Source organism: Maylandia zebra, linkage group LG18 (assembly GCF_041146795.1).
Source record: "Maylandia zebra isolate NMK-2024a linkage group LG18, Mzebra_GT3a, whole genome shotgun sequence".
Taxonomy (NCBI): Eukaryota; Metazoa; Chordata; class Actinopteri; order Cichliformes; family Cichlidae; genus Maylandia; species Maylandia zebra.
The window spans coordinates 8,658,976-8,863,899 of NC_135184.1; the positions used below are offsets into that span (position 1 = coordinate 8,658,976).

At 40.8% G+C, this 204,924-nt stretch overlaps 4 protein-coding genes and 1 non-coding gene across 15 annotated transcripts; all 5 read left to right on the forward strand.

The window, feature by feature from the left end:
* Window positions 1-7,198: 7,198 nt before the first annotated feature.
* mpz (myelin protein zero) lies at window positions 7,199-21,847 on the forward strand. 5 transcript variants are annotated; one of them, XM_004555153.5, is made up of 7 exons: window positions 7,200-7,425; window positions 8,780-8,946; window positions 11,464-11,677; window positions 12,434-12,563; window positions 13,078-13,120; window positions 18,272-18,301; window positions 19,294-21,847. In XM_004555153.5, exons 1-7 carry the CDS (start codon window positions 7,380-7,382, stop codon window positions 19,303-19,305), a joined length of 642 nt encoding a protein of 213 aa, XP_004555210.1. In that variant the 5' UTR covers window positions 7,200-7,379; the 3' UTR covers window positions 19,306-21,847. The 5 variants fall into 5 exon arrangements, with proteins under 5 accessions (XP_004555207.1, XP_004555210.1, XP_004555209.1 ...); XM_004555150.5 differs by having other exon boundaries at window positions 7,199-7,425; window positions 18,272-21,847; XM_004555152.6 differs by lacking the exons at window positions 18,272-18,301; window positions 19,294-21,847 and adding an exon at window positions 17,989-18,265.
* A 1,930-nt stretch (window positions 21,848-23,777) lies between these two features.
* Window positions 23,778-79,744, forward strand: atp1a2a (ATPase Na+/K+ transporting subunit alpha 2a). 3 transcript variants are annotated; one of them, XM_004555156.3, is made up of 25 exons: window positions 23,778-25,297; window positions 26,160-26,234; window positions 27,394-27,453; window positions 28,228-28,431; window positions 31,830-31,943; window positions 32,390-32,524; window positions 39,046-39,163; window positions 43,064-43,332; window positions 44,963-45,161; window positions 46,149-46,258; window positions 52,357-52,491; window positions 54,515-54,594; window positions 56,143-56,252; window positions 57,290-57,465; window positions 60,764-60,900; window positions 62,777-62,927; window positions 63,668-63,836; window positions 64,648-64,802; window positions 68,433-68,556; window positions 71,928-72,073; window positions 72,173-72,303; window positions 72,572-72,673; window positions 72,887-72,978; window positions 79,365-79,416; window positions 79,597-79,744. In XM_004555156.3, the coding sequence occupies exons 1-24, from the start codon at window positions 25,286-25,288 to the stop codon at window positions 79,391-79,393; spliced, it is 3,033 nt and encodes a 1,010-aa protein (XP_004555213.1). In that variant the 5' UTR covers window positions 23,778-25,285; the 3' UTR covers window positions 79,394-79,416; window positions 79,597-79,744. The 3 variants fall into 3 exon arrangements, with proteins under 3 accessions (XP_004555213.1, XP_004555214.1, XP_004555212.1); XM_004555157.3 differs by having other exon boundaries at window positions 79,365-79,405; XM_004555155.3 differs by having other exon boundaries at window positions 79,365-79,744.
* Window positions 79,745-81,438: 1,694 nt separating this feature from the next.
* On the forward strand, window positions 81,439-85,261 carry sdhc (succinate dehydrogenase complex, subunit C, integral membrane protein). The gene is made up of 6 exons (XM_004555158.5): window positions 81,439-81,558; window positions 82,498-82,557; window positions 82,655-82,756; window positions 83,517-83,578; window positions 84,537-84,700; window positions 85,002-85,261. The coding sequence occupies exons 1-6, from the start codon at window positions 81,542-81,544 to the stop codon at window positions 85,104-85,106; spliced, it is 510 nt and encodes a 169-aa protein (XP_004555215.1). The 5' UTR covers window positions 81,439-81,541; the 3' UTR covers window positions 85,107-85,261.
* A 1,621-nt stretch (window positions 85,262-86,882) lies between these two features.
* Window positions 86,883-86,956, forward strand: trnar-ucu (transfer RNA arginine (anticodon UCU)). Its single transcript has one exon. It is a non-coding gene; the product is annotated as a tRNA-Arg (tRNA).
* A 1,864-nt stretch (window positions 86,957-88,820) lies between these two features.
* Window positions 88,821-203,512, forward strand: cadm3 (cell adhesion molecule 3). Of its 5 annotated transcripts, none has more exons than XM_014413461.4 (12): window positions 88,821-89,102; window positions 90,724-90,881; window positions 130,231-130,380; window positions 160,504-160,656; window positions 166,724-166,861; window positions 182,051-182,221; window positions 182,788-182,878; window positions 191,496-191,668; window positions 192,048-192,473; window positions 192,897-192,917; window positions 196,502-196,627; window positions 199,251-203,512. In XM_014413461.4, exons 2-12 carry the CDS (start codon window positions 90,791-90,793, stop codon window positions 199,367-199,369), a joined length of 1,659 nt encoding a protein of 552 aa, XP_014268947.1. In that variant the 5' UTR covers window positions 88,821-89,102; window positions 90,724-90,790; the 3' UTR covers window positions 199,370-203,512. The 5 variants fall into 5 exon arrangements, with proteins under 5 accessions (XP_014268947.1, XP_076733329.1, XP_004555216.1 ...); XM_076877214.1 differs by having other exon boundaries at window positions 196,511-196,627; XM_014413463.3 differs by lacking the exon at window positions 88,821-89,102 and adding an exon at window positions 89,400-89,603.
* The last annotated feature ends 1,412 nt before the right edge of the window (window positions 203,513-204,924 follow it).

Genomic DNA, 204,924 nt, shown 5'->3' on the forward strand with positions numbered 1-204,924 from the left:
ACACTAGAGCAAGCATAAGTTGAATGATGACATGTTCATAACCAGCTGCTCACTGTCAGTAAGACAGTGGACACCACTGTCCTCGAAATAAATAAGGAAAGACAAATAATAAAAGTACCTCCAAATAAGGAGTTACGTTGTCTGCAGCAGACCGTTGTCCTCTCTTTATCCCTTCTGGTTTTGCTTTTTGATAGCGTCACTGCTGGTAGCATGAGTACCAACAGCCCATTGAAGCACAGGAAGTCCAGCCCATCCAGATTTCTGCATCCATACAGTGTAGGAATGATTGGATCCCCTGCTGAATATGTAAGTTTGTTCACTTACAAAGAAATTAACAGTCTAGTTTTTATGGAAGTTAGAAACACAAGTTATAAACTGATTTTGGTGACATTAAGTGGAAGAAGTATTTGATCCCCTAAAACCCAACCAGATTTCTGTCTCTCATAGATTGCTCATATAGTACAAATATTGTAACTGATTAATTGATTGTAGATACTTCTGGTCTAAATTTGTTATGTGTATACGGCACATCTGTCCACAGAATCAGTTTCCTCCATTTCACCTTCATGGGCAAGCCCAAAGAGTTGTGAAAGGATGTCAGGGGTAAAACTGTAGGCTGGACTACAAGACCGTCAGCAAGAAGCTTGGTGAGAAGGAGACAACTACTGGTAAGATTATTTGGAAATATAAATATAAAATGACCATTAAGTATCTGAACAGTGTGAAGGAGAAACCAGGAGACTAAGGTTACATAAGGTCCAGCAGCAGGGCCAGTATCTGCTCCATCTGTGTGAGAAACAGCGAGAGAGCTTCCAGAGATGTGCAGGTTTCTGATCAAACAGCTTGAAGGCAAAAGGGGGTCTAATAAGGTGTATCTAATAAAGTGTCAGTGTGTGTGAATTTTCCTATACAAGCTTTGTAAGCACAAAATATCTGTTTTTACCCTAAAATCTAGTTTTTATTTCAGTTAACTAAAATTGCACTTAGCTTTATTTTTTTTTGTTTTTGTTAAGTTTTGATTAAGTACAATAACCTTAATAGACTTAGATTAACAACAGTGGATGCCAAGTATAACAAACGCGACTTACATTCATACCATATCGTAGTTAGTTTAGGGGCGATCGTGGCTCAAGAGTTGGGAGTTCGCCTTGTAATCGGAAGGTTGCCGGTTCGAGCCCCGGCTTGGACAGTCTCGGTCGTTGTGTCCTTGGGCAAGACACTTCACCCGTTGCCTACTGGTGGTGGTCAGAGGGCCCGGTGGCGCCAGTGTCCGGCAGCCTCGCCTCTGTCAGTGCGCCCCAGGGTGGCTGTGGCTACAATGTAGCTTACCATCACCAGTGTGTGAATGTGTGTGTGAATGGGTGGATGACAGGTTGTGTAAAGCGCTTTGGGGTCCTTAGGGACTAGAAAAGCGCTATATAAATACAGGCCATTTAGTTTAACAGCATTTTACTAACTAGGACATATAAAACATCTCCACGAACAGGAGGTCCACAAAAGCGATACCACATACCTCCTATGGAGAGGCTGTGATACATCACAGACATCTGGACTCGCAAAGCAGTGTGACTCTACTGTTTTTCAGCCACGATTTTATTAGACATATTTTCAATCTTAGTGACTTTTTTTTATTAAGCACAAACAGTGAAAAAATACCAGGCAATAAGGGAGAAAAGTTGGAATACTCTCCACAAAATTAAAAATAAAAAAAGAACCTATGCATGACTGAACTTCAAATGGCTGAGGCGTCACTGTGAAATATAACCGTTGTAATCCTTTCCTGTAAATGACACTTGTGTGTAGATATTCACATTCATCCTTTAGTCTCTCTGCTTGCTCAGACATCAAAGATTTGTTTCAGAGTTTACACGAAAAAAACAATTTTAATGAGTTATTCCCTTTCATCATGATAAACTTCCTGCTTTTCAGCTGGTTTTTATGTGTTCAGGTGTTACATCACAGTTTACAATTTTATCACATGCTGTGGCTGTCTATACTTTGGACACAGTTACATATTTGATGTTTTCCCCCCTCTGTTTTGACAGTGTAAAACAATGCTGCTTATGTCTGCGATTCTTCACATCACCTGAGTCATCAAAAGAGATTTAAAAAAACATGTATTACCTTATTTTTTTCTTTGAAATCATCTTTTTTCCCCGTGCCAAGCTAATGTTGGTACAGCACAGCAAATAAACCCCTTTTCAATGGCAACAACAGCGCTGCCAAGTAAACTGAAACAGCAGTCCATCATTACATTAAGACATGAAGGTCAGTCAGTCTGGAAAAAAAGCACCTCAGGCACCACAAGCATCACAGTGGTGCTTCCCTGAGTTCAAGTATCTTAACCTCAACTGCTAGGTGAAGTCTGTGTGAATCAGTCTGTCATACTCTAGCTGTTGCAAGGAAACCACTGCTGAAGGACATTAAGAAAAACAAGGCCAATAAACTCAACAAATACACATTAGATGAGGTGGAAATCTGGACTTTGGTTTGCTGAGCATCTGCATGTGTGCTTCACACCATGAAGGACAGAGGATGAGCTGTAATGGTGTGTGGCTTTTGGGGAGGGGGGACTTAGCAGGTGAGACTGCTGGAAATTTATTCAGCATTCAAAGCAACACTGTTTTGAGCAGCAGGGCTACAGCAACATCCTGCAGTGACACGCCATCCCATCTGGTTTGAGCTCAGTGGGACCATCAAAACACACCCCTAGGCTCTGCAAGGACTATTTGACATGGGAGCGGAGTGGTGGAGAGCTGTGTTAGACAACGTGACCTTCACAAACACCAGTTTACATCCAGTAAACAATGAAAACCAGCTAGCAAGTGCTCCAAATTTGTGCAAACCTGTTGGTCGGTCGGGTGTAGTGTGCAGTTTTTGCATCTTCTTCCAGTGCATTTGGAGGTTTTCTCAGAGTGCTTGTTGCAGACATGCATGCAGAAGGTGACTGATGACTCTAAACTGGGCATAGCTGTGGATGTGAGCATGGAAGCTTGATTTCACTAGTGATCGGTGCAAGGTGTGTCCTCCCCTCTTGCACAGTTGCAGTCAGTTGTAGAAAATATTTCCCTGCTTTCTGATTTATTTATTTGCCTATTTGTCAAAGGTTACCTGACCCTGTGTGAATTAACTGTGACTAACTACATTTATTGAAAATCTGAGTTGACACACACAGGCCTCATTATTGCGCATCAGTAAATCATATACATAGAACCTACTAACAAAGCAACAAAATATGACACAATGTAAAGAAACAACTGAGAAACATCCAGTCACATCTAGTAGTCTTGAAAGTCTTACAAACCCATTTTAATGCTTTAGGACTCTTGCAAACCACACTGAGAGATATTATCCACAAATGGAGAAAACTTAGAAAACTTGAAACAGTGATGAACCTTCCTAGGAGCGACCTACCAAAATTACTCCAAGAGCACATCGACGACTTATTCAGGAGGTCGCAAAGGAACTGCAGACTTCTCGTGTTTCAGTTGACAATATGAAAGAGACTGAGCAACAATGGCATCCATGGGAGAGTTCAAGGTGAAAACCACTGCTGACCAAAGAGAACAAAGAGGTTGATCTAAGATTTATAAAAAGAAAATGACTCAACAATCTGTGAACTGAAAAGACAAATGTTTAACTTTTTGGAAGTTTTGAGTCCTGTTACACGTGGCACAAAACTAACAGTATTTCATTAAAATGACATTATATCAACAGTCAAACATGGTGTTGGTAGTTTGCATGGCGTGGAGTTGCTGCTTCAGAACCTTGAACCATGAATTCTGCTCTCTACCAGAAAATCCTGTGGAAGAAAGTTCAAATGTACTCGGGTTATGTAGCAGGACCGTTACCTGATACACACCAGCTTGAAAGCTCTGGCGGGCGTCGTCAGTCTGGACTTTGATCAAATTGAGATGTCCCGGCATGTCCTTAAATGTGCTGTTCATGCTCAAAGAGTGGCCCAAAATTTCTTCACAGCAACGTGGAAGTCTCGTCAGTCATTCCAAACGCTTGGTTGTAGTTCTTGTTTGGCAAACATGGCACAGACAGCTGTTAGGTTTAGGGGGTGATTACTTTTTCAAGTAGGATAGATTTGGATAGCTATGAAGAGTATGGAAAACAAACGACAGTTTCGCTAAAGAATTAGAATTTTTTTTTCTTTGTAAATCCAATGATGCTTTCATATCATTGCACATTTACAGAAACAGTGAAAATAAAACCATTGACTCTAAACTGTAAGCAGCTGCAGCTGCTGCTCTATGAAACACACTTCCCACTACTTAGAATAACTTCTCTAAATGTCAAAGATTACTAATGAATGCACACCTATGTCATACTTTTGGTCATCTACTCTTTCTTCTGTTGACCTTTTTTTGTTGTTGTTGTTGCTGCATCGTTAACCTGCCTCCTATTAGAAACCCATGGTGGAATAACACGGCTGTATTTATATTTAATCCTGCCTTCTAGCCTGAACTTTTGACAGTTTTCTGGCCAATTGCTCGCCATGGCTCATTTGCCTTATTTGGTTATGGAAATGTTTCGCTTGATTATTCAACCCCTTCAGCGAAACTGCGAGTCGATCCAGTCGCTAACGAGACCGCTTTGTGATGGGTTTATGATGGCAGCAGTTGTTGTTCCCCACTTCTCAGCGCTTCACTTTGGCCCACACTGAGATGCTTGTGCTTAAGGGGTTGAGATTGCAGTGCACTCCATTGGATCGCTGTTGACGGTCATTAGTCTTTTGACCTTGGTATGAACCAGCCTCTGTGGTGTGTATCTCTTCTGTCTTTTTCCCATCTCGACCGGCAAGAAACCCTCCAGCAGTCCCATCTTAAAGCGGCTCTTCATTCGCAGAAGCCCTCCACATTTCGAAAAAGACATCTGCACATCTGCCAGCCTGCCTTGTGATCAGTGCTGCACTCAGCTGTGACAAACATACTCCACATTGCAGAAAAATTAGACATGGATAGAGCTGACAAGTGCCCCTAACATCTACAGCTCGGGATGCCTTCCCAGCCTGTGCTTATCTGTGGGCTTTTCAAAGTGTGCTTGGTATGTTCTTTTTTCCTCATTCCATTGGAAATAATTTGATGTCAAAGGAAATGAGAAAATCACAAGGAAATGTGCTCTATAAATTTATATGGGTGTCTAATGACATGCCCTCACCAAATACAACTGAGGCCACTGTCTCCACCCGTGAAAACAAGCTTGATGGGTTACACAGGCAGACAGCTGAGATGGTTTCATTCGCACAGTGGCTAAAGCCTGAGGTACTTTGCGTATTCAGTCATCTCTAATAACACCAATTGATGTGAAGCCTTGTCCACCTCAATATGACTAAAGTGCAGCTGAGGACTTGTGTATAATTTTCCTAAAAAAAAGAAAAAATGTTAAAATTGGTCTACAGATCGAGTTTTCCCCGCTGTTTCCCGCTGGTATATCTTTTCCCTCTCCTCTACCTCTCCTCTCTGTATAATTTAGCAGCAGATGAGCTCTCCCTCTCCTGCATTAGTGTGCTATATCACTGCCAGCTAAAGGAATGGAGGCCTTCGCTCTATACGTGATACAGTTTCTGCCTGCCAAGCTCAGCTGCTGCCGCTGCCACCATCGCTCGGTGCTGACGAGTTTGGGTGCTTGCCACATTCTGCACCTGCCAGACTCATAAAGAATCCCCCTGTTTCTCTGGGGCCTGAAGGCAGGATCTGCAATAATTGTTAAGGATGTCGCGATTTAGACATTCAAGCCAAAGCTTAGACAGTTGATGGCGCCAACAAGTTGGCAGATGATCCATTTTGTTCAGCTGATCCGTCAGGGGGGTATCTGAGGAGTTAAGATGAACGAGTGGCTGTCACAAGTGGCAAAAAAAATAAATAAATGTATGCTGTCGTCTGAAACGTGAGAGACAGTTGATCTGATGCTCGGCGCTTTGCTGCTCTCTTGGCTTTGTGCTACCTTGCAAAACGAGAGCCTTGATTTTTATCCCAGAAAACTTGGATAAGTGGGCTCAGTGTAATAATGACGTGAAGTGGGTAAAGTGGACATCCTTGTCAAGTGCCAGCTCTTCTCACTCATCATATACAAATTCTAAAGAGAGGCAGCAGGACTTGAATCAAGGTTGATATGATTTACACTTCAATGTTGAGTGTATCCAGCTTGTGTGTTTGCTGAAGCTAGAGGAGAACTACTAATTTGAGCATGTATTCACTACAAATATGCCAGCGGCTAAATGAATCCATATTCATGACGGGTGACAAAATGATTGAATGAAACCTCCAGAAATCAGACTTTTTAAATTTTTTTTATTTCACTCTCGCTCACACCGTTGCTCTCCTTCTCATATTTTCCTCACCCTGCGCCTGTATCTCGCCGCTGCCTCACTTTCACGTCGGTGCTTCTTCTCTTGTCCTCATATCAACCCATCTATATATAGCATGTCTCTCCCTACACTATACTGCTGTCTGTGCCACTGGAAAACTGAGGAGTGGGTGCTGCGATTTCAATACGCAGCTTTGTCTGGGCAGGGAAAAAGAAAGGGAGAGGAAGAAAGCCCCATTGACAGACAGGCAAACACCAGTCAGGCCCTGTCCACTCTCTCTCCTTTGTGTTCGAGTGCGAGACGTCAGCAAATGACAGGAATCTGAAGAGGGGGAAGAATGAGAGAAAATAGTTGGTGCATTGTTGCCACAGGGTGAAAGTGCAAGGAGAGGAGAATGAGGGGTGAGGCATGGGGGATGGAGGAGAGAGCCCTGGACTGACCTCTCTGCTGGATCTCTCCATGTTATACTAACATGCGAGCAGTGATCACATACAGAGCAGCCGCATATGGTCGCGAGTCCCCGTCACACGCCTTTACCTGCACCTACACACTAAGTGTTAATTAGCATCTCCTGTCAGCTCAGTCACATCAAGGTGAGGGTTGAATGTGACACATCACATTCATCACTCTGTAATGTCGCACATACTTTGCAAATTCGCCCCTAGTTGCCTATTGTTTATCCAATTAATTCACCAACTACTGTACTGAGGAGGTGTCTGTCACCTGCCTTTCTTTTCCACTTCAAAAGACAGCATGCGCTCATTTATTTCAGAGAGGGAAATGGAGCGAGCCGGGAGGAGGGGAGTGTGAGGAGAGGAGGAATGGGCCGGGCTGAGGCCTGAACGAGGGGTGTGGTTGGGTATAAAACTTGGGACAGTGGGTTTTCTGTTGTTGTCCTGTTTTGAAGCCCTCTGTCCTGGCATCCTGCACCCCTCCACTCTCTTTTACCTCTTTCTTTCTCCTCCTTCCACTCACGCTCCCTTCAGAGAGGGACTCTTCCTCGACCGACTCCAGACGGGTCTGCAGCATCAGTCTTTTGGGAGCTCCGTAGAAGCCAGAGACCATGCTGACGTTTTTGGCGCTGACGTCGGTTGCCCTCCTGGGAATAGGTAACCAAAAAAAAAAAAAAAAAAAAACGGGGGGAAAAATGAAAGAAAACATCTTCTTTTAAAGTTTTAACTTCATTTTTGAGGACTTCTCTAACAAAAAAAGCTCACACTTAACTTAATCTACTGAAAGTGATGATGTAGAAATGATCTTTCTATTGATGTGAGGATATGGCAAAGTGGGTTTTTGTCTGTTTTGTGCTACCTGAAAACTAATAAACTTGATGACAATGAAAAAGGTCTAATAGCTTTGATACTGAATCAATCTCAGAGTGCACTCTAATACCTCCCACTACACTGGATTAACACTTAGCTAAAGCATTTTAATTGATATCTTGGCATTTGCTGTATTGATTTAATCTAAAAGGCCAACAGTACACCTGTAGAAGATTCAGTCTCTTTTTGCATGCATTCCAGTAAATGGGTCAGCACCGTCCATCTGTGCTTCTCTCTCGAAGCAGGTGTCTCCAAGCATGTAACTTTAAAGAGCAGCAGCATTGCAGCTTTTTAACTGAGAGTTTTTGCTCTCGAGGAGGCAGCTTTCTAAACTCCGTCGGAATTTTAATTAAAAACGTCAAGCGTGATTTCATTGACAAGTTTTGCGGGGGTTGGCTATCGCTCAAGGATGTGCACAGCGAAAGCTGCGAACTTTACTCCCTGGGTGTTGAAAACTCCAGAGTGCTTAAGGGCATTTGTGTTGATACAGCAGTGAGAATACTGTGACTCGTTGGTGGCGCGGTCCAAGGGAAAGTGAACAATACAAAAAAAATGATACTGCTCAGCGGCGAGGCTGTGCAGCTCCGAGGGGCTTTGGTAGTTGTTTGAGATGCTGAGTGCATTTTTGGAGGAAGTTAAAATATTGATTTTTGCAGCCAAGACTGAATTAACATAGGTCATTAAATATTATTCAACCATAAACTGTGCACATGATTAGGCCAACATTATCCATACCAATGGAGAAAATGAAGCTCCCCCTTTCAGAGACAACCCAAATATTTACTGAGTGCAACTCTGAATCAATGGCACATTTGACCCCACTTAATGTGCAGTTTGTCAGTGACTATCTGGATGTATATGCATGCACCTAGGATTATGCTAAAAGAGGACTACATTGTGTCTATTGATAACAGTTCAGGTGTAAAAATATTCACAAAGGTACTCAAGGTATTCTAAGAAACAGTGCATGTTAATTTTTTTATACCAGCTCACACTAACAACTATGTACATGTGTTTTTGTAGTTACAGATTTAGATTCCTGAAGGTCAGCTCATAGTATCAAAAATAATATGAGCTCCCAGAATATTTTGTTTTATTCTATGTGTGAATTAACTACTTAAACCTGCTTTGTGTCTCCCAGTGCCTGAGCAGTCCCAGGCCATAGCGATTTACACTGGCTGGGAGCGGCACGCCTTGGTGGGCTCTGACATCCGACTCTCCTGTTCTTTCTTCTCCTGGCGCTGGACCTCGGAGGACGTCACCTTCTCCTGGACATACAGGCCCGATGGCTCACGGGACTCCATCTCTGTAATACTCAAATTCACACACATATACACACGCTATGCAAAATGAAAGGTTGTGTGTTTATAGGTCGGCTACTTTGAAAGGAACAAGCAATTCAAGTATAGTCGCATCAAAGCTGCGCTTGATGAAACTCCAGCGAAACGTCACCGAGTGTGGTATCTATAAAGCCATTGTTTCCCTGCCCACAACAGTGTTGTTTTCATCTGCAGCATGCAGCTGTGTCAGTAAAACATCTCTTGTCCAGAATTATACAGCAGACAGCCAACGATAGCGTCTAGCTGTTGAAATAATGGAGCATTTGGCAGCTAAAGAGCCAGATGTAAATCACTAAAGCGGGCTGCAGCAGGAGAGCCTTCCCTCCTTTTTTGCTATTTGCATGAATGACATTCTTATGTTGTTTACTCCCACTGTTCTCACATTCACAAAGTCATGTATAAATATTTAGGAGGGAAGTACACAAGTCTGCTGCACTGACAGAAATTTAGACTTGCCAACAATGTCTATATTTTCTGCCAAAAGACTTTTTATTGTTTTCACCATCTCTGTGAAACACAGCAAGCAAAGGGAGAAAACCGATAATAGGAAGAAGGTGTGGTTTTCTTTTGGAGGCCACGCGATTTGATTTCTCTCGGGAGATGTTCTTTAATCTTCGGATGTCTGTATTTTAAATGTCTTCCAAAATTCACAAAGTGATTTGTAGAGCACTGAGGGAGCGCGGTTATCCAAAAACAAATCCATGTTTAATCCAGCAAATGCAGTACTGTGCATATCTGAAATGTCATCATACACAAGTACTCAGTTTACTCTAACATCTGCACTAACTAAAAGCAACGTTCTCTGCTAATCTCCCCACTCCTCCCGCTGCATCACCTGCCTCCTGCTCTTTAATTTCACTCTCCCTGCCCTTATCATCCTGCCATCTCTCTAATCTCTCTATCTCCCCATCCTGACTGCGCCTCCCTCTGTCCACCTCCCTTAATCTCCTCCTCCACAGCTCTACCTTCTTTGTCCCTCCCCTCCTCTCTCATTATGTCCTTCCCTCACCTCCTTCGCCTTCATCTGTCTCCCGCGGTGGCCTCACTTTGAAACTAGACTTCTCTTCTTCTTTTATTTATTTTTTTCCTCACTTATCTTCAGTCGCTCATTTCTTTCCCTGCCTGGACAGATTTACAGTTTCATATCTCTATCTGTTGTCACGCTGCATTTGTCCCTTTAAAATGTCATACTTGATTTCTGACACGTTAATCATATGAAAGGTCCTCTTCTTTTCACGTGGGACTTGGTAACAGCAACCGCAGGCCTCAGGTCTTTATTTATAGATGAAACCTTGAAAGACACATTTGACCTTGACCTTGTAAAATCCAGAGCATCACCCTTATTCTGCCACTGTGACCATTTAATGTTTAATAATCGATACTTGGTGACGGCGTGTCATCATTTTAAAAGTCATGGCACTTCTTCCAGGAAGAAGAACCAGAAGCCACGACACTATGCAGACATCTAAATGCAAAGCTCTCCTTTGCTTCCGGCTTTTAAATTGCTTTACATGTAAAACTACCTTTGACAACACTGTGCAGTCAATACTGCAGTTTAAGCTGGTCCAGCAGGAGTGAGATTTACAAGCCTTCAATAAGCTGTAAGCTGCCTGGTTTGAGACCATATACATTAACCTGTGTGTGCAGAGCACAAGATGTGCACAAGAAACAGACCAAAACTATTAAGAAAAAGTGCTTTGTTCCCAGTAACAACATCATGGCTAACTGCAGTACCACAGTGATTAGTGTGCATCTGCTTAATTTAATACAGTTAAAACAGGTAGCTAGCTCTTGCTCTGGGAGCTGTGGTGGTGGAATAAATCAAGAATGGGCTAATTTAATCCAACCTACTGTTGTATTATTGGGAAAGATAAGAACCTCTAAATAGGGCAACCAAACAAGCACAACGTCTGCATCAGAAACAGTAAACTGGCTAACTCTGTCAGTTAAACTATCTATAGGTCACCGCAGTCAGTGTCAGCAGGCAGCGGTAATGACTGTAGACTTGCTGCTGCAGTAATGGCAGCACGCTGAATGGACTTAATAATTAATAGGTTATAAATGCAAAACAATAGACTGCTCATATGTTTCACTGGGATTTGGTCCACTCCCTGGAATTCCACAAACCCCCGCAGTTATCAATTATCCACCATATATTAGTTATAAATGTTGTATATGTTTTTCGTGCGGTAGTAATTGGCGTCACATTTGCTACACCCCTCAGGAGCTGCTTTTGAATATTATTTTCTGGCCCTCGTGTAAAGCTGCTTGCCAGTTTTAAAAGCTGTGCCCTATTTTTTTCTAATGCTCCATGAGTGTCCCCCTGACAGGTGCTTCGTGCATCTCTATATTTTTTTAAAAATGCACACAAATAGTGGCAAAATTTGTTATTGCAGGAAATCACAGGTCTGATCTGCTGCTCTACTTACTAAACATCCAAATGCAGCATTAGTCAGAGTGACAGTGTGTTGACTGTCCTTTGTAGATCTTCCACTACACTGGTGGTGCTGCCTACGTTGACAACAAGGGTCCCTTTAGAGACAGACTGGAGTTTGTGGGAAACCCAGGTCGCCGTGACGGATCCATCCTGCTCAAAAACCTGGAGCTCAATGACAACGGCACCTTCACCTGTGACGCCAAGAACCCCCCTGACATAGTGGGCCGGCCTTCCAGTGTCCGACTGCTGGTGTTTGAGAAAGGTGAGACGTCCTGTGGGGGGTTTGTCTCCTAAATTAAATTCCTGCTTGCTAGATTCCCACCCGCCCTGAATGCTATATTTCAGTGATTCTTTTTTTTTTCCATTGAAAGTGAACTGTTCTCATTTGTTTTAATCATTTGAAACTCTGAAATTAATCTCAGTTCTCGCCGTTCATCCGAATCAAGCGACTGTCTTCAAACCAGTCGTTGCTTTGCCTCATTTAGAATTCTTCGCACCTCCCGTTAAATGAAATCAATTGCAATTTTATCTCTTTCTCTATTTGCGATTGCTATCACTGCCTCCCTTTCACTTCTTCTCTCCCCCTCCTTCTCAGCTTCTCCTCCCATTTCTCTCTTCCATCCCCTACGCCATCGTCTTCCACTTTCTCCCTCAGCACCATGACTCTCTCTCTGATCTCACCTTTATTCTACCTTATCTCTCTGTCGCTTCATCTCCTTCTCTACCTTCACTGTGCTGGTATCTTTAATCTTTCATTCAACCTTTATTTTATCTTTTGCTTTACTTTTCTTTGCTTCTTTCATCTCTTATTCACTTTCCTTTTAGCTTTGTTTACCCTTTCCTCTCCTACCAATTTCCTCCCACAAATGACAGCATCGTTTCTTTTCCATCTCCTTTACTATTTTTTTTCTTATGAACACTCCTGACTTCAACCTGGCATTTGCTTTCCACTGCCACTTTTCCATCTTTGTCCTTTTTGACCTTTCCTCATCTGCTTTTTCCTCTCGTCCACTCATAGTGCCCATCCAGGCTGGCGTGATCACAGGAGCTATCATCGGGGTGGTCCTGGGCCTGCTGGTGCTCATCGTGGTCATCTACTACCTGATGAGGTTCCTGGTGGCACGCCGAGTCTTCAGCCTCAGTGTCAGGTCAGTGCCCGGCCTGTGGCCGGCGGCTCTCTGCCAGTCGGGTTTTTGCCAGGGACTGGAGCTGAAGCCGGAGCCCATCCCTGGCATGGACACCTGCGTGGCCAAGCTGGCATAGCTGCTGTACCACGATTTGATTTGGTTAGGTGTGCGGAGTTTAAAATTGAAGTTAGTCAGCTGTAAAGACACAGATAATGATCTCTCGATTTAGATTTAATCTAAAAACAGTACTGCTCAGGTCCAAGGCGAGATGATTAAAAGTAGTGAAGTGAAGGTTTCTGAGTGGATTATCTACTAGATCATGAAAATGACAGATTCATCATCTTGCTTATACCCTTCCAATCTTCCAGTCTTATGCGATCTTAACACATCTAGTACCTGGGGGCTGTGCTTGAGACAGGGCCAGTAGATTAAGTTGATGTTCTTTATGATGGCTGCCAGGCAATGCAGCCCTGTGACCACTGGAGGGAGAGATAGATTCGACATCCTGACATTGTCTTTCTTTTGTCCCCTCCAGCAAACATGGCAAGAAAAAGAAAGAGGGTTCACAGCAGAGACAGGCAAGTTTCTCCTTCTACTTATTCCACATGCCTCTCTTCCTCTCCTTCCTGCCCCCGCTCCTCTTCTTCCTCTGCCTCCTTCCAGCCCCACCACACACACAGACACACACACAGACCGGCGCATATACACATCCAGCCGACAACACCAAAAGCAACAGATTGGTTTGCTGTCACATTCAGGCGCTAATAGTAAAATGATGTGCTTTTGGAGAGGTTACAATGGCATTCAGTGTTTGAGTATTTGGGCTCAGGAAACATGTTGTCAGAGGGAATATTCATCTCCTCTGTTGCAGTGCAGCAACACAATAGCACACATCCAACATGACAGTGCATAATGGCACAGTTTCCTAATCGCATTCCCCCGATGCCAGTCCAACCAGCTCGAGTATGCCCTCACACTCAGCCGGCTCCTCCTCTCAGCAACATATCAACAACAAAATAACATGCCATTCAAAGCCGGGCCCGCTAACACTAATAACAGTGTTCAAGCTGTTAAATTCTTGTGTCGTCTCAGCGTTCGTGGTGCTTTAAAGCCCACACCGTCACACCTTTCTTTCTCGTGGTCCTCACCACTGCTTCAGCTCCCTCGGGGGTGGGATGGGAGGCGTCCTAACACTATGGTGCCAGTACACAGCTACGGGGCAAAAAACAAAAAAAAAGAAGGAAAAACTCAAACCAGTGACTGTGAAATGGCCGAGGCCAGGTTATGGCACTAATGCTATTGCCTTACTGAATGGGACTATGATTGCTCGCAGTGGGGAAATGGATGGGAGCTGCTGATTTTGCTCACTGGGAGTCAAATGAAAATCACGGGGTCTATTATGGTCTGGGCTGTTATCAGTGGTTTTACGCTGCTGCACGCCAAGGAGTTGGTGTATTTTTTCCCCCTTCTGTTCCTCATGGGGGTGTGATAGCCTCAAGAGGTGGATTAATCAGACATTTTGGTGGCTTGTATTCTTTTGTGCACCAGGGCAAGTTCTGTTTGATTACTCTGTGGTAATGTGGGGGCTGCAGGGTTGTAATCGACTGTATGCTTTGCATGCTGATAATAAAAAAAGAAAAAGAAAAAAATAGAGAGACAGAAGTCAAAGGATTTGAGTTCAAGGCGTTTTCAACAATCAAGACTCGACTTTGAAACGAGAGACGTGTAAAGATATCCGCGGCAGGAGATCAAAGGTGTTATTGTAACAGCAAGTCATTTAGCCACAGGTAGAAGCAAACTGTAAAGCGGTGGCGGGCTCCGGAGTGCGCCATGTTGCCCCTGTAGCGTAAACCTAGAGGGCGACACCGGCAAGGACCGAGACTTCCTCCTACCTTAAACAAGTGCACTCATTCTCATCTCCCCGGAGCCCCGTTTCCTCCTTCTGTCTTCTTCTTTCCTTTCTACTGTCATATGATTGTCAGGTTATTCTTGAGCTGCAGTCAGTTGCTCTCAAGTGCCTGCGGCGGATGACAGTGCATATATGAATAAATAACTCGCCGCCAAAAGGACACTGAAATATTTGACAACGTTGTCATTTGCAGTTACTCTCCTGCAAGTCTCTGCTTGGAAGAAAAATATACAGCGAAAACAGCTTTTCCATCTGAGCTCACTCTCCAGTGTGTTTTAGCTTATTTATTTATTTTGCTCCTCTGAGCTGGTTCTGGTCTTCTAGCTGCACCACACACAGAGAGGACTCGTGGGAGTTTACAGTGCGCTCATAAGTGGTTGTTTGATCAAATAGCCCTTATTAGGAGGCTCTGCTGACATGACACAATTTTGCATCAGCATCGCCGTCTTCGTCGCTCCTCTGTTTGCTGGGCTTGCACTACAAATCTCAAAAAAGGCTTTTGGGCAGGGAAGTGAACAACAGGGTGAGCGAGACAGAGAGACAAAGGAACCCTGTGGTGCCCGCTACTCCCCATTAGGTGGAGTTGTGGAAGAGGACTTTACCCTGCAGCCACACACATAAGAAAGCTCACAGGATTGAACACGCATACACACACACGCACTGTACTGGAATGATAATTGAGTGCACTCAGTATCGATCTGAGCACAGACACACACACACAGACACACAACCCACCCATTCTTCTCCACTCCCCAATTGCCTCACTTCACTCCACTCCCTCCCTCGCACACTCTCTCTCTCATTCAGATTCCTTTTATCCGGTCCCCTGTCTCCCACTCTTCAGTCGCATCTTCCTCTTCTCTCCATGCCTTCGACTACCTTGCTGACCATGAGAAGCATCTATCTGTAACTCCTTCTTTGCTCTTTCATTTTTTTTAACTCCCTCTCTCTCTCTTTCTCTCTGCCGATTGCCTCCTCACCCTCCACTCCACGCCCCGCCGCCCCCTTCCTCTCTCCCGTTCCAGTTTCTCTCCTCTCCCTCCTCAAGTATTCTGGGTTCTGATCAGCTTTGGTTCCAGACAGAAAATCACTACCTCTCGCTCTTCATCTACCTCTCAATCTCCCTCCTCACCTGTCACCTTCTCTTTTTAGTATGCAGCACGGGACGCAGCCACTTACCTACCTATCTACCTCCCCGCCAGTCCCTCCTATTTTGCCACTGTACCCACATTTCCTTTGAAGTGTGTGCAGCCCCTGTAACGAGGGTGGTACTGCGTTCTGCATAAGCAGGCTGGAGTGTGTTTACGAAGCAAGCCCGTCGTTAGCGTGGGAGCTATGGAAAACACTGCAGTGCAAAACTCGAGCCTATCGTGGGATGCATAATGGTAAACAATACAGTGATGTATGAGAGAATGTAAGCATGATCGAAGATAATGACACCGGACGGCCCTTGCAGCTTCCCTGTCGAGTTGGTTGCACTGTGTGTCTCAACTGCCGTCTGTGTGTGCAGCTTCTGCAGAGTGCGTAATTAAAGAAGATAAATTTTGTAATGCAATCAGCGGGGTATTATTACTGGGAGCTTCAGTGGGTAGAAACCGCCTCTAGTGTGCTTTCCACTGTTGACTAACCTCACGTATTAGAGGAGAAGTATTTCAGTCTCAAAGCCTCATATCCGGCACGCTTCCCTCTTCACTCTGTTCTCTGTAACACGACAACACTGTGCTGACCCGGGGTTCAAAAGGAATGGCATTATAAAAACCATTACATACGAGCAAAGTTTTATTAGGCTCCATCAAAGCATTATCATGCGCTTGTGATAGTTTTCAATAGGTTAACTCAGGGGTTAATGCACTGGAATACAGTTATTATAAAGTTAAGTGTTGCCTTGACCTTATCTCCACTTGGTCAAGTCTTTCCTCCTGGATTTGTTGTGCTCAAATGAAGCAACACTTTACTTCATTTTCCCTCTCTCCTCCTCCTGCGTTTATAGATTTCTTATAGGAGATTTTTTTTTTAGAAAACACACAAACGATAAACAGAAGGACTGCCAGTAAAACTGCAAAGTTACATAAGCAGAAGCTAAATAAAGAGTTTGGCTCGTTCAGGTTTAGGGTTAGAGTGTGTTTTAGCCACAGGTTAAACAAGCGTGCTCTCAAACTAGAGCATGTTACTTTTAAAAATTAAGTGAAGTGTACCTAGCTCTCAGTTCTTCTGTTATGATGCATAACTTAACCTTAACCCAAACCCTCAAAGGGTAACCGGAGGCCTGGAGGATGTTAAGAGATTACGCAGGTCTATCCCTGACCACAGCTACAGCAAAACAGTGTTGAAGATTTATAACGACTATTCCCCTGCACACTTTAGTTATTATTTATTCAGTAGCTCAGTTAGATACTTCAGAAATATTTAATTTTCTGTTGCCACTCTGACCCTGGAACTGCCCTTTTTAAATGTGATGGGATGCTGTGCCTCAAAGTGCAGCTACCCTGGAAATGATTTAATTTTTCTGTTCTTGGTGTAACTGTAAAAGTCTAAAACATATACCAGACATCTAGTATTTAATGGTCGAATGAAGCGTGTCTGGGATCAAAACATGTTTCATATTTAACAGGCTAACCCCCCAAGAGATGCATTTCTTTTCAATAGGGTCGTGCAAACATATTGGATTTTCACCATTTATGTATTTGAACAACAAGCGAAACACATAAAAACGGGAGAAGAAAAATGACAACAGTATAATTATTTATAAGTCACAAAGTCAGACTTTAAAGCAAAATTGTCTCGATTTTAATCATGAAAAAGCATTCTTTTAAAAATAATTAAAAAGAGTTCAATGCGTGGCGTTTAACTGTCCCGGCTCCATCTGCAGCGGCACTTTCAACAGTGTTTAAACGGCTTCCTCGCATTGAGCTAAAGGTCTTCACTCCGTAGTGAACTCCAGTCAGAGGAATAATGTTCAGCACTGAAATGTAACCTAGATGAAAACACTTTCCAGCTAAATTTGAGACATTTGTAAACATTTTCTTTGAAGGATCCAGCGGTGGCTCAGAAGGAATAGCAGATCGTCCACTAATGAGAAGGTCGGTGGTTTTATCACCGGTGCCTTCAGTCGGCATGCGAAAGCGTCCTTGGGCGAGATATTTCAAAACCCTGAAACTGCACCTGATGTGTCATTTATGTGTGTTTGATAAGTGAAAGTAAAAGTGCTGTATGTATAGTATAAAAAGCACTGCGTGAATGTGTGGGAGTGAATGGGTGAATGTGGCTGGTAGAGTAAAGGGATCTATTTTTGACCGAGACAAGGACGGCAAAGAGTTAATTCATACAAACCAAGGCCAAATTCAAAGACACTGGATATGTAAATAATTCAAGGGAAATATTTGCTCAATAGCCAATCAAAATCTACTCTACATGTGTGTGTGTGTTTGTCTGTTTGTTAATCATCAATTGTCACTCAGTTGTCACAGGTGTATGGAGCCTACCTGCCACTGGGTCCCATCCTAACGCATGGTTACCTGTTTTGTCACCCCCTTACAGCTCTGGACACCGCCCCCCCTCACTTGCTACCCCCTCCCCTAAAAGAACTCTCTCTCTACCTCCTCACCCTCCTCCTCCTCCTCTTCCACCTAAATGTGTTTTTCTCTCTCCTCTTCACATTTCCACCCATCCTGCTAACCCCATATTTCATCTTCTCACCTCTAACACACCTGTGTCACCCCCCCCCCTTCTTTTCTCTCTTCTTCCTCACGCTCCTTTCCTCCTGAAGTGACTCTCCTCCCCTGTTCTCCCCCCAATTCCCCTCTCCCTCCTCCCCCCACAGGGCCCTGTGCCTCCCGCCGACCCCTCCAAGGTGAAGGCGGCCACCTCGGAAAAGAAGAAGCAGGAGTCACGCAAGGATAAGAAATAGGATACGGGGAGGGGCTGGGGCGGGTTCGCTGACCGGCTGCTCCAGCCCGTACGCCAGGCGGTGGGGAAGGCCCAGCCCAAGCAGCAGCAGCGAACCATAGTCAGAAAAACAGAGAGGGTGGGGGGAGGAGGAGAGGAGGGCTCGGGTCGGGTACTGATGACCATCGAGCTGGAGCTGACTCGCAGAAATGGTGAGGAGGGCCCCAGCGGTGAAGGAGGGACAGGGAGGTCCGAACCGCTTGGCTTCCTCTCCAGGCTCGCCAATCAGCTCACCTTCAAATAACAGACCACGAGAGAGGGAGGTGGGGGACCCATCGAAGATAAGAGAGTGGGAAGTCTATTGAGAAACCACAAACCTGCTTTCAACCCACAACGCTAACCTGAGTCCCTGAATAAATGAGTCAAATCATAACTGCTCCTGTCACAGGCTGATGATTATAAACGCAGCTATACTGGCTGAGATCTTAGATGTCGTGATAATCTCTTACACCAGCCAGCACCCCGAGTGCTTTTGTCAGGTCATAAGATATGCCATTTGAAGCGAGACCCTAAGACGGCTTGGTTTGATAACAAAATCTAAAAAGCTGCTCGCTGGGTTCTGCCTTTCTGGTTCCTTTCATTGTGATCCTATCCACCGAAAAAAAAAAGAAGAGCTTTCTCCAAGTGCGTCCGATACGCATCACGAAGCCCTGGCTGCAGGGACAAGCCAATTTGCTTTTTTCAGAGGCGACATGTCAAACTCCAACTTTCTCACCTCACACTGATCTTCCTTCTCTTCCCCTCTCCTATTCCATTTCTTCCTCCTTTCACTGTGAATTTCCTGACTTTCTTGTTAATTCAAATTACAGAAGTGATTTATATGCTAACTGCTCTATCCTGTTTCTCTCTCTCTCTCTCTTTCTCTCACCTCCCTTCCCTCTTTTCTTCCTCCTGTAGATAAAGGTCTGACTTCTCCATGACTGCCTCCAATCCTCTAGTCTGCTCCCTCCTTTTCCGCCCAGCCTGATGCAACCCCCATTATTTTCTATTATCTCTACTCTTTCAAGACAGCACTGGCTGTAAGAATAGTCCCACTATATCAGCGGCAATGGTGTCAAATAATTTTCACGACGCCTCGCCGGAGATCCTGTATGCGCTCATTGGGCAAACTGTAAAACTGTTTAGGGCCTAACTATGTACATAACTTCCTTAAGAGGAACCTGAAAGATATCCCCTCGTGTTTAGAGTCCCCTGAATGTCCCCGCTTAATGTTTACAACTCAATCACACACGCACTCACACACACAGACACACACACACTAAGCGGAGCTGCGAGTGCACTCTGGACTTTAGACAGAGAAAAAGCGAGACAGAGAGGGACAGGAGAGTGATAGTGGGAGCGAAATATGATTCCTGCTCTCAGCCGGCGCAGATAGAGGTTCAAGCCCTCGAGCTCGGGGTGATTCAATCCTCTCACATTTGAGCTAATGGAGGTTGTCGCTGTGTCCCTGCCCTGGCTAAAGGGGGCTATTTCTGGTCCTATAAGAGCGTACGGGCTTACTGTAACAGCTGCACATTTTTCAGACGACAGGAGATTGGGGGAAGGGGGTGGAAGAGAGAGGCGAGCAGAGCAGGTGGTGGTGGTGGGGGCCCTGCTGTGCTGTTTTGCGCTAAGTGCATGAGGCGGTTTGCTGTTGACTCGACGGCCGGGGACTGACAACCTGGAATGACGTCACGGCCCCCGAGGCTGGCGAACGCTCTCACGAGTCTGACAAAAGAGCTTACCAGGAAGAGGTGCAGCTTCAGAGTTATTTTAGGTCCAGTTAATCCGCTTGCACGTTTCTCCTCGCCAACCCAGGGCTAATTATTTTAGCGTGTGCTGGTAACAAGATATCTCTCTCTACATCTCCCTCCCTGCCTCCTCTGCGGTCTCCTCTCCTCTGTTATTCGCTCTTCATGTCAGCCCCCATCTTGAGAATCATCTCCTCTCTCTAAACTCCCTGTTTCGTTCTCGCCGTCCTTAACGTCTTTGACTTCCTTTATCTCTTCCTCTTCCTGCCGGTTAGTGAGTCTGCACTGCATTATTCCCCCACAGAAAAGGCCTACACACAATCCACTCCACTCTTTAAGCCTCTCCTTATCTGACTGCCAGGCCTACAGCTCAATGCTCTGCTCCTCTCTCTTCTGTCCTTCCTCCTCTTGCTTCTTCTCTTTTCTCAACTCGGTGATGGACATCTCTCTCTCTCTCCCCTCCCTTCGTGTTCACCAGTGATCGACCAACACCCTCTCGTTTGCCCTTCAAGCACCACCTCCCTAAGGGGCACGTCCCTTTGCCAGCCCTTCTTCTCCGGCCCTTTACTGTCTTTTTTTTCTGCTGGTTCGAAAGCCAAAAGGTTCTCCTCTGCCCACTACTTCCAGAGGAAGGAAACGGATGGGCACAAATCCGCCTTTAGTCCTCACTGAAGACGCCAAACAAAAACTTATAATCTAGCTAGCTCTTTTCCGGTCGCCATTGCGTGTTTTATGTATATGTGTGTCTTGTTAAAAGTGTTAAAAATTAGATTACATGTGAAGTTTAAAAAACAAAAGCAGTATGTCACCCCAAGTAAAGCAAATGTTTCTGAGGCTTTTTTACATGTGTGCAAGAAAACACATGGAGAACATGTTTATGGAGGCAGGGAGGAAATGTAATGTAACTCTTTGGAATATGTCATATTTCTGACCTTGTGTGTTATGGAAGGTACTGTGTGGCTGTCTCTATGGTATGTTTTATTCAAAGATGAAGGGAAATCAAGGTTGTTGTGCGGAGTCAGAGAGAAGATGAAGGGTGGATAAGGGTTTGGTTAGCCCTAGATGCAGCGCGATGTGGCTGGGAAGGAAAAAAAAAGATGGGGGGAGAAGGTGCTTGCTGTGGGAGAAATCTTTAGAGGAAGAGACTTATCTGGTGTGTTAAGCCCAGCCAAAAATCCATATGTATCACTACAGATAGAGCCTCCTCTTCCCCCAGAGCTTTCTTTTAAAGGTGCTCCTTCCCCAACCCTGAGCCAAAGATGGACTGCGATTGGTGAGCTTAATATGCAGGGTGGAAAGCGTAGACTTGAATGTTTCTTTAAAATTCATAACAGGAATGGAGGTGCTAAAATCCACATCGATATAACTGGTTTCACTAGTCGCTGTTTAACTATCCAGTCAAATGGATTAGTTAGAATGTTTTCTTCTTTTTTCAGCAAAGCCACACAGACACCTGACGTAAGACAAACAGCATTAAAACTGCCTTTTAAACACACGTTTTGTATGTATTTTGAACCGTGTTAGTCGTAGTTGCAGAATAACATTCCTTCATTTGAAATGACTGGAGCTTCTTACATTTTTTTACATTTATTTTAATGCTTGTGATCATTTTCGAACCACTAACGACTTTTGGTGACTGTAATATGTTGTAAAGAGAACGTAAATAAAAATAAAATCCCCACGTCGCCAGCTGTTGTCAACAGAAGACAAAAGTAAACCCAGCTGAAAGTGCCTGCCGTGTCTTTCTTTCTATGCCGAGTGCTAAGCTTTCTGTAAATTTGTCACGTACGTCTCTGCCAAGACTCACTTTTATGAACTTTTCAAAAGACGAAGGTCCTTCCAAAATGATATAGTTACCATTTGAAATATTTGAATATGCTTACTGCTGGCAAGAGAAGTGAAACTCATTATAGAACAGCACTAACCTTATTAGCTATCTGAAAGCTTTTTGCATTTTCAGAAAGACCATTTTAGAGGATGTAATCTGGCGGTTTTAAATGCTGCACAGTGATCACCAGGTGGTGGTTTTCTTGTAAGTACAAAAGGAATTCAGTTTTGAAATTAAACTTTTAAGCTTTCCTGCATGATGGTGGCAGGTGAGCGCTAAAATGGGTTCTCCTCATCATGCCCTTTGCAATCCTACAATCAAAAAGGAATAATGATAAACAGGAAATAAATGCCTAGCAACCATTAACCACCCTTTCACGAAATGGCAAAATAACATACAATTTTTTTAGGGGATTTTTTCCCCTGAATTAACATGCTGGTGGGATTTAGTGAGCATAACCTTTTCAAAAATACTTTGCCTCATTATTCACATCAGAGTCTTTAACAGATGTGCGGTGACTTGCCCGGAGACAGTGTATGACTGACTGGCCAATGGGAGATCATTGAATGCTGCAAATGTAGGTTTATTTTGGATTATTCAAACAACCATAATTAAATGTGTTAAAAATTCAATTTAAAGCTGATGCAGATGGAATTTTTGTATTATCTTGTGACATTGTGGAACAGATGCTTATATGCTGTGCTTCCCAAAGTTAAACTGGATGGATGATAATGCACTGTATAAGCCAGACTTTAGCCAGAAATTAGTTGTGGAGTAATAAAGCCAGATCGCTTGCCTGAGCAACCCAAAGTTTCCAGACAACTGAGTTCAACTTCAGGGATGGCTGAAGTTGCTCATACACTCTGATATATTTTGTTGTTACACCTGTTATGAACTGTAGTGAGGATTTTAGAATTACTGCAGAGCATGTTGTGGCTTCACTCTCTCGGGATTGGTGGGACAAAAGTGAAACAAAAAGACAAAAACAAAATTTGACTGTTCATGGACTTGCACAAAGTTGCAAGTTTCTTTCTGTTTGGCAAAAATGTAGAGGATGCAACCATGACCTGTAAAAACGGTCACGTATTCACCAGCTAAAGCTGCCTATTTAGAATTGACAAACAACTATGTTGTAAAATATAAAAAGTGTATATTATTACACTAAAAGATATCTGTAACTTTAACAAAGTATTAAAAATAAAAGAGCAACATCAGATTTTATTTAAATGATTTAAAGTTGACACAATAGCATCAGCACACTCCTGCCTGTTGATATCCCCTTCACCAACAAATAAATTAATAAATAAATGAGAATTAACTCACTCATCAATCAAAACATACAGAATGCCTAAATATATAAGTAGAAGGTTGACAGGCAAATATCGAGTTAATACATGGTAGCTTAGTGTAGAGCTACAAATGTCCTTATAATTCAAAATTTTAAGTTCGGTTTGTTGAAACTTAAAGGCGGTCATTCATTGAGTTGAAATTTTAAGACAATAACTCCTGAGTTTTGATATAATAACAGAGAGGGAGGATGGCTAAGCTGTCTGCTAACTTGGTTCGCAAGGCACCTTCACAGATAACTGCTAATTACAGTACAGTAGCGCTAAATTGCTAATAATACTCAAATTTTACTTACCAGAACTGAGCATCAGAGTTGTTATTTAATCATGTGGTACAATAAACATTGCAATAAGCCCATTATTTGGGAGCTAACTGCATGATAAATGCTCGAAACAAACATGATTACAGAGTAGTAGCATCTTCAGCTAATGTGACGCAGGTTTGCGCCTAGTCAGGACCCACCTGTCATTCAAGGTAGTAGCAGCATTTCTATGCCCTTCAAATTGAGAAATTTAGGCTTGATCAGATTTAAATAAATTAGTTATTAAAAAATTTCCCCACACAGCCGTGAACAAGAAAATTGATCAAAGCCCCATTTTTGTACCAGGCTGTAAATATGCATCTGCTTATTTACACAGGAGTCTCCTGGGATTAACTCCCTTGTCAAGTAAAAAGACTAAGTATGCACTGAAGGCATTATCTGCTTACACTCATGTATACCATTTTTCTATCACATTTATCAGGTGCTTGCCACAAAGGAAGCAATGCTTGTTAATTCAACTTTATTTTTTCGAATGAATCAAAGTATCTGTGCGTGTTTATAGCTCTCTTTTATATTTCTTGTAATTAAGTCCAGTGTGAAATTCTAAAGGGTTTTGATGTGTGAGGATTTCATTTTTGCACATATTTATTTATACGTTTTTTCTGAATTGGTGACATTTAGTACAAAGATTTAGGCCATCATCAGTGAAATATACAACCTCCAAGTTAGATTTAAAGATACTTTTTCTCTTAGAAGGTTACTCGTTTAATTGACCTGTACGATCACTTCTCTGGCTTATGTCTTAGACACTTTAATAAGAAGCTTTATCTACACAGAGTTTTATGCTGAACTTCAAACAACCATGCTAATATACCATTAAAAATAAAAGACCTTTACTGCAGAGAAACTCATTGTACAGGCGCTTAGACCTAAAGTACAAAGTTCATACAGGATTAGATGCAATGCAATGTAAGCAGACACCAAGCATAGAATCTGCTCTAAAAGCAATTGGCAAAAAGTGATAAGACATTTGGTGCACATTAGATACAAGATCATCTGCAGCATCTGTTGTGTGGGCGCAGTGGTCATGACCCACCTTATGTAGTAAATAACTTGGACTTTAAGCTAATTTAAGTGTTGTGTTGGCAGTGAGTCACATTGATTTCATGCACAGGACAAATGAAGAAATCATTTCAGCGCTATACAATAACACAGCAGTTTCTCACTATCATTACTGTTCACGAACAGCTGGACACTGTGCTTCCCTTTGCATGATAATGAGTCTTAATGAGAATTCTTAAGGGTCACTAACGGTCCCTCATTATGATGTTTGTTAGAAATGCTGCATGATATGTTGCTACCAAGGTTTCACTTGTAGTGTTGACACGAGTGATTGAAGAGCCATTGTTCTCTAAGAGGCCTTGTGTGTTGTGACAGGAGGCAGTGACGTATTAAGCAGGTGCAGGTACTTGCCGTGTGTGCGTGGGACCATTTGCTCACGGTAGGGTGGGTGGGTGTGAATATGGAGAAGCCCTAATGGGGAGGGCCAGTGGAGCGGGGTGTATGGGTCAGGTTACCCTGACAGGAGTTTTTGGTGGTGGGGGTGCCAGGCCCAAAAAAGCCACCAGTGTCTTCCACACGTGGAAGGAGAGTCTCAACTGTGGCCGGGGTTCCTAAGTGCTGTCCTTTACATTACAACCCGCCGACATCTGGACGTCCAACATGGGCAAAGGGGTGAGTTCTCTTGATTTCTGAAGCTTTTCTTTCTAATATCAGCGAATGAATGAATGAACATCGCTCATTACTTACTGTAATATATGTGCAATGACAGCATATGGTGTGGACATGCATCACAGACTTTCCTAAATGCGTCTTCAGCACTTGATGTCTCGAAGTGTCAGAATGATGCCTTTTGAAAAAACAAACAAACAAAAAAAGACAGTAACATCTCAGGATAATGGCTTTCCTCCTCAATAAGTTTTGTTCTCGGCTTGCTGTTTATTTGGGTAATTACGTAATTTTGCTTTTATTCTCTCCATCAGGCCCATTCCATTTAGCTTTATGGGAGGACAGCCTGGTAATCTTCCTCACACACAGTGGTGGGAAATTGCTATGCCAGACACATTTCAGGCACTCCGCCGGCTCTGTGCTCCCTGTTTGGCTCTTTCTGATTACTTTTTCACTGTGTCACTTGCTCACACTCTCCTCTCATTCACGCTGTATATCCCTCCTTCACTGACATGCACACGTGCCACCAGGAGGAGACTGACAGCGGCAGATGATTTCCATGATGCACACTTCTTCCAACTGTTCGTGACACACACACACTCTCGCTCGCACTCATAAATGAGGAACTTGCAGTATTAGAAAAAGATATTTTCTCGTCAATATTGGGTGAATGGTTTGCCAACAGTGTCAGGAGATTGAAATAAACAAGGAAACACAAAGTCCATTGTGTTCACATTGATGCTTGCATTCTGTCGCTCTGAATGTAAATGGCTGGGCACAATGTGCCTACCAAGCAAGTGACTTTTCCCACTTATTTTAGGTTTACGATGATACCCTAATGTATAGTTATTGCACTCTTTTCCCCTAGTGTGGTGCCGAGAACGGAGGGAAGAGGAATAAGAAGGGAAAGAACTTGGATGAGCTGAAGAAGGAGGTGGCCTTGGTAAGAAAAACAAGCTGTCACTGCTCCATCTCATACTCATTCGGCACAGTGATTGATTCCAATGCCGCTGCTACCAAATGATCCCCAAATAGTGTTACTCCAAAGACACCAGGTTATTTAACAAGGCTATAAATGAAAACGGTGACCCATAAACAAAATGGCAATCCAACATGTTTAGTGCAGTCAATTGCAGACTAGTTGTGAGCCAGTCTGTCCTCTCCTATCTGCTCAGCCACCCTCTGGCTGCTCCTCTTTGTACTCGGAAAGATACTGAATAATTTGTGGGCCACCAGCAGTGTAGTGCAGAGTTTCGTCTTGTGCAGAGCTGTAGCTCTTTGAGGTGCTGTCAGAAGGCAGCCAAGCGATGTCCATGAAAAGTGGGCTAAGTTTTGCCTTTTGCTACTTTATCTCTGATAAAGTCGCTCTTGTCAGTTATCAGATTGGCTTGTGACTGATTAAAGAAAAGAATCCCTTTGATATTGTCAACACTTAGGAGAAGTTTTGTGTTTAATTTTGCTTTGATCTGTCTGGCTCATACACTTCTTTAGTTACTGATTTCCTGCATTTTTTCCCCACAGAAATCATTTTCACCACCACCAGACAATAGCTAATCAATACTAGGTTTAGGTGCTTATAAATAAAACAAACTATCTAATTTTTTACTTGATTGTGGCCAAATTACTTGCAGCTAGTGAGGCGGCTGTTGGTGAGGAAAAATATGGATTTTCCCCTGTCTTACTAAGAAATTCACCCTTCATCCTGTGTGAATGATACAATCCTGACAGCTGATGGCTGAAGTTTTTGTTGCTACACTGCCAAACTCCATTTCACCCACAGTGGAAATGTCTTGGGATTGGGCCAGTAGCAGAAATGTGCCACCAAACAAGAAAATTTAGTGGGTTTCTTTTCTTTGCAGCAGGAAACAATCAGTTTTTATTGGTTTACACACTCAAGACACAATAGAGTTTACTCATCTGTCTGTCTGTCTGTGATGGATCCTTGTTAGATACAAACAATAAACTCTTTTATTAGTGAAAGACAGGGGTTAATGGGGTTAATGGGGTTCCTTATAAATAAATAAACAGTGCTGTAGTGCACCTGTGCTTTGCGCTTGTGATTCTTGAGGCTTCAGTATCAAAGAAACATTTTATTTTTGCAGGATGACCACAAAATAGATCTGGATGATTTGGGGAAACGATATGCAGTGGACCTCAGACTGGTAATGTCAGCCACACACAAACTCTCTTAAGTACACATGTACGCTTGCACACAAGCACACAAGAAAGAGCTGCTGTAATATCCCGTACAGAGATGCAATCTCTCGTTGCCCGGACTGAAGAGCAACATCCAAACGGAGACCAAGCATTACTTTGGTCAACATAGGCTCTCCCCAGTGTCACCTCTTCATCTTTAATCCGTTGCACACTCAAATAAACTTACACACTTCAGGATAAAAACAAATTGCAGATAAACCACATCATTTTTTTGCTTTCACCACATCTGCTGCTAATTCTAATTGTAACATTCCAGGTGAGGTCAATAAGATTTTATCTTTTTATCTTCTTTTTTAAAGATGAGCATGGAAAAAAAAATCAAAGCTCTACACCATGGGAAATAGTGCAAGATGTAAAAATGTCAAACATTTGTCAAGCTCCAAAGACAATCAATCAAAGTCAATTAATCAGATGTGTGATTATCTGTTCTAATTAAATCATAGTACTTTGGATATTTACACGGGATTTTGCTAAATGAGATATTGGAAAAAACAAAATTAAGAGGAAAATGTTCAATAGGTACATCCAACAGAGCATCTTAGATGAGCATCTTTTCTATGCTTGTGATGTTAAATAGTCCAGACGGGGACACTTGATGTTCTGCAACTACAGCTGTAAAATTGCTTTTTAAGCCAAGGTGAAAACTGGGCCATTGTGTTGTAATAAGATTGCCTGTGACAGCAGAAAGACATTTATTCCTAAAAATTGCTCTCCCCCAGGGTCTGACCAATGCCAGAGCTGTAGAGAATCTTGCCAGGGATGGTCCGAACACTCTGACTCCTCCCCCAACCACGCCGGAGTGGGTCAAATTCTGCCGCCAGCTCTTCGGCGGCTTCTCCATTCTGCTGTGGATTGGGGCCATCCTTTGCTTCCTGGCCTACAGTATTCAGGTGGCCACAGAGGAGGAGCCGCCCAATGACAATGTGAGAAACTGCTTGTAAAACCTGCACACATATGGACCTAACATATTAATCACACACTCAGAGTAAGACGTGCAGAAAAGCAAAGGCAGCTGCAGTTATAAAATACATTATATATACTGATGCAGGGTGTCAACTCAAACACCTGCATACAGCTCCTTCAGATATATACACAGAGCTGGAAATGCACATGTCCATGCATAAGAAAGCATCATTTTAACTTCTTCTAATCTTGTTCAGACAGATGTACTCTGGTTATGTGGAGCACTTATCTAATTCTAATTTTATATGAAATTTAAAGTTTCCTCCAGGTCTAGCAAATTTTACAAACTTTATGGATTTTCCTGCTTTTTCTAACTTTGGTGGGACTCAACATCATTTCCCATAAGCACAAGTTACAGAGTTGTACCAACAATCATATAAATCAAATCAGTGTTAGCAGAGGTGTATACAAAAGGGGTGAGAACAGTGACAAAATTCATCTGATTACATCACACATCCTTTTGACCATTCTGTTAGACCCCTCAAAACTCCAGTGGGGATAAAAATTAAATATGAAATGACTGCAAAGAAGATTGCAGTTATGTGAAAAACTAAGTATGCCATTAAAATTTCAGTAGGGATTAAGAGGGTGAGTAGCAGTCCTGTGATCCCAATCGGATACACTTGATTATTGATGAGCAGTAAATGTGACCACCTCCATAAAAACAGATATTTTGGCAGTTTGCTGGTCTGAGGTAGGCGTGTGTTAACATAATGCCACAGTTTTCCCAGGGGTGGATGTCCCAGCAAATTCACCCAAATTTCAGACTGTGAAATGCTAAGGGAAAGTCCAAGAGCTACATTGCCAACTTTGCAGCTGTAACTTAGCATGTTAAATGTCAAAATTCAGGACAGTACCATTAGAAAAACACTGAACACCTAAATGTTCATTTGGCTTGTTTGAAAGGGTTGCCAGGTGCCCCCTTCCTCGAAAAATAACATGGCAGCACAGCTTAGCTTAGCTTTTCAAAGTTGCATTTAAACAACCCACAAGACTTGTGGAATAATGTCCTTTGGACTGACAAAACTAAATGACCATAAGGCACAGCACCACATTTGGAAAAAAGCAGCACAGTGCAGGACTGGTTATGTTTATGTGGTCGTTTTGCAGCCATAAGAATGATAAGGTTATACAGATAACTGTTAGTTGAAGTTATGGCTGCTACAGGTGGTTCTACAAGCCACTGAGTCAGGGGGTGTACTTTTAGGTTTTCACAGGAGTCCTGTGAAAATGTTATTTTTCACATGACTGTGTGTATAAATACAGAATTGTTATTAAAGACATGCCTCACACCTTTCAGCTGCTTTGAATCAAATCTTAAACCAAAGGCTAGAGAGTAAAGAGATTTCAAAGGACAAGCTTTTCCTCTGCTTAAAGTGGTATTTATCTATCTAGATGGTTTGGGTGTTACTCACTGTAGAGATGTCTGCCTTCAGTTGAGTATAATGGACGGAGATGCCATTTACCTTGCACTTCACAAAATGAAGAAAAAAATCAAAAGGAAAAAGTATCACATCACAAATCACGACGTGGCTACATACTTGTTGTTAGTCCAACTAAGGTGGATTTTTCTTTGGCTTTCTTTTTCTGCTGGTTATATTTTCTTAACATAACCTTTACTCAGCAGAGGTTTTTGTCTTGAGATCTTAATCTCCTTTTTGAGTTTCCCATAAAAACCCAACTGGTCACAGGGACCAATACAGAGACAGCATACATGAAAACCAACAGAATAAAGAATGAAAACTGAAAAGGAACAGGGGGAAAACTCAGCTTCTAAAGTGTAACATGAATCCAAAAATACTTTTTAGAAACAGCAGGATTAGGTCCCCATAAGTACAGAATATCGGTTACACCGTGACATAGAGTCCTTGCCTTCTTCCGAGTGTGGCACAAAAACAACCACTGACACTGGCATTAGTCCTAGCAGTCGCACGAATAAACACCCAGACCAACCACTGAGCAAACGGAGCCAAGCACCACCCATGCTGCACATTATGGCTCTCACTCATTATGCAGTCTGCATTAAGCTCTTGCATAATATACAGTAACGTACAGTAGAAAGACACGTGCACATTAATCCCCCAGCAGTTTAATCTCTCCATTTAGCGCCGAGCATGTACAGCTGGATGCTCCGGTAAGCTACTTCAAAGCCCTGACAGCCTGCAGCTTCGGCACTTTGAGCCTTTGCAAAGTGTACTGGCAGCTATTACAGAAGAAATTCCACCTTAAGTGTACTCCACATATGGTTGTTGTCAGATGATAAGTTAATTTTACATTACTTTGATGCATTTTATTGACCTGAAGAATTGCGTTTAATTTGAGAAAATGGTCCAGCGGGCTTCTGAAAGTGCCGCTGAAATAACGCAGTATATTTCTTGGTGTTAAAATTCACGTTTGGGAAAGAACCTGTTGATTTAAATGTCACCTGCCTTGACAGCTGTTGTTTCTATAATTTCCATGCAGCTGGTGAACAGAAATATTTCTTTCTGAAGTGAGAGGAGGTAAAAGAGCTGTTCTAAAATCTGCAAAAACTCACATGGAGACAAAATCAGGACCTGCAAACTGAACACTGAAATTGAGAAAAAATGTTCTAAGTACTGACAAGTGATTTTTCAGCGGATATGTTTCCCGGTTCAGAAGATTTTTGCACAGACTTAGTGTTTTTAAAAAAAGAAAGAAACAATAACCCACTGAAGTGTAAAAGAGCAAAACATTCTGTTGTTGCTGTCAAATGAAAGCGACACCTTCCAAAAAGGAAACTTTTCAGGATTTTGTAATTTTTCTTTCCAGGAGTCCAAGACATACAGTACACCAGCTGGCAGATGCTTTCATCCAAAGTGCCTGGCTGTCTTGTTTGCATCAGTGAGAGCTGAACCCATAACAGCCTTTTCACAGTAGACCTGAAAATAGCCACCAAAAATGCAATAAAAATACACCAGAATGAATGTTTCCTGCTTTTACATAACCATAAGTCTAAAAAGCCAGGCTGTAGCTCAGTGAGCGTCTCTTAGTGGCCTCGCAGATTGGAGTTTCAGTCCTTGGTTTTCTGGGTTCGGGTGACAGATGCTCACTTGGACTGACGAGAACTGAGCTGTCCAAGATAACAAAAATAGTACAGAAGATTCCGGCTCTGGGATGACTTCTTCTTTTTAAATCTCTCACTAAGTCTGTGAGCTTCCCCCAGGTTTTTCCCTCTGAACTCTGTTCTTGCACATGTACATTTAAGGTTTTACTGTTTTAAGACCCGTTTCAAGCTGATAAATCCCCATTTCCTGCGCTTAAGTGTACCTTACATGAACCAAACTAAGTTGATAAAGACACCGTCTCCCCCTGTTACATGGCTTTCCTTCCGTTTCAGTTATATCTGGGTGTGGTGCTGGCAGCTGTGGTGATCGTCACCGGCTGTTTCTCTTACTTCCAAGAAGCCAAAAGCTCTCGAATCATGGACTCCTTCAAGAAAATGGTGCCACAGGTAAGTTGATGCATTTGGTGTTTGTGTAGTCTCAGAGCTTTCTGAATCAATAAGCCGTCCCTCAAGTAGGGCTTACACACTCACTTGAGTGGAAACCTAATAAGCCTGCACAAAGGAAGAATAAATGTTTGAGCCAACTTTGGATTGTGAGTGTGTTTGCATAAAAACTCCCCTTGCGTTATCCACCTCTAGCACTTTGATTGCCTAATTCTTTAATCTATTTAGACTCTTTTCACACACTTCTCGCGCCTCTTTTCCCTACCTGTCTTCCTCCTCTCATCTCCCTTCTCGTCTATATCTGTCTTTTACATACCTCCATACCCCCTGGCTTCTCTTCTTTTTATATCGCTCCTCTCTCCTCATCTGACTAAATCCTCTCTCTGTTCCCAGACGTTCTCTCTTCCTCACACTCCCTCTCCCTGCTCTTCTTTTTTTCTCCATGCCAGCAAGCGATGGTGATCCGGGAGGGGGAGAAGATGCAGATCAATGCAGACCTTGTGGTGCTGGGAGATCTGGTGGAGATCAAAGGGGGAGACCGCGTCCCAGCTGACCTTCGAGTGATCTCTTCCAGCGGATGCAAGGTAGGGGAGGGGTGCTGGGCCCGTCCCTGGGGAACCTGGAAGTCGCAGTGGGATTACAGTAGCTCAGCTGACTTTGGTATTTCTACCTTATTTTCTCTTTTTTCTAGCACATTGTTTATCATAAAGAGCATCTGAGCATGCAAACATTTGCAGGTAAACGAAGTACAGGTGACTTGGATGGGAATGATAAATAAATCAAATAACTCATAAAATATTTGGCCTTGTGATAAACTGTTCACCAGCTGTCAGTCCTTGAAAGATATTTTAGTCTGGATCAAAGTAATGCACCAACCCACAACAATGCTGCAGTAATCAGACTTTCCACCTTTCCCAGTTTCCCTTAAAAATGATTTCAATAATGTTTCCTGAACGTTTTTTTTAAACATCTTCTTGTTAAAGCCTTTTCCCCTGCCAACAAGCAATGTGCAGTTGTACATGCAAAAACTGTTGTTGTGTTAGCTATGACCATATTTACATCACCCAGAAAATGCTTTCATTATGGCTCGCTTCCAAGACACCACGTAATCACATTCAAACACGATGCTTGAGCGGCTAGTTGTCTGCTTCTGATTTGCAGTTTAATGAAAAACTGAGTCAGATTGTTCCTGTAGAATTCACCTCATACTGATGAGCCAGGGAAAGGGCATTTTGTATACATATTTTGTGTGAAAGATTAATCTGGTTTTGATTAAATTTTCGTCTTTTTTTATGTCGAGTCTGAGTAAGGTCTGCGCGCTCACTTGGACATTTCTTAATATTTTCTGCATAAATATGACCTAAAGGTTCATCTGACTCTGACAAAGGTCTTAAAAGGAGATAAAGAGGACCAGTTTAGATAACTGAAATAAAAAATATCTGACTTGGTCACTGATTAAACATAAACTAAATTCTTCATGGCATGGATTCAACAAGGTTTTAGAAACACAAGTGTCTATCTCAGGGCTTTCCACTGACATGATATTATTATGCATTACTACTACTACTACTACTACTACTAATAATAATAATAATATTTCAAAAATAATAATTTTTGAATTTTTTATTTCAATAAAGTGAAAAACATGGAAAACCCCCCCCACAAATGCAAGAAGACAAAAAGATGTGTTGGCTGCACATCCACAATCCACCACATCCCAAAGGTGCTTTGTTGACTTGAGATCTGATGTCTCTGAAGCCCATTTTACAACTCTTTGTCATGCTGGACAAACCGATTTGAGATCATTTGAACTTGATGTGATGCATTCAGCTTTAAGCAGCTATCACCAGCATGTCTGGCACCAACAACTGTGCCATGTTCAAAGTCACTTAAATGAACTTGAGCAGGTCATCTTGACCATACACCAAGGTATTGGCTGATTTGATATTTGCACCAACAGTTGAACAAGTGCACCTAACGTTGTGGTCAGTGAATATACGTTATATGTATATTTTCTACAACACTTCTCATTGAACCGATCCATAAAGCACTGTCAGAACAGCCTTCTTGTTCAAGCAGTTGGTAGCAAACATGCAGATGGGCATCACAAACCTTACAATCCTGTTATATACACCAGTGTTGTTTAGTTAGTCTTCTGATGGTGGAATCATTAGCCACTGTAAAACAGGCCTTTTGTCATGGTCCTGGGCCATGTTGGCCCAGTGTTCTTAGTTTTCTTGTATGTTTGTATTTTGTTCCTTATTTAGGCCATGTTTTCTGAGTTGCCCTGTTGTGTTGTTCCCTAAGTGTTTTCCCTTCATGGCTTTTACCCCTGTGTGCCCCTCTGTGTATCTGTGAGCCCTCGTCTCTCCTTATGTTTTATTCCATGTTTCCCCTGCCCATTATGTCCAAGTTCTCCCCGTGCTCTCTCTCCCCCCCCCCCCCTGTGTGCCCTGTGTATTTATGAGCCCTCGTCTCCCTTTGTGGTTGTTTCATGTTTCCCCAGCCCGTTATGTCTGTGTTTTCCCCGTGCTCTCTCTCCTCCTGTCTGAACCTCTGTGCACTTCCTGTTTACTTTGTGACTCTCACGCCCGTACATGTCATGTTCAGTTCACCCCGCCCTGTCTCGTTATGATTATCAGTGTCACCTGTGTTCCCCGTGTGTTCAAACTTTCCTCGTTTACCCTCTGTGTATTTCTGTCTGCGTCTCCCTCTGTTCAGCGTGACGTCGTCCCTCATGCTGTGTGTGGATCTCCCTGTGAGTTCTTAGTTTATGGCTTCCCAGTTTAGTCTAGTTTGTATGTTTGTTCTACCGGCAAATAAAGCTGTGTTTTGAGTTCACCTCCCCGAGTCTGTGAGTCCTGCATTTTGGGTCCAACTCCTGCCTGCCGCACAGCGATTCATGACAGTACGACGTCACCACAACATGGACCCAGCAGACTTACCCGGGGAGAGCGATCTGATACGTGTCCAACGCCTAGTCGAGTGGATAACCCACACTTCCAATACAAGGGCAAAGATTGTGGGGATAAATGCTATCGAAGCAATCCTCAAAGGAAATTCTCATCTCCGCCAGGTCAGAGGATGTTTGGACTTATTGGCCAATTTGAATGAAGCCCGGGAGGCGGCGCGAACTCGGGAAATATCAGACTTGGCCCAGCAGCAACAGACAACAGCCACCCTGGAGCAGCCGCGTCAGTTTCACCGGCCGGATGTGGTTTTTCCCGGCCCTTTGGAGCCATCTGCGGGGAAGAAACGTTGATCACGCCGCGGGCGCGCCACCCCACAGCCGGACGTTCGGACTTTTACATCGCCGGCTGTGGTGAATAAGGACTCTTTTTCTGTGTCGAACCGTGGGACTATTCGTTCAGGGGTTGTGTTTTGTGCTACGGATGGTAATGTGAACAGTTTATTAGCTGCCCAGCCTCCTGAAGCTCTCTTAGCTGCCCAGCTACAAGCTGCGTCTCCTGTGTCCCCGCTAGCACAGTCATTAACTCCACCACAAGCTCCATTTTCACCTCTACCATCGCTTCAGTCATCAGTTCGGTCTGCCACTCAGTCGCCCTTAGCTCCATCATCCACACTACCACCTGTTTCTCTTCCACCACAACCGTCACTACACCCAGCCATTCAGGCTGCTACTCAGTCAGTCATTCAACCCATAGCCCTGCCATTAAGGCACTCTGTAGCCAAGCCATTAGCCGCCCGACCCGCAGCCACTTCAGCCACTCCTCCACCCGTCACACCTCCACTACAACCATCACTGCAGTCTCTAGCGCAGTCTCCTGCAGCTCTGCTTTCCCCAGTGCAGTCTCCAGTGTCCCCAGTGCAGTCTCCAGTGTCCCCAGTGCAGTCTCCAGTGTCCCCAGTGCAGCCTCCTGCAGCCCTGCTTTCCCCAGTGCAGCCTCCTTTAGCACAGTCACCCACTCAACCACCAGCACCACAACCGTCACTACCTCTAGTTCATTCCCCTGTGAAGTCATTAACTCCACCACCTACTCCACTCTCACCACCACCGTTACTACAGACATCAGTTCAGTCCCCTGTGCAGTCGTTTACTTCTCCACCGTTAGCAGCTCAGGTCCCCGTGTGTCCAGCAGCTCAGGTCCCCGTGTGTCCAGCAGCTCAGGTCCCTGTGTGTCCAGCAGCTCAGGTCCCCGTGTGTCCAGCAGCTCAGGTCCCCGTGTGTCCAGCAGCTCAGCTCGCACCTGAACCTTTGGCCCAGTTCCCCGTAGCAGTGCAGTTTTCTAGCCAGCTTAACGTTGAGCCCGGGGTCCCAATTCTCTCTGGCTCTACATCGGCTCCTGCTGGAAGCTCGGATGAGCTCATCCAGCACTCCGCGGCTCCCGTGTCGCCATCTACCTCGTCCGCTGGGGGTTCCAGTGAGCCCAGCCAGCACCTCCTCGTCTCCGCTGGAGGGTCCGAGGGGCCCGTTCAGCCACCCGTCTCCGCTGGAGGGTCCGAGGGGCCCGTTCAGCCTCCTGTCTCCGCTGGAGGGTCCGAGGGGCCCGTCCAGCCTCACGCCTCGTCAGCTGGAGGGTCCGAGGGGCCCGTTCAGCCTCCTGTCTCCGCTGGAGGGCCCGAGGGGCCCGTTTAGCCTCCTGTCTCCGCTGGAGGGTCCGAGGGGCCCGTTCAGCCTCACGCCGCATCAGCTGGAGGGCCCGAGGAGCCTGTCCAGCCGCCACCTGCGACCGCCTCGTCGTCGCCTGGTCCGGCTGCATCCGCCTGTGCTTCTGCTACGCCTGGGCCAGCCTCTGCCTGTGCTTCTGCTACGCCTGGGCCAGCCTGTGCTTCTGCTACGCCTGGGCCAGCCTCTGCCTGTGCTTCTGCTACGCCTGGGCCAGCCTCTGCCTGTGCTTCTGCTACGCCTGGTCCGGTCTCAGCTTCTGCTTCTGGTCCAGCCTCGGCCTCTGCAACCTCGTCTGGTCCGGCCTCCGAGTCTTCGTCCTCGTCTGGTCCGGCCTCCGAGTCTTCGTCCTCGTCTGGTCCGGCCTCCGAGTCTTCGTCCTCGTCTGGTCCGGCCTCAGCCTGTGCTTCGCCTGGTCCGGCCCCCGCATCGCCACCGTCTGGTCCTGCCTCGTCTGGTCCTGCCTCGTCTGGTCCTGTGCCCACCAGGCCATGGCCAGCACGCCTGAGACTGGAGGGCCGCCGCTGCCTTCCGCGCGGTCGGCCCCCTGAACTGCTCCGTCGTCTCCTTCGCCGCCGCCGCTGCCTTCCGCGCGGTCGGCCCCCTGAACTGCTCCGTCGTCTCCTTCGCCGCCGCCGCTGCCTTCCGCGCGGTCGGCCCCCTGAACTGCTCCGTCGTCGTCCCCCCCTTCGCCATCGCCGCTGCCTTCCGCACGGCCGGCCTCCGGACCAGCTCTGTCACCTGTGCCACCCACCTGGTCGGCCCCCCGACCGTGTGACCCGTGAACTCTTGTGCCTGTGGGCTCTGGGTCGGCCCCCTGAACCTTATTTGGACTATAGTCATGTGCTCCTGTGTTTTCTGTTGTTTGTTTTTGTTTCCCGTTCTGGTCCCTCCGTCCTGGTCCCCCGCCTCCCGCCCTGGGTGGGTTGTTTTCTGTTTTTGTTTTTTCGGGTTTGGGCTGTCGGGAGCCAGCCCTTGAGGGGGGGGGTACTGTCATGGTCCTGGGCCATGTTGGCCCAGTGTTCTTAGTTTTCTTGTATGTTTGTATTTTGTTCCTTATTTAGGCCATGTTTTCTGAGTTGCCCTGTTGTGTTGTTCCCTAAGTGTTTTCCCTTCATGGCTTTTACCCCTGTGTGCCCCTCTGTGTATCTGTGAGCCCTCGTCTCTCCTTATGTTTTATTCCATGTTTCCCCTGCCCATTATGTCCAAGTTCTCCCCGTGCTCTCTCTCCCCCCCCCCTGTGTGCCCTGTGTATTTATGAGCCCTCGTCTCCCTTTGTGGTTGTTTCATGTTTCCCCAGCACGTTATGTCTGTGTTTTCCCCGTGCTCTCTCTCCTCCTGTCTGAACCTCTGTGCACTTCCTGTTTACTTTGTGACTCTCACGCCCGTACATGTCATGTTCAGTTCACCCCGCCCTGTCTCGTTATGATTATCAGTGTCACCTGTGTTCCCCGTGTGTTCAAACTTTCCTCGTTTACCCTCTGTGTATTTCTGTCTGCGTCTCCCTCTGTTCGGCGTGACGTCGTCCCTCATGCTGTGTGTGGATCTCCCTGTGAGTTCTTAGTTTATGGTTTCCCAGTTTAGTCTAGTTTGTATGTTTGTTCTACCAGCAAATAAAGCTGTGTTTTGAGTTCACCTCCCCGAGTCTGTGAGTCCTGCATTTTGGGTCCAACTCCTGCCTGCCGCACAGCGATTCATGACACCTTTCACATTGAGTTCCTTTGTGACCGACCAGGCAGACTACCAAATGCCTTTAACTGTAGTATTTTTTGTTTTGTTTTGTTTCTTGAGCACACCTGAAGTGAGCAACAAAGATCTTTAATTTCTTTTGTCTGTCTGACTACGAAGTTGTCTAAATTCTCCAGAGAAGGATTATACATTTCAACATTTTCCCAGTCTGATGATCCTGAACATCCGTTTTTCTCAGATCCTCCTTTGTTTGAGCCATAATACATTTTCTACATGGGGATGGGAATAAACCTACCATGAAAACAGGGCGCTCACTCTCACCTAATTGTCATCCCTGATTTATTTCACCTTTAAATTGAATGCTACTCCTAGAGTTTCACACACCTTTCTCCCTCACTGATATGTAATATTGTATCATTTTCCTCATTCAATAAATTACCAAGTCTAATATCTTACCTGTATTTAATTGGGTTTAATTTATCTGCTTTTTATGGCTTGTGTGGAAATCAGATAATGTTGTAGGTGCTACCGGTATAGAAAATATCAAAGGCTTTTTCTGCAGCTGCACTTGCTGTTGCCGAATAGGGTGAAGGTTTCTCTCAGTGGTTCAAATTTCTACACCGTGTTGCAGCGAGCACCTAGATCAGAACACAGTTTTGACAAGACAAGAGCGCTATATCACTTGTTGTTATAAAGTCCTTTTTTTCCATTTCCAGCCTGTCAGTTTCACCTCTTCAGTCTCTCTGATAACACCGCGCTCACATCCATTTTCTCTCTCTCCCTGTGAAGGTGGACAACTCCTCTCTGACAGGAGAATCTGAGCCTCAGACGCGCTCCCCGGAGTTCACGCACCAGAATCCTCTGGAGACCCGCAACATCTGTTTCTTTTCCACCAACTGTGTCGAGGGTCAGTAGGCCACATCTGGCCAAGATTGTCTCTTATCGGCTCTAAATGTCTTCCTTTAAGCCATCTGGAGATCAGCATCATTTTTGCTTTACCACCCATCGGTGAATGTGTTCCAGTACATGATCCGTACACTGCACCACGCAGTGTGTAGCTGCTCATGCAGAATGCATGAGGATTAGTAATAAGCATTTCCATCTGAGATAGAATCACTGGGAATTTGAGTGGTCAGTGGCTGTCAGTCATAAAGTTTCAAAGGGATTTTATCAGATTTATCAGATAGATCTTAGAACAAGATGTACATTAGAAGAACATCTAATGGTGATGGAGTTATTATGAAGTTTTAGAAGCTAGATTTTTTTTTAACAGTTCTGAACACTTGCATGTTATCTTTGAAGATCTGCGTTTTGGCCACACGTTTGTGGAGCCATTTCTGACTTAATTTAAAGATTTTTTTTTTTTATGAAAGTGAAGTGTTAAAAAAGTACATCCTACTTATCTACAAGCTCAGAAGTGTCTGTTTTGAAATACACATTTGTTTCCAACTAATTGAACATTAAACCAGTCAGAAATGCTGTAATTTAATGGAATACCTGTGTGGGTGTATGGAGGCCCATTTTCAGCACTCTTGTGTTCAAATGGCACATTATGTTCCCTAATGCAGGTTTAGCATGTTAACGGGCTTTGATTACGTTAGCACAGCTGAAAGATGTGCTGATTAAAGAAACAATAAATTTGGCTGGGTGTGTGGAAGATCGGCTTTTATGTGTTCAGACGTAATGGACATTCTGAAAGTCTTTAAAATTGAAGGCTATTCAGTTGGAGGCCTAAAAAGAAACAGGATTGCATATAAAAGGTGTGTACTGCAAAGTGGCCCTAACCAGAGTAGAACAAGACGTGGGAGAAACTGAGCAAGATTACAAGTATAGTTTAAGAAGCACAGCTCAGGTCCTCAAGAGGAAGCTTCATTAAATTGTCCCCACCAGATTGTGCTGGTTTGTAAACGAGTAGAGCACAGTTGCACAAAGCTTTTTTTTTTTTTTTGGCAATTTAGCACACAGAATACTCTTCGTTTCTTACACTCTGATGAATTTCAGAAGAAAGTTATTTTTTGAGGGACATTTTAAGGCTATAATCAAACCCACAGAGGGTGATGCTACAGACACTCAACACGATATTTCTTTCCTTCTTTAATCAGAAGAACAGTTTTCAGCTGTGCCAGCATAATTGGAAAAAGGTTTTCAAATGATAAATTAGCTTTCAAACGTGATCAACTTGCATTAGCTACCACAATGTGCCAGTGCAACACGGGAGTGACAGTTGCTGAAAATGGACCTCTGCATGTCTATTCGATTAAAAATCATAAAAGATTCACATTTAAAATTCAATTAATCATTAATTTGCAACATCTGTGGTTTGTTATCGTATATAACTAAGTGTGTTTTTCTGCAAAAATCAAAGACATACCTACATCCGGAAAACAAACTCTATCAGAAACTGTGCTGGTTGCCCAGAGTAACTCACAGTTTTCACATTTCAGAGGATAAGGTAGAGTCTGCTTATCTGGATTCTCTCCTCATCCACTTTCTCGAGCATCTGCTCAGTCCATCCAAGCACCCATCACTGGCCAACACCTGTAATTCACCTCCATCTATCACTGCTCTACAGCCAGTTATGTCTCGCCATCGAACCTCCTCATTGTTTACACATTAGAGCACGTCGTCTGCAGTGCCCACGGTATCCACGCTGTTAGCATATATTTTCCCCTGCGCATATGACTCTGAGTCTCACTACAGCAGTGAGAGCATCTGGTCACCCAGCTGAAAGCTGTAACTCACACCTAGTGGTCTGTAATTTCACGACCTCTCATGTGAAGAGCTGTCTTAAAAAAATAGCCATCATTTGAAAAACCGATGCTTCTTGACTAGCGACTGCAACAAACTGATGTTGTTAACTACTGAACTGATGAATCATCCAAAGACTTTAATTTAACTTTTAATTGCACAAAAAAAAAAAGGTGAGTTTGGTGAATGTTTTATATCTATTTAATGCAGAATGTGGACCTCAGGCTTCTGGTCCAGAGCACCTTGAGGCTTTCCTGTGTGCTTCAGCATTTGCATGAGTGGCTAAAATCTAATCACTTGAATATTAATGTCAGGAAAACAGAACCATGCATTTTCATTTCCCAACAAATATCTTTGAGTTTTTTTCTTTATTGCTGCCTGATTCACTGACAACCAGGAACTACATTTCTATTAAAAGATCAGATAATACCTCACACATACTGCTTAGGACACATATTTACAGTACTGTGCAAAACTTTGAGCCACCCTTCATTTCCTAATATTTAACTTTTTTTTAAAGCCTCCTAACACTGATCTACGAATCATTCAGGCATAAAAAAGGCACCTAACTTTAAATTCGAGGGATGAAGCAGTGCTTTGTTGACACATAACAAACGAACCAAAAAAATCAAATTTAAATTGGGTCTTTAGACACTTTGCAAAAGCACATACTTGCATTTCTTTAGAGGAACCAACAAAAAATGTCAAACATAACACGGACTGACAGCCGTAAAATAGTATTGTTGCACTAACATTGTGATTCCCAAAGAGCTATTAGCTGAAAACTTGGCATATCTGTGTAAGATGTGCAGTGAGTCCTTGAAATGTGTTAGGAAACTGGACAAGTGGAGGACAAAGAAGTGGCAGCCTTAAAAAAATCATCTACAGCAGATGAACAGTATCTGACAGTCATGTCCTTAAGAAAAATAATTCAGCAAAGACCTGGCAAAACCTGAGAGATGCATCTGACTCTTCAGATGATCCATCTACTGTTCACTGAAGCCTCATCAGAAATGTCTCTGTAGAAAGGTGGCTGTCAAGAAGCCATTCTTAAGGAAGGAAAACCGGGAGGAAAGGCTGAGGTGTGTCATATTGCACGTGTAGTGCACGGAAAATCAGTGGCAACAGGTCTTATGGGAGCGAGGAGTCAAAATTTGACATTTTTGGTTCAAGTCGTCATTAACAGAAGAAAGCTTGCACAAAGGAGTTCAAGCTGTGCTGAAGCATAGAGGTGGTTGGACAGAATATTGAGTTTCAAACTCATTAAAATTGTGCAAACTCTTCTTTTTTTGTTTTGCATAGTCTATTTCCATCTCTGCTTCAGGATGTTTCAATAAATCCTGGAAGTATGTCCCATTTTCCTAGAAATATATGAAGAAATGAGAGGTGGCCAGTTTGTACCCCCACCAAAAAAGAAATCACTGACAGCAAGACTTTATAACAAAGCTCATAGCTTCATAGCAGCCTTCCCCTTTGGACCAACCACAGCTTTGCACTCTCACATTCAAACACCTTCACTTGTCAGATTTACATGACTAAGCAAGCCATTAAAATGTTCTTTCAGATTCAAAATAATAACTCCCATTTAATAGTTACTGCTGTACTTTGAGACATAGCACAAGAGCATTTTCACACGTACTTGTTCCTCTAGCGGCTTATGAAAACAACTATTAGATAATCTTTTTCATAATTACACTAAAGACTGGAATGAGACCCTGTATTACATCCGAGTAATAACTTTAGTTACACATTTAAAACAAGGATATAACCACTATTTGCTGGAAGGAGGGCCAGTGAGTGAAATCATGATCACATTTTATTTTAATTCATATTGTCTCCACTGTGCAGCTGTTCATGTTTTGCTGTTTTTTTGGTGGCCTACTTTTGTTTTATCTATTGCACAGTCATCCTAATTACAGTATTATGCCCTGCAGAACAGAAATCTCCTGTAAACCAATTTTAACTGAGTCAAGGCAGTTACATTGAACTAATTTTATCAGTAATGTCCCTTTGTGGTAAACAGAATGACTGATTTAAATTTAATGACCCCCTACTGCAGGTACAGCTCGTGGCATTGTGATAGCCACCGGTGACCGAACGGTGATGGGTCGCATCGCCACTCTGGCATCTGAGCTGGAGGTCCGCCGGACACCTATCAGCATCGAGATCGAGCATTTCATCCACATCATCACTGGTGTGGCTGTTTTCTTGGGAGTCAGTTTCTTCATCCTGTCACTCATCCTGGGATACACGTGGCTGGAGGCCGTCATTTTCCTCATTGGCATCATTGTAGCTAATGTGCCTGAGGGGCTTCTGGCTACTGTCACTGTGAGTATAGTGTATCTGAGTGTTTGTGCGTCTCTCTCCCTTTTTTTTGTTTTTTGTTTTTTTAGAACAATAAGTTTTATAATAATGATTTTCTCCAAAATATATCTGCAAGATTTTCTATAAATAGCCGAGCATTTTAAAAGGTTTAATGAGAGTTTATGTCCCTGCACAGCTTCTTTCTGTCCTTGCTGCAATGACACAATGTGCACTTCAGTTTACAATAATCCCCTGTTGCAAGATCACTCCATAATATGCTTCTGGGAAAAGGAAGTGAATGGAGCCATGTGGGAAAGAAAAACTGGCTGTGCTACACAAAGATACAAAATGGTGTTTGAAATGGTAGTTTTAAACAAAGAATATGATTCAGGTTGATTGCAGGGGGGGCTTTTACAGGTACTTTTTTTTTACATCAACAGCAAGATTTTGTTTAAATAAACTGTAAAGAACCATCATAATGAGCAGAGCGAGGCAGGAGCTGACTAGTGTGTGGACTGTAGTGTGTGGGTATGTTGGATTACTTTTTGTACATTTGATTGCGGTCTAGCTTTTGGTTGTACAAGGTATCATTAGCATGATTACTTAAAGCTGCTTTCTTTGTGTTTTTGCAATTTGGAAGATCAGAAACTAGCTTCTGAAATTACTGTAAGAAAATGGAAAGTTTTCATTTGTTTTTAAGCTCTGTTTTCTAGCTTTGATGGACATTCTTCACCTGTTAAATATGTATAGCAGAAGTCTGTCTATGTCTATTGATAATGGGAATTTAAGATCACAGGCAGCAATAATGAAACCAACAAACAAACAAAAAAGACTTAAAGGCTTTACAAAAATTAGGAAAATAGCAGTAGGTGGCATTAATTTCCCACGGGCTTTTCATCTCGAGCAGCTGCTTTCATACCCATTTGATATTGTTGACATAAACATATTGATTAGTGCAGGTTTGCATGTGCCAGTTCCAAAGCCCTGATGGCATGCCTGCTGGCTCACTGTCACGGTTTACTGGCACATCTACGTGGAACCAAGCCATCATCAATGTTATTAGTTACACCTGTGCTTTTCCTATCACTAATTTACCCTCGCTGAATGTTAGGTGTAGGTCTAATGATCTTACAGAACACAGCAAAGTGATTTATTACCGAATCTTGTTCTTACAAAAAAAAAATGTAGCTAACTTTTTCTGCAACAACAAACAGAGAGCAGGTTGAGGGGGATGCCACCTGGCATTTTAAATGCCATCAGTCGACATTTCAGTGGTCGCAGAAAATAAATTAACTTCCAGTGGCTGGTTTCTTTAGTTGCATTCCCTTTAAATACATCATACAGTAAGGTATGTGTGAAAATGCTTGTGTGTACATTATGTGTGATATATTAGTTGCTATGTGGGTGACATATGGAATATGTCCACTCATCATATTTTTATGTTCTTGTTCACCTGCTGTTAACTAACCAGCGAGATCCTCACACACATACACACACTCTCATTGAGAAGGTACCCGGACCACGCATGGTTTCACATGCACAAACACTTGAATGCTCCGCTGCGTACACATGCTTTCACAATCATCCATCCTCGCCTCTCCTTTTTCTCCCTCCCCTACTCTTTCTCTGCCCTCACCTCCCACTGTCCTCCCAGGTGTGTCTGACTCTCACTGCCAAGCGAATGGCCAAGAAGAACTGTCTAGTAAAGAACCTGGAGGCCGTAGAGACTCTCGGCTCCACCTCCACCATCTGCTCCGACAAGACGGGCACGCTGACCCAGAACCGTATGACGGTGGCCCACATGTGGTTCGACAACCAGATCCATGATGCGGACACCACCGAGGACCAGACTGGTAAGACTGAGATGAAAGGAGAGGAGGAAAACAAGGGGGAAAGTAAGGAAAGAGAGAGAGAGAGCTTGGAGAGTGAAAGATATAAAGGAGAGATGGAGTGGGGGATGCGGAGGGGGGAGTGCAACCACCTGCTGAAATTCATCTGTCCAATGTTCACACCGCCAACCAACAAGGCTGTTCACTCTACTGCTTGGATTAATTGAGCAGCGGTATGCGGTGGGCGGCATAACCCTCAGCTACAAACGTGTCTTTTCCCAGAATTCCTCTGCAAGACTGCTTCTGCGGAACCAATCGGATTCTTGACTCCTGTGGAAAATCGAGCCAAAATTTAAAGAAGCTTTTAGCAATAACCAAAAGGTCTGGCAGGAGAAAAAACAGGTGTTCCATGAATACTAATTAGTCCTGAGTCAGACAATTGTGAACTCATACAAGGAATAGCCAGTGGTGCTGACAAAGGCTGTACAAGAGAAACGAGGCAAGAGCTACGAAAAACACAGTGTGTTCAATTTTTTTTTCTCCATAAAGTATGCAGACGATTTTTACAGCTGCTGCAGCCTTTTTAGCCTTTTGTACTGCACCGTGTCAAGCTCAACAATCCCAGCCATAGTGTGTCAGTGTGTTTCCACAATAACGTTGTACACAGTCCAGGAAAATATGAAAAATGAATGCAGGCGCCTGCAGTAGAGTGAAGGTCATTTTCAGTGCAATTGGGTGGGAGGGTTGAAATTTTGATACAAGTCATTTCCAAACACCTTTTTATTTTGAGTCCCTCTAGTTAAAAATGAATGGCATTTTAGAGACTGGGGATTTGAAAAATCACTTTTGTCAAGGAAACAGTGATTGTTCAACTTAACTGACCCTGATTCTATTATTTAGCTACAATATTCAGTTGTACTCTGTGAACTGAGAGTTAAGTCCATAGCATAAATGCTGCATGAGTCCTACTTAAAAAAAAGCCTAACACAGTTCCTTCTCCTATTCTCTCAGGTTTGGGTTTTGACAAGAGCTCTCCTACTTGGACTGCTTTGTCTCGCGTGGCTGGCCTCTGCAACAGAGCTGTTTTCAAACCCGGACAGGCGCACCTTCCCATCGTAATGGTAAAAGAAAGTATATATATATTTATACTGCCACTCACTCACACTTATTGGTGTATTGGTGCCTGAAGAAGTATGTATAATATTTATTTTTCCCCCCAATATCCTCTGCTCATCTCCAAAGAAGAGGAGCAGTATTCACAGTGAATTTGGTTCAGATAAAAGAGGGAGAGGCAGCTATATGAATACGCTTTTTGAACAAACAGTGCTGTGTGTGGAGGGCAGAGGTGTAAAGGAGCCAAAGTGCAGCACAGAAGAGGCGTGAAGAATCCAACTAAAAGCGAGCTTTATTAGCAGATAAGTCCAATACAATAAAATCCAAACATTAATCCACAAGGCACGAGGGAGACCAGAACTCTACGGAGGAACTCTGAAAGCAAAGCAGAACAATACAGGACTAAACAGACATAAGCGGATGACATGACCAAGACAAATACAGGGACAGGACAATTTATACAGGCAACTGATTAGGAATTAGACATAGGAGAATAACAAGAAATGGGCACAGACAATCCAGACAATCAGACAGGGAGGAAGTAAAACTGAAAACAAGACACAAAAAACACTAGCAAAGTAAAACAGGAAATGAACCAGAGACGTGAAATAGGAAAGTACATTTTAAACATGCTTGAATTAATTTACACAGAGCGGCAATGCCAGACAAAACAGAGGGCAAGGAAAACTGAAAGTGACTGTACTCTGTGAAGTCAGAAAGCTGACACTCATCTGAAGCAAAATGTGACTCCGAGATCCAAAATATTACAAGAAATAAAAGTCACTATTTGAATAATTATTGAGTTAAGACAGGAATCCAAAATCCTTCCTAAATACTAAAGAAGAAACTGGAGGCCATACACACGCTGAGCAATGACTAAAGCTTAAATACAACAAGAATTAATACTTGAATGATAACAAAAAAGGCAATGCAAGAATATAAAACTTCACCTCAAAATAATCAAGAAGATATACTTCTTGTTTAGCACAGCAGCCAACCGACCAACTAAACAAACAAACAAACAAGCAAACAAAACTCAAAACCCAAGAACCAAAACCAGGGACACTGATCGATTCCTGACTCAGTGCTCTACCAGAATGTGAACACTGGACACATATAATGTAGCACTGAAGACACTATATGTTCATTTATTTAACTTCAATACGGAAAATACATGAACATAGCCTCTATAAATGATGGATGAAGCCACTCTTACATTACCTAACACATACGTTTGACTCTTGTTTTAAAACCTTAAGTTGAACATTGTTTCCATCACCATCTTCCTTTTTTTTTGAAACCGTATGTCACCAGCTGAGGGGTGGATGTGACACCACACATTCATAAGTTAGTGACTTGTCAATCACAAGTCCAAAGCATGCACTTTTTAAAATATATATCTTATTTTAAATAGAAGCTTACATATTTAAAAAAAATCACGTTGTATTCAGTAAGACTAGAGACTGAGACTTAAACATGTCAAGGAAATGTTACAGAGGTCATAAATCAAGAGAAAATGAGCATGTTCTCAAACGCTTCTGTTATTACCAGGTTTCTTTTTGCAACCAAAATAGTCACGCACTGCTGGCTGGCAGAAAGAACCGAGGTTCAAGGCTTTAGCCCCAGAGGCTACATCTACCTTTTATATACACTGTGTGGGCATAACCCACTCTCCTCCTGTCTCTGATTGGCTTACTCCAGCCAGTCATCACTTGTCATGTCCAAACCCAGCCAAACCAACCAATGAAGGCAATGAGTATTCACCAATCAAAAACAGGGTAAGGAAGGATGCGCTTCACCATCCTTGGAGAAAAAAATAACCTGCCGTACTGAAAGATAGATGTCGTTTGGGATTTATAAGTGGTTCTATGCAATGCAGCATGAAAAATAGATATGTACCTGCCGCATGTATACCATGCAACACAGCAGCGATCACGCTATAACATCAAGTTACTGAAAACTTTGCATTTATATTTCAGCTTCGTGAATTATCTCTACTCCCTAAAAAGGTGGAGTATACCACTTTTAGTTTAATCCAAGGGCATTCTGAGTGGGTCTTTTATATTTGGATCAAATAATGCATGCACATTATTCATGACATGATTTTTGACAACATGGTTTGCCAGTAGGGTGAACTTAACAACATGTGGGAAGTGTTAGCTGAGTTGTCACTCCAAAATAAGAAGTGGTGAAATCAGTGTTCACTCACTAAAGCTAAAAAAAGATTTAAAAAAAATGTTTGGGTTGCTGTCAGTTTAATTCATGACAAGACTGAAAACTGTTAAACCTATAAGTGCTGTTGTTGTGCCCACAGGCGTAGATAGATAAACTTCACATACACACATTTGTTGCTAAAATAGCTTTAAAGTTAAAGTACAGAAAAATGCAAAAAGCAGAGTCAAACAGCAGCAACTTTTGTAACATAAATCAAAGCACTTGTTACACATCTTAGCCTCTTTTAATGTTCCATGCAGACAAAGTGGTGATACTTCCGATCAAAGATTTATATGCTTGAATATGTGCTTAACTAAAAGTGGCAATAAAGCCATGTAAAAGTAGTATAAGTGTAAAAGACCCTAATAAAAAAAAATGTAAAAGTAAATAATTTAAAATGTATTTAAAGTCCACGCAGAAGAATAGACCTGACCATGTTATTATAATACTTATTACATCATATATCTGGCGTTTGCAGTTTGCACGTTGTTCAAACGGGGGCTAATTTAAACGTTTGCACATACTGCCGGCAATTTAATCTATAAGGTTAACATTGTTAACAGAGATTCAATTTGAAATCTCAATCTGAAAATTTACTGGCGTACATAAATAATATAAATGTAGCGAAGCTAGAAGGAAAACATTTGCCTCTGAAATGTAATGCAGCGTAGGTATACAACAGCACGAAATGCCGCAACTGCTGTTTGCATTATTCAAATATGAGCATATAAAAGATGTATATTTTCTAAATGATCATACACTTTATCTTTAAATGAATCACGCCATCAGCTCCCATACTGAGTGTATTAGAGGTTAAAAGCACAATGTTCTCCTTTGAAATGCGTAACGCTGAAAAGCATAATGGCACTATGCTCAAGAAAAGTGTAAACACTTCAAAAGAAACGTATGCACCGTGCTTTACATTAGAGTAGCCGTTATTATGTCTCTTATCAGAAAGAGTATTACACAGATCCCTGAGAGTGGAATTTTTTTTTTTACATGTTGAGTTTTCATACCTTCTGCCTGAGGGTATCGGCTCCGGCTCTTTGTACAGGATGTGGTTCGGGTCTCTGGTAATTTCGAGGCTCTCCCTTCTCACTGTCTCTTCAAACATCTCTTGGATGAGACGAGAGGGAAAAGATGGGGCCAGCATGCCAATTATGTTCCCTGCCCTTCTGATCAGATTTTGAAGTTGTTATCTCAGTTTAACGGACTGGTTACCAAACCTTCTTGTTATGCCATACTTGAGCAAAGATAGTTTGTATTCTCTCCTGTGGTCAGCCCATCCTCAGCTGCATGGCAGCCACAGGGGAATGAAAACAACCCATAAAAATAATTTGTCAGTACCACTTGACACTTGGCTTGGCATCTCTCTCACACATAAATACACATACACAGAGGATAATCCAATGCACCCCTGGAAATGACTCCCCCAGCACAGATACACAAACACATACACACTGCTGGAAAGGTAAGTCAATAATATCTCCGTCTTCTACCGACTGCTGCCCCTCCAAACTGTGCTACATTGACCTAAAGAAATTCTCAGCATGGCTCTCAGTGACAGGGATTACAGCTTCTTGACTCAGATGGGAGCAGACGGTGCCAGTGCAGCCTCTGTACCCCTCAAGGTGGGCAGATTTGCTCCTTGGATTAAGTGACACGCGTATATCCCAGCAGCCCTCGAACACAGCAGTCGAGGCTCCATTAACATTACGCGAACAAGTACCCATCTTACTCGGGAAAGGAGATGGAATTTCCATGATCTATTTATTCATTCATGAAAAGGCACAAACAAGGACAAATCTTGTGGAGTGCGTGTCCTTGTTTGGCGGCCGTTCATGAATGAATAAACAGAAACAAAGAGAAATTTCTTGTCTTGGTTTAGCTCCCACTGGTGTATCGGGTGTCAGGTCAATCAGTTTAGCATGGATTTTAATAAATTGGCTCTAAGAGTGGTTTGAAATGCCGTTATTATCATGGAATTTTTATGAAGGTGGATTTCACAGGTTATCAAAAAAGAATTTTCTCTAAAATTATCCAAGTATCACAGCAAGCAACTTTATCAGACAAGTTAAAGCTGATAAACCTCGAAAAACAAAGAAATATCAAACAAGCTGCTTCTAGGAAAAAGAGAATAATACTACTTTGAGACTCGTGAAATAGGCTTTCTTACCATCTGTGTAAAGTTTATTGCAGGACACACTCTGAGACATGGATCTAATAAGCTTAGGTACAACATCAAGTTTGATGTATGCAGATTGTACCCACTGATTCACTCCCCACAAGGCATCAATTCCCACGATATTTCGCTCCATACTACAACCTCCTTGAAAACAGCTAGAGGACACATCAATCTTGTGCTGCCACAGCTCAATAAATTACATTTTTTATTAGAATCCCAAACATTAGGTTTGCTTTTTTCCACTTTGACAGCCATATATTTTTGATCAGCGCGTTATCTCCCAGCTCCTTTCCCATTCATTGGTTAGCAGATGTAGATCTTATCAGCAGACACGTTGTAAGATGGTCTTTCTAAATTTCTTTCCCAGGCTGCTTTTAGTCACAGACTGTTATAACAGCCAACTTTGAAGGCCTCTTTGTGTGGAATATTAAAATCTGTTTTCCAGCCATGACCAAAGACATTGCCGCGGTTCTTTCTCGTTGGATGTCTTTCATCTGCGATAGTACAAACACATATAGTGTAGCTTATACTTGAAGATACTCTGTATCTGTCCTCATGTGGAAGCAGTTTACAAATATTAAGACTTATGAAGCTTTTTCTTTTGAATTAAGGTCACATGTAGCTACACAGGAAAAAAATGCCATCAACCTCAATGACCTCAATGAATATGATCTGAGATAATTTGTTATACTGGAGCTTGTGTTTTGTTGGACTCAGTATTTAGAATTAGTAGAATTAATTGGTCGGGGTTAGAAAAAGATCACGTTTTAGATATAAAAGCAACATTAAACAGATGAATTTCTATCGTCTTAAGGAAACGGCTATAAACAGTGGCTTCAGATTTTTATAGGTCATCATAACAGCTAGGACAAATGATTTAAGGAGCGCTTTAATTAAATATGGTTTACTCAGGCACTCGAGAAAATAACTCCATCAAGGACAGTTCTTCACCACCGGCGACACACATGTGGGTGGTCTGTGGAAACAGAGCTGAAGACCCCCAGCTACAGCTGGAGCATATCTGAGAAACTGGCCCCGCTACAGACTGAAGTGTAAAGTCTTTGTTGCTGCCCTACATGCCAGATAAATAGATCAAGCATCAAAATTAACCTTTTCTTCCTGAATTTCCTTGAGTATATTATTTTTTCACACCACTATTGGAAAAATATAACCTAATAATTTACTCATTTACTACAATCTTAGCAACCAATTTGCTACTGATTATTGCCAACAGGCAATACTCAAATGTCTTCCTCCAACAGTATTTATTTAGAAAATCATCAAGACCTTTAGAAGCTGCCCTTGAGAGTTTACAAACAGCATATGTACCCAACTAATTAGCTATATTTTTCCTGAAGAAACTGGGCTGTTTTAATAAAACTCTTCCTCATCTTGTAGATTTTTTAAAAAGGGGAAAACATTGACTTCTTTAACATGAAGTTATTAACTTAGACAACAATATTGTGGCCAGCATTGGTAATTCAGATCATACTCCACTACCTGCATAATTAATAAGAAACATAATGGATGTAAAGGAAGTCCTCTCGGGTATCTCAGCTAGTGTTTTAATCAATTAAATAACACATAATCCCAAAGCTTCCCTCCACTGCAGTACGATAAACACAGGCAATGAGACAGACAACACTCATTTCCTAATATGCATATGTTAGTGACTGTGCTAATGTGCTCCTGTGTGTGTTTCCCCAGAGGGAGACAGCGGGGGACGCATCAGAGTCAGCTCTGTTGAAATCCATCGAAGTGTGCTGTGGGAGTGTTCGTGACATGAGAGCTGCAAACCCCAAAGTGGCAGAGATCCCATTCAACTCCACCAACAAATATCAGGTATTGCATGAGACTAGTGTCACGTCATGGCTTTGGGCTTGAACTGATGAGAAAATTAACACAAGGCTGAAATTTATTACTGTGCATTCTGGGTTTTTGTATATATACATATATTAAGCAACCTAAAAATGTAATAGAGTAACTGTTATGTAAATAGATATTGTTGCTCACTAGCCAGAGGAGGTATTTATTTCTAATCTTGACCAATTTTATGTTTATGAAAGCTGCACTAACATATGTTATCACATAAAACTGACTGCTTTTCTGTCAATTTTTGTATTAAAATCAATTTTTACAATGTTTTAACAATCTAGATTTCTAGATTCTAGAATCAGTGTGAGCAAGACTACACAAAAACAAATAATGTCATGAAACTTAGTGAAAGACAAGGACAAAGTCTTTAAAATGTCAGTATGGGTCCAGATCTTTTGGGTTGCAGTTCCAGTGGTTTTATTTTTAATGTATTCATTTTATTTATTCATTCATTTCAATTAAGAGGTTATTCCTCTATTTACTTTAAATGATCTTTCACAGTTCTGTCAGAGCTGTGGTGAGTTTTTCACACAGATTTCCAAGACGTCCATGAGAGGAAAAAAACAGAATTTTTTCCTTATATGCCAGAACTAAATCATGCATATTCATTTTTTAACCTTTTCCTACTGAGGGAAGGCAGCCTGAACATGTCTGCTCTTTTACCAGAGACACCCTGCTTAAAATTCGCACTGCTGCACGCATTCATACTTGGAAGCTGCCCAACAAGCCACAAATGCAGCATTGTTGGTAACAGGAAAAACGGTTGCAGCATTAAAGCAATGTGTTTTATTTATGTTAGAAAGATACATCAGGATTATGAACTGGCTTGGCTGGGATACTAAGAAAGTGCTCTGCTGTTGCCTTTCAATGCACAGAAATCCCATTTGTAAATCTATTGTATGTTGAATATGCTATTGAATTGTAAATGGGTTGGTAACCTGCTTATAAACAGTGCCTGAATAAAAAGGCCTAACATGCCGGGAGAAGAACAGGTGAGAAGACCTGGATGTACATCACTAATTAAAATTTTCCATCATGCTAGACAATATCAAACATTTGCAGAGGTAGCTTCTTATGAGTCTGAGCAAAGACAAGCATGCTCTGTAATATTATTTTTTCACCAAAGTGGATTAAAAAAAATTGAGGAGAAGCTATTTTTTTAATAAAATTGAACAAACATTTCCCATCCAGTATCTGTAGTAGAGAGGCAGTTGTGAAAGGTCTTACGTTAATCCACATGCTTCACTCCGTCCTCTAACAGTCAACACCAACAGAGCCAAAAGTTAATACTGAACTATATGAAGCCATCACACAGAGCATTAACACCTTGCTCAGGGGAAGTGTAACAATTAACGCACAGAGATGTGTGTTCGCTTCGCTTTTCCACACCCAGTCTTTCCCAGCTTGTGTGGAGATTCGAACCAGCATATGAATTGCACAGCAGCAGTGTTGAAGCAAACAAAGTACTTCCCGCATGCATCTTGTGCACCTGTTCCCTGACTTAGAATAGGCACGTCTGTGTTAGGGGAGGGGAAATAAAGCAATTTTGCTCTGGTTTTCTGAGATTAGATATGTTGTGACTCAGATACAAATTACCTTGGGGAATGTGTGTGTGTGTGTGTGTGTGTGTGTGTGTGTGTGTGTGTGTGTGTGTGTGAGTGAGGGAGTGTGTGCACACAAACTACTGTAGGTATGGGGGAAGGGATAATGCAAGGTGCTACACCAGAGGAATATATGCAATTGGGTAAATGAATGTCCCTTCAACATAAGGCATACATATGACTTTCAAGGTACACTCAGTCAATTCAACCTTGAGATGATTTTTTTTAACCAGTTGGAAAATATGACAGCAGTGAAAACAAAATAAAAAAAAATAATAAATAAAAAATCAGACTAACAATAGACAATCCACAATGAACCGCATGTGTGTATTGTTTTTAAAGCAAATCCCACAGTGTCCTCACATTTCCTCCTGTGCGTTTTCTTCTAGCTCTCTATCCATGAAGCGGAGGACAATCCCGCTGGTCATATTCTGGTCATGAAGGGAGCTCCCGAAAGAATCCTGGACAGGTTGGTTAATCAATAATGGATCGATTATATGTCTCAGTAGGAAAATAGCACAAAATTTGACTCGTTTTTCATTTAATGTTTCCTGTTGCTTTGTGGTTGCGGTAAAAAAAGACTCTATCCAGGCTGTTAATTTTCTATATATTGCTTTGTTACTGTCAGGGAAAAGATTAAAATCCAGCAACATAATAAAACTGGTTGTTTTTATCTTTTTTTCATAGGCTTTGTTTAAAATATGGCAGCAATATCCTTTAATTTGTCTTTATTCATGCATAATATTTACAAGTGGGAACAGGTTAAGAAAACTTAACATTTATGCACCCGCATGATTGGGATTCATTTTGGCACTGTTTAACAGTCTGATGGATGCTCCACTGTTAGAGGCGGCAGGGCGCAGAGTCACTAGAGGTGGGCGGTAGATGACCAGGGGAAAAATGTGAAGTTAAACTTACCTGAAAGAACATTTTTTCTTATTCTATCATGTTGACATTTATTTTACTAAAATTAAACTTATTTTTTCCCTTAAAAAAAAAAAGATGATAGTTGTTTTAAAAAACAGTATGACTTGGGGTGGAAAAAGTTATTGCACTTTAACAGCTACTTTTGCAGCAAAAGTTCTACCCGGGGGTAAGTACTAACTACGAAAGTCCCCGGGGAGCTGCATACTTTCAAAGCCTTCTTTCTGCTTGCATTCGCACTGCTAATGGGAACTCTAACGTGATGTAATAGCTGGCCAGCGGTTGGTAATGCAACATCACCTCTTGTTGTGGTCCTTTGTTTTCTTGTAATCCTGTTTGAGCAGCTTCATTTTCTTTCTGCATTGCTTCACTGTGTGGTGGATGCCTTGTAGCAAGTTGAAGGGAATTGATTTTTTTATTTTTATTTTTTAACGTTTGCCTCTGACAAGTCAAAATCTTGTTGCATTTCCTTCTTTTCATATAGGCACAATAAAGCCTGGATGCCACTGTCAGTTTACTTCTTTGTGTTATTTTCTCCACTTTACGGTTAATAAGAGTTGTTGTATGAGAGTATTGTTTTACCATGGTTTTAAGGGTTTTTTTCATGTGAGCTGTCAGTTCCCTTTTATGCTGAGAAAGTATCTACTTTTAAAAGAAGCAAACAAAACAAAACAAAACAAAACCCTCAAAGCAGAGTTGTGAACTACAGGGGTCTCCAGTTTATGCTGTACAGCCACAGAAAAAAAGAGGGCACTACATGTCAAAGTTTGGATTGTGAATAACTTCCTGCTGTCCACATCTCTGCCTAATAATAAGATTAAGCGCTCCTCCAGTGTGCATATACTTTGTATGTAACAGTGGTGCAAAAACAAACCCAACTCAGTGCTGACATGAATATTGAATTTAGAATAAAGCCACAGTAAAGCTGTTGTTGGCTGATAAAAAAACAACTTATCCCTTTAAAGGCGCAAATCTTTTTTGACACCACATATCACATTGTCCATATAGCTGGAGCTCATCCTGCTTATGTAATACAAGCACGCTGATTATTGTAAGCACCGTAGTTCTAAATTTATTATTCATTGTTTTACAGATGCAGCACCATTATGGTACAAGGCCAGGAGGAGCCTATGGATGAAATGTGGAGAGATGCTTTCCAAAGTGCCTACCTGGAGCTGGGTGGACTGGGAGAAAGGGTGCTTGGTACGTTTATCTAGTGGCACCAAATAAAAGCAGTCTGCTTGGGAATAGGTGGAGAGGAGAAGCAGTTGGACACAGCACTTACTTTTTATAATCGCCTTGGTACACAGGGTAGTTTGCCCTAATGTCCCCATAAAGGTAAAGAATGCTTGCACTGCAAGTTTTTGGCTCTTGCCTTGGATTGGAGCTGACACAGAGCAAACACTTATAACCAATGTTACACAAAATATTAGAAACATTTGTTTGCAGCGTTTTAAGGAGTATCAGGTGAAAATTGAGCAGTAAAATGCAGCACATTTTGGGTTAAAAAAAATCAGTACTGGAAGTTCAGCTTTCGGTGTTTCTAAAGTGTTCGGCATTCTGACTCTGTAAATGTCATCATTTTGACAACCAAGGAGAAAACTTACCTGGCATCTTTTAAAAAGTGCCATAGGTAATAATTATGTGCTATCATCATTTTGTTAGAGTAGGCGTCACAACAGTGGAATATGGAATGGTGCCATTTTAGAGTGAAACTCCTGAAATTGTGTAAATTAGTGTGTCTCAGTTATGCCTTAGGTGATGATGATGGGTCGGGTGCTTCTCCCGTTTTAGACTGAGTGTGGTGTTTCATCCAAAGTATCTCACTTTGGGCGATTGGAGAGAGAGATATATGATGGAAGCGATGTGTATCATGAATTAATAAAAATGCCCGATTCAATTTGTGTTGCAAATCTGCGACTTCTGAATCTGAATAAGCATATGGAAATGTACAGGATCACTGCAACCAGATGTATTTTCTGAGGGTGTATTTCATATATAAATCTTACTCACATTTCCTTAACGAGCTTAACTGTAAATAGCAACAGTAACAGTAAAGTCCACCATCAAAAATCAGTATTGCTTATTGTTATATGTTTCCTGGGGGTCGTAAAAAACAAGCGTCTTTTTAAAGTTAAAAATATGTTTCTCTCTTGTTTTTTCAGTAGCTGTAGTGTACTTTGAGATTTCATTTCAGTCTGTTATGAACAATCACCTCACTGATCTCTCTCCTCTTCCAGGCTTCTGCCACTTGAATCTATCGTCATCTCAGTTCCCTCGAGGATTCACCTTCGACTGCGACGACACGAACTTCCCCACTATGCAGCTCTGCTTCCTGGGTCTCATCTCCATGATTGATCCTCCGCGTGCCGCTGTGCCTGACGCAGTGGGTAAATGCCGCTCTGCTGGCATCAAGGTAACACTTTCTGCAGATTCATTTATAGTGCTTCCTGATACTCCTTTCCCTCTGGCTTCATTCATCAAGCTTTTTAAAGAGGGGATTTGCATGTCAAATATCTTTTCAAATCACATAGTGAAGTCCAAATGACAACTGATCACTTCTCAGGACCATGACAGATCATGACCAATGGACAAATTAGTTCAGGCACGGCACAAAGTCAAGCTCAGCTGCAATCCCAACAGATCAGCTGATGTCAGTGTGGGCTGGCATTGACATCAGACTTTTTGCCAGAAAGCTCAGCTAGCCTTCTGGCAAAACCCACACGGGAATGCTATTTTAAGCTGCTGTAAGCTGTCGGAAATGTTCTGCATCTGCAAGCGACTTTGCAGTCCACCTTTATCCCAGGTCCTGCTTTCATGTGTACTGTACATGACTTATTCATTGTCATATGTGTTGCAAGTGATGCCTGTTCTCTGCTATAGTCATACTGCTGATCTCCCCACTTTATGCTTTCAACATAGCTTGTGTAGAGGTCACAGAACAGCAGGCTGCTAAATATATTTCACTGCAGATGGAAAAACCCATCTTCCTTTGAGTATGAGTATAGATGAAAATGCTTATGGCATGTTTTGCATAAACACTTTGAAGGCTGGCTGAAGTACCCGAACAGTTTTAGAGTTTGCTCGGTAGTTTATCAGAGCTACTGTTGCAGGTGTGGCTATCTTCGGGTAAGAAGTGACAGACAGTTTTACGAATAAATTATGGTTTTGGGATGAAGAATTCAAAATAATTGGCAAATTGAATTGTTGGCGTTAAAATAAAAAGCATGGAAGGCGATAAAGAATGAGCTGAATATATTCTGATAGCAATTTGTAAAAAGAATCCATTTAGCTAAATGCAGATTCAGTAATTTACTGCAAATTGTCATTATATGTTAATCGACTCCAAATACACAGAGCAGATTTCTTTTTTTTTTTTTCGTCAGAAAAGTAATAAGCCAGGCCGCAGGAAGGTTAAACAACTTCCAGCAGAGATAAAAATGGATAATGAGGAGAATGAGGCATTCTAACTCAGGGGAACAACTACAAATATGGGGAAAGGATTTTGCATGTTTAATTTCAGGTACAGTAGTTATCACGCTTCTTTTTGAAAGACAACCTGTAATTGGCTTAAAAGTGAACTAGAGGCAGAAGTGACTGAAAATGCTGCTGTATTTATTTTTGTAGAAAACAGCTGGAAAGTTTGTGTTAAAAACATATCTGATAAAAAGTTTAAAACTCAAATGTTTGTGAAGGTTCTCAGTCATCCAAATCATCGTAGTCTAAGGAGCTTGGAAAGAAAAGCGTCTGGGCTTCTTTAAGTTGCTTGAAGACGTTTCACCTCTCATCCGAGAAGCTTCTTCAGTTCTAAGGGTCAATTGGTGGGGAGTCCCAGATTTAAGATCTGTGGGAGTTTCCCCCAAAGAGGGACAATGGACACCCTGGTGATCCTCTACCTAATCACACAAGCCAAGGTGTGAAAACGGGTGTGGGTCACAATCAACCAAGGTTTCAGGTGAGCTCATTGCGAAACATGGACCCACCCTATCATGCGATTTCCTGAGGTCAGATGGCCCAGGATGTGAGTGGGCGTTAAGATGCCTTGGAAGGGATCTCAGTACTCGATTATAGATGGCAGACAGTTGGTGTCGTAAGCCACTGCCTCTGTTCTAAGATGGTCGTTCACAGTGGACCTAGATGGCTTCTTTCACTCCTCTTTCAAACCATCTGTCTTCTCTGTCCAAAATGTGAACATTGGCATCCTTGAAAGAGTGACCTTTGACCTTAAGATGCAGATGGACAGCCGAGTCTTGTTCCGTGGAGGTGGCCTTTCTTTAAAACTCCACGTTTCATGACAGTTTTAGTTGAATATATAAACTTTGTTTTGACTGATGCATTAGGACATGTATTAAGCTATATCTCTGTTTTAGTGCCTCTAAAACATATAAATCTAGTTATAGTTTACATTATGGATTGCAGTGTAAGATTTTCACTTTTGCTCTTTATCAAAATAGTTTAAACCTACAGGAAATGATCCCATTTCTAAACAATTTCTACAAATAAATACTCGAAAATATAGTAGCTTTAAAATGATCCAGGGAAATATAATTTTTGTAGCTGTACAGTTGGGTGATTTTGTAGTTTGTAGTTTTGCCTCTTTACCACACCACAATGGATTTTAAATCAAACAATCAAGATGGGATTGTGAAGTACCTCTGAAATTGGGGTACTTTGTATAAAAATGACTGTATTTCCTAAACAGTTAATGTAACACTTTTGGTCAAACCCCTTGAGTTAAAGTTGAAAGTCTGCACTTTAAACGCATCTTGATTATTTGATTTGAAATCCACTTTGGTGGCTTACAGAGGTAAAACTACAAAACAAGACCCGTTTCTTCAAATACTTTTAGCTGGATGTTAAATTTTCATTATGCTGTGTAATCACAATATGTGTGATGTTTAATGTACCTTCATGCAGCCTGTATATGTGCTGCTGACGTGGTGACGGTAAAGTAATGAAGCAGATGTTAAAAAATAAGCTAAATGTACTATATGAACAGTACATATGGTTATAGATCCTAATATTTCCCACATTTCCTTTATAGCAGGCTATATATATCCAAGTTAAATGTATACTTATATATACTTCGCTTTTTTATTAGTTTTATAACTTTCCTTTTCAACAGCTTCTCATCAGGGAACTGATTATTTTCCACTGGGTGACTTTGAAAGAACAGAAAATAATCTCCATTATGCAGTATGTTCTTTTGTCACTTCTGTAATGAAATGAAAAGTGGGCTTCTTAGCAAAGTCTGCATCTGTCAGTTACTTGTTATTGGAAGATTACAAAGGATTGGATGATACTCGAACTAAACAATAGACGAAAATACGGTGCCTAAAACCAGCATAAGAATTGTTACCTTCTGCAGGTGCAGCTGGGGATTGGCGAAAGTGGATAAATTTCAGTACACATCACCAACTTCTGTAGTTTCTTTTACCCAAAGACAAAGATTTGATGGATTATTTGTAAAATCATACTATTTTGCCTATAAGAAAGCATCACATTTAAGATTTAATAAATTTACTGTACGATTTGAACCTTTAACCCCTGATAACCCCACTTCCTCCCAGTTTAACTACACAGCACATCTGGATGAGTTATGTGCCTGTAGAGCCTATACTAAACTGTAGCTTAGGAATGCTCTGATACATGGCATACAGATGAGATACAGTCAGGCTTCATGTGACTTATGGGAACCTTCTGTCCACGGTCAGGTGATCATGGTTACCGGGGACCACCCAATCACAGCCAAGGCCATTGCTAAGGGTGTAGGAATCATCTCTGAGGGAAACGAAACGGTTGAGGACATCGCTGAGAGACTAAACATCCCTCTGAGCCAAGTTAACCCCAGGTGTGTGTGCACGTGTATAAAGGGAGAGTCTGACTGCGTGCTTTAGCTTCTAATAGTGTCTGTGCGACTGTGAGAGTGTTTCAGTTTGTGAACTATGTTGTGTCTTCTGGATGTGTTGTGCATATAAAGTGGAAGCAGTTGATTTAAATTTAAATTAAAAAAAAAAAAAAAGGATACCAGTCGCATATCTTTCCATTCAAAAGCGTATTATAAAGATCAGAATCAGAAGAAACAACTTTGTTACATGTCTCAAGGTAATAAAATCTGCCTACTAGGACCTCTGAAGGTCACTAAGGTTAAAAGAAAACCTCTTTAATGGAGCAGAGTCAGACAGCCTCTCTACTTGTAAGATTATGCTTAAAGATTTAGATAAAGCTTATATTTAGGGCTGGATTAGATGCAAGCTGCTCGGGGCTTCCCATCATGTGCTGAGCATTTCTTCTTCGCTCACCTTTTTTCATCCTTTATGTGTTTGTACACCACTCTACTCCTTAGTTATTATTCATCTCTGGCTCTCTTCCACAGTGTGACATTTGTCCTCACCCCCAACCAGTCACAGCCGATGGTTCTGATTCTGCCAGAGGTTTCTTCCTGTTAAAAGGGAGATTTTCCTTCCCGCTGTTCTCAAGTGCTTACTCACAATGGTTCCTCTGACTGTTGGAGTTTTCCGTCCATTATTGTCAGGTCTTCACTTTACAATATGAAGTACCCTTCGACGATTGCTGTTGTGATTTGACACTATATAAGCTGAATTGGGATGAATCTAACTGAATTGTCTGAAGGATGTACAAAGTAAACAGAAATAACGAGGGACAAGATTCTTGATAACAGAAACACTCTGGATCCCTTTATAGTCTTCACAGTTTTGTTTCTATTCCAAGGTCTTCAGTCCAGTTGTTTGAGTAGACTTTGGTTACAAGCAATCAAATAGTCTGTGTAACATGGAGAGCACTAATAATAATAATAATAATAACTTTATTTGTATAGCAATTTTCAAAACACAGTTACAAAGTGCTTCACAGTTTGAATAAAAGCCACACACTGAAGATAAGTGTACATGTTAAAACATACAGACACATAATCAACCACACGGTTTTCCAGCATACACACATACATGCAAATAGTTCCAAACTATGGCTGAAAATAAAAGGGATAAATTAAGGGAAACCTAACCTATAAAAAATAGTTCTCAGCAAAAATTTTTTAAAATAAATAACAGCGTGAATAGGAGGATTTCAACAGATAAGCAAGGGCTACCTTCTCACAGCAATATAACTTTTTGCAACATTATTATTATTATTATTGTTGTTGTTGTTATTATTATTGTTATTATTATTATTGTTATTATTGTTGTTGTTGTTGTTGTTATTATTACTATTATTATTATTTCATTCATCTGCATTCATAAACAATGTGCTCTGGACAGAAATGGAAACCTTGAACTGCAGCCATTTCCCACCATATGATAATCAGCAGTGTAGTAGATGGGTTTTGAAATAATAATATAGTGCAGAAAATCCTGATGACAGTAATAAGTAAGCATGTACTTGGAGACTCCAGGAGGTTGAATTACTTTCCCAATAATTTATTTTCCGTATAATACAAAACAGCACATATTCATCATTAGACTTTTATTTTTGTGTAGATTAGACAAAGGAAATAAAATGCATTAATGAGCAAGCTTTGGATTGGCTGCTTGGCTAATTGTCTTACTTTCAGACATATCTCCCAAATGTCAAACTGTTCCTTTAAGACACAGAGCATGGAAATGTATGTTTCCCGCTGCTGCATTTGTGTGGTTGCCTGACAATGACAGACTTGAGGGAAATGTCATTACCACCCTCTGCATAATTGTACCTGCTTGTGTGTTTCCCAGGGATGCCAAGGCGTGTGTGGTGCATGGCTCTGACCTAAAGGAGATGAGCTCTGAGTACCTGGACGACCTGCTGAGGAACCACACTGAGATAGTGTTCGCCCGAACCTCTCCACAGCAAAAGCTCATCATTGTTGAAGGCTGCCAGAGACAGGTCAAGGGTCACACATGTGTGTCTGTGTGAGTGAGAGACAGAGTGTGTGTGCAAATGTGTGATTGAGTCTTTTTGAGAGCTTAAAGCTGAATTGCAGTGTGTGACGTTTTATATAGATGAATGCAGGCATTTGGGTGTTTGTGATAAAGACTGAATGAATGCTTGAATGTGCCTGTTTATTTTTAAGTGTGGAGGTATGGTTCTGTACAGGTGTGTGCGTGTGTGTGTGTGTGTGTGTGTGTGTCTTCCTGCCATTTAATACTGAATTCAATTGTCTGTATGTGTGTTTGTGTACTTGAGCTGTTTTTAGTGCAGGTGGTTGAATGAATGAATGCTGGCTTTTGTCCTCATGCTCATTTAAGTGTGTGCTCCTACAATGGAGGCCTGTTTGTGTGTTTGAGCATGTGATTAACTTTATGTTAAACTCATATTAAACCCTATATATGTGCCTTAAATTAAATGCTGAGCTTTTATGTACAAAACTTTAAAATTATGTGTGCGTGCACTTATTCACATCCCCATATATTGAGGTCATGCTACAATTCACCCTGGCTCACTCACTCTCACTCCTCGTGACTGAATGACTGCAACTCAATTCCATTTTTCATTTAATCTCCCCAGAGCTGCTTTGAAAAGACATTATTAAGACAGAAGGGGCGGAGGGGGGAGAAAGGCTTTAAATCACGGTACTTATCTTTTTCCTCTTGACACTTTTTGTTCGCCGGTCCTTGTGGGTACAGGGGGCGATCGTGGCTGTGACAGGCGATGGCGTAAACGACTCTCCGGCACTGAAGAAAGCCGACATCGGCGTTGCCATGGGGATCGCCGGTTCTGATGTGTCCAAGCAGGCGGCTGATATGATCCTGCTGGACGACAACTTCGCCTCCATCGTCACCGGAGTGGAGGAGGGTGAGTGTGGGGGAAAGGCAGGGTGTCAGAATGGAGGCATAAAAGGAGAAAATTATAGAGGAGGAAACAAAGAGGGGAAAGAAAACATTGGAGGAAAAAAGTGAGTCAGTGAAATATAGGGATCAAGAATTTGAAGGAAAAAAAAAGAAAGCTCACAGAAAGCTCTTTTGTCATTTAACACTAGAGACCAGAGATTTTCTATTTTGAATGAATAGCAGTTTATATGTGAAGAAGTCTGGTTGATTTCACAGAGTTTATGCTGCGACTAGAGTCAGACCTCAGTCAAAAAATTAACTCTCAAGTAATTTAGCATTTTTTTTTAACGTTGACTTGAACACAATACAATTTTTAAACAGATAAAATTAACTAGAATAATTTAAAAAGACTTTACTCAGCACTATGTGGGTGCCGCGGTGAAAGGACTCTGAGAAGTTTGAGTTAAGATTAGAAAAAAAATGAGTTTAATGGAAATGGAAATGTTAAAATGTGATGTATTAATAAAGAACATTCGGCGACCCGAAGGACGGATTTTGACCTACAATTTTCTCAGGAATACTCGTAATTTGACATGCCTTTGCTCTCAAACATTTGACTTGAGATTTAACCTTAGATTTGCTTTGAGAGACTGATATTTAATTTAGCTATGGGTGTTTAATATGGTCTTAGATTTTAAAAAATCCATTTGTATTGTGGATATGCTGATGAAGGGGTCGGAGTGACCTTCATTTAAGTAAGAAAATTCACTCGGCCTTGACCCACCTTAAATCAACCATCGACACTTTTTTCTTTCTTGCTTTTTTAATCGCTGCAGGTCGTCTCATCTTTGACAACTTGAAGAAGTCCATTGCGTACACATTAACCAGCAACATTCCAGAGATCTCGCCTTTCCTCCTCTTCATCATTGCGAGTGTTCCTCTTCCTCTGGGAACGGTCACCATCCTCTGCATTGACCTGGGCACAGATATGGTGAGCACTGAGGAAACAAACTGAAATATCTCTTTGCAATAATACCTCAAATAGTTTCCTTGACCAACTTTTTTTTAGCCAGAAGCCAAACAAAATTTTCCAAGCATCACTGCACAGTCTTAAAAATGTTATTTTAAAGACTTCAGAGATGTAATTTTCAATTTTGATTGTGTAATACTTCTTAAATAGTGTGCAGTGTTTATCTGAAGTGTGTCTGGACTCTTGACAGCACTAATACTTTATAAAAGTAACTCTTTCTGGCTTCATGGTTTTATCTCATCACTATATTTGTCTTTTCTCAACTTAACTGCTTTAGGATTAACATCACTCATTTGGACTCAATCAAATATTTCTCCTTCCTCTCCAGTTAACTATGCTAAGCAGCTGCAAGTGAGTGACTTCATGACAAATTCATAATCTTATTGCATCAGCCCGAAGATAATGTGAGTGTGAAGTGTGAGTCATAGATGAAAATCTAGTGCCTAAAGCCAGTCATAAAACTTATTTCTTATAGGCAACAGTTTCACTGATTCTTTTGCCCTTTTTCAGGCACGATCAGTTATTGATTGAATCATCAGCCTTGAGTTGAACATTTTTGCTGTTGCCATTTCATCTTACAATGCACCAGCTGCACATGCTCCCTTTATGAGGACTTTAGGCAGACTCACAAGAACTATAACAGAAATAACTATATGGCTGTGGTTTCAACAGATGTAACAGTATTATTGCTGCTTTGCAAATGAGTTGTGGATCTATACATGCAGTGGTTTATGACTGACAAGCTCAGTCACATGCTCATTTGCTAACACATTGTCAATCACAAGTCACTAGCCAGTGAATATGTCTTATATAATCCTGTTCCAACAGTATTGATAACCACGGTTAAAATGAATATAATGTATTATTTGATTTGATTTGACCTGAATATAATGTATTATTTGATTTGATTTGACCTGAAACTAGTGACTTAGCCCATAAACTCATCATGGCTGATTTTCTGAGGTCATGGCTACTTTCCCAAAGAGAAAGTCTTTTTGCAACCAGTCGCACATTGTTGACCACTTAAAAAAAACAACAACAGGAAAAAAACACTTCTGCTTTGGCTTCAATTTTCAGCCCTGGAAGCTGTGTCCATCTTCGACACTGTCTATGCTAACTAGCATAAGCGCAAAGCTAATTAGCATATCTTGACATATTACACCTAAACAAAGCAATTTATCACACACATTATTCATCCCACATGTACACATGCTGTTTACACCAATACAAAATGTGCTCACAATGAAAAATGGTTAAACTGTGTATTTCACCAGAAAGCTTTGGCTATATATCATTAGTGTCCCTGCATTCAGCGACATAAATGAAGCAATCCCACAATTCACCTGCCATAGCTGTAACATAATCGTCATTTGTTTGTCTTTTTTACATTGTTGATGATCAATCAATCAATGCAATCAAATTCTCTAGTAGTATTGTAGTAGGATTCAGTGCTCAGACCAATATGTGACTCATGAGAGCTCCAAAACAATTTCAGTTTCGGTTTCAGGGCTTTTACCCCAATACTTGTTCTTGATCCCCAAGTAGAATGGCAGCTTTATTGCAAGACTTGTTTTTTTTTTTTTTAAATATTTGTACAACAATTGCGAAACAAACTTAAATTGTCAAGTCCTACATGTTATATACCTATGTTTGTGTTTGAAATACTGCTGTTTATTCAACTTTTACCATTTCTGCATAGAACCTTTAGAACTCATAACGCTGCATAATATTTTAGATAAATCTTTATTTATTGAGTTGTGAGCTTTCACCTTCTAAATGCGGGCTAATTTCAATGATTTGTCTTCAAGAGAAGGTGCTAATTATTAGCATGCTGCATAGCTACCGGCAAGCTAAAGGTGACATTAACGAAAATGGCACTAATACTGGTGTCAAATATGAATGCCTGAAGGTAAAAAGAAAAATGTTTGGTTTCATTTGCTCTTTCATTTGGGGGGAAGAAATTCGCTTTTGCCTCACCGTCGACGTCCATTTGTTCATGTAGAACAAAGACCGAGTGACACTTGCATACAGATTTACATTTCACAGCTCTAGTATTTCCAGATGCCAGTCTCTCCTTTGTATTTCTAGCACCAAAAAGAAAAGAAAATAGAGGGTTGCTGGCACACTGCTTGCCTGAGGGGCGTAATCCATCATTACAACAAAAAAGAATCACACAATGAATATATTCAGAAAGACTTGTTCAGTTGTGTCCATTATTTTAACTTTAATTTTTCCTGCTCTCACCCAGGAGCCATTAGAGTGCCCCCGAAACTGGCTGTTATACAATGTTTTTCACGTAATCAGGTACATACATTAGAAACAGTCTCCCACTGCCAAGAAACATTTTTCCCCCACAGGTTAAAAATAAAGAGGAACAGCTTGCTAACATTGTTAATAAAGCAGTTCAGACTTATTTTACTTGGGTGACATCAAAATTGAACTTCTTTGGTTTCCTAGCAGCAGAACAGATTTGTTCCTGTTGACAAATATTTACTCAGCTGTCTCAGATCACAGACATACTGCATTCTTTATTGGTTGAATTTCTCTTTAAAGATGACATGACTGAAGTTTTTTTTTTTTTTTTTTTTTTTAAAACACACAAATTTGTTCACCTGTTTTGCATATAAAAAAAACCCCTTCCCTTTCAAAGTAACATGTCTTCATGTATCCAGTAACTGCTGGTGGAATGAACAGCTGGATGTGAGCTTTGAAGAGTAGGACTAGCCAAAAAAAAGTACTCGAGAAGTGTTTATTGTACAGTACAAAAGTGCAGATTTCCAATGGTGGTAAAGCTGTTAACAGCTTGTTAACAGCGACGTTCCACTCCAAGCTACAGGCTGGAGGGCTCTGCTGAGATTTAGGAGTGACAATCAGCACTTGGAGTCTGCTAGGATTATTTTTAGCAAGAACTACCATCCAGAAATGGATGCTTATCAAAGCAAGATGTAGCACACTTAAGAATGCTTCAACACTGAGACTTAGTTTTTACACATGTACTTTCAAAGGTGCAAAAAAAAAAACCCCCAAAAAACAACACAACCTCTGTCTACACATCCCTCTCTCCAGCTCTATCCTCTTCTTTCTTCACTGCTGCAGTGGGTCAAGGGAGTGTAACACCAAAACAAAGTGGATTTGTACACCACAGAGCATGCGCTCAGTTTCACACAATGCCAAGTCCACACCTCAAAGCTCTCCTAAGACCCAAAGATTCCTGCCCTAAGTCACACATATTGCTCTGTTGCTTACCTGGTAAAACCAGCCAATATACGATCTTTATTACAGGGACCTTTCTAGCCTCCTGTTTTATGAATGTCTTGAAATTCACTATCCGTCTCTCTCCTCTTGTCTCTTCTCCCCTCCTCCCTCTCTGTCACTGTCGTTACTTCTTTTTTTCCCTCCCTCCCTGTCATTTCTCTCCCTTTTCTCCCTCTACTCAGTGATTGAGTGATTATATTAACAGTCTAGTCTTCCCTGTGTCTGGCATTGTCATCATGCCTTTGTACAGATGCCACAAAGACAAATTCCTGCACATTCATCGTACAGGGAGCTTAAGCCGAGGTCGTTCTGTTCTGTTCCTCCGTTACCCTCCAGGTTCCAGCTATCTCCCTGGCCTATGAGACAGCAGAGAGCGACATTATGAAAAGACAACCAAGAAACCCCAAAACAGACAAGCTGGTCAACGAACGCCTCATCAGCATGGCATACGGACAAATAGGTTTGGCCTCTTGTCATCTTTCAGCACTGCAGCTCGTAAACCTGAATCACTGTGACAGGCCTCTTCTTGTGAAGTTTCAGCGATAATAAACATCAAAGGCATATAAACATTAAATACTGACATTTATCAGAATTTTTGGCATTTCTAACTGGCTTTGTAAATGTGTAGGCACATACAGTAAAGGAAAATAGATCCAGAGGTGAGCAGATAGTCCCACAATTTCACTCTAATTGTTGTGACATTTCGAGCAAATTGAGAGCAGAGAGTGCAACTTTTTTTCTGCTTAATCTTGGTCGTGTTCCAGTTGTTGGAGCCTCACTTCAATGCATGCTTTTTCATCTTTGGTTTTATATGGTTTGGGAATAGCGAAAAATCAAAGACTGGCCTCATTTTATAGGCTGTTAAATAGGTCAAACTATGACAGGGCCTCACTGGATGACATGCAATCTTAAAATTGAACATGCTCTAAACAGCCGGTAACTCATGAACTCCCATAATGTGTGCAAGATAAACACTGCTGGGGCAAAATGTTTGCAGGGCTCAACAAATCACATTTACAAACCACTGCTGTGACATCACAGCCACAAGTCCTGAAAAACCTACTGATGATGTGATCCTGAGTGACACTTAGTGAATGCAACAGCAGCACAAACCACCGCCAGTGAGGAAAAAAGTTAAAACGGGTGCAACCAGCTTCTTGTCACTGACATGATGTCATAAAAACCTTAAACATAAACACTGACCTGGCAAAGAGTTTTAATGTAACAGATTCATGAACACGGTAATTAATAACCATTGTCTTAATCCATAATCAGTCATTTTTGTCACGGTCTGGCTGGGGCAGACCGTATGTGTTGCAGAGGAGGACTCAAACGCAGACCAAAACGTAGTGTGGATAAACAAAACAAGCCGTTTATTGAGGCTAGCAATGAGGGTAAAAATAATCGGGCATCGGTGAAAACTAAACAATAACCTAAACTGGGTGAACTAATAACAAAACATGAAAAAGCTTAACCATAGTGAACTGACATGGGTACCTGGGGATGAGACATGGATGAGCAGACGACCTGACAATGGCATGCAGAAAACAAAGGGCTTAAATACATACATGAGGTGATCAGGGGAGGTGGAGACACATGGGGGAAACAGCTGACAGACATAAACCTAATGACAGGACCAGGAGAGGAAAGCTAAATACAATAAACAAAGAACACATGACATTGTCAGAATAAAACAGGAAATACTAAAACTAAAACATGACAACACAACTTAACAGACCTAATATGTGATGAATAAATACAAAACCCCAAAACATAGAAAACCCAGGAACAATAACTGCCTAAACTAAAGGCAGATAGGAAATAACACAAACTAAATCACATAACAAAATGAGACAAATACAAACATGAACTCAGAGCGCTGGGTCAGAGACCCAGCCTGTGACAATTTTGAAGGTTTGGTGTAAGTGGAGTTTTTATGCTCTGCAGTAAGATGTCCATCCTGCTGAAAATGTTACGCCTACTCTGACAAAACGAATTTGGCAACATCAAATTAAAAGTCACTAACACCTATTATGGCAGTACTCAGCTGTCTGGAGCTATTTACCTTTAAAAAAATAATGTCACAGAGGAAAGAGGGATGAAAATACATTAATCTATTTTCCCTGACAAACACTAATGGATTGAGCTACTATAGACTCAAAATATGCACTTTGTAGGGATATAAGTCAGTATATATTGTCCAGGTTTAAGTTTAATCCCTTGGCCTGCCTGTTAATTCAAAAATACATGTGGAAAATTGTTATGGCACACAAGTTACACAGTTGCCATGCATGTTCAAAATGTATTTGCTGATGGTGTAGGTAGACTTTGCATTTGTCATCTTGAAATGCCACATCAGTTTGCTTTACAGGATTGCACTTTCCTACAACATTTGCTGGAAATGAGTAGGTGTTTCAGTATTAATAATAAGAAATAATAGGAAGTATATTAACATTTAATTAATTAAAAAAAGTTATAGATTAACTGTAACTGCTGCAAGATAGGTACAGAAGATAAAGTAAACACACAAAATAAGCAGCCTGATGAAACCAACACATACTGTTGTGGTCACAAGTTCAAATACACTCATCACTGGCATGGACGTTGCTTTAACCTCCTAAGACCTGAACTCTTTCATGGCATGCATTTTTAATTTCTATTTGCTATTTGGACTGAGTGGGACCTGATGAATGTAAAAACAAAGAATTGTCTTTTTACCTGATGTAGTTTCTGAGAAGAGGATATCAGGCCCTAGTAGAGCAAAATTTAGTATTGTGGTCTAGACAGCTCAAAATGTGATGTCCACATATGTAGACACCAGGTCCTATGAGGTTAAATGTGGGCTTCTAATTATTTTTTTAGTTGTTCTTTTTCCAGGGTGGAATTATTTTACATCTTTAATGACTTTAAAAAGCAGAAATTAGTGCACATGTTTGAAGTTATTTCGGATTTTTCTCTAATCCACACAAGTAAACAGGTTCACCAACCAATTTAAATGAATCTTCTCTCCCTTAGATTGGTTTAATATTCAGCCAGAATCATGCCAAAATGCATCTAGTTGTGGTGCAACTTCCCAAGAGACATTTAATCAGGTATTAGTGGGGGTATGTCCACCCTGATCCTGTATGTGTGTTTATATATATAAATATATCCATCCATTCTCTGCCAATTATCCTTTATCAGGGGGCTGGAGCCTATCCCAGCTGTCTTAGGGCAAGAGGCAGGGTACACACTGGACAGTTTGCCAGTCTGTCACAGGGCTAACACAAGCAACACAGACCACCATTCACATTCACACCTATGGGCAATTTAGAGTTTCCAGTTAACTTATCCCCACTAACTGCATGTCTTTGGACTGTGGGAGGAAGCCGGGGAGAACATGCAAACCAGACTGCTGGTGGAATTGAACTCAGGACCTTCTTGCTGTGCAACAGTGCTAACCACCATGCTGCCACTGTGCTGCCCCTAGATTTAAATAAATCATTAAAAACAAGCTACCACAAAATCCAAGCCATGTATAAACTTCTCACCACAAATCTATTTGGAAAATGATTTTTGGATTAACTAATTAACACTAACAGAATATTTACTGTGTTTTAAATGGGACAGTGATAAATCAATATCGCTTTCCTCTCTGAAATAACTTAAAATATTATTTTTCTCTACAGTATAATACCACTTATTAGAAAAGTTACAAAGTTACAAAACCATTGTTGGACCTTATGAACCTTTGAAATGTAACAGCTATAAAATGTTACATTATTTTTTAGATCATCTAAATGAGTTTTTGCATTGCTGTCTTATGAATGGGCTTTCATATTTGTAATCCAGGTATGATCCAAGCTTTGGCTGGTTTTTTCACCTACTTTGTAATATTGGCTGAAAACGGCTTCCTCCCAAGAAACCTAGTAGGCATCCGCATCGACTGGGATGACCGTGAAGTCAATGACCTGGAGGACAGCTTTGGGCAACAGTGGGTAAGGAATGGAGACTGACACTCGCCAACATGACCTGAATGAATAAATGAATGTTTCCACTCTCGCGCATGAGTAATACAATGTGTTTCATCCTGGCAGACCTATGAACAGAGAAAGATTGTGGAATTTACCTGCCACACAGCCTTCTTCACCAGCATTGTGGTCGTCCAGTGGGCTGATCTCATCATCTGTAAGACAAGGAGGAACTCCCTCTTTCAGCAGGGGATGACGTAAGTGAGTGGGGTGTGAAGTAAGGGAGGTGGAAGAAAGGAAAAGAGTGCTGATGGAAGGAGGAACTGAAGCATGTAGAATCGATGCATAAATGCGGGTAGTCAGAAAGGTACTCTTATTCTTCAAAATGAAAAATGATTTTGGCTCTTTTTTTTGAGGCTTCTAATACTGGGACCATATCGTCACTGCTATTTTAATGTTCTGTACTTTAAAAACCTGTATAAACCTTTTCTTTTCTCTGATGTGCACCTTTTTTCTGCCTAACAGGAACAGGATTTTGATCTTTGGCCTGTTTGTTGAAACAGCTCTGGCTGCCTTCCTCTCCTACTGCCCTGGAATGGACATTGCCTTGCGCATGTACCCCCTGAAGTATGCTCTGCATATGCATATCTCCACTGAACTGAAAAATAACCTCTTAAAGACCTAATAGGCTGCCATTAGCCTGTCACTCTGGACTTTAAATGTAGTCTGTGATCTTCTTAAACACCATGTTGTTATCCTTAATATTCAAAAATAGCTGCAATGAATTTAACAATTTGCACTCCGCCTGTGAGTCACCACATCTTCCTTTTTCCCCCTCAGGATCCTTTGGTGGTTCTGTGGCATACCATACAGTCTTCTCATCTTCATTTACGATGAGGTCCGTAAATTTATTCTGCGGAGGCAACCAGGAGGTAAGCAGTTATTAAGAGAGAACCATGATTAAAAGATTTTTTAAGCTTATTTATCTTCTTAATAAGCTAGAATAATAATCAAGTGATGGTGCAGTATAGCAGTTGAAACCCCTATCTCAACCACCACATGTGCCAAACTTTTAAAAGCTTTCCTTCTACCTTGTGTAACTCGCTCAGCCTTCTGTCCTTGTAAAAATAAACACCATAAAAGAGAAGACTGTCCAGTCCTTTAAGGACACATTGATTGACAGTGTTGCCACAGCTCTGCTCTGTTGAGCTCACCTAAAGCATCCCAGCAAGCATTTGACAGATGGTGACTTGTAGAAGAAGATTGAGTTCAATGTCATTCCAAACAAGCACAAGGTATATATATATATATAAAAGCACCTTGAAGTGGTGTGGACTGAGATTAAAAATAAAAGTACAGGTAGCCAACAGTGTCGAGTGTAGCGCATGTACAGCAAAGCAAGTAAGCTTTAGTGTTTTTGGTGTAATATTAAAAGCATAGTTTATTTCTGACAACTTCTTACACTTGCAAATGCAGGCTTCACAGTCCATCACTGCAGTTCTTCTGGTTCATCCGGTTTCTCCTGTGATTCATGGGTTTGAGAGCAATATCTTTCACCACTGGAGGCAGCTGTCTTTTTGAACTCTCACAATTCATGTGACTTCATGTAAATTTAGTAATTCACCAAATTTTCCTGACAGATTTTAATATTATTGTTATTTTTTTACACGTATTGTTAAACATCATTCAGAAGCTTTGCTTTTTCCACAAATAGTCCTTCATGCCCAGTATTTAGTAAAGCGGCTGAAATCTGTCAGCCATCCAGCAGAATGCAAACCAGTCAATGCTGAACAATTCTCCAGCTTTCAAAAATGCAGACTCTGCAACACTTCATTGATTATTGTCTTCCAGTTTTGATTTCTCACAAAATAGCAAGTAAATGCAGCGCTTTCTGGCAGTTTGCTCTGTCATTGAAATCTAACGTGATCTGATACTCGGGCCAAGTTTTCAGTCAAAGCTGATCCAGGAAGGATTAAGATCATGCATTACTGCTTAGAATTTTGAGTTCACTTAATGTCTCTGTTTTGAAATATCCATTTTAGAAATGAAACAGCCCATTGAAAAACCCATTTTCATCACCGATTACTTCTGTGCTCCATTGTGATGTCTGAGGTTTCTCAGGTTAAAAAGTTAAATGATCATTCATCATAGAAAAAAGCCTTTTCTAATTACCTTAGCACACTTGAAAAAGAATTGCTCTGCTGATTAAAAAGAGGAAACAAACTGACTACTTGAGTGTTTGGAGCATCAGCCTTTGTTGGTTTGATTATTGTTTGGAGAAAAAAGCCACAAAAAGTATTTTCTTCTGAAACTCATCAGTGTTCTTATTGAAATAAACGAGTGCTATTACATTAAATAAACTGCTAAATAATTAAATATGTTTAAATAATGCCTGTACAAACAAAGCTAACATAACAGAAAGAGAACTGAGCGACTGTGGTTCACAGCTGAGCACGAGCCAGACTGTTGTGGTTTGTTAAGGATGTAGTAGGCACTGTTATATGGAAACTCCAGAATTTGCACATGGTTTTAATTGCTTAGAAAAGGAATATTAGTGTATTTTCATTTAGGATTTTTTTGTAGTTTGTTTAACCGGTGCAACAGTTTCTGCTGTCCTGGCATGAACAAATGGGTATTATATTATTATAATGGAAAACAGAATTCAATGATAATTAACAACCAATCGATCACAAACTAATTTCTAAATGGCCCAAACTTTTGATGGGTAATACATTTTATAAATAAATGTCTAATTATTCCCAAAAATGAAAACCACTCTGTGCTAAATGCTGCTGTATGAAAACATCTGTGACCCCTTTTTTATACATCTGCAAAAATATATAATGTCACTCAAGAAGAGAGCACACGGTTAAACAAACAGGACAAGAATATTAGACTCGGCTATTTATTTATTGAGAGAAACTATGCAGTATTACACATCTGTAAGTATGTGAACCTCTAGCAGTTAATTAGATGTTAAAAATCAGGTGTGAGGGTGTGATGTTTTAATGAGCCTAAAGAACAGGGATCTGTTAAAGTCTTATCTTTGGAGGACATGATTTTCAGAGTGTATCGTTACTACAACATATTATACTTCTGAGAACTTTCACAGAATCTTTGTCAATGCTCATCACCATATTTAAAGAGTCTGCACTTCACCAATCCACAGTCATGCATACTGTTCATGACTGATGTTCAACGGTCTGGCAGGTAACAAATGAACCAGAGGAAACTGATCATCTAAAGACCTCTCTCACACTGTCTAATATCCATGTTTGTCCACTATCAAAATACTGAACAATGGCTTGCATTGCAGGGCTTCAAGGAGACAGAGACAAGCCTGAATGATATTTGAACTCGAGCTGGATGATAAAAGGATAAAGACAGTTATTCCAAATTACCTTTTCGTCAAAAGAAGCATTGGACATGGTCAATGTAAAGGCAACGCTAATCATTCTAGCCATGTTTTGATAGACAACCGATTGACAGGCCAGTGACAACAAGAAGAGTTATACGTCTTATCAGTCCCCTGGTTGGAATAGAGTTAAAGCAACATCAGGTTAAGACACACACAGCGTAAGAGGAGCCACTGACAGCTGCACATGTGCTAATATTTGGGCTACTGTAGCCATACACATCAGTACATTAGGAGTGTGAGTAAGATGAAAAGACAAAATGACAACATAAAATTTTAACGAAGCATTGCTAAACATGACAGCGCATCGAACACAGCCCGAGGCTCAAAAGATGAGAACACCGTTGAAATGTTCAGTAGTGTGGAAAGATTTCTGGCTATTTAAAGTTGCACAGATGCACAGAAGAATGTTTGCAAAACCCACAGCTGAATGTTTACCTGCACAATGCAAGACTTTACAGTACCAGACACTTTCTCTTGTACCATGCCCAGTGACGAAAAACAAAGAGACACTGATGCAACAGTTTACTTTGTTGTAAAATATGTGATGTAATGTAAACAGAGCCAAAAATGTCAGATTTAAGTGAATGATTCAAGTAACTGACCCTCGTTACCGAGTCCCTGACCATTTCCCTTAGACGGCACTTTTCCAGCTGCGCGTGGAGTGTAAAGAGACAGGAGAACATCTGAGTCACACTTTGCTACAACATCAGATTTGTGGTCAAGTCACATATCTGATCCATATAAGAGCCTCACTGCCCTCTTCACTGAGTCAGAACTGCACTTCTTGTGCTTTTTAAAGAATTAATTAATTATTAATTGATATGTTGTCGTGAAGCATAAGTGGATCACAATTGAGTGATCCCTTTCACAGGCCGGTGTACTGTATGGCAGTTAAGAAACCAAATCCAGCAACTTCAGTTTAAAGGTTAAATCTATATAAAAGAAACGATACCGTGTGGGTTCCCTGATATATGATTTTGTCCTTCGTGGAGGACATGAGATTTTTAAGACAGCGATCATTTATGCAATCTATACGAGTCCTGCTGTGCTGTAAATAGGACATCCCGACGAATGAGGACATCCCACATTTGTGGGGGTTGAGCTGAGACAGCACATGGATTTTTTTTCCCAAAATGATGGGAACTGCAGCTTCCAATTTTATGACCATAAAATTAGGTGATAATAATTTTGCAGATATTATGTTTCCATTACTAAAAATCAAACTGCTTCTTGAGATCTTCTTTGAGAGTCAAAGATTTAATACGATTTCAGAAAGGTAGAGTAATTTTATGGCTTCTGAAACAAATTTTAGCCAGTGGACAAAAGGACTTATCACATTGCATTTTCAACCTTTGTCCATACTTCAGGAAGCAAAGGGCAGAGTGAAGCAGAAAGGAATTTTCTCAAAATTGTGGCAGGGGTGGTCAGTCTTATTGCTGTCAGGGGTATGAGGTGGAAGAAGGCCAGACATTAGAGCAGAGGGGTGAAAGGTCAGAGGAAGACATATCAGCATTTGAGGAGCCTGTGCAGCAACAATGTGATGGTACTCACCCATAATAAGAAGTGTTGTATCATGTAGGGCTCTGAAGTTTTCAGGTATTACAAATTTCTAGAAGCCTTTTCAGCTGAGAAGCTGAACATTTTTTACACACTTTTACCCTGTTGATTTACATTAATTATTAATTGATTAATAATATATATCCTAAAAGTATATATAATATAAGCATATATAATATATATGCTAACTCTACATTTCCTGCCTTTTTCACTTTAATTTCAACCATACTGAAACTACTGCCAAGAGAGTTGGACCTCTGATTACATCAAACAGTAAAGAGCAAACCAGGTCTTAGACTAAAAGATGTCAGAAGATACAAACCAGAAGGAAGTGGTTTTAAGTTTTAATGCTGAAGGTAGCATTAAAATGTAACGCATTCTGGAGCTGAAAACATTCTTCAGCATATCTGTGTTCATGACATAACTTGGATAACCTAGGATCCAACTTTACTGGTTCCTAGTTATAGACAATTCAATAAGTTGAGATAGATTCTTGGAGATTGGCCAGTCGATCAGAGTAACAAATGATCTTAACGTCCGATCAGGGGGCAAAGACTAAAGCTCTCTTGAAGGTGATATCTCCTTAAAAAATGCAACCTTCTGCCTCAATCTGATGAAATCATGAAAAGATTGTTCGCTTCACAGGCAGTCGAGAAACCAAATCCCACAACTTCAGAGCCCTAGCTTACGCAATACTCCTCGTCCATAATGAACTTTGGGTGTCATCATTTTGACCCTGCTCAGGCTCCTCAAACGCTGGTATGTCCTCCTCTGAGCTTTCACCTTCCAGCTCTCATGTCTGGCCTTCCTCCACCTCCTTTCCTGACAGCACTCAGTATGACTCCACTTGTACAAATCTGAGTAAAATCCTTTCTGCCTCGCTCAGCACTCTGTCATATCATGCATGATCACTGCTGTTGTCATGGGTTACATGACCTAATGATCCAGGTTTAGGTGAGAATTAGGTGTGCAGAGTAGAGTTAACTAAATTAAAAAAAAAAAGTATAAGAAAGTATTTGCTAAAATAATGTTTTAGTGTTCATTAATGTTTCCTTCATGAAATGTTTTAATATTCACAAAATGAAAAACATTGTACCGGAAAATCCACACAAAGAATGGAAACGATATCCTTACTTATTCCCGCAGAAGATAAAACAAAAAAAATAATATAAATAATATTTTTTGTATCCATCGTTTCCTGTTTTTTATCTTCAGAAAGAATTATGGACCTATGTTATTTATTTTAAAAAGTACATATATTGTGATCTATCGATATATCTGACTGATATAAAAAAAACTTTCCATGTCACCCAGCCTTAATTTGAATACATTCACAGTAAAGTCAAGAACACGAATCTCAAAAGAAAAGTGCATAAAGCCAGAAAACAACTCGTAGCACAAAATTATTTCTACTGAGGAATGGTAGTGGAAGAATACAGTTAATGTTTTGCAATAGTCGAGTCAAAGTCCAAACCTTTATGTTGTAGAAATTGTGGAATAGCCCGAAGCAAGCAGTTTGTGTGAGAGAACCCAAAGTTTTGTGTTTGCAATACTGAAATGGACTAAATTCCTCGAAGCCAGTGTGCAGAATTGATCACCTTTTACTGCATATTTATACTTGCATTTATTGCTGCACAAAAGTGTCACATAGGATGCTGAAAACAGAGGTTCAGGTGCCATTCACAGATCTGTAATACTGACTATTTTTTCCTCAAAATGTTAAGGACCAAGTAATATTATTGTGTAATATAATTCATGTTGTTTTGTTTTTCTTCCTTTAGCAAAACTGGATATTTTAGGATATGTTTATACAAAAATATGGAAAATTCCAAAGGGTTCACAACCTATTGTTGCAATTGCAGTATATAGTGTGCAGAGCTGATCGCAGCCTATTCATGTTCATATGTAAAACTTAAACCAGGAAACTTAAACCTGTACCACACAACCAGAGCCAGCTGAAAATTATTAGAAAGGAAATTAAAGCAGGCTGATGAAGACTCTTGAGATATGTAATGAAGATTATGCAGATGATACGGGCACCTTACAATGGCTCAAAATCTGTTCACTGCCACTGCCTTACAGCAGATGAGGGGCAAGACACGGGGAGACAAATACAATTTATCGTGACAGTTCATCATTTCTGTTAATCTGTGTGTCACGGACGGCTGATCAAAGTCTTAGAGTTATAAGGGGATTCATTTGGAAATGTACGGAGACAAAGGCAATGAGATGAATACAAATAGAGCGATACAAAAGGATATTATGAAAAATGCTCGCCTGTCATTTTGTTCCCTGACACTTTCTCTCTTTGTCTTTCTGCCTCTCTCTCTTCATCTCTTCCAGGCTGGGTGGAGCAGGAGACATATTATTAACATTCAGAAAATGTCAGTTTGAGGTCTGTGTGTGTGTGTGTGCATGTGTATGCATAGATGTGTTTGTTTGCGCTCATGAGTGTAAAACTGTGCGTGCGTGTCTGTCAGTTGTAATATTGCATGGATCAGTTCACAAATCTGATTATCAGAAAAATACTGCTGAAAATAGGCTTTTGAGTTTTCTCTTTTTTTCTCTTTATCAGAAAACATTTCCAGCAGAGTGATAGTAATGTAAACCTTTGTGCCTTACACAAGCTGCTACCAAAGTGATGTACTGTGGCCCGTTTGGCTGGAAGGGAGTATCAGATGTTGTTTCTGTTAAATTTGACAAATAAAATGTATTCCAAAGTATGTCTGCCCATCATTTAAACATTACTCACCTATCTGTATTGTTCCCTATTGCAAAGTCATATAAGCAACTTGATTTTGATGTGCCATCCCTCTGAACATTGCTGAAGACCCCAAGGACAGTCATCTCCAAACATGCTGAGCATCTGCAGGTTATGAAGGAACAAGCCAACAAGACCCAAAGTATTTTCTGCCAGGTTATCTCTTTTGTCTGTTGGAATACACAATCTGTACAATATTACACAGATGTTTTTAATGTCCTGGCTGATTTGTGTGTGACAGGAGGTAATTGGGAATATCTAGAAGAGCTTTTGGGCATCACTAACTTTATTATTATTATTATTATTATTTGTATTTATGAGTGTGGAGTGGATGGAGCTCCCATTTTACAATACTTGTTCCATGCATCCATTTTACTTGACAGAAGACATGACTGGTGGGCTAGTTTATTCTTGCAATTGATGAATGGGAGGATATTCCAATAATGATCTTCTTGAAAAAATATTCCTTTATCTTTTTGACTTCTCTTGGGCTCTCTAAGCTAGTTGGTGCAGCCAGACAAAATAGGCATGGAAAAAAAATTATTCAGACAGATTTCACACACTAAGTAGTTGTGTTTCTCCTCTAAAAATTAGACTTAAACCGCAATCATCACCAGACATGAAAAAGGAAATGAATCTGATATTTTCTTTCAGCATCCTGTGCAGATTTGATTTAGGAAAGTTGTTCCCCCAGTGGATAAAAATACTCTGTGTTTCACCCACGGAAGCAAAGGATTGAAAGGAATAAAAAAAATATGTCGGAATTTTTCTGAAAACAAAGACTCAGTGTTTGCATGTTGCTGTCATGTTACAGAAAGAAAAACAACCAAATCCTAACAAGGAAGTGTTATAAAAGAGTAGCTCCTTAGTGTAGTAGGTTATGCATTTGCCTAAAAAGCAAAAGCTCCCAAGTTCAGCCTCAGGAGAAAACATAAATCCCTTTGGGACTGTGTCAGGAAGGGCATCTGGGTTGCTGCAATTATTTTAAACTAAAAACCACAGAGCTATGTACAAATACTTCCATCAGTCCATTTTGTCAAGTGGACTGTGCCTATACTAACTGACATCGGGTGAGATTGAGAGGTAGGACACAGGTTATGGCAGGTGACAGGTTGTGTACAAGGGTACCAAAGAGGCAGACAACAACGCTCACATTCACTTACAGATGCTGATAACTGTCTTTGGACAGTGGGAGGTAGTCGGAGCACCCAGAGGAAATCACTTGTAAATCAAGAAGTAAACTCTAAAAAATGTAACCTAATTTTACAGTTTACTTAGACAGTCACATTTCCTTTTCATTACATTTTTATATTGATTTGATTTCCATTAGCATACTGATTTACCTATGTTTTAATAAAATAAAATAAAGTGTCAGTGAGTATTTTATTTTTGTCTAAATTTCTTGTGTTTAACATGAAGTTCATAAAAGTGAAGGAAACAGACATTTTTTTTAGTTATTTTAGTATTTTAAAGTACAAATTGATTTCAGCCTTAAAATGGTGAATAAATGTGGGATTTCGTTTAAAGTTGGATGCATTTTGCTGCAAAGAGGTTCCAGATAAAAAAAAATTTTCAACAGTAAAACAGACATTTTCTGTAAAATAACCGAATTATTACACGTCACCTTCAACATTACGCCATGCCTTACAGCACTCAGACAGTTCAAACTCCTTTTCAAGCTTGAATCTCTTCAAGGTTTTTCAGAACGCCGCGGAACAACAACATCCGTAACGTCACTTCCGCTCACTGTCCGTCAAACATGGCGCTGCTTCTAAGGTCAGTTTATCTTTAGTGCATTACTTTCGGGCTCTGGGAAGCTTTTACTCCTTGTTCTTTGGGATATTGAGGCGCGTAGAGAAAAAGTATAATAAATTAAATGCACGTTTGAGGTCGACGCGCCTCGGTGTAACTTGTAGTCTCCGTTTATTATCCTTGTTTACCGCAAGTGTGGTGGAAAGCCGCTAGCTTACTGTAGCTATCGTGCTAGCGTCAGATGTTCTTGGTTATCTGAGAGTGGACTTTGACAAGTAGTGTTAATAATGACAGACGTAAGCGGTTATTTGGCGCCTTAACCTTCATATGACCGCTTGACGAATGCTTGATTCGCTGTTGATAATCTGAATTTGTTTGATTTAGGTTTGTGTTAAGTGATAATCGAACTACACCATTACAGTGTCGTAACTCTACCCAGGTCAAATGATTGTCAAATGATTGGCGTTGTCTAAATTACCTTAAATGTGAAACAGATCTTTGTTTAGTAGAAGTGAACCTATTACCCTTTAGAGTTTGTTTAACAGACACTTCTCACTTGTTCCTTCTCGCTAGAGCTGGAGTTAAGACTTGGCTTTACTTATTGCTGGGTTTTCCCAACGAATATGCAAAATTTATGACCATAACTGTTTATAGAACTATAAAAATACAACAACGAACTACAAATCATTCTCTCTTAAGCATTTTTTATTGACAGTATTAACAATTTTACAGTATGAATAATAGCGACGCTCAAACCTTCTTTTGTGTCCTATTTTTTTTGTATGTGTTATTGTTCTTTTTTATGTTAATTTGTTGACTTGTTGCCCCTTGTTCCTATTTAGCTCTGTTTACTTATTGAAAAATCTTCATCATTACAACATATCTTTCTCATGGTGCTGCTGGTTTACTCTGAAGTAAACCAGGATTCAAATCTAAACCTGTTTTTGTTTTTTATGTCTTTAGGACGTTGGGACGTCAGAGTGTCTGTCTCTCCAAACCCCAGTACAGTGTCTTGTACAGACAGTGAGTTCTGTGCTTGTTTGTTAGTGCTTATAAATGCACACATAGATGCTACTGCAAACTTGTTTTCTGTAACCACCCCATTTTCTCTCCTCTTCAGTGTGGCTCCAATGGGATCCACAGCCAAGGAGGAGATGAACAAGTTTTGGGACAAAAATTCGAGATTAAACCGACCCATGTCTCCCCATGTCACCATCTACAAGTATGTACTGCATACCTTCTGGTGTCTACTCAGTGTTGTTCAGATGTGACTCAGTTAAAGTAAAAGTCATTTGCTCCATTTGTTTTATGTTTTCAGAGACACCTCAAATCTGCAGCAACACGTTTTCTGAGCTGCAAATATTGTTACTTTTAAAATCATTTTTTCTGATTGTGCAGGTTTTTCATTCTTTTGAAGCTAATAAAACAGCAGGGCAACCCACAAATACCTGAGATTTAGTGCAATAAGCACCTTATAATGTACTGTCACCAAGTTATTGCAATCCTAACGCCTGCAGCAAAGAACCCCTTTTTTGTTCAGTATATGTCGGTATATGTAATTTCTCACTAGGCTACCCTCCTGGTTCAGCTGCCTTTTTTTTAACTTTAATATTTTTCTGTCATTTGGGATCATTGTGATGACTCAGGGCACCTTTTTTTTTTTTTAACACTGTCAACAATCTTCAGCTTCTCCAATCTGTAATCCAGTGATTTAAGTCATACTCTTTCACTGGGTTTAGCCTGTTCTGTACTAGAGCATTAGCTTATTCATATTTATGCATGCAAACTTTGCATGTGCATCCATCACTGGCACAAAATCAAAGTTCCATGATTAAAATGTAGAATTGCAGTGTTGTTACTTGTAAATCAAAGCCTCATTCATCATAAAACTGTTTTAAAGATTTAAAATAATCATTAGTTGAGGCCTGTATGTGTGAAAGCTAAATGTGCTCTGGTTTTTGGGGGGGGGTTTTGCATCTCAGGTGGTCTGTCCCCATGATGATGTCCATCACGCACAGAGGAACTGGAATTGGGCTCAGTGGAGGTAACACATCTGTTTTTTCCATCCAAAATTAAAGTTAAAGCAAGTAAATGATTTAGTTTTGCCCTTGAAGCTATACAGCCACTGTCAGCTTTTAAGTGACCTTGGAAATGTCTTCAGGGCATTGTAGTCTGTCACTATTGATTTTTACTAAGAGCATTTACTGGAATTACAAAACACAAGTTGTTCAATACAATTAAACCTAACATGTGAAAATTAACACTAGATGGCTAACAGCTTTCAGTCATTCGCCTGGAGTAAAAACACGTGTCATTGTGGTATTGTATATCAGTGCTGCTGACCTTCATGGAACATGCTGTAAAAGCTGAATCAGCTTTGTTTATGTGTTAATTGGCTCGATAAGGGCCAAACTCAACAGCCAGGCTGGCTACCTCTCGGACATTAAGTGCCACTTACTGTCTCTCAGCTTTCTATTAGAATCACATGAGTAATCACATGCCTGAAATCAACTTCGATTCACAGTGAGGGAAGTAAATCTATCACCAACTGACAGGAAGCCATATCAGTTCATCTAAACATAACAGTCAGTATTTAACATTTAGTTTTCAATGCAACTTTCTGTATGTATATAAATATTTTAAAGAATGTCTTTTCTCACACGGAGTTGTTTAGTTTATATTCTTTATCATCCAGGCAATACAGAAATAGAAGCTTTAAATAAGCCATTGTGTTCAGTGCATTGTAGCAGGCAGCCCAAGAAGCACTTGTTTGATCCAGATCCATTATTTGGCTGTCACTCCAGCAAGAGCAAAAAACAACAAAAAAGTATTTACATAACTGAGGCTTTCACATGTTGCAAAATTACTGGTGAGCTGGATCATGTGGTAAAGTGGCTTATGGAGAGAAAATGTTAGAAGCATGTGGAGCTTCTTTTTGCATGTCTTAATTTCTTACTGATTATGAAAGGTGTGGTGGTCTCAGGATTTCTGTCTGTGTTTAGCTATCTCAGCATTTGCGGTGGCAGCGCTGGTTTTGCCAGGGAGCTACCCCTACTACCTGGATTTAATCCACTCACTGTCCATTGGTCCATTTCTCACTGGGCTGGCCAAATTCGGGATTGCCTTCCCAGTATCTTACCACACCTATAACGGCATCCGCCACTTGGTAAGATTTAATGATTTAATAATTTTAAAATTGCCTAATGATTTAACCGAGGAACTGCTTACCTTTTTCTTCCTCACACTAGAGTCTGTTTGAAATTCTTTGGTAGTTTTTCCATTTGCATGTTTTATGAGGTGTCTGGACTGCTTAGCTTAAGCTTTTAAGAGGATACAGATTTTTGTTTTGCTTTTGTCATGTTTACTAATTTTACTAATTACATTTGCCAACATTTATAAAATGAGGTTGTTTTTGTGTGCTTAATGTTCTTTTTATGATCTTCTTCTGTTTATTATTATCTAATCAGGGCTGGGATATGGGCAAAGGCTTCAAAATTCCAGAGGTCTACCGCACCGGCTACACAGTCATTGGTCTGTCCGTCATCACGTCAATAGCTCTGCTCATGATCTGAGCTCAGGACCAGACGTGATGAACAGAGCGAGTTAAAGTGAACGTGAACTGGATTTCACTGTGGGAGTTTTGTTTTGTGTATATGTACCGTGGCCTAATGCAGACTTATGTCATCAAAGTGTTCAATAAAGGATTATGTTATTCTAAATTTAGAAATTATGTTTTGATGTTTCTTCCTTTGAATTAATTACACTTGGAGAGTCTTTGGGGTCAGCAAATGCAGCAGCAGAGTGCAAGGTGCATGCAAATGTGACCCAGTTTATTTCACACTTGTTCTCAGCGTGAACAACAACCAGCGGCCAAAATTAGACATGTCCTACATGCCTTATGTAATTTGCCTAATTGTGCTGTGACGTCAAAATCATTAATCACTTTTCTTTGCCCTGAGTGCTCAGTCACTGCCAGTTCAACCAGTGTGTCTGCTGATGTTGTTTGTGCACAGAAAGGTGTGTTTGTGTGTTGTTGTTTTTTTAAACTGTAGGCTGTCATTTATATTTTAACTTATCCAGGCTGCAGATGCTCAGATACATTTTTAACGGCAGGGAAGGGAGAGGCTGAAATGTAGAGGCAGCTCAGTGGGGGAAGCTGTGCATGTGAACAGGCTCCTCACCGGCAGCCTGCCTCGGGCCTTACCTCCAACTGAGCCGCACAGGAGTTACACACTGCATCTCACCTGCTTTTGTCCTGCAGTGTGAATAAAGGCAAGCTGTGATGTAAAGTCAGATCCAACTCCCGCTTGTGCTGCGTACAGTAACAAGTGCATACTGATCAACAAAAAACAGGTTCTGAGGTTAGCTGTAACAAAATTGGCTCATTAATTTGTAACCGATGCCTGGAGGGGAAATGCCTGTTAGGCAGAATGTCTTTTTGGTTTATTGATGAATATATATATATATATATATATATATATATATATATATATAATTTTTTTTTTTTTTTTTTTTTTTTTTTTTTTTTCCTCGGGTGTTGTGTCATGCGTTTTGTCAGTCTGTTTCTAAAGGACACATCAAACTGTTTTTTCCAGTATTTGTAAAAGTCAAGAGTTAATTCAGTGCTTTTGATGGTGTTGTAATGTCCACAGAGTCATATCAGCTCTGTTGCTGGACAGGCATTGCTATACCTAACCACTGCCAGCTCAATGTTACATCAACTCTTGCAAAATGCCTCTCTGTACACGAGTTTTTTGTCTGATTGCTGTTAATTTGGCATACGCAGGATTCCCCACACAAAGTCCTATCCACACAACAGGCACATTTCCACCTGAGCTGCACATCCATTGGTCTGCAATTTTCTATTGTGATGGATGGGAAAATTGCTCATGCTCTGCAGGATCCAAGACTGAATTTGTTTATAGACTGTTTGCACTAAACCCTGCGGAATTTCTTCTAATTTTTGGGAGTAAAAAAAAGAAATGGGGGGGGTAATAGAAGTATTGGCTGTTTCATTCCCCTACAAACAACAAGCACTCTGGCTCATAGTTGTTGATGCATTTCCAATGCACAATGTTCCATCTTTTAGTTTTGCTCTGATAACATCACCATAATGATATTTTGACGAGATAACTTGCACGAAACAAATGGGGGATGAAAAGCGGGAGTTCCCACTGTTTCTATGAGACATTAAGTCACTGATGATTATGCGGCGGCAGCACCCCCTACCGTTTGGCAAATTATTACACCACAGAGCTGCGGTCCTGATGCTGAGGGGTGGTGAGGATGCTGCGCAGGGCTGGGAGGGGGAGTATAAACCCGGTTTTGATAGAAAAAACGGTGCCTCAGTCTCTGTGGCGCAATGGAATAGCGCGCTGGACTTCTAATCCAGAGGCTCCGGGTTCGAGTCCCGGCAGAGATGTGGATGTAAGGATCCGGCTGTAATTTTTTTCCTTTAATGAGAAGGGTTCGGAATAAAGCTTACTTTTTTTTTAAATGTTCTTTGCAGATAAGATGTGCATAACAGAGCTGCTCTGTACTGTCGACGACAAGGGTGGATTGGTGGAAAGAAGATGATTCATAGTCGTGTTTATTTTGCAGAAGCTCAAAAACAGTGCATCTGGCCTGGTAATTTCACAGGAGCCAAGTCACCGCGCAAAGGTCATCTCATCTATGCAGATTTGAAATAGGGAAAAGGCGTGAAACCATAGCAGAACTTCACGGGGCTTCCTTCCCAGCTTTACTGTCCAGGCTGCGCGCTAAGTTATCACGCGAGCACATTACTGCACAGTCTCACCAGCGGACACGCGCGCACGCTCACGGTTTCGGCACCTGGGGCTGTTCGCTCATTTAAACCAGAGCAAAAAGCTTTCCTGAAGCAGCGGCAGCAGCTAAACGTTTAAAGCCTTTTGCCGTCCTCGTAACAAGTGTTTAATGATGCCAGATGCCGCGTTTCCATCCTCCCATTCGGTTCAGAGACAGAGGGAGAGATAAAGGCTCCGGTTTACTTTGAACATAAATGACTCATAGTGCTAGAATTTTTTTTTTGTATGCAGATTCTGTATTGAATTAAAGACCATAACTACATTGTACAGTGCGAGTGGAGAAGAAGAGTTGGTGGAAGTCATTGTGTATTTTTAAATTAAGGGAAATCAGGGTGGGGACCTTGAATCCTTTCAAGGATCCCCGAAGGTGGACTATTTCCATCTTTAAAACCCCCCAAATCTGGGAGCCCAGAGCTGATATTGTTATTTGCTTTCAGTGTGGGAAAGCAGCTGCTTGCTTGAAGATCTCTCAAACGCCACGACTCCCCTACCACTCCCCACTCCCCCCGCGCTCCCCATGGTTTTTATAATTTTTTATTTATTTATTAATTTTTTCATTCAACCCCACCTCCTCGGTTTCAGTTTGTTGCCACCACCACTGATTGGGCTGTCGTGACATCCATGTTTAACCCCATCATGCCTCCCCACACACAGACCTAATCCGCCCGCAAACTAATCCTTAATCCTCTCTGGCAAGTTGAACAACCCCTCCCCCTCCTCCCTCTCTCCCTTCCACCCTTGGATCCTGATTCCCAAACGGGACTGACGTCAAAAACGTCAAAACTACAAGGACTCTCCCCTTTAACGTTGCAAGCATATGCAAAACTCCCAAGGGTGTAGCCATTATGATGTAGAAACATTAATGGACTACTGCACAAACTGTGAAACGACAACGTCTCAGCAAAGTAGGACTTACAGTATTCTGGGAAAATAGGGAGGAAACGGAAGTCCCACAACTCCACAAGGCCAAGGACTCGGTTAAATCATTAGGCAACCATGGAAATTATCTAACCGATGGGAAATAGTAGTGGGCCTATCTGCAAGATATAAGTAATAGCTCCAAAGCATCAATGATAAGAAACATTATACTCCACTGAGAACCGTGACAATCAGCTTCAGATGACCCGATATGAGATATGTAGGTCTGAATTCAGGAGAAGAATTTTGTACCTACTCTGTAGGCTATGGAAACTTTAGATAAAGCGAGCTTATGTACAACAGGGGATAATGAAATTCCATAAAGGCAGATAAGGTCAGATGACTCACTGTGGGATATTATAGCAACATTACGATGATTTTTCGCTATGGTAAGATCTTACTATCCGCTCCATCTCCTTCATGCTGCTCTCAGTCAGTAGGCCCCTGCTCTGGCCCTGTTATCCCGGTGGTACGGGCCAAATCGTATTAAAATCCCCTCCCTCCCTCCATCCCTCCCTCCCGTGTCCCCTCCCCTCCCGCTCGTCTTTCAGACAGTCTGTTTTTGCTGCAGTGAACGGTAGCCGTGGAGAGCGAGCTAGAGAGAGATAGAGATACAAAGACAGAGTGAGAGAGTGAGCGGAGGGGGAAAAAGCAAGAAAAACAAGGAGTCGGGAGAAGGAACAAGGAGAGAGAAAAAAGTCGATAAAAGCAGATTGAAAGAAGGCTCTGAACAAGCGACTGCTGCGCATCAAAGGAGGGACCTTACTGGGGACCTTATTGGAGACCAGCATCAACAAAACCCGACTCCGGAGGCGGACTATACCGGTGTGTGAGCGTGTGGTTATTGCCGTGCAATGTTTCACAGTTTGTATTAATGTACAGGGTTAGGATGTAGCCTGTAGGGCGGACAGGAGACACCTGTCAGTGGTGACGCTTTTCCGTCTCCAGGAATGTGTCCGTGTGCGCACTGCGAGTCTCCCTTCTCTCTCTCTCTCTCTCTCTCTGTAATCCGTTATGCCTGCCCAGGGAGAGAAGTGTATAATCCCTGAGTGTTTCATAATTTACTCTAAATGTACGTTTTGTTGTCGGGCTGTCTGCGCTGTTCCCGACTCCTCTCCTCTCCTCCTTTTTTTTCTTTCCGCGCTCTTTTGCAGAAAAAAAGATCGTAACTCGCGGGGTGTGCAGCAGCCACCTCTCTCCAGCCTTTTCAAGAGTCTCCCAAATTCTCAAGAGCACCAGATTTTTCTGCAAGCGCGGGAGAAGGACTGGTTTTCCGACCTGAGAACCAGTCCTCTGGTGCTCTCGCGGTCCGTTGCAGCAATGCAGGTAGCCATGCGCGAGCTGTTGTTGTTTTCATTATTGTTGTTATTATTTTTATTGTCGTCATCTTTATTGGTTTCACTCTCCACGTTAAGCGTAAGCAAAGAACTTCTGTTCTTCGCGCTCAGTTTCCGCGTTATTTCCCATGGATACACTTGGTCCAGTTTTGTTTTCGCTTCTCGCCATCACTCAACAGAAAGGGCTGGAGCAACAATAAACATAGACACCCCCCACCCCGTCTCTAGTCCCCAACATCCCTTTCCCATGACATGCCCCCCCTCCTCCACGTCCCCCCTCCGCTCCATTACTCCATCCCACCCCTTGTCCCCGCCCTAACCGCCCGCTCGTGCGTCCGTCCCGCAGCCAACGTTACAGCCCCGGTTCCCTCTCGGCGATGACAATGAGGGAGCCGTCCACAGATGGACCGAGGGCTCACCTCTGCGCAAGCTACTGCTATTTTAAGGAATCTGCGTGAGAGAAAGAGGAAGAGAAGGAGTGCGAGAGAGAGAGAGAGTGAGAGCGAGTGCCAGAGAAGCTATTAAGCACGACGGTCCGTCTCCGGTCTAGTGCAAAGCGCACCGTGTATTCTCAGCGGGCGGCAGGTGTATCTCTCCGCTGCTGCTGTGTCTTTCATTGTCTTTCCTCTTCTCCTTTTTTCTTTCACTGCCAATTGTGGGAATGTTGCTTAGCGTTATTTTTAATTAGAGTGAGTTAGTTGGAGCTCGAAAATGGCCCCAGAAACATTCGTTTTCCTTCTTTCCACATGCGCACAGCTTGTTAAAGTGGAATAAATTGACAGTAATATGAACACCCCCCCCCCCCCCCCCCCACCACCACCCCCATTCGTCTCGTCTCCCCTCATTAACACTTAAACATCGCCACCATCTCCGTCTACTCCTCTGTTTGGCTCTATCACCGCCCACTCTCTCCTTACTCCCACCTCCCTCAATCAGTCGTCGGTATAGTATGACACAACCAGATCGATGAATACCCATGGAGCAACGCGTGAGTAACGGGTGGGCCAAGCGTTTATTCAGCTGCAGCCAACCAGTGGCAGGGGATGCAATTAGTGGCCAGTTGGCCTTGCCTGCTTGTTTTCTTTATCTCACCATTGCTTTCCCTGCAGGTGACACTCCAGAGCTCCTCTGCCCTCCTGAGGATTCAGTGAGACAGGCGGATCTGTGTGCCCGAACATGGCCTTCCCATCAGCCCCCTTTGCATTATGGAGTGTCAGCTTATTGACAGTACTCTTCACAGCTGCGGTTCACAGCAATACTAGCTTTGGTAAGCACATCTCTCTCCCTCTGTATCTGTCTGCCTCTTACTGTCTCTCCCTGGGCCCCTGACCTCCCTGACCCTCTCTCTCTGTCTCTTGTGGTGGCCCTTATCTGTTTACTTGAGGCTTTTTCGTTGTTTCCTGTATTATGACAAGGGAATCAGAGCAGCGTTAATAAGCACATGGGACACTCCCACCTCCCCAGACCCCAGTGGGATTTCTGCTGTTGTTTTTTAGGAATGTGTGTGACTCGCACGTGGGTGTAGGGCTCAGCAGTGCATTGCAGGTCCTTTGCCAGAGTAGCACACTGCCCAGTAACTTCCTCTTCTTTTTCTCTCTCAGTGACATCTTAAATGACTTGCATAAGGTCGCTTAAGATGCAAAAACACAGGCAAACACTCATCATTAGCAGTCTTGGATGTTTACCTGCTTAGCATCTCTCTGTCTTTCTCATGAGTATACACTTGGAGATAAAGAGCGATTGTCTTGTGCTTTCTCAGGTAGGGGCAAAGCAGCGTGCAAACTCTTATACAGACATATGACAGTCCTTATGGCTGAAGCTCAAACTGCGATGAGCTGGGTGCGGCTCAAAGCGGATGGTAAGAGAGGATTTGATGAGAGAAGCACTTTGTAATGATATCATCCTTGCTGTGAGTGGCGAGAATATACAGACCGATGTGCTTTCCAATTACATAACACTCAAGTGACTGACTGCTGGTAATACAACCTTTAGAGGACGAGTTTTGCCAGTGGTAAAATGGTGCGTCACCACTGGCCCTCAATCCACAGAAAATTGATTGACATAGGTAGAATCCTGTCGGCATGTTTCTCATTACACTTGGTATTTTTTTGCACAGAGTTTGACAAAGAACTGTAAGACAATATAGCAGGTAATAAGGCTCCTAATAGATGTTCCCTGATTTGCATTTCCAATATATATTCTCAGAGGCCCCTTGTATTCACTTATGCACACCCACACTATTTCACAAATCTGAATGCACCTGTGAATACACACTGCATGCATATGCATGGAGAAATACACAGTATACGCCCATAGATATGCACGCACACAGACTACATTTACTGTACTTTGAATTTGTTTATCCACATCAGCTGTTTTTATTTTCTGTTGAAATAGGTATACTTGAGTTTCCGTGCATTTATGAATTCAATTTGGGGGAGCGAAGGATTGTCGGTGTGAGCTCACATTGGTCAGTGCGGTAGAAAGTGAGAAACAATATGGGTATGTCTAGAAGTTGGGATCAGGCCGCTGTAATACAAATGCAAATGGAAGCATGTCAAAACCTTTAGAGTTGCTGAAGATGAGAAATGCACAAACAATCACCTCAGACTGAGGCACTGATGATGAAACATCAATCTCCTGTCAGGATGCTGACCCCAACTGTGTAGTTCGTCATTGAAACCCAGGCGCTGGTTCGTTATTTGGGTCCGAAAATGATTTTGGCTCGCATTCACACGCATGTCACATTTGATTAAGGTGTGCCTGGAGGGAGGCCTGACCATGCGTGACCAATTCTTGCTTTGGTCTCACCTAAGTGCTGTTTTACATTATCATGTCAGTCAAGGAGAGTAATTAAGCCTGGGACGTCTGACAGCATTTAGGAGATGAGAAAACACGTCAAAGAGCACAGCTGAGAGATGGGAAGCAACCGTGGAGTGCTGAGTTAACAATTTTGGCATCCATGTCTTTTTGTCAGTAATATGTGTCATCAAATAATGATCAAGTACTTGTATTAATTCCACAGAAACCAAATTAATAATATCACTGCAGTGAAATCAGTCAGAATCACTTGTCAAAAATGTTTGAAAATATATTTTTTGCACCATATAGAAATGCATTAATCAGAAGAAGACCGGATACTTTTTTATCAGTAGTATTGAAATTTGTCTTAGTGGCCTTGATGCAAGAAATAATGAAAAGTTGTAGATTTTCCCACTGGCAAACAAGGAACCCAGCTTTTATTCAACACATACAACACCAAGGAACAATGCCAAAAAATTCAAGATACAGAAAAATAGATATATTCATGAATAAATCTTGTGTTTGCTGCTTTGTTCTTGACATTTGAGTAATGTGGTAAGCAATGGTGTTGCAGTTATAGAGGGAAATGTAGTGCATAAGCCGCAAAGCACCAGCCCATCACTCACATCCGCTCCGATCTGTCTGAATGTTGTGACACAGCAGCAGAGCTGTTAGTAGAAGGTGGAGTAGGGTGGGTCATGCCGTCATAATGGAGATCTCCATGCTAAGTGGCCTTGCAAGAGAAGGGTCTACTTAGCTTAAATAATTCAGTGTTATGTATCAGAGAGGAAAACGATTAGCTCAGCAAGTCAACGTTAAAGCAGATGAGCCATCAGAGTAGGACCGTCTATTATTGTTATACTCAGAGTCCACAGTGGATTAAAAATATGTTGACTGTTTGTCTCTTATCATCGGTCAGAGAGGTACAATTAAGAAAAAAGAAATACTTTCCCAGGACATATGGGGTTGATCATGTATTATGATAGCGTTCATGATAGTTTAAACTCTTGATCAATCCTGGACTTCCATTTGATGTATGTCAAAGTCATGGAAAGGACAGCACTAACTCTGCTCTGGATTTATCTGTGGCCAGGCATCCTTGGAGCATGTGAACGAATCAGGGAGACACTAATTGCACGCCATTTGACATATCCATTTCCACAGCTGGATGTGCAGCCATGCGCTGTAGATGGAAAGTGCCTCTCAGAAGGGCACAGATTAGGCATGCAATTGGCCGGCTGTGCCCTGGTTCTGTACCGCTGACCCAGTTGCCACAGGACTGCTGTGTAGTGTGAGGGTCCGTCTGCTGAAGCACTCAGTTGACAGCACGTAGAACAGTGTGCTGCGACCTCCAATCAACCACCTGGCCCTCAACGCTATGGCAGCCTGATGGCAGTCTGATCTCAGACTCCAGTAGAGTGTTTGCATTCATGGCAGGAAACATGCCTAATAGTTTATTTACTTCAGCGAGTTCTGCTAGTCAGAAACACTGAATGAATCCCGATGCTTCCAGCTGAGGCTAGTAATGGATAAGGATTAAAGGACGGGAGCAGTGTGGACCAGTTGTTAGTGTGGTAAGATTTATAGGCGGGAGGGCTCTGCGTGTGTGTGTCTCTGCCAGTGGTTCACTTTATACTGCTACAGAATGGGTTCCTTTCCCCCAGGAGCAGCTCTTTCTCATTGGCTAAAAGCCCACTTCCTGTGTGTGTTGCTGTTGTTTGGTGTTGACTTCCTGTGTGCCAAGATGGGGGAACATTTGGCTAATACACAGTACGGCTAGCACACAATAGCAGTAGGCGGTTTGGATGGGAGGCCTCTGCCTGTTAACAAGGCTGACTGATAAGCAGTGACTCATTAACAAGCCGAGGTACACAGAGCCTGGGGGAATTACCGCCTAGCCACTGTGACATTAATAAGAGGCCTAAGCTATTTTTCCATTTGGCTCCACTGGCATGGGGCTAAACCAGTGGTTTCCAATCTCAGTGCTGGCTATTTATTTCCTCCAGTGCTCTTCTATTACTTTCAGCCACTGGTTACCTGGTCTGATTGGAGTGTGGGCTGATCAGTATTGTCAATGTGGGCTGTAGCTAATGACATCTGCCGCTTCAATAGAAAAACCAGACAGCCCTCATTAGTTTTCTGCAGATTCATTCAGAAACATCTGGGGAGGAGCCCAATTAATTATTCTTATACTAATCATGCCAGTTAGTTAACAATATGTTTGTCTTTTAAGAGAAAAACGACAATGACATAATCTAGCACATATCCTAGATTTGAATCTGTGAAACTGAAGGAGATTGTGACACTACATGGATCCAATTAAGCATCTAAAATACACATGCTAAAACATGTAGTAAAGCTCCAGGAGACTGTCTGCTATCGGAATTTTAAATCTAAAGCCATATTACTTCTATTGTCTTGTGTGTTTATTCTTCTCTGATCCTTTAAGTGTTTTCTTGTCCAGATCAGTTTTCTGATTATAAATTGGATTCTGATTGGCTGGCATTAGTTTGAAACAGATTCACATCTGGCAGAAAACCAATTATTTCTCCTGTTCATCATGCCGATTAATTAGTGTGCTGTGGCTGATTGATTAAACTTCCAACAAAGCTCTAACCATGAGCACTAGAGCCCCCGGGAATGATTTGCATCACACATTGTACACATTGCTGTTTCTTCATGTTATACTCATACATCTCTCGACATGCTGAAACATTACACATGCGTAAGCGGCAGGAAGAGAAGGTCACAGTTCAACAAGGCAAAAGTGTTGATAAGTCATTTGTAGCTAAATTAAGCAGAATTAAAATGCAGTGGCGCGCCAGTATCTTCGGATGTTAGAAGTATCAACTGCACCCAAACAAGACTCTATTAGACCTCATCAATCTGAAGCAGATCTCATCCACCCAGGCTCTCTCAGGCAAAGTGAGATTACATCAGAACAGATCAGTCTTGCATGCTGCCATCATAATAACAGCAAATGCCATTAAGAAACCAAAAGAAAGAAGTGCTCTTGAGATTTTGATGAGCGGCAACGCATTCGTTGCCCTCTCTGGTGCTTCGCAGAAGACACATCACCTTGCAGCAACTCAGGGTTGTGAAAAATAGGGGTCCCGCATTTACAGAGCAGCCAGCTTCAAAACCATCACCTCACAAACACACTACAGATTAAACAAACCTAACAACAACAACAACAGCGTCAGCCTTGAAATAAATTAATTTACCATGTTTCCACCAACAAGAGCCCGTATTGTGTTCAGCACTCATCTGGCTTTTCCTTTGATCAAGGCCCTCGCGCTCATTCCCCCATTCCTACCTGCCTGCTTTTCTCATGTTATCTGCTGAAATTCTCTGGCGGGTATTTTAATTGATTGCTGCAGGGGTGGAAATCACCAATGGTGTCATTAGCGCATGGGTGGTCAGACCAAGGGCTTCCTGGAAAGGTGTATCTGTTTGTTGAAGCACATCACTGTGCTGTGTGTAAACTCCAACTATGACCGGGTGCTGGAAGATTCGAGTGCATGGCTGTAAAGCGAAGCATTTGTATTGATTGACTCTGAGTGCTGAGGGTTCCCCCTGAGCGCAGGAGCTCCACCAATGAAAGAGCGGAGGTTGCTCTTATATATTGCCTCTTTTTAATGATGCCATCACTTCAGCTTGTGGTAGAGAGTGTGTCTGTGGGGGGATCTTATCACTGATACCACAACCATAAAGCCATTTCAATTCACCTGTGTGTTGTGTAGGGAACTCTACCTAGTTCTGCTGAGGATATCACTGTCCATTGACTGGATGGTGAGTCTTATTGAGCCTCTAATATAACTGTCAAATATAGAACCAGTTTAGGAAAAGGACTGTGAAGCAGTTCTTCAGATTAGTACTTAATGTAGTATAAAGTCTCACGAGAATAAGGAGAATAAATCTGATGTCTGACACTTTTTCTTTAGCGCTATTAAAGTGAATCAGCAGACAGAGTGACAAGGTCTTTGAATCTGTGTCCTTCATCAGCACATGCGGCAAAGTTTTTTTTAATAGCTTTACCATCGACTGGCTGATTATCAGTTCAACTGAGTGCCAGTTGGATCCTAAAATCGGATACAATTACTTTTTAGTGGTATATTATTGTGCCGGAGCAGAGTTGAATATTGCCTCCTATACACAGCATATTTATTTATTGTTTTAGTTGCAAGTTTATTGTTTACAGAGATATGTTTTCTGCATTGAAACTATTGGACAGTATCATTATTAAAGTTTTTGCATTGTAACACAGCCACTGCTCAGTGGAATTCATTTATGGTTCCACTGCACTGCTGCACTCCTTATGCCTCCCAATCATATTGTACCACCCTGCTTGAATGCTCATAGCTTCTATATATACTGCAGATCTGCTATTGAAATTCATTCTGTATTATTTAAATGCCCTTTGAATTAATGCACTACCTGGCATTTAGTGTATGTGTTTTCATCATTTATGGCTGCATTGTAATCGGATCAAATATTTTAATGCAGCCAATGCAAAGCGGGGGTGTCATTTGGGGAGGTTGCTTTGTCAACAAGAACAGCCATGACGGGCATAGGATCATTAGACATGATACTATAGAGCCTGGATTTACTTTTCATTGAAGTGGAAAAGGTCGTCTTTTACGAGTCTTTCCTGGAAGGCAACAAAAATGATGACGAGGGATTTTTACTGCAGTTTGCAACTACTGTAAAGGCTAGGGGAAAAAGGGGATAGGAGTGAGAAACTGATGGGATCTGAGTGTGGTGCTGTATTGTACCACTGTAGGTGTCTTTGGAGAGGCTGAAGGAACGGCAAACTCTGGAGAAGTTTAGACTTTTCTGCAGTGGTTGCAGGATGCGAATATACACTTTATTTACTCCTGGCTGAGGTTTGATCATCTCTGTGGGTGGTGTGGAGGACCTGATAGCGTTAAGATCGTGCCATGTATTTACTCTCTGTAAAGCCATGTTTTTTTCTGAGTTACAGAGATCCAAAGAAATTGAATTTTAATACAAGGTGTAAATTATGCAAGAGTGCTAAATGTTTTAAAAGAAAGAGGAAGTAAATTGTCTTTTTGTTTAGTTTCCTCTGTGTTCATGCACCTCATTTCAAGTTCTTTTAAAGTGTTTTTGGTTTATTGTTATTGTTCTTCTCCTTCAATGTCACAACCTAGACAGGTACCCGCCTGATACAGTGAATATTTTCATTGTTGGAACATTTTCATTGTACACAGCGATATGACCTAAATTAGTATCATTACACTTTTATGAGATTTGCTGCTCCCGTCTATTCTTATCTTAAGTGGAGGAACTGAAGTCATCACTTTAAAGGAAAAAAAAAAAGCAGCAGTCTGCTGATGAGCATGAAAAAAATCTTGTTTGCTTTATTCTGTCATCCTTGAGCTTTTAAAAAGTGCCACATCTATGTTTTCTATTAGGAACTCACGAAAGGAATATAATGCCTCGTTTTAAGCGGTAGATAAGGTCTTATGATCAGTGAGTCATTGTAATGCAAGTGTAACGCTAAGTTATTTAAGGACTAGTTTATGTCAATGGATGAATTTACTGACTGACGCGCAGAAGAAATAGTTCTTTATGGAGCCCAGATGGTGTGAATGATGAGACCAAAAACTGCAATGTCTTGTACCAAAAATATATTGAATAAATAGGGGAAAGGGGAAATGGAACAAAATAATTAACACAACACACAACGTAAATGTCCACAATTAAATAATAAATCAGTGCTGTGATTTTTCTGTGCAAGAGTCCTTTTGCTAAGAGTCCTTTTTTTGGTCCTTTTCTTTTTAAAGTTCACTTTTAAGGTATTCCTCCTTAGGGTCCAGCTTCATACAAGGGGGAAATATGTCCGTAATCCAAAGACGGCTAAGTGGGGGAAAAGAAAGAATGGTCCTACCGGCTCGCCACTTCAATATGAAGAAGATCAATTCAAAGAGGGAAAAAAAACCTGACCTGTAGGTCAGAAAAATGTCCATTAGCACATCAAGTTCGATTCAGTTTACCGGTAAACAAGTATATTCTTCTGCATGTCTAGGTAACAATGCAAACCATAAATCATCATCAATCCATGTACAACAGTTAAATCATTAATCATCTTAGCTACGTAGCTTAATCTATACAGTCCAGTAGCGTTCGCTACAAACAATACAAAAACAACAAAGGAAAACAACTGTCTAACAGACAGCATAGCCGAATTCAAGGCAACACATAACAATAATCATTCAATCGCACTTTGTTTCAAAGTAAGCCCATAAAAATGCTTAAGTAAAGAAAGTGTTCAAAAACAGCGGTTTTTGAACCGGAGTTCTGCTTGCGGTGGGAGCGCTGCCGCACAAAGTCATTTTTTAATCGCGAAAACGATCGGCTGGTTACTGACAACCAAAGGTTGAAAGATATTAAGGACACTTACCGCTGAGTTTAAAGTTTAATTGAGGGGAGAAAACGCTTTGTTTTCCAACACCGTTCTAAATGCCATAAGCTCACAGCCACAGCAGGAGTCGAACCCGGAAGTATCCCTCCACAGCCGGTTTTCAGAGTTGCCGCGACGTGGGAGGAGCCAATCAGAAGAGGGACCTCAAATCAGCTGACGTGGGTCATGTGACAGGGAGTAGTTTATATGGGTTACACAAGTGCAGACTTTAAACTCACGGTGACCAGTCGAGAGGTCCAGGCTCGGCTTTTAATCTGGACCTGACCCTTTGCACCGATCAAGGTACGATGAACTCGTGATGAGTAGATGCGACTTTTGACGATGGGGCCATCGCCACACCGTGTAACTCAGCATTACTGTGCCGGTTGAAGACAAAAGCACCAAATAGGCATCTCTAATCTCCCTGCTGAATGAATCCGAAACAAAGAGAGGAGGAACGCAGACATAGAAGCTTGGACACACATAGGATAAGCTGATTACCAAGGAAAGGAGGGAGGGCGAGGGAGACAGAGGGAGAAAGACAGAGGCATTCACGTGAACAAGAGAAAACCATACAGTAAGGGTGCATGACGGCAGGGAAATGGAGGAGGAGGGGTTGGGAGGGAGGAGGAAAAAAAAGTGAGCGCACTCTAATGATGGGGTGAACAGACCGGAGAGAAAATGAAAAGAAACAGTGTAGGGAGCGAGGGAGGGAGAAAGAACTCACAAGAGAAAAAAAGGTGAACGCTTAAAAGGACGAGCCCTGGCGCGCTACACAGAGCATGCAATAGGAAAATGAAGGGAATGCATATTTGCCTCTGATATCCTTCTTAGCCATGCGACACAATCAAAAAACAGGACATTATGCTAATGCGAGACTGCTCAGCAATATAATTGCAACCTGACTCATTTCACCTGTCGCTATATATACAAACGGAATTACACCCAATCCAGGTGTACAGGCTAAATATACAGCTAATTAAAATTAATGAGATTTACTTAGAAAAGAATATGCTTCTTCTCTAAGCTGCTTCTCCCTGCATGGGAATCGGCTACACACACACACACACACACACACACACACACACACACACACACACACACACACTCACCTTTGCCAGTTCTCTAAGATACACACACTTCATTTTGATTCACTCTCCTTCACTTCGCTTTCTCACCCTCTGCTAGGCAGACTGTTAAGAAACCCCAGTATGCTAGCACGCACGCACGCACGCACACACAAACACGCAGTCTATCTATCTGTCTTTCAGCCAGCTTTCCTCTCACGCAGACTTAAACATGCTCCTTGCTCAGTGAACATGAAGTTCTTGACTGTACGTTGCCATTCACACACATAGACATGAATAAACAACTGAGTTTCTGGAGAAAAAAAGTTGAGATTGTATTGAAAATGATTTGCAAGTCATTGTTTTTAGTTTTAGAAATTAGGTTGTGGACAGTTTCAGTGAGATTCTTAGATGACCAAGACACATCGCTCTAATCTCTTAAACCACTTTAGCTTAGCTTTTGGTGTTTTTGTTATGCAAACACAAATGCAACCTTCATGTATTCCTAACAGTGCTGTAGCGTGCTAGTGTTGCTTCTACATAATCATGTTAATGATGCTCCATGACCATCATTACAACTGACAAATTATGTATATAACTCAGGAACAAATATTAAATCACAACGCGTCCTGTAGTGGAAGACGTGTAGCACAATAAAGTCAATTTGAAGATGAGGGTCAAACACAGGATTTTACCCTCGACAAACCCAAATTATATTAGACTTACATTATATTTTCATTTTTTATGCATTTTTCTTCTTTTGATAAAGTACCTACATGGCTAAGTTGAGGAAAAGATAGTAGTTTCTGTTAAAACAGAGCCTTTTGCAGTATTAACGCTGTATTAAAACTGTTTCTGATTGGCTTTCTGCCAGAAAGCCCTCTCTCATGTGCATGTCCTTCCCTGATGTGGGATAATATCGGATGATATCTGATTGTGCGAGTGACAAGATATCTGTGTAAACGAACTCTTGACCTAAAACGGGTTACATAAACATTAATGAAATCTGAACACTAGTCGTCAGCTCAACACTTTAAAGAAACATGATAAAGACAAGCGCATATGGTGATATTTACTTGTAATGTGATGGCCCAAGACACCAGCTCAAACCAATTATAAACAGGGTCTTAGAGGCAGCAATGCAAACCCACAAGCAGATGCTTGTGACCACACAAAAACACTTCCAGGAAAATGCACGTGTACATTTATGCATAAAGACATGAATAAGACACACACAAACATATATTCAAATGGAGCTTTGAAGGCACTCTGTTCTTTACTTAAACAAAAATACCCCTGTGAGCCAGGCTGTTGACTGCCAGATGAAAAATTGTGTTTAGCCGGGGAGCGCGCATACAGCATACATATATATACTCCCCGCACTGTGTTCCTCTTGTATACACACAGTGTAGGCGTTTGATATGTAACAGTTCCCAAATTGCTTATGCATATGTTTTTTCCCCATAAGGTGTTGTCCAACCGGCAATTCTTCAATTCCGAGTGAGCAAAGTGCTGAGTAATTAAATGGCTCTTCAAGTCATCTCTGAAGTAGTGTTGTAGGAGGACACTGGGAAAATGACACAGAGCAAATTAATCACGCACTTTATTAACAGACTTAGGTTTCAGCGGAACATTGCTGTCTCCACCGCAGCGAGTTGCACCACTTGGCACAAAACCAACTTATGTCTCACCCGACCCTGAGCACATTCACCCTAACACGTACAGTGGGTCACACATGCACTCACACACTCATCTGAGTGTTATGTGAGTAACACACACTTCCGTGCTCTCCTCTTCCTTCTGTCTCTATCTCTCTCTCCTTCTGTCAGAGCTTCATTTCTCAGCCTGGTGAGTACTTGAATGTCATTATGACTTTTGCTATCAAAAGCAAACAGCGGGGCAGGATTGAGGAGTGCATGCCAGACCTCCCGTTTTCCACGCTGAGAATGCAGCAGCATGTCGAGTGCTATTTTGATTGTTTCAGATTTTTTCCTGCTTCTGTGTGACAAAAGGATAGGCTTTTTTTTTTAAAGAACAGATTTATTGACCAAGCTCCTGCTGCGAGGCTCTACAACCCCACGCTGATGTATTTTCTGAATGGAAACCCCCATCTCTTTATATTTACAGTATGATCACTCTACCTTGGCCTGTGTGTCAATGAAGATGTCTTCATATCTACCGGCACATTCGATCCTATTTTTGTAGTGCATCGACAGACGGCAGAAGTGAATAATATAATTGAGCTAATGAGCTACACGCCCTTATCTGCTGTTCATTCACACGGGCAGCCCGAGGCGTGACGACTATCAGCCTCTTACATAAGCTACTGTATGTTTGATGAGTACCTTGAAGGGAGAATTTGATAATGCAGTCAAACTTCCTCAAGGCAAACTGTTTTGATGTGTGAACCAAAGAAGGAGTTTATCCTCTGCTTTTCCCCCCCTTATTCTCTTATTCTACAATGAATATTTAAATATTATTGTGATTTATTTATGGCGGCTCGGTGTTCAGCTTCACTGAGCTATTTTCAGGTTGATATCTTCACAGGCAGGAGGGTGGGGAGGTATATAGACTTGTACATGGGAGGTGTCATGCTTGAGTTTGTGACAGCGCTCAGCAGCGTGCCTCCGAGAGCATCTTTTTGTTGTTGTTTGAAGAGTTTGGTGACATTTTCTGGCTCTTCCCCTCAGGGCTGTAAGATTCACAGCTGGCCTGGTTTCATCAACCACCCAGTGCATTTTACTCAGGACGTCATAGGGTCAGCTGCCAGAGGAAGGGTGGCTACATGTTGGCTTTTCTTCATGCTGCTGTGTATTGCAAGTCTGTGGAATCAGCTGCCATTCAATAGTGTTAAACCACTCCAAGCCCTCATGCAATTGAAGGCATTTTAAGAATATATCTCAAAAGTTTCAATATCCTTTGCGTAATTATTTTTTGTGTGTGTGTAGCTTAGAAAAATGCTTCTATCTGGACATAAGTTTACCATTTAATCTAATATAAGATACAGTATCTTGGTTAGAAATATTAATGCTAGTATTTTATTTGCTTGTGAGGCCTGTTATTATGTTTTTATTCCCCTTGGGCATTCAGTTTTTATCATTTATGTTAAGCACATTGCGTTTATGTGTAATGTGTAATCGCCATTGTCAGTTTTACTGTATACTTTACATTCAAGGCCATTTTGTGAGTTTGCATTGTATCAGGCTGGACGTGTTCATTTAAGAAGTTTTCAAAGTTTGAAGGCTAAACTTTCAACAACCAACTACCTTTATTAGACTTCTCATAATAGTCGCTGCTGGTGCAGTGACACACCAGGTTAATGCAGTCGTGAGATGAACTTGACAGATATGGAATCTGAAAGGATTGCTTTGCAATGAAGTTTAAGTTTTTAATATTTAGGGTTAATGTGGTAAATTTAAGCAAGTTGTTTTTGGTGCCTAAGACCTAACCAGCAAGTGAACGATTAAAATAAACTAAAAATCTGTAAGATATCAAATGGGACATAAATCATTGTATCCTCCATCCCTACAACATGCAAATGTGGACTTTGTTGCTCTGCAAAAGAAGACTGATCACTCTGTGACAGGTAATACTACAACCAATGTGTCAGTGCTCAAGCGCTAAAGGATAGGTATCAATGTAGTCGAGCTCCATAGAAATGAGTTCAAGTTAAAAGACAAAAACCCCTAAATTGTAAACCTTGGGTCTGATACTTATATAGAGTACTGTAATGTTGGCTGGTAATAATTAACCTGTCATTTTTAAATAGTGACATAATACAAATATTGATTTATTTTATAAATAATTTAAATGGTGATTCACACAAAATTCTGTTGTGGATACAAATTTTGGTGAACGTTATGGGTGCCGCATGTTGAACGTGACACATGAAAGAAACACAAACTTAGAATGTAACATTGCATTTGCAGGAGGATGATGAGATGAAGATCATTTATATGAAAATCAAAAGAATTGGGATTTATAACCAATCTTTTTTAAAAAACACGTTCATGCAATGCTTCGTTCAGATTGGCCCACCCGTTAAAGGTACGTGCAGACATAGATACATACAGGTGCTACCATCTGAATAATATTATTTGAAACCCTGGCATGAGAATTGACTGGAAATCCACAGCCAGCCAGGCTTTGCTTAACTAATTGCAGTGTCCAAAGTACATAAACAGGAAATCATTCTGCAACTTTGATAATCGTGTAACAATTTAAGTAAAAATTTGCTGCTTTCTGTCCTATGAGATGACGTGTTTGGAGTGCTGAATTCACCAAAAGAAGCATTTTAATAAAAATTTTTTAAATAGTAAAAGATATTTTCACAATCCAGAATAAATAATCATTTCTTTTAACCTTAAACAATTATTTACTGTCTTTTGCTATTACTGTTTTGCATTTTACCAGGTCAAAACTAAAAACTTGATTATGTTTTTGCTTTCAAGTGTCACATCAAGTCAAATCAAACGTCCTCATTTTTTATTTTTAGGGCTTGTGTCAAACTAAACTTTCACACTTTGCTCTGAGTGAGAAAACACATTTCAGATCTCAGCCCTGACTAAGAAAACACTAAGTGAAATGTCACATACTGAAGCCCCACTGTAATAATGTGGCCTGGAAATATGGCCTTGGTAAAAATCACATAACTCCTGCAGCATCTGCTCAGGCATTGCGTTTGGTTCTGGTTTAGAGTATCGGCTAAATTGCGGACATGTTAAGATGTGAAGTAATTACAAAAATTCAATCATTTTCACTGGCAGTTTCAGATTAGCCTCAGCTAGTATGCCGTAAATTGACTGGCACATATCCTCTAAACAATAGATATCCCGCACTGCATGCATATACATGCAAATAGGAGTTGTTTCAGGGGGCACATGCTAGCACAGTGAATTGAGAACCGAATGAAGGATCCGGCGATCTTGGTGTCTTGATTAATTGTCTTTCAAGTACTGCTATCAAATTTACTGTCAGAGTTGAATCTCTTAACTCCCTCCAATCAACTGATATTGCACTGTTTGAAATGAAAAATGAAAGCTCCACCTGAATCAAATCTGAAATCTTCAATTTGAAGGGGAAAAAAAAACACCTGATAAAGGAGCACATTTTGTGAGCCACTCTCAAACATTTACAGGAGCACTTTACTCTGGGACTTTATTCTGTTACACATACAAATGCCAACAAAACAAAACTATATTAGCTATTCACAAATATCCCATTAATTTTTGTTATTAGTTTCTTATTGTATAGGGCAGGGGTCGGCAACCTGCAGCTCTGGAGCCGCATGCGGCTTCTTTGTCCTTATAGTGCGGCTCCGGGTGGTTTGGGAAAATAAATTAGAAGTAATTAGCTGAAGTCTATTTTATTTGTGTTTAGTTCTTTTTTTAACTTGTATTTCTAAATTGGAAGATTATTGTGATTTTGAAATATAAAAATAAAATTATATTTTATTATTTTTCATCGCTCAAAATAAGCACATGCCGAAATGCCGTGCATTTATCGAGACTTTCAACCCCAGGTAGGCCAATTATGGATCTTCGGATCCACATTATGTCAGCAGCTGTTCTCCACCGTGAACTATGTTAAAAACAAACACCACTCACGCCTCACAGATGACAGCTTACAGTCCTGCGTAAAGATGAAAGGAACTTCGTACAGCCCCGGTTTGCAGACGCTGTGCGCAGAGGTTTAGGAGCAGAAGTTCCATTGTAAACATACCACGGCAGACCGGACGCTTTTCAACATCTCTTTATTGACCACTTTTCACACACGGTTGCTATACGCATACAGCCGGCTGTAGCTTTTCAGCTCACAGCCCGACACATACCAACACAACAGCAGAGAGAGCACAGACTTTAAGGCGGAAAGGCGTGTTTGCGGGTGCCGCGGGTGCGCCCGATTCCCCTGCAGCGGCACTGCAGACCACGCCCCGCCACACACATTAACCAGGTAAAATACATATTTAGGCAGAATTTAGCAAATTTTTTTTTTTTTAGCAGCATAGTGCTTTTTTTCCAATTATTTTTTTTAAAAGTCAGGTCAAGGCTCCAAAAGCCCAAAGGCGATATAAGGGTGGCGGCTCACAACAGTTTTTGTTTGCTATTGGATCATTTTAGTTCAGCTGGGTGTCTTTCCTTTTGTTATATTTCTTTAAGAGTTCAAAATGTGTTAATTACATAAATAAAATGGAATTTTCTCTGTAGCACTTCATGGATTTCATAAGCAACACACCGTAGTTGCTCTGTGGATTTTTTTAAAAAGCAGTTAAAAACTTTTCTGTTCAAACAAGCCTTTTGTTGATCTACGTATTTTAGATTCTTTACATTATTTACATTTGATCTTTTACATTGTGTATAATGTCTATTGATTGTATTGTGTATTTTAATCTTTGTGTACAGTGCTTTGTGACTGCCTGTCTGTTAAAAGCGCTTAATAAATAAACTTTACTTACTTACTTTAGCTGTTCACACAAAGCATAAAGGTAAAAAAAAAAAAACCCAATATATACAGTGTTATCTTCATTTTAGATGTCAAAAAGTATTTGCGGCTCCCAGTGTTTTCTTTTGCGTGGAAACCGGGTCCAAGTGGCTCTTTGGGTGTTGAAGGTTGCTGACCCCTGGTATAGGGAAACACATGCTGAGACATACAAATAGTCATACACCAATACTAACAAAGCCACAGTGGCTCATGTAATTTGAAAAGCACCTCACTGTTGGGAGGACTAAAAACACATGCACTGCTTCAACACAAATCATCATGCATATTATTCTCTCTGTTTTAAAAAAAGCACTGAAACGGGACCTTTAAAGCTCTACTTTAATACTACTAAGATAAGTATGAATAATTCAGAGTGCCAGACATGATAGACAGTCTGATAAAATAACTATTTATATAACAGTTTCAAGTGAAGTCACAGATATCTGCTCTGTTAGGAAAGTAAATCCATTAAAAACAAGAAATATAAAAGTGATACAACACCTGCCATTTGTCGGATGATTTCTCCCACTGTGCCGCTATGACTGCATACATTTTCGAGCGCCAGTGGCCCGAGGGGGAATCCCTAACCATGACAGTGTTAGTGCATAGATTTGTCTGCAGAGACATATACCAAATGCAGCAGATTTTATGCAAGATTTAAGTTGTAAAGACCAACAGAGGATGACAATGTTTTGGGAAATGTACTTTGTTGCTCACTGGAATGACAATAATTTATATCCAGGAGTTGATTAGCCATGGTGTTTGAAATCTTCCACCTGCCGTATACAAGGCCCTTTAGCTCCGATACAACAGGAAATCTAATTGTCTTTCATTGGCACTTCTGTGCTGCTGATATTTGAAACTGTCACAGACAGAAATTGACTTCTATCTGTGATAAAGTTTTTTTCCTGACCTTAACATCCTACATCACTCACTTAATTTGAAGGAGAATTTCATTAACAATGATTCGTTATCACTGAGCTTTTACCTTTTAAGCCTATGGCAAGCGCAGACAACTGAATTTCATGTTAAAACATGAAAGAGTCTGCAGTTCTTTGAGGCTGTGCTTACTGTGGATAGTATTAAGGTTAGCAAAGTGCTAAAATTATCCTCACAACATGCCTACAAAGACATGCTGATGATGTCAGTTTATAACAAGGGCCAATACTTGTAAAATAGTGAGGTAAGCTAATGTTCTTATACACATTTCCAGTTTAAGTTTAGGAATGCTTTATGGCCAACTATCAGATTGATACCTTGCCTGTGTAAGCTGAATCTGTAAGCTGCCTTTTAATAAATTGTGTTGCCTGTGGGCTTAATGTGAAAGCCAAGCCTTCATCACGGCCAGAGAAGACGCATTTAACATTTTTCAGTACTGGGTTTCTGTTTTGACCTCTTTGACCTCTTCTTACACACAATAGGGTAACAATGATCGCTTTATACTGAATGGCATGCTGCTTGGCACTTTCACACATCAGCCACCTGCTGCAGTGTTGCTGCCATCAGCTATCTGTGGCTACCTGAGGTCAGTGGAAGTGCTGATGATGCAGTGAGCCTACCACACAGTGGATGCTAAATAGCAAGTCTAAGCTGAATTAAGCATGATTTTTGGAGGGAAAATTCTCATCTCCTGTTTTGTTTTTTGTTTTTTTTTAATTCTTTAGCTCTGGAGAAAATGCATCAAATAAAATTCTTAACAGTAATGAAATTGTTCCTTGTTGGCATCCTAATATGTACAACCAAAAAGTTCAGGTAAGGCTTTTTTTTTTGTCATAACCCAAAGAAGTGGACAGACTAAATTTATTTATAGATGATGGGGCATGAAAAAGTCAACTTGAAATTCAGTGTTTGGGTGAAGAAAAAATAAGAGAGTCAGAGTTGAGATGGAGTTGGTGGAGGATGATCTGATATCGTCGTGTTGGTGTTGTCCCCCAGATCATCATGAAAATGTTGTTCCAGGTTCAACATTGCAAGTGACCAATCACATTGTTGTGACGTTATTCTTTTGCGCACCAAGCCATTCGTGCATTTATGAAATTCCAATGTTGCAAGGACAATATCAGTTCCGCTTACCGTTTATTAAAGGATTAGGGTTAGGGTTTGGGTCAGGGTCTGTTGATCGGCGGACAGAGGCGGTTTCGCGCAGCTTAAGTACAGTTTTTTGTTTTACAGCGGTTTTTCCCGAAGTCGCAAAAGTATGACGTCACAACATTCTGATTGGTCACTTGCAATGTTGATCCTGGAACAACATTTAGTATGATGAGCTGGGAACAACACCAACACGATGATATCAGATCGTGCGTTTGGTGAATGTGCAGATTTGCAGAGGAAGGACAGTGGATGTTAAAGATGCCAGGTGGAAAAGAGGACCAATGTAGAGAAGGTTCATGGATGTTGTCAAGGAGGACATGCAGAGGGTTAGTGTAAAAGAAGAGGATGCTGAGATGGAGGGAGATGATCTGCTGTGGGACCAGCGGAAAGAAGAATCGTGAATGGAACGTGAATGTCTGTACCAAATTTCATCACAATTGATCCAATATTTAACTGATAACCTTCAATTTGAATATGATGGAGAGTGCTGGTCATTAGGATTCACCCTCTAGAGAAGATTAAGATGTGAACAAAGTTGCATGGCAATCTATCTACTAGTTGTTGACATGTTTCAGCAAGATGGTGGTGTACTCCAGAAGAAAAGCTCGTAACTCAAAAGTTTAATCTGTGCATTACTAGCAATAACTGGCATTCTGGTTATATTCATAGAAATACTTTACAAACATGGAAAATAAAAACTTGAAGTCATCATTGCAACATGTCACCTCAGCTGTGCTGTAGACAGAGTGTCAATCACAGTAGCCCCTGTGCCCAAACCAACAGTCAGTCGACAAAGTTCCATTTAGAGTGGAACCCGGCTTTAAATGCGATTCAGCTGGATTTGAGTTTGCTCTCCCGGCTTTGGATTTGAATAGAATAGAATCGGCCCTTCTTTTTTTTTTTGGCTTCCCTGGCTTCAGAAAGCAAGATTAGATAGAGGTAGAGCGGGAAAGAGACACATATGGCGAGGGAGAGAAGCAGAGTCAAAGGAGACAGAGGGATAATAAGAAATACAGAGCAAGCGAGAGCGTCCACGGATTTTTAAAATTGCAAGAGCCTTAAAAGAAATCTAAATTTAAGGCCTTGAGAAGTGTGAAAATGTGTGAAACGTCTGTATTAAGGGTCTTATTTTTCCACCACTCTATGATAAGTTTCTTTGTCCTGCACGTCCCGTCTTAGATTATTTCAGAGCAGAGCACGGTTAGCAGTACAATAGGCTGTGTAATGTTTTATTCATCATTTCTGCTTTAGCAAACAAAATTGGACTTCATGTTCCTTAACAGATAATTTCATGTTGTCCTTTTTATTACACTGCCCGTTCATAATATCAGAATTTTTATAAGCTGTACTGAATCTCAAATAAGTTCATTTTGGCAGTTTTATCGTGTTCTATTTGTTGCACTGTAAGATCTGTAAACCCTAGCCAGATTTTGACAATAAAGTAATTACCATAAACAAATGACACTATTACAAGGGAGATTGTCAGCCTCGGAGGGCTTCTGTGCTGCATTTTAGAGAGTGTCAGATTTCAGAGGAAATCTGGGAAATCTTGTACGTTGTTAACAAGAATTTACATTACAGTATTAAAGCTTGTGGCACATTTTCATTAACAGTAATGGCAAATATTTGTCATCTGGATTTCTTTTTAAGTGAAAGAAATGAAATACAATCTTTCTGATGTTAGATATGTCAGGTTTTTTATATATACATGGATTTATTCGTCCAGCATTTGGTCCACTTTTTTCTTTAAGAGTATTAATCTCATGTATTCTTCTAACAATATTCTTTTCTCCTCTTCATATTCTTCTTTTTTAAATGAAGGTGTTACTTTGTTTCTTTGTAAAGTATATGAAGCTAAACTAGACACTAAACCAAAACAATAACTTAATATGGATTGACATTATCCTCTTACTTATATATGCAAATAAACAACCATTATCATTCAGTTAGTGTTTGTTTGGCCATCTGGTGACTGCTAGGCCAATATTTACCCCTTTTAGCTCTATTTTTGGCCTCCACCAACTCCTGAGGGAAAAGCCTGAATGGGGAAAGTATGTGTCTGTTCGCTTTTTATTGCTGAGTAGCTACAGTGAGTTTCTAGAGCCAATTTTAAAAGATAAATAAATAAATAAATGAAGGAATGAAAATAACATTTTCTGGCCTGAGCCAAAACCATAAAGTTGTGAGCTGCAAAGCAGAATAAAAGTGTAAAGCTGAGATAACCCGCAGTGTTTCTCTGTAATTTCGTAATTGTCATATAGTTAAATTGTGATAAGATACGTTGAAATAACAGCGTGTGAAACGCTACTTGGTGTTTACATTCATCCATTTGGCAGATGCTTTCGTTCAAAGGTCGAGCGGCGAGCGAAGGGCCACAGAACGACCACGTAAGGGTTGCTTTGTGATGGTTTGTTTAGCTGGAAAAATCTTTTAAGGGGAGTGGTTTAGTGTGTGGATGAATCTGTTTTTGGACTGAACAGTAGGATGTGCATAGCATATTTTGATTGTTCCACAAGTGGCACGGCGGTGCAGGTTCACATAAGTGCAGTTTTCTTTATTATTAGAGAGAATGAGAAAAGGAGGAGTGGGAATTCAACACATTTGAGTTTGCGACATTCATTCAGTTTAAGCATCTTTAAGGCTCCTCTCTGATGTTGCGATACTCATTTGTTTTAGCTTTTGACACATTCCCCACTGAGGTGATCAATTAATATATGAAACAATGAATGACGAATTAATAACAAAAACAAAAATTAGTCGCAGCCCTACATGTGTGTTACATTGTAGACTGCACAATATAGCATTTCATTTCAGCAAGTCTGAGTGTCAGCAGGAGATTCATTAGCTCATTAGTGTGAGACTCATTAGCCAGAAGTCTTGTGATGTTTAAGTCTTTGGCAATATAAGTACTATACTCGCAGTAAACTTTGCACTGCCCTGACCTGCGTTTCTGCCAATTGAGTGAGAACATAGTCGGGGGGCTGGACAGCTTCGTCAGCTCTCTTTTTCAGGATGGGTCACCTGAAGTTTTGATGAATGTGCTTTTTGCCAAGAAGATTTCCTGTTGCTGACATTGTGCTGCTAATTGGGACCAGTGCAGAAGCTCTTATTAGTCTGATGCTCTCCTTTCCTGAATCCTGTAAGGAATCTGTGAGTTACGTTGATAAAACGTGGTCATTTACCTTGAAATATTACCCATAAGTTCAAAGAAAAAAAATTTATTCTTTGTGAAACCTGCAGAGAGCTTGTAAAGGTAGAGACAGAGAGAGCAGAGAGTGCTGCTGTTGCTGCAGCTGAGGTCTGGGCTATTTCAGGATGGTTGTTTTGCAGTGTAATGTGGTTTGGTACTTGTGTGTCTAGTCAGGAGGATATATATGGCTGAGTTTGCCTTGAGTGGCTGGCTGGGTTTTGAATGGAATTGAATGGATGCGTTCTGGTTTCTCTGGTTGCTGATTGCTGTGGTTGAGACTTTTCTCCCTTATTTTTCTCCCTCATTTCCTTTTCTGCAGGTGCCTTTGTCTTACATCTGCATCTTAATTCTGTCTTCACGTTCCTTTTTGTTTGTCTTATTTCCACATTGTCTTACTTCCTTTTTCTGAACACCCCGTAATTTTATTTCAGGATTCTTTTTTTGTCTCTTCTTTATTTTGTCACAGCAGCTCTTTCGCTTCCTGCTTTATTTGTTGCTTCTCAGATTTTTTTTCTTTTTTTACTTTTACCTCATCTGCTTTGTCTTATCTTACTTCCTCTCTTGTTTATCCACCTCCTTTCTCCTCATTTTCCCTTCTTTCAACCCTTTCTTATTTTTCTCAGAAATCTTCTTGCCATTGTTTTCTTTTTGCCTCCTTGTGGTTTTATATGTCATTTTCCCCTCCGTTCTCTATGTTTATATCTCCTCCCCTCTCATCACTTTTAAGTCCCGTTTTCATCATATCTTCTTCCCTCTTTTCAGGCTCTCTGCTTTTCTGTCCTCTCCTATTGCTTTCTCTCTGTCTTTTTGCCTTTATCCTTATGTCTTTCCCTTTCTGCCTCCTTCTCTTGCTCTCCCTCTGTTTTTGTGCTTGCTGTTTTAGCATACTCTGCAGGGAGCACTCCTGCGATGCCAATTATATTGACTGAAGAAAAAGAAAGAGGAAGGGAAGGATGAAGAGGGAAAGAAGACTAAGAGGAGGGAGGGTGGGAAGACCTGTGCATGCACAAAAACACACATTCATGCTGATGGAGAGAATGAATAAGGGGATAGAGGCTTTAGAGCACAGGAGGAACAGAGGAGACAGAGAAGGAGAGGAAGAGAGAAATGATGAAAGAGAGGCAGAGCTGGGAGGAAGAGGACAGAGAGAAATTGGAGGAGAGAGAATCCGTCTGTGAGTGTAATAGTCTCCTGCTGTCGAACCCGGGGGAATTCACTGACTGCAGAGGGAAAGAGAGAGGTAGAGAAACAGAGATAGAGGGAGACAGAGGAAGAGAGAGAGAGGGGGGTGGGTGTGATCACAGCAGAGAGAGAGATGGAGAGATACAGAGGCAGAGCAAGCGAGACAGAGAAAGCTGAAACAGAGTGAGACGGCAGGAAAAGAAAGATGACTTCAGTCCTTTCCTCTCAGAGCTGAGCTTGTAGGGCTCCACTCCAGGCAAATGTGGCTCGTGACATTAAATAAGATTCAGATTCAGGACTGAGTGTATGAATGGAGAGCGCAAGTATATCATAGTAATGTGCTGCTGTACAGTAGCTTTGCCGGGGGAATTAAATGTAGTGTGCAAGCCTGTGGATTGGATGTTAATGTTTTTTTGTACAGTGTGAAAAATGTCAGATTATCCAACAAAAAAAAGAGAATAGATTCTTACTAGAAACTATTTTCTAGACATGCAGACTGCTTAACTTGGATTACTTCTGTTTTGAAATACCAGTTTGTGAGATTTTACTCTCTCAGGAAAGAGCCAAGTAGGGTGTGTGAAAACAGTTAAGACAACCACGACAACATTGAAACCACTGACTGGCAAACTGAATGAGATTTCTCATTTTATTACAGTGTTTTGGCGGGAAGTCATACCGTGGCATTTATAGGGATGTGACTTTGACATATGACAAGTACAAATCCCAGTGGCACGTGGCTGTCACGATCTGAGGAGGCAGACCGTGCGGTGGTGTGTGTGGTGGACCCAGGTGCGAACACACGAGAGTAGACTGGAGTAAACTTAACTGAAAGCGAGCCTTTATTGTGGCTGGTGACAAGGCAGAAACGCAGTGACAAACTAAACTATGACTAAACTGGGAAAGTAAAACTAGGAAAAACTATGAAGACACAGGAAACCATAACTATGAATACTAAGACTGGCTGTGACAACATGGAGGGTGGGAACACAGACGACGCGACACAGACTACATGAAACACAGAGACTAAATACACATGAGGGATGATCAGGGGAAGTGGCCACACATGGGAGCACAGCTGACACACATGAACCTAACGACAGGACAAGAGAGGTGAAACTAAATACACTGACATTGAATACAGACTTTCAAAGTAAAACAGGAAACATGGAGATTAGACATGACATGAACTAAACATAACCACGCAGACATGACGCATGAACCAGGGAGACTTAGTACAGGGGGCGACAACAAGACTAAACAGCAATCTAGAAATTAACTAGGTGAACTAAGCTAAGGCACAAATAAATACAAAAGATACATAAAACTCAAACACTGGGTCGCTCGACCCAGGACCATGACAGTGGCAGTCTCCACCAGCAGAACACGCCCCACCTTTCAGCCAACCTTTGCTAATGTTGTATTATACCCTGTGTCTTGGGAACTACCTCTGTGATAGACTGGATGTACCCCACCCCACGACAGCTGGGACAGGCTCCGGCCGCCCTGCATCCCTGAACTCGATAGCAGTGCAAGAAGTGGATGAATATGAAATCCATAGTGGTAAATTTCCAACATTTGTTTCATAGTTTCTGGCAGTTGCAGATTTGTTGATGTGGTCCTTTTAAATGACACTGATTGGTGCAGTGCACACACATCTGCACAGTCTACTGTACATCCATCATGCCACCTGTGCTTGCATGCACGACGATGTACCAGGGGGTGTTGGGTGTTTTTCCAGGTTTTTAGCTTGACATATAACTTGATAATATAAATTTATAGCACCCATTAGGGACAGGATGATAGATCTAGCCAGTATTTACCTTATTATATGTTGTGTCAGATAGTTAGGCTGTTGCTTAAAGTGATGGTTCCTCTCTACTGTATGTGCACAAAGAGAGACTACTGATTTTTTTTTAAAATGATTTTGTTTTGGGTTTATAGTTTGATTATTCTGTTCTACCAACAAGTATAATTGAGCCCTCAACCTACCATGGGATCAGTGTAATGGGTTAATTGATCTTAAGGAGATGGTAAGAGTTTTATTGTCAAGAAAAGTCTTTTAGTGATCTGTGGTGCTTTAAGTGTTCTCTCTGAGCCTTTTTTACCTTGAAGAACAAGAATAAAATTTACATGGAAATGCTGTGCAAAGATGAATTCAGTTTGAATACATTATGGTAAGTACTGTCAAACGGATGTCAGTTACACTGAGACATTAAAGGAATAAAACGTTTTTTTTTAATACATAAAAGATTATTGGTTGCATAAGTAGTGCCTTGTCCTGATTCTTTACCCACCTATTTGCTATATTTACTGTAATAACACCATCTTCTAGTGCCCTCTGTGTGGCATGTATTTATAGTGTGTAGGTGTGCGCTGTATGCTGCCTTGCTCGCATTTGTAAAATGATTACGGTCCAGGGGTTGTTGATAAAAATTTCACAAGGTCTCCAGCTAAGTGATAATTTAATTTCAGTGTAATGCAATTCAGTAGAAATACATCAATCAGAATAAATGAGAGTGTATATTATGATTTGAATTTGCATTTTTTGATATTGAATAAAAAAAATCAGAGAACATTTCAGCCGCGTGTGCATCTGTGTACATTTGCATCGTATACTGTGAGGTGCTGCCCTCATATTTTCTGTCAAGGGCGTCACCAGATGGTCACAGGACCGCGCCAATTTACCAATCTAGGCAGTCATTACAGTTAAGACCACTTGGAGTGACCCTAATTAGTCAGTTACCCCGCAAGGGGCACCCTGACAATGTGTAGAGGTACCCCGCCACTCATAGCACACGCAGATTAAACCGCCACTGTCCAGGCTCTATTGTTTCACTGTTTGTGTCTGTGGTGCCATTGTTGGAAGCTGCCACCGCTCTCCCCGTCTTTTTTGTCTTCTTCATCCCTCGTCTTGCTTTTTCATTGATCTCCATTATTTTCATTGGGAGTGACAAACCGTGGGGGTTGCGTTCGTTAGTTGAGGTTTGTTGTTACAAGGCATACACGCATTCCAGTAGACATGATGGGGAAGAGGAGCGTTGATCATGGTTCCTCTCACTCTCTCTCATACACAAACACACACACGCACACACACAGAGACACACACACAGCAACGAAGACATATTCTCAAAGTGGTCCCTCGAGACAAGAAACATGTCGGGATAGCGAAGCAGAAAGAGTTCTTGTACACCTGCAAACACATACTTTCAGCGAAGAGAAGACAGGCCTTGCATGAAATACAAAGACTCATACACATTACACAGACTGCAAACTTTGGTCCACATTAACATTTCTGCTTCTCTCAACCCTGCTTTGTCTCTCTGTGCTATTTCAAGGGAGACGCTCAATCGTGCACGCACTCCCATACACTCCCCCCCATCATCAGCACGCTTGCAAAAACACTTCGTCCTTTCATGTCATGTTGCTGAGCAGTCAGAGAAGAGAGGAGTGGAAAGAAGAAAGGAAGAAGGTCTGCCTGAAACGAAACAAAAAAACACCCAGCCCGAACACCCATTCTCATGTACTTCAGCAACAATTACATGACGAGACGAGAGAACACGTTTATTTGTGATTTCAAGTGGAAGCAGCCAGACAGGAGAGTTGACATGATACCAGAGAAACTTCAGTAGCATCTGCAAGTATCACGATTTGTAGTACGAGTGTATCCGAACAGGTTTCTAATAATTTTTTTAATTGTGCATTTAAGAAAACAGAAGTGTTAAACCATACTAGGCTGTTTCCTAAAGTAATTTCAGTGGATTTTTGATCATGTCTGTACTGGAAGGGGGGATGATTGAAACTATAAAGGCTGCTCTTGTAAATACTATGTTGAAGGCTGAAACAAAGTGGTTTGTACATTGTAACCAATGTGCAACCATGTGTAAAGGTAAAAATGTTTAGGCTATACTTTTTCTGAATGACGCTGGGGAAACAAACCATTTCCAATGTCAAAGAGGTTTGGATGAGAATGTTTTATACGCTGCACAATGTTTACTTTGTGTGAAGCGTACTGACAGCTTAACGCTTCGTCTTTTCGTCCGAATTCTTTCTCAAATGATTTCCATGCTATTCATACATGATTTTTTTTTTTTTTTGTAAAGAAGCAAACAAATAAAATAACATTGAATTTCAGGGTAGAAATCCTCTGCTGTGGTTGATGTAGTCTAGCATCAGTGTCACAATTACATATAGTTTGTCCATCAAATAGCCAAGTCAACGCACGTTTATTTTTCAGCCCTAAACTCTTCCAGTCATGAGGAACTCTAGTGTCATAATAAAACAGCCCAAAACACTTTTCATCAAGCACATATCCCAATAAATACAGGGAGTGCAGAATTATTAGGCAAATGAGTATTTTGTCCACATCATCCTCTTCATGCATGCTGTCTTACTCCAAGCTGTATAGGCTCGAAAGCCTACTACCAATTAAGCATATTAGGTGATGTGCATCTCTGTAATGAGAAGGGGTGTGGTCTAATGACATCAACACCCTATATCAGGTGTGCATAATTATTAGGCAAGAAGCGTGTGGAAAAACCAAGGCGCAAAATAACTGCCCATGAACTGAGAAAAGTCAAGCATGCAGCTGCCAAGATGCCACTTGCCACCAGTTTGGCCATATTTCAGAGCTGCAACATCACTGGAGTGCCCAAAAGCACAAGGTGTGCAATACTCAGAGACATGGCCAAGGTAAGAAAGGCTGAAAGACGACCACCACTGAACAAGACACACAAGCTGAAACGTCAAGACTGGGCCAAGAAATATCTCAAGACTGATTCTTCCAAGGTTTTATGGACTGATGAAATGAGAGTGAGTCTTGATGGGCCAGATGGATGGGCCCGTGGCTGGATTGGTAAAGGGCAGAGAGCTCCAGTCCGACTCAGACGCCAGCAAGGTGGAGGTGGAGTACTGGTTTGGGCTGGTATCATCAAAGATGAGCTTGTGGGGCCTTTTCGGGTTGAGGATGGAGTCAAGCTCAACTCCCAGTCCTACTGCCAGTTTCTGGAAGACACCTTCTTCAAGCAGTGGTACAGGAAGAAGTCTGCATCCTTCAAGAAAAACATGATTTTCATGCAGGACAATGCTCCATCACACGCGTCCAAGTACTCCACAGCGTGGCTGGCAAGAAAGGGTATAAAAGAAGAAAAACTAATGACATGGCCTCCTTGTTCACCTGATCTGAACCAAATTGAGAACCTGTGGTCCATCATCAAATGTGAGATTTACAAGGAGGGAAAACAGTACACCTCTCTGAACAGTGTCTGGGAGGCTGTGGTTGCTGCTGCACGCAATGTTGATGGTGAACAGATCAAAACACTGACAGAATCCATGGATGGCAGGCTTTTGAGTGTCCTTGCAAAGAAAGGTGGCTATATTGGTCGCTGATTTGTTTTTGTTTTGTTTTTGAATGTCAGAAATGTATATTTGTGAATGTGGAGATGTTATATTGGTTTCACTGGTAAAAATAAATAATTGAAATGGGTATATATTTGTTTAATGTTAAGTTGCCTAATAATTATGCACAGTAATAGTCACCTGCACACACAGATATCCCCCTAAAATAGCTAAAACTAAAAACTACTTCCAAAAACATTCAGCTTTGATATTAATGAGTTTTTTGGGTTCATTGAGAACATGGTTGTTGTTCAATAATAAAATTATTCCTCAAAAATACAACTTGCCTAATAATTCTGCACTCCCTGTACAGGATGATATATGGTTATGAAATTGGTCAATCAGCCTTAAAAATCTTGTGCACTGTTCAGCACTGATAAGTAGGATATTACTTTGTCAAAGGCAGGATTTATTATTTCAACGACTCAATCCTTTTCATTTCTTATACATAATACACCTCTGTGTAATAAGAGCACATAATGATCCAGTGGAATTCAATATTCAGTTGTCATTCTTATACCACAACACAGCAATCACATGTTCCAATGAACAAAACACAGGACAGAAAATAACAGCAGTAATGTGTTTATCATCTCAGCCACTGACTTTGATAAATAGCCAAAATGGTCTTCTTATAATTTACAGTTATTACTGCTTAATCATGAGCATGAAGTGCACAAAAGTAGTTTTGCATCCCAAGTCGTTGTCAAAGGAAGCTCTGTATTGGAGATTATGTATCAGAATTTCAGGAGCGGGACCGCGCCTCCAAACATGCTCCTTCTGGTTCTCATCTATATAGGTTCCCTCAGTTCTGTAAGCTGTTCATTCTCGTTTACGTGCCCCACCCTCACTCCCTCACCTTTTCAATTATTTAACTTCTTTACTCCTATTTAGTACATGGTGATCTGCCACCCCCGGGAGCTGTCGCGAATCCCCTTCGAGGCCTTCCCCAAACCGCAGCTAAATTCATGTCCAAGCATTCACCTTTACCTACTAAAACACTGTCAAACCTAAAGTGAGGACATCGGCCCAGCTAGTGAAATAGCAATTAAACATGTTAGCCTCAATACGCATTTGCTACTTCGTTTCATAACAGCGTAACACAGCTGTGACACCATGAGTGCAATGGGCTGCAGAGTTGATGAGTTTGTGATATCAGATGTATTCTAGGTGTATTCTTCAAAAACAGAAGTGATGCTCTGCTCGATGTTAAAAAAAGACCTTTGAAGAGAAACCAAAGCTTTCTCAATTCCTGTTCATAATGATTCACCACTTATCACAACATTGAGAATAATTTCTTTCTTTAACCAAGCCAATACAATTTCAAGTACCAGTATAATCATTTTAATAAGGATTGCACTTTTTAAACACAATATGCAATTTTCTCTGAGAACCTTTCCCCAATGTTTTTCTTTGTAACTAAACAAATTGACTTTTTTAGCCTGATTGTATGAGTTTGAAGATTTTTTTTTAGACTTACCTTATTTGATAAGTGAAACTGTCCTGTTCTGTTGGCAGATAGTTGTTTCAAGTAATTTTTTCCGCATTTTCTTTGATTTTGTTGCTTTGCAGTATTTTGTTAGCATTTTTTTTTCAAGTAACACCATAATTTTAAACTAAATTCTCCTTTCTATTAAACTTCTTAATAGGTCCTTAAATAAGCCTTTATATGCGGTTTCCCTCACTAAGCAAGAATCTGGGAGCCATCCATTAGCTCTAAATAGTGTTTGTATATTGATATTGCTGCCAAAACCCTGTGAAACATACAGCAATGTTCATCTATTCTATCTATCTATTCATCTATTCATCTTGGACATTGGACAATTTCTGTGTTGTGCTTCACTAGCTGTTGATTTTGCCTAACATCATAACTGCCTAACCCTGGCCCCACTCAGTTTTAAAACTGGCCTTGATTGAAAGCACTGCACTTTGTTTGTACCTCGGGTTGACATTTCGGTTGTGCTCTGCGTTTTCCAGGAGAAACCTTCTGTCTGTTTGTGTTTGTCAGATGGACCTTGAAAGCAACAGGCACGGAGAGCAAGGCGGAGGTGTGTGTTTGTGTGCCCATGTGTGTATGCTGATGGACGACAAGGGCGACTCCATTTCTTAGGTCAAGCTTCGGGTCATCTCTGTTGCCCTGGTAACCCTGTTCTGGCTGGGTTGCTTGGCAACAATCCTCTTTTGTTCCAAATGATTTAATTTGAAGCATATCTTCCCTCGTCACCCTTGGCTCACTGACTCACCCCTCTTCCTCGATCTTGTCCTCCTTCTGTCCCTCCATCACTGCTTGCTGAGTCTTTTCCTTCACCCTCCTCACTGAATTCCCCTTTTTTAAATCTTGGCCCTTCCATTGACATCGAGAGCCCAATCCTTCTTTTCCCTGTCCTGTAAGTCCCTCCTGTTATCAGAAGGTTTTACGAGCGGATAGGTGTGTGTGTGACTATGTGAGAGCACAAGAGTGAGTTTGCTGAGTTTGAAGGTGGTGACTTTGCTTGACTGTACTTGCCTTTCTGTACTGTGCCATACAGAGTACATTTTCATGTTTCTCATAAACTAATCTAGGATCTAAACTTGCACTGTCGTCTCCAATGCCTTCCTGTGAAGGGTTTGTATCATGTTCTTCCTTTGCCTGTAAGTGCCTCCCACAGTCTAAATATATGCATATAAATTTAATTGGGGATTCTAAATTCGCCTTGGTTTTCGAATAAGTGGCTAAGAAAATGGATGGACGGAAACTAATTGGCAGCTGTGCCAGCCTCCGTTCTTCTAAGAGGCTGTCCACAAAAGCCTGGCTGCAGGGACTTAATACTTTTCAGCTGTAAGAGCATTTATAAGGGTCAAGCACTGATGTTGGACACAGACTGAAGCCAGAGAATATGACCTGAAAGTCAAGACACTGTTGCCAAAAATGTGGGAGCATCACTCTCGTCTTCTGAGAAATTAAGATTTAGACATTTTGGAATTTAAACTTAATTTAACAAATAAGTTTGTTCACATACTTTGAGGCTACACTCTGTCATAATATTACAAACTGTAATGTTTAACCGTTGCTTAATACAGCAGGCTGTGTTCTGCTGTTGTGCCTTACATCAAACAAAACCTGTCATTCATAACAAAAAACAAAAAGTTTGCGAGTTTTTAATCAGTTTGTTCAGAATCATTACAGAGACATCATTAAGACATCATCAAGGTGTAATTTCACTCAAACGTAAATTATATTAAATGAACAGCCAGTGTGTGTGTGTGTGTGTGTCCTTCTCCTGCTTATCTAACAGTCCAAGTATCTGATTGCGGCACGCTTTTGTTTTCCAGAACAGTACACACATTTTTTCCAGACTTCTTGTTATTGCTGTTTTTGAAAAATGGGTAGACAACACCCATCTTTCACAGAGAGATGAGCACAGAGAAAGACAGAAAGCAGATTCTGAGTCTCACCATAGCAGGTCCAGTGATCTTAGTCAAAAGGGCAGACTTCTGGTAATTGACTACTCATTTCTTTAAGTGGCCTATTGGCAAGGGCAGTCGGTGCATTTGCCAAAGCATTAAAGATTTAACTCTCTTTATCTTCCTGCGTGTGTGTGCGGAAGTGCAGATGGACAGATAAAGCTTGGTTGCCATTTTTGATATCATGCGATGATTTGTGGTGGAGGATTTTTTTTTTAAATCGTGGGTGTACTGGTTCAGGACAGGGCTTCTCTCTTTAAAATCTAAAGCATCTGTCTTCCTCTGTCTTCCCAACCCGACTGTGTCCGATTTATTTTTAAAGAAGCTTAGCTGACAAAGCTGTATTGAAACTCTGCAGAGATAATTATAGAGGTAATTATGATGTAACAAACAGCAGCTGAATAATGGGTTTCAGCCTGATTAGCAACTCAATAAAGCATATATGCCATTAAAGTATAGGTTCAGATTCAAGTCGCACATTTTATCTGTATGTACAGTAGGCATACTGGTTCTGAAGCAATACTCAGTTTTACTCCACTGCATCAAAAAAATGGGGTCAAATTGTGCTTTCACCATTTTAATTTAGTATGAAGTGTTTACATTCTGAGGTTGGTTTCTTCAGCCTTACAGTTTGATGTTGCTGGCTGAGCCCAACCACAAATCTGTGTGGCTCACAGAGCTGCAGGAGATGAACAGCTTTTACTCAAAGCTAGCCACAGTTTTTTATGCCTGTACATTTTTTATACAAAGAGAAGGACAGAAAATGATGCACTTTCTTTCACAGACAGCTGTGCATTCCAAGTATGATGATGGAGGATGAGAAACATTCAAATAAGTGATTAAAGTGCAGATGGGTTTAGGCAACTAAAATTGTAAGGTGCCTAAAGGGAAAGATGATGGGTACGGTTAATATCTGATAATCTGGATGTTAAGCGTAGGGTTTTGTTTTTTTTAAATCATAGGGTACAGAACTTTCCTGTGCTGAACCTAATCTTAGCTGAACCGGTGCAAATTTATGACCTGTTAAAATATCTGTAAAACTAGTGACATTCAGAGAGTGTGAGACTTCTTTGGGTCTACAACACTCAAGCAATTGCTCACTTTGGTGACAACCAAAAAATATTGCTCCCATCATAGGAATACTATCCTAGGAAACATGGAGAAGGAATTTAATGCTTAAAAGGCCATAGCTTTGGAAGATACCCACTTGATTTGACTCCCTCAGACTACTGAAGTTTTATTTCACTCTGATTTTGTAGGGATGAAACAAATTTAAGCACTAGTAAAGTGACCTTAGAAAGAGATAAGTTCAAACCAGTAGCGAGACAAGGAATGATAACAAGAAGTGTGAATATTCTTGTGGTCACGCATTTGAAAATATCCTATCCTATATTAACAGTTATCTCCGTTTATTGCTGCTCTTTCTCCCCACCTCACCACTTATGTCAGCACCTCTTCATTTTTTTCATCCATACTGTATGTGAGCTTTCTCATTTTTCTTTTGTCTTTGCTCTACTTCCCTCCATCTTGCTCTCATTGTTTCTTTTTTCCCACTCTTTCGGTCTTTTTGCCCCCTTTCTAAGTCACCCTGTCATCTCTCCTCATTGCTCTCATCAATCTATATATGCTTATTTCTGCCATGTCCTTCGCTCACCTCTCACTCTCCCTTTCCCTCTTTCATTTGCTTTCTCCCTGTTTTTCCCCTGTGCTTTTCTCTATCTTTGTCTTGCTCTCTCGCCATCCCAACTCTCTCTGTCTTTCTCTTCCTTGCAAATCATTATTCTTTTTCTTTTGTCAGCAGTGAAGCCCTTTTCTGCAAAATGAATCCCCCCTTCCTCCCTCTCTCCCTGCTTGCGCTCCCTTTTCATTCTCATAGTGCTGTTTCAGTGGCAGGGTGGGGCGGCCGGCTTGGCGCCTGACTACTGCTGCAGACACTGCTGGGCTATGATGGTGGTGGTGTGTGAGTGCGTGTGAATGGGGGGGATCTAGCTCGTGGAGGATGCGGGTAAGGAGGGGATTGCCCGATTTCTGAGCTAACTATGTTTGACAGGGAACATAGGGAGGGTGGGTTGGCAGGGTAGTGGAGGGGTACTTTATGGGAGGTGGTGGGGCCTTTTGTGGGCTCAGAGAATCCCCCACAAGTAGGACTGATTAAGAAAAAAGGCGGGCTGGGGTAAAAACTAAGGGCTAAGGAGGTTGTTTGTCCTAAGGTGGCAGATAGGGGGTCCTTAAATCCCAACATCCAGTCCCACCCAGCACTCCCCCCCTTTACTTCCACACTCATCTACATCCCTTGACGATTTTAAGTAATTTGTTCACGGTCCCAAATAATGTGGCACCAGAATGAGGATTGCAACAATCGCTGTTCTGTTAAAGACTGCAAAGCTGTAAAGAGCCTTTTTGCTCCAAACGATCTGCATTTCATAAGTCAGACATGAATGGGGGGTCTGCTTCTTTTAAAAAAAAACAAAATTGTTATGATTTGCAGATTTTTCTTAATTCACCAGGAATTAAGAAAGAAAATAGATTCAATCTGCATCTTGTGAGTCGTAACAGCCGGACGGTAATGGTGGAGAGTTAAAGGGTGGAGTGAGGGGTGCAATAGTTGGGGAGGAGTAAACTTGTGGATGGTAGAGGTGGGCAGAAGGGCACACACACCCACACACACATATTTACAGTCCCGGATATGCACACACTTACCCAGGGGGATGGGGGTGGTAGTTGGGACAGCTGGGCATAGATGGATGGTGTGGGGGAGGCTGCTCCGTATCTGTCAGGGTGGGTGTATGTTTGTGTGTATGTCTTTCTGAATGTGTCCTCTGTGCATTATGGGGAAAGAGTGTGCATGCATGTGTTTTTCGCATGTTCCCCTTCTGGAGTCCAGCTGTATCTAATGCTGCATTTCTTTATTAAGCACATTTTTATCCATTAATGTCCTCGTGTCTGATGTGTGTGCCTGAGAGATGTGTAACTCTTTTTTGTGTGTGTATGCCCCTGTGTACAGTTTTGGGGGTGAGTGGTGAGTACATGAGGGTGTGTCTGTATGGAGGAGGGCTGTTTGTGTGTGTGTTTGGGGGGAGGGTCAGCTTTCTTGTAGTCTGCGCAAGTGGATGCCTCTCTGTGTGTGTAATGGCCTGTATCATACCACGCTGTATCAACCCGCACATTGTTGGCTGAGTTTCCCATCAAATGTGTACAGCATCAGTGGCACCATGACACATGACTGTGTCTGTCACACACCATAGCCTTGGACTCAGTGCAGCTGCAGTGGAATATGGATACACGCACAGGAATGCACAGGGTAACGTGCACATGCACTTCGCCTCAACCACATGGAGATAAAAAGCATCTCATAAATCACACAGATACACACGCTTCTTCCCACGTATTTGTGCACAAACAGATATATTCCTAGCCACAAAAAAAACCCCCAAATACCACTGTGTGCTTGAGCGCTAACACGCACTAGCATGCAAACATCTTCGATAATAAGATTCTCGGGGCTCGCACACACACGCGCAGACGTGCACATACTGAGACACAGTCAGATAATTACCTCCCTGCAAAGCAACAAATACGCTCTGCTTACAAATATAAACCACACGTGCGCAAATATGAGGATAAAAATCTTATCACATAAACACAAATGCGCACTTAGACCAGACCTACATGTGAAGGTACTCTCACACGCATACGCACACACCCGCACACAGTTGTTTAACAGTAAATAAAGTTTATTAACCTGAGTTAATTAGCAACAACATCGTAAATCCACCCTGGGGGACCAAAAAACTGAGGAAAACAAGGAATTAAGGATGGGGAGAATTAAGCGAGTTGATCAGTAATAGAGGAGGAGGGGAAGGAGGCTTGACAGAAGGGCGAGGAGGTGAGGGGGCACGATAGGAAAGCAGGGAGGACATCAGGGCAGATGGAGAGAAGGAGGGGGGAGAAGCTAGAGGGAGACAGATGGAGTAAGAAGGAAAAAGAGGGTGAACATGGAGATGTGCAAGGTGGTTTGAATTTTTCACTGTCTGTTCTTTGTAAGGAGAGAAATTGGAGGAATAAAGAGGGAACTTTTTTTCTTATTAAGGCAGTAGTTCAAACTTTTTGGGAAACACACTTCCAGAGAGTGAAATAAGGTGACTAAAATTAATCCAGTGTGTGTGTGTGTGTGAGTCTGTGTGTGGTACCGAGCTGAAGTCAGGACCTGGTTAAACTAGTTTCACCTGTTCTTATTCATACATATTTATGTAGTTTAGCTTAAATACATAGATACCAGGCTAACATTGGGCCATACAGGATGAACTTAAGCCTCACAGTATTGTATTTTATCATTAAAGCTGCTTGTTTGCAGAAGTTTGTAAAGGCAAAGAAAAAACACGTTTGCTTAATTTCATTCTAACGTAAAGCCTGGGGAGTACGGTTCATTGTCAACATTCAAAACATTATGGCAACACTCTTCTTCAGCACTGTGTGAACAATTTGTGTTTGACTGAATAAGTACCTTCTGTCTAGACATCTTCACAGATTGACTTTGAATTTTTGAAGTTAACCACAAGCTGAAAATGATATCCAAACTCAGTGCGCATGAATACATTTTCACAATAAACCGCCCAAAACGTAATTAAATGTGATATGAAATGCAGCTAACTGTAACAGAAGAGAGGTTTTAGTTGGTATATTGTCTCTCTTTGGATAAACTGAACAAGTTTGCAGTGCAGCTCTATATGTAATGCACACACATGAGATTGATAGCGATCTTCTCATCTAACTCTCTGACAGAAAACAAATAAACCATATGTTTAAAAAAATGTGGAATTATTCTTTCAGGTTGTTCCCTCTCTCTCTCTGTTTTTCTTTTTTTGTCACTGGAGATCTCTCGAGCGCTTCTCACTTCCTCTGTTGTCTCACTAGCTCCTTCTTTCCCCTCCCTCTCATTTTTTTTCACACACGCGCACAGTTTCCCACCTCGTTTTATCACCCACCCTGCATGCTCTTATCCATCCATCTTTCTCTCTGTGTCCTCCTTCCTCCCTCCCTCATTCCATTGACTTGATATCCCAGTCAGCCTTCTCCCCTTGCGTTCTCTCACCTTGTTTCTGGCTAGGGAAAGTGTAAATTGTGTTGCTTTAAATACCCGTGTCTTACTCTGGCTCTAAGCTTGGTGAGGGAAGGCGTGGATGTGAGGAGGGAAAGAAAGAGCAGCAAACCACAGAGTTTAACTTAACGTCTGCTAAGGATAGATAGGTCTCTCCTTTTATTTTTGCAGCTTGAGTGTTTAACCTGACTTAACAGTTTAAACTCTGGATGAACTTCATTTCCCTCCTTTAACTTTGCTGCTAAGGAGATTCAAAGGTAAAAAGCACAGCCGTATCTGAATCCCAGGATTATTGGAGCCAGATTCTAGTGGCGAGTGACTCTTTAGCACTTGTATGAACCAGTTTCAAACAGCAGATGGTTTGGGTGCGCCACACTGGACTGTATCATACAATATGTTAACCACAAACTTTTTAATAACTCATTTCAAATACTGTAATATCTCTAGCATCCATCTTAATACCCACTGCTTCTAACCGCACCCCTCTGACCATATAATAATGGTTTAAGTCGATTTGAGATATTGCTAAAAGATTGATAAATTATGCTCTTGCAGTTAAATTCTACACACGGTCCTTCAACTTAATTAAGCCAAACTTTTCTTTGATTAATATTTGACCAACTGTGCTAAAAACGTCAGCATGCTCGTATACTGTACAATTCAAATAATTTGTATACATTAGTGGAGCTTTAAATTTAAGATGTAGAATGCCTGTTAATCATGATTAAAGCATTTTAGGCCTTATGGTCCATAAGAGTGAGATTAACCTTTATTTGTTAGCTTTCATTAATTTACACACAATGTTTTTGTAGCTAACAACAACCGGAGCCTGATGTATTGGGCGTACTGGAGTAGCTGAAAATTATGTTTTGCTCCAAGACACTCCAGCAGTGTTAATGAACGAGCTACAAGTGCAGCTTTCACATTTACCATGCCAGTCCATGGATCGAATCTGCAATCTTCCTCAGACCCTTTCACTTCTCTAACCTTTAACAAACCGGCACCCCAGATCAATAATTTTAAATGAAAATAAAAGACCAATATATGACAAATAACCACGAGACAAACAAACAGGTATAATAACAAAGGCCGCTACCTTTCTGGAAGTTAACCTCCTTGGCTCTGGGTCGTTCTTTATTACAGGGGCGTGCTTAGTTTGAAACCTTGAGACATTTAATTGTTGCGCTTTTGAGTTTTTATTTCAGATTGAAGTTTGGAGAAACATCTGGGAGATAAAGTGTAATTTATGCAAAAAATGTGACGTGATGGCTTTGAAAACTTTACTCCCACACAAATTTGATGAAATGATTAACTGGTTGATATTACCTTGACTAAAGGAAAAGCTTTGTCTGGCATTTAGTGTTCCACTGATAAAAAGCGACATTTCTGGGTTTTTTCTGGTGATAAATATTCAACATTATGTAAAGGATCCTTAAAATATGTCCACTTTAAAAGCATGTCTCCTCGCTGAAAAGTCACTAATTGGCTACTGATATTGTTTTACCAGCACAAATGTCACACTGAGCCTCAAACTCAGGTTGTCCTTGATCAGAAAATGCCAGCACTCTGTGGCAGCTAGACAACGCAAGATTGGCTAACTTGTCAGCGTTCATTGCGGTTGGCTTGATGGGTAGTGCAGTGGGACAGCCAATTTACCCAAAGTGTTCATGCCAAGTGGAGGAGCTTGTGCGATCAGCCACAAGAATTAGCCCAAGATGCTATTAAAGGAGACACTAATCCGTGGTACACTTGACCACACATTCAGCCCTCAGCCATCATGGTGCTTAGATAAACTAACCACAAGGTCAGAGCTGCAGTAAAACAGGAGAGAGAGCAAGTGAGCGACTTCCTGACATGAAGGGCTCTGGAAGTCTCTGAGTGTCTTTTGAATCCCGCTGGCAAAGAGCAGCTGTACCTTTTATTATCGCTCTGAAACCTTATAGCCCAGAGGCAAACCTGAAGCCTTTTTTTTTTTGCCTGATGTTTTCTGTGATGCTGGACTTGCTGGCCAGTTTTAAAATGAAAAAAAAAAAAGATGCCTATAGTTTCTCCCAGGTGCTCTTGGCTCATGTACCGCAAACGTGTGTTTTTGATGCTACATTCAGTTAGTTTGCTCTCCTCCTCTTCTGCAACCTTTCTTTGTGTGCCCCTCCTTTGCGTGTCTTGATGGGAGTTCCGCTGAAGCGCACTTAAGCAGATGTTCTTCCTGCAGAAAAAAAAAAAAATCCATTCCACCGCCGGTGCAAGGATGCGATAACGCTCCACACCGAATATAAACCTGTCTCCCGCTTGACAATTTGGTTCCAATTAAATTATTTATATGCGCCGTATTTTCAGGGGTGAGGAGACCGCTTTGAGGCATATTTTCTTATAAGAAGTTCCCCCACGTTGGCTTGGTCTTGTTGTCAATTATGTCATATTTTCCTTTTGGTTGAGATTTGAATGAGTGAGCACCGGCATATTTGGAAGATAGTAGGAGAGGAGAGGGCGCGAAGGGTGCACACGAGGCCGAGATATGTGGAACTTCACGTGGCAAACAAACGAAACCGCAGCTACCATGTTAGGCTTTACTTACCGTAACGAGGGACTCCATGTTTTAGTATAGATCTCTGGTTCTGATTCACAATTTGTCACCCTCATTGAATGCAGAGGAGAATTAGCTTGCCTCATCACCCGTTATCAAGGGAGCGCTGTTAAATACCATAATTTGAGCCAATTTGAATACTGTTATACACCCAGACAGTTCACTCTTCAGTGATTTTTGCGGTGTTCCAGTTTCAGCTACAGCCTTTAGAATCCCTTCATTATGTCGGGTCATTTATATTCTCATTCTCCTTTTCCTCTGACCTGCTCATTTCCATAATGCCTGTCCTGTTTGAGCTTCCTCTGGACCAGCCGATGCATATGCATGGAGTTAAAAACTGACACAGATATTGACAAAGGAGAGTTAGAATGCCATTAGAGGTATGAGACAGCGCTCTTGTTGTTGCTTTGACCCGTCGAGAGCCACTGTCTGCTGTAGTCGCTTCATCTTTGCTGGTCCCTCAGGTCGCATGGTCCCTGGATGCCAGGGCTGCAACTGACTCATTGCTCTTACACTGGCCTCGCAGACATACAAGTAGATAGCCATTTGTCTACTTTTTTGTCCCTCTGACAGCTTGTCTGTGTGTCGGTGTGTGTGCGTATTGTGTCTGAGCTTTCAGAAAGACAGATAGAGATATATAGATAATCTGACAAGCAGAGAAAGAGATGGGCGGGGGGAGATAGAGAGAAAGAGTGAGATCGAGGCGGGTAATGCACTTTGTGGGTTTATCTGATTTGTGTGTTTGTGTGTGCTACTATTTTTGCCTGTGTTTTCATATGAGCACTGCATCTCACTGACTTATGATGCATTTATATCACTCAGTCTCGTGATTTTTTTCTTCCCTCTCTCCTGTTACCTAGAAGACGACCCCTTGCAGCCAATGACCTCCGATGAGACGGTGCCCGTGGGGGGTACGGTGACATTGACCTGTCGGGTGGCAGAGAGCGACAATTCCTCACTGCAGTGGTCCAACACTGCACAGCAGACCCTGTACTTTGGAGAGAAGAGAGGTGAGAGGAAGTCAGGGATGGAGTATCATTAGGAGCTAATTACAGAATATGTACAAATTCTGCTAATTTACTTTGCCAAATGTGCTTTGGATCAGTGCTTTTCAAACCACTTGTGCTCAAGTCACACCAAAGGGCAGACCAACATTTCAGTGCGCACCTTAATCCTCAAAATGTGACACAAAATAGTCACCAGTTCTTATTTGGTTTGATTTTTGTCACCTCACTTGCAGCATCTGGTCTCAGCCTGACACCTGAATTTCAGATACTTTCATATAAAAGTCTTGCTGCCTCTGGTTTCTATCCAGTGCTCTTTTTAAAAAAGCCAAGGTTCTCTCAGAAGGATGTTTAGTTTCTAAGTGCCTCTTTAGCTTGCACCGTGTTAGCTTTAGCCAGCTTTTCCTGACAGATGACTTTCAGGCTGAGGGCTGTTAACATCCCCTGTCCAGCTGTCGAAGCCAAAAGAAGCGGGTTTTTTTCCCTCCCATAAGGCAGCAGATTTTTTGCACTGATGGTTATTTAGAGAAAATTAGTATGTAAAAAGTACTAAACAACCTATTAGTTTATCCATAGCTTTTTGTGCAATTCAAACCTGAAATCATGGCAAAGCGTGCAATAGACACGCCGTTTGGCATGCAGAAGTTGCCGTAACAGCAAGGGGAGATAATATATTTAAAGCCAAAAAGTCGCTAGTGACCAAGGAAGGTATGAAGTAGGTTTCAGGGTCCTTAATCACCAGAAATCATGAAGCTAGGTGGTTAATATGTATATACATGTAAATGTGCTAAAAATGTCTGTTTAAACGCTCGTATTCTTGTTGGCTTAAAATAAAACATCTCCCTCTGCTGGTACTCCAGCTTACTGCAACTTCTACATGCGTGTCCATTTCACACTTAGAAGAAGCAAAGTGTGGAATGGACACGGTGGACCGGCATGTCTATTACACATTTTTCTGTGATACGGGGTTGCCAATAATATATTGTGATAATAACATATGTTGGACACCTGGACTTACCCCAGTGGACACTATATGGGGATCATGGGTGTCAAATTGATGTTAGTACATCAGCCACACATATATATATCTATGTTGGCCCAGTAAAGACCCATTGCATAATAACATATAAAAAACAAAAACACATAAAATGTTCCCTTCCTAGGTACAATCTGAAAAAAACAAAACAAAACAAAAAAACGTGAACTTTCAACATCCTGTATCAGTTTTCCATTTTTTAATATCATTGTTAGAAAGAAGGCTGTAAAACTGAGATCGAGTCAGACTTCTGGGTCAGATGAAAAAACACCTTAGATAAAACTAAATATATATATGTATGTATTCTTTTACTTCTTTCTTGTATTAACCACTCCTGTAAGACATCCAGGACACTATTTGAGGCCACTTCTCACCCCAGTCCATTCCTATTTCATGATGTTGTTATGGGGACTGATGGAATGCACAGGGCTTACACAGCTATGACATAAATTTTGTTTTAGTGTGAGACCACAACCCTAAAACAAAAGTCACAGTTTGGTGAAGCATTTTAAAGCTCATGTCCTGGCTGTACCCTGCCTTTAACCCAATGACAGCTGGGATAGGCTCCAGCTCCCCACAGGAGGATCCTTAGCTTCTTATCCAAACCTGGATAAGGAGATAAGAAAATGAATGGATGGGGTTTAAAAGCTCAGTGCACCCCTGTTTGTGTCACAAGTAGGTGTAATTGAGAAAAGGAAAAAAGAAGAATTTGTGCACTTTCTGATTGTCGCTATAGCAGACAAGCAAACAGAATTAACAGCTAACAACTGCTCACAAACTGCTAGTGTCACAAATGAATTGTATTTGTGAACTATAAGGATATAAATGGTGAAGTAGTGTCATCCGCCACGTTGCTCCAAGGCTTAGATTACTAGTTTTGAGCTTGAGTAGTCATCGTGGCTCCAGCTTTTCCTCGCGCTACTCATTCTGTCCCTCAAGCAAAGTAAATGCTTAAAGACGAAGACACACATACACAAGTTGTCTCACGCACACGCACACACAGATCATTAAGCCCCTGAACTGTTAAAGGATCAAAAAACTTGGAAAAACAATGGCTATTTTCACTTTAGCTGTGATGTGTGTTATTGCAAGGGAACCCATGTAAAGGCTACTTTAATGATGCTTTCTAACACAGAGTGATGTCAAGAAGTTCAGTTCTGCACTTTTCTCTGTATTACCCATCAGAGATGTACGTGAGAACAGACATTAAACGGTCTTTAACCTTCCCACTCTGTAGTACAATGTGATGTCTGATTGTGCTCATGTGAGAATAGCACAGTTAATTCTCTGGTGAATTCACAGCAAATGAGTGGGCGTCATGTGTCCTGCCTCCGGCTCGCTCTACTCAGGCAGCTCCCTCACCTAAAGCAAACGGATGGAGAGAGAGTGAGGATGGCTGTGAAACTGACTGGCTGCTGTACATTTGAGAAAAGACAACTGCAGGCAAAGTCACAACCTAGCATGTTGAAAAAAAAAACACCCCAGCTATAGTAACAATTGGAAGGCGTAAAAATTATGGATATGCCTTGGACAGATGGCTGCACTTATGATTTTTCAGCAGCTTGCTTCACTAAAATGACCCCTAAAAGTGAATTAAACAATAGGATTTCACTCCCTCTTGAATATGTCTTGGATGCATTTGCATATTGCACACTATCTCATGTATCAAGGATGCATGAAGTATCATAACTAGATGTAAATAGAGTCTATTTAGATTTTTTTAAAGGTATATGCTTCCAATATATTTTCTGAAGAATATTAATTCTGTTTGAATGGAATTTTTGGAGGATGGGTGTGCAATAAAGATGTCTCCTGCTGCAATGTTGTTGAATGAGGCACCATAATTACTTCGTATAAACAGGGTCAAGTGCTTTGTTCGAGAAAAGCCTCAACGACATTAGGAGACCGAGATGGCAAGCAACATATTTTTCTAATATTGCACAGTGCCAAAAGCGCTCAGTTAGTGCAACAAATGAAAACTGACGACATAAACAAACTTCTGGGGGGCTAAAGTGCATCTTAGCGAAAAATTCAAACTGTTTTTAAGAAAATCTGTCACAGTTTTTTAATAACCCATTTTGTGCAACTTGATGGGCGAACTAGCTTTTGTGCCAGGCTGGCTTTTATTGACATTTTGAAAAGAGAGACTTCCCACTCAATGATACAGTGGTCAAAAAAAAAAATATCACACAACAGACCTCACATTTGAAAAGGGAAAAAAAAAGAGGTGCTGCTGGTGGGGTTAAAAAAATGACACTGTAAATAAGGACTGACATTAAATATGGATTTTTGGCTCTAATCATGCCTGTTGACTGTGCTCAAACCCATGGCTCAAAACATCATGAGGAGTGAAAAGGAGCATGCCCAGCAGCTAGTTGGAGTGACATTAATAGGCTATGATTGTGAGAAAAAAAATTGCTTTTTCTTTATTTGACATTATGACAAAAAATACTGCCAAAGTGGTGGTTAAAGACAAATACATTTTAAAAAAAAATCTCTGAAACTTTCTTGTAGTTTGTCCATTTTCTGTAGTCCAGCATCACAGAGCAGGCTTGGCACTTGGGAGTGAAAAAAGGAGAGAGTGGTACAGATGGAAGGAGTGATAGGATAGTTGGGGAATTACAAACGAGCCAGACGAGAGTGCTAGAAAGCCTCCCATATGCAGTAATACACGCTTAACAGTGGAAGTCAAGTAATTGAGAGATGGAGTTGAGAATTGCGAGAGTATAGATGGCTACAGGCTGAGAAGTTTTCACTGCAAAGGGCCAGACTTTTTGAAACAAACAATTTGGAAAACAGAGAGAGGCGCGAGAGAATGGGGAACAGAGGTGGGGAAGGGCAAATTGAGAGCGCAGCGAGTCTTTACTCCAGACGGAGCTTCAACCACAGTGTAGAGATTGAAGACAGAAAGTGAGGCTCTTCTCTGCAGTGATACAACACTTACAGATCGAACCCCTACTTGGTAGGGAATTGAGACGAGTATTGGAGAAGGAGGTGGTGGTGGAAGGGGAGAAGCAACCCATTGTAGTGGGTTAAAAAGCTGAGTTAAGAACCAGATCTGGGTGAATGGTGGTGCTGGAGGGGTGGAAGGTGTGACGGGAGTTGAGAAATCTTCGACCATGTCTTTTCTTTAAAGTGAAGCAGATGGGGGGAAGAAGGAAGGTAACGTCAGGTTCTTGTCTTTTTTACAGTAATGATATAAAAAGATAAAGCTACGGAGGTATTGACAGAGTAAGATTACAGATAATGACGATAATGACGAGGCTGAAGGGAGACTGGATAGTAAATAGAAGACAACGGTTGTCTAAGAGGAAAGAGAAAGAAGATGAGAGAGCATTTTGACTTTAAGCAGATGCTATTACTGTGATGGAAGCATTGAAAAGCAGAAAAGCATGTCCAAGATGCACAAGGAAATGGCCTTGAAGGACGGATTGCAAGAATTCAAATGAGAGGAGACTTTTTTTTTTTTGGTAGTTGTTGAAATGTATGATTTCACCTCCCATGTCTAGTCATTTGAATTTCTTATAACGCCATTTTAGTATGCTTAGGATAAATGCTTGCACTGTTTTATGTGGTATCACCTGCCGTTTTCTGTCATTAGTTTTAAGCAGGTAGCAGTAAAGCTTTTACTGGAAACAGCTGGAAACAAAGCTTATGAGATTTAAGTGAAACAGTGATGTAGTATAGTGGAAAATAAAAACAATGAGCATCTGCCCTCTTCCATAGTATGATTCAAACCAGAAATTTCAAATTGGGATTCATCACTGAATAATAGAATAATAGAAATCATTTTCAGGCCAGTTTTTGTGTAACTGAGCATACCGCAGCATTTTCTCCCTGCTTCTCTTCCTTATCAACGACTCCTTGACAGCCACTAACCTGAGCTGCCCTCTGATTATACTCATTCCTAGTCCCATTCCTCCAAAATGACAAGAAAGCCTTGCTCAACACTTTTGTACAGCACCATATATATTTCAAAAAAAGTGTCAAAAGCTTTCAGTGTTTAGTTATAACAGTAATTTGTGAAAATGTTCTTCCTCTTTCAGTTAACACCCTCCACACATTACCATTCCCGCCCCAAATTGTCTTGGTAGTTCACTGTAATTGTCGAGCCAAGAAAGAAAAAAGTCAAAGTCAGATTAAAAAGGTTAAATGAAAGGATGCTTGGCTCTAAAAAAGTGCAGTATGAGAGCGGGAAAAGAGTGACTTAAAATTCCTCAGTTGTCCAGTTTGGACATGATAGATAGAAATGAGGCAGCAAGTCATCTCTGCGGTTGGCCCAGACAGTAAAGCGCAGGCAGTGCACTTCAGAACTGAGACAGCAAGACATAGATGGATGAGAGTGAGGAGAAAAAAGAAGGGCATATCAGAACAGGAATAAAAAAGCGGAAAAAATTAGAGATACGATTGAAAAAAAAATCAGAGGGGGAGAAAAGAAAAGGAGACGAGAACGGGGAATGAGAGGAATCAGAACTTCTCACCATCATGTTTCAACATAGCACAGCATGCAGCAGGCTTTGTAGCGGGAGGGAGTGAGGGATGAGCGAACAGCATGGTGAGCGATAAAAGAAGACGCACAAGAAAGGACGAAGCAAATGATGAGTGACAACTCCTTACAGAGATAGCCACCACACAGCAGACTGTGGAACTGACGAAACTGTTCTGTGACAAAATCTGAGATGGCAAAGGAGAAAAGGGAATAATCAAAGATGGAATGACAGATGCTTGTTTTTCTTTAAACAGGTATCCCTATTAAAATGAAAACCTTGCCGTTGATGCATACATGACAGTTTCACCATCATTAAAGCAAGGAGAAGAACAGGAGGGGAGGAGATAAAGAGAGATGTGATGCAAAAATGAACGGAGGGTATGAGGGCAGAGTGGTAGATGTGACACTATAGAGAGAGCAGAATTGGGTTTATAAAAATGATACAGGGAAAGTAACTTGGAAAGAGACCTGGAATTCAATTTATAAATACATTTTTATTCACAAGTAATATGAAAAATGAAACATCTAAGCCCATGCTGTGATATATGAAATGTTGACGTTGTTGGCATTATCACAGGGTCACATCAATTCAATCCAATTCTCCATGGTAGATTGAAAGCTCAAGCTGACTTTTATCATTAATCACTTAGCCAAAACCATTGATATCAGTTAAATTTGATCCTGCTTTCACAGATGAGAGGTGATACAGAGAGGCAGTGACACAGAGAAGGGAACAGAGAAAAGGGGCACATTTAAAAAAAAAAAGAAATACAAATCCTTTTTAAAGCTTCATGGAAGTGAATTGAAAGAGAACACGTTAAAAAATAGAGTAAAAGAACAAAACTGAGGAAACCAGTCTGGTTCCAGTGGAGCAGAGCTAATGAGAGTTCTGCAGCTATAACAGACCAGTTAAAGATGAAGCAAAACAGGAAATTAATTGTTGAGGGACATAAAGCCCAGTTGTGTTTATTAAAGCAGATACAATTACAAAAAAAATGCTTTTTACAGCTAATCCTGTCCTGCATTAATCCAAGCGTGCACATTTAGTGCAAAGGAGCCTGTCACTGCATGGCATAAATAAATGATCTGATAACTGTAGCCAACACAGGATATTTTGATACATTTAAGGCTTTAATTTGAGATCATTTATTTTAAGACCCTTTTAAGGACTCACATACACCCTGGAGGGAACATGTGCAAGTGAATGGATGGATGGATGAGTGAAAAAAAGACCTTTTGCTGCTAATAGAAGAGATTAGCCAGCTAGGAAGGCATGAAAACAGATGGGTTCTGTTAAGGTTCAAAAATTGAGGAAGGATACAAGAGGTGATCAAAGAATAACCACACTGATCCGGCCGGGTGAAGTCAAACGATGATTTTAATACACGCGTGGGAAGAACACTCTGTACGCAGACAGCAAGTGGTCTTCAACTTAATTAAAGAATACACAGATTTTTATAGCATCAGGGTTTGATTTACTGACGCCCCTTCATGCGTCACAGACAGGATATATACACACGTCAAATCAAAACCACAACGACTTTTAACACAGAACATCATCTTCTATTTTCATGGCTGGCCCTTCCTGTCTACCTTTCAGTTCTTGTCTTGTTCCTCTTTCATGCCGAGACAACAAGAAACGGTTCCTCTTTTACCGAGACACTTTCGCAGTTAGCACCAGACATGACTAACCTCTCCTCTAAATAAATCTAACTAAAAGTGTGTGTGTTGACCTCACTCAGCCTCTATGTCACCTCTCGCACTTCTGACCTTTTTACCAGACCAGAGGCTCACTGAGACTATGTGTATGTCTTCTACTAAATAAATGTTCTAAGCAAAAACCTCTAATGAAACCTTAATATAAAATAACCTAATATAAGTGTTTTGTAAGCATGTATTGCAATCCCTTCTATGTTCTAGTTTTCCCTCAGCATGGACCATCTAGACACTCTCACTAGTGAAGCTTTAGACCATTAATGAACCTGAACATCAACTCAAATAAGCACAGATATGCATTGTGTATAAAATAGTTATAACTGCACCTGGAATACAAGATTAATCTGATAACTTGTATGCATAAACATCTTAAGGCCATCTTAAAGCTATCTGTTACATTGTTAAAGCAATGATCGTCTTAGCCTGCTGCTCAAAATAACTTTCTGCTTTCACTTCTGCAAACTCTCTGCAACTTCCTGTCAGCCTGCAACTTAGTCTTTCTGAAAGACACACACTGTTCAACCTCTGAATGCAATATAAACTACAGATTATATTATTAATGCAATGGTGATGATGATAATTCTTTAACAATAGCAGTAAAATAATTTCCCTGCTCCACATTCCCTCTCTCGACCTCTGGCACACCAGAGGTCGCAATACATTGTGTCCTCGCTCAGACCCTCTCTAGCCGTCCTCTGGCTCAACCAGCTCCCATTCGAGAACACTCCATGCGTAAGCTTAGGTTTTCTCGGTCCCTCTCTTGTGGCCTCGGACCTCCCTGTGGTCGTCGAGATCTTCTGCAAAGGAAACAAAACACCTTTTCCTGCACCTTTTCCTGCACCTCCCTAACTTATCCTATTTGGGACTCTTCAATCAAAAGCCTGATCCTAATTATCTTCTTAACTTATTGACTTGTATTTATATATATTCTTCAACGTTACTCATCACTTGCTCTATTTTCCCTTATCTGATCATCAACATCCTGTCAAGTTCCTTCACTCTAATCTTAAGTCACCCTTTTAACAAGAAAATCATTATAAGCGCCTATTCTACTAAAAGCTCCAAAAGAAAACAACCACTTTAATCAATTAAGTTTAAGCATATAAGCAATTACTCCTGTACACATTTCCTATGTTATAACCCGTTTTTGGTATAGCCTTTTTATTTCATTTTGCTCCTTTTAATGTAACAATACCTTCTAATTTGAGTTTATCAGACTTAACCAAAATATATGCTTTCCTTTCTCTTTGGTCCTTCTTTAAGTTCAGTTAAAAGCTAAATGAATTTGAGGCCTTTTTCCCCGGAATCAATACTGTCATGTGTGTTTCTGGACACACTGGCATTGTATCTTCTAAACAGGATTCAGTTCTTTAATCCTTTAACCTTAACATAAAAATAACAGTTTCAGTTTTAGCATATCCAAATGACCAAAACCCCCAAACATAATCACGCATAATAAGAACCAAAAAAGTCCTAAAATGATCCTAAATTATTAAACCCTAAATTCCCCCTTTTATTTTGACACATTTCATGTGTCACAATACTATATAAAACTCAAAATGCTCAGTTTTTCCCCACTCATGATCCAATCTATGTCCTAAAAATAAACTTAAAACAGAACAATTATCAGTCATGTGTTTCTTCAATTAATGGTAACTGAGTTATATCAGAAATGTTTCCCTTTAACATTGAGCATTCTCCCAACAATATACTATAATACCATAATCTAACCCCAGTCAACAAAACAGAAATTTTCTCTGGTATAAGCCAATTGTTTGTCCACATTTATTCATTCCCCCACCTTCATCCAGTCACACACATTCACATTCAGTCACACCATATATTTGCTAATAGTGGAGCTTCAGATCAGATTCTCCACCCTCAGCAAAATGAGCTCAGTCATTTTTTATTTTCCATAGGAAAATATTTCTTTATGCTTTTGGACTGGATTGACTCGCTACAATCCTTTTTTACAGGGACTTATGACCTGATTAGTCCCCACAGGTAGCTTTCTCCTCAGCCAGTTGTAATCTGGAAAGCCCCCCTTACATTTGCTCTTCCCGAAAATTTGTCAGCGCTGTTGCAGGCCTGCTTAGAACAAAAATGAGAAAAAATAGAGCTGATTATTAGCTCACAAAACACAAAACAAAATCACCTGACCGGTTTTCTTTAAGTGCACTGTTACAAAATAATGGGCCCCTCTCAGACATGTCCATATTTACTAAAACCCCTCTATTAAAAACAAAAACAACCCAAACCTAACTGACAAAATCAACCCATCACCCCAACAACCTCAACACCCTTAAACACACAAGTTTTGCCACCACATAATTTCACCTCCTCAATACACAGAAAGTCTCATTAAAACCACACAATTTGCATACGAAAATCACCCCCTTTATGCACTTCAACATACTTGGATTCAACATAAAACATAACCCCCCTTACAACAACATATCACTAAACTATAAATTTCCTACCCCAATCTGCACTTCTCTTCTCTGCTATGCTTCCTCTTCTGAAAGCCTCAGTCACACACACACACACAGGAAGCTCCTTCGTCACCACTCACTCCTAGGGATGGGTATCGAAAACCGGTTCTTGTTGAGAACCGGTTCCCACTGTTTCAATTCCTTGGAATCGTTTGCCACTTTTATAAACGATTCCCTTATCGATTCCAGTCGCCCCGAATGAAAGTTTGGTTACACTTTATGAGAAAGGATGACAACAGGGCAACGTGCAATACTTGCAAAGTAGAGATTTCATCAAAGGGAGGAAACACTACGAACATGCAAAAGCATTTGCTCAAAAAACACGCGATTGCGTTCAACGAATGTCGTGTTTTTGATCCGCTCCGGACTAGCGAAGCTCAACCCAGCAGCAGCGGTAGCGTTTCCACGTCCTCTCCCGTTAATACTGCAGGTAACTAATCAATTAGCATTGCACATTATGTTAGCGCGATTTACCTTATTACAAAACCTGCTATTACTGTGCGTTGCATTTAGATAACCATGATGAGAGAGACAGAGTCTGGCTGGCTCAGATGCTGGCAGTTCTCGCTGCAGTCTACCGGTAGCGTCTCCTTTCAGGCCAGGATAGACGAATGTCACCGAGCAGTGTCTAAGTTTGTGGTCAAAGGCTTGCACCCATTTGCCACAGCAGATGCCCCCGATTTCACTTTGGTAAGTGAATGTGTTTAATTGTAGGCAGGGACATTACTGGATATTCTTGTGTAATTGCTACAGAATAATTTATGTTAAACTTTGTTATTGCTACAGGAGAATATTTATTTTATTATTTTACATATACATTTTTTTTCCTGGGGACCCTGTGACACCCCATTGAAGAGCCGTAGGCTGTGGATCTCTTAAGATCTCACTGTTGGGTTTGTAAGGCCATGTTACTCCTAAATTTCTATCTTGTTCAAAGAGAAGATATAAAACACAGTTCTAAGCTAATCGACTTTAGTGTTCTCCTTTTTAAAAAAAAAAGAATCGATAAGAGAATCGATAAGGAATCGAATCGTTAAACAGAATCGAAAATGGAATCGGAATCGTTAAAATCTTATCAATACCCATCCCTACTCACTCCAAGTGATTTGCATACTTAGTCATATCTCAAGAAGTTGCCGTAACAAGAGGAACATATGTTTAAACATTACCAACTCATTAAATTATTTTATTTCTTTCTACAGTGATCACTACTTGATCACTCAGTTCCAGAGCACTCCTAAGTCACTCTTTTAAAACTACTTTAATCACCTTTTTTTCATAACTCCCTTTGTCATATGGCTTCTTCTATTCCTCAATCACAAACTCAAATGTATTTTATTAAACATTCACACCATTGTATCATTCATACAAAAATAGCAAGCTGTTCTTCATTGCGTATGTTTGTGTTCTAAGCCAGGTTTAATCAGTGTCTATACAAACAATCATCATGAGCTTGTCTTGTCTTTATAAGGTTAATGCATTTTCTGTTTGTGTATGTGAATTTGCATATGTTGCTTTTGCAGTGTGTCAGACTCCTTCATAATTCTCCACTTAAGCCGTCAGTTTCTTTCCCAAATTTACTAACCCAAATTTTGATTTCCCCTTAAATAACAGCATTCCTTGTCCTCAGCCAGAAGTTAGGGCCCACTTGTCAGGTTTGTGGAGACATGGCGCTGTGAACAATTCAACCAGAAACTTGCCTTAGCATGTCCAGTCAAGTTAACCTACAGGTTTCTTCCGATCGCTGCATGTGGAGAATTGATCCAGGTCTGTTTCGCCCCTAAAGAAACACAACTGAGACATTTTCATTATTATCATAAGTACTTAAACTACCTGTTTCCCTCTCTCTGGTCAGAAATATCAACTTAGTTATGTGTATAAGTGTAAGCAGCTCTCTTCATTGCCTCTGTATGTTATAATCAGGTTTAATTAATGCATCTTTTCACTGATTTCTTAATTCAAAATTATCTCACTTCTGATTCTTTCCAAAAATAATTTCACATGTAACTCTTTGTGTATGTGTGTTTTCTATTGTTGTTCACCTCTTTGTTTGTGACGGCGGACATCTCTAAACCATCATGAGTTCAGGCTTCAATTTCAACCCAATTACACCCTGTATTCTCACAGTCGAACTCGTCCGGCTTCACCTTTCACTGGTCCCTGACCTCTTCTCTCAGTGTCCTTTTGGATTAAGTCCCAGCCTGGCAAAATATCACATTCAGTGCCTTTAAACAGTCGTGTGGCACTGTTCTTACCAGCCTTCAGTCCACCGTGCATGTTTCATCACGTAGTTTCTTCTTTTCTGTTGATCCTTTCACTCGTCTCTTTCAAGATTACTTCAAGCATGGCAAATCTGACAATCAGTGTCCAGTGCTTTACCACCGTTCATTATCCCACTGTTCAACTGCCCAGCCTGTAATTTACAGTACATGTTTCCACCTCGTGGTTCCTTACATGCTGCTGCTGGTGTCGTCAGTGTGGTTTCAGTTGCACTGTCTTTTGCCTGCTATTAATTCTTCTCAAGTCCACGATGTTCTGTTGGTCTTCATCAGGAGATTAACTGTCCTTTGAGCTTCTTCTCAGGATGGGGACAAGTGTAAGGTCAAGCTGTAAGATTTTAAGCCAAAATCTGGCCTGTTTTCTCCCAATTATGCTACTCTACTGGTTTTGGCGCCGTACTCAAAATTCCAGGTTGAGAGAAGTCCACCTTCATTTATCTGTAATCTGTGTTGACACACTAAAGCATACAATTAATATCCTTTTCATTTCTTTTCTCAAAATCTCCATACTTAATCTGCCTAGAGTTTAGCTCATCTGTTTCTCTCTCTGGGTGCTCACTCGTCACAGGCACTTCCTTTTATGGGCATGTAACTTCCTGTCACACACACACAGCACGCAGCTTCTCAGAGCAGCTCAAGCTGCTTTTCTGTTTCTGCAGGCTAATCAAACTTATTTTGTATTTACAATCTACAAACCCTCTGTAATTCTACTAACTTTTGATCTAAAATGTAGCATCATTCACACAATGATTTCATAATCCCCTCACACACACTGCCTTTTAAATAAACTAAACTCTTTGCATTTGTCAGCATTCACATCACAACCTTCAGCGTGCTCACTTTCACTCAGTACCAGACACGGAGATGGACATCTCCTTCACCTAACATAAACTAAATTACCATATCAACATACAATTACTGAAATTCAAACTCAAATACACCGTCTGTTTTAATAAAGTCAAAGAGTAAACGGGTGTACCAAGTGTATGTACTTATGTGTTTTTGAACTGAAAGAAAAAGAAACTCAAACTCTTATAACATCACTCATGCATCTCTTAAATTAAAAACACTTTCAAACTTTAAAACATCCTACTTTACATCACCAAAGAAATACCTCTCACACCTTTATTCATCATTCAAAACCTTCTAGTCACCACATTCACACACCTAAACTGTGACCAGAGTTGAGGAATATAACTCAAAACACACTTTCCTAAGAGTATTTTAGACATGCTTGTCATAATCAAAAAGAGCAAGTAACAAAAACAAAGAAAAAACGATTGAAACCTCTATTAATTCTCACCGCACACACAAGAAATTGAAAAAATAAAACACACCAGCAACTACTGCTGGAGAGAAGTAATATGTTAATCTTCAGTATAAACAGTGCACTCAATATATTTATATATCTACATCCAACTTCAGTCAATTACTATACATCCACTACGGCAACTCAATACTTTATTTATAGTCCTCTAATAAACATAAATGGCATCTTAAACACACATTCAACAATGTTTGCAGCAGTATTTGTAAAACCAGCTATGGTTTTAAACAGTGCACTGCTTACTAATTTGCATTTTCACACTCACACACACACCGTCTAAAATAGCAGCAGGCAGTCAGTGCATTGCTGACTCGACACACAGCCTCCTCTCACACCAAACTCTTTATGTTACAAAGACGTCTTATATTTACAACTGCACAGATTTTAGGCCTTTTAACACCTACCGAATTTTGACAAATTTAACATAACGGTCCAACCGATAAAAGTCCAACTTTTTTGTAATCAATTAACCAGTATCTGTCCAACAGTTTCTGGCCTCATCTCTAAAATCCCTAACACAATTTAAGAGTGTCCAACACCCAAGGTCCAACCTTTGCTGCCCAAAAAAGCGCAGATACCGTTCCAAACGGTAAAGTGGTCCAACCACTAGTTATTCTGGAGTGCCCCAAGCTCCACAGTGACCAACTGACTATCCCTCTTCGAGGACAATGCCTAAGCGTCCTTGGCATTGGCAAGCGTTACCTCTGAGCACTGCGCTTCCTAGAACCCCCACGGTTCCGTTCTAAAATAATTTATAATACTTTGAAACAACAATCAACACCCAAAACAAGTGTATGACTGAGGCAGATCTACCCTGATGGACAATGGGGACTCTAACCCACAAAATGACCAACAAAGGTCTGACCTAATGACCAACCGGGACTTTAACCCACAAAATGACCAAATTCCCTACCAAACTACTTGAGACTCTAACTCAATTTCTTTGGGACTTCAACCCAGTATTTAAACTTTTCCTGGCAGACTCTAACTGCTTTCATTTCTTCTAAGCAGAACTCTAACTGCTTCAACTCATGAGATTTTTCATCAAAATCAAAACAGACATCCACCAGTAATTTCAGTGAGTAGACTTAAATTTTATCATGTCCAATTTGGCACACTTTGGAAATAATTCAACAGGTAGTGCCTTACCTTTGGATAAGCCGGCTTATGCCCACTCACTTCGACCACTGGCACTCATGTCTGCCCGTCAGACCACCTCAGACCATAGGAAAATATTTCTCCATCTACACCTTCAATTCTCCCTCCTCAATTACCGGACGAAGCCCCCAAAATGTTAAGGTTCAAAAATTGAGGAAGGATACAAGAGGTGATCAAAGAATAACCACACTGATCCGGCCGGGTGAAGTCAAACGATGATTTTAATACACGCGTGGGAAGAACACTCTGTACGCAGACAGCAAGTGGTCTTCAACTTAATTAAAGCATACACAGATTTTTATAGCATCAGGGTTTGATTTACTGACGCCCCTTCATGCGTCACAGACAGGATATATACACACGTCAAATCAAAACCACAACGACTTTTAACACAGAACATCATCTTCTATTTTCATGGCTGGCCCTTCCTGTCTACCTTTCAGTTCTTGTCTTGTTCCTCTTTCATGCCGAGACAACAAGAAACGGTTCCTCTTTTACCGAGACACTTTCGCAGTTAGCACCAGACATGACTAACCTCTCCTCTAAATAAATCTAACTAAAAGTGTGTGTGTTGACCTCACTCAGCCTCTATGTCACCTCTCGCACTTCTGACCTTTTTACCAGACCAGAGGCTCACTGAGACTATGTGTATGTCTTCTACTAAATAAATGTTCTAATCAAAAACCTCTAATGAAACCTTAATATAAAATAACCTAATATAAGTGTTTTGTAAGCATGTATTGCAATCCCTTCTATGTTCTAGTTTTCCCTCAGCATGGATCATCTAGACACTCTCACTAGTGAAGCTTTAGACCATTAATGAACCTGAACATCAACTCAAATAAGCACAGATATGCATTGTGTATAAAATAGTTATAACTGCACCTGGAATACAAGATTAATCTGATAACTTGTATGCATAAACATCTTAAGGCCATCTTAAAGCTATCTGTTACATTGTTAAAGCAATGATCGTCTTAGCCTGCTGCTCAAAATAACTTTCTGCTTTCACTTCTGCAAACTCTCTGCAACTTCCTGTCAGCCTGCAACTTAGTCTTTCTGAAAGACACACACTGTTCAACCTCTGAATGCAATATAAACTACAGATTATATTATTAATGCAATGGTGATGATGATAATTCTTTAACAATAGCAGTAAAATAATTTCCCTGCTCCACAGTTCATACATTAATGCTGAACTGTCAGGAGACAAGCCAGGGGAAAGGAGGGGGGCAGAGATACTGAGACCAAATGATGGACATGAGGGAGTTAAATATTCACAGAAAGTTGCTTCTGTATGAGAACTTTCAGTTTGTTATTTTATCAAAAACAACCCTTAAGTAGAATCATTTCAGTACATCTGTGAAAGGTCTCTTAGTCATTTCTTACAGTAGCTTTAGATAGAGTCACTAAGTTTAAAAAAAAATAGTTGTGAAACTTTGTTTTAGCGTGCTTGACATAGTTGTTTGGTTGTCTGAACTCCCAGCTGTGGGTGAGCTTGCTACAATATAGTTAGCAAGACCACCGGAAGGCAAGATGAGGCTGAGTGACTTGTGTATTCTGTCAGAAAAGAGACAAACCTGTGAGCATCCTGATAATAATTTTTCATACTTTATTGTGAAACCCTAACCTCTGGGGGACCTGGCATCGTTTTCCCACAGTACACTGTGACATCCTTGGGATTAAATAAATGTTGCAGTAAATGAGCAAAATCCCCCCAAATTCAGAAAAAAATAATTTTAAAGTGAATAAAAATGAGCTCAGAGGCAGAACTTTCAATAAAATTATACAAGAGTGAGAGTTTGATTATAATATTGCCTCCTTGTTTCCCCTGATACAGACTTCTCTCCTGCGGTGACTTTCTCCGGTTTGTCGGCTCAGTTTTGTGGTTTTGGTTCATTTTTTCTTCCAGTTTTACTTCTGATGCAAACACCTAACAGGAGCAGGTGTGACAAGTCTATGTCTCAGTTGCCCCAATGCAATAGGATAGACAGTTTAATAGACAGGAAATGCAATATAAAGGAGTCAAATTTATTTTGCATTTCCCCCTAGGTTTTGTAACTAGCAGTCATAATATAAGAACAGACTCTTCTTCCTTATTTGTCTTAGGTTAGAAGGACCCTAACATTACTGCTAATAAAATAAAATGTGATATGATATCCAGTTCCAAGCTATGGAAGAAGTTGCGAAGGAAAAGGCATTAAGCATTATAACTTGTTGCACTGCTGACCCATTGACCTCCATAGTCCAGTGGGAATGTAGTGCTGTATTAATCAGTGTTGGAACTGAAACTGCAGAAATGATCCAGCGAAACAGAAGAAAGTGCCCACATGAAGAAATCCCCTCATTAAAAGCAGGCAAGAGCGTAATCAAACATCACTCTTGCATAATGTGATTGAACGCTCTGCCTTTGAGCTCATCTTGCCATTCACTTTTTTTTTTTTTTTAGATTGACTTTTAATTTATTTCTTTTTGTTCAGTTCTTGTGGGATTTCATTGAATTATCATGACACGGATTTAATCACATAAACATCTTTTTATTCATTGCTTTATTTAAACTGCAGTCCAAAAGCAACAATTTTCACTGTCTATACTGTCAAGCAGAGAAAAACAGAAACGGGAATGTGCTGCTTCTACATTTCACTTGAGGCACTTTTCCACTTTGTTTCACCATAAGTTGTATTTTTATGAGAGAAATTCAATTATGTTATGCGCCAATTAGCGTTTAACTAGCTAGACAGTTATATTAAGCACAAGCTTAAAATGTGAAATGATCTTAATGCATTTCTACATTTGCCCATGACTTTCTCTTGTAACAAAAAAAACAGTGTTATACACATTGTGCTTCAGAAATGTCTTAACAGACTAAATAGCAGTAGGACAGAGCAGTACATTCCCACAGAAGTAAAATTAAATAGCATCTCAGAACGACTTCAAACATTAAGCACAAACTTTGAAATGCATATTGCGTGACGTCTCCAAAAATATGAAGATTGGTTCCCTCCATCTTGAAAGGATTATATGACAACAGAACAAATTAGACACTTTATATTTACGTGCTACACAATGATTAACCTTCAGCCTATGAAAGAAGGATTAATAGGGATAGTTTGTTTGGTTGGTTGCGATTAAAAAAAACTCTGTAAGGAGAAAAAAACAGCTGAGTCATACTAAACTGTGTTGTATGATTGACAAAAGTGTTAAAACTGCGTAGACTAACAGGTATGTGGAACTAGGTCAGGTCTTTCCAGCCGCGTCTCCACTGCATCGCACACTTACTATTTGCTCTATTTTTAAAATAGAGAGGATGGCTATGATATTTTAAGATGTCTTTATTCCATTCAGCTTTACGGCACCATGTTTGCAGCGTAGTTAGCCCTCATATGCTTTACAGCGTAGAATAATAAAAAGAGGCCTGCAGCATAAATACTCAGTTTAAGATTTTGCAGGCACATTTCCTTACCTGAAAGTTGTGTATACGCTCTCAGTCCATCTATAAATTTATTTATTTGTGATGTGGCTTCCTTCCTTCCTTTCCATAAAAGCATATGAGCAGACATCAGACAGCTATCATCTGCCTCGGTGCAATTTAACAAGGTAATGGCTCTCTGGTGATTTACAAACCATAGTGGACAGGAAGGGCTTGTGCCTTTTGGGAGGGTGTGTAGTAGGAAGACTTTAACTGTGGTGAATTTGACTGTAACTTGTACATCATTTAATTATAAACGCATACTAAGCACTTTTAAAGTTTACAGTGTTAAGCAATCTTAAGTGAAACGAGCACAGAATTATTGAAATTGATTGCATGAGCTCCCCACTCAGCCTCTCACAGATGGAGAGAAACTGACAATGAGTGCTCACAACACAGCGCGAGGCGGTACTCCAAATGCAGCGCATGAGATGTTTTTTTGACATTTTCTGAAAAACTATTGATCCACATCACATCAGTCAGAGTTTTCCTGGTGTCTTGGAAGGCTCTCTCGAGAATGTATTAACAACAACCATCACAGGACCGAAAGACTGCAGGAGATGCTTTTGAAATCCAGCACTTGAAAGATGGCTTTTTATACAGTTTCTCTCTGTATTATTTGAACTCTTATTTTTCCGCGTGTCCTTAAAATAATCAGCTATACTGGCAGATAAGCACGAGGAGAAGAAAGAGAAAGGCACACAGGGAATTCAAAGTCAAATATACAGTCATATTTTTCAGGTTAATGAAGTAAATATATGAAGAAATTCACTGTGTGATTCGAAAATTGGCCTTTTGCCACTCACCCTCAGAAATAAAATTAAGTTGAATAAATCACACATAAAGCAGTGCAGGCATACATATGCTGCTACTGTATTTGTTTATTTTTTATCTTTTCTTTTCCTTGGATTATTTTTTTTCTCCCTTATTTTTAAATCAATAAAGTGACATTTTGCCACTTACGACCTTCCTCAGCTTGCACTGAACCCTGATTCATAGAATTATAAATAAAAAGCTGAAACTGAGAGTTGTGACTGTGAACATCTCATCTTTATAATGTAATATTTCACCAACACATCATTAGTGCAAGTGTGTTTTTCCTTTTGTTCTTCTACAGTTTAATGCCTACCTTCACTATAAAAGAGCAGAGCCCCCCTTTAAGGAATTGTTTGGCATTTATGTAAATAGGGTCCTCACTTATTTGATGATTAGAGGATCTGTTCTAGAATACTAAAAATGAAGCCAGCAGCTGGTTATTGTAGCGTAGAAAAAAGACAATCACTTCAGACTTTGCTTTGCTCAAAGTAAAAGAAATAATGCCTCTAAAACCTCATATAAAAATTGTTTTATATTATGTTCTTGTCATTCTCAAAATCACTCTGAAGTCATTGTCTTAGTCATACCAGAGTAAAAATAGAACCTTATAACTCGGAAAAAGTGTTGGCTGTCTGGTAATTATATTGAACTTTTCTTGCAAGTAGCTGTAGTGACTGCCTGGTTGCCCAGAGGTTGAGCGTGCAGCATCGTCTGCCTCTAGGCAACAACTTTTAATCACAAGGTGATTGCACGGGTCGAGCAGCCTGTATCCAAGCAGCCGTGGTCTCACCCAGACTGACCGTCATCGCTCGCAGACAGATTGCCGAGGGTTTGCAAATAACTGCAAACTAATTTATAAATGCAGACACATTGCCAAGATGTTGCAGTCAATTTGAGTCTGCACCAATCAGCACAACTTCTCTTGTAGATCTAAGTGTTTGCCAACAGGCTTTATTCTGGTTATAGTCTTTTGTAAAGGCAGGGCTGCTGAGCAGTTCTGTATTTTGCAGTTAGATTGCTTTTCTGCAGCGTTGATGTTATTATTTGTGCAGGAATTTCAGAATTTCTTCTTCGAATATACATTTTTATGAATTACAGCAGACTGACAGACTCCATCTTGTTGCCATTTTATCACTTAATGCACCAAAGTGACTTTGAGGACGTCAACAGAGTGCAAGTTGTCGCTGACATGGTCACCCATTTTTGAAGCAACACTTTTCAAAATCAATGAGACTGCAAGTTCATTGTGCACAGTTGTAGTAATTTTAGTTGTTTCACGATCTGCAAACTCTGTTTTCCCTAGTGTGACTGTAGCATTGTTCATCTTTGGACAAAACTTGTAACAGGTTTGTCCAGTGGTGAAATGTTGTCTCTTTACAGGCTGCAGATTCAAATACATCAGTGAGACATTAGTTTGGGACCATTATTTACAAATTAACATGGTGCGTTGTTGTTGTAGTTGGTTGTGAATATAGCAAATGAAACCTTAATCCCTGCAGGAAAGAGTTTACTGAGGTCAGAGAACACGTGAGCATTACAGTTGGTTTCCCCATAGACTTTGACAACTTCACTTCACAGGAAACCTCGTCAAGGGTAAATCTATGGTATTGATGTTTTTGAAGGCATGCAAAAAAGCCTGTATCCAAAACCTTTTCCTTAGTAATAACAAACCATGTGAGGAATTCTCACCCTTATAAAAAGAAGATAAAAAGAAAAAACTGTATCAACTAGCTGTCCAGTCAAAACACTGTGGGACATAAATGGACATCAGGGGAAAATAATCTCACTTTACTTTGCATGAATCTGATCTTTTGACTTAGAAAATTGAGCAAGTTAATGATAGCATGCAGACATTCAAAAGCAGCAGGCTGACAGTGACAGCTATTATGATAATGATCGTCTTGACTTTTTTTTTTCTATAAAGGTGAAGAAAGTTGAGAAAATATTCTGTGCTTTATTGTTATACTTCATTCTGATGTGCTTCCTTTTTAATCCTTTTGGACCGGGCTCCCAGCTGAAGCCATGGCTTCGCTAGGGTCTTAGGATGTGTCATCGGTCAGTGTTATTTGCAAGAAATCCCCAGTGGACATTTTTCACTTCTGTAAAAACTACATGGGAGGATTTCGTTGGCATGTTGCTTGAAGCTGCTACACCGTTGGGAACATTTCTCTCTCAAGTTTCAACTGGAACTAATGCCTCCTTGCTTCAGTTTGCACCACCTTGGGCAAAGTTTAGTTCATCTGCCTCAGCTTGCTTCTTTCCATTGATTTTGCATACATTCATGCCGCTGCCTCTAAATTACTATTTTTGAAATCTTAAAGTAGGGTGAGAAGGACAAGTGAATTTAGAGGCAGCAAAAGGCAGTGGGAAGGATGGCAAAGTAGATAAAACAGACAGGGATGTGCGTTTATCAAGCGTTTCGTAGTTGGCGCACTGATCCAGGTTCAATTGACGCTCTCAGATCAGTGGGGACGGCTTGATCAAGGGAAGCCTGTGGTCACTGAACCCAGATCAGCTGTTGTTAGGATGGATAATTAGGGAGCTGGAAAGAATATTCAGAAACAGATGGTAGGATGGGTGAGACGTGTGGGAGAAAGACAGAGAGAGAAGAAAGAATGGAGGCTGTCTCTTTCGATGAGAGTGTGAGCTAAATGCATGAAATGTAAAACAAAATGGGAAAATGAGAGAGTGATGGAGAGGAAGATGGGGGATGGACAGGAGAAGTGGAAAGAGAAGAACAAGGCAGGGTTGGAGAAAGAATGGATTGATGACAAGAACAATTGTGACAGACGTAGGAGGGAGGGGTGAAATGCTGATTCGGTTTGAACCGAAGAGGAGGATAAGGACACGGAGAAGCCGGGTGGAAGACAGACGCAGACATATAAAAACTATATATGAAAAAAAATATTAGTCTGTAACTTACATACTTTTTTTCAACAACACAGGTTTCTCTCCTGTTGTGCCAATAAAGCAAATTTGAATATGAAAGAGTTCTCAGCATAGTGGAAACTTGGCTGGAAAGGCATAAAGAGGCAGATGAAAAAAAGAAAAAATACATGGATTTGCACTCGGTATGTGTTGCGAGAGAAACCCCACTACCAGCCCACCCCACCTGAATGTTTGAAGTTGAAAGAGCATGAGGAAGATTGAGGGAGGAGGAAGAGGAGGAGGTGCAGGAGGAAGATGAGTAGGCGAAAATAGCTACTGTGACCAGATCAACAGTTAGACCTTTGGGGAGTATCAACTCTCGAGTTTGAGCGGCAGACAAGAACCAACGTCTGGCCAAAGAACTACAAACACACACACATAAGCACAAGATGAAAAGACACCATCAGCACGGATGTAAAAAATATGTGTACACTGATAAACACATCTTGTAGTTGGTATGTAAGAGCGCACAAAGGCTAAATCTATCCGCCCGATACCATTTAGAAACCACTTACACTTCCCAACCACTTGTTTAGGCTGGTAGCACAAGGGTTTCTTGATCCTGTATATAGCTATTCAGTAATAAATTGTGAGGAAGTTTTACACAGTAATGTGCATTTCCTTGTGAATACAGTCAAATACTACGAATGCTACAGACACATGTGAGGAAAAAGTAGAACAACATACTTTTACAGTATGCAGCCTCTCTTTTCTTTGACTAAAGAATCAAACAGACAGAAATTTTTAAATTCAAGTGAATAATCTAGAATTGATTGCTACTGATTGCATTTAGGCTTTAAACATTGTTGATTAGTCACTATTACTGCGAGCGATTTAGTGATAAATCCCATCAGGCCGCCGTTTCATTCAAGAGCATTACTATAACTGTATGGTGCAAGGAGCAGGGTAATTGGGACAGAGCTGATATCGTGTCACCGTTGTTCACAGTGACACCTTGGCAAGGACACAAATGATACTTTCCGGTAGTAAACTGTTTATGGAGTTTGCAGTAGAAAAACTAAAACAACAATATAGTTGCAACTAAAAAGCAGATAATATGATACTTGCTTGCTAGATTTTAATCACTGAAGTGCTTTTATTAGAGATGGCGGTAGTTCTACTGTAATAATACTTGGTGTGAGTCCTGCACTGTGATTAATGTGGAAATTTCTTACTCTTTAGTGCCAATGTGTGTGTGTTTCCATTGCACCTCTGGACAAAGTGTGGCTAAAGCATGAAATCCCTTTGTGAATGCTTGTAATTGTCTGTAGCTGTTAGTAACTGATACAGAATTAAGATTTAATTATGCACTTTGGTTATTGATTTTTGTTCCTGTTTATCATATTGTGTTTCCTCCCTGAGATTTGTGAAGCTTTAGAATGAAAGGTGAAATACCTGATGGAGCGCAGAACAAAAAGTGACACAGTATGCAGTGTTAAACAAGTAAAGTGCATCTGCACAGGATCAGAATATACTGTGTATTAATCATAAATGTTACGTGCTGTCATGTTTTCAATATGAGATTTTAATACAAAAATGTTAAATGATTCTACCCAGGAATGGAAAAGAGGCTGGCAAGAACAGACTTCTACATGGTAGCATGTTCTCCTTCTGAAACACTTAATTATTTCAGCTTTATTACTGAGAATTCATGGTTATTGTCTGGTTAGCAGATGGCTCTCTGTGCTGTGAAACCTGTGAGCTGCAGCTGAAGCTGCTATGCTGAAGAACCCAGTCAGAGGCACAAAAAGCAACTGTAACAAATTCAAAAGGAGCCTTTGTTACAAATTGGAACAAAATACTGCGCAACAGTCTCTGAATTCAACCAGAATTAAAAGGGAAATCAACAGCTGTATATTCCGTCACTTCTAAAAATGCATCTTTAACTTTAGCTTCCGAATACTGGTGCATGCAGCAAAATGTTAAGCTTGAAGACTGCATGCTCCTGGGAGACATAGATAATAAAGGGAATACTTTATTCATTTGGTGGCATATAAAGCCAAAGATGCACAAAAGAAATACCAGCTGGACTTGTTGATTATTTTATTTTACAGTAGACTATATAGAAAAATGGACATTGCTTCCAGGACCTATTGGTTTATGAAACCCTGTTTTGAAGCCTTAGCTTGACTGTCCCTCTTTTGCATTTTTAAAATCCTGACGCAACGTGTGAGTGAGAAACCGAGGACCCTAACATGGTAGTGGCTTGCCCATCACAAAGAAGCTTCTTCCTAAATCAAACACTGTTTTATCATCTGTTTTACTTCAAATTGAACAATACGTTTTTAAAATGAAGCTGGTGTTGTTTTCAATAAGGCTAATGATTGACTTCATAAACTGATAAGGGAAGCTTTTACTGTGGCCCTAAATCAAGTGATGGCCTTTTTTAAAATAGAATTAAGCATTTTTTGCAGGCAGTGGATTTGCCACCTTCTGACCATTTATCAGAATGTAGGTTTGAGGCACTTCTAAATTAGCTTCATTTTTCAGACTGAGAGGCTACGTCCATCATTGATATGCAGTGTATTTTTTTTTTGCCCTTTTGGCCTCCTGACAGGCTGCTAATGCCAGGCTATGTTTCTGTCATATATCCATACCACTGAGAACGTTAACATCTTAATCTTTGCAAATAGTGCAGAGTTTTGGATATTCTGCTTTCTAAACATTCGGATTCAGCAGAGGAGACTAGAGCACTGCCTTCCTTTGGTTCAGAAAGTTTGAAAAATGTCTGTGTGTGTTTAAAGTTGTGAAGTCTAATCTTAGATGTTCAGAGTTTCATGTCTGTCCAAGCTTTGGATGTGTTCCAAATGTCAGCCACCTAACAAGTTCTGTGAGAAAATGAGCAGGCCTTCACTTCTGAGCTATATTCCTCTACCATAAAGCAGCCACACTCATATATAACGTTTGCGCCAATCCAGTTTATCTCAAAACTAAGAAATTCATTATATCGAAGGAACAAAAACCAAACATCAGTGTGTGACCTATTGACAGACTATTTATGTTGCCCACATCAGCAAGGCACAGCACATGTACAATTTTCAGGTGCTTCTGGATCGATACGTCCCCGTAACTAGATATCATATCGTTTTCGAAAATCCATCACACCTGTACTGGCAAGAAATATACATCGTTTATAATGAAAGAAGAAATAACCCCCCAAAAGAGAGAGAGAGAGAGAGTAAGAGCCTGGAATGATTAGAAATGGGTGAGATGTAAGAGAGAAAGACGAAGAACAAGATGTGGGGGTGGGGGGGATGAGTAGAGATGAGGGGGAAGAGAATTAAGGAGACTGATAGTTGAGCACAAGGTCCAGGGGGCATGGATAAGTGTTTGTGTGTGTCTGTGTGTGCGAGAGTGAGTGACCGTATGCCTCACACACACCTACACACACACACCCACACCCACACAGAGAGGGTAGCTCATGAAGACAAATGTAGTGACCTTGCTTAGTGATAAGGCATGAAGATAAAGTAGTGTTGGATGAAATAACGGAAAAAAAATGCCAAGAGAAACAAAGGTGTGTGTGTGTCTGTGTGTGCGCATGTGTGCATGTTTGTGGGAGTGTGCAAGACAAAGATGGGAGAATAGACAGATGGAGTGATGAAGAGAAAGGGTGACAATAGTGAGACAGAAAGAATGACAAAAGGGTGATGAGACAAGCAGCCACAGATGTGGCTCAATACCGAGAACGCCAGATAAACAATAAGAAAAGAAAACAGAGGCAAGACAATATGAAACTTGACACACATGTTTGGACTGACCTACCTAATGCTCTCTCTTCAAGATTTCCAAGATCAAATAGCTTCTTACCCCCTGGAACTCTTGTTTTTGCTGACCACTTGTAGTTTCTGCAGGGTTTCACCTAATACACTGAAATCACTGATAAGTGTGATTTGTTAGAGGTGCAAGATCAACAGGAAGAGGTGAAGAGTGTTGCCAAGTTAGCTGTTTTCTTCCTAGATTGTGACTTTCAATACCTTTGCTCTTTTGTGAACAAGTTATAGTGACAAAAGTATTCTACTTGGGCTGGTATTTGAGGAGAGGAGAACTATATTTTTTAAAATAAGGTGGTCAACCAAAGAGCCAGACAGATGTGTAAATAAGCTGTACGTGTACCTACCTCCTGTCCACAAGTTTTTCATTTTGAACTTTAGCTTGACCATTTAAATTCAATTATTCTTTCTCAAAGAACACATTTTAGCAGAGTGGGTAAACTGTTTTTAGATTCTTCCATGACTCTTCCACGACAGCTCAAATATATATATATTTTTAAGTTACAGGTGAATAATCTGAAGCAATTAAAACACTTTATAAAATTATAATAACTTAAGCTAAAGCTAGCTAACTTGAATTTTTGACCTGAATCAGCCACGAAAAGTTCTTCTGCAGGCAGTCGTGTGACCTGCCAGGAGGTCCCTCCAAAGCAAGCCTTGACTCTTAGCAAACATCTTGGTCAGAGAGCAGTGTGATTATATGGTCAGTTATTTTGACTACGCTTTATAAATGAGTGGGGTGGGTGCAGTAACATGAATTTTAATGGTCTCTAGAATATTAAAAACTCGCACATAATTAGCAGTAATAGTAAACACTGCTTAAAAAGTTTGTCTCAAAATGAGATTTAAAGATTCATTTTGGGTAGAGAAAATCAAGAGAAAATACTAATTAGGCACACTTACATCTTTACTATGATAACAAGTAGATATCTCTCTCGACACCCATTTGAGGCTGTTGAACCTCTGCTGTCCAATTTTGTATTTTATTGAATGTCTTTTCATGTGAAAGCACACATCCACTACTCTTTCTATTGCTGGATCTTGGACTCAGCCAGGGTAGCCCATTGTCACTGATTCTATTCATGATTTTTTCATGACCAGAATTTATAGATGCAGCTGTGGAGGGTGTTAGCTGCCTTGGTCTCAGAATGTCATCTCTGCTTTTGCAGATGATGTGGTTCTGTTCAATTCCATTTTATTCATGTAGCACCAAATCACAACAACTGTTGCCTCAAGGTGCTTGTTACCCTCATCAAATGACCTCATACAGGGCAGTTTCCGGCCGAGCGTGAAGTAGCACCTGCGGAACAGGCTGAGACGATACACCATGCTCAGGTGGACTGGCAGACACTGGCAAGGCCACTATTCCTTTCTCCACCAATCCAGACACAAGAGCAGCTTTCAGCTCAGCCTTACGCAGAGCTGTGGAGACACAAATGCCATAAAATGCTGCCACCTCATGCAAATCCCTCTTCTTACAGGCGTCCAGCTGGACGCCTGTAAAAAGGTAGGTAGCCATTCAAAACCACAACAAAAAACTACCTGAGGCTAACAATAACAACAAAGAAGAACCATCTCCAACACGCAAATCAAAAACAGGTGGGAAATATGTGTGGCCACAGGTTAACCAATAAATAAAAATACCACCGACCCTCTCCCCAGACCTACCTACTAAAATCTTAGCCTAGTTAGCTTCTGGAGTGTACCAGGCTCGAGGCAACTTTAAAGGCTAAGCATCAAGTGCACAAAGCATTGACAAGCCTACCCCCGACAGGGAACTAAACATCACCCGCGATTACTCCAAAAATAAAAAAGGCAAAATAAAAAATGAGTGCCTGAAGGAGGAGCTGACGCTCAGCTAGACACTGTGCTAACCGGAGAGAGAGCGCAGCAGATACAATACAACCAAATAAGCCACTGGCAAACAACTCACTAATACTCAATTGCTCTTCCTTCCATTCATATCCCGGACGAGCCCCCACATTGTTACGTCCCCACAATGAAGGTCCAGGGGTGTGTGTGGGGACTGGTAACAAATTGGTACAGAATGAAAGGAAAACAGACAGAGGTGTTTAGTAAATAAAATAGTTTTTATTATAGATAAACTTAACATAAAGAGCCGGCAATGCCGTTTTACCAATAACACTAGAAAAAGAAAAAGGTCGCAACAACAAAGAACATAACAGCCACACTACTCACGTGAAGCAGCTACACTGCTTCCAAAACTCCACACTATAGGATCACCTTCGACACACAATGTGGGAACACCAGAGAAAAACCACCCTCTCACATCCAGTTCATCCCCAGTTTCTATGACCTCAGAGAGGTGTTTGCTAACTGGGCCCAGGTGGTAAATGAGGCCAATGAGCAGACGCTGTGTCCTGGGAAGAGAGAAGAGCAAGAGAGAGACAGAGGGGTGGAGCAAGAGAGGAAGAGGCGGAGAGAAAACACCACACCCACAGAAGGGCGGTTTCAGGAGGCCCAGCTAGGGCCGTAACAACCTCCTAGTCTGGTTCTCAGCTCCGACTTTGCGTTGGAATTGAGTTGCTGCCCAAGTGGAGTAGTATCTCTCATTCACAAGAGAGCGAAGGAGGGCGTGTGGTACTGGTAGACATAATGGTGCTGGATTGGTCTTTTGCGATGACGAAACAGCTGAGCGTGAAAGCTGAGCTGATTTACATTTCCATCTTCATCTAAGGCAACTAGTTGTGGTTAGTGACCAAAATCTCAGTCATTCATTCCCAAACCACTTCAACCACCAGTTGACTTCAAAGTGGGACGTTTTGGGCATGGCTAGCCTGGAGTAGGCTCTGGGGTAGACCCAGGACAAATGGATAGAATAGCTTAGATAGCTCAGTGTCTCACCAGAAGAGCTGAAGGAGGTGACTGGGAAGAGGGTAGACTGAGGCCCTCACAGCTAGAACTCGTAGAAGCAGTATATGATGGTTGGAAGAATGGATGGATCCTTCTAAGGATTGAGATCCTTATCTCGCTCTCCTCCTCTCTTATAATTATTCTGTCTGCACTGACTTTCCATTTTATTGTAGTTAAGCTAACATAGCTGTCCTAGTTTGAAACTGGGAGAAAACACAAAGAAGAACTTGCTAAAAAAACAAAAACTTTGAATGTGAAAACAAATCTGACTATTCACTGTACTTAAGCATGATGGCTTTTTCCAGGTGTCTGCTTTATCACAGCCTGCTTGTTTTGCGTTTAGCCATTATTTGCAGAGAGCCAGCTCTGCACAGAGAACAAAGCTGAAAAGTTTTTCTTGAGACAGAGAGATAGACAGATATACATCTAGATAGACAGACAGATAGGAAGGCAGGGAGACCGGCAGCAATCACAGAGCACAAACACTGCAGAGGTCAATGCTATCACGGAAACGAGCGGTTATTTCGTAGCATTTCATCATCATCATCTATCTCGGTCGCTTGCGCTCTCTCCCTCTTTCATGGCTGGATTTCTCATTGATGACAAAGCCATTTATGTCTCTCTTATTCCCCCTTCTCGCCTCCCTCCTCTTTATCCCCCCCATTCCCTTTCCTCTCCCTTCTGTTCCTCCTGGTCTCTCTCTAACTCTCCTCGCTATTTATGCTTCCTCTGTTTTATTTTTCAGCTTTTTTTTCCCTCTTGCACTTTTCCTCGTCTCTCATTCTCAATTTGCGTCTCCTTTCCATTCTCTCTTTGCTCTTTGTCTTCCTTTGCCTCGTTTGCACTTGCATCTCTATTTTTTACTCCTCTCGCACCTCATCTTCGTCACTCGTCCTTCTCCTCTCCGCCTTACATCATTTTTTCTTTCTCTAAACACCTCTCCCCCTCCCTCCTCCTTCTTCTCATTTTACCTTTCTCTTTCCCATGATTTAAATTCTGCGGATCATCTTTCTTACTTTCCTCTTTGCTTCTCACTCTGCCCTTCCCCTCCTTGCTCATCCTCCTTAGCGCACTTTCTTTCTCTCTTCCCACCTCCTGTTTTCCTCACTTCAGCTCCACCACCCCTTTCATTATTGTTTCTTTTCGTACTTTTTTCGAACTTGTGCATTTGCTGTTCCCCCTCATATATTCCTTACAAACATTTATCAGCCTTTTCTTTCCTTCATCTTCACCATTACCTTCTTAACTATTCATTTCTCTTCTCTCCCTATGTACCTTCCTTTCTAACTCATTCCCCTCCTTCTAACTCCCATTTTCTTGTTCTTTCAGTCTTTCTCCCTACTGTCTCACCTCTTGCACACCCTCCTCTCTATCACCATCCTCCCTGCTTCACTTTATTTTTTTTAACTGTCTGTGACGGTATTCTTTCTTCCCATACCTCTGTCACCTCCCTCCTTTTTTCATAATTTCTTTTATCGCATCCTTTTTCCTTTCCATTCTTGCCTCTTTCCTTTTCTCTGCTGTGTTTGATCATGCTCCACTCTCTTCTGTCTTCTTTCTTTTTTAAAAAAAATTTCTTTCTCTTTTATTTCATTAAAAAAAGAAACCCATATATAGCAGTCATTGGAAAAAAAAAAACCACTATTTCGCTCTCTAACTAAAGTTTAAAGGCAAAAATAACTGATAAATCAAACAAACACAGCTAATACAAGCTAAATCTCCTCAAACACTTCATAAAGTACATTTCTAATAATTGATATTCTCTTCCTCAGCGCTGAGAGACAACCGCATCCAGCTGTATCGCTCGACATCCACCGAGCTTTCCATCACCATCTCGGAGGTGCAGCTGTCTGACGAGGGAGAGTACACCTGCTCCATCTTCACCATGCCAGTCCGCACCGCCCGCGCCACCGTCACAGTGCTAGGTGGGTCACAAAAATATGTATAAAGCACACACTGTCAGTCACTCTTCATATTGTGGGAGAAATCTGTCATTTTGTATAGAAACTGCTTTACCTTTGATACTGTCAAACATATTTTTATATGAACTTATCCAGAAAGAAACCTGTGGATTTTTCATGTCTTAACTTGGTAAAGAGATAAAAGGACAAAAGTATAAAAGAAAGACGCTTTGCTCATTTTTTGATTTCAATAAAACCTTATTTGCTATAAGTCTAACCTTCCTGTCTCCTGTATGTCCTTAGGTTTTCATATTTTTCATATTTCTCTGTCTCTTGTAGGCTTTTCTAAAATATCTCTTTGTTCACACTCAGGGCTAATGGTCCACAATGGCATTCTTGTCTCCATTGTTCACCCTCAGCTTGCCTCTTTTGAGGCTGATTGACATTTGTACAAATCAGCTTGACTGCAGTCTGTCTTAATTTGTGACAAATTAAAATGGATTATTCAAAGCTTCTGACATATGCTATTATCACCCCACTCAGTTTTCAAGTTGTTTATTCCCACTTTCATGGGAAATACTACTACAAATATTCCAAGCTGCATTCAGAGTGCACATTCAGAAAGTAAACGCAGGTGTTTTAAATTGCAGAAAAGTCCAACTTGACTTGTCGAGCTGTAAACAACTGGCTTCAATTCATCTTGATACATCGCCGTGGTATTTTGCTAGTGCGACCTACTCGCAGAGTTTACCCCCATGCTAAATGAAATTTTCCTTTGTTAATGTCAAACTTGCTTGCACTGGTACGCTAGCATTTTAATGCTGAATCTTCCCAAAGTTTGGTGAATGATTGAATCAAATAGAATGTGTTTAATTTGTGCAGTAAAAGACAGAGAGATCCCCACCTTTAGTTCAGAGTATAGATGAAGTTGGAAAAGCACCTAAAACAACCATTTCCCATTAAGCTACCCAACTTCAAATCAAAAGGTCTACTCTGCCAATCTTCTGTGCCACTAAATAAAACAAGAAAACATGTTTAAATATTTAACATAACATCTGAATGCTAGTACTCAATAGTCTTCCATGTAATGGTTTCATACTGTTGCTTAAATCTGTGCATAAGGTTGTGGAGATATTATTGAGAGATATTATTGCCAATAAATCAAAGAATTAAAAACATCCAGATTTTCCAAAATTGAAATAAAGTTTAGGTCACCAAAAAGTGAAAAGTTATGCAAGTTTAACAGAACAGTTTGCACAATGATAAATGTGTTATCTTCCAGTTCCTACAGGTGTCCCAGTGTTTGCTGCTTTGTTTTTGCTTCTGTCCACTTCATCTCAAACCAGCTCAATGACTTTTAAGTCTGGTCTTCCATCATTTAAAGACTACCATCTAGTTCTTTTCTCCTAATGTTTTGGGTCATTACCTTGTTGTAGAATGAGCCCCGGATAAACCAATGTGTCTTCCGCTGCCTTTTTCCCACCATTTGGACAGCAGTATACAGTACTAAAAATACACCAGTGGGTGTCATAACAGTTTCTTTCAACATTGCCCTCATATGGACACAGGTTTAGGTAAGTGAGCTGGGGCATCTATAAGAACTGTTAATTTAGTTCCACAGCTACAAAGCATTAGATGAATAGGTTTGTAATCAGTGAAAGAAGTGTGTTTAATCGGAAATTGAGCTTTTAAAACTTCTTTACCTTACTTTTCTACATTTTGGTATTTTTACATTGGAATTAAGCTGCACATATTAGCCCCCCCCCCCCCAAAAAAAAGTCAAAATAAAAATAAAATTGAATACATTGGTGCAATCTGAAGGGTAATGCAAGTGTAATGAATGCCTGCAGCCTTGAATAAATTGCCATCATCCCGTCAGTGGAGAGTAGGCTGTTTTATTGATTGGATATTGGCGTAATTGGCTTTGGACGCTCTTTCAGGTATTGACTTTTATTAGCTGAGTTTTTACTGGCTCTCTGTGTCAGCTTATTCTGTCTATATTTAATGATTTTACTTTGCATGCTTGGCAATAGTGGAATGCACCAAGGCATAAACAAAAGATAATTATTTTATACATGGAAAAAGCAACTGGCGGGATATTTCTGGGAGGCAATGATGGACAAATTCACAGCCAACACTTAAGGGCATCTAGTGCCACTTCTAAATTGGTGTGTAATGAATTTAAGTCATTATTTGTGCTGAAAACTCTCACATTAGTATGTATTCAATAAAGTGGACTTCCATTATTTCATTTTGCATTTCCTTCTAACATGGAGATAGAATTAATATTTACTGTAAGTTAATTTGTGATATTGATGAGATGCAATTTCCTCTCGCTTTTGATTCAGCACTTTATAATTTGCCAGCAAATTCCTGGCTGAAAAACCAAGCTGCAGAGGGTTTCGGCCTAATTCTCTTGGAGAATGCACTTAGTGGAAACAAGAGATTTACATTTAGGGTGGGGCATGATTGCTCTGTGATTGTTCTGTGGCTCAGCGGGCAAAGGCTTTTCCCCCATATTTGAAATTAGTCAATCAACAACACCAAAATGATGGATTCAATCACTATTGTTGAAACGTATCCCAAATGTTTTGTCAGTGCTACAATATTGAAAATAATAAAACCTAGTTCCCCTGGACAACATAAGCAGTGTGCTCAATAATGATTTTTTTTAATTCATATTGGGGGGGGGGGGAGGTATACTTTGAAGCAAGCATGAGGGCGGGTCCACTTGAGCTCTTAAGAGCCAAATTAACATGAGAATCATTTCTCAGTATTTACTTAAATTTTGCAGTAATTGTGTTTCAAGCATCTTTTATTCTCTGTAATTGACGGCTGTGACACTGTATTCTGCGTTCAATAAATATTTCATGGCTCCTGAGAGGGAGCAAACCCATTAAAAATGTATGGTAAAATGTCTAAAAAAACGCATGGACCCCCTATGGGAAAATCAAGCAACGATATCGAGTTTTGGCAGAGCAGCATTTGTGTGTGCATGTTTCATCCTTGTTTTGACTTGTTCTGACCGTCGTGCACAATCACACATCAGCACATAACTGGTGAGCGTGGCCAGTTTGCATGTGTCTGTGAGAAGGAAACGTGTGGCATGCCTCCGCTCTTGAGCTAACCATAGAATAATTTATAATGGCTTTATTCTCTTTTATTCTACTTGTAGAGGAAAGGGTCTCAACAGGACTTCTCCAGCCAATTCTATATATCCAGTATTATTCCCTTATTAATATTCAATGCTACTTTACTGCCAGAGAGCTTCTGCACACAGTGCACTACATCAAATACCGCTACATTAAAAATTGACCACATTTTTTTTAATGTATACCATGGCTAGTTCACAGCACTTTTTTTTGACACTTCTGTTCGTCTTTTTGCAGTGGTTTGGACAAAATACTATAAATACATTCTGTTAATCTGTTTTCTGTCATTTGCTGTTTCCTGAATTTTATAAATATTTTGGAACAAAAAGTAATAAAATATAAATTTTCTTTCTTTCCTTTATGGCCTGGTCCTAAATCCATCTAAACTGTTGGCTTAACCATCTCCGCTTTCTCTCCTGCTATATAAGCAACTCTGTCTTTCCTGCCTTAATGCATAAGAAGGCAGTTTGCAGTCAAACCGAATGTTTATTATTTGCAAAAGCAGAATGACAGTAAGCGCCGCCAACATTTAGAGAAATGTGCCGCTCGCAAAAGCTGCAGATGGTGTATTGCAAGTTTAGAAATTTTTCTCCTCTTACCTTCAGCCATGGTGGTGAAGAAAAGTGGATACTGAAATATTTGGCAGAATGGATGTTTAGTCTTTTTTCTGCTTGCATTGTTTTCACTTGTGCTCCAAGTTAAAATAGCAGTTAAGCAAAAAATGTGTTTAACCAACTGTGCCAGAATCTGGAAGAACACCCTCTGGGAGAGTAGCATGAAATTTTGGTTTGGCAGCAGGGCATCTGGTGTTTCACTTGGCTAAAGTTTTTTGTTTTTTTTTCACCTGACCTTTGGCTCATGCTGTGTTTCTGTCCCTCTCTTTCACTCCTGTAAATGGTCATCCAGGCCACCAGTATTCTTGCACAAATTGCGTTCACCTTGTCTTTTAGATAATGAATCCTGGAAGTTGCAATTAATATTGTATGCAAAATATGATCTACTTGACATTATGAGCTGACCTGAGAATGAATGCAATGCTGACTGAAACTGTAGAAATACATACATGCAGAACCCTTGCTGCTGATTTTGAAGGGATAATGCGTTATTATTATTCTCACTGAATTAATTGCTTTTCCATGATCATCAGTAGACAGCCGTCGTGCCATTTGGGGCTTCACTGCGACTGTTGGAATACTTAATATGTGTGCCACAAGTACTGTTGTAATGTTAAGTTAATGAAGGATTTAATCGTTTTCCTTTGGGAATATTTTCTTCTATATTTGGTTTCTGTAAGCTACCGTCGTGTTTTGAAGTCTTGTTAAAAATGTGGTGAGCGTTTCAAATTTTTCATGAGACTGTGAAATGCGCAGGAGAATATGACCCTTTTTTGTGGATAAAGAGAAAAATTAGACAGAGTTAAGGGTTTGTTGTATGTTTTTTGTGTAATTACCCAGTGAAATGTGTTTTGCAGTTAATTCAAACATAAATTTAAAAAACAAAACACTTTTGTTCTTGTAATTGATTTACTGTACACTTTTTTGCAATAAAAGGCATTGCTATAAATTTCCTTACAGCCCCATGCATGAGGTGGGTCCTTTGGCAGTTTTATAGAGACGAGTTTCTTTCCGAATGTTCTAAAATGTATTGTTTGTGCTAACACCAACATCTATTTCATCCGAAGTATTTTCCCCTCACTGCATCAAATACTGGCCTTCTGTCAGATGCTGATCGTGTCCCTCTCGGCGATATTGGACACTGATGGATCACGGCCATGTTTTAAAAAGTGATAATGTCTGCTTTAGGAAGCTGCAAAGTTGGAGGTTTTCACAGGTTTCTTAGCCAGGAGACTGCAGTTTGTGTCCCATTTGGAATGCTGTGCTTTGCATTTTTTCCTTTATTTTCCCTCACCGATTTGTTATCATCTGACTCATATCCACTAGTTTAGATACTTAAAACTGCTGGCCTTGGTTCAGTTGGGTTCAGGAAAATATTGTAACATGTGTTAAAGTACATGGCTAGGCTGCTGCCTCTGCGACTCTGCCCCGGATAAGCGCAAGAGAATGGATGGATGGATTGTGTTAAAGTATACCCCTTCACAACATCAACCCTGCAAGTTGAACAATTACACTGGTCATTTAAATATGACACAAGCATCCCTAAGTGACGGGTTGGGAGTGAAAGATGTGAGACACCAGCAGCTTTGACGAAAACGTCAGTATTTGACAGCCTAGTAATGAGAATGAGCTGTTTAGTCACAGCAGTTCACCAACTGAGCTTAAATGCTTCTGCAAGTTATGCCATCTTACTGCTTTTCAGACAGGCATGCAGATTTCTTGTTTTCTCATTTTATTTTAAAAGACAAAACAAAAAACTGAGATATTTGCTCTGGGAAGCTGGAACTGGGGGAGTGTTTTGCCTCTGGGCTGCAAACATTAAACTCGGATGCCCATTCAGCCCAAAGAGGTGTAACTGTGCTGTGTTTAGCTAACAGAAGCAAGTCACTTCCTTCTGAGACTGAAACAGTCATTATCTGCACATCCTAATTGGCCGCCTGTTAGCAAAACTGGAGGGAAAAAATGTCTAGTGCACCAGTCATGGCAGATACTTATAATAGAGACAGCATGTTCTGATTCTTCTGGAAGGTCAGAGCTGCTGTGAAATGGTTACGAACCATATTGGGTGCAAATCATAGCAAGCCTGCATCATTATTTTTCTCCCAGCTGGATTCTATCAGAGCTTTCCAAGTTGCCCAAATAGATTCAAGCTTGTCTGCGATATTGTGGATGCTGCTTCACATTTTGCTGATAGGCCACAACTTTGCAGACACATGCAGTACTTGTTAGAAACTCAGCAACTGGCCTTAATTTTACAAGGTTAGCCCTGCTGCATAAAAGTCTTCTCCTTCTCTCTTTCTAACTCTAAAACTCTTTACTCTTTAGGTGTGCCCGGCAAGCCTCAGATCTCAGGCTTTGAGCATGCAGTGAAGGAGGGGGAAAAAGTCACCCTGACCTGCACCAGCACTGGCAGCAAACCCCCCGCCACGTTGCACTGGTACAAAGGAGACCAGCTGCTGAAAGGTGAGAGATACGGACAGTGCGTGCAATGCTTTGTGTCTCTCTTTATAATTTTGTGTTATGTGCACGAGGATGTTGTGAGGTCAAGAAAAATGTGTGTTGCACATGTTAGTTTTTGTACTCTAGCTTGTACTCCTGGTGAGGATTGTATGGGTGTGGCTGTGTGTTTGTTTAGGAAAGCTTGTGTGTCATTATGCAGCTGGAAGGATACTCTGAAGGAATGCAAGGATGTGTTTTTTACTTGTGGTGTGTTTGTGTGAGGTTTCTGTGGTCACAAGTGTTTATGGGTGACTGTCATCCTTGATTGTACGCTGTGTATGGGTATTTGCAAGCGCGTATGCGACATTGGTGCGCATATGCCTCACGTTTGAGCATTTGCAAGATCATGCTGCGTGTGTATTGCGTCCTTGCCATATTGCCTGCTGTCTCTCTGTGTGCCCTGAACCTGTGTGTGCATATGTGTGTGTGCATGTGCGAGAGCAAGCTGCTTGTGAGCCCGAGTCCAGAAACGTGCTGCGTGTGTGCCCTTCTTTCCCATCATTCGTTCACACATGTGGTGGCTTTTATTATATTTTGTGTGTGTTGTTCCATAGCTTATTTGCACAAGTGCACGTGTATGTTGAGCCGCAGCATATCTGCAACTGGGAGTGACACAACAGAGAGCAAGAGATAGCGTGGGTCGGATCTAGCTAGGGATAACGAAAGAATCCAGCAATAAAAGGCAGGGCGGAGGAGAGGATGAAGGGATGAGGTTGAACAGAGAAACTGAGGTAGGGAGAGCTTTGCATGAGGTCAGGCTGACTAGTCTTTTGTTACAGATAAACGGGAGAAATGAGAAGGGAAGAAAGAGGAAGAGGCACAGCAAAGACAGAGAGGATGTCATGAGAGGACAAATTAACTGGCTTCTTCCAAACAGATAAGCTGAAAATCAAGGAGACGATTGGCAGCTTCTGACTCACAGTGGTATTGGCCGTGCTTTCGTTTCTCCAAATTGCAACCATCTTTCCCATAACCCCCCCTGCTTCTTGTTTCTAAATCAGTCAGAGGTTTTCTGTTTTGCTTTACCGAGCAGAACAAACATGTTTGAAGTGTTGTTTCTGTCGCCCTTTCGCTCCTTCCTCCATCTGCCCTCACACGAAAAAAAAAAAAAAACTCTGTAAGCTTTAAGCTCTCATTGTCCTGGAAGAACAGCGCTCTCTGTCTGTCGTCACAGCTCTCCAACAGATGGCGCAAATCCTACTTTATATACAGTGCGCTGCGGTGTTTACACTGGTGAATCGTCTTTAGGAGGCTTTTTTCCAGTAATTACATTAATATAATAAGATAAAGATTTATTGATGTAAAAATGGACGCTCAGGCTTTGTAATGCAAAAATGCCCATCATTTGCCCTGATGCTTTGGCACTGTGTTAGTGTTTGCTATAATTATGGATTGAAAGGACTCAAAAGAATGGACTAAAGCTACAAAGTGAAGGAGTAATGGGAGAGCTGCCCGCCTGAGGACAGATTATCTGGTCCTTTTGTTACAGCTGAACTAAAAGCAGGAGACAGAAAGGAAGGAGATTGTTGCTTTTTAGAAACTGGATTTCTGTTTAAAGGCTCACTTCACCCAAAATACAAATAGATGCTTTTTTCCTGTATGTACCTGTAATGCCACTTCAAAGCATTCACAGCCCAAATACTGCCGTTCTGTTTGATGCCACTGCCATCACAGAGATACACACAATATTGTCCTTGTCACTAGTGCCATTGTATACAGAGAGATAGCACTCCTTTTTTGCAAAGTGGCAACATTTCCATTTAGAGGCTGGAGTGGTGGTCACAAGTTTGCCGGCCAGGCTTGGGACTTTATTTTTAACTTTAATGTCAATTGCTTATTGGATTGTCTTCCTCTTGCATTTTAATTTTGCTTTTACTTCATAATTATCATTAGTAATAAATCTTTGCCTTTTTTTTTTCTTAAATAAAAGGTTGCGGTAAGGTTTAAATATGTCCCTTTCTCAACATAAGTCCTGCATATCATCTAATGATGCTTATCCATTGCTTTTAAATGCAACGGCAATGAGAACAGGCTAGCTACACCAATAATTTTGGTCTTATTTGCCCAGTTTTTGAGATAAACACTGTAAGTGAATGTTATTTTGTTTGTAGCGCTCTATTGCGTATATTAGAGCAGGGCGATATGACCAAAAATATTTATCACGATATACATTTGAAAATTTGCGATAACGATATAACTGACGATATAATTGACACTAGACAAAATACTTTACAACTCCACAACTTTATTAGTGCAAAAAACCCCATCAGTGTATTTTCACTTAAACAAGCAGCTGTTTTTTATGTGCATTAAAGTTATATAAAAATATAACAGTGCAAATTCCTCGCTGACAGTTTAACCAAAAGGCATTTCCAGTGGAAATTGGCCGACATATCCTCAGCATAACCATGTATAATATCCACAAAACTTAAAAAGAGGTTATACACACACAACATGGTAATATTATGTTGAAGCACAGTACGTATCACTCCGCGAGGCTCCTGCCTACGATAGCCGTAATGCTCCGACAATCCATCAAGCGGTGCGGGTTCGTAGCTTAGCAAAGTCGTACTAAAACATTTGACAGATTTTCAAGCGTCGTGTACATGAAATCGTTTTGAGGTCAGTAAACACAACCAGAACTCATACATAAGGCACACGGGATTATAAGGGGCACTGTCGATTTTCAGAAAAATCAAAGGATTGATTTTAAGTGTGTCGTATTTTCCAAACAACACAGTAATAACGACGGCCCGCTAGCATGCTCTACCAAAAATAGTACTTTGTTGTGTATCTGATGGACGAAAGCTAAACCAGTTCCACACCACTGAAGTTGCAGCATTTTTACAAACCAATTCTGGTTCATCCGTTTCATTCAACGATCCACTTTTGCTCTTCTCATTCTGCGTCACCGCCATGTGCGTATGTAAACAAAGGCACTTCGCATGCGCGTTTTACCCATATTCTATCGCGATTTCATTTTCCTATCGTTGCCCGGAATTACACCGGTATTACCGTGAACGGTATGATATAGCCCAGCCCTAGCGTATATGTTTCATTTAGAAATTCAACAGCAGCATGTCTTTCCACAGACATGGTGGCGATTTCATATGCTAAAGAAACAGTCGTATCCCCGGGAGTTATGTATTTGCATTGCACATAGCCACACTGCATGATTTACATACATAGTGTTTAATGTCATTCCACAGAGTAGGGAGGCTTTTACACAGCAAGACGGAAATTAAAGGTGTGGAAGTTCTGAGACTTGATAGAAAGAAAGTTTGTATTCTGTGATTTGCTCATTTCACTGTCATCAGAACCTTTCCCAATTCTTGTGTGTGTGTGTCTTAGCTATATGCACATCTTAAATGGCCACTCTAGCAGACTTCTAGTGGAAAAACAGAATGTTACGTGACTCAAAACTGATGCATTCACAATTTGTTCCATTTATGGGCTAAATTCTGAAATACTTCATCCTATAGTTCCCATAATGCAATATAAAGGTGTTGTTCAGACTTTCTTATTCCTGCTAAAGCCACATGGTTGTGGTTAAATAGTCAAATTTTCTTAGGAAGGTTCTCAGCTGAGTGACCCAGAAGTGTCAGACAGAATAACATGTTCCATAACATTCTCCTGATGTTATGGTAAGGTGTTTTTGAGCCTCTGTTATCTCCTGTAGCACTGGATACTGGGCCATCCTTTATAAAAGGTGAGCAGATAATGCTGTCCTAGAATTCAAAGTGACACACTATCAGACGGCGCAGGAACAGAAACAATCAACATAATTGACAAGCTAGAGATCATCATATAATTTACTGCTGTCTCCCTCGTGCCGTAATTTGCTGTTTTGCCAGCTTTTAGGATAATCGATAATTAATTTTACTTCAGAGATGCCAGAAGCCTTAAAAAGGCAATTTTCAATGTAGATAATGTCTTCAGCAGGAGAACAAAATAGGAGTGGACAGCGGGTGAGCAGCATTTCCTAACACAACCATTTAATTTCACCGTTGTTGCTGATATTTTGTAAACCAACATAGTAAAAAAGCATGAGGTGTAATTACAGTTCATTTTCAGGATGTTGTAGTTTTAACATAACAGATTCATGTCAGCAAGCAGCCAGGATGTAAATTTATCTTTGTCAAACTCCTTATCTCTCAACCTTCATCACGTTTCCCACTAAGGTCAAGGAAAACTCATGAGTAAAAACACATAGGCGGTAAATTTTTTGACTTTTTGACTCCAGTCCTTTTCTTTTGAACTTTGCCCTCTTCATTTAGCAGCTTCATTTCCTCCCACTGAAATAGCCCAGATGACATCATTCACCTTGTCATAATTAGGATATTAAACACCATGTACAAAATTACCGGGTCCGTGCCCCTGCCTTGTACAGATATCGCAAAAATTAATGAATTTGTAAAACATTAAGTGTTCCTCGAGGTTTTGCTGAATCACTGATCTGGCTTGGTGAAAGGGTTGCATGTAAAGTATACAGACATAGTTTATTTTGTAGAATTTGGATGAACCCAGCTTTTGAAATGGAGTGAGCACAGAGAGTAATAGAGACACACCAAGAGAGATTTGAAGGAGATCAACTCCATATGAATGATGTTGTGTTTGAGGCCTCGCTCAGCCATCCTGACACTGCGCAACACCAATCAGTCATTGCTGGAATGACACACACTCTGTCACAAACACAAAGACAAACCCACACACACACACAGAAACACAAACCCATTCGGTTCAATACACAAACATTAATAATGGACAGATAATAATCATACACACACAAAATGCTCATCTCCGGCTATATCACAGAAGAGCACCACGGGTCAGTGTGCTATTATTACAGGTTCTCATTCATGCAGCTGCGGTGTTTGTTTGTGTGCGAGTCCAAGCGTGTGGATGTTGGAAAGATGAGCCAATAGACTGTTTCTCACCAATGTCTGTGACAGCTTCACTGACAGTAAAAGGAAAGATGGAGAGAGATGAAGAGAAGGGAATGAGGGCAGCACAGTAAAGTGTGTGTGAGAAAGACGAGAAAGACTCTTTGTATCAAGTAAGTGACAGCGAGGGGCTGCTGAGAAAACAGTGAACAGAGAGAGAGGTGAATGAATGAACGGGAGCACGTGCGTGTGCGTGCATAAAAATAGACAGAGTGACTGCAAGTATTCTGAGAGAGTGATGGAAGCTGCAAAAGCCGATGTTGAGAGAGACAGAAGGAAGAAGAGAGAGCTGAAGGGGAATTAAGAAAACTGCAGAAGAAGTGAGGCAGCTTTATGTCTGAGTGGGAGTAGATTGGGGGGGGGGCAAGGATGAAGCAAAGGGGGACCAGTTTTAAAGAAGAGGGGACTAGGGAGCGCAACAGGAGAGGGAAGTAGAAAAGAAGGGAAGGCTGACGAAATGGAGAGAGAAATCCAGAAAGAGGATTTAGCAGTGAGTCGAGAGAGCAAGAGAGAATGCGGGTAAGGGAGTGGTAATTGAGAAGAATGAAAGTCTAAGAGCTTTGAAGACTGTATTAGTTGTACTGTGTGAAAGGGCTATGGATCATTTAGTGACATCGATGTATTGGATTGGGGATAATGGGGATTTATGGCGGCACTTAATGCCATACCGGTTGAATTCCAACCTAAATTGTCATAATGCCGAACGTAGGGCGGATGGTGAAGGGTACATGGGCGTGTGTCTGTGTGTAGCAACATAATGGACGAGAAAGGAAAGGTAGAGAAACAGTGATGGAAAAAGTTTTTCAGTTTCTTAAAGTGTAAAAATCACAGCACTTGGAGAAAAGTGGACTGTAGGTAATGATTAATAATGATCATTAATGAGCAGAGTTTGCCTGGTCATGAAACTACTTTTAAGCCTCAGAAAACTATGCATCAAAATGGCTCTAATTCCCAAACAGTTCATGTGAAACTTGTTGAATTAAACCTGTGAATTAAAGTTGATGGTCTGAACTTCAACTACTTTGTTTGATTTAAAATCAACTGCGATAATGTAGAGAAGCAAAATCACAAAAATCGTGTCACTGTCCAAAACTAAATACATGTTTAAGTCTGAGAGGTCTTAGAAAAGAGCCCGAACTGCAAATATACAGGGAGTGCAGAATTATTAGGCAAGTTGTATTTTTGAGGAATAATTTTATTATTGAACAACAACCATGTTCTCAATGAACCCAAAAAACTCATTAATATCAAAGCTGAATGTTTTTGGAAGTAGTTTTTAGTTTGTTTCTAGTTTTAGCTATTTTAGGGGGATATCTGTGTGTGCAGGTGACTATTACTGTGCATAATTATTAGGCAACTTAACAAAAAACAAATATATACCCATTTCAATTATTTATTTTTACCAGTGAAACCAATATAACATCTCCACATTCACAAATATAAATTTCTGACATTCAAAAACAAAACAAAAACAAATCAGCGACCAATATAGCCACCTTTCTTTGCAAGGACACTCAAAAGCCTGCCATCCATGGATTCTGTCAGTGTTTTGATCTGTTCACCATCAACATTGCGTGCAGCAGCAACCACAGCCTCCCAGACACTGTTCAGAGAGGTGTACTGTTTTCCCTCCTTGTAAATCTCACATTTGATGATGGACCACAGGTTCTCAATGGGGTTCAGATCAGGTGAACAAGGTGGCCATGTCATTAGTTTTTCTTCTTTTATACCCTTTCTTGCCAGCCACGCTGTGGAGTACTTGGACGCGTGTGATGGAGCATTGTCCTGCATGAAAATCCATGTTTTTCTTGAAGGATGCAGATGAGATATTTCTTGGCCCAGTCTTGACGTTTCAGCTTGTGTGTCTTGTTCAGTGGTGGTCGTCGTTCAGCCTTTCTTACCTTGGCCATGTCTCTGAGTATTGCACACCTTGTGCTTTTGGGCACTCCAGTGATGTTGCAGCTCTGAAATATGGCCAAACTGGTGGCAAGTGGCATCTTGGCAGCTGCACGCTTGACTTTTCTCAGTTCATGGGCAGTTATTTTGCGCCTTGGTTTTTCCACACGCTTCTTGCGACCCTGTTGACTATTTTGAATGAAACGCTTGATTGTTCGATGATCACGCTTCAGAAGCTTTGCAATTTTGAGACTGCTGCATCCCTCTGCAAGATATCTCACTATTTTTGACTTTTCTGAGCCTGTCAAGTCCTTCTTTTGACCCATTTTGCCAAAGGAAAGGAAGTTGCCTAATAATTATGCACACCTGATATAGGGTGTTGATGTCATTAGACCACACCCCTTCTCATTACAGAGATGCACATCACCTAATATGCTTAATTGGTAGTAGGCTTTCGAGCCTATACAGCTTGGAGTAAGACAACATGCATGAAGAGGATGATGTGGACAAAATACTCATTTGCCTAATAATTCTGCACTCCCTGTAAATTACTGCAGATGGGAAAAAATAGTGTCCTTTTCAATGTAGTGGTTCTGAGTAAAAACTTAATTGAAGTGAAGTTAAACTAGTAAGTGGAAGAAAATGGAAATACTATATCTTAAACCTGAGTATAGCACTTTGTCATCTGAACCACTGAATATGGACACACATGGACACAGCAAGACAGATGCATCCCATCAGCTTCACTCAGTAATTCAGTAACAAGACTAATTAACTTTCTTTCCAAATTAGATGACCTCATATGAACACTTAAATCAGACTTCAGTGCTTTCTCTGGACCTAATCCACTTAAAGATTAAATCTGATGACTGTTTCGATTATTTTAAAACCTTCTACTCTTTCACAGGAAGGCTTTTTGCTGAGCATTTGTTTCTTCCTATTCATAGTCATGTATTTTCACACCTTTGAGAAACTGGAGTCTTATAATCAGCTCAACTGGTCGTGGTGGGGGGGTAAAGTACCAGCTGGCATAATAGTGAATTTTAAAGAGAACTTATTCACTAATTTCATTTAGCTCCCCACACTGAACTGAGCTGTTTTTCTTCTTTTTTTAGTAATGGATTAATTTTGCTCGCACCTTTGTCTAAAAAGAGTCACTAAATACTCGTAGCATATTGAAAATAAAATATCATCCTTATGATTCAAGATACGCATTAAGATATTGTAAAGTCATATTGTAAAAAATTAGGTTTAAAAGTGAAAGCATTGGCAAAATGATGATCGTTTTTCCTCCGTTAATGTTTTCAAATGTTAAATTATCAGTTTATTTATTATCAGTGGAATTTTTTTTCAAACAAAAAAAGTCACAGTTTGATTTGATAATATCACATTTTCCCAGCGCAATAATTAAAGGACACCACACAGTCGAGTCTGTCTTTAGCACAAACAAAACAATTTAATCTCACTGGCAGCTTAATTTCTTTGATTACGAAAGCAGCGATTTTGGGACATTTGGTCCATGAACTAATGGATTCATTTAATAATTTTTTCCGCTCTAATCTGGACCTTCTGGTCACAAACACGCTTCTTTAGCCATGAAGTCCCAAACACGCTGGTCACAGTAATTGCTGCATCCAGTTGTTTGATTTTCATAATATGATTATTTTATAGCAGATTGGACGCTTGAGGGTTGATGCATCAGCAGCTCCACCACCTCATCTGCATGGCATCACCACCTTGGGGGAAGTTAGTTTCAAGGATGTGCCGATTGGCCACCTTTTTTTTAATCGAGGAATACGAGTTCTATAGAAAAGTGTCGGTATCCCATGAAATTTTTAGCAGGTGCTGGAGTATCGTTGAGCTTAAATATTAATGAAGCAGAATGCTGCACACACTTTTCCTAACACTGAATATTAAGATTTAGTTTAAAGATTTAGCAGTCATTAAAGGCATTACTTTGATCGTATGAGATGTTTTTGTAATTATTTTGTGTTTTTGTGAAGTATTTTGTGACATTAACTTTTAAACTGTTGTTAATTATAATGAATCATGTAATATATAACGGGCATAAATGCTAGCAGCAGGGTGACTCACAGGATGCCATTCTCATGGAAGGGAATGTGGAGAACAGGCTGAGGTAGGTCAAATTACTCAAGAACTGAACTCTAAATCAGTGGCAACAGTTCTAATGATGTAATTAATCCAAATTTGAAGTTGTTTTGTCTTAATGTTCATCAGTATTGGTCAGGAGAGAGATGCAAAAGTGAGCGTAAAGCACTGTCAAGTTCATGGTTTGGAGCTGCTTTTCAGCCAGTCGTGTTTGGGATCGTGCCAAAACTGATTGAATTATGAAGCCAGAAAAGATTTTGATCCACCATGCAATGCCATCTGGAAAGCACCTAATTGGCAAGAGCTTCATCATTTACTTCATTATTATGAAGGCTACTTAAAGAAATGCAAGAAAGCTTGCTTAATAGAGTTCAGGCAGTGTTAAAGAATGATGGTGGTTATACCAAATATTTACTTTCAGGCTTGTTGAGATTATACGTACTCTATTTTTGCCTTATATAATGTATTTCCACTTAAGTTTGCACATGTTTTAATGAATTGCTGCTCTTATTTATCACTTTCCTGGCAAAATATAAAGAAATTAGAGCTAGCTCTTACTGTATACCAGACACTTGTGCTGCCTTTCTGTCTGAACCAAGCTGTTTTAGCTCTCTTTGCCACTTTCATTAAGCCAAATGTCTGCTCATTGGTCGCCCATCATTAACAGCAGATTTGCTGTGCTTGGTGTGACCATATTAAGGACATCTCCTCTCATTGATGTTATACAAACCCAAAGATTGAGAACACTGTCTGAAACCACCATAACAGTGAGGGGAAAAGAAGAACGAACTCTGAAGAAAGTTGATGTTGGTTGATGGAGCCAAAAGAAATAGCAAACCTGGATTCGCTTTCATAGTGTTACGAAATCAGTTTCACCCCGGTTCTTTTATTCCGGGACGGCACCGGAACTCAGTAGTCCTTTTTCACAAAACCTTTATTCATCTTCATTCATCTTCATTTAAGCATGCATCTTCTAGAAGGGGAGATGTGCAAGGCCGGTGTCCCTCTGCAAATCTTCCACTCCTTTGTTTGTTACAGTCAGCTTTATAGACGCGACCCCGTCATAAAACCCCCACGGTGTGCTGCAAACTCTGTGTCTCTGTGTGTATGCACGAGCACGTGAGTGCCTGTGTGTGCGCGTACCCGTATGTCTATGTGAGTGCACGTGAGTGAGTGTGCATGTGGGTGTGGGTGCGTCATAACAGTCAAAGCACTGTGTGTGTGTCTCTGTGTACGTGACTTCCTGCCGGTCATAAATGTAATCTCCTCACCCAAGCTACACCAAATTCCTCTACACAACATAGAAAACAGAGTTAACATATTACAAACACTGAGACTCCCACTCTGCATCCACTGGGCCATTGGCCTCTTGTTGTCTTACATTTACAGATAAGGTGGAGAGTCTCCTACAAACCTACTTCTAAGTTTATAACAATTATGAGTTTTATTAAAGGTACAAGCATCAGCATCAGCAACCCCCAACTGTAGCTTCCTGTCGCCTTCTATGGCAGGCAGACCCCCAGTGTCCATAAATTCCTTTCTCTCTAAACAATTACACACACTCTCAGGCCTACAACTAACAGTTTGTGACAACAGCTGTGTGCAGATCAACAATGGATCATATATCGAGTGCGGGAGAGAGTATGAGCATGCAGCGTTTAAAGCGTGGAAGTACTGACCTTACTTTGAGTTTGATTCCATAAAAAGTGACAAAAACATTAGCGTCCGTTGTGCGTGGGAAGAAAACTTCTTTTTACACCGAAAAAAAACCCCCCTAAACATGCTCCGAGTGCGCAACGACGTAATGGGAAATTCACAGAGAAACTTGCGGATTCTTCAACTGACCGCTGCGTAGGAATGGGTACCGGTATCTGGTGCCAAGGCGAAGCGGTCAAAGTCTGGCTGTACTTCACAGGAAAAGATGCAAACTCAGCAGCCTGCAACAAGTGCTTTAAGCTGATACTGTGATGCTGTGCAAAGGAGGTAACACGAGGTAACACCTCGAATCTGATGAAACACCTGGCGACATATAGCATTTTGTTAAAAGCCGAGAAATGCGCAGATACTCCCTTCACCCTGGCCAAAAAAGGCTAAAATGACCAAAGGAAAAGTGGAAAAGAGGTAAACATGAGAGGTTTTTGGACAAAGTTTGTGTTTGTCCATTGTTTAAGCACTGCTTCCAGCCAAGAGTGATACTATATATGCCCTATAGCTGCAAAGAAGACTAACATTGTTATCTTTTTACAAAAAAACAGCTAAACATGAGAGGTTTCAGGACAAAGTTTGTGTTTTCCATTGTTTAAGTACCGGTTCGAGCACTGTTTAAGCACCGGCACTGTTTCAAAAGTACCGGTTTGGCACCGGTATCGGATAAAACCTAAACGATACCCATCCCTACCGCTGCGGCACACCTGCACCAGAGCACATCTCCGCCTACCCCACTCCTGCTTTACAGGTGAAAATAGAGCAACAGGACCGCTAGTCTTTGATTTTATTTATTTTCTGCTGTGTTTTACTTGCATCTATTTGAAAGACTGAGTGTAAAGACAAAAAATATTTTATTTTATGTGCTGGAATGTGCAGAAAATAGGTTTAAATGTTAAACTAATTTCTTCAAGTCAGAGAATGGTGCATATAATTAAATTTTTGCTTGATGCATAAAGTTAAAAGATTAAAACTGATAAAACAAGTTTAAAAAAAAGAGACTTTTCCATTTGATTACATTTTGTATGATGGATTATGCAGAAAAAGTAGAATTGGGCTGATAGAGCTATCGCTTTAGTATCTATTCTGGTTGTAAATCGTGTGTTTAAAAAGTAACCAAGTAACTAAGTAATTAATTACTTTTGAAAATAAGTAATCAGTAAAGTAACCGGATTACCTTTTTGGGGAAGTAATCAGTAATTAGTTACTGATTACTTTTTTCAAGTAACTTGACCAACACTGGTACTCACAATAGCCATAATGCTCAGGTAAACTATAGCAACAGATTACTCTCCCATGTTGACCAGTTGCTCTCCAAGATAGATGGACTGGTTCTTATACAGTGCTTTTCTACTCTACTTTCTACAACTTGCGTCATTCATCCATTCACACCCATTCATACAACTACTTTTTTTTTCTATGCTTAAGTGCTTTCTATCTAACATTCACACTCCAGTGAATACATTGGAGTGCAACTTGGAGTTGGGTACGTTTCCTGATGATATTTGGCTACAGCCTGAGTTACAGGCACCCCACCCCAGATAAGCTTTGAATGCTTCCCAGATTGTGGGAGAGACTTCCCTGCTAGAATCCACCCCAATCACAGAGTCATGTAGGCCATTGTTAATAGAAAAAGTACTCATTATAGCAGCTTTCAGTACATATTATATCCATTATCTTGTTCAGGTTTTGAGTTTGTCTGAAGATTTCTGTCTCATCTTCAGTTCGGTGATGATGAATAAAGTTTCATGCCCACAGCAGTCAGAAGTAAAATATTTAAAAAATTTAACAATGACCTATGTTTCCAGAAATAACATCCTAGTTATTCCACTATGAACCACTTTAATTGGAGAAACAGTAACGAGGACCTTGTTTCTGCGGAGAATTTTTTGTTCTTTTTAGATTCGCTCTCTAATGCTGTGTGCACCAGATTCTATTAAAGTTCACATTATATGGATGGAGACAGGAGTCCTCAAGATGAATATCACAGACCAAGGGGACAAAACAAATTGATCTGCATGGATATGCTTATGTGTTACAGTTAAAAAGACTTCAGAGTGTCTCTGTATGTTGCTACAATCACTCTGAAATAAAACAACCAAGACTTGAATTCAAAGGGATGAACAAAGTGTTTTAACTATTAAATAATTATAGCCATTTTCAGGTTCTTGGTAAACTGACCCTTTAGAATATGCTAGCTGATGCATAATCCAATGTAGCAAAATATTTTGCTATTTTCCAGTCTGATTTGGTTATTGCTCTGCTTGCAGCAGCTGACATGCAAATCTGCACTGATTATCTAATAATGAACTGAGGAAATGTGAATTATGGGCAAATGTGCATCACAGCTGTCTAGGGAAAAAGCACTTAAACTGACTGCATCTTGTTTTTTCCTTAATGAATATGTTGAATCGGTACCATGACCCCTTGGGCACAAAAACCGTATTAAAACTCAATTGCACAAATTCAAAAATACTGTACACAAGAGTCAAGGAGTAAACAAATAGGGCTTCACCATTCCCAAGTCTGGTTTTGGAGATCTGTGGTCTTTAATAAAGGCAATATACTGCCTGTATTTGTGTGTGGATTAAGAGAGAGAGAAGATAGTGAGAGAGACAGAAAGTGACTCCTTAGAGTGGCATACGATTATTGAAATGCACCTGGAAAGTAAACGAATTTTCTCTGTGGGTCAGAGGACTGGTCATGGTAATAAAAAGAGAGATGTCATTAGATTCAGTGGTATTTGAAGAGTTCTCTGGGGGAGGAAGGAGAAGAGAGGGAGGTGTCTATAATATCTGAGGTTTTGAGAGAAAGTGTGAGACAGTGGGGGAAAAAAACAAAACAAAAAAAAACAGGTGTGTGTTTTTCAATCCTCTTTCCTGCCACTATCTGTCTCCGCTGTGTATATGTTATTCATGAGCTTGACCTACATGTGCCCATGCTTGTGCGTGCATGTGTGAGTGTGTGCGTCAACCCATGCAGGAGTAAATGATAAGGTTCTGGTCCACTTTCCCAGATTCACCAACCACTTTCACGGTCTGACCACCCAGTTTGATATCTCTTCTTACAATAGAATGCGATTTCTGGCTGACAACAACTCAACTGTGTTTATGCTTTCATACTATGACTGCAGCGATGCTGCTGTTGCTCGCTCAGGCGCAGGCACGTCTGCCCAGTTCTTTTTCAGCACAGTTTTTCGTGGCAGCTTCCATGAATTTAAAGGAAAGAAGTATAACAGCTTTTGAAATGTTTCTACAGTATATGCAAATCGGAGCATATTGTTACTTTAAAGTTTTTCTATAATATCTGACCTGTTTCATCATTTTAAATTGAGAAATAGAGCTTCAACAGATTGTGTGGAAGATGTTGCAGATGCTCTTTATTTGCCAGGATAAATTCTTTGCTTCAGTACAGTTGCTTGTCTGTCTACAGTGATGGATCAAATCATATGCAATGCAATCCGTCTCCTAAGCAACAGCGAGCAAGCGAGTCCAAAGAAAGCTGGACTTAGCAGCATTAGATCTTTAGCCTCTCTTGTCCCTTTGGTGTCCTTCAGCATGAAACATCACAGACTGGCCTGGTTAGTAAACATGAGAGTGCTGTGTGCAGTTTACTGATGTTACATTGCAGTGGCTGTGGGTGCTGAAGAGAGCTGAAATTTGGAGCTGCCATTGTGCAAGTTTTACCCGTACAGAAAACACATGTGAAGATAGATACAAAGCTTTGAGATGTGTTTTGATTACATGAGAATTTAAAAGAAGTGTTGCCAGAAGAAACAGTTTCCATGTGTTCAACTTTCAATGGATGAGTTTGAGGAAATTCAACCACAACCACAGTAGTTGATTGCAAAATGGAACAAATGTGGTGCTGCAGTTAACAATTATAAGACTATTTTCAAACAGTGGAAAGAAGATGTCTTCGATTGACATCCTATTATTGACAAAGAAGAACATGTGCAATGATTTGGCTTGATTAATCACTTAAAATATGGATCAATTATAAGTGTTGTTGAGTAATTTTCTGTCGACTCACTAATGCCTGCTCTGGTTAAGGTACCATAAGCTAATTATTTTGAACACAAAGATTCTCTGTGATGTGAAGTCTTATTGGACAGAATGATTTATGCATTGCTGAATGAGTCAGCAGGGAAAAGAAATGATGATGACGAGAGAAAACAATGATATTTTCTCACATTGCTAAAATATGGTTTGAAATGGATTGTCAGACATACAGTGTATGCGGAACAAAATGATACATCGCAGAACAAAACACCCGAGGGCACAAGGTAACTGCAAAAGCATTTTTCATTTAATGGGAACAAATGGGGGTCATTGTCGTTCTGCACATGAAACCGCCACATCCTAATTACAGTGCAAAGTCCTTTTCTGTGTCATAGCTTGTGAGTTGTGTGAATTTTTTGTTCAAGACTACTGTACCAGTGCCAGGTTGAGATGCAGGCGCTCTCCTCCTAACCGTATTCTTCTTGTTCTCTTCACCTCAGGCGGTCCACAGGTGGTGGAGACTGTTGATGGCAACCCCACGTACAACGTGAGCAGCGAGCTCACCCTGGAGGTGAGCGCCAGCGATGACAACACGCTCATCACCTGCGCCGTCAACCACCCCTCTCTTTCTCCGGGGGACAAGAGGAGCGAGCAGGCTCTGCGGGTGTTGTGTAAGTCAACTGGGAAATTGGGGGGAAGGAAGGCAGGTACAGAAGCTACTCGGGGATGGGTGAGAAGCAGTGGAAAACCTCAGACTGCTCTGTTTCTTTATTTCTATCCTGACCTTTTCTTTTATTGGGCAGTATAAGCCCATTTTCCCCTTTTTCGGTTTGATCTTTGCTCCAATAATTCCACATTAGCTGCCTGTAATCATGACCACACAGGAAATTCACCTTCCTCTGCTGGTGCACTTAGCCAGAGTTGAGTCACAGTGAATAAGGAGAGAGGGTTATCATCTAAAATGAAACTATAATTGGAGTTATGGAGTCTGTGTCACTGCTGCCACCCTGTGGGAAATATGACAGTACTGCATCGCCGGTGGAAAGTGATGTTGTGTAAGGGGTTATGTCATAGTGGGAGGCAGAGAGATGGTGACGCCTACAGGATGCAGATGGGAGGAGATGGAGATGGGGATGAATGGGATTGTGCATATTCGCACGGTTACAAGTCTTCTGTTATATAACTTTAATTTGTGTCTCTGTGTATATTTGTGGGTGTGTCTGTCGTACACTTACAGATTCCCCGAACGTGATGATACACCCTGAGAGCACTCTGCCTAGAGAGGGGGAGAAGTTTTCTCTTCGGTGTGTCGGCAACGGCAACCCCGAGTAAGACAAACAGATTCCTCAGTGCTTAAACACATACAGTGCTCTCTGATTTAGCCGGAGTCTAGACACCACTTGCACCCAGTCACACGTACCCCGTTCGAGGCACAATTATTAGTCAGAACAACAATATTTTAAAAAGTGAATAAAAAAGATACTATCCCAAACAATATCCTATATCTGGTTTAACTATGTAGCACATAATGTCATGGTCATGTTTCAGCATTTTCCAGCAGCTTGCGAGAAAACCAAGGCTCTCCTCTTTGCCCAAACTCAATGATTCACAGCTGAAATATTTTTAAATGACTGGAGTGAGTGAACCTTGTCATTGACTGAATTGGCAGTAAAGCTCCTCCCACTTGTGACTGATGGCGCTCTTGTATGCTGAGCTGTGATTCACAGTGTGTCACAGAACAAAGAAAAAAATGATTGTGAAAGACACAAAAACATCACAAAAACGACAATCACAGTGACTCTTTTAGAACCGAAGAATCCCGCTGAATGAGCGGTAAAGCAATCAAGTTGCACCTTTTTTTTTCAAGGTTTAACTATCAGTAACTAATAATTCAGTCCAACATAACAGGATGCTGAACTACCATCTCTCTATGCAACGCTAATAATTGCTAGTTTTGTGCTCAACTGATCCTGACAGGTTAGACCGAGCAACAGGCTGAATTCACTCTTACTGAACTGAAGACAGCAGGATCACCGCTGAATGTCGACACTAATGGATTCACCTATTGTTGTAGTTACCGAAAAGCTTTTAAAACTAATATGATCAGTCGCTGACAAACAAAAACCCAAAGTTAAAGGTGTTGCAACCACTTAGCTTCACACTTCCACCCTGGTATTAAAGTTGCGTAAGTGTTACTCTGATCTCTACTTTGTGGGCTTTAAAAGCCATGATGCCAGGTCTCTGTTGCCATGATGCCAGGTCTCTCTTGGAAATGAGATTTTTAATCTCAATGAGATTTTTTTGCCTGGATAAATAAAGGATTAATAAAAAAGGCAGGCTAAAATGGACTAAATAAAGACGTAACAGTGCTACGATTGGTTATAGAATCATTAGTGGTCATGGTTAAGAGACATCAGCTTTTACTCTTGGTGCGAGATGTCATTGTATTTGATGTCAAAAAATACTTTTTAAGTCGCATTCCTTGCACCTCTTCCTGCTTGCAATGATCATTAAAGCAGAAATATTTTCTAAAATTTCAACATGTGCTACCATTTTTTTTTCTTGACAGTTAATTCAGGGTTTATATGCCTTTTGTGGAGTGCCTGTAGCTTTTCTGAAGTAAGTGCAATTGCTTGACATGATTCCTGTCTAGTAAACCCGAGTTCATGACCACATTCAGATAAATGCTGCCTCTTATATAGCACTTTGGCCTGTTTTACTGTAAGATATATGGATGGGAGCCCTGCCTGTAATGAACAGTTCAGGCTGGCTTTACTGTAATCGAAGCTCTCACCCTGGTTGTGTGGAGGACCTCAATCGAATTTTGAGGCATTTTAGAGCAACATACAATGAAACAGACACGCGTGTAAATACTGTCACATTTTCTCACTGTAAAGGTGTCAGGTCACACAGCATAGGTACACAATCGTATAATAAAAAAAGCACACGCACACTCACACTAATTATGCGGGTAACAGCAGTCACAGTAAGTACACACACACACACACAGAAACACTTGTAAGCAATCAAAAATTAACATGTTCGGTTTCTGATGCCTTCTTGTGCAAATGGTCTCTTGTTGAAACAGGACTTGTGTGCGAGCACACACGGACAAAAACAAAAATCTGCTCAAACAAGCTCTGGTGTGTTCACTGATACAGCGTGTACATGTTTTTTCTGATACCCGCATGCACACAGAAACAAACTGCAAGCCGCGTCTTAAATCCTGCCTACACAAATGCACTTTCCCCTGGCCTTTCTGCATTATAGATGAATCTCCATCGATCTGTAGTTCTTCTCCCTCTTCTTCCTCCTTCCATCCTTCCATCATCACGTATCTCTCTGCCGCCTTGTCACTCATAGCTCGTTCGCGCCTCTCCGCCTTGTCATGCCTCCACCCTTTGGTCTCCTCCTCCTCCTCCTAACTTCGTCCTTTCCTATAACTCTCATCTATCTCTCCTCACACCTTTTCCCTCTAAACCCCCCATCCCTCCCCTCCTCACTCTCCCTCCCGCTCTACTCTGCTGTCATCCCTTCCCTACTCATTCTCTTTCCCTGTCAGCTCATCACAGGAGTGGCTAGGAAGAAAACTAGCTGGTAAGTTTGATTGGCAGGTGGAATGCACAGGGGGCGGGGGAGGAGGAGGTGACTGTCATTGCATGTACGTGCTGTAACAGGCAGCATGGTTGTGGATAAATTATAGGCAGCATGGAAGCAAGGCATGGAGAGTGTGCCACAGTCAGGGGACCACCAATGCTAGAAATCCATTTGTTTGGGAAACATTTCAACCGTCCACTGAATCATGTTTGTTCTGCATAAGGAATAGTCTTGTTCTGTTATAATAAATGGATCTGCAGTGTCTACTTTGAAATGGCTTTGACAGGGCAAACGTTCAGGGTGCTCCTATTGGGATCACCCACTGTAAAAATTTACATGGAGTACATGGAGAGGCTTTAGATAAGAATGACTGCTGAGTGGCAGTGGAAAAAACACACACAGAAGAAGTGAAGAGAGAAAAAAAGAGGCAAAGAAAATAAAGGTAGAGAGGAAAGGAAAACAAACTGACAGGAGGGGAGAGGTAAGCGGAGAAAAGCGTGGGCAGAGGGGAGACAGAAAGATATGGTGACAAGCAGAGAATGACTAAGACAGAAAGGGGGAGCGCAAACAAGAGTGTGTGTGTGTGAGGGAGAGAGAGGGGAGTGTGCTCAGTTATGTGCACCGCTGCTTGTGGATGAGCTAGTGTCCAATCGAGTCAGATACAGGTTGCCCCTGCAGCTGTCAGTCAAAACCCAATCACTGCAACAACACCTTTCCTCCGACACACCCAGCCACTCAGCTCCCTGTCCTCCTTTTTAACCGCCCGCCCCAATCAAACTCAATGAATGTCACACTCTATTCCAGGATACACACTTTTCTCTCTGTGGTCACATCCTGTCAGGTTCAAAAGAATAACAGCGTATCAAATTCTATACTGTGTTTCCTTGACGCCCAGCGGCAAGAACTTTCTAATAGAAGAGAAAAGGATTTGTGCGCTACATTCTATTATAGTTCCCATTTATTTGATCAGGAACACAGGGTAGTGCTCACAATCGCTTTACATTTCTATTCTTCAAGTCACATAACTGAGTTAATCTCTCCCCAGACTTTTCACTTAACATGTTTACAGCTTAAAAGCCTGACATAACCTTGACCTAATGCTTGCAAGCTTCCTTAAGTCTGCAAGGTTGTGGCTATGTTTAGAAAACAGCAGGTGACACGTTACAAGATTACTAACCTGTGGCTTGTTAACGGACAAGGCCGTCCATGTCCTGTAGTTCAGTTTTCTTAAAAAGACCAAATATTTGTAACCAAAGCGTAATATAGCTTACAGTACTGTGCAAAAGTCTTGATCCACATCTTATTTCTTTATATGTTGCTAGGAAAATGGGAAATAGGTGCAGCAGTTTATTTAGACATGCAAACATAGATGGAAATGCAGTAAGCAAGGCAAAAACAAAGCTCATACTATAATTCTAATCAGCTTGAAAGTCAATATTTGGTATGACCACCTCTATTCTTCTACATAGACTCTCTCAGGCACACTTTCTTATAATTTATTCAAGTAGTCTCAAGAAAAAGTTTCTCCAGGCTTCTGGAAGGACATTCAGAGCTCTTATTTGGATGTTGGCTGTGTTTTGTTCGATACTCTGTCAAGATGATCCCACACTGCTTCAATAATGCTGAGCCCTTGGGAGACTCAATCCATGACTGATACTGTTCCATTGTTTGTTTGTTTTTATCCAGGTTTGCTTTTACTATGTTGGCAGTGTGTTTGGGATCATTGTCATGCTGAAAAATGAGGTTGTTGCCAATCAGATGCTTTCCAGATGGTATTGCATGGTGGATCAAAATCTTTTCTGCTTTCATAATTCCATCAATTTTGACAAGATCCCCAACACCACAGTCTGAAGTGCAGCTCCAAACTACGACAGTGTTTTTTACAGATGGCTGTGGGGACTCACTGTTGTACCTCTTTCCTGACATTTCATGACTGTGCATCATGACAAAAATTTCAACTAAAAATTTCTCATTTGGATCCAAATCCAGGCATGTTTTTCACAGATTTTCAGTCCAGTTTTTTGTGTAACTTAGCACATTCATTTGCCAATATCATTTCGAGAACATTTTTGACGTGGCTTCAGCAAACAGGAATCAGCTTAAGGACTAGATGCATCTTTCTGGTCCTGTGTCAGGTCTTCGCTGGATTTTTTCCTATTTTTTAAAGATGTGACTTTTACATAATGTTCATCTGCTGCAGGTATCTTTTTGCACTGCGACCTCTTCATTTGTCCTATACTTGTGCAGTTTCTCAAAATTTTTAAAGGACATGCTGCAGAGATGTGCCAGGTTTTAAGTTATTAACTCTTTGAAAATCACCTTACTGTTGCAAAAGTACTATTTCATGGTAATCACAATGTGTTATCATTGGCATTTTATTTTATATTAAATGAGGCAGCCTGCTGTTTGTGCAACAGGCTGCTAGTAGTTAAATGCATGAAGATTGAAAATAGTTTCTTTTGTTGTTTGCTATGCGTAGACACCGGTTCATCAGAAGTGGCAAAAGTACAGATATTCTATACTGATTTAAATTATTTACTCAAGTAAAGGTGAAAAAGTACAGGCTCTGAAATGTACTCAGAGCAAGAAAGTAAAAAGTCATTTTTAGGACCTCTCTATCAGCTATTTTTGTGCAACTGAACCTTGTGCTATATTAATGTAATAAAATAATGTTAGCAAACAGGAATATAAACTTTACTTTAGTCTAAATTTTATTCAGGTGTAGTGGCTCACAGTGGGGAAAAGAATAATAGCTTACAATAATTTATATTGTGGGCTCCAGTAGATTCTTTTAGTATATAGGCTGTGATGAGCTGATCTGTGCTCCTGCTGACCTTTGTGGAGTTACACAACTGTATTCAAAAAGATGCAAGCAGTCCTATCTTGGTTGATTCCTATCCTCTACACCGACATTGTTTATTCTGTCTTTATACCAGTATAAAGTTGGTATGAAGGTGGAATTCAGTGAATTAAGTGTCATCAGCTAAAATTCATATTAATCTCTGCTATCCTTCATGTAACCTAACTATAACCAGGAACACCACATCCACTATGCAACCTGCCAATAACACACAGTTAGTATAACTCTGTTTGTTTGAGTGAAGTTATTTTGCACTCTTTTCTCTCCCTGTGAAGAACAGCAGCTGGACCCTTAGCAGGCAGACACACTGTGCGACAAACTGCACACTTTGTGCGCTTGCTGATATTTGTTGAGCTGATAATAACGTTACATTTGAAATTACCTGCCACTCAAAAAATGTTACTGCCTTTGTACTTGCTCTTCTTCTGTAGGGTTAGCTAGAAGTACTGAAGTACTGCGAACACAACTTAAAAACATCTCCACTTGTTCAAAGAAAAAAACAAACGCCGGCCCACCTTGACTGGCAATATAAATTATGCATAGCTTGTATGGTTTTGCCTCTTTCATCTTTTTTTTAATGCAATAACCCCTGGTGATTGATATGCTATTAGGATTGTCTTTTATGTGTTTAATGTTTGAAGGCCCGCAGTGACATGAAATAAAAACTCCCTTCAAATGTGTTAAACCGAAAGTAACAAGTCTGTTTTGAAAATCTAAAGAGTAGAAAGTACCGATATTTGTTTAAAAAATTTAGTAAACGTAAAAAAAAATACTCAAGTAAAGTACAGATAATCTGGAAATTCTACATTAACAGATTTGTAATTCCCAAAATTCCTCTGAAAAAGATCAGGTACAACAACTGAGTTGAGAGTGAGTAGAAAAAGCAGAAAAACCGTAAAAGATCAAAATGCCTCGAGAGCTATTGCCTAAGACCACTTTAAAAAATACAAGAAAGTCTGCTTGGAAGGAAAGTATAAAGACATGAGGAGTAGCATTTGCAGCGCACTGTTTGTCACTAACATACAGCCACATTGCTGGCAGGTATACTCAGCCTTGAGGACCTTTCCATACACTTCTTTGCCTGGGGGTAATTTTTTTTAAATGACAGGAAATCAGGGTCCAGTTAATTATCCTAACAGCACTAAATAAATAAAGAGTGAATAATGATTAAAAGGCCTCCAAGTCATCAATTTTATTTTCAGATTTAGTGACTTTTAAACTGCATTAATTTCATGGAAGCATAGATATGATGCCTGTGGATACAGATAAAGCACATATTTTACTTTATTTATTATCTGAATTAGTTACAAATGCTTTGGTTACAACTGAAGGAGTTCAAACAACATTAAACGTAGCTGGAGCCTCTTTAGTAAATTTGATTTAATGAATAAGTGCACCAGCCGGCAGCCTGTGGTGGGCCCAGTTTGGCCCACTGGCTGTAAGTTAAATACCGCTGTTGTGTTTCTACAGCAAACAGGTTGTCAAACAGAAGTTTATTTATACACATGCACACACAGAGCAACATTGCCATTCATTTGTAAGTTGAGTCTGTATGCCCCGTCTGCTGAGCGATGTTCTTTTACCTTTGCTGATTTAGTCTCTAAAAACTCCCAAAGGGTCGGCTGTGGCTCTTTAGCATCTAAATCCTCCAAATCTTTGCAAGCTTCAACTGCTGAATTTGTCTGTCTGATGAAAACAGAAAAAAAAAATTAGTAGCATAATCATTTCACCCATTGTTAATACAAAAAAGGTAATTAGAGCAGCTTCAAGGCTGTCTATATTCTGCAGGAAACAGTGACCTTGGGACTGAGCGCCACAGAGTGGGTTGGAAAGAGCGAGAGTAACAGTGTAGTCTCTGGGATTTAATCAAAAATAAAAACAACATAAAAAAAATCACAAGGCTTATCCATTTATAATCTCTAATTGTAAAAATACCATTATCTGTTGACATGATATGTTCGGTTGAAATAACTCTTGAATTACAAAGATTTTATAAATTAGCTTAATTTAACAAATCTTATATTAATAATTTAGCAGAAATACCCAAAAGCTCATTCTTCTCAGTGATAATGATTACAACTGGGAGAGGGAGGCGTATGCAGCTCCAAAGTACCCATAATTGCAATAAGGAATGTCTTCAAGCGTATCATGACTTTTGTACAGTGTTTACTAATGCATGTGTGCTAATTGAAAACTTTCCACCTAAGCGGGGCTCACAGCCAAGAATAAAGCGCATAGTTTAGACCTGCATGCTGGGAATTATCAGATCATTATCGTGATCTCACCAATCCGCTTTCTCCACTTAAGCTGCCCCGCTGTACGTAAACGTATATCGAGCATTATGTTTAATATTACTACACGAGTCACAGCCTGTAAATGTGGAGTTAATTGTTCGGTTAATTGCACATTATCAAGCATTTGGAAGCGGTGTAAAACAACAGAAGATTACATTTTATTGCAGGTAACCACACAATGCACTGAAACGACATGCTGATTTTTAAACATTTTATGGTTGAATAATCATCTTTTATTTGCCTCGGGGCACTGAAAGGCTTTCCCTTCAGGGTTGTTAGGATTTCTTTGCCTAAAATGAAGCATACTCGAAACTTTGACACTTGGTCTTTCCAAGCGTTATCTCCGCAGGAAGTGTCAAGGGAGCAGATTGTGTTTTTCATTAGCTTTCAGCCATTTGGAGAATTTTACCCAGCAGCAAAGACCAACAGAGTTACTCCTTTACAGCTGCGACTCATCCAGCTAGGTTTTAAATACTGGTTTGAAGTAGCTTATTCAAAGAGGCTCATTATTCCTGCCATTTACAGTTAGCGTACGAATGCCAACCTGGCCAAAGCCGTGAAGTTACGGATCGCACCTTTAGGTGTCGCTAGGAGTTTTTTCACATTTCCAAGAGTGATTAATCAGTCCAGTATATTCAGGTCTGTGCCCGATTCAGACTCCCCGTCATCCTAATTACTGTACAGTGCTTAAGGACTTGCACATTTACATAATTGATTCTTTTATCAAAGCTCGTCTCGCTATCTCTCTCGTTCACAATCTGTTATGCAGAATGGATTTTTTAGCGCAGCCTGATTTGAAATGCTGATCTTCACTCTGTTGTCTTCTTCTCTTTCTGTCGCTTTTAAGCGCCTTTCTTCTTCAAGCCGTGCCATTATTTTTTCCATCTTTCTTTTTTATTCATCTACTTTGCTGTCTCCTGCAACAACTTCCCTATCCCTCCTTTTTTCTCCTCCTGTTTCTCCTCGTGTCTCCTCTGCTCTGCTCTCCTGCTTTTATCTTTTCTTTTTCTGTCTTTATTCCTCCCAGTTTCCCCGCTCCTTTGACCCTTCCTTCTTTTCGCCTGTCTCGCTCAACCTTTTTTTCTTTCTCCTGAAGCACTTGTCACAGCTCCCCTCTCTCATCACTGTAGAATCTTTTGATTGTTCAGACTGTATATGTTTCAGCTGAGGTCTCTCATTCTCTCTGTCTGCCAGGCCCACTATCTACACATGGGACAAGAAAGATGGAGGGCTCCCCTTACAGGCCAAACCTGATGGTGCTGTCCTGCATTTCTCGATGCTCAACAAATCAGATAATGGCGTCTACGTGTGCCACGCTGACAACGGCATTGGAAGCAGCGAGGGGGAGTACACACTCTTGGTGCAAGGTAAGGAGAAAAAGCAAAAAGAGGGAAAAAAGGGATGTGTGGTGACAGAAAGAGGAAGGAGAGGGACTCTGGGATGTTTTCTTTCTTCATCACGTTTTTTTATTCCTTCTTTTGTTTGTTGTGGCTTTGCTTGTACTTCCATCTTTTTTCTCTTCTGATTTTCTTTTGTTTCTTTCCTCCTGTCTTTGTTTTTTCTTTTTGTTTTTTTCTCATCCAACCGCGCCTGACCACAACCATCCAACCGCTTTCGTTCATTTCTTGCGCTTCTCTCCCTTTGCTATTATGTGACCCGTTCATTCAATTCGTGGTCGTTTTTGCGCTTTGCTCACCCGTTTTTTTCTCCTGCTGCGCTTCATTTTTTTTCTCGACCTCCTCAAAGATCCCATGGACCCAGACTCCCCAAAAGTCACAGTTCCCTCACTTGGTTCTTCATCTTTCACCCCCTCTTCCTCCCTCCCATCTTCCTCTCCTACCGACAGCTTCTTCGGCTCTGGCTCTGATTCCATTTACTCTGACCCCTTTTCCACTACTGACCCCTTCACCACCTCCTCTTCCTCAAACTCCTCCCCTTCATCAACTGATGTGTCAACCACCATCTCTGAATCCTCCACCATGACCCTCTCCAACGCTCTCTTCCCCAACCTGCCATTCTCTCCAGACTCCTCTTCCCCCCACCCCACTTCATCCCCAACTCCTCCTTCCACCAGCTCTTCTAGCATCACTGCCACTCCCGCCTACTCATCCCCTGCCTCCTCCCTTACGCCCCCAGTTTCAGTCCAGCTGAATGGAGTTAACACTTTCACAGGTAAAACCAGTTACACACTTACGCACACACACCTGTAAGCAAAGAGATGCGAGAATCTTAATATAACCGAGAAAATCCAAAACGAAGCTTTCTTATGTTTTCCCGCTGTACCAAAAATTGATCTTGAATTGTGTAGCAGTCAAAAATATTCTGACCTTGTGTTACATGCGCGCACACACGCAAACACAGAAAAAAGCGTGGCAACAAAGGAAATGACGGAGCACTCCATAAAGGAAAAAATGGCATTTGTTTGGCTGTGTCACAGCTGTTTCACATTTTTTTCTTGTCTTCCTCTTTCCTCCCGTTGATTATCCTGAACCCCAAATCTCTTCCTTAACAAACATTCCTCCACTTACCTAACCACCAACCATCCCTCCCTCCATCCATACATTCAACAATCCATCCACCCATCCACTTCTGAAGATGAAGCACGCAACATTACAGGTATAACTTTTCCACCAGTCACCTGTGGTCTTTTTGTTTTCTGTCGTTCCAACTTTTCGTCCACCTGTCTGTCCGCCTGACTCTTTGTAGTTTTGTTTTTGACTGTCTGTGATTCTGGGGGGAAAAAGTAGTCTGGCGACACTTTGAACTTGTGAGTAGAGGGATGAATATTTTATACTCTGCCCACATAATGCTTTGTTGTTGCCCATACATACACAGACTGGCTCCAGACACAAGTACCCACCATTCCCACGTGCTGCACACACTCACATCCACACTCACTTCTATCTCCCAAAGACACACAGACTAGCATGACCCCTTAAGTGGTACAAGTCATTTACACAGTGTTCCACTTCCTCTGTGTGTGTTTCTCTCTGTGTGTGTGTGTATGTGCGCGTACCAAGGAGGGAGGGGGGTCAGGCTTCGAGGTGTTCTTGGGTCTTGTCTGCTTTCCTTTGATGCTGACAGCAGGATTTATGGGCTCATTCTCAGTGTCGCCTCGTCAGCATGCCCCTCTCTCACCTCCACGCTGGCCAACCAGAGTGTGTGCCCGACTCTCTGTGTTTGTGTGTTATTCTGATCGACGTACAGAGTCCTACCCTCCGCTTTCCCCTTTTCCTCTTTTCTCCCATTCTCTTGTCTAGAGCTGGCCTCTGGTTCACCACTGTCAGGCCCTTCACGTCTCCAATTGGCTGAAATATATTTCTCCTACAAAAAGGCCCTTCACTACATCCTTTGGTGACCCAGCTGGTTGTAAAATGTTCTTTTCTTCCATGTTCACTTTCAGTTTTATTTCTGGTTGACAGTAGCTATTGCTGTGCTTTAGTGTCTCTGTTCTGCAATCCAATTGAGTGTAAAGAAAAATAGCTTGTCCTCCACATTGTTTTAACTTGCTGATTGCCAGGTAAAAAAACAGCCTCTCCAAAATCGTTCCTTTTTATTCCTCTAATATCTTTTTAAGGTGTGTTTTTTGTGTTTTTTGGTATAAGACACGCTGCATTTCAGTTGTTCCTGCCTAAGTGACTTTCAAATAATGAACACCCAGTGTCTGATCAGTTCTAAAAAGCCAGGCGAAATGATTGATGTATTGTGTTATTTCCACTTAGATCGCTTTCTCTTCTGAAGAGTAAGTTGATTAAGTGGCTGATTTGAGGCAACAAGAGGAACTCAAAATTTTCTGTTGTTGGCTGAAAAACCTTCATCTCTTCAAAACATAACAAACAAACAAACAGAAAAAAAAAACACTTTAAAGAAGAGAAAAGGATGTCTTCTCTTAAAGTCAACTGAACATTATTCAGAAACTTACCCAAGTCAAGAAAAAAAGAAAAATGAAAAACTGTTCTGAAATAATTGTGTTGAAGTGTAGACGCTACATAAATGAAATTTTTGTTAAGTTGTTAGCACTTTTATAATTATGAACATTATTATGGCGTTAGCACGCGCTTAATCCATCATTTATATAGCATTACTCCTCCTTAGTTTGACGTTTAAAAAATACAGATAAATACTTATGACTATGATCATGATTATCATTGTTACTAGCTGTTATGTAGTAGCAATGATAGGTGTTACTGGTGTAACAGATGGACAAACATATTTGTGTTTATAAATGGCATACTAACGAGGAGTAATGTTATATGAATGATGAATTAAGCACTTGCTAATACCTTTATAATATCTTGCAAATGCTTAATAGTGTGACATTATCCTAAAGTGCTACCGTTAGGCCTTTCCTGTATTTTTATGACACTTCTTTTATGTCATGTACAGCATGACTTGGCTGAGCTATTTGCTGATTTGATGGTGTCAGCTGTTATAACGGCCAATAAATGAAGATTAACAAAATAAAGAAGAGACGTGAGAAGCAGCCTTCATCTCTAGGTGTTGATGTTGCATAGTTTGTCTATCTGAAGGTGGCCTGCAACTTCCCTGGTGGCAGCATTTGTTTGGAACACCACAAACACAACAACAAGCTGATCCAAGCAGAGTCGTGTAGAGCATAAGCAATCAATAAAAAACAAGATTATTTTTAAACTGTTGTGTCATATTATCTTAGTAAGGACTCATAGATAACTACACATAATGGTTAGGGAAATCTATTTATGTGTAATGAGTCTGCAGAGCTTGCAAACTCCTGTGGAGAGAAGGAAACTCAGGATTCAGATACCGATATGTAGACACAGAAAAAGTAAAATGAAAATACTCAGTCCAGCAATAAAGTTCATGATCAAAGTAACAGAAATCCAGAAGGAAGCAGGAATAACAGACTGGCAGAAAACAGACTGGGAGGGTAAACGGACTCTGTGACACTGGACAAAGGAATGATAGGATTATATTAGCTCACAATGAGGGCTGATGGGGATTAGACACAGCTGGACAGAAACAAGACGCGGGTGCAGACAATATAAAACACTCACGGAGGGAATAAAACTAAATACAAGACACAACTAGCTAGCAGAGCAAAACACTAAATGGGTAAAAACAACTAAACAGGGAAACACAGACATAAGAATAAACTTGACACAGGAGGGAAAAAAAGGAAATACAGAGGCAAATACTGCACAAAGTACTGGATTAAAACTAAACTGAAGAATCATAAACTTCAAAAGATGCAACAAATAAATTATCTGCTGCATTTTCTGGTTGCACTGCAATTTCAACTTGTATATATTTTTTTAAACATATATTCATAATACAGCTTTTAAATCATTAAAAAGCTAAGTGTTACTATCCTGCAATACATGACAATCATTTTAAACTGTAGTAAGTTATGAAGAACTCTTACTCATTACTTGTTTGATGGAATGTCAATGATTTAAAATTAACAACAAGAAGTTCTGAAATGTGCTAGAGTATATGAAACATATTCATTCTAAATCCTCCGTGATTGAATGAATCTGCTAGATAAATGTATACTTATTCAAATCATCCTAAAAGCAGAATCTGGGGCTTTGGGAGCCCCTGGAGGTTTGGGACTCTGGTACAGTTTGGTGCATTGCCTTGGATTTCTCAAGACCGAACATTTTAATTCAAAGAGGAGCATAAAATCAATCAGTCACAGTGAAATCACCACGGCTGAAGGGGTCAGGATTTCAGCCAACATCAAGAGTCTGTGTGTGTTCCCGCAAGGTTCCCACGAAGTGATTGGTACTTGGTTTGTAGACTGCAAACAATTTTTAAGGTGACTCAGTGGCCTTCTTTCTTTCGCCTGGCTTTTTCACATCCCTGTCTTTGTCTTCTGAAACTTTGCCTCAGTGGGTTTTATATATTGACAAGTCTTCTCTGCTCCCCTGTTCTTGTCATTTCGCTCTGTATTCTCTCTGTCACTCTCCCCATTATTCTCTCTCTCACTCTCTTTATTTCTACCGCCTTTCATCATCCGTTTCCACCAATATTCCTCCACCCCCTCGTCTCCCCCTCTGTTCTCAATCTCTGTCTCTCTGTCATGCTCTCCCCTTATTTCTCGCTGCTTCTACCTCATTTTCTCTTGCTTTTTTTTCTCTTTTTCTTTATCATGCCTTCTCTTTTTTTCCCCTTCCCCCCTTTCTTCTTCTTTCTTCCACACTGCTCGACCTTTTCTTAAGACCCCACAGCCATGTCGACGACTTCGGGGGTGGACCACGCCGTGATCGGAGGGGTAGTGGCTGTCATCGTCTTTATCTTGCTTTGCCTCCTCATCGTCCTCGGCAGATACCTCATCAGACACAAAGGTCACTGCCTCCCACAAACACGGACTCATGAACACACGGACGCACACTCATTCATGCGTGCACGAGTATACACAGAGATACACTTGCATAAATATGGATACATGAGCTCCAAGACTGGATCTCGCACCTGCAAATATGCATACAAATGAAGGAACACAAAGAAATGCAAATGCAGTTACACCTACAGTATATGTGAGTTATAAGCTTAAAACTTGGAATTAATGAATTTATTTATGCTCAAATCAGAATAAGAAGATGAATGACTCACACAAAGAGAATGTTTATTTCTTTTTAAAACATTTTGGTTCACATAACCCCCCTTTTTAAATTAGACTGCCTGTCATCGGCGATGTGTCACCAGCCTTTTCTTTTCGTTACATCACCAACTTTTATTTGGAATTTAAAATAATGCGTTCAGTCCAATTTTAGGACGGAAACAGTAAATACTGTAATGCAAAGTTCAGAGGCAATAAAGACCTGTTTCAGTACCCAGGTGGGGTGGTTGATTAAAACAAACTCCACCACCACTCAACCAGATTCAATCCCTGAGTCAGGTGCTTCAAGCTGGTAGAATATTGAAAGCGACTGCCTGCTGGCTGTTGTTTACAAGTGCCAGATCTACTAGGAATGATGTCCGTTTCCCTTCACTACCAATTACCTCTGACTGTTTCAGGCAATTGTTTGTCAGCAAATGGATATGGTTTCTAATTTGTGATGAGTATAGTGGGCACAATGCTAGTTATCCTATTCATTAGACGTAAACTACCAGTACATGCAATAAAAAGCTAATAACACTCAGACCTTTACATTTAAATTTGTGTAAGAAGTAAAAGCCTTATAGGTGATGGGGTTATTTACCTAACTACCTTTGATTCAACAGACTTATGATGACCTAACATTATTTTAAAACAGGCACCAACATCATATTAAAACGGTAATAGTAATAAACTGGTTCTTAAATAGCGCTTCTCTGCTCTACCTGAGCATTCACCCATTCTTACCCATTCACACAATCACTTTTTCTCTGCTTTCTAGCTAACATTTATACACATTCATGCTGCGATGGAGGCATCAGAGAGCAACTTGGGGTTTGTCTCTTCCCTAGAGATATTTGGCATGAAGACGTTCTGTACTTAAGTAGAAATACTGCTGTTAATAATTACTCCAGTAAAAGTTGAAGTACTGATTTAACTTCTTTACTAATGTAAAAGCAAAATAGCAGGCTCTGAAATGTACTCAAAGTAAGAAAGTAACAAGGATGTTTCTATTTTTGTGCAAAGTTAACTGAACCTTGTGCTATATTAACATAATGATAAAATGAATGGCTAGATGGGAATGCATACTTTTTGTTATTCTAATTATACTCAGCTTGAATCTGAAGAAAAAGAAGGAAGATAAAAAAAAATACATATCTATTTTCTGTTGCCTACATTGCAGAGGGTGTCTGCCTCTAAACAGAAAAATGTGTACAGTCAGGGGTTAAAGTGGAATTCAGCAGGTGGGGAAACCTAAAATTGGTTGCAATGGCTCACTGTGGGGAAAAGAATATAACTCACAATAATTTCTATCGAGAGCTCTCGTAGATTTTCTTAGTGTGCAGGCTGTGATCAGCTGACCTGCTGCTCTTTGTCATTTGCACACCTGAATTGAACCAGGTGTCAGCAGATGTTTCATGAGTTGTTCTGGCTGATTTCCATCTACACTGTCAGTACACTCTTTTTTCTAGATGGTATAAAGTTGGTATGAAGATAGAGTTCAGTCAATGGATCTCAGCATCATCAGCAAAAATCCATATTAATCTCTGCTACACTTGATGTAACCTAACTCTGGCCATGAAACCACAGCCACTGTGCACCAGTCACACACTTTACTTTAATCCATCACAGTACAGCAAGCTCACCTGTTTATCCTGCACTAACCTGCAGAGTATTTTCATGCAGCCTTATAATAGCACAGTTAGTCTGCCTCAGTTTGTTTAGCAGCACATTTCACAATATGAAAAAACATAATTTCATGATCTGATTTAAAAACGGCAGCACGGTGGCACGGTGGTTAGCACTGTTGCCACACAGCAAGAAGGTCCTGAGTTCAATTCCACCATCAGGCCGGGGTCTTTCTGTGTGGAGTTTGCATGTTCTCCCCGTGTTTGCGTGGGTTCCCTCCTGGTACTCCGGTTTCCTCCCACCGTCCAAAGACATGCAACTTGTGGGGATAGGTTAATTGGATAATCCAAATTGCCACTAGGTGTGAATGTGCAAGTGAAAGTGAGTGCGAATGGTTGTCTGTCTCTGTGTGTTAGCCCTGCGACAGACTGGCGACCTGTCCAGGGTGTACCCCGCCTCTCGCCCTATGACAGCTGGGATAGGCTCCAGCGCCCCCCGCGACCCTGAAAAGGATAAGCGGAAGTGAATGGATGGATGGATGGATGATTTAAAAACACGAGAACTTGCATGTAAGGTTTAAATAAAGCAGCTGGACCTTTAGCTAGCAACACACTGTGTAGCAAACTGCAATGGTTTATTTTCTGCTGGTCTTTGTCTGGTTAATTTTTACAGTTACAATGTTGCACTTTCGCTGCCTTATTTAATCTTACTTCTCCAAATTTTTCTCTCTCCTGCCACAGGAACGTATCTGACCCACGAGGCCAAGGGCTCAGATGATGCCCCGGATGCCGACACAGCCATCATCAACGCAGAAGGAGGTCACTCCGGAGCAGAGGACAAGAAAGAGTACTTTATCTAGATAGAGAACAGAGTGGTGGAGGAAAGAAGCGGGAGGAGGCGGAGAAAAAGTTGGAGGACGTGGATTGGAGGAGAGGGGAAGAGTGAAGGAAAGGAAACTTCGATTTTTTTTCACGATGCTTCAGTTCTTCACTCTGTTGGAGGGATGATTGGGATGGGAATGGGGGGAAAGGACTCTGGGCTGAGTTGAGCTTCAGCTGGTACTACCCTCTTTGCATTGATACAGGGAAGTGAGATTTTGCACTGACATATGGATGAACTAATGTTACACTCAAACACACACACGAACATGCAACATACTTGTGTCAGTTAAGGGGTGAATCTGTTTTCACACAGACGTGAATGCTCATAGATGCTCAGAATAACAAACGGGAGCCTCCTACTAACACGCATCCGAATTCTGACACATTAACACATTGTCACACAAGCATCGTAGCCTATTTTGAACTGTCAGCGCCGTGAAAAATCAAAATTGTAAGTCACATTCCAACATGTCGAGCTGATATTCCACTTCTCAAACCTGTCTTCTCAACATTTAATCCAAACCAGGTCTGTCTATTCACTTTTTTTTCCTCCTCATTCTCTACATCTAACAAGGCAGAATCCCTCTATAAGCCTCCTCGTGACAGAGAAATCCATCTAAAGCAAATTATTACTGACAAACATAATCTCCCTCTCTCACGGTTTAATCTTTTTATGCCATCAAACCTCTTCCTACGTCCTCGCAAACCCCGGTACGAGCCATCGAGTTTTCCACAATGCAACGCCACAAAAACATGCAACACCCATGCAAAAACAGCATTCCCACCTTGTGCTACAAAGCCCAGGGGCTCCAGTATACATATATAAATATATATATATATAGAATTATATAGCATTCTTTTTACTTGACAGAAAATGTTTGGTGTGCTGTAAATACACTCTCTCTGTCCTGTTTCTGCCTTCTGTCTCTCCTTCTATCCCCCTTCTCTTTCTCTCTCCACCCCCCCTCTCCTGTAACTCATACAGTCTGTTACTGCATTACAGTATATACTTATATACTCAAAAAAAAGCCTGCCTGTTTTTATTACATGCGTGGAAATGCAGAGTCGAAATATCAATATCTGGGTAAAAAATAGAAACATAACAACAATGATGTTGCGATGAAGACTAACATTAACTGCAAATATTTGTATATTCTGATTTTCTTTGATCTTTTTTTCTATTTTTCTTTGATCTCTTGGGGACTCGTGAGGGATTTTCTCTCGTCAGTGTCTCAGTATGTTACTGTCAGTGTTAACATTTTTACAGTGTTTGTCAGTTTGTCAGCCCAGGAGTCCATGAATCGAATTCCTAACTTGTATTTTGATTTTGATGTTCAGGTTTTCAACAATGTTTATGTACTTAGTTCCTTTTTTCGCTGATGAATGGAGTTTCTCCCTGCTTTGTCGGCTCTCTGCTCCTAAATGCTAATCAGCAGCACACCTTCGGTCGAGAGCTTTGAACGGCGACAAGTTGGTGGTGGAGTTTATCTTGAATTCTGCTGCCCAGTGTTTGTACTTGTGGACCACTGTGGCTTTCCTTCCAGCTGGCCCCGCTGATCCCACGGTTCACCTTCGCCGTTTTTCTCTCTGCAGCAGACTGCTTGTCTTGGCGAGGCCACCTGGCGCTAAATTCATTGAGTAGTGACATCATGACTTCCTCTAAGAGGTTGGCACATTTGCTGCTTTCAGAGGTGAAAATGCTTGCTTGCTTTTCCACTACAGGGCCAAATAGGACTGGCTACATGCATTATGACAAACTTCCCGGCAAAAAACCTTTCTGTTACTGTTTGTTTTTTGTGTGTGTGTGTGTGTGTGTGTGTGTGTGTGTGTGTGTGTGTATGTGTGTTATTGCAAGCAGGAATCATTTACCAGCTTAGCAAAAGGTTCCCATAAATGCACAGTGTTTTATTAAGGTTGGAAGTTCGCCTTAGCACTGAAAGCTCCACTTGGCCCGGTCATTGAAATTGATTGCAATCTAACTAAGAGGCTCTGGGCTCTAGACTGTACACATGCCAAGCTTTGGTTTGGTGGGCAGGGTGCCGAGTCTGGGCGGCACTAACACTGAAGAAAGTCATTTAGTAACTTAAATGTCCTCTTCTCTTTTTTTCCCCCTCTGCTCTGCCCGTCCATTTCTTGCATTCTTTAATCAATCATCCCGTCTGCGTCCTGATCCACCTTCACCCCATGTCCCCTCTTCTCATCACTCGTCTCCCCCACTCCATCTCTGATTGATGTCTGATTCTCCTTCCTGGTCTCTCATCCACGAGTTCACATAGACGTACAGTAGAAGTAGCGTCTATAGCTTTGCTGGCGTGTGCTGATGGCTCTTCGAAGCACTGTTTGGGAGTGTTTGGAGAGGAATCCACTTGCTGTTGTTGTCAGTCTACCTATAGACAGTTATGTCTTTGATAGTTTTTGTACACATTTTATGGGAATGTTCAGGGAATGTGATTTTGCATTCCTTTCCCCGTGTTGTTGTTAACCGCTACCTAGCTTTCTTCTTTGTGAGCAAGTAGTATGTCTATAAGCTAGCTATTCTACAAAGGGTAATGCGACCTGAAGCAGGGTCAGCTGTTGTTCTTTTTTTCTGCCGAGAGCTCTTGGTGAGACTATTTAGTGACTGGTGATGTAGTAGCGAACCCGGGTTAAACAGTGCTTGGATTCTGTGTGTTTGAGCTTGCACTGTTTATCTGATGTTTGCTCTACAACACTCTTCTGCTATCATTTCACTGCTATCATGCCTGCAGATCAGAGGATTGGCTCTGTCTCACAGAGATTGTTGTCCACTTTGAAGATGTTACCATTGACTTGTATTTAACCTCAGTCTAGTTCTGCTCTGTGAATGGAGAAAGGAATATCTGACTCATACTCACCAAAGTGTAGTGTCTTTTAAAAACTAATGGACCTGTATTTGCCTGTAATTTATTGTCCTGTCCTTTGTCTTAGTTAGTCTGCTAGCATGTAGCTTGCATGAGAAATGGTTGGAAAGTGTAGATAGTGTTGCAGATGAGCAGCGATGACAAGTTCGTCTCCTGAGACGAGAAGCGGCGGCCTAACCGGCTGACCTCCCTGCTTTTCTCTGATCTGCAAACATGTCCCAGTGAAATCCGTCTGCACCGCCTCAACACAGCAGAAAAGCAGTGAAGCAACTGGCAAAGGACTCGTTATGCCCTTATCAAAACCACGTAGGGGTATAGTGTTGGACTGAGATTTGCACTCACGTCTAATTGCATTTCAGTGCATCAGTGCAGTAATGATTGACTGTCACCAGATGCCAGCAAACAACAGCTTTTCTTCTCCCTCCTCGGTCGGTACGAGCTGTCCTGCCCTTCCACCAGACGCGCCACCTCCTCTTCAGGCAGCCGCACACTAGCTGCCGCCCATCTCTTTTCATTTTGTAGAATAAGCCAATTAATTTTTAAATTATGTTTCATTAAAGTTGTGCATAATCTCATTGTTTTCATTTCAATTGATATCTTTTTTTCTTTCCTTGAATTTAGATGTTCCAAAACTTGAAGGTTAGACATTTAGTTTTTTGCATATGTTATTGTTTCAACAACGATTTTTAATTAATTTCATGTATATAGTGTTGCCTTTTACCAGATACTCTTACGAGCTACATACTTTGCACATACACTTTGGATACAAACACATCCACACACACATTTGGATATGCACAGCAGGCTTGATGTCTGTTACTATGGTGTATTTGTACATATGTGTGTGTGTGTGTGTGTGTGTGTGTGTGTGTGTGTGTTTGTGTATGAGTGTGAAGCGTGTAATAATTGACCCAGACAAACTTCAGATTTACTCTCATGTGTGTTGCATTCACAAAAATGTTCTTATTTCAGTAACTCAGACAATGTCTTTGTTCTTATCATTATTATTTTGAATGACAAGTCTTCCTTTTGAATAAATATCCATATCACATGGGAGTAGTGCTGTCATGTATGTTAATTTGTACTATGGCTGATGATGTCATCAAGGTGAGGCCCAACCGCATGCAGTGGTGGGTTTTGCATCTGTTGGCTGTTACGTTCATAAAGTATTTGTTTTTCGGGGTTACTTTTGTTAAAATAACAGTTCAGTTGTTGACTTCAATAAACATGCATTTGGGTTAATTTCACGTGTCTTATCATTTGTTCTTTATGCTGGGAAACAGTAAAAATTCCAGGTCTGAAATGCCCATTAGAGCTTTCTTATGAAACTTTTTTTTAATATGAAAGTGTGGTTAAACGCATATTTTGCTAATCACATTTAATAACTCAGCACAGACTCGTCTTTAATGTTATTAGTACCTGTGTTTACTGTTTCACGCTGTAAAATTTTGTGGTCCCGGCAGTTTACTGCATCATTGAAAAATGCAACATTTTCTTAAAAAACTGAGACTTTTCAAGATCAAAGACCTCTAAGGCGCTCTCTGTTATTTAAGATTTTAAATGCCTTCATATTCATCATATCAGAGAAATATTTGTTGAGAATAGCTTCCTATCTCTCTCTGAACTAGATGGACTGGACAGTTTCTGATTCTAGACTCAATTTGAATCGAAGCATTGCGCCTATGGAAATACTCTTCAGCTAAAATATAAGAAATATATACATATATATATATTTAAAAGAATATTATATGCTAGATCTGTAGTGATTTGATTAGGACTTTAAACAGGCTTATGAGATTTATGAGCTTTCTTTTCTTTGTCAGCGGATTCTGGTTTTTTTTTTCCTGTTTTTTTTTCTTTCTTTCCAGTGATTAAACATCTTACTTTTCATCAGTCTCTGTGCTTGAAAAACACTTTCCCCCCCAGAAAGTAATTGATGTGATAAAATGGCTCATAAATCTAAAAGCCACAGAATGAAGTTATCAACAGGTCCAGATGAGCCACACTGCATATTTTGTTTCTAGCACGCAGCTAAAAAGAAGGTCCAACAGATGGCAGTGCAACATAGTAAACTGAACACTCTTGTTTAAACAGAAATGATCTTTGGTTATAAAACTAAGAAAGCTACTGACTGATGTTCTCACTTAATTCTATTAACTTACATTGGACACTGGCAACAAAATTCATCTTATTATGTCTGAAACCGATTATTAAGTCTTTCTTTCTTCTGTGTGGTTTCCTTTCATTGCTCTTATCTTTCCCTTGCGTCCTCTCATTTAGTTTGCTCTGCGGTTTGGGGAAAATTGTTAGCACATGTTGGTACTGGAGGTTAATAATCAGCCTTATATTGTGCACATGCTACTGGTTAATTGCACAGTATGTAGTCGCATCAAAACAGATGGATGATGCGTGCTCTCCATTCATTTAAAGATAAAGAACTATTTTTTTGCGGAAGTTGTTCTACATATAAAAGCGCAGTTGGGATGAATAAACAGAATGCCGTTATAATAAATTAATTAGTTTTCACCCTCAGAAATGTGATCCCGCTCAAACTGAACAAAAATGCATTGATGTAGGTGCCAACAAATGCGTGCACTGCCAAAGCTGACCTCATTTGGGTGGTGAATTATGCAATTTTAACGCAATTTACATGT

Excerpts from the sequence above, each read along its gene's own strand:
- mpz (XM_004555150.5), top strand. The coding sequence starts at position 7,380 with ATGCTGACGTTTTTGGCGCTGACGTCGGTTGCCCTCCTGGGAATAG. Across the intron at positions 8,947-11,463 it reads GCTCACGGGACTCCATCTCT|ATCTTCCACTACACTGGTGG; the intron begins GTAATACTCAAA and ends TGTCCTTTGTAG. Across the intron at positions 13,121-18,271 it reads AGGGTTCACAGCAGAGACAG|GGCCCTGTGCCTCCCGCCGA; the intron begins GCAAGTTTCTCC and ends CTCCCCCCACAG.
- cadm3 (XM_014413461.4), top strand. The coding sequence starts at position 90,791 with ATGGCCTTCCCATCAGCCCCCTTTGCATTATGGAGTGTCAGCTTATTG. Across the intron at positions 160,657-166,723 it reads CGCCACCGTCACAGTGCTAG|GTGTGCCCGGCAAGCCTCAG; the intron begins GTGGGTCACAAA and ends TTTACTCTTTAG. Across the intron at positions 191,669-192,047 it reads GTACACACTCTTGGTGCAAG|ATCCCATGGACCCAGACTCC; the intron begins GTAAGGAGAAAA and ends ACCTCCTCAAAG.
- sdhc (XM_004555158.5), top strand. Across the intron at positions 83,579-84,536 it reads TGGAATTGGGCTCAGTGGAG|CTATCTCAGCATTTGCGGTG; the intron begins GTAACACATCTG and ends GTCTGTGTTTAG. Across the intron at positions 84,701-85,001 it reads ATAACGGCATCCGCCACTTG|GGCTGGGATATGGGCAAAGG; the intron begins GTAAGATTTAAT and ends TTATCTAATCAG.
- atp1a2a (XM_004555155.3), top strand. Across the intron at positions 64,803-68,432 it reads TTGACCTGGGCACAGATATG|GTTCCAGCTATCTCCCTGGC; the intron begins GTGAGCACTGAG and ends GTTACCCTCCAG. Across the intron at positions 72,979-79,364 it reads TCTGCGGAGGCAACCAGGAG|GCTGGGTGGAGCAGGAGACA; the intron begins GTAAGCAGTTAT and ends CATCTCTTCCAG.